At 32.1% G+C, this 237,845-nt stretch overlaps 23 protein-coding genes across 30 annotated transcripts; 12 read left to right on the top strand and 11 right to left on the bottom strand.

The window, feature by feature from the left end:
• Positions 1–11,128: 11,128 nt before the first annotated feature.
• Positions 11,129–22,776, bottom strand: LOC125820787 (protein ROOT HAIR DEFECTIVE 3). Of its 2 annotated transcripts, XM_049500223.1 has the most exons (23): positions 22,559–22,776; positions 21,671–21,820; positions 21,272–21,338; positions 21,091–21,193; positions 20,349–20,419; positions 20,184–20,247; positions 20,032–20,097; positions 19,877–19,924; positions 19,720–19,782; positions 19,572–19,628; positions 19,230–19,388; positions 19,075–19,143; positions 18,878–18,969; positions 16,587–16,665; positions 16,111–16,276; positions 15,313–15,437; positions 14,385–14,647; positions 14,202–14,298; positions 13,941–14,102; positions 13,423–13,527; positions 12,922–13,016; positions 12,729–12,825; positions 11,129–11,759 (listed from the first exon to the last, which is right to left on the bottom strand). In XM_049500223.1, exons 1-23 carry the CDS (start codon positions 22,560–22,562, stop codon positions 11,514–11,516), a joined length of 2,448 nt encoding a protein of 815 aa, XP_049356180.1. In that variant the 5' UTR covers positions 22,563–22,776; the 3' UTR covers positions 11,129–11,513. The 2 variants fall into 2 exon arrangements, with proteins under 2 accessions (XP_049356180.1, XP_049356179.1); XM_049500222.1 differs by lacking the exon at positions 22,559–22,776 and having other exon boundaries at positions 21,671–21,830.
• A 4,943-nt stretch (positions 22,777–27,719) lies between these two features.
• On the top strand, positions 27,720–41,814 carry LOC125820789 (WD-40 repeat-containing protein MSI4-like). The gene is made up of 15 exons (XM_049500225.1): positions 27,720–27,966; positions 30,258–30,321; positions 30,896–30,982; positions 31,079–31,141; positions 32,931–32,996; positions 33,150–33,224; positions 33,305–33,380; positions 34,773–34,971; positions 35,244–35,325; positions 36,855–36,928; positions 37,131–37,242; positions 37,359–37,433; positions 40,027–40,106; positions 40,717–40,816; positions 41,220–41,814. Exons 1-15 carry the CDS (start codon positions 27,830–27,832, stop codon positions 41,310–41,312), a joined length of 1,383 nt encoding a protein of 460 aa, XP_049356182.1. The 5' UTR covers positions 27,720–27,829; the 3' UTR covers positions 41,313–41,814.
• Positions 41,815–42,876: 1,062 nt separating this feature from the next.
• Positions 42,877–46,538, top strand: LOC125820788 (transmembrane 9 superfamily member 7). The gene is made up of 7 exons (XM_049500224.1): positions 42,877–43,045; positions 43,869–44,033; positions 44,160–44,269; positions 44,499–44,607; positions 44,694–44,806; positions 44,931–45,081; positions 45,179–46,538. The coding sequence occupies exons 1-7, from the start codon at positions 42,941–42,943 to the stop codon at positions 46,334–46,336; spliced, it is 1,911 nt and encodes a 636-aa protein (XP_049356181.1). The 5' UTR covers positions 42,877–42,940; the 3' UTR covers positions 46,337–46,538.
• Positions 46,539–47,412: 874 nt separating this feature from the next.
• On the bottom strand, positions 47,413–53,271 carry LOC125820790 (uncharacterized). Its single transcript, XM_049500226.1, has 6 exons — positions 52,522–53,271; positions 48,852–48,904; positions 48,194–48,281; positions 47,995–48,093; positions 47,674–47,801; positions 47,413–47,588 (listed from the first exon to the last, which is right to left on the bottom strand). Exons 1-6 carry the CDS (start codon positions 53,179–53,181, stop codon positions 47,552–47,554), a joined length of 1,065 nt encoding a protein of 354 aa, XP_049356183.1. The 5' UTR covers positions 53,182–53,271; the 3' UTR covers positions 47,413–47,551.
• A 1,368-nt stretch (positions 53,272–54,639) lies between these two features.
• LOC125820791 (uncharacterized) lies at positions 54,640–56,849 on the bottom strand. The gene is made up of 2 exons (XM_049500227.1): positions 56,285–56,849; positions 54,640–54,760 (listed from the first exon to the last, which is right to left on the bottom strand). The coding sequence occupies exons 1-2, from the start codon at positions 56,847–56,849 to the stop codon at positions 54,681–54,683; spliced, it is 645 nt and encodes a 214-aa protein (XP_049356184.1). The 3' UTR covers positions 54,640–54,680.
• A 1,332-nt stretch (positions 56,850–58,181) lies between these two features.
• Positions 58,182–64,184, bottom strand: LOC125820786 (beta-galactosidase-like). Its single transcript, XM_049500220.1, has 19 exons — positions 63,848–64,184; positions 63,566–63,661; positions 63,371–63,483; positions 63,224–63,290; positions 63,011–63,103; positions 62,747–62,890; positions 61,941–62,029; positions 61,730–61,835; positions 61,545–61,632; positions 61,225–61,343; positions 60,976–61,140; positions 60,689–60,861; positions 60,467–60,576; positions 60,072–60,181; positions 59,864–59,974; positions 59,673–59,783; positions 59,355–59,560; positions 58,935–59,271; positions 58,182–58,830 (listed from the first exon to the last, which is right to left on the bottom strand). Exons 1-19 carry the CDS (start codon positions 64,013–64,015, stop codon positions 58,720–58,722), a joined length of 2,517 nt encoding a protein of 838 aa, XP_049356177.1. The 5' UTR covers positions 64,016–64,184; the 3' UTR covers positions 58,182–58,719.
• An 18,090-nt stretch (positions 64,185–82,274) lies between these two features.
• Positions 82,275–88,936, bottom strand: LOC125820603 (uncharacterized). Its single transcript, XM_049500014.1, has 7 exons — positions 88,645–88,936; positions 88,428–88,549; positions 87,361–87,450; positions 86,618–86,670; positions 85,631–85,733; positions 85,357–85,462; positions 82,275–82,828 (listed from the first exon to the last, which is right to left on the bottom strand). Exons 1-7 carry the CDS (start codon positions 88,868–88,870, stop codon positions 82,815–82,817), a joined length of 714 nt encoding a protein of 237 aa, XP_049355971.1. The 5' UTR covers positions 88,871–88,936; the 3' UTR covers positions 82,275–82,814.
• A 1,043-nt stretch (positions 88,937–89,979) lies between these two features.
• LOC125820672 (uncharacterized) lies at positions 89,980–93,787 on the top strand. The gene is made up of 3 exons (XM_049500095.1): positions 89,980–90,148; positions 90,242–90,421; positions 93,321–93,787. Exons 1-3 carry the CDS (start codon positions 90,106–90,108, stop codon positions 93,638–93,640), a joined length of 543 nt encoding a protein of 180 aa, XP_049356052.1. The 5' UTR covers positions 89,980–90,105; the 3' UTR covers positions 93,641–93,787.
• Positions 93,774–100,268, top strand: LOC125820829 (3-epi-6-deoxocathasterone 23-monooxygenase CYP90D1). The gene is made up of 10 exons (XM_049500266.1): positions 93,774–93,801; positions 93,895–93,969; positions 97,074–97,179; positions 97,818–98,142; positions 98,684–98,833; positions 98,927–99,175; positions 99,514–99,603; positions 99,683–99,868; positions 99,951–100,072; positions 100,172–100,268. The coding sequence occupies exons 1-10, from the start codon at positions 93,774–93,776 to the stop codon at positions 100,266–100,268; spliced, it is 1,428 nt and encodes a 475-aa protein (XP_049356223.1).
• Positions 100,269–104,565: 4,297 nt separating this feature from the next.
• Positions 104,566–107,664, top strand: LOC125820828 (ATP-dependent RNA helicase eIF4A-like). The gene is made up of 3 exons (XM_049500265.1): positions 104,566–104,619; positions 104,781–104,899; positions 107,088–107,664. Exons 1-3 carry the CDS (start codon positions 104,566–104,568, stop codon positions 107,662–107,664), a joined length of 750 nt encoding a protein of 249 aa, XP_049356222.1.
• A 241-nt stretch (positions 107,665–107,905) lies between these two features.
• Positions 107,906–110,833, top strand: LOC125820700 (uncharacterized). The gene is made up of 4 exons (XM_049500120.1): positions 107,906–108,705; positions 109,302–110,231; positions 110,308–110,526; positions 110,606–110,833. Exons 1-4 carry the CDS (start codon positions 107,914–107,916, stop codon positions 110,831–110,833), a joined length of 2,169 nt encoding a protein of 722 aa, XP_049356077.1. The 5' UTR covers positions 107,906–107,913.
• Positions 110,834–113,697: 2,864 nt separating this feature from the next.
• Positions 113,698–126,298, top strand: LOC125820660 (protein FLX-like 3). Of its 3 annotated transcripts, XR_007442543.1 has the most exons (6): positions 113,755–113,891; positions 116,435–116,972; positions 117,104–117,249; positions 120,828–120,907; positions 121,013–121,201; positions 125,783–125,911. XR_007442543.1 is itself a non-coding variant. In XM_049500077.1 (5 exons), exons 2-5 carry the CDS (start codon positions 116,446–116,448, stop codon positions 121,094–121,096), a joined length of 837 nt encoding a protein of 278 aa, XP_049356034.1. In that variant the 5' UTR covers positions 113,698–113,891; positions 116,435–116,445; the 3' UTR covers positions 121,097–121,349. The 3 variants fall into 3 exon arrangements, 2 of the variants coding, with proteins under 2 accessions (XP_049356034.1, XP_049356035.1); XM_049500077.1 differs by lacking the exon at positions 125,783–125,911 and having other exon boundaries at positions 113,698–113,891; positions 121,013–121,349; XM_049500078.1 differs by lacking the exons at positions 120,828–120,907; positions 121,013–121,201 and having other exon boundaries at positions 125,783–126,298.
• Positions 126,299–128,555: 2,257 nt separating this feature from the next.
• LOC125820645 (thioredoxin-like 2-1, chloroplastic) lies at positions 128,556–131,458 on the top strand. Its single transcript, XM_049500059.1, has 4 exons — positions 128,556–128,916; positions 129,364–129,543; positions 130,616–130,780; positions 131,114–131,458. Exons 1-4 carry the CDS (start codon positions 128,734–128,736, stop codon positions 131,171–131,173), a joined length of 588 nt encoding a protein of 195 aa, XP_049356016.1. The 5' UTR covers positions 128,556–128,733; the 3' UTR covers positions 131,174–131,458.
• Positions 131,459–131,607: 149 nt separating this feature from the next.
• On the bottom strand, positions 131,608–135,293 carry LOC125820782 (phospholipase D alpha 4). The gene is made up of 4 exons (XM_049500216.1): positions 135,207–135,293; positions 134,271–134,825; positions 132,605–133,796; positions 131,608–132,164 (listed from the first exon to the last, which is right to left on the bottom strand). Exons 1-4 carry the CDS (start codon positions 135,291–135,293, stop codon positions 131,731–131,733), a joined length of 2,268 nt encoding a protein of 755 aa, XP_049356173.1. The 3' UTR covers positions 131,608–131,730.
• A 5,497-nt stretch (positions 135,294–140,790) lies between these two features.
• LOC125820758 (PRA1 family protein F3-like) lies at positions 140,791–141,592 on the top strand. Its single transcript, XM_049500186.1, has one exon. It carries the CDS (start codon positions 140,876–140,878, stop codon positions 141,422–141,424), a length of 549 nt encoding a protein of 182 aa, XP_049356143.1. The 5' UTR covers positions 140,791–140,875; the 3' UTR covers positions 141,425–141,592.
• A 1,030-nt stretch (positions 141,593–142,622) lies between these two features.
• LOC125820602 (uncharacterized) lies at positions 142,623–146,515 on the top strand. Its single transcript, XM_049500013.1, has 10 exons — positions 142,623–142,959; positions 143,874–143,936; positions 144,404–144,485; positions 144,626–144,703; positions 144,869–144,947; positions 145,054–145,099; positions 145,459–145,565; positions 145,738–145,807; positions 146,115–146,197; positions 146,295–146,515. The coding sequence occupies exons 1-10, from the start codon at positions 142,762–142,764 to the stop codon at positions 146,323–146,325; spliced, it is 837 nt and encodes a 278-aa protein (XP_049355970.1). The 5' UTR covers positions 142,623–142,761; the 3' UTR covers positions 146,326–146,515.
• Positions 146,516–146,962: 447 nt separating this feature from the next.
• LOC125820667 (inactive protein kinase SELMODRAFT_444075-like) lies at positions 146,963–152,161 on the bottom strand. 3 transcript variants are annotated; one of them, XM_049500087.1, is made up of 11 exons: positions 151,865–152,161; positions 151,473–151,619; positions 150,569–150,862; positions 150,015–150,169; positions 149,824–149,918; positions 148,708–149,729; positions 148,233–148,393; positions 147,948–148,024; positions 147,725–147,872; positions 147,456–147,605; positions 146,963–147,355 (listed from the first exon to the last, which is right to left on the bottom strand). In XM_049500087.1, the coding sequence occupies exons 3-11, from the start codon at positions 150,747–150,749 to the stop codon at positions 147,104–147,106; spliced, it is 2,241 nt and encodes a 746-aa protein (XP_049356044.1). In that variant the 5' UTR covers positions 150,750–150,862; positions 151,473–151,619; positions 151,865–152,161; the 3' UTR covers positions 146,963–147,103. The 3 variants fall into 3 exon arrangements, with proteins under 3 accessions (XP_049356044.1, XP_049356045.1, XP_049356046.1); XM_049500088.1 differs by lacking the exon at positions 151,865–152,161 and having other exon boundaries at positions 151,473–151,664; XM_049500089.1 differs by lacking the exon at positions 151,865–152,161 and having other exon boundaries at positions 151,513–151,663.
• A 10,601-nt stretch (positions 152,162–162,762) lies between these two features.
• LOC125820682 (inorganic pyrophosphatase 1-like) lies at positions 162,763–163,915 on the bottom strand. Its single transcript, XM_049500104.1, has 4 exons — positions 163,747–163,915; positions 163,533–163,654; positions 163,255–163,453; positions 162,763–163,128 (listed from the first exon to the last, which is right to left on the bottom strand). Exons 1-4 carry the CDS (start codon positions 163,882–163,884, stop codon positions 162,763–162,765), a joined length of 825 nt encoding a protein of 274 aa, XP_049356061.1. The 5' UTR covers positions 163,885–163,915.
• Positions 163,916–170,226: 6,311 nt separating this feature from the next.
• LOC125820685 (inorganic pyrophosphatase 1-like) lies at positions 170,227–171,270 on the bottom strand. The gene is made up of 4 exons (XM_049500106.1): positions 171,102–171,270; positions 170,888–171,009; positions 170,610–170,808; positions 170,227–170,517 (listed from the first exon to the last, which is right to left on the bottom strand). Exons 1-4 carry the CDS (start codon positions 171,237–171,239, stop codon positions 170,227–170,229), a joined length of 750 nt encoding a protein of 249 aa, XP_049356063.1. The 5' UTR covers positions 171,240–171,270.
• A 10,704-nt stretch (positions 171,271–181,974) lies between these two features.
• Positions 181,975–183,122, bottom strand: LOC125820683 (inorganic pyrophosphatase 1-like). The gene is made up of 4 exons (XM_049500105.1): positions 182,985–183,122; positions 182,772–182,893; positions 182,484–182,682; positions 181,975–182,337 (listed from the first exon to the last, which is right to left on the bottom strand). Exons 1-4 carry the CDS (start codon positions 183,120–183,122, stop codon positions 181,975–181,977), a joined length of 822 nt encoding a protein of 273 aa, XP_049356062.1.
• A 6,311-nt stretch (positions 183,123–189,433) lies between these two features.
• On the bottom strand, positions 189,434–191,091 carry LOC125820764 (inorganic pyrophosphatase 1-like). Its single transcript, XM_049500192.1, has 4 exons — positions 190,880–191,091; positions 190,675–190,796; positions 190,389–190,596; positions 189,434–189,948 (listed from the first exon to the last, which is right to left on the bottom strand). The coding sequence occupies exons 1-4, from the start codon at positions 191,015–191,017 to the stop codon at positions 189,592–189,594; spliced, it is 825 nt and encodes a 274-aa protein (XP_049356149.1). The 5' UTR covers positions 191,018–191,091; the 3' UTR covers positions 189,434–189,591.
• Positions 191,092–206,910: 15,819 nt separating this feature from the next.
• On the top strand, positions 206,911–215,054 carry LOC125820599 (serine/threonine protein phosphatase 2A 55 kDa regulatory subunit B beta isoform-like). Of its 3 annotated transcripts, none has more exons than XM_049500008.1 (14): positions 206,911–207,389; positions 209,719–209,822; positions 209,913–210,011; positions 210,245–210,364; positions 210,639–210,848; positions 211,556–211,647; positions 211,746–211,864; positions 211,988–212,111; positions 212,315–212,438; positions 213,659–213,727; positions 213,812–213,903; positions 214,003–214,080; positions 214,172–214,242; positions 214,360–215,054. In XM_049500008.1, exons 1-14 carry the CDS (start codon positions 207,272–207,274, stop codon positions 214,494–214,496), a joined length of 1,557 nt encoding a protein of 518 aa, XP_049355965.1. In that variant the 5' UTR covers positions 206,911–207,271; the 3' UTR covers positions 214,497–215,054. The 3 variants fall into 3 exon arrangements, with proteins under 3 accessions (XP_049355965.1, XP_049355967.1, XP_049355966.1); XM_049500010.1 differs by having other exon boundaries at positions 207,026–207,389; positions 210,639–210,845; positions 214,175–214,242; XM_049500009.1 differs by having other exon boundaries at positions 207,026–207,389; positions 210,639–210,845.
• A 7,493-nt stretch (positions 215,055–222,547) lies between these two features.
• Positions 222,548–223,903, top strand: LOC125820601 (dof zinc finger protein DOF3.1-like). Its single transcript, XM_049500011.1, has one exon. The coding sequence runs from the start codon at positions 222,995–222,997 to the stop codon at positions 223,607–223,609; it is 615 nt and encodes a 204-aa protein (XP_049355968.1). The 5' UTR covers positions 222,548–222,994; the 3' UTR covers positions 223,610–223,903.
• The last annotated feature ends 13,942 nt before the right edge of the window (positions 223,904–237,845 follow it).

Genomic DNA, 237,845 nt, shown 5'->3' with positions numbered 1-237,845 from the left:
ATAACTTATACAATATTTGATAGGTAGATAGAAAATAAAATGTTCATGTATGAATTAAATCAATATTTGATTGACAATTTAGAAACCTATATAACTAAATACATGTATAATTGGATCTATGTGTTAATTAGTTTATGTTAGATAGAAGATGGAATAACTAATACCTGCATAAAATATTACATAAATTTCATTATAACTAATCTCTATATTATTAATATTTGATTAACTCTAACCAACTACCAAATAACTCTGAAGAGTTGTAACAAGGTAATATTAGACAACTAAAAATGAACCAAAGCTTATCACTCACAATATATTGTACATTGTGTATTGAGCTATATATGAATATTATTATTTTATACAAGATAAAAGATGAAATAATTAATACATGTATAATTAATATCAACATAAAATAACATATCAAATCACTCATAACTTTAACTAATTACAAACAACTCTTAAGAGCTAATATCAAGTCAATATTGGACCAATAAAAATGAATGTATGCTTAACGTTGAAAGAGCTAGGTGGGTATATTAAATTCAAAGAGAGGCCATTAATGGTGTGGGAAATCAATGCCAACCGCTACACTGAATCATCAATGCATTCATATTGGCCGTTCGATTCATATATATCTACGTCCTACTAATAAATAAAAATAATACTACTACTTTTTATTACCTTCTCCCTCTCATGACAGCTCACTATTATTAAACCACCATATATATCTATATTGCATGAAAGCATCAAGACCTTAAAAAAGTATTAAAAAAATTTCGTAAACTTTTACTTGTCAGCTATATTAAAAATAAATGTTCGTGGTTATTTGTCTAGTTTAAAAAATCAAAAGAGATAGTAATGAATAAAATTTTGTTATTGAATTTGCTACTGATAAGAGATGTGAGAAGTCAATACGAATAAACATGGATACATGGAGAGTACTACTTATATATTAAAGAGAGTACACACAACTACACAAGTTTTTGGTAAAATACAGTGCAGTCACTTTGAATTGTATTAGATTCGTTTGTTTGACTTAATTCGAAAGGTAAAATTCAAAATGATTCATAAAAAAAAAAAAACACAATCTAATCCAAACATGTACACAACAATAAATTCAAAGATTTTGGACAGAGAGGTTATTCAGGTGACAGATATTCTTCGTGTTTAACTTTAAGATTGTGGGATCGATTTATCAAAAGGAGTACTGAGTTGAAAGCTGTAATAAAATTACTATATAATATAGTGTAAATAGAATAAATTAAATATTTTTTATTTTTCTACTTGATTTTTGGTATTTTGTATTGGGTCGATTAAATTTAAATTTGTGCTAGGATGTTTCATATTAGGAGGTATAGTATTACTTAATAAAAGTAACTATGTACTTAGAAAGACTCAAATCTATGAAAGGTGAGGAAATTAACTTATTAAATATGACCCGATAAATTGGTCGATTTATCAATTTAGCACACTTTTTCAAATTCAGATCAACATATCTAATTTTTTACCCATTTTTTTTTATCTTATATCCATTTTGACTTAGTTCAGATTGTTTCAAAAAATTTCATATTAAAAAATAAAACTCTCTCTAATAAAAGCGATTTCATATATATTTAGAAAAATTTAAAATGAAACCCTCTGATTATTTGACGCCTTTTAATCATGTGGACAACCAAGCTACATTTTTGAGAATGAACAATTTCCAACTTCCAAGAGAGGAGGAATATATAAAATTACACCACACTTTTTGTCAGTCACTAATCATTGAGTCTATATATATACTAGATATAGGATCCGTGCCAGCACGGGGCCCAATATATATTATTTTTTATTTTAATTTATGTCATATTATGGAATTTGAGAAGTTATTGAAATTTTTATATGATTTTAAAAATATTTTAAATTTTTAGCTATTGTGATTTGTAGTACTTTTTTTTACATAATTTTGAAAATAATATTTATTACTCTGTTTGTTCTAATTTATGTGGCACACGCAGAATTTCAAATATTAACCATTTTTTATATGTCTCTTTAATATATTAAGTTGTTAATTATTGTATTTTATAGTACATTTTGAACCTAATTTTTTAATAATATATGTTATTTGTCATGTCCCAATTTATGTGGCATTAATTGATAGATTTGTTGGAGTCGAGAGATTTATTTTGTTAATTATTGTAATTTATAGTTTTTTTTTCCGTCAATTTCAAACAATATATGTTGTTAATTGATAGAATACTTTTAATGTAATTTTAAAAAAATAAATATGTGTGACTCTCCATGTCCCAATTTATGTGGCACATGTAAAGTTTTGACAATTAACCAAAATTTTAATACATTTAAAAAAATATTTTTAAGTCGTTAAATTTTAAGTAATTTAAATTGTTGTATTATTTATTACAATTTATAATACTTTTAAAGTAGTTGAAATATTGTACTATTTATTATGATTTATAACACTTTTTTTAAATTTATGTCATATTATGGAATTTGAGAAGTTATTGAAATTTTTATATGATTTTAAAAATATTTTAAATTGTTAGCTATTGTGATTTGTAGTACTTTTTTTTAACATAATTTTGAAAATAATATTTATTACTCTGTTTATTCTAATTTATGTGGCAGATGCAGAATTTCAAATATTAACCCTTTTTTATATGTCTCTTTAATATATTAAGTTGTTAATTATTGTATTTTATAGTACATTTTGAACCTAATTTTTTAATAATATATGTTATTTTCCATGTCCCAATTTATGTGGCATTAATTGATAGATTTGTTGGAGTCGAGAGATTTATTTTGTTAATTATTGTAATTTATAATTTGTTTTTCGTCAATTTCGTCGACTATTTTTTTTTATTAATTATTGTAATTTATTGTTTCTTTTTCGTCAATTTCAAACAATATATGTTTATCATATAATTCATTTTATGTGGTACCAATAGAATTTAGAGAGTCAATTAAATTTTTTATATAAGTTTTAAATAATTAAGTTGTTAATTATTGTAATGTATAGTATTACTTATATTATTTTAAAATATGTTTAAATATTATATGTTAGCTTTTTTATCCTAATTTATATGGCATTGATAGAATTTAAAGTGTCAAATAATTGTTGATTATTGTAATAGATAATATGGAGTATTTAAGTCATTTATAGTATAGTATAATTAATATATAATATGTAGTATTTAAGTGTTATATTATGGAATTTGAGAAGTTATTGAATTTTTTATATGATTTTAAAAATATTTTAAATTTTTAGCTATTGTGATTTGTAGTACTTTTTTTTTTTACATAATTTTGAAAATAATATTTATTACTCTGTTTGTTCTAATTTATGTGGCACACGTAGAATTTCAAATATTAACCATTTTTTATATGTCTCTTTAATATATTAAGTTCTTAATTATTGTATTTTATAGTACATTTTGAACTTAATTTTTTAATAATATATGTTATTTGCCATGTCCCAATTTATGTGGCATTAATTGATAGATTTGTTGGAGTCGAGAGATTTATTTTGTTAATTATTGTAATTTATAGTTTCTTTTTCGTCAATTTCAAACAATATATGTTGTTAATTGATAGAATACTTTTAATGTAATTTTTTTTAAAAAAATGTGTGACTGTCCATGTCCCAATTTATGTGGCACATGTAAAGTTTTGACAATTAACCAAAATTTTAATACATTTTTAAAAAAAAATTTAAGTCGTTAAATTTTAAGTAATTTAAATTGTTGTATTATTTATTACAATTTATAATGCTTTTAAAGTAGTTTAAATATTGTACTATTTATTATGATTTATAACACTTTTTTTTAAAATTTATGTCATATTATGGAATTTGAGAAGTTATTGAAATTTGTATATGATTTTAAAAATATTTTAAATTGTTAGCTATTGTGATTTGTAGTACTTTTTTTTAACATAATTTTGAAAATAATATTTATTACTCTCATTGTTCTAATTTATGTGGCAGATGCAGAATTTCAAATATTAACCCTTTTTTATATGTCTCTTTAATATATTAAGTTGTTAATTATTGTATTTTTTTAGTACATTTTGAAGCTAATTTTTTAATAATATATGTTATTTGCCATGTCCCAATTTATGTGGCATTAATTGATATTTTTGTTGGAGTCGAGAGATTTATTTTGTTAATTATTGTAATTTATAGTTTCTTTTTCGTCAATTTCAAACAATAGATGTTGTTAATTGATAGATTTTTTGGTGTGGACTATTTTTTTTTATTAATTATTGTAATTTATTGTTTCTTTTTCGTCAATTTCAAACAATATATGTTTATTATATAATCCATTCTATGTGGTACCAATAGAATTTAGAGAGTCAATTAAATTTTTTATATAAGTTTTTAAATAATTAAGTTGTTAATTATTGTAATGTATAGTATTACTTATATTATTTTTAAATATATTTAAATATTATATGTTAGGTTTTTTATCCTAATTTATATGGCATTGATAGAATTTAAAGTGTCAAATAATTGTTAATTATTCTAATAGATAATATGGAGTATTTAAGTCATTTATAGTATAGTAATTAATATATAATATGTAGTATTTAAGTGGAAGGTGGTGGGGCCCACTTATATAGTTTGATAAATATATTGGATATTAGTTGTGATTTATAGTATAGTAATTAATAATATATAATATGTAGTATTTAAGTGGAAGGTGGTGGGGGCCCACTTATATATTTTATAAATATATTGGACATTAATAGTGATCTTATTGGACCATTGGTAGTCATTCCTAGACTCTTCTATAATATAGTAATAATATAGGTGATTTAACCAAGAGAGGGATATGTTATTACATATATAACTATATTATATAACTAGATATAGGACCCCGTTTTTTAAAATTTTAATTTATGTCATATTATGGAATTTGAGAAGTTATTGAAATTTTTATATGATTTTAAAAATATTTTAAATTTTTAGCTATTGTGATTTGTAGTACTTTTTTTTAACATAATTTTGAAAAAAATATTTATTACTCTGTTTGTTCTAATTTATGTGGCACACGCAGAATTTCAAATATTAACCATTTTTTATATGTCTCTTTAATATATTAAGTTGTTAATTATTGTATTTTATAGTACATTTTGAACCTAATTTTTTAATAATATATGTTATTTGCCATGTCCCAATTTATGTGGCATTAATTGATAGATTTGTTGGAGTCGAGAGATTTATTTTGTTAATTATTGTAATTTATAGTTTTTTTTTCCGTCAATTTCAAACAATATATGTTGTTAATTGATAGAATACTTTTAATGTAATTTTAAAAAAATAAATATGTGTGACTCTCCATGTCCCAATTTATGTGGCACATGTAAAGTTTTGACAATTAACCAAAATTTTAATACATTTAAAAAAATATTTTTAAGTCGTTAAATTTTAAGTAATTTAAATTGTTGTATTATTTATTACAATTTATAATACTTTTAAAGTAGTTAAAATATTGTACAATTTATTATGATTTATAACACTTTTTTTAAAAATTTATGTCATATTATGGAATTTGAGAAGTTATTGAAATTTTTATATGATTTTAAAAATATTTTAAATCGTTAGCTATTGTGATTTGTAGTACTTTTTTTAACATAATTTTGAAAATAATATTTATTAATCTATTTGTTCTAATTTATGTGGCAGATGAAGAATTTCAAATATTAACCCTTTTTTATATGTCTCTTTAATATATTAAGTTGTTAATTATTGTATTTTATAGTACATTTTGAACCTAATTTTTTAATAATATATGTTATTTGCCATGTCCCAATTTATGTGGCATTAATTGATAGATTTGTTGGAGTCGAGAGATTTATTTTGTTAATTACTGTAATTTATAAAAAAAAATCGTCAATTTCGTCGACTATTTTTTTTATTAATTATTGTAATTTATTGTTTCTTTTTCGTCAATTTCAAACAATATATGTTTATCATATAATCCATTTTATGTGGTACCAATAGAATTTAGAGAGTCAATTAAATTTTGTATATAAGTTTTAAATAATTAAGCTGTTAATTATTGTAATGTATAGTATTACTTATAGTATTTTTAAAAATATTTAAATATTATATGTTAGGTTTTTTATCCTAATTTATATGGCATTGATAGAATTTAAAGTGTCAAATAATTGTTAATTATTGTAATAGATAATATGGAGTATTTAAGTCATTTATAGTATAGTATAATTAATATATAATATGTAGTATTTAAGTGTTATATTATGGAATTTGAGAAGTTATTGAAATTTTTATATGATTTTAAAAATATTTTAAATTTTTAGCTATTGTGATTTGTAGTACTTTTTTTTCACATAATTTTGAAAATAATATTTATTACTCTATTTGTTCTAATTTATGTGGCACATGCAGAATTTCAAATATTAACCATTTTTTATATGTCTCTTTAATATATTAAGTTGTTAATTATTGTATTTTATAGTACATTTTGAACCTAATTTTTTAATAATATCTGTTATTTGCCATGTCCCAATTTATGTGACATTAATTGATAGATTTGTTGGAGTCGAGAGATTTATTTTGTTAATTATTGTAATTTATAGTTTTTTTTCCGTCAATTTCAAACAATATATGTTGTTAATTGATAGAATACTTTTAATGTAATTTTTTTTTAAAAAATGTGTGACTGTCCATGTCCCAATTTATGTGGCACATGTAAAGTTTTGACAATTAACCAAAATTTTAATACATTTAAAAAAATATTTTTAAGTCGTTAAATTTTAAGTAATTTAAATTGTTGTATTATTTATTACAATTTATAATGCTTTTAAAGTAGTTTAAATATTGTACTATTTATTATGATTTATAACACTTTTTTTTAAAATTTATGTCATATTATGGAATTTGAGAAGTTATTGAAATTTTTATATGATTTTAAAAATATTTTAAATTGTTAGCTATTGTGATTTGTAGTACTTTTTTTAACATAATTTTGAAAGTAATATTTATTACTCTATTTGTTCTAATTTATGTGGCACATGCAAAATTTTAAATATTAACCCTTTTTTATGTCTCTTTAATATATTAAGTTGTTAATTATTGTATTTTTTAGTACATTTTGAACCTAATTTTTTAATACTATATGTTATTTGCCATGTCCCAATTTATGTGGCATTAATTGATAGATTTGTTGGAGTCGAGAGATTTATTTTGTTAATTATTGTAATTTATAGTTTCTTTTTCGTCAATTTCAAACAATATATGTTGTTAATTGATAGATTTTTTGGAGTGGACTATTTTTTTATTAATTATTGTAATTTATTGTTTCTTTTTCGTCAATTTCAAACAATATATGTTTATTATATAATCTATTTTATGTGGTACCAATAGAATTTAGAGACTCAATTAAATTTTTTATATAAGTTTTAAATAATTAAGTTGTTAATTATTGTAATGTATAGCATTACTTATATTATTTTTAAATATATTTAAATATTATATGTTAGGTTTTTTATCCTAATTTATATGGCATTGATAGAATTTAAAGTGTCAAATAATTGTTAACTATTGTAATAGATAATATGGAGAACAATATATGTTTATTATATAATCTATTTTATGTGGTACCAATAGAATTTAGAGACTCAATTAAATTTTTTATATAAGTTTTAAATAATTAAGCTGTTAATTATTGAAATGTATAGTATTACTTATATTATTTTTAAATATATTTAAATATTATATGTTAGGTTTTTTATCCTAATTTATATGGCATTGATAGAATTTAAAGTGTCAAATAATTGTTAATTATTCTAATAGATAATATGGAGTATTTAAGTCATTTATAGTATAGTAATTAATATATAATATGTAGTATTTAAGTGTTATATTATGGAATTTGAGAAGTTATTGAAATTTTTATATGATTTTAAAAATAATTTAAATTCATAACTATATATTTCAATGTACAAGATTTTGATAAAATAAAATCTTTAAAGTTAAATTATAATGTTTTTGAAATTTAAATTATTAAAACATATATAATGATTTTATAGAAAAAATAATATCATATAAAATTAAATGAAAAGGATAATAAATTCAACTTTTACCATGATAAGGTTGAAAAAAATTATTTAAGTGGAAGGAGGTGGGGCCCACTTATATATTTTATATAGTAAGTATTGGACATTTGTAATGATTTAATTGGAACAATGGTAGTAAATCCTAGACTCTTCTAATATATAGTAATAATATATATATTATTTGTCTTTGCATATTATACTAATATGGTTAGCACAGCAGATTGTTTTTCCTTCTTCAGGTATGTCCCTTTTTCACCGACCACTTAATGGTTTATATATTTATAGATATAGATCTTAGTTAGTTAAAGGAATATATATATATATATATATATATATATATATATATATACTGGAAAATATGTATGTATACTTGCCCATATTATTATTATTATTACCAAACATATTTAATACATATTATTACTCCTATATATAGCACTGAGGTTGAAATACATGAGTGAAATTAAACAAAAGCTGGAAGCATATCTTTAATAGAGGTAGAGGTGGAGGGTGCCCCCCACCCCCACCCCCACCTGCTACATTATTTCACTTTCATTTTTTAATAATTTTTTCCTACTGAATATAAGAAATAGAGAAAAGTTTTTACTTTTATGGTCTTAAATTAAATTATGTCAAATGTGTTAAGATGATTTTTACTTTTGTAATTTTAAACATGTCAGGTAGAAAGTTAAAGCTAAAATAATGTAAGAAAAAGAAAAAAATTATTTTTATTAAACGGATTAAAAATAAAAATTCACCTTTTTTGCTTGCTTGCTAGCTCATGATCTAGCTACCTTCATAATAAAGAAATAAATCTAGCTATACATTCTTAAAATAAATAAATGGAGCTACCTTTTGCACTATTATTATTATTATTATTATTATTACTACTACTATTACTATTATTACTATTATTATTATTATTACTATTACTATTACTATTACTATTATTACTATTAGTATTAGTATTAGTATTATTATTATTATTATTATTATTATTATTATTATTATTATTATTATTATTATTATTATTATTATTATTATTTCACCCATCCATCCAGCTTGAAGTTAATTGTTCCTCTTTTACATTTTCTCTCTTTTTTCCTTTGTTGGTTAATTAAAGGGAACTTACATTTTTAGTTTGCAGTAATAAATGAAATCCAACACCTATGAATATTTATATTATTTAATGTGTATTACTACCTATTGTTGCATTTGTTTTGTATTTTGTTGTTTTACTATCTTTTGCTTAAAATTCTAGGATATATCGAAAACAATATCCCTAACTCATATAGGTAAAAATAAATTTTGTGTATGTCATATCTTCTTCAGACTCTATTTATAAAATTACTTATTGCGTATATATGGTGTCCAACAGATTTTATTGGGATTCTTCAAATACGTTATCCATTCTCTTTTATATAGTCCACTAGTTCATGCTCAGTACAGATCCAACTAATTACACGTAATTTGATTTTAAATTTACTTGACTAGCTAATTAATTAAAACATTTGCTCTTTAATTTCTTGACGGGCATGATAACAAATAAAGGATGTTTTGGTAATAATATAATTGTTGTAATATTATATTTAGTGGCAATAATAAATATGAGTATTGAAAACTTGCATTATATAAATGTCGCTAAAGGCTTTAGCGACTATAAATGCAATATCATTAACTCAATTGCCGATAAATCTTTTTTGCGGCAATATTTCTCTCAATCATTAACTAGAAGTCTCGAATTGAGCCTTGAATATGAAAAAAAATCATGTTCGAAATCCTTTTCACAATGCGCGAGTACAAATTAGTCAAACTCAATGCAAATATTAAACATCGAATGAGAAACTTTAAAAAACAAAAAAAAAAAGAGTTTCTTTCCTTTACCTAATATTATGATTATGTATGTTCCAATTATTCAATCACGTAACATAGTTAGATGCTAGAGATTAGAGATATAGGCCTTTGAAACTAACTACACATAATTTTGTAAGAAATATTATAAATGCACCCAGCTGGACCAGATATCTTTGTCACTTTTTTTGAGAAAATAACAAAAATGGTGTTCATATGGTTGAGGGTTGATACAAATGGCCTCTCTTTAAATATGCATTAAATTACTTTGGTTTTTTAATATTATTTTTTTCCTAAAGTTAACACTTTTTAGTCTTTGTCAAAACAGTGAAAAAAAAACTATTTGACCATAAACTCCAAAACAAGTCCTATCTCGAATAATTAAATTTGACCAATATTTTAAGATCTTTTTATCATATTAATATGAGAAAAATTGTAATTTATAGTACTTTTGTATAGTTTTTTAATATCTAAAATTTAATTTAACTTTTAAAATTAGTCAAATTAACTTGCGAAATAAATGTGACAACTATTCAGAGGGTATAGTACATATAGTTCTTATAATTGGCTTGGGGAAAGTAGGCTTTTTTTCTTCTTCTTTTGAAAAATTCAATTTACTCATTCAATTATAGGCTTCTCACGTGGCTCAGTAATTATAGCATAATAATAACAACTCAGCAATTACACAAATAATAATTGACAAAATTGGCAGAAAAGACTAACCCCTAATATATATAGCAATATATAGCTAGATAAATAATGTATATTACAGCCTAGAAATTCAATAATTGGTGGTCCATACACTCTTCTTACCCTAAAAATAGAAATTCACCTGTTTTTTATGGCTTTACTAGTTTCTAGAAACTACTAAAAGTTAGAGGGTTACCATAGGCTAACATATAGAGCTTAAATACAAAAACATGATCAATGAAAATTCATATAACCGATTACAAAACGAACTTATATTTTGTCCATCTCAAGCTCATATAGAGGAGGGTTACGATAGGCTAGCGCAAAACTTAACAATTCGTGATGTAATACAAATAAAAACTTTGAATGGAGAAACCTAGACAATGAGAATTCATATAACCGACCAAATTCATAAGGTGTTAGGATATAGTTTCACTCTTCCCTAGATGCACATATTTTACATCATAAATCTTAGCAAAAAGAAAAACATTTCAGAGATTCACTAATAATATTGACAAAAATCCCATCTCATTAGAAAATATAGTTTCTGATATCTTTCATCAGCTTATCCATAAAATACAGACATCATATTAGGCTTCTCACAAGAAAATTTTGATGGCATACAAGGAGAATGATAACAAACATGAAACAACACAGAAAAGAATGGCCCTCTTAGTTCACCAACAAAATAAAATCAACTGTAAAAAGAACAAGAGAGAATTAAAACACAGCCTATTCAGTGTACAAAAATCAATGCCTTCAGTGTCTGATTCTTTCATATGCTTTGTCTCTAAAAGTGCTAGCCGCAATCAAGCATAATTGTGCACCATACCACGTCTGGATGAGCATTAAAACTTTGCTGTCGCAGAATAAGAGTGGGTGTTATAAACAATAGCTTACTGCGCTTTGTCATGTAATGAGGAGCTAGAGTATTCTGTTCCATTTTCTGAAGTTACTTCGGATGTACCACTGGTTGATACATCACCGTGATCGTTTGTGCTACCGCGGAAGCTCTTTGACGAAAGAGCAGGGTTACCCTGAGGTTGACCATTTGCCATACCTTGTCCTTCCTCTGCTAGTCGTTTAAGAAGATTCATGACTGTAGGAAGGAACTTTGTGGATAAAGAGAGAAGTCCAGGAAGCTGCCAAAATGCATATAGAAGATCACATTCCCGAGAAGACAATTATTTCATAAGTTTCCACATTTGTGAATGAAGCAATTAAGTGGATAAAGAAGATTAAGCCAGAGTGGTTGTGTTTGGACTTACATAACAATATAAACAGTGAAGTATAAAACATCGCAAAAATAGAAAGGATATGTCAAATCTATTTCACCATTGGAAAATCAAATGAGATAACAACCTACTGAAAGGACCACAAATGTCTACTCCTTGCATCGCTTGGAAACAGATAAAGAAAAGAAAAGTTACAAGATTTTCTGTTCTGTTGCTGTGTTTGTTTGGATGATCAGAAAAGAAAATGAAAGGTAATTATTTCCCTTCCAGCATCTCCTACTTTTATGAGTTTATCTTCCTTCCCCTAGTTGCCTAGCCTAGGTAAAACATCTCCAGGTAAATAAACCGATGAAAAGAAGCACCACGGGAAGATCACAACTTCATTACTTCTTTATTTTGATGACAAGGGAAACCCACAGCTACTACCCTTTGGGTGCGCACAGGGTAAAACCCTCGATCCTATGCAATAGCTCGCAAACCACATAGGAGAGGTAACCCGCACTAGGCAAGTCCGGTGTAACGAGCTCGACCCAGAAGGCAAACCTCATGCTTTTGCTGGCAAGGGGTTTCGAACTTGAGACCTCCAACATGAAAGTCTCAAGCCCAAACCACTGGGCCACCCCGAAGGGTACAATTTCTTTACTTCTTTTTTGTAACTATGTGGAACAGAATTTTAGAACGTCATTTGCAACTGAAAATCATCAGTGTTGCACTTGCAGAGTGTAGAAAAAAAATTCTAAGTCTTTTAAGAAGCAACTAGCAAGAGTCTACAAAAGTTATTTGGTTGAACTGTTTTTCCTTTTTATAAAGACTTTTGGTTGAATTGCTTCTAGTTTGCAAACAATAGAACTCTGAGAAAGAAGATTCAGCACTTACAACTCCATTGCGGAATTCGCCTGAGATATCCATTTGCACCCAAAGAGCTTTAAATAGCAGATAGGCGACGAATATAAACCCTAAATATAAAGGATTTCTGGAGAGAGAGAAAAAAACCGCATGAGCTAGAGTTAAACCATGTTATACTGTAAAATATAGGGGGGCATCATGAACTACAAGTCAGAAGGAATACCTCAAAAGTGTCATGAATTCATTGAATCCCAAAACAACCATGGCAACAATTGCCCATGGAGGTGGTAACCAATTATTATTTCTCTTGCTAGCCTCCTGAAAGTTGAATAAGAGAAAATCAGAAGTTATCAAGAACGAAGGGCAAAACTTCAAATAAACATTATTGATGCCAGAACATAACCTACAGGTGTATAGGTACTCTCCGACTTTTTAGCACTACAAAATTAGAATACATACACCTAGCGGCTAGCATGAAAGACAATCAACCACCTAGTACCAAAAGGTACATCCCACTCTTTGATCAAAACAAATCTCGGGTGTTCAAGGACATGATAGCACTTCAACTGTTTTTAATACCATTATTTAGTGAATATAGCCAGCATTTACAATACCTTCCTACCCTTGTTGAAACTTCCAGAGCTTCAACCAACAATCAAACAACATAAAAGAATGCACTGTCAGAAAAGCAGAAAGAGATGCAGAGTAGAATCTAATATCTTGCCTGAGCAGCAATGGCTTGTGAAACAACATATTCAGTCTCCGTCTTGAATTGCCTCCACAAAGACTTGCACTGGACAGGTGTAATCAAAGTTTTTGATGGAGGGACCTGCAATATAAATTGACCACAAGATGAACATTTTGATGGGCTGAACTATACCACGCAAAGATTACTTAGTCATACAAAAAAGAGTCTAGTTCCTAAAGACGAAAAAAATTCTTAGGACCTTTGTAGTCTTTTCAGGTAGAAAAATCAATTCATTAAGATGAAGCAAAGAACACCTCAGACTATGTTGTGGAGATTAGCGTGTACGTTTAGAACTTGATTGTATTATATTCAATCCAAATTTTCACATAATTTAGTTGATGGTCATCACTAGCGAGATCCCAAACAAAATATTTACACTCTGAACTGTGTAATGATGACTGGCCTATTAATGGAAAGAATCTTATCTTTCCCCTTTTCGTCGGCCAATTTTTTTGCTTGCATTCCAAGACAAACCACATAAGTAAGCGAATTACCTCATCCCAAGTGCTAGATGCCAGAGGATCAACTGATATAATGCTCTTTGAGGAAGAAGCACCTGGTTTTCCATCTACAAGAGCAACTATAAGTATTTTGTCTATACTGTCACCCTCATCTTCCAAGCGAACTGCAGCCATAACTGACAGGAGCTTCAGAGACTGGGAGAAAATCGAGAGAAGTCAGTACAATCTTAGATGTAATAATTGACACGTGAAATCACACACCAAAAAAAGGGAACTTATGTCAGTCAATCATACAGCTGATCGTGCAGTTTTAGTAATTGCGCGAATATCTTCCTTGCCAGTCCAAATTCGTGGCATAGAATCCTGATCATGGCTGAACAATGTTGAAAACCTGCAAATAGTTTTCAGCTCATCAGCATATTTATAATAAATAGTGTATGTCAGAGCTGTAGAACAAAGATAAACTTATGTCCATACCTGTCCTTCATGCGACTCAAGACCCTTCCAGCTTCTTCCTTTGCCTTCGCTTCAACTACTCCTCGTGCATAATCTTTCAACCGCAATACCATGTTATCCCTACTTTCTTCATCCATTTCAAAACCAGAAAGTGCAGCAGCAAAACCAGAGACTGCTGTATCAGTCTCACGCTGAAGCAGTTTTCTTATTGCTGGCCATGTATCATCACCAGCTCCATCTAAAAGAGCCTCAACTGGTCCAGCCAATGCCTCGTTCAGTTTTGTCTAACAAAGAATTTCTCTTCAGTTCCAGGATAAACTTACATTGAACTTAAAATCAAATGGTCATCCCGCTTGTTTGCTATCATGTAGGATCCTCTAACAACAACAAATAGTTATAAATAATATGCATCTGGGACCAGCTAATTGAGCTATCAGAGGCAACTAAGTGATGGCATCCTTTAATCAGGGAAACGATCTTAAACATCCCAAGTATGCCAACGCTCATTTTTTTACCTCAAAATCCTAGAACAGAACACTACAAAAAAATGAAGTGAGTTCCGCAAAGTCACATTAATATACTAAACTTTGGCCCTAACTCAACCTCGAAAGTTACATGAGAAGGCGAGGTATAAGGGAGATCACATCCCATGCGCTGGTCCGATGTGGGACCCTTACCACCTCAACCAAAACACACACTGGACATTTGGAGGTGAATAACACAAGGGGGTCAAACATTGATGTGTTGAATAACACAAGGGTTTATCGTTGGATAATAAAACAACAGGGAAAGATTGGTATGGCTTTAATATCATGTTACGAAAATGGACCTTGGGCATTGTTCAATCTCAGAAGCTAGCTTCAGAAACGAGCACCCTCCAAAATGTAAGGAAACTCTGGCTACAAAGTGACACTTAATGGTAAACTATAAAGGTTGTCACATTTCATACCTCATAGAGGGTTGTCACTTCAGTCAGCTTGGCACTGCGAACTTCAGCAATATGAGCATCTACATCACGCCTCAGCTTATCCTTCACTCTAGATGAGTCCCATTTTGCTTGGTCAATAATAGCATCTACAAAATAATGCATCAGCATTCAGATTTCAAAAGGCAAGATGCTGACACTGTGCTCAACATTTTATTTCCCGCACAAAATATCACCTATTAAAGCTTTCCAGTCTTTGGGCATTATTTCATTAACTACAAGGTCGGTAAGATTTTTAGAAGAGAAACATTAATGAACACTAGTTTCCTACAAATGCTGAAAATCAGCAAGTGATACACCAATCTCTTTGCAAAAATTATTCTGGTTTGATATTTCCAACCAGAAAAGTTGTTATTTCTACAAGAGAAGGGAAGAAGAACATATCAATAGTCATAACAGCTCAAATCACATGCACCCAAAAAGGCATAGAAGTGGGTACGCTATAGCAACAAAAAACATCAGAAATTTACCCTGCAAACCCAAGTGAACATTTCAATAAATAATCATCAGTAATAAGCAACTACTTCAACTAATTGACATTTAAGAGAAGCATAGTCAGCTCTACAAGTCTATTCCCAGAGAATCAACAGTTTTTATAACCAGACTCCCTACATCGAGTTAGGGTATCAACTCCTTGATCATTTTTAATGACCTGGGGGGGGTGGGGGGTTATCATAATGATAAAATGTCCTCATCAACAGAAAAAAGATATAAATCAAGTGGGGTAAACCAGTAACAGCAATGGCAGATTGCATCCTATACCTGTGCATTCTTCATCAAAATGGGACATAAAAATCTCAGCACATTCACGAGCAGCCAGAGCAAACCCTTTACCCCCCTTCAATGCCTTCTCAAATGCATCTTTAAATCTTTCAAAAGCATCAGATCGGATGTGTCCCAGCATAGATTGGTAGGCTGGTTGGACAAGCTATAAAAGACAGGATAAATCAGAGGGGGCATGCAATTAAAAAAAGGCCCTTCATTTTGAGGAAAATGAGTAAAAAATTGTGTTTAGAAAATGAATTTGCATCATTAGTTGAATGAGTACCATTAAGTTTAGAAATTTTAGCATGTGCATTTATTTGGTTGACTCTAAGAAGCCAAAGAGTTCTCATTAAGACGCAGGAGCCAGCAAGTTGGGTTGGTCAATTTAGAATGGTTAATGCAGGGAATATAACCAAAGGATTGTGTGTATGTAGTAAAACAGGTTTAGGAGAGAGCAGAGCCTAGCCCGGTACCTGAAGCAATTTCTCTTCCAAATGCTTTCGCTTTGAGGATCTAACCCCTTCATCAAAGAAGGTAGCCTCGGTATCATACCTATGAAGAAAAATAATCTTATTATCCATGTGCAGCCTTCTTATAATGTATATATGCATAAATGAAAAACAAAAATTACATACTAAGGGAGAAAATGGTAGGAGAAATTACAATAAAATGAATATTCTCCATTTCAATCAATATGATACTTTCTATTTCAGGACATAAGAAAATTTCCTGCTAATAATTATACATATAACTATTTATTTAAAGCTCTAAAAGATCAAATTCATTCAACTGATCAAAGTCACATATTTTGATCAAACTAACTCTCAATTACTACTATTGTATTTGCTTCACACTCATATTCAAGCCATACTGTCACAAAATGAGTGTGATATGAGATTGAAGCCCAACAAATCCACGGGATGATCGTCACAAAAAGGCAGATGTTAAGACATATGTGCAGTAATACAAGAACGGAAAAAATTAGAAATGGGTCACATCCGACAAAATGCGCCATTCTGTAGATGTGACTATGATGACTAAAAGTGCTTAAATAGAAAGATGTAGATAAGTCTCAAAATCGCTTATATTCTCATGGAATCAAGGGAGATTCAGCAAATAAATAAAAAAAAATACAATAGAAGCAGAGTACTTATATTATAGATTCCACCTAGTTGTGGTAAAGGCTCAGTAGTTGTTCTTCATCAAAAAAAAAAAGGCTCAGTAGCTGTTATATCTACATCAGATCTGGTGTTCGCCAGGAGTGTTTTTAGCCTTACTAGAGGCATGTATATCAGTACAGTGATAAGAGTGAGTTTCAGAGAACTCCAAGTTCAGAAATCTCCTAATTTACCTTTAAAAACAAATTACTATTAGAATAAAAGGAGACTAATCAAAGGGAATGGATACAAAGGAATTGGATGGCGGGGACACCAACAAATTTAGGATTGTGGAATAGTTGATAGATTGTTTTGATATAGAAAAAATAAGGAGAAAGCACAAAATGAAAAGAAAGAAAAAAAAAAAAGAAACTGGACCAGCAGAACGGCAGGCACCCTGCAGTATTACCCAGCCATCATTATTAGTCTAGGAGTAGAACGGAAGAAAGACGGTAGAGGAGAGAAATATAATCCTGCAAAAAGAGGGTGGGGTGGGTGACTAAAGTTGGGGGTGAGGGAGAAGAAAAAGAAAGTAGTTTTACCGGAACTTGGTGACAATCAGCCCGCTCTTCTACCCTTCTCCACTTAAATACTGTAGTTTGCTTGGCACAAAGCTCGAACCTGTGACCTAAGGCACAAATCCCTCAACCTTTGGCAACTGGCTAACTCTCGAGGACGAAAAAGAAATAGTAGTGCACCAGAGGTAATTCTCCAATAATTGAAAGGACAAGAAGATGGAGGGAAGGAGGAACACTGAGAGAAGGGTTTGCTTCCTTTATTTGTACCCTAGGTTTAGGTAATCATATTTGTTAAAATATCCAGAGATTTTACGCACACAACCCAAGAAGTTTATTCCAGTCAGAGTAAATCCGGTGACAAAAACACAGCGAGAAGGTGGATCATCCACAGCCAGCCACAACAACCACATACCTAATACTGTAACACCCTTTCTTTTATCAGTCCATAAAAAACCTTTTTTGACATACCTAGTAACACCTCACAACTATTTATCGGGAAAAAAACAACTTCCTTTCAGCACAATATGGCAAAGATATTGTACAAAGTACTCATCTAAATCTCTTTGCTTTCCTATATTGATGCTAAACCAAAATAAGGTCCGCCAGAACCTCAACCATAGTTCTAGCGTATCATTAGTTCTTGTGTATATCAACCTAAACACCGCTCCACCAGCATTTCCTTCCCAACACCTTAAGTCATTAAACTGCTAATTGGGTAATCAAAGAAGGAGCATCTGATAAGAACAAAATTTCAAGGATTCTAGCAGAGAACTAGACACGGATAAAATTCAGAGAAACCATTCGGTTTTATCCTTTGTCCTCAACGCTCTTTAATGCTACTCTTCTAGCTGTTTTTCATACCATAAGCTTTATCAAATGTGATGAAAATGCAATGATCAATTAATTCATATATTCTCCTTGCTCTAATCACAAGAATGCCTAGACGCATCCTTCTGGAAGGCAAGAAATATCACATTAAGAACATCCGCTCCAGATGAACTTCACGTGTGAAAATACTAGCTTTCCAACATTCTGTGTGTGTTACTGGAAGCACAACCATGCTATACCACACGAAAGTTGTGTCCTTACTCTGATAGACAAGCGTCCAAAATTGAGCTGACCTTCCTTCCAAACCCTCGTACAGAATGAGAATTAACTGCCTCTTCTAATTGAGACCATTCCTACAACAAGTCAATTAATTTAAAATTAACAGTGATCTTCAAAGTAGTGGATATAACAGAACAAGATATAACTTCTCAAATAAACCTCTAAACAATTATGTATACCTCATTTTCAGTAAAAGAAACATATTTTTCATTGGCAATCTCTTCACACCGCACCGTAGCTACCATAACCTGTAATTAGATCAAAATTAAGTATGTCACTAGTACATGAATAACTAATTGACAATTTCAATTCCAGTAGATTTTTAGGTTATAACCTTATGGGCAGGCAGGTCAAGGTCCTTGTTCTCCTTTATAACCTTCCATATCTGTTGTGAACTAAATGAAAAGCCTGATGCAGGAACAACAGCCCGCCTATCTCCAGCAAGCCCACCAGGTGCAATAGAATGAAAGAATCGCTGTCTAAGACTAGCCACCTTAACAAAGAAGCATGAAGGAACACAAATATGTAAATCAGAGTCAACTAAACAATAAAGTAAGTCTTCTGATCTGATCATTGGCAACAACATATCCAAGACAACCATATGTGATAAAAGTAGATGTGAACTACTAAAAAAGGAACATATATGTTCAACAAATGCTCCAAAAAAAAAACATACCTGCTCTTTGAATTGTTCTTCCTTCTCTTCAAAACTAGAAAGAGCCACGACCTCGACCTGGACATTCAATCAATTTCACCAAATCTGTGAGCATAGATATAAACAGACAACGAGAATGTAACAGCAGATGAATCTTACTGTGACTCACATTAAAAAACTCACTTAACGGTGTATCCTTGTGAGCTTGCGGCTTTGGGACAGAATCCCATATCTACACAGCCAGAACAGGTACAATAAAATCAATAATGTTGAGTTTAGAAGGGGAAAAAAAAACAAGAAAACTAAAAAAACCATGAATACGGTACCTTCTGAATGTCTTCCCTTAGAACAGGTTCCAAGTTTTCAAGGGGAGTCTACAAATGAAAGTGAAATAACAACCTGCTTAAATACACTTTTTTTCACAGGACAGGTAGATACTATAAATGGCAGAAAAGCACTTTTGAGAGAAGAAGGCACCTACCCTTGTTTTGTCACGAATAACAAACATCAATGTCGTTTTACGTGGACTAAATAACCTCATCATAACCTGGTCACAAAAGAGTAAGTCGTAAAACATCCGGAAGGAATGTTAGGAAAAAGAAACATCTATAAAAGAGAATCTATGTACTTTACCTGGAAGACAGTCTTCAAAAGAGGCTTATTGGCAGCCTGCTCACGACCAATATCATGACACCACCTGAATAGTTAATACTTTTGAGCCACACATACATATTTTCTTCTAATTTCAATTTATTAGAAGTTCATGTACTGCATATTTCACATAATAGAGGAACTTACATGTTGATAAGCACTATATCAGAAACAGCAAGTGCGAATAGAGCGCTCTGCTTCTCAAATGCAGTGTCATCCTACAAAAAAATTGTAAATCCTGAATGAGAAACAATCAGCTCAATTGCTAGTTATCCCACCTCATGAGCAAGTTTATAGAAGGATCATCTCAAATTTCGGTTAGCTCCAAATTAATCACAGAACAGTTAACGGTTCCCAGTATGTCGAGCAAGGAAATCCATAAACATATTTGGACACAGTGCAACTACATTAACACGCAGAACAGTGAGGTAAAAGATCTCATAGACCGGGAATCTACTGAAATCTGTTCAAAAGTTATTCAGTGAGTTCATCATAGGATTACAATTTACAAAGAGAAAGCTACAGTAATTTGAAATTTATTTTTGTAGAGCAAGAAGTAGGGATGTGAAATGAATCGATGATCCATACTTTAATTTTCAACAAGTAACAAACAGCTGTCCATGGTGCTATCTGTCATCTGCACCCTTATTAAAGGTGTACGGCATTTGGGGAAAATGCTTTAAGGATAATATGCATCTGGTCACACGAAAATAAATGATGGAGTTGGCCTTATTAGTTGTTGTGGGTCATGAGAGCATGTAACTTGTTTTGAATTTATCTTTATTTTATATAAGCCCAACAAATGGAAAGTAAACTTTCTTTCAAAAAAAAATTCAATTTCAAAACAGATGGAAAGTAAACCATCATCTAAAAAGTACTTTCAACACACCTCTCCTCGTTCTCTACCGTCTGTGCCTTCTAAATCCATGACAAGGGTGCAAGGCTCAATCCCAGCACATCGAGCCATCCAAATACCTTTTGTAGTTTGTGACCTAGAAAATACTTGATTCGGTCAGCTCACCCCTACAGTTAAACAGCAGACATCTAGCAAATAAAACAATTACACATACCTTCCCCTGTATGCATCCATCTCTCTGAAGTTAGTATGAAAAAGATGATTTAACAGTGTACTCTTCCCTGCATTATCACAGTTAAATTTAGTCACTATTGGAAAACAATATAATAGCATTGATTCCAAAAGGAAGATTAGGATGATTAGTGTAGTCAAACAGTAAGGATAAAATAAGAAAACCCTGACAAAAAGGAGAGGATAAGACTTGAGGCACTCAATGACATGGACATAAAGATCTGAATTAGCTCCAGTGTTGGTCAAAAACATGAAGCATTCACAAACAATGACTTAAAGATATGATAAAGACCTACTATTCGTCAAGCTTCACCAAACTAATTTGAAGTCATTATAATCCAAAGTAATAATTATTAGAGGTTTTTTGAGAGAGAATCCATACCGCTACTTTGTGGGCCCATAATAGACACTACGGCATATGAAAGACCACATTCTGCTAGTTTAACTTCCTTCATGAAGTTCTCGACTCCAGCAACATTGAACATTCCATCCCCATCAATGAGGTGAGTTGAACAACACTCATCCTTGTTATCTGAAAGCATTAGAGTATAAAGTTTACAAAAACCCAACTTCTGTACATGAACAGAACAACCTTCAACAGAGCATCATAATACTTCGTAACAAGATGGAAAAATGGAGAAGCTTCGGTTGATTCAGAAAAGCTGAAAGTCCCGTGGTTAAGCTATTAAGTGGTTAAGTAAAATCTACTCTTATTTATCAGTTCAACCCAACCTTCCCTCTTGGGGGCACCCTACATTTTCTCACAACAGACAAAAAGTATGTTTAACAACTGCATTCAGCACATTCACAGTGTGCAGTAATCTGATTCCAACCCAAAAAAACACTTCCAAGATTCAAATCCTTTCTAAACTACTTTATCTACAGCAACCAAACTATTCCAACTTGAAAACATGCATGAGCTGCAAAACCCCAATTACATCTACTAAATCAAAGGTAACTCAAATTCAGTCCATGTCTAAGCCTAACCCAAGAAAAAAATAGTCAATCAAATGCAACCGTCAAGAACCCATAAATCAAGATCAAGATTTAAAGAACTCAAACACCCAATAAGCAAAAACCAATCTTCCTAAAGGAAAAAAAAACAAACTTTCTAATAAACCCAAGAAAAGGGGGCTAAACCATGAAACCCCATTAATTAATAACAAAATCAGTAAATGAATCATTAAATTTTAGGGGTTTTGAAGAAAGGTTAGTGATATAAACCTTCAAGAATCAAGAATGGATCCGAAGAGAAGAAAGTAAAACATACCCATCTGAGAAGTAGAAATCTCGATCAAAAGGTCCCAATCGAAGATCGCAAAGACTTGAAACTTGAAAAGGAGTAGACAATTTGCGATCTCAGATGGAGAGGTAGCAAGCAGCAGCCCCTTTTTGTCTTAAAAAGTGTGCTTAGACTATCTGATGATCAAAGGACACAGCTGAAATATAAAGGCAAAACAAAAGGAACAAAACAAGAATTTTGCACTAACACTTTGGTAAAAAAAATCAATTTTCACAGAGAAGTGAAGAAATCAAATGGTGTTTTTTTAGGTTTGAAAATTCTAAGTAGACAAGAACATGAGTAATTTCCTTCTCTATTTTTTTTTTGGTTTAGTTTGACATCATTAAAGGGATAAAGAATTTAAAGGGCATTGGATAAATTTTATTTGCGTTAGAGTCATTCAAAAATAGTTTTTCTACTAGTATAAAACTCTCTATAATAATAGTAATGATAAATTTTATTTATTAATACTAAAAATATGTTGTGAATAAGATTTAAAAAAAAAGTTAAATTATCACAATAGTTTCTCTTAATTAATTATATATGTATCTAATGATGAAAATGTTAAAATGATAAGGGTATAAATTCAAATTTAATATGTTACATATTAAGTAATTAATATGCAACCATTACGGTTGAAAACAAAAAATCATAATTAGATATCAATCCCTCCGTTTATTTTTATTTTTCTAAAATAAATTCTCATTTTTACTTGTCACTTTTGATATATCGAGAAAAGATAATAATTTTTTTTTATGTTTTACCTTCAACATTAATTACTTATTTTTCAAATCTCGTCTATGACATCATTCAATAGAGGATAATTTGGTAAAATACATATATCATTCATTATTTTTTAATGAGTGTGTCAAGTCAAACTGTGACAAGTAAAAGTGAACTGATTGAGTATATTCTTATTTGTAATTGTTTAAACCCCTTAATGATAATGTTTGGGAAAACTTAAACACAAAATACGAGTAGATTTAAAATTTTTAAGTAATTATACATTTACGTGTTGATAAAATAATTTATCTATCTTTATTCAAAGGTTTGATTTCTTCTCTCAAATTTTATTTCTATTCCTCGTTGACTTTAAAAAAAATGTTAATGCAAATTATAGTGCAATGTTTTCTTCATTATTAATTATAAAACAAAATTATAGCACACACAAGCCATTGTTTTCTTTTTCTTATGAAAAATAATATAAAGTATATTTTGGTTTTTTTAATGTCAATCATGAGGATTGAATTTGTTCATCATTTAACTTATTGGGAAAGCTGAAAAAGTAATGAAATGGTAAAAGTTTTTACTGCATCCTACTAATTACCGAGTCCTACTTTATTAACCCACCAACCATTACAAAATTTCACCGCTGAATTTGAACAGAGTGATATGAATGTAATATTATTTTTATTATAAAAAATAATAATTTTTAAATTAAAAAAAAAATTATTTCCTAATCTGAGAAATAAGTAATAATAATTCGATTTTGAAAAAAAATAGAAATTAGTTATTATACTAATTAAAAAGAGAATAAAGGAAATTAGCATGACGAAGTCTAATAAAATGACCGACATGCGGTCCACCAACCAACCGTCCATTTAAGTGTTTTATTTTACAAAAAGAGAAACGCCGTCCAGCGGCGCGTGTGGCCCGTAATATATAGAATCAGACTTTTATAAAGTTAACACCAAACATTCCCTAAACCTTTTGGAATAATTTATAAATCATCGTATAAAAAGTAAATTGCATTAGATAAATCGCGTGTAATGAGTTCGACCAAAAAAATCAAGAGATCTATGTTCTGTCATCTTGACGCCCTTGTAGGTTATTAGCCTCTTAGTACATATGGTCAAAATCAAAAAGTAATGTCAATTGATATTTTTTCTTTAGTTTCTCATTCGATATTCATTACATTCATTAAAGCTTGACTAATTTTGAATTTGTATTACCGAGTCTCATATTGAAAGGGAAAATGTTGCCTAACAAAAATAGTATGTATCCAAAAAAATTCACAGGGCATAACGCGGATCATATATTATGCAGATCATAAAATTTTAATTATTATAATTCTTATTTTTTACATGCTAGTCAATGGAATGGTTTTCATTTTTTGATCGAGATCAATAAAATTACAAGATCAAAATTCATCAATATTTTATTATCTTAGAGATTACATCATCTCAATTAAATTTACATATTTCTAATTTGATGGCAAACGCATAGTTTCACTTTTATGAATTTTCTTTAATAAACAAAATATAAACATCAAAATCAATATTGTTAATTTCAATATTTTATAATTTATAACTCAACCTTTTTAATATATATAAATTTTATAATAATGATAAAACGTCTCGAACACTAATTGAATAATATTTGCTTGTATATTTTTCTTTGAATTTGTAACTTCTTGCTGATATATGAGGCATCTCATCTCATATCATTGTAATGTATCTCATCTCAACAATGGATCTTCTTAACTTATAGTAATTTGACAAATTGTAGTGGTGTGTAATTGTGTTATTAACACTCTTTATAAAATATCATGTTATAATTTTAGGATAATGTATTATTTAATTCACTATAGAAATGGTAATTTTATACTAAACTTAACTATATACAAGATTATGATTTATGTTATGAACGTCATCAATAAAAGTTCTATATAATTTTGGGATTAACAAGTATGCTTGTTTGGAACGTTTGAGTAAGTTTGATAGTTTTCAAAACTTATGAAGATAAATCACACTTCATGTTTATTTAAAAGATATATAAAAAATAAATAAAAAAATCCACTTCGATTTTATAAAATTGGACAAAAATTTCACCCCTTAATAGTTTGGTATTAAATGCTCCGGTTGTTACTTAGTGGATCAAATATATCATTTTTCTAATAAATAAATTATTTCTTTACCTTTTAATAACATTTAACTCATTAAAAAAATAGTACATTTTTTTAAAAAAATCTACATTTATATAGGACCATATTTTTGTTTCTTTTCATTTAAAATAAATCTAGCTAATAAATAAGTGGGATATTTCTATCACTTAATCTTTTTCAAATTGAAGAAAGACAAATATTTGCTAGTAAAAAAGAGAAAATAGCCAAAAGACCCCTTAATCTATTATCTAATTCTCAACTACACACTTATACTTTACGTGAGTCTTACTATCCCCTTAAACTATTTAAAAGTGAAATTATTTGCTCCCTGAATGCTGAGATGACAAAGAAAGTGTAGTTCACTCTCTTTGACAGAGTGAGAAGCAAAAATAATAGTAATTAAAACTTTAATTTTTAGATTATTTTTAGTTTATATTGGTTTTCAGTTTTTTTTTTTTTTTAAAAAATTAAGTTTCCTTTCAGTTTCAGTTTATTTTTTCTTTTTACCTTCTTTTTTTTCTCTTCACCATAGCAGCACCGGCGGAAACTCAGCTCCACCACCAAGTCCTTCGTTAGCCTCCCACCATTAAGCGGATTTTCATCCTCAAATCACATTTTTTTCACGGTAGATCCATTTGAAAATTTGACAATAGCTTAAAATCGAAAGTCAAGAGGATCAAATTTTAGTGTCATTAATGGAGAACTTTAGGAACCCTTGAGTGAAATTTATAAGTTTCCTTAGTTATGTTATCCTGATCCAACCACCGTACATATTATCGCGCCGTCAATCGCCATCTACCTCCGCCGTGAACCACCGCGTTCATCTTTAAAATTGCTAAGCTCTCAATAATTTCAACCAAAATCCAAAACCCATCAAATATGAAGTCTCCAAATATTGAAAATTATCACTCTTTTGTGTTCATCACTAAGCTTCAATGCAGCCCATTCATTGCGTATCCCACCAAACAACATTAAATGGTAAATCTTTTTACCATAATCGACCTTTTTAAATTCTTTTATTTTATTGAACAAAAATCATGATGAATTTTCAGTTGATGTACATAAGGTTATGAAGAAAAATTCACTCAAGGGTTTTTAAATTTGAGCTTGCTTTGCTAGTTTGAATTTATTTTATTTATTTTATTTTTAAAAGGTAAATTATGTGGCAAGCGCATGCCACTTAATTTTTTATACAAATTTGGGTGTGAATTTTTAAGGGGGGTATATATTATACTTTTAAAATGTTCAGGGGGTAATAGGATCCCGTAAAGTATAAGTGTGTAGTTGAAAATTAGGTAATAGATTAGGGAGGCTTTTGGCTATTTTCTCCTAGAAAAATAATTACTATACTATTAAGAAAAGAAATGTTTAAAAAAAAATATATATACTTATATATAAAACGAATATCTTTTTGATACATTTAGGAACAACAAGGATATTTTTGAACCACGACAGAGACATTAATAGGTTATAAACTATTAATCGAAGACATATTTTTCCAATTTCACATAATTTAATGAGGAATTTTTGCATATAGTCATTAAAAACAACTTATTCAAGCTCAATAGCTATAATTTGCTAGTTACGATTCGTAGTTGCATGTTAGAGGGAGGAGAGAGGCGAGTGAGAGAGGGTCGAGAGTGGCGAGATTCGAATTGTACATGTATATCTGTCGAATTGTATATGTATATCTGTCAAATAATTATATATATATAATTGGTATACAAATATATTTGTATATCTGGTGAGCGAGATTGCGAGAGGGAGGAGAGAGACGAGCGATGGCAAAGAGTGGAGAAAGGTGAACTGTATATGTAAATCTGTCAGATAATTGTATATATGTTATTAGTATACATATGTATTTGTATATCTGACGAACGAGATTGGGAGAGGGAGGAGAGAGGGAGAAAGACTAACTGTATATGTATAACTATCATATATTGTGTATGTATAATTTGTATTTGTATATGTATAAAAGAGGAGAGAGGCGACGTAATTACAACTAAAATTAAGTTGCGAGCCGTAATTAATTCAAACTATAACTATGTTACCTAGTTAACTAGTATATGTTTGCTTATTTTTTCATGACATTTTAAAATCTTTTTCATTTTTTAATAAAGTAAAACTTCTAAGAACTTCAATCCAATTTTTTTTCTTCAAAAATATTTGTCTAAACCTATCTAAAATATAGCAAGGAGAAAACCCCAATCTGATGAGGAACAGAAAAACCTAAAGTACAATAGGAGTATTTCCCCCCCCTATAAATTAGAGAAGTATATATTAGTGGGAATCTAAAAGGTACAAAGACTGTTTGTTGTGTTGTACTAAATTAAGAGCAGAGCAAAGAGGCGGGAAAACGTGAGGAAGAAGAGAGAATGAAGGACAAAACGGAGAAACCCGGACAACAGCCGCCGACGGTCGACGAACGGTACACACAATGGAAGTCTCTGGTTCCTGTTCTCTACGATTGGCTTGCGAACCACAATCTCCTCTGGCCTTCACTCTCTTGTCGGTCAGTACCTATATATATCACATTCTTCTATCTCTCTAGGGTTTTGAACTGCTCATTGTTAGTTTGGTGCATTTGTTCATACCTCTGTGTCTTAATTTTGATTTGACACGGAGTTCAATAAATTAAATAATACTTTTTGAATTTTGTTTTGGTTTGTTTGTTTGTTGGTTTTGACTTGACATGAGTTCAAGAAATTAAAGAATACTGTGGAATCTTGTTGGTGAGTACACTCACATCCCCATTCCTCTATCTATCTAGGGTTTTGTTAACCAGCACTTCCTTCCTAATGTAGAGTGTTAAACTGCTCATTGTTAGTTTGGCGCATTTGTTCATACCTGTGTTGTTTTAATTTTAATTTGACACGGAGTTCAAGAAATTAAAGAATATTGTTAAATCTTGTTTCAGTTTCTTTGTCTTGTTTCGACTTGGCATGAGTTCAAGAAATTAAAGAATACTGTTAAATCTTGTTTCAGTTTCTTTGTCTTGTTTCGACTTGGCATGAGTTCAAGAAATTAAAGAATACTTTTTGAATCTTGTTTCTATTTGTTTGTTGGTTTTGTCTTGACATGAGTTCAAGAAGTTAAAGAATACTGTTGAATCTTGTTTCAATTTGTTTGTTGGTTTTGACTCGACACGAGTTCAAGAAATTAAAGAATACTTTTTGAATCTTGTTTCAAATTGTTTGTTGGTTTTGACTTGACATGAGTTCAAGAAATCATATATCATATCATATATCATATATATATATATATATATATAAAAGAGAACCTTAGGCCCGCTTACGTGGCGCCACCACAAACTAAAATTTCCTTTTAATTTATTTATTTCCAAAACTAGCATTCTCTTTTCATGAAAAGTTGCAAATTTTATGAAAAGTTGCGGCTTTTATGAAAAGTTGCGGCTTATATGAAAAGTTGCGGCTTATATGAAAAGTTGCGGCTTATATGAAAAGTTGTGACTTTTATGAAAAGTTGCGACTTTAATGAAGAATTGCGACTTTTATGAAAAGTTGTGACTTTTATGAAAGGTTGTGACCTTTCCGAAGGGTTGCAACTTTTTCAAATAGTTGTAACCTTTCCGAGAAGGCACAATAAACATTTGTTCACACTATCCTTTTTTGTCTATAAATAGAGGGATTTCCTCTCATTTTAAAACAACAAAAATTCTGAACTTCCTCTTCTTCTTCACAATTAAATATTTGTGTACTTTGCTTTTGTTGAGTGACTCACTGACACCATTGATTATGTTACAGATCTTGGTATGTATTTTTACAGTCATTAATTTATGCTTATGTTATTAAGGCTAAATGATAAGATGTAATAATTTTTATTTTCCTTTATATTATTAATGTTTGTTATTACGTAATCTTGTATGTAAGATAATATAGTGTTTTAGTTTTAATGACTTATAGGTTTTAAGTATTATTCTATAAATTCCGTGATATTAAATTCCCGAGCGAAGCGCAGGTAATTTTACTAGTTAAAGAATAATGTTGAATCTTGTGGTCCTTAAACTAAATATATGTACCAAAATATCCTATCTTGTCGTCTTAAACATGACATGTGTAAAACTAAAACTAAAGATTTGTCAATAAAAGAAACATACATTCTTTTTTGAAAACTAAAAAGTAAAGTAAGCAAACAAATTGATATAGAAGTAATATCTGTTTGTTCTTTTTCCAAAGGGATATCTCAAGATTAGGGGGATTAATAGAGTTAAGGATAATCTACAGGGGATATATCGACCGGTCTGTGTGAGTGCATGGGGGCTGTAGTGCTTTGTGAAGCTACTTCTTGAGAAACTGGTGTTTATAGATTTTCTGTCAACCTAGACATCCATGTGAAATTCATAATTAAGGGTCTACAAATGATACCCTTGGATTTTACTTACTTATTTAAGTAGTCTTCTCTACATCTGTTTTGTGTGAGGACAGGAGAGGATGTGGGTAGATGCCAGCGAAGGTTCCAGTATTTTCACGCTGTTTGTTAAGTGATGTATCAAATTTAATCAAACTCAGCCTACAATGATGTCATAAGTTTGACAGTGAAGTGTACTGGCAGAATATTGGTTCATCTATTGTTGGGATGCAGGTTTTCTGCCGTATTTGATTGCAGATTCTTTGGCCATTGGTTTATACTTTTATATTTCTCTCTTTATTTATATCTCTGTTTTGGTCTATTTAGAGATTTATTTGTTTTACTGTACCTTCAGCCTCTTCATGTGACAGTATTGCTTCTTTGCTTGTTTATCTATGGATGCTAATAAATGAAATTACTGATTTTCTCTTTCAGATGGGGCCCCCAGTTTGAGCAAGCAACTTACAAAAACCGCCAGCGCCTCTACCTTTCCGAGCAGGCAAGATGATCATTTCATATTCTTTAATCTAGGGTAGCTTTCAGTTTGTATCCACTATGCACATATATACTTCTTTCTTCGGGTATGGACTTGAAGTGCATAATGATCTTTCCATAGCAAAAAATTGGTACCTCGTCAAAATATGTTGCACTACCATGAGTGAATTTTTCCATGTTGATGGTGATTCATGGAACATTGGAGAGAAGGATGTATTAGTCTTCTTTATGCCAAGGATTTGATGAAAACTCAGCCTAAATATGAACAGGATCTGGAAATCAAGACGTAGTGAATGCTTGAAAAATGTAAATCAAACAGGGAAGTTTCTATTTGACATTTATATGTTATTTTTTCGTGATGGTAAACACGTTAGATTGGCCTTGATAATAGTTTTATAAGGTTGCTAGTAAAGAGCTTGGAAGTATCAAGAGTATTTGTTTGTTCAGTTTTTGCTTTCAAATCCATAGTCTGTGTGGTAGTTATTATCATCACATCCTTCGTCATCTCATTTTTCTCTTAAATCACTGCGAAGGCCATCTCAACTTTCATCATAATCCCCTTTTTCTCCTCCCTGCAGACTGATGGTAGCGTTCCAAATACCCTTGTCATAGCTAATTGTGAGGTTGTAAAACCTAGGGTTGCAGCAGCACAACACATATCTCAGGTGTTCTCCTGTGCATAGATGCAAGCTTTTTCCTATTTCTTCCTGTTGTTCTTTCCACTTATTCACTTTTTATGATATTGATTGCCTATTTTTCAGTTCAACGAAGAAGCACGTTCGCCTTTTGTAAAGAAGTTTAAAACTATTATTCATCCTGGTGAGGTACATCTTTCTTTGCCCATCTTACTATAGGATCCAAACATGAATTCTTCTCTTTTTGGTTTATCTAATAATTTGATCATATTGTTAAGATTTTGTATTACTTTAGAATACAGGCAATTAGTGCTCAGTTAGTAGAATTTCCTGAATGGTTATTTTCCCCTGGTAGCTTGTTTCATCACTAATGCAGTGGAGCGTTTAATGCATTTTGTTTTTTCAATTAAACTAAGAGTCAAACCCTCTTGTAGTAGCCTCATTTGTCCGGACTATTTTTGCCTATCATAGTGCTTGACTGTTTATACACCTATAGTGTCATTACATTTACATCTTATTTGGCTAGTATAGACAAAAAATACTCAGAACTCATTCTTCTCAAAGTTTGTCTGTTATAAAACATAAGAAAAATCATTTAAATTTAAAATCTCAGAAGATATTCAAGTCCACAAGAGCTTTTGACATTCCAGATTTCTTGTTGGGACTTACAGAATTAATTAAAGTTACGTCTCCAGTAAACTAAGATGTAATTAATAGATATTTTTTGTTACTATACAATGATAAAATATAATATATGGATATGGGAGTAAGGATGTTATATAGGTAATTTTTCAAAGGGTGTACCATTATAATGATGGATGTTATTGTTTTACGTAAAAAACTGTTATAGAGGTAAAATATAACATAAAAATTTGGGAAAAAGGTCTGAAATATATCCTAACTTTGACCGAAATCGCTGTAACAATATCGAACTTTGGAAAGGACCTTTTACCCCCGCACTATTTAATAGTATATTTTAAAGGTATATACCCTTTTCCCTAAAAATTCAGATTCAAAGAGAACTAGCCTGCTATAGTGTAGTGTTGTAATAGAGGGTGGTTGCCATTAGGTGCTTATGTTGAAATTCTCACATGGTTTCATAGTTAAATTCTTGTTTTAGACTTCATAATGGCTTAATATGTTAAATGTTGTGGAACTGTGAATTACTCACACTTGCATAATTATCTTTGGAGCAAAAATTGAGAAACTTATTGCATAAAGCCAAATGAAATAGCGATATGTTTTTTTTTTGAGAATGGTAAACTTTACTTCTATATATCCACAAGTGTACTACAACAAAGTGTAGTCCCCCATCACATAATTCTCTTTACAAAATCCTAATAATTCTAATTACAACCAGTCGATTGCATTAAAAACATTTCCAATGTTGTTTATAGCTACTTGTTTACACCAAAAATAGTAAAGACCTAAGCAGTCTGTCTTAATCTTCTGTATGTTGCTCTTTTTGCCTTCAAAATGTCTCTGATTTCTCTCCTTCCATATGGTCCACCAGATACATGCGGGAACCATCTTATTATAAAGCCAAACCAGGTGTCATTTCCCAACACTGAGATAATTTGGGGTCATAAATTTGGATTTAGACTTGGAAGAGATTCATAGGGAGTATTAGTGCTTATAGGCCCCAATTTCTGGTTAGATTAATTGAACTTTTGCCAGTACCTTTTTTCCCTCATTTAGTGGGAAAATAATTTTCCACAGACGGTTTCCAATATAATTGTGCAGCTGTTTTTTTTGTCATGATTCTTTTTGATGTCAGTTATACTTTCTCATGTGAAGATGAATTTATTCATTGAATCTTGCTGAATCCTTTCAATTATACTAATTGTTCTCCTTATTCTCACTATAAGAATGGGAATTGCTGGACCGACCCGCGTTGCTTAAAAAAAATCAATTACAGAAGCACTCATAACATGTAATATGTATTTGAAAGACAATAATTTCTATAATATGATTTCAGGTGAATCGAATTAGGGAACTGCCTCAGGATAGCAAAATAGTGGCCACACACACTGACAGTCCTGATGTAAGCATCTGCTTCTGAATATTTCAATTTCCTTTTGTAGCCCTATCATACACAATTGTCTCCTCCCTTGTGGCTGCTGTTTCATTGGTGTCCATATCAATATTTAGTTTCCACTGAAATCTTTAAGGTGACCTTGGAAAATTTTGGAATCAGGTTCTTATTTGGGATGTTGAGTCTCAGCCTAATCGCCATGCTACCTTGGGAGTAAATAATTCTCGACCAGACTTGGTGGGTTTCTAAACAACATGTTCAGTTTGCCAACTTTGTATTCTTATAAGTAGTGACTGAGAGTCTATATTTACTTGCAGATCTTGACTGGACATCAAGACAATGCTGAATTTGCGCTCGCAATGTGCCCTTCTGAGCCTTTTGTGCTCTCTGGAGGTTGACCGACCAGTCTTTGCATGATATTTTCTTTTTAGGATTTTGTGATTACTTTTATTCAATTAAGCAGCTCATTGTTTACTGCACGTCTATTAACCGATAAAATGCAATCTTTAAAAAAATTCTACCCCCCGCTTGTTTCAATTTGTTTGTCCTACTTTCCTTTTATAGTCTGCTTCAAAAAGAATGCCTCTTCCTGATTTTGGCAACTCTTTAATTCTAACTTTCTACGTGACATATTTAAGATCACAAGATTAAAGAACATTTTTGTACATTCTATATATATTTACTTAACAACGATAAGATTTAGAAGTCTTCTTTATTTTCTTTAACTCCGTACTAAGTAAAACTAGGCAAAAAAATTGAAACGGTAGGAGTATTTCTTTTTAGCTTTTACCCTTAGTGACACGTTCTGATCATTGGTGGGGGGTGGTGGAGTATGGTTTTACAGCTTATTCCATGGATAACAATTTTCTGCTACCCGGGTAAACCCATATTTTGTTTCAAAACAATTCCTTCTTTTTGACTCCCGTGTGGATTTAGTGTTGTATTGCTTCTATCTGGTAAAATGAGACCAGTATAATGAATACTTTCAACCCCATAATCGTTTTAGAAAGTAACAACATATGCCACAACCTAGTTGGCACAAAATCATATCAGGGTTTGATGAAGAACACCATGCTATGGTTAGTTGAATTTATTAAATGAATTTGTAGTTTCTGTAAGGGGTCGTTTGGTAGAGTGTATTATGCATGCATTAGCCTTGTGTATTACTAGTACCTTGTTTGGTACTCTTTTCCAACCTATGTATAACTAATGCTTGCATTAGTTATACACTCTATTGTGTATTAAAGTGTGTATTGCTAATACCATGGATTTCTAGGTATTAGCAATGCAATGGTTTTAATGCATGCATTAACTCAATTAAAGACCCAATTGTCCCTCAATACCTTTTTTAATAGTGAAGGGTATCTTTGTAAATAATTTTTTTAATGCATCAAACCAAACAATGCATAAAAATAATCTATGTATAATTAATGCGAGCATAATTAATACATGCATTGCTAATGCAAGCATTACTAATACACTTTATTTAGCATTATTCTTATACACTCTACCAAACGACCCCTAAGAGTTAAGAGTTCTATGGTATATTTTCTTTCTAGAAGTGTGTTGCATGAACTGTGTTGGAGGGACTATAATCTCTTCCTTAAATGGGTATCTATTGTTAACCTAGGGAAACTTTTGGAACACATCAGAGTTTAGCCTCTTACTATTGTTAATGCCTGCAGTCAATTATTATTATCTCCTTTAGTTCTTACCTCAGATACGTTAAACTTTTCCAAGCTTGTGTAAAATAAAGCTAATGCACTCATGGATTAATTGTTGCAGGGAAGGACAAATCGGTTGTTCTGTGGAGCATTCATGATCATGTGTCTACTTTGGCAGCAGCAGACCAGGGAGAAACAAAGTCTCCTGGATCTGGAGCAGGTAACTCGAAACCTTCTGCAGAAGGCCCTACTGTTCAAGCTCGAGGTATTTTCCAAGGACACGATGATACTGTAGAAGATGTTCAGTTTTGCCCTTCCAGGTAGCTATCGCATCTCCCACATTGTATAAGATATTGAGTTAGTCCTTCAGTTTTTTTGTTAGGAGTTGTGATACTTGGTTGTTTGGGGTTAACACTGCCAAAACCTTCGTGTAATGTGAGCTTGATTGAAGCTGAGCTAATACACGTATGAGCTGTTGTGTCGCATGTCATAGAAGAGAGAAAAATGAAGAAAACAACAGAAAAAAAAGCAATTTGTTCATTGCTTATCCTGGATTAATACATCCTTACAGGATTCCTCTTTTTGGATAAAGTGCGCAGGAGTTTTGCAGTGTTGGAGATGATTCCTGCCTTATACTCTGGGATGCAAGAGCTGGTTCTTCTCCTGCTGTCAAGGTTGTATTCATTTCTTTTACTGAAGCACTTAGTAACTTGTTTTCTACCCTTTTTCTGTGGATAAGCAGAGAGCTTCTCTTGATCTGTGCTTGTATAAAAATGACTTTCCCTGATTTTTAGTGAAATCTTACTATAGATATGTGGCCTCTGTGTGCGTGTGTGTAGAGGTCAGGAGGCATTTCTGTCATATTGCCTGTTCTTAAACTGTAGTTTGTGATATCAGATAGATAAGTGTCGTGTCCCAAAATGCCCCCTAGATGTGATTGGCAACCCAACACACACCACCGGCCAGGCGAACCCAGTTTTCGTACCTTAACCATTAATTCACAGCATTTGATAAATTAATAAGTATTCAAACAATATGATAATCTTATAGGTTTGCTATTTTTTTGAAGCCGGTAGCATGTATTCTTCTTCAGCATTGGATATGCTGTCCACTTTCAAAAGTGTGCTTACATAGATGGCTAATTACAAATAGCCTAGGAAATCAACTCTCTGTATTTCATCTACTATACATTGCTCTTTACATCAAAAACATAAAGTAGAAATGCATTTCCCTTTGATCTTTTCAAGGGAGTTTGAGCTTCCTTTGAAAATTCTCTCATTCTCTCCTTCCATATGGTCCACCATATGCAAGCTGGGACAGTTTTCCACCATCTCTTCTGGCTTTTGCTCACTCCCCTTCTGATCCAGCAGCTCAATAGATCAACAGTGAGCTCTGGCATTGTCCAGCTTTCCCCAGCCAAGGTAATGAATAGGGACCAGACTTAGGAAGTTACCATGCAGTGGAGGAAGAGGCTACTGTTTGTTTCATTAGCTTCCATACAAAGAGGGCATATGCAAGCTAAGTGAAATTTCCTTTTCTGTAATGCTTCATGGGCGAGACATGCCTTCCCTACTACCATCCAGGAGAAGCATTTCACCTTAGTAGGTGCTTTTCCAAGTAGCTTCTTGAGTTAATTTAAGATGGAGTATAGTAAATCTTGGCGATATGTGGTAGTTAATAGCAGCAGGATTTAGGAAAAATGGTGATGGATAATTGTTAATTATGAGGGCTGGTGATAATTCTTAGATTTACTTTTTGTGCCCTTTCAGAAAAAACCATATAATGCCAATGCTAGGCACTTGTTGGCTTTTGGATTCTACTCCATACATCCCAATTTAATTGGTAGTTTGACTTGACACATTTAATTAGGGAAGAATTGTAAATAGGAGTTCAGTAATTGATAGGAGAACATGTTGGTCTATACATTAGTGTTTAACCTTTTCAGAGAATAGATTAGAGAAAATGTTGTATTGCAAAGACTTTTCATTAAAGCCCCTCAAAGTAGATGTAAACCATACAGTTCTCGACTCTTCCACTTATGATGTCTTTCCATTAAATTATGCATCTATTTGCTTTGCATTCCTTGAATTGTCTACTTTCTTATCATTTTTATTTCTGCGGTTGCTACTAAATTATTTGCTGTATCTTTTGGTCATAATCATGTCTCTAATTGGACTTTGCGATCTGATCATTTTTCCTGCAGGTAGAAAAGGCTCATAATGCTGATCTTCATTGTGTTGATTGGAATCCTCATGATGTAAATTATATATTGACCGGGTAATGATTGTAACTGTTTGTCCTATTGAACTCAATAAAGATAAGTAGGTTGATCCTTGGACAGTGCATTAAGCTTTCTGTAATATTTATGCAGTGTGTATCTTTTTTTTTTCCTCCCTTAATGTGAATACCTGGTTCCATGATTCCACGGATGCTTTTCAATTTTTGTGGAAGCCTTAAATTATAGCTACGCCTCCTTCAGGTCGGCAGACAACACCGTTCGCATGTTTGATCGACGAAACCTCACTTCTGGGGGAGTGGGATCGCCTATACATATCTTTGAGGGCCATGCTGCTGCTGTGCTTTGTGTACAGGTTTGAGAGCTACTGACATATGTGCTTTCTTTTGCTGTCCACCCTTCTTTACATTGATAAGGGTTACCTATTTGCATGAGACCTGCACTGGTGTTTGATAAAAAATTCTGTTTCAGTGGTCCCCAGATAAATCATCAGTCTTTGGAAGTTCAGCAGAAGATGGTATCCTGAACATCTGGGATCATGAAAGGGTTAGAGATCCTTATCTTCTTATTTCTTTCGTGTCTTTCCTTTTCCTCATGTTCCATATGCTGAGGAAGTTCTTCTAGTTAACGATGAAAATCAAGTTGTTGACTCTTTAAAAAATCATTTTCATGACTTGCATAAAATAATGTATTTATATTATCCAATGATATAGAAAAACATGGTTTTGTGCATAAACCCAGAGAGGCACTAAATTGACTGCTATTTTTTGGTATTATTTAAGCTCCTTTTTTTCCCCTAGTAAGGCATCATTATTTGTTAGACTCCATGATAATCGCAAGCCCTTTCTTTTTATCTATCTATTGACTGACATTGTTAAGGTTATAGCTTATCATTTGCTTCATTCAAGTGGTGACATTGTTTTGATTTATGGATTTTGTTCCTATCTAACAGTCAAAAGAAATTATACTTCACTGTTAGTAGTTTCAACTAATGGCTTTGATGATGTTCATGGAGGCTTTGGTTTTGGGGAGAGAAATGGGGGTGGAACTGCGCTTCTGGATTTTGCTAAGGCTTTTGAGTTGGTGATTGCTAACTCATGTAAAGTGTGTCAAGGATGAGGAAGGCAAAGTATTGGTGGATGAGACCTCCATTAAGCAGAGATGGCGAAGATACTTTCACAAACTTCTAAATGAAGAAGGGGGCGGAGACATTGTGTTGGGTGATTTGGCACACTCGGAAAGACTTCGGGACTTTGGGTACTGCAGGTGTTTTAGGAGCGAGGAGGTTATACGTGCTATTAGTAGGATGAGCAGGGGAAGAGCGACCGGACCCGATGAGATTCCGGTGGATTTCTGGAAGAGCACGGACAAGGCAGGTATAGAGTGGTTGACTGGGTTGTTTAATGTTATTTTTAAGACAGCAAAGATGCCTGATGAATGGAGGTGGAGTACAATGGTTCCGTTGTATAAAAACAAGGGTGATATCCAGAACTGTAACAACTACAGGGGTATCAAATTGCTAAGCCATACTATGAAGATTTGGGAGAGAGTGGTGGAGATGAGGGTGAGAAGAGGGGTGTCCATTTCTGAGAACCAGTTTGGATTCATGCCGGGACGGTCGACGACCGAAGCCATTCATCTTATGCGAAGACTGGTAGAAAAATATAGAGAAAGGAAGAGAGACCTACATATGGTGTTCATTGACCTTGAAAAGGCCTATGACAAAGTACCGAGGAATGTCCTCTGGAGGTGCTTGGAGGCTAAAGGTGTCCCGATGATTTATATTAGGGCGATAAAGGACATGTACGGTGGAGCCAAGACTCGGGTTAGAACGGTTGGAGGTGACTCGGAACATTTCCCAGTTGAGATGGGGTTGCGCCAAGGATCAGTCCTAAGCCTTTTTCTATTTGCTCTGGTGATGGATGAGTTGACGCGGTCTATTCAGGAGGAGGTCCCATGGTGTATGTTATTTGCGGATGACATAGTACTGATTGATGAGACGCGGGACAGAGTTAATGCGAGGTTGGAGGTGTGGAAGACAAACGCTTGAGTCTAAAGGGTTTAAGTTGAGTAGGACCAAAACAAAATATTTGGGGTGCAAATTCAGTGATGCGTTAGATGAGGCAGATGTAGAAGTGAGACTTGCCACACAGAGCATCCCCAAGAAAGAAAGTTTTAAGTATCTTGGGTCTGTAATACAAGGAAGTGGTGACATCGATGAGGATGTCACACATCGCATTGGGGTTGCTTGGATGAAATGGAGGCTTGCCTCTGGAGTCTTGTGTGATAAGAAAATTCCACCTAGACTTAAAGGTAAGTTCTACAGAGTGGTAGTTAGGCCGGCCTTGTTGTATGGAGCGGAGTGTTGGCCAGTCAAGAACTCTCATGTTCAAAAAATGCAGGTTGCGAAGATGAGGATGTTGAGATAGATGTGTGGACATACTAGGAGTGATAGGATTAGGAATGAAGTTATCCGGGAGAAGGTGGGAGTGGCCTCAGTGGTGGACAAGTTGAGGGAAGCGAGACTGAGATGGTTTGGTCATGTGAAGAGACGGGGCGCAGACGCCCCAGTGAGGAGGTGTGAGGGGCTGGTTGTAGAGGGTATGCGGAGGGGTAGAGGTAGGCCTAAGAAGTATTGGGGAGAGGTGATTAGACAGGACTTGGCTCAGCTTCACATTACCGAAGACATGACTCTAGATAAGAAGGAGTGGAGGTCTCGTATTAAGGTTGAAGGTTAGTAGGGCTAGCGTTCTCTCCTTGCAAGGGTAGGGGTTGTTAGCGTGTGTAGTAGTCCTAGTCTTGCACTTGCAGTTCTTGTCTGTGAGATCGATAGCCTTTTGTTGTTTATTGCGTTTCACTTTTCTCATTGTTTATTGATGTCATTGTCTTCCTTTGTTGATTGTATATTATCTTTCGTATTGGATGGTTTGTATATACACTGTCTTCCTCGCCTTTTACTTGGATTTGAGGTACCTGAGCTGAGGGTCTTCCGGAAACAGCCTCTCTACCTCGCACGAGGTAGTGGCAGGCAAGGTCTGCGTACACTCTACCCTCCCCAGACCCCACCTAGTGGGATTACACTGGGTATGTTGTTGTTGTTGTTGTGTTAGTAGTTTCAATGAAAATTATTTTCTCCCAGATTGGTAAGAGGGAGGACGGTGCTAGTAGGAAAGCTCCAACATCTCCTCCAGGCTTATTCTTTCGTCATGCTGGACATAGGTATGCATTTTCTGTTCGATTATTTTACACTAAATTTTGTTTGCATGGTTCCAGTTCTCTTCTGCTTCTATACCCTTAATGTGTTTGGAGATGCTTCTGATTGACTATTATCAAAGCCCCTACCCTGTGCCCCCAAAAGAAAAGGAAAAAAAAGAGAAAATGGTGGGGCAGTGGGGGTTGGGTGGCAAGTCCAAAATAAAGAAAAGAGTGAACTCCACGGCAGTGAATTTTTTTTTTCTCTGTAGTGATAATTTTTTATTGCTGTATTTGTCAACAGATCAGTTCATTGACCTTGCACCAAGATGGTGTCAAATTTTTATTTTTGTTTATGTAGTATAGATGCCGTGCTGCATAAAACATCTCCGATCAGGCTTCCCTCCATGAACATCCTCTGTAGCCATTGTTATCAATTGTATTCCAGAGCATATTTTCTAGGCCATGTAGATGCTAAAGCCATTGGCACAGTGTAGTGCAGAGGGTCATCAATAATAAATATGGTCCATATTTAAAAAAGAAAACCACGTATATTTATGACTTTGAAGTTAAGTAGAGAGCAACTGCATTCATATATACTCCATGTATGGAGTACTAACTTTGTGGATGAACATAGGGATAAGGTGGTCGACTTCCACTGGAATGTAGCAGATCCATGGACGATTGTTAGTGTCTCAGATGATGGAGAAAGTACTGGTGGAGGTGGTACATTACAGGTAACATCCAAACTTGTTATTATGCTGTTTAGTTGCTTTTATCCATCACACTAGGTTGACTTACAGATACATTTTATAATTCTCGGTATCTGATAAAACTAAAATTTGAATTCTATGTGGCATTTATTAAATTGTAAATGATGATTGGCGCACAATAAATTCAACAAGGCTTTGGCTTAAGCCTGATAAAGTTGAAAGACATCTGCTTCTCTGTGAGAAATTGTTATGATTTTTGATCTTTTCTTCGCCTAAATACCCTTCACGAGTTCACCATAGTTAGCAAAAGACCTTCACCTTATCCTATTGTTGATTTTCTTTTATGTAAAGCCCAAATGTAATATGTGACAGTGCGTTAGCATCTTCAATTGACATTTCTTAAATCTCATTGTTCAATCTTTTGCAGATATGGCGAATGATTGATCTCATTTACAGATCAGAAGATGAGGTTCTAGATGAACTGGACAAGTTCAAGTCTCACCTGCTTACTTGTTCTTAGTGTCTCCACATAAGCGATGTCACTGATGTTCAAGTCATGTTAATGGAAAAACTAACACGAAGCTACGAGTTTGCAGTTGATCAAATGGCTAGCTTTTGAGATATTTATGTATTGAATCCCTTATTTAATCTTTACCACGGACTTCAAAGATAATGAAAACACCTCCTTTTAGGCATATAAATGGGCTTTGAGGAGTTTAAGTGGCGTTTGGTTGAAAGAGAGAATTCCATGCATCTTTCTTTCCACAGTTGTAGTCCAAACAGTAATGCCTAAGAGCAGTAGTGTGGGATTTCAATGTCTAGAAAAGAGTTGAAAATTAATTAGTGTGTCGGAGAAGTTGAAGCTGTAATGAAGGTTTTATCGATCAAATTCTTATCTCTATAGTCCTTTTATTAGAATTGCTTGCATGTTTTTTCGATATTAGATTTCATGTTCCATGGTACATCTCAAGGTTTTGATTGTACAAACTGTTCTCAACTATTTATTCAACAAAAGGAATAACTCTACAGTAAAATGGGAGCACATGGTGTCAAAAATTCATGGTGTTCTTTTAGTTCTTCAGAAAAGGTGAGGCAATAAGAATTGCTTTACTAATTACATCCAGTAGTTAATTTATTTATTCATAGTAATAATTGCAATATTATGATACATCATATATATAAAGAAGATCAAATTGATAAGCATATTTCTATTTTAGCTGGACTAGTTATTGGCTTCATTACTGTCTTTTAAAGATGATTGATTTACTAGGCCAGCTTAGCAGTGTTCAAATTCAGTGTCTACCTTTCCTTGTTTTGGAAATTCAGTTTAGAAATTGTTATCAATATCTTGTAAGATTCAATTATGCAAATGCCAAATGTTGTTTCTTGATACTAACACCTTGTTTGGATGGTTCTTACTCGGTCTATTGTATTGTATTGTTTGCTTAAATACAATGTTTGTTTTGATTGTTACTTAAATTTTATTGTATCGTATTGTTTAAATTCATTTCTAAGTAACAATGAAAAGACTCATTTTATGTAATGACCGATTTAGTACGATCGCGTTGTTACCTCAATATTTTCTACTCATTTTGTCTTTCTTTATTATTAATAATCATATTTCATCTTTTATCCTATAGTAGCTTTACCCCGTACCTGATTTTTCTTGTATGTTTATCATTCAAAGTATGAATGTGTGACATTATGTATCGACAGAACGATACAATTTATCCAAACATTGTATTCCTTAAACAATCAATACAACAAAATATGATACATTATGTAAATATACGCAACAACCATTTAAACAAAATGTAAAAAGTCAACTTAAAACTTAGTATAAATAAAAAGTTACAGGAGGCGTCTAAATAAATTTATTTTGAAAATTTTTAGTAACCCTCTTTCCCTATCCCCATTTTTTTTTCTTTTTTAAAAATAAAATCTTTTTAGAAAAATATTAAATTATTTGGTAACATATCATATTCAATCCAAATTAGAAAAGAGTAAAAAGAGTGTATATAGAGTAGCATTAAGAAATAGAAAAAAAGAGAACAAAATTTGGTTCCTGCCTAGAAATGCATAAAAGAAAAAAAGCTCCAAAAATTGTTCAGAGTTGAGTGTTTTGGCGTATTGAGTTGAGAAGTGAAGATGGATAGACGAAGATCTTTGTGGCTTACTGTCATCTTCATCTCTTTGTTATCTTCTGCTCACTCCTTTTATCTACCTGGCGTTGCTCCTCGCAATTTTCAAACTGTATGTTCCTCTTTCTTCACTCAAATCTTGTTTTTTATTGTATTCCTACAAAAAAAAAGTGAATTTAGTGTAACCATTTTTTGAATGGTTTAGACCCTTTTGAAATCTTGGGGTTTTAGTAATTTCAGTAGTCTGAGTTGTTGCGACTGAGAAGGGTTTGGATCTGTTGATTTTTGACCGACTGGCGAGGTTTTGAGAGAGAGTATGTCCTGTTTTGATCTGGGGTTCTGTTTTTTTCCCTCGTTGGATAATGGGTATGATTAATGATCTATTTTAGTTGATAGACCAATCCCATTCAGGCAATCGAAGTGCTTTGATGAGTGAATACATTTGATTGATACCTAATCTGTGTTTTCCAGCTTAGATGAAATAAACAGAGAAATGTAGTGTGTGTTTAGCTCTGAATTCTCATTTCTTGAGAGAGGAAGAAGCTGTGAGGATCTTATTCTTAAGCACATGTTGCTTTGGGTGTTGAGCTTGATTGACTCGAAGACTGAAGCTGTTTGAATTGGTTTAAGCATAGAATGTTATGGAAATTGTGTATGGGATTATTAGGTACATTTTGGATTGGTTGTTTGGGATCGAAAAATCAGAAAAGAGTATCTGTTGAAAGATACAATTTTTTTTATGTTTGAGCATCTATCTTTTGGATTTCTATTTACTGTTTGATTGTCGCTCCTTGTGAAAATTTTCTGGAAACTCTCTGAAGCTGCCTTCCTCGCTTCGTCTTTGGGTTTCAGAGTTGTGAACCTCTTCCTTTCCTGCTGGTTTCTCTGTCATGTTTGATTGTTTCTCACCAGCTTTCTTTTTCAACTTTTTTCAGGGTGATCCTCTTAATATCAAAGTGAACAAGCTGTCATCTACAAAAACACAACTTCCCTATGACTACTACTTCTTGAAGTACTGCAGGCCTACCAAGATTGTGAATAGTGCAGAGAATTTAGGGGAGGTTCTGCGAGGTGATCGCATAGAGAATTCAGTGTATAGTGTAAGGAAATTTTTTCTGTCTAATCTGATAATTGCTGAAGGAAAAAGAAGAAAAGTTTTTTTTCCCCTAATATGTGCTTATGAGCTAACTTGCTGAGTGAATCTATCCTTGTGAATTATTTTACAGTTTCAAATGAGACAAGAACAACCATGCCAAGTGATTTGTAAGCAAAAGCTCAATGCTGAATCTGCAAAGAACTTCAAGGAGATGATTGATGATGAATACAGAGTTAATATGTAAGATTAAATTTAGTCTGCCCGTCCCCTAAATTTACTTTAATCCTCATGAACATGATTTTGACTCAAATTTTACACATCAATTAAAGCACAGAGGTGATGTGGAAGACAAATTTTGTTTTACTCTTTTCCCATGAGAATTTGGTTTAGTCCTACCGTGCATTATTTTTAAATCATGCTTTTATGTCTGAATTAAAATTCAGTGTTGAATGTTCATCTAATAATGCAGGATTTTGGATAACCTTCCAGTTGCAGTTCTTAGACAAAGGCGGGATGGAATTAAATCAATTACTTATGAGCATGGTTTCCGTGTTGGATTCAAGGGGAATTATGCTGGGGTTTGTACAGTCTTGGAATTGCTATAGACTGATAGCTTAGTCCTCACAAATTTAGTCTAACTGTTTTTGCATTCACTTTCTGATAGAGCAAAGAGGAGAAATATTTCATCAACAACCACTTGAGCTTCCGAGTCATGTACCACAAGGATCCTGAAACCGATACTGCTCGTATTGTTGGATTTGAAGTGACACCAAACAGGTTTCAATGCTTTACATCTAGGCCTTGTGTCTTTCTTTTTTCTTTCCTTTTCCTCTCTATGTCCTGGGGTTGGGGAGAGGAATTATGTCCTTGCTCTTCTTTTCTCATGTGATTTTATTGATAGCATTAATCATGAGTACAAGGAGTGGGATGAAAAGAACCCTCAGGTGACAACGTGCAATGAGAAAACAAAAGATTTGGTTCCAGGTAGCTCTGTTCCCCAAGAAGTAGATGCAGATAAGGATGTTGTATTCACCTATGATGTTTCTTTCGAGGTATTCTCTAATTGAACTTTTGTCCTTCCTATGTTAGGCTTGAAGCAGTTATTCTTTGGCTGCAGATATCTTAGTTACTATTGTTGTTCTTCCTTAGGGAAGCGATGTAAAATGGGCTTCTCGTTGGGATACATACCTGCTCATGAATAATGATCAGATTCATTGGTTTTCCATCATAAATTCCCTTATGATTGTCCTATTCCTTTCTGGTATGGTTGCGATGATCATGATGAGAACTTTGTACAGAGATATCGCAAACTATAATCAATTGGAAACGCAAGATGAGGCTCAGGAAGAAACAGGATGGAAACTTGTTCATGGGGATGTTTTTCGTGTTCCAACTAATTCTGGGTTACTGTGTGTTTATGTCGGAACTGGTGTCCAAATATTTGGTATGACACTTGTGACAATGATTTTCGCTCTTCTGGGTTTCTTATCACCTTCAAATCGTGGTGGGCTTATGACTGCCATGGTTCTACTATGGGTTTTCATGGGCTTGTTAGCTGGCTATTCTTCTGCTCGTTTCTACAAAATATTCAAAGGAACAGAGTGGAAAAGGATTACCTTGAAAACTGCTTTCATGTTCCCCGGAATACTTTTTGCCATCTTCTTTGTGCTGAATGCTCTTATCTGGGAAGAGCATTCTTCTGGAGCATTGCCATTTGGCACTATGTTGGCTCTAGTGTGCTTGTGGTTTGGGATTTCAGTACCTTTAGTATTTGTTGGCAGCTACCTTGGTTACAAAAAACCAGCCATTGAAGACCCTGTCAAGACGAACAAAATCCCCAGGCAAGTACCAGAGCTTGCATGGTATATGAAACCGGCCTTTTCGGTACTTATTGGGGGCATCCTTCCTTTTGGAGCTGTTTTCATTGAGCTATTCTTCATCTTGACGTCCATATGGCTGAACCAGTTCTACTACATCTTTGGCTTCCTCTTCATTGTTTTCGTGATCTTGATAATCACATGTGCAGAGATAACTGTTGTGCTGTGCTACTTCCAGTTGTGCAGTGAAGACTATAATTGGTGGTGGAGAGCTTATCTGACTGCTGGATCCTCCGCATTATACTTGTTTCTCTACTCTATTTTCTATTTCTTCACCAAGTTGGAGATCAGCAAACTGGTTTCAGGCATATTGTACTTTGGTTACATGTTGATCGCATCATATGCCTTCTTTGTGTTGACAGGAACAATTGGCTTCTATGCTTGCTTCTGGTTTGTTCGGAAGATCTACTCCTCGGTGAAGATTGATTGATCGGAGGAGAGAGCTCATAGCTTATTATTAGTATAGTGAAAAGGGTCTGTAATAGCCTAAAGTTCTGTTGATGCTGAGATTAGGAAAAAAGGCACTAAAATTCTCACTCCATAGCACAATGTGGGCCAAAGAGTAAGTTGCAGCCTGTATAACAGTTCAGCCTTCTGGTATTAGCTTAGGCTTGGCTTGTAACATTTCCATTTTCTCTTCCGTTACACTGTTGCTTAATTTGTTCTTTTTTAGCAATGCATCTGGTAGGTCCTGGTAAAAGAAGTTTTGCTCAAATCTTATCAACAAAATCTCATATGCTCATCTTAGAAACCACTTAAAGTTGGATCAATTTAGAATATTAAATTATTGTGCGAGAACAGTTCTGTGATATATCCTTTTAACACAATTCAGCTCTCCTGTTTTTGATTTTGGATAACAGTGTTTGGAAATTTTCGAAACGCTAGCCTCTCTCTAATTCACTTCTACTGGAAAAAAAAAAATGCTCACAATACCAATAGAGTACATCCTGTTAGGTCTGCTCAGTTATTGAGTCCAAAAGATAAACTATTTTGAGTTTGGTAAGAAGTAGCTAAAACTATGGCTTGAAATGGGCCAAAGATAAAAAAGTTGGTAAGAAATCAATTCAAGTTTGAAACTGTGTTTAGAAGTCACTTCAGAATAATTAGAATTTAAGTCTCTTAGGACCGAACAAAACGTGTACCCAACACAAATTTTAGTTATCATGTGAAAGATGTCTTCCTGTTAATGGCAGAATTTCATAGGGGCCACTTCTAATAACAATGTTGATTTCAAACTTGATAACTATTTTTCTGGACCAGGGTTAGAGATGGGTTTAAATATATAATGGGTATCATTTACATACACTTAATCACTTAGCCTCAATACATATTTCACTACAAGTATGAGCAAGTATTTTTCTCTCATAACTAGATAAGGCAAAGAAGAAAGATGAGGTATAACTGTCGTTAGCATATATAGATAGACCCTCAAAGGCCAAAAGTGGTGCATACGACCCAGATATTTACCATATGCAGGGCGTACCTAAGAAATAAGACAATGTTAATGGCAATTATTCGGTCCAAAATCAACCCAAGAAGCACAGGCACCTAATAAAAAAATTCCTGTAGTAGGTATGACTTTGGTATCAAGATGTACATACTGCCATTAGTGATATTCTCACCAACTAAGCTAAAAAATAAATCCTCAGCCAGAGTACACTTTCGTTCTCCCATTCTTCTGCCTGCAATTCAAAGTGATATTTCGTTAGCAGTCCGAAGGGGTGGGGGAGGGGCAGCAACAGTGGATTAAGAGAAGGTAGCACTGACCAAAAAACATCTTTCTTTTCTTGTGCTAATAACTCTTCAAACGAAATATCAGGCAAATCAGCTTCTGTGTTTTCAACTAGTTCATTGGATTTTGCTTTCATTTCCATGTCCGCACCAATTTCAAGCATCTTCCAAAAAGGGGAAAAACAAGGGTCAATAGAACGTGGCAAAGTACAGACTCAAGGAATCAACTTTGCAAGAAGAGATTCTAACACGGCACAAGGGGAAAAAGAACAAAACTGGAGATTGGAAGTTAACCAACCATAAGAAAAGAATTTTAATGCTGAATTCACAACGTGATAGTATAGTATGATTTTATACCTTCTTGTAAGCTGGCGAGAGCTTCAGTTGTTGCTGCAGCCAATTATATACAAAAGCATCCTCTTCCAATCGCTTTTGTTCTAATTCTAGCTTGTATATCTTGCAGTCATAAGAAAATCAGTTGATATTTCTTATTGGGAATGAGTGAAAAATAAATTTCCAACTCAAGAAAACTCGACAGAAGGGAGATGTCCACTACCTGCTGCCGTAGGCGAACAAAGGAAGACCTATCAGCCTTAAAGAGTAAGGCCTTTGTTATTGTGAATCTTCGTTGAATGACCTCAGACCTGTTGAGGAAGAACACATGTAATTACTGATACAGAGGATACACACTGTCTCTACTCTTATTTTTTATATTTTTTGGGAGCAGGAATGTGATGAAGAGAAAGTATAGGAACAGAAGGGCTAAGAATTCCAAAATTTCTTCCTGCACAGGGGATAAGTACAAATTTGACATAAAACTCATAGCAAAGCTCTTCATACAAAGAAAAATGTTGTGCAAGAGGACCAATGAGCACAATAAAAATATAGGTGCTTTGGAAGGTCATGACTCATGTGATATAATATGTAGTCATTGAATTAAACCCAATAGAAAACTGAAGGCCTGGAATCTGGATGGAGAAGAAGGGGGTGAGGGTGGCAAAATAAGGTATCTTTGACAAAGGTTGATTTGCATGTGTTCAGGACTGGAAAACACTTTGGAAAAGAAATGTCAAAATCATAAGCAGTCATAACTTTGTAAGTAGCTATATTTTAGCCTCACGGATCTTTTGTAAATCTGGCTCCCAGCACAGAATTTTGTGCTGATGAATATACTGTTACCATAGAATAGAAAAAATTAATAATAGTGAACATACTTGTGCTGTAGCTCATTCCTTGCTTCAACCAAGCAATTAACAAATTGACCAACCTGCATCATAAAACAACAATTTACAAATCTCAAAAATCTGCACAATCAAAGCCAATCCAAATATCTAAAACAAAAAAATGAAAATCCTAAGAGAAAATGACTTGGGAGAATGACACTCATTTAATCAAGCTAGATTATATTAACTTCATTTAAATTGACAGAAGTAGGAGAGCAATGGTGAATACCGTTATGTCCTCCATTCATAACTAGAGTAAATCCCAAATGGAAACTTCTCTCTGTAGATGTACACTTCATATTACAATACCAGGATAGCTATGCTAATAGATTAGTCATGAGTTGTAACTTTAATGCATTACTGGGAAGTTCTAACTTCTCAAGAGTGGCATAGACAGCTTTAGGCAGAATATACCACAAGAAGGTTGGTATCACAAAACTTCTCTCTTGTTCACTTGGAACAAAAAGGCCATGACTGCCAAATCTAAACCGACCCATTTTTGTCTACCTTGCACTATGGCCAACAGATGTTTGACTCCACTAATCCAACCAATAGAAAAATCAAATGAGTGACCAAAGTTACATCTCAGGAACTTCATCTAATGAATGTTGTCTTAAGCCAGTCTGTTAAGCAATTACCCTACTGTGCATTCGGAAAATCAGTTAAGAGAGAAGCATGGATCATCAGTGCCACCCGATAAATATGATCCCATGCAACCAAGAAGCCTTGACTGAAATTTATGCTTCCCGATCAGCTAATTAACTACATAATATGTCTCTGCTTCATTGATCACCTCCAAGCATAATTTTCCTCTAGGATGGGCACCGGACCGGAATGAACCGGTATCGGACGGTTTGACCGGGTTGTTGACCAGTACCAGGATGAACCGGACCGGAATTGTCAGGATGGAAGCTCGGTTCTGTCCCATCCCACTATATACCGGGACGGACCGGAACGGAACGGGATGGGATAAATGGGACGGCTTATATAGCTATTTCAAAAAAATAAAAATAAAATTTGAGTTATTTTGAATTACGAAAATATGAATATTTTTTTATTTTTCTAAGTTTAATACTCCCTCCGTCCCATTTTATGTGACACCATTTCCTTTTTGGTCAGTCCCAAAAAGAATGTCACATTTCCTAATATGGTAAGTATTTAAAGGTACAATTCCTCTTTTACCCTTGTTGGTCCCACTTAATCTTAAAATAATACTCCAATACATTTATGAGGAGAGAGAAAAGTGAGTCCACTTTTTAAAGGGCAATTTGGTAAACATTTCAAAGTCTTCCTTTATTTCTTAAACTTCGTGCCCGGTCAAATGTTGCCACATAAAATGGGACGGAGGGAGTAGTATTTAACTTTAAAAATTTATAATGTAATTTTACTTAAATTTATTTTAAAGATATTTTTTTAAAATTTTTACTTATAAGTTTGTAAGTTAAGTTTAATAAAGTTTTTTGTTTATAAGTTGTACTTATAACTTGAAATTTAAATAACTTAAGTTTGTAATTTTAAAAAGTTAAATAAACAAAAAAGAAATGCTAATAAAAGTATAAAACAATGACACAAATACTATTTTTAATTTTAATTAAAAATGATTTACCGGGACCGGACCAGAACGGAGATGAACCGGTACCGGTATACCGGTTCCAATCATGCTACCATTTCGTTACGTGTACCGGCTCAATGTATCCCATTCCGTTCTGAATACTACCAGAACGGACCGGAATGGTACCAGAATTCCGGTACCGGTACAAACCGGTCCGGTGCCCAGTCTTATGCCTCTCTACCCTACCTTTGTGGGGTAAGGTCTACGTACACCACACCCTCCCTAGACACCACTTGTGAGACTATACTGGGTTTGTTGGTGTTGTGCTGATATGTCTTGGATCCACAACAGATTTTACAAGCTGGTAGTTGATAAAAGAGTGGGCAAAATAATAGTGTTCTTGCTGAGCATTTGCTGCATATCCCTAAATTCCTAATACTCCATTTAGATAAGCAACGAGCTCACACAAACTTGAAACTGATACCCACAACCTGGAAAGATGTTTCCACTTGCTAAGGTATAACTCAGAAATCCTGATGTAGAATCATATCTTCGAGGCAGAAAACTTTAGAGAGACCAAGCCTAGTGTTGGCCTTCAGTCTTGAAGGTTGTGAGAAGCATTGTCTTGAAATGCATTCTCAAGGGGTACCTTGAGCTCACTAGCAAGTTGAGGCGTTTTCCCCCTGTGCTTCAGGCACACCTTCATCTGCACCGTCTCTAAGGATATATATCTATGGATTTGGCTACCATTATGCTCCCCCCCCCCCCCCAGTGAAAAGCTAATACTTCACAAAGTTCCAAGAAGTCAATCTCTCGATTCCTACCTAAGGTGGGATACTCATTCAATGCATAGACACCTGAAAAATTGAGGTACTTTTATTAACAATCATTACCAAGGTGGTACTGATAGATAACCCAAAAAGTGTGGATCTGCCCCCTTTAATAGGTTAGATATGATTGGGGCTTTGCGCACTTTGTAATTGTTAACCCACTCCCGTCTGCCTTAGTGCTGTCATACCGTTAATAAAATATCATTACTTATTAAGAAAAAAAGACAATTATTTGTGCTACATCATCTACAACGTTTCTCCTAATCCAAAAGTGCAGATCTTTTTTTTTACCAGGTTAACCCAAAGTATAGCTTTTGGAGACATCTAGACTTTACGGAATGAAATGTATTCCTCTTTCCCTTCAAAACACTTGTTTTCATTTATGACCATATTGTCCAGATGATGCCTAATGGAAATTCCCTCTGGCTTTGGCTCTGTATCTTATCTATTATTTGTCCCTGTCAGCTGCTGATTTGTTATTTCAAGTCGTTTGGCATCAACCACTTGACTCTAAAAATTATCATAAACATTGACCAAATTTTTGAATTAATATTTTCCTTCCAATTAATTAATTGACTCAGTACACCTAAACAACTTCTTCACCTACTACCTCAAATTAATATTTTCCTTCCAACTAATTATGTTAAACGTGTCTTCATTAAAACAAACTGATTAGCCCCCAAACTGTTACTCTTGAAAAAGACTGGAGTAGCTTCAACAAACAAACACTACCCTGGATAATTTTTAATTCCTGTCTTTTGAACAAGACAAAGAAATCGTTAAAAAGGCGAGGAAACCTACTATCCAACTGCTGGCAAACATTGAATTGTGTAACACTTTTACCTAGTCCCCAATGTATGACAAGATTTAGCCTTATGGAGAGTTGAAATTAAGCCGAACCAATGCTCAAGCTCATGAAACCTTAAAGCAAATACTATTCATATTCAAGTTTGAAATGCAGATATCCTTTATCATGAAGGTTGAATATAGAACAAACAACAACAACATACCCAGTGAAATCTCACTAAGTGGAGTTGGGGGAGGGTAGAGTGTACGCGGACTTTAACCCTACCTCTTGGAGGTAGAGAGGTTGTTTTCGAGAGACCCTCAGCTCAGAATCTCAGTACAAACATCACAGGCAGGTAAGCTATACAGTGATGAACAGCCTTCTAATTCAACAATAAACACATCAATACGCAAACTTTACTAAATTCAAAGATTGGTATATGCTGTATACAATTATTAATAATCAAGCAGACAAAAGAAAGAGTAACAAAACCTGAGCCAGAGTCAATCCATTCGACTCATGAGACTTAACAAGCTCATCGTAATGTTGCTTAATTTTCCTCTGAGTTGCACTAGAAGACTTGGTAAAAGGGTATAAACACACCAATTCCTCTTTCTCCTTCACAACCCCAGAATCCCTCTTCCCTTCCTCTTCACTATTCGAATCGGGTCTCTTCTTCTTAGCCCGTTTCTTTTTCTTCGTCCTCTCTTTATCCTTATCCTCTTCAACCCTTTTCGCATCAAGACCCGATTCAATCTTATTCGGGGCATCATCACCCAATTCATTACCAAACAGTTTCACCCATTTAGGTGAATTGGAAGGTAAGATCTCGAGAAGAATAGAATGGGTGAAATGGGTCGGGTCAGATTGATGCGTAATCTCCGGTTGTTCATTATTCTTAGATTCCTGTTGTATAGATAAGTCTTGTCGGACTTTAATTAGGTGTTGATGAGTGTCATTAATCTTCTTCTTAGTAAGCTTAGAGTAAAGAGAAAAAATGAGAATAGTGAGAGAACAAAATGAGAAAGTGAAGAAGAAAAGCAATAAAGGGGACAACAGTGATTGCTGCTGCTGGTGATGAATGTGACAGTAGGGTGGAGAAAATGCTTCAGAAGTGAAGAAAAAGAAGAGAAAATTAGGAGTCGCCGCCATGGGAATGCGTCATTTACAGAAGAGAAAACAGAGACACACAGTAGTTAGCACCTGGAGTTTTTGGATATGTAGAGACTAACCGCAGTTTCTTCTAAACAGTGACTCTATACTTTTTAGTCCATCTATCTATTCTATATGGTTTTTTCTTTTTTGGGTTTCCATCTACTAATTTCGATTCACATATTGAACCCCGATTAAATTTAATATTCATATTCTACATATTTTGTTTTTTGTTCACTTAACTGTTGTTAGAATGATTGTCAGGTAGTGTTTCATAATATATGTTTGAAAAAAATAGAGTATAGGTACAATTATTATTAAAAAAATAGAGTGAAATCTAAAATAAAATTATTTAAATAATAAATTAACGCAAGACGATGATGAGATCATACCAAATCGAGCGTTGCGTAAAATGAGACTTTTCCTTATTATTTAAGAATGAATTTAACCATACGATACAGTGAAATTTAAGCAATAATCAAAACAAATATTGTATTTAAACTAACAACATATTGCAACAGATAACAACCATCCAAACAAGTTGTTTTCTGTGTATGTATCTTTTTTTTAATGTGCATGTATCTCTCACCGAGAGGTAATTTTAAGTTTGAAAATAATGCTCGGGACAAATATAATTCAATGGGCGAAACATGATATTTTAAAGTCATTTTTAGGGTTTGTTTGAATTGATTTATTTTAAATGTTTTAAACTCAATATAACTTTTAAACACTTTGAGGTGTTTAAGATAAAATAAAGAAGTGCTTTTAATCAATTGTTATTTCTTTAATTTTTTTTAATTGATGAGGTAATTTAGGATCTAGGATTCCAATTTTCTGTTTTTTTTTAATCGAAAATTAATGTGCTTTGTTGCTCAACTTACAATGCACTTATTAATATAAAAAACTTCTATAATTATAAAGGTTAATTGATTTCTGAGTTGTCAGTTTACTAGACAGGTTTTCTTAAGCTTTAAAGAAAATTAATCATAAGAAAAGAGAATAAATTTAAATGAAAAAGAAGATAGAATAATAAAGAGCTTCAAATAGAAGATTTTCTTTCACAGAAAAAAGCAACATAAAGCCTTTCTTTGACCTCAATGTATTCAAATTCCTTTACTATTTGAAATCACTCAATAGACCACAAAATAACTTTTTTTTTTAAAAAAGTTAGGTGAAGGCAGTAAATGTTCAGTCCCCAGTGTAGGTATGTACAATTCTCAAATTTGAAATTTGTTGTCTGCAAAAGGTGAAATCAATGCCTTGTCGTGTGATCTTGTTGATGTGAACATGACATATAAAAAGGAGTAAAAGCTACCTAGGAGTATTTTATTTCTACATCAACTTTTTAGTGAAAACTGAGAAAAGGCCAACTTAACACATTAATGTAACTGGTTACCAACAACAAGAGTTAATTTCCAACAGTTACAATAAAGTTCATGACCAAATATAGCCTTGCAATTGAAAATGAAAAGCTTGATACAGTTTGTATAAACATGAAGCTACCTTTCATCTATTCTGATCTTCATCTCTGTTACAGCTGTAAATAGGTAACAACCACCCGCGGCGGCCGTGTTCCCTTCTCCAATAAACCACAAATACTGCAGCTATCACATAAATGACAATCCAACTAAAACTTACAGTGTTGAGCTTCAAAATGTCCATAATCATCATATGGCCATGATACACGAGGATTGCTATATCTAACTCATCATGAAAGGCAATAGTAGAGAGTAATTCTGCTTAATACATTAAATGGCTTCTATAGAGTTTTGTATTACTTCATAGAGACGGAAATTGAAACAATTAGAAATTCACAAAGCTACTTAAAAGTGACATTATTTAAGCAACAAAAGGGAGTAAAACTTTCTGTTATCTGTCCAGATCAAGGATAGGATTAATATACACAAGCATTTACAAAAGAATGCCACAATGAATTGTGGTAAAGTGATTCAGAGGACCAAAACATTCTTGTATATGTTTCTAAGAAGATAAAAAGTATCTATGCACCAATCGCAGACAAAAGTAACTTTATAATGAACCGCCCTAACACCACCATCCCAAGTGATGAGAAAGCCACCAGACCTGTAGTTAAATTGATAGTAGCTTGAAAGTATCTCTTTTTATAAGCAACTGATTGAAACAACCATTCTTTACATCTCCTAAAGTTTAAGCTCAATGATCCCTCTGGAGAATATGATCCAAGTACATTGATGGAGCAAAATACTTAGCTCAAATGCTTGTACATTAATTAATCTGTGACTATGTACTAAAGTTGACTTGAAAACCAGATTCATATTTGGTCAAGTGCAGGGGAGTTAGAACTTGCATCAACGAGGCTGACTACCACAACACTTTCATATGGGGTGGAGAAGACCACAACACAACCATCTCATGAAATAGTCCTCAAGATGGCATAGGTTTACTTGACACGATAATAGGTTAGATCATGGCAGCACCAAATGACAACAAAGGGAAACAGGAGTACACAATAAAACATTGATTATTGATCTGTTCTCATGTTTTCTTTTTTTGGTGCATGATTGTATTACGCATGATTCAATTAAACAAATCTTGAATAGGATTGTTATATCACAGTGAATCATGTCGACAGTGCCAAAGATTTCACAATCCCTGCAACAATTATCTGCTATATCTTGTGTATAGGGTAGCCTTCAAAATATTGAAGGTACTAAGATTAGCTTATGCTCTTAATGCCAGCCCATTCTATGTTGTATATTATCAATGCTGTTACATGGTGTTTCCAAGATTGAATTCATTATCGTGGTGAAGTTTCGTGAGTCATTTCGAGCAACTATTGCATAAGGTGTTTGTGTTAGTTGGCCTTCTCCATTCCATAAAACAATTAACCAAACGACTAGAGGAATTGAAGAGTTAATTAACTTCCAAGTAAATTGTACTCAACAAATTTACAAAGAAGCAATAATGTACACTCCGTATTCGTTTTACCAATTAACCTTCATCGCAGATAGTCTACTTACATCAACTGTTCTACTAATAATCACAGTCTAGCTAACTAACTAACGTAATCGTCTCCGTACTACCATAACAAAACAATTGTCAGTATTACCATTATAAAATGTACCTATCATCAAATTCGACATAACCTGATTCAATGTCAAATGGTGAAGATCATCCTCATAAGCTGCACCTGCCTCTGCTTGCCCCGCCAACACAGCAATGTAAGTGAAAAAAGCAACAGATGCACAAGTATTAGGCCCAAATCCAAATTCCCCATAAGAAATATTAACAGAAAGCATAAATAACACATTCAATACCCGAAAATTTCTAGGTCTACCAAAGTAATGCATCATTGGAGGGTAAAACGTAGTTGATACCACCATACAAGCAGTCACATTTATGTCGTCAAATAATTTGTGGCTAAACAGTGGCGCTACGAATACCGCTACTAATGGCGCTAGGATATCAGAATGACGGCGTTTTCGTCTAGGATTTTCAAGGTGGAAGAAATGATAAAGACGAGAGATATAAAGGGAGTAGCGGTGGAGAAGTACTGAAAGAAGATCAGCTAATAGAATGGAAGCGGAAGTAGAGCTAAGCCACGTTAAGTAGCCATGAACAGTAGCGATTACTATAATGAAGAAAAATAGGGCAAGTTTAACTAAAAAAATGAGTTGTTGAATGTTCATTTCTTATTTTAGGTAAAATTGGAAAAAGCTTCTTCCTATTTTGTCAATTTCCGATCACCGTTCCTTTTTCTTCAACAACAACACCATTTCTCCGGTGAGCTATCTCCACAGTTCCGATTTGGAGAAGACGAAGAGCAAAGAGGTGAGTAACAAGGATTTTGTGGGTACCAATGGTAGGGCCTTATTGCCGACTGGACATGACCTCTGGTATTTATTGCTGTGATTTGTGAACGCACTATTTTTATTTTTTTAATATCTTTGTTCCGAAGCGTTTTACCTGTAGATTTGTTGGTGTAAATTTAAATTTAGTCGGATTTCGACATGGATATCACATACAAACGAAAAATATTTAAAAAATAATTAACAGCTACTCCCCCGTTTACGTTTATTTATCCATTGTATTAAAAATATACTCTTACTATTTTATGGTCTAAAATTAAAAATATGTCAAATATATTAAAATATTCTTCAATCTTATGAACTTAAACTTGTCATATGAAAAATTGAAATTAAAGAGTTGTAAAAAAAGGAGAAGGAAAAGACATTTCTTAAAATATACAAAAAAGAAAAGTAGGACAAACAAATTGAAACAAACAAGGTATTTCTTCCCTTTAGCAAATAATTGTTTTTATATTCTATACTTAATATTAATTACTTAAGTTTTAAATTATTTTCCCAAGAACTGAGATTAATCATTAATTAATATTTTTTTTAACGACATGTATAGTTCAAAATGAATAAATAAAAATAAATGGAGTAATAAGTATTTTGACCTAAAATATCTAAAATAAGTCAATTTAAATCAGCTCTTAGACATGGTAATCCTTATTGGATTAAGCCTAATACCCTCACCCATGTTAGCAATATCTACTTTTTGGGTGCTCATTTTGCAATTTTTTTATTTTCTGATTAGGAAATTTAAGTGAAAATGAGTTTTTTGTGTCATTTATAAATTAAATAGAAGAAAATGATTTTTTTTTCTATATTTTTTATGTATAAAACTAAAGATCTCTCATAAAAATGACAAAATTAAAAAAAAATTATAAATAGCCTACGAAATCAATTCTCCTGAATTTTAGTGCTTAGATGGATAAGAGGAGATCTTTGATATAGCTATGTGTTGAAAGATCTTTTATTCTCTCCTCGAGATAGAGTAAGATTTGAGTACACTTTATTCCCAAACCTCACATATAAAATAACAGCTACCTAAGTAGTTGAAGTATTAAAGAAACAAAACTTTATCCATGTAGCAGTAAATTCACAAAATTATTTGGCCACATCAAAATTATTGAACCTTGCCTGGGAACAAAGTCATAAAAATACTGAAGAAGATTTCAAAAACATCTGTTGAAGAGAATTTTATGTTTATTTCACATCATCATAGTAGCATTTTTGCAGGTACAAAGCAATGAAATATTGCTATTTTTACATAAGATAAAGAGTATTAAAATACTGAAACCATAAGACTTGCAAATTCTAACAGTAACAATATTTACACATGGACTAATCAAGAATCAGTCTCAATGTGCTTCTTTTGTTATAACTGCAGTATCTAGGCCAGCTTGTGCAGACCTCGACTATTCCTCCAGAACCACCTACCTCCCACTAGCACAATCTCGATGCGCACTTGAACCAATGACTATACTATTGTTTTACATTTGCAAACCAATACCAACTTGACAGTAACCAACATAATATGTACAGAATCTTGGGCTATTGCAATTCATATGAGCCTCAAATGGAAAGGTGTGTTGCATATCTGTACAACTTCACCTCCATCAAAGCCAACTTTTTTATATGTAATGGATCTTCAAATATATATCTTCAGACAACTAACTGAAACCACTTTATTTGTTTATCCTCAGTGTCATCAACTGCAAATAACCTCAACTGAGAGTTTCTTCATAACATGTGGACATGGATCACCTCCAAAAATCTCTGGTGTTACAGGTACTGAGCATGAGTTTTGCCCGATGCAATACTGGAAAAAGAGAGAGTTGTTCAATCAGGTCTATACAGAAGATAGCTACTTCAAGAATGAAAAGAAACAGGTTTATCTAACAAAGAGTAAAGACTTGTAAATACCCTTTCAAAAGCATCATATGAGTGGAAGGCATGGCAGCTTCCTTCACGGAAGCTTCCACAGACCCCCTGTGGTGTTCCAAAGCTTGCAAATTTGATTGAAGTAATCTTCTGACCAGAAGCACACGAGAGGTGAGCTTTAGGCCTCAGTGGTTTGTCAACTTTACCAGATGCTTGCATTTGCCAATTCACCAACTGTGGTTGCCATTCGTTTATATCTGCACAAACACTTGCAACTTCTCTTTTTACCAAAGAGATTCCACGAGGCTCTCCTCCCGATTCCTCAAATAGAACTAACAAATTTCCAGTAGGATACAGCCAAGAACGAGGAACATGATACCTGAATTATATAATTCCCAGTTAAGTTAAGTTAGAGCTTCTTGTTACATCGAATGAAAATGCACAAGGTTTACCATTACTTACATTCGTTGTGAAGCCTCTCCACAGTTACTAAGGCATTTTTTCTCATTAAACCAGCCTGCATAGTTACAGGCACCGCAGTTACCAGATGCTTTATATCCAGGCCAGTAGCGTCCGAGGCTTTGACCATTTATCCACACTTGTCCTTTGCCCATGGTATTCAAGTCTAAAGCCAAAGGATCATTTCCAGCTGGAGCATTGAAAGTGCTCTGTATACATAACACAAAAATTTAAGTATGCCTTTCTTGCAGAGGGATGACTTAATGTCAAAAATGTACAACTAAGTTGGTACAGAAGAAGGTTTAAGTATGAGGTATGCACCTTGTACCAAGTGAGTGGCTGTCTCTGAGCCACCAAAGAGCCCTCGACCCATTCAACGGACGAGCTACCACTGAGTGAATGAAGGCTCAAGGCCTCTCCTTTCAGACCAACCTGATAAAAATGTGGAAGTTTAGATAACCATGCAATGGAGCATCCGGCTTATTGTTTTGGAACATTTTATACACACTAACCTTGTAAGACCATTTCTGCCATGTTAAATCTCTTTTCCCCTCGTCAAGACCACTGAGTGAAACTGGACCAAGAACACCAGCATTCCATGTCTCAAAATGTGGGCCAATATTCTGCAGTTGAGCACATGAGGAAGGAGGCAAGTAAGCACATGTTCGACTAATATGCATATATAATAAAGTAAGAGGGCAACAGTGAGAGAGAACACACCGGAAGGCCAACAGCAATGCTCAGCAAAGAAATCTTGTTAACACCTGCTCTCAGATTTACAGCTTTACTGAAACTAAGTTTTGGTTTTTCTAAACTTCCATATGCAGTTCCTGCAAGAAATTTGAACAAAGAGATGTAAATACAAAAACCGCCACAATGCGACAGGGTGATAGGGCCTTTAGTTTTTTTATTATTACACAAACTGTATACTTATTGTATTTGCTTGATGAGACCAAATAGCCCTCAGCTTTTGATTTAAGAAACTTTACAGCAAACAGATAAACTGAAAATGGTCCACCACTTTTTCCTTTTTAACATATAAGCAGTAGTATAACGCGCACAAGTAATGATTCAAATTGTAAATCACGTCAAATACAATTAATTATGCCACATACCTGCTAATTGACCATTCACAAAAACATGCAATGCATGGCCAGCTGACATGATCGTAAGCCAAGGCCATTTTCCGCCTCTCAAAAACTCTTCTCTTGAATCAATCTTGACACTGAAGACAGAAAAACAATCATAAACATGTGGCTGATCCAATGTAATTCAAGTGTGTGTGTTTTTCTTAATTCAATATGTGGAGAGGAGTCAAACGCTACATAGGCACTTACTCGGTTGAATACCACAAATAATCAGACACATCTCTTGTTGTATTTATCTGTTCCAATAGCCCAACAACTGTAAAACTACTGTCTTCATAAGATGATGTCTCTTCATTGAATGACTGCCAGGGAAATCCTCTGCTGACTGGAGTCATCTTCATCTGAGCGCTTTGAGCACCAATCTTCACATGGAAACAATAACGTTATCAGTTAGTTAGGAGGCAATCTCCAGGTCATGAATGATTCTCTAAACAGCATAAACTATTTCAGGGAGAAAGTATAGCCTTTCTTCTTACCCGTGCTGTATTAAATACAGTGTTCTTGCAGTCGGGAAGAATGCTGATTGACCATGGTGGCAAGTTGTAATGCCTGTTTGCAAATGACACGGTAGCAAAAGAGTGTTGGTCATAGTTTGCAAGGAATGCAGCACAAGAGCCAGACTTCGACCTAAAAACATGGGCCTGTAAAAGAAATGAAGCTCCAGTTACTCTCAGTGCGAACGTAGTAATAGTGACCAGTTCAAGAAGCACTCAGTTAAATCTCACCTCCTGCTGGTGTCCAAGTGCCGTCACAGCTGGATCTCCAGAGACTAAAGCTGGTTCACAAAGCTTTATTGCTCTATGCAGATCTTTCAGGTGACCCCATTTAGGTTGTCGCAATAATCCTAAAGACCAAATTGAAAATGTTAAATTGGGCTAAATAATACATTTCTTAAGATGCAGATGATCTCTTCTGAGTTTCTTCCTAGTTCTAAATCATGGACTCGATACTCAATAAATCTCATCCATAAGAAGTTAGAATTAACAGCTAATTGACTAACTGAAGAAACTCAATCTAAACAAGATTACAAAGAAAAGGTGCATACCATATTCATCAAGTGGTGCATCATAGTCATAACTAGTAGCAATAAATGGACCACCAGCAGTCCGTCCAAAGTTTGTTCCTCCATGATACTGCGGAAAAAAGGGAAAAGAAAATCATAAGCAACATAATTTTCTTGACATCAGAAGAAACACCAACACTCTTGAATATCAGAGATGATAAACATACCATGTAATAATTGATGAAGGAACCTCCCTTCTGTATAAATTTTGCAACAGCAAATGCCAAGTCCTCAGCAGGACGGTAAGGAACTGGATTTCCAAAACCAGTAAACCTGCCGGAAAAAAATTACGACAGAAAGTTATCCCCACATGAACTCTAGCAACATAAAACTAGAAATTTTATTTATTTAATGCATTGGAAAGATATATGTACTTACCATGCAGTCCAGGCTTCAGTCCATATCTTTGGTTTATAAGCCTTGTTTGGAGAAAAGTAGTCACAGTAGAAGCCATTGCAAGCATTTATCTGAACAGGGGAAAAAGGTATATCAAAGTAGGAAACTGAAGGAAAAGGATAAGGTAAAAAAAGAAAAAAATTATCACCTAGATATTTTAACAATATTGACAAAGTAGAGAATTCAGATGCAAGAATCTCAATGTACTGAGCAAGATTACACATATTAAGACTACTATGGTACTGACTCCAAAGAGTGAATACTCCCACCTCTAACTTTTCACGTGACATGTTTAAGACCATAAGACTCAAAAGTCTTTACTTTCTTAAACTTCGTGTCAAGTCAAAACCAGACAAACAAATTGAAACAGAGGGAGTAATACATTATTTTGCATAAGACTACAAGGGGAAATATGGCAGAGGTACATTACAAGAGTCAAAGACCATTGAATGCTTGATGAAGAGAAAAGGAATACAGAAAGTAGTTGGAAACATAAGCAACCCATGTGCAGAGTAAGTCCTGCAATTCTGGACCATCAAGGGGACAACCATTGGCACTTAAGAACCCCACTAGGATCAGGAAACATAGAATGAAGGAAATCAACAAATATAACAACAACATCAACGACCCCTCAATCCCAAGCAAGTTGGGGTCTACTCTATGAACTCTCACGGAACATTTTGATCCATTTAAACTCATTCCAGACCAATATCATACAAAATAAAAATAAAAAGAGATATAACAAAGATAAGAGAAAAATACTGAACTGTAACAAGGTCAACACTTACAATAGGATCAGGAGCATCGTCTTGCTTGCACATAACCCATGGGACACCAGTGTCAAGACCCACAGCCATTTTGGCTGCCCACTGTGCGTAAGATTTACCAGGTGCTCCCAGTTCCCATTCCATGGGTCCATATTCATTCTCAATCTGTCAAAAGTTTCAAAATAAAGAAAATCATCAGCCCCCCTTATGTTTTGGAAAATCATAACTTCTTTGCAACCAACAATAAATGCAGCAATATTACTGAAATGACCACTTCTGAACAACCTGAGATAGAATTATTGGCCCCCCTTGAGTTTCATACAAACGTTCTGCTTTCATCATATTGACAATCTTGGTAGTGAATTTTTGCATTGCAGCCTAAGGTACAATATTTTGACATGAAAGGGTATACAGTAAACAAAAATTAGAAACCAATCACATCAAAAATAGAAACTTTTTGAGAAACATCAAAGATTAAAAAATTTCATATTCTCTAACCTTGAAAGGTCCATTATCTGTTCTGAAACTGATACCTGGAACATATTTGAGCCAAACAGGAAAACCCCTGAAATCAAAATAGATAAAGTAAGCAATAAAATCCATTATTATTCTTTTTGCATATAAAATAGTAATTTTGATGAATACCCAAAATTCCATTCAGCACAAGCATAAGGTCCAACTCTAAGATGGACATAAAGTCCTGCTTGGTGCACCAGCTTAATAAACTTCACTAAATCATATCTCCCTTCAAAATAATACTGAGAACAAAAAAAAAATATATCAAGAACTGATAAAAAATACCAAAAAAAATAAAAAAATAAAAAGTCCAATTTAACTCACTTTCCCTTGTTGAGGCTCATGACCATTCCAGAAAACATAAGTCTGAATCACATCCACACCTCCTTCTTTAGCCTTTTGAATAATACCTGGCCACATCTATATAACCCCAAAAGAAAAAAAAAATCAAGAATCCACTTTCAACAAAAAGACTCAACTTTTAACATTTATTAACACACCCATTCATGCAAAAACAGAAAAAAAAAAAAAAAAAAAAGGAATCTTTTCAACAAAACATGGAACATAAATAACTAAACTTTTGAACTACATTTCACATAACTATACCTCAGGAGTGCTTCTTGGGTAATGAACAGAACCAGAAATAAGTATTCTTCTTTGTCCATTTACAATAATAGCCCTATGGTCATATGAAACAGAAGCTGTTCCAGAAAAAACCCATGAACCCAACAACACAAACAACACATTCAACATTAGCATAAGCTTACAACCCATGTTGTAAAATTATCTCCTTTTTTATCAAGATTGTGCCTTTTTTAGGCAAAATGAAATTTTTTTGCCCCCTTAAACTTTATTTTTCTTCTTTTTCAAAATGCAAAAAATAATGAATTTTAGCTGTAGTAAATGAGAGTGAGTAATAAGTGTGAATAAATCAAGAATTGGGAGTTGCAAAATATTGGTACTTTGCAGCTGCTTTTAAATGCACAAGAATATGGATTGTTTGAAAATAATGTGGGGTCCATTCTTGAACTTTGGACCCACAATTTTTTCAAAAAAAAAAAAAATTAATTAGAGAATTAAAGGCCTGTTTGGCTGTTGTTAAAAAAGTGATTTTTTTTATTTTAAGGCTGATGTACAAAGATTCTTTACGGTCGGTTCCTGTGTTTTTTTAGGAAATAAGCGTTATGTTTGTTTCTGATTTGGTGAATGCTCAAAACGATTAATAGCGCGTGAAGTGTATTCGCGAGGTTTTATCACATGTAATTGTTAAGTGTATTTCACGTTGTAGGATAGAGCGTGGAGTAGAATCTGTCTTGGTAATTACGTCTGTAATTGTGATTAGATTTTCTAATAAATCACTTTTTGACTGTGTTGTTTTGTCTGCGCAACCTCACGGATTAGGTTTAGCCTAATTTATGGATTGCTCGGATTTTAAAAAAATATTGTGACGCTCGTGTTGGATTTGTATTATATGTGAATTTTGTCATTCACGACATTTGAAAGAGTTGGAGCAATCATAATAATTTAACGTCAATCATGGGCAAAGTGAGTTTCACAAAATTTAAAAATTTTAATTTAAAATGATGTATTTAAATTTAAAAAATTATTTAATATTCTCTTTAGTCTATATTAAGCAAATTGGTGAGGTATAGCATTTTTAAAAAATATATATATTATGATATAAATGAAATGCTATTTTTTATCATTGTCGTTTTGATTATTCTTAAAATATTCTCTTAAAAAATCTAAAGTAGTTAAGTACCTCGTTAAATGAAAGGTAAATATATTTTTTTTATATTAAAATCTCTACAATTCTTTTAAACTTTGAACAATATACCTATTTAAACTATAAAAGATCTCAGTAATTTACTTAATATGAACCAAAGGAAATATATATTTATCAAAAAATCGTAAACTCAAACATCATACTTTTAAGTAGTTATGTCTGTACTGTAAATGGTGCTAATATATGGTAAAGCATTGAATAGCCTTTAAGATTCCCATGAATATATGGTCCATGTTTTAAGCTAAATTATATAGCATGAATTTATTGTGATGAAAAGTGTGAAAAAAGATTTCCACTATATAAAGTACACTTCCTATTAATTTTTAAAATTTATATCCATCTCTAAATGCATGCATTTATTATAATATGGTAGATTTGTTTTCTGATCCAAACTCCTATATTCCAACTTCAAATTTATGGATAATGAAATTATTCCATTGTAAAAGATCTAATATCTACTTATCGATATTTTTGAAAAGTTCAAATAACGTATAATGATATCATATTTTATACGGAATTAAATCTCAACGGTAATAAAACTTAAATTTTAATTATTTTATTTTATTTTGGATACACAAATATTATTAATCTAGCAAATATTATACATTATCAGACCTAAAACATAAATGTTCTCTTCCTTTGCCATTACAACTGAACATTTCGACTAGAATTCTATATATAGTATAACTTTTTTATAAATTTATATTTACTGTCAAAAAATAAGTATCAAATATGGTTATACTTTATACCGTTAACTTAAAATTCAAATCTTTCATCCGTTTTCTTCTCTCTTTTTTATTTGTTTTATATAATATTTTTTCCTTATGTGATAATACTTAGAGGCAGAGCTAGAGAGTGATCTATCGTTTATAGAAATTCAATAATTTTTGTATAAATAGTGACGAGACAGGAATTTTTACTATTAAGATTCAAAATATGAAAAATAAGCATATGAAGAAGCCAAAGAGAATTCAGCTTCTACAATATATTATATTAATAATAATAATAATAATAATTAACCATATATAAACAACATAATATTTCATCGAAGGATGTTCAAGTAAATCTCCTTTGCTCTACCTAGCTCGACTCGTATGCATAAACCATGTATAAATAAATATTTGTCTATGTATATTAGCTTGAAATTGACGTAGAAAGTTGTAAAGTTAATACTCGATCGAATTGTGCATGTTGAATGTTAGCGTGTGAAGGTAATCAAAAGGAAAATGCGAAATCTTTCACTTTCAGTAATCAAAAAAGAAATAATTATTTGTTAGTTTACTTGCCGGGAAGAGAAAGAAAAAGAAGTAACTAAAGGAAAATCAAACAAATTAAAATTAGTTTTTCCTTTCTGTTTTTTCTGTTAAAAAAGTCTTTATTTATTTTCCTATAAACAAAGCAATATGTTGCATGCACTTCTCCACTACTCACCTCTATGCATCATTGCACACACCAAACACCATTCATTTTTTCCCTTTAGATATTCTTTTTTTGTTTTTTAACTTTCCCTTCTTTTAAAAAAAATAATCTTTATCTCTGTATTATCAGTGACGGTGTTAAAATTTTCATACAAAATAATCGAAGGAGGTTCAATATTTATCACGTATACATAAAAGTAATTTCAATCACATATAAATAATATAATTTTCTATTAAAGAAGATTTGGACGAAGCCCCTGACTAGCCCCAAGCTGGCTCTGCCTTCGTAGTACTATTAAGTATAGTGGAAGCTTAAGTTAACAAAATCATCTGAAAATATCAGTTTCTTCAATTATGTTATGATTTAAAACACGCTTGATAAATCAATAAGGTGACAATTCTTTTTTTCCTTTCCTTGTTGCTATTTTGATTTGTGTCAAATCAATAAATATATTACGTGTTTGATTTAAGGTACATTCTTATCATTTCATTGTGATTTTAGTTAGATAAAAATCAAAGAAAAAGTTAAATATCGTCAAATCAATAAATATATTACGTGTGTAATTCTTTTATGTACATTTTTATCATCTTATCGCGATTTTAGTAAAATAAAAATCAAAGAAGAACTCATGCATAATCAAATCAATAAATATATTATGTGTATATATAATTCTCTTATGTACATTCTTATCATCTTACCGTGATTTTACTAAAATAAAAATCAAAGAAAAATATATGTATCATCAAATCAATATATATATTACGTATGTTATTCTCTTATGTACATTCTTATTATCTTATCGTGATTTTTAGTAAAATAAAATTAAAATTAAAAAACTTAAATATCATAATTATAAAGATTTTAATATTTGCATTGTTGGAAATAAAAGTTCATAAATAAGGGATTTAAATACTTATTTAGTATTGATTTGTTTTCATGTTCCTTCACGTTGAAAACACTCATGATTTTTTTTTATTAAAAAAATATTATATAAACCACGACACATAAAAGGAATTACAAAACATAAATAATTATGCAAATAATTACTTTATATTGTCAATATTATCTATAGAAAATCTTTCTTAATTCTTCAATATTGTCTTGAATATTAATATAATGAAAGCCAACCAATAACCTTCTTGCAACGAACCTTCTTTCACTAATAAAATGGTATATATCATCGCAATTGGGAATTAAGAATAATGAAAGTGATTATGTTAATCAAATAATGCTTGAAAATGCCCAAATAATGGGAAATAGTAGGAGTAATTATTATTTAGTTTAGATGGATCGTGCAAAGTTAACAATCTAGTGTTATTATGATACTAATCAGCAACGGCGGAGTCAAAATTTTCACTAAAGAATTTCAATATATGAAGAAGTTGAAATAAAGGGGTTCAACATCTATTATATGTACATGAAAAATAATTTTAATCATCTATAAATAATATAATTTTCCGTCGAACGAGTTTGGATGATCCTCTGAACCCTTAGTAGCCCAGTCCCTACTAATTAGAGTACTCCAATAAAAAAAAATAGTGATTTGATTGATTATTTTCCTTCCAGAGAACACATGATATCTCACTGTAATGCACGTAGAGGAGGTGAATTATTTATTTGAAAAATAATGCTGCAAATTTAATACTCTAAAACTGAGTTAATTGATTGGATCGTGCAATTTTTAAATTATGTTGTTCAATAATTCAATATATTTTGTCAACATTTTGGTATATTTCTTTATTTCTATTTATCCCTTGCAAACAGTGTGATGTGAACGAAGAATTAAGAGTCAACTTATTAGTTGATCTGATAACTGTATATATTTAAAATATTTAATTTTATTTTATATGAACGTGATGTTGGGCTATTGCCCGTGTTCCAGCCAAAGGCCCATGGCCTAATCCTACTTGAAAAAGGATTGGAATTATTCTCTTTATTTGGTTTCCAATTCTATTAAGAAAAGGATTGGAATAGTAATCCTATTTGGAGTTGGTTTTGGCTTTGTAAGGAAAAGCACAACTCTATAAATAGAGGATGGTCTTGAGAGAATAATTAAGATTGCTCATTAATATTGTCTTTGAAAGACATTAGGACATAAGAGAGGTTTTTGAGAGAGCTTTCAACAAGAGATAAGAGAGAAGAAAAAGGGTTCTTTTGCTGCAGTCCTATATTCCGACCAGCAACCTTCAGATCGTGTTTTCCGATTAACTAACCGTTGGATCGGGCTGAAATTTGTACTGAGTGTTCCTGACATCTTGGTGGTTGATTTGAACGGTGGAGATCGGATTCGGAAGTCAGCAAGATCCTGTTTTAGGTCCCGAACAGCAGCTGGGTTTGGGTGGTGTTTCTTTCTATTTATCTTTTGTTGGTGTAGCTATTGTTTGTTCTCTTTTGGCACTTGTTGTGTAGCCATTAGAAGAATAATTGTAACTCTCTTATTGTTATAGTGAAGCAATTCGGATCTTGTCGATCCCGCGGTGGTTACCTTCGTTTTGAAGGATTTTTCCACGTTAAACTTGGTGTTCTTTATTTTAGATTTTCGTTTTTCATCTTTTCGTCACAACAAGTGGTATCAGAGCGAGGTTCTCTATATGGAGGGGAATATGAGCAAGATGGTTTGTCTAAACGGAAGAAACTACAACATATGGAAAAGCAAGATGAAAGATCTACTGTTCGTGAAGAAGATGCATCTTCCCGTTTTTGCTGCTCATAAACCTGAGACTGTGACCGATGAAAATTGGGATTTCGAGCACCAACAGGTATGTGGATATATAAGACAATGGGTTGAAGATAATGTTCGCAACCATATTGTGAATGAGACACATGCTAGAACATTGTGGGAAAAGTTGGAGACGCTTTACGCTTCAAAAACTGGCAATAACAAGTTGTTCTTGCTAAAGCAATTGATGACCTTTAAATACAAGGAGGGCAGTCCTATTCTTGATCACATAAATGATTTTCAAGGTGTTCTTGATCAGCTATCAGGAATGGGTGTTAATTTTGATGATGAAATACAAGGCCTTTGGCTTCTTAATACTCTACCGGATTCTTGGGAAACTCTTCGTGTCTCTTTAACAAATTCTGCTCCTAGTGGTAAGGTGACTATGGAATATGCAAAAAGTGGTGTGTTGAATGAAGAAGTTAGAAGAAAATCTCAAGGCACATCCTCACATTCAGATGTTTTGTACACAGAAGATCGAGGGAGAGATAAAACAAGAGATTCGAAGAGTAGAGGTAAAAGTAGAAGCAAGTCAAGATTCAGGAATCCAAATATTATATGCCATCATTGTGGAAAGAAAGGACATATTAGAAGATTTTGCAAACAATTGAAGCAAGATCTTAAAGAAGGGAAGAAAGAAGAAAATAATGGAAACAATGTTGTTGCTGTTGTTCTAGATGACCTTCTTTTTGCTTGTGATAAAGACGTCATCAATTTTGTATCTCAAGATACAAGTTGGATAGTAGATTCTGGAGCTACATCACATGTCACACCGAGAAAAGACTTCTTTTCATCTTATACTTCTGTTAACTCTGAGGTGTTAAAGATGGGTAATGCTGGTGAGGTTAAGGTGTTTGGAATTGGCACTATTTGTTTGAAAACCAATACTGGTTCAACGTTAGTCCTTCAGAATGTCAAGCATGCTCCAGACATTCCCCTGAATTTGATCTCTGTAGGACAACACGTGACACCACTCTTCCCACACCACTAATAGAATTATTATAGTTCCAAGTCCAAAAATAATATATTGAGATTTTGGAACAATTATATTATATATATCAAAATGCTACCTTCCAAATCATCAAGATCTTTTTACTGCTTCATTCTTAATCAAAAAATTCGAGTTTTAGTTCCCTCTAGTTATGAAGTTGCCTTTATTAGGGAGTGCATTATCTCCAATGTGAGACTTTCCAACACAAATCTAAATTTAGTCGGGCTTCAATATGAATATTGCACATTAATTGGGAAACAAATAATTCTTTATTTTATTTTGAAGTTCCAATTCAAATAAAGTGCCAAAAGTAAACACAATTAGGTATTGAATAACTAATGAAAAGAAAAAAAACGTAATATCGAAGTAATTGTAATGTGGAGGACAAGCTGGTGAGTGGGACTTGCTTCTAGCTAGGGCCATCTACCTTAATGTTTGAGTTGAAATTAGGGTTTAATCATGATTCATAAACTAATCTACTCAATCAATTACCCCTTCTGTTTTATTTTATGCATCTTGATGAGACTCAAATTTTTAAAATATAAAAAATAATTAAATTTTATTTCATTAAACTTAAGATATATAGTATAACATATTAAGAATACCTTTTAAATCTTGTGAATAAAAGAATGTTAGCCTTAATTCGATCAGATTTGACACAATAAATCAAAAATCAGTCTGGTTCAAATCAATTTCCCTCCCCAAAACTCCTTTAAAGCCCGATTCTCTAATCGGGACCAGTATAACTCAAAAAAATGGCCCAGCCCGGCCCGACCTCTAGACACATATTTCTAGGACCATCCGTTTTTGGCTTAATTTTTTACTGTACGATGAGGCATGTAACATGACTTTTTATTGGTACATAGGTTTCCAGTAGATCAATGACCACTCATGTGTGACCATTGTAATTTAATTATCTGTTTTCAAGCCACTCTTGCCAAACATTTTTGATATTTCAATTTCATTAGAAAGCCAATGTACATAATGATAGAAATTTAAAAAAAAAAACTCTAGACTTTCATTTTAATCTCTAGAGAATATGGGAAACTTAAATTACAATGGGTAATAATGAGATAGTAATAATCATGTGTTTATTATTGCTTACTCTTTCCTTCAACAAATTTAATAAGATGGACATGACTTATAATTGGATCAAATATTGGAGACAATGGGTGGTTACTTTTAGGTAGTATATAATATCTAGAGGTGATTCTAACTCTCGAGGTGAAGACTGTGTAAACCATACAATGAAAAACTCATCATCTCATTCATCAAGGTTATACAAGAGTTCAACATTATGTAAATAAAATTTAAATGGAATTGACTCTGATAGTGTAATGAGAATACGAATTTTGAATTTAAATTTTCGTGAATTTAGGAAATAGCAAAGGAAGACAACCTTAGTAATGAATTTGGAAGACATGTCCAAATGGGAGTAATCCAATTGGGTTAGCTAGCTAGAAACAACTGGAATACTGTACTAACATTAGTTGCTAAACAATTATGAAGCTGTTGCACATGCTTTTTTCACATCAACAATTCAATCTTGTTAAGTCCCCACCCTCCAACTCCCAACTAGAAAAAAAAAGAAAAGATTTCTGGTAACTTATCGATATTATAGATTACGATCTAAAAATTATTCTTCAATAAGCTAAAAATCTCATAAGAAAATATTAGATAACAATAATTTTTTTTGTAATGTAATACTTTATCAGACTCAAAACTCTATATTTACATAATTTTAAAAAAATCTAAATGATGGACTTAAAAGGGAATTTGCGTAAATTGGCAATAATTCATCTCCATTTTTTAATTAATAATCTCATAAAAGAAATAGCGACACACTATCTTACGGTGGGCCAGCAATTATGTGATAAGAGAATAAAAGTCCAAGCCAAAATTATAAAGTAAAGAATCTAATCCACAGCACTTTTTCCTTTAATGTTGTTGCGTTGCCTTTGAATATATACTTATATTCTTATAACAAATAATTAAAATTTCATTTTGAACATGTCATTCAGTAATAAGTAAGATTTACATATATGATTGAATATTTTTATCATTAATCGATAGATTAAAGAGTGGAATGTAAAAAAGAAAGGAAAAATTCTATAAGGTAAACATGTGGATCCTATGAAATGCACTTTTTAACTCCACCATAAAAAAAATCATTATCATTACTATTATATATTTCTCTTATTAGAATATATAACAAATTATATATGATGCATAAAGTTCCCCAAGTATCTTTCCCTTCAAGGATAATGACAATGACATATTATATAAGTTTTACTCTCTCCGTCTTATTTTATGAGATATAATTTAATTGAATTTAGAAATTTATACGATTATAAGTTATTTTATTAAAAAATAATATTTTTTTTAAATAATAAATTATTCTAAAATATCGATAGGTATATCTTTCATTTCTACTTTTGTATCCCTCCCCACTAACACATGCACCACACAACATACCAACAGATAAAAACAAAATAAATGAAGAAAATATGAAGTTTATAGAAGATTTTTGTTGTGTTCTTGAATGGAGGTTATTGATGGGTCAATTCACAAAGTAAATATAGTAGTTAAAGGTGATTCAACATTGGTTCCATGTGCATATGCCATTATATAATTTCATCACTTATATTATTCTTGATTCATTTTCGCATTAAATGACAGAGAAAAGTTGAAGTCTGAAGAGTTCATTTGAATTTCTTTTTATTCAAAAATACAACGTCAGTTACATTTTTCACTCCTCACCTAATATCTTTTCTTTTTTGGGTTTCAAGACAAGCATAATTCCTTGAACCTAGCTAGATAACTTAATTATGAATTATAGTCTATTATTGGAGTTGCCTAACTATAATGTACTTTTATATAATCATTTTTAGTGTCCAAATTAACTTATCTAATTGTTCATTAATGGCATGAACTCAAAAGCAAGATGAGAATGCCAATTAAGCAATAGATAGTGGGGCCATAGTAAATAAACCGAGATGAGGATGACAAATCAGCCACACACGTAGGACCAAAAGTACAACAACGACAGCCACCATTTTTTTAAATATTTTTTTTATGATTATTATCATATACACTTGTATTTTTACCATAAATTAAACAATTTTGATAATAAAGCAACTTCAAATTCTAATAAATCTAAATGAATTTGCTAAGCACAAAATATTTCTTTTAAATACTTATTTGAAAAGTTACTTTGTCAAAATTGATTTGATAAGCATTTTTATAATCTTGATTAGACAAGTTCTAGCCTCTAAGTAATATAGAGCTTAGCGATCCACAAATTGATTTTTCTATCTTGAATTCTTGATTTTGTTAAGGTTTTCTTTTGATTTTTTTAATCATATTTGAGTTTTACTAAACACAATAGCATTACTTGTTTAGAATATGAAAGTCTTGATCAAATCATATCAAATAATATGTTTTTAAGTATAGTTTTACGATTTACAATTATTAGTTTTCGGATGACGCTCTATTGATTTCGATCCCAACTGATTTTTGGTGCCATCGAAGATTCTTGTTCTTGCATGTTCATCCATTAATTTTCTTAAAAAATAAAAGTTCAAGATTTTCTATTTTAATTTAAAGAAAAAATGTTGGATGGGAAAATGGCCACGTAAATTTCAGAGAATAACTTGTTAGTTTCTTCATCTCATCATATAGTAATGGGCCTTGCTTCTTTTGGTACATATATTTACCTCTAAAATCTCATATTTCTTTAATGTATTTGAGCCAGTATTTAATGTATCCGAGCTATATATTATGTATCTGAGCTAGTTTTTAATGTATTCGAGCTATATATTATGTATCCGATTTATGTTATAATGTATCCGAGATACTCTTTAATGTATCCGAGCTACATATTATGTATCCGATTTATGTTACTTTTTAAGGAATTAATGTAATTACAAACTAACGAGGGATAGATTGTAATTTCATATTAAAACTATGAACTTATCCCATTACAACAGTAGCCATTCGGAGAAAAATGTGTGGGTCATATTTTAAACCATTAATGAAGTTGCCTAAACAACAAGCTAGTAGTGATCATCTTTGCAATGTCCTCTTATTTTTTTTTAAAAAAGTGGGCCTATTATATCTTTCAAATTTTTATAGTTTAATCGATAAACAATAAGTCATAATTCAACCTATTTAACACAAGAAACAATAATTCATTAGAATAATGTCAGGTTCACAGATCGACGTAACTGGTTCAAATCATACTTAGACCATTTTTTCTATTTGTTTGTGAGTTGTTAGTTGCAAGTAGGAAGGACAAATATGTGGGTATTGGTAATATTTAAGATTGGATAAAAGAAATGGGTATTGGTAATATTTAATTCATAAAAACAACAAGCAAACAAATGGGTATTGGTAATATTTAATTCATTTAAAAGGGAAAATTATATAAAATAACAAATTATTAATTCAAATTAAATGTTATAACCACAGTTTGATTTAATTGTAACCCGTAGCAAACTGTTGTCATTCGCCTCTCTCCCTGAAATTCTCGCTCGTCACTCTCGTTTTCTCGCTAGCAGTCTCTCCCTCGCCTCTCTCACTTTTATACAAACACAAATGTATAAAATGCATTTGTGTTTGTATAAAGTGAGAGAAAAAAAAACTATATATATACATCTTTTCGTTCGTCTCTCTCCCCAGAGAATCTCGCTCGCCACTCTCACTCGCCTCTCTCACTTTATACAAACACTAATGTATAAATTGTGTTTTCTTTAGTCTTTCTCTCCTTCTCGCTTTATACAAACACAGATTATACAGTTGATTCTTTTGTATATGTATAATGAAATATACATATTAATAGTCATAGCAAACATAAGGTTTATTATGGAGGGCAATTATACAAACTATAGCTATAACATACAAATATAATTTTTATATTTGCTAAACCTAAAATTTACTCTTTTTAAAATGGTGAGTTATCCAACCATTTTTGTCAATTCTAGTCGCAAATCACGACTTAATTTTGTCATCAATAATAATAAGAGAGTTAGTTAAGAAGACATAACTCATAGCATAAAGTGTACAAATATTTTATTATAAAGTATGTTTTAATATTCAATTTTTTTATGGGTAAATTAAAGAAACCACATACTTTTAAGGTAAAATTACAATCTATCCCTTAAAAATTTATAATTACAGAAATCCCTCAAACAGATACAATAATATAAGCACTGATACATTAATCTGATGCGCGAGATACATTAATCGTTAAGTAAGATATATTACATTTTATACATGATACACTAATTTGATGTATATTTTATACATAATACACTAATCTGATGCGCGAAATACACTAATCTGATGTACATTTTATACATGATACACTAATCTGATACGCGAGATACACTAATCTGATGCACGAAAATGAAGAATTTTTTGGAGATTTGTAAAACTTATAGGAGATAATGATGATAAGTAAACTAAAATGTGGGATTTCTGTAATTTTTGCTTTTTTTTTTGGAAGATTGAGGTGTGTCATTATTACGTAGACCAGAAAATAAACAAATAACTCATAATATCTGTCGTGCCAAAAAGAAGAGCACATTATCTTTAAAAATAAAATACATATTTTGTAAGGTGGGGGAAAAGATATATTAGTGTACTACTTTTTTCAAGCATAAATATTGTTGTTGTCTTTATATTGCAACCTGCGATTTAATTCCTTTTTAAATATAATACATTATTTCAGAATCCAACTCCAAAAAGAAAAGCATACAATAAATAATTATATTAAAATTTACAAAAGAGAATTAAAAGTTAGAGCAATATATATATATATATATATATATTCTAGGCTTTATTTGGAAATTGAAGAATTGGGCACGATAGCTAGCTCAAACCAATATTATTTAATATTTTTCTACTTACCGAACCTATCATTTTAGTCTTTTATAGAGTAAGCATAAACAACATAATAGTCATTAAAACTACTTCCAATCATAATGTTACGAGTTTAAATAATTTATGATGTAATATTGACTCTCTTATTGAAACTTAATTTACAGTTGATTTTAACGATAGTGTTATATAATACTATTGTTATTGATACCTCATCTTCCAATAACGTATTTCAATATGTCACTTTCAATTCATATTTTAAGAAAGTTTTAACATGTGTTTTCATTCATATATTAGATAATTAAGTTAATCATATAAAAATATGTTATTTCCTCTATTATACACTTCAACTTTAAAACATTTCACGTTCACACAAGGTTCGTAAAAGAGCTACACCCTCAGGGGTGAAATAGATAGTCTATAATAATGTAAACACTAGTAGAGATAATTTTACCGTTGATACAAAATAAGAAGAAAAAATAAAAAAAATAAAAAATAATAATATATATATAATGCAAATGGTTACGTGATGTGTGCCACTAAGATTTATATTCTTGAATAATTTTGAGAGTTAAACTTACATATGTGTCTTTTGCGTAATTACACTGTGCAGAATAGCGCAACCGACAATTTTAAATGTTCTATTAAATACCTAATCACTTGACATATATAATGTTCCAATAAACCAATGTTAATCTAATTAGTGGTCCGGGTTTGATTTAATTTATAGTATAATTTATCTAAATCACGTAGTGTTAAGAGCTAATTACATTATTTTTCTATTCTTTTTCAAATTACAAAAATTGCTTAAAATTTATGGATTTCGGATACATTATTAGACTTTCGGATACATCACTGTATTTTCAGATACATCACTAGACATCCCAATACATAGGTGAGGGATGTATCAAAGAGGGGAGGGATGTATGAGAGAACGGATAGGACATCCGGATACATCAACAAACATCCGGATACAGAAGTGATGAATGTATCAGAGAGGGGTAAATGTATCCGTGAGGGGATGTATCAATGAGAGGAGAGTGATACATCTGAGAGGGATTTTTGAATTTTTTTTAAATGGCAGGGAATTAATCCCAAATTTATCTAACTCCACATTGAATTACATATTATGTCTGGTTCGATGAAATAGGGATTTGTTCTATCAGCTTTTAATTCTGATAAATTCGGTTTATATCCAGTAATAATTAAGAAAACACCTTTTTTTTAAAATATTTTTAAAAAACACTCTTTTCTAAGAAAGTTGATCTTCTGTATGATTGTTTTTTTCTAATTAAATTATAACTAAACGTAGGAGATCTTTCCTTTATCAATCCTGATAACTATTTGAGAAAAGTAAAAAAACATCTAATTTGAGACTCGTACCAACAAGGTGAAAGTTTAGATAATCAACTAATTTAGAGAAAGAAAAAGACGATGGAGTAAAAGGCCAAACCAAATTTACCCAATAGCTTGAACTTACTATAGATGGGTCAGGCCTTGCCATGATATTACTGGCCCACTTCCTCTTGGGCCCATGGGCCTCTCTATTTTGAGCATAGATCCGAGGAGAAATTGTGTGGGTCACGTTAAAAGGGTCAAGTTGCATACCAAAAATAGTGACTACTATTTCTATGTAAGAAAATAAATATAATACCAAAAATGTATGTATTAAATGGGATATTTCTAAGAAAAAGATAAATAAATATTAAATATATTTTATTTTTTAAAAAAGAATATAAACTTTTTGGGAAGTAAGATTAGAAAATAGAATGGGATTTGTATGAAGTGAATATATGAATAATTGAAAAAGTTGGAAAATAAGAATAAAGTTGGGAGATAATTGCTATCTCTTATCTTGCAAGCTGGTTATAGACTTATAGCTACGTGTGAATTTTAATTTTTTTTATATATATATATCACAATTTTTGACGAGGATCTTATCCAAAGCCAAGATTTTGTCGGGCATCCTCCCTCTACAATAATTTTGTTAAATTGATCAAATATCGAAAATATTTAAGCTAGTTGGGAAAGGAAATGATGGAAATGAAAATTGAAGCCACAACAAAATTATTTTAGATTGTCAATCATTGTGACTTATAATACTTTTTATATAGTTTACAAATATTAAATTTCATTTTCAAAAATTTGAAGATTTCACGCGCAAATTTTTTGTCAAACTTAAACTGTTTGACTCACGAAAAATAAAAGTGTCACATAAATTGAAACAGAGCCCGGGGAGTAAAAGAAAAACAGAATGTAAATGAAATAAATGGAGTGGTTATTAATTTGGGAGTGCTAATTATGACATACCGTAATTGTTGTCTAAGGGATGAATGTAGCTTTCACTATAAGGAAAGTGACCCTTAATAAATAAAATCACAAAAGGAGATTTTAATTTTTATATTTTCCATCAATGAAATACCTTGAATCTTGATGGATTGATGTGAAGGTAATTATTGATCTAATGTCCTATCATGCTCTAATTTTCTTAATAGAGTATTTAAAAAGGTCTATGAGAGTATTATATAAAAGCAAGAGTCAATATTTTGATTTTTAAGTTTCATATCTAAACTATCATATGTGTAAATTTTCTACATGAACTATGAAACACACTTTAACTATCCGGTGGTCATTACTATACGTTCAAATCTATAGTTGAATAACAATAATAATAATAATAATAATAATATATTTAATATAATTTTATAAATGAATTTAAAAGATTCCTATTTTTTGAGGTACATAAACTGTTTCTGATCAATAATTCTCAAATTAAATTGCCTTGGCCAGTCACATCATTACCAAAAACTAATGCGAATATTTACTGTTTAGGATAAGCAACTGACCATATTATATACATTCATCTAATTAATAAGATGCAAATGATGATGTCTAATAATATTTAAAAGCAGACGCTTCATGTTAAAGCATAAAATTTATTTTAATGACTTAATTAATCTGTTAGTGTTACCCTAATTAATGTCCATGACAATATAGTAAGATCTAATTAACTTTGAGGATCAAAGTAGGGTCATGCAGAATATCATTACACTTGCGACTCTTTTGTAGCAATAAGTTTGGAGTGTGGACTTTGTTTAAATACTACTACTCTGCAATAATATATTCAGTGAAATTCATAAAGTAAAATTTCGTTTAATTATGTTATATGTATTTTTAATTTGCTTTAAAATAGATATATATCGAAGATAATATGTATAATACACATCCATTATATATGTAAATTTAATGTAAATAATGTTGTGTAGAGTGTTGAAAAAATAGTGCACATGCATGTCCAAATTCACCAATTAATGATGGGGTGAGGAGGAATATAATAAAATGATTGGTTAAAATAATTGGACCAAAACTCATGTTGTAGTAGGCATTGGGTCTATGCTGCCTGTTTTAACCACTTATAAAGGGGTCCATGAAATGAAAATAGACTCATCAAACTCTAATTGTTTCCGCTGTGTTCGAGACTTTCAATAATCGACTTAATTTCTTATAGGGTTATTAAATTAATTATTATTATCTCATAAAATTATCTAAATTCATGATTTTAATTTTATTTAACAAAAAAACATGACCTTATAAAATTATTAATCGAGTGATCATGTAAGAACCCAATTTTTCAAAAACCAACTACCTTTTGGATATATGGTGATCATGAAGTATGAAATTAGGGGTGTGGAGCAATTTTTCTTCAATCAGACTTATGAGATATTATCCGTCTGCTGGGACCCTACCATTCTATTTTCAATTTTTATTTTTCACACGTCTTTTTGTAATTATCGTTCCAATTTACGTATATCTCAATTATTTTATTAGATATTTGTTATGTTCTAATCATTAGCATAAATATCAAGTAATTTTATCCATCAAAACTTAGATAGATGAAAAAATCACCTAATATTTTGTCTTTGCAAAAATTTGAACTCTAATCTCCCCATAATTTTCACTTACTTCATTGACCAGTAAGTTACAATTTACACTCCTAATTGCAAGATTGAAATTTGTACTTCATATTATCGATCCCAAATTTGAATAAAAAAGATGAGTCGTGGGAGTCTAACAACTAGCGTAAAACCAAAAGGTTTAATGTCCTAAAATCAAAATTAAAAGATAAACTAGGAACCAAATCTTTTTAAACATTTTGTTCTTATTCTTCTTTATGAATCTTCAATGTTAGTACTGTTGATGGCAGCCATGTATTACTTGTTCAATCACCGTATTAAATAATTGGCAAACCCTCAATTGCTTTCTTCCATGATCCACTTGAAGAACTCATCAATTGAATATATTGGAATGGATAAAACTTATATCATCCTAGTCATACAAGAAAAGACCTTTGGGTTTTTTGCCTTGTTGGACTTCTCATCTCCATTAAGAGAAGCAACATAGATTAGATACATTGTTCTATATATGGACGGAACTAACAATAACAATAACTACGACTCAATTCTAAACAAGATAAGATAGCATTCGCTAATATATGAAGTTTACAGTATGTTACTCCATTTAGACACGTCTCAATCCAAATATTATTTAAAATAATATGCTATTTTAGAATCTAAGTAAGAAAAAATGTTGTCCTCCCAAATGAAAGTGTTATCCTAGTGTTAATGGATTGGGTTGCCACATACACTTGGGGTTCAAAAGTGTTTATCCATATCAAGATACCACAATCAAATGGGCCCAATTTAATCCATTTCAAAAAGTCGATTCCTTGTCATGGCATAAATTCTGTTGATTGAACCAAAAAAAGATGTTGACGAGAAATATTAATTTTTAATATATATTTGCCAATATTATACTCCACAGAATTCTTCAAGGATCTGTATGGATATTAAAAATGAGATAAACACTTCTTTTTGGGAAAGAAGGAATGCTTTTCGACAAATATTTCCACGTCCATCCCTGTCCGATCATTGTCAACTTTGGCATCTCCATTTCATGTTTGGTCACTTAAAAGACTATATTTATCTACTACTTACATTTTTATATGTTGAGTAATGTTAACATTCTGCCTATAGCAAGGCCCAAGAAAGGCTGGGTGACTTGGATTGGAGTCATGATTGAACATGACGCTTGCTTGATGAACTTAGTTAAGAAATAAAGTTGCGCATTTGCTATCAGCTATAGCTTTTGACATGATAATAAACGCTTGATCCTAATATTATAGTTCAGTGATTGGCTATTTGAACTTCCAATTTGTTGGTCAGGATTCGATTTCCTAGTAATTCCTCTCCTTACTCACAATTTATGTCATTTGTCTGCACTTTCCTCCTCCTTGACCTTTGGCTTTTCATTTTCACCTAGTAAGTGAACAAGTCAGGGAAAAAAAAAACTCAATCTAACAGTAATGCTGCTTAATAATGCAACTCTACCAGGTTGAAGCTCAAATTTTTCATTATATCACTTCTGCTACACGTTCCCCAGTTGAAAATAATGCGCCAAAAAATAAAATAAAACAATAATAATCACTGAGGCAACAACGAATTTCAAATTCAGGTATTGAGCTGACTGGAAACTCAGTTTTAAGTGTTTGGCACAGGCATATATCCCCCAAGAAAATGGCCTTCTTCCTCACGTTTTGTCAAACAAATTAAGTCAACACTGTAACTTAGTGGACTGCAAATTAATGCTAGAACTCTCTTGTCATTAAGCAAGAAAAGACTTGTTTATGCGTCATTTCCTTTACATATATCATAGCCACACCACATTGTAAAAAATGCAACAAAGTTTCAGTGCACTAACTTGCACAGAGATACTGTTCACTATCGGGGTCTTGATCAATAAAGTATATCACAAGTTCATTACAGGCATTGCAATTTCATTTGATGAGTATCACATTGAGTATAGAGATCAGATGATATATTGCTAATGTTAAGACTACAGAGAGACAATTTTCTACTAAGAATTTGAGACCAAGGCAAAAGTTCACAAAACCTGTACAAAAGTAGGCTTGTGGTAAGCAAAATAAGTACTATCTCTATAGGGGACAGACAAAGAACCTGAGTAGCCACATCGCCGTGCATCATGTTCTTGTTGTTCTCCCTGTATGTCAGGAAGATGACAGAAAAAAAGGAGAAAAACTGAAAATCAATTTATAATATTCTCCAGCCATGACTGTTAAGATGGAATGGTGTAGGTTCATATCTCCAGCCGCTTTCATGGCCTATCAACAAAGGGAAGTAGAAGAAACTAATGGACAGATAAGAAATGGCAGGAGAGGAAATGCAGATGGTGAAAAATAGAAAGCCTCAAATTATTCTTTCCACAATTCAAGCTTAACGCATATTACATGACAAATGGACCTGATATAAACATAGTTGCTTATAAACGTGTCCATGTACACATTTACCCTCATAACTGACAACCGTGAATGAGTAATCTAAACACATACCTAAATCCATTTAGCTGATGATGCGTATAACTTTTGACAAGTACTCAAGTGGAGATCATATCTGTATTGTAAGTCTAAATGTTTCTCCATTTAAGAACTAATACGACTTCTTTTCTAAATGTTTCTCCATTTAAGAACAACTAATACGACTTCTTATTTTCTTTCTAAGCTTTGAAATACTAGAAGTCCACTCACATCCAAGATCTTGTGATATTTAAATGATAGAGCACATGAAGAGGTGATGGCAACCTTCCTCAAGTCTCCACAAACTTTGTTTTTTTTTGAGAAACTCATTTGTTTCAGCATGCTATAGGAAATGTTCGTCTTCTTTATCTACATATAGCTTCATGAACTTCATCTCTTCCTCCGGCATCACCTTGTTGTACCTATGACATGCAATATTTGTCAAATTAAAAAATATTAATATATTAAAAATAAACAAGATTATATCCCCCAGTCTAAACAACGGTTCCAGGCACGGAGCATGGATGATATTGAAAAGAAAATAGTGAGAACCAGTTTATCATGCACACATACCAATTACTAGGGCACTTTTACATCTTTCCTATATGGTGTATATACAAAATGGCAACACAATAGCCTGCACTAACCAATGGCAAAAAAAAAAGAAGTTCCACCATCTATCTGATAACAAAAATTCAGCTGTTGTAACCATCAGTGAATACAAAAAGAGAAGAAAAAAGCAACGAGCAAATAACATGAAAAGGCAGAATCTATGCCGTAACCCAGAAAAAAAAGAAGAGGAAGATAGCAAGGGCCTAGCGACTAGCGTTCAACATGAACAGGTAAATATAGTTTTTAACGACAAGTAGGCACATAAATTAGTCTTTCAATTTTGTGATAATCTTACTTAAAGGAAAAGGACATATCATATGCCCCTTGGAAATGGGTCACATATAAGATGAAAATACGAGTCAATTCCAGAAGTCATCCCATCCTCAATGTCATATAAAGAAAAAGTGTATTGGTCTTGGGGTGGGGGGGACCATCTTCAATGGAACAAAGCTTAAAATTTAGCTATGTACAACTTCTGTAGATAGCTTTAAGTTCTTCAACAAACAAACTATCATCGGAGAATATTTCACTAATTTATGTGTGAAGGAAAAAACAGAATGATGTGGGCAGAATAGTGACTCATGTCTTCCATTTTTCAACAAATTTTAAAATGTTCAATCCATTGGATTAAGAGTAGAAATTGCATGTATGACCTCAAAATTCCCGTTTTAGGTGCAAAATCTGTCACTTTCAGCAACTTTGGAATAACTCAAAATCAAGAATCCTGAACCTTGGAATGTAATATCATCAATGGCATAGGTAAATAACAATCTAGATTCAAGTGACTGGGATCTGCTTGGTTTTATCTTCAGCAGGCTCGTATCAGTTGACCCTGAGCCAGCTCGAGTATAAATAACTGCATGTGCTACAGAGAGAGAGAGAAATGAAGAATCCCTAGAGATTCATGACACAGTGATTTATACTACTCCCTCTGTCCCAAATTATGTGACTTACTTTCCTTTTTAGTCAATCCCAAAAAGAATGACACATTTCTATATTAAGTAACAATTTAACTATAAATGTCTATTTTACCCTTACTGAAATGATTTACAGCCACACAAATTTCTATCATTCATTTTGGACCACAAGTTTTAAAAGTCTTCCTTTCTTTCTTAAACTCCGTGCCGAGTCAAAGTACCTCACATAAAATGGGACGGACGGAGTACTAATTTTGGATAAAGACTCAGGATATAATGTCAAAGAATGGACATCCACTGAAACACCCATCCTTCCCCACTCTCTGCAGGGAAGAGAGGTTAAAAGGAAATTTGAGGACCAAAAAGAGCCAATATATTTTCTACATACAGGCAGAAAAGGAACAAAAGAAGGAGAATGAATAAGGAAAAGGACTTTCATTTAGGAGTATGTAAGTTAGTATTCACTGTAAATGGCCATAATTTTGAAACCAAAGGAGCAAATGTATCTCACTTCAGAACTGGTTTCCATGTGCTACGAATGAACTCAAGTAAGACAACAGAACTAGGCCTAAGATGTGGTGGATTTCATTGAAAAAAGATGTGATTTTAAAACTGTCTAAGAATTGTTTCAGCAGGAGAACCACTGTTGCAACTGTTAGTCACTTGCAGAAGTCAAACAGAAAAGCAGGGGGAAACTGGGGAAGAATTTATGCGGGAAATATTGATAGTGTTCTCTTAGCAGGGAAGCGGCAGTTAGGAAAAAAAAATCTTCATCTAACAAAATATACTTGGCAACCAGTAAATGCTTCTAGAATTATAAAGCCCAAGGTTCTACTCACACAACATGCACAAATTTACTGTAGCACACAAAATATTTTCAAAAGTTAAGGTGGTTGTCTACTTCAAGTCTGTATTCATTTTTGCCATTGGTATTCTTTTTAGTCACCAAGTAATTTTATTAATCCATGAGAGTATCTAAGTTAATTTTAAATGTTTCAATTTCATTTGAATAATATTAGGGAGAGTGCATATCAAAATTCTCAGGTCGAATCTGTTTTAGATTTTTACCCACTTTGCATCTTAACGCCTCGAGATTCTTAAAGTATGCTTTGAAAGAAAGAAAAAGAACCAAATAAAAGGCCAAAGTGACTACCGAAAGAATAGAGGACTTCTTTCTGAAGAAGAAGCTATAAACATAATACCAAAACCCAAATTCACCAACCCACAATGTGGAACCCATTTTGTCATGATAAAAACCATCTGAACCAAGTTTGTCACGGGATAATTATGGGCTCAACTCATAAACCCATTTTTGGATATCATTCAATCAGCCTGCATAAATATGGGTGGGCTAGACGGGTGATAGAGAAATGGGCTTAATTGCTAAAATTTTAGAGCCAAAGAAAGTAGAAACAGCTTACCATCTATTCTCTCCACAATTGGCAGGGAAGAGTCACCTATGTGGAAGCCCAACTTCAGCATGATTTCTTCAAGCCTTTGCACATTTGTAAGGTAGAGATAACCAACCTACAAGAGAAAAAACTACACAAAATTTAATTTTTAAGTGAAGAAAATCACATGTATACTGAAGATTGCACCTCCCAAAAACATTTCATCAGCTTCAGGCAATCAGCAGATGAAGAACAGATAAAGCAGTTAATTCAATATTCTTAACAGATGGTAGAAGAAACTGACAAGTGTTTCAAGTGAAGACGCTCTGTTGTAAACAGCCACACCAGCACGCTTTTTCGTCTTTGTTTTGCCTGAACCAACATTTTTTCCCCAACGAAGCACACCCCTTTTAACATGGAAAAACATATATGGTCAAAATCACATGGTAAAGAGGAGGTTTTGTTTTCTTTACTAGTAACACTTCTTTTGTGGTTTAGTGGGGTTAAATTAAACAATACATTTAAAGGATTGAGACATGTCAATTTAGATGCCTAACAGCCATCCCCCAAAAAATTCATCCATGAAATCAACAATTACGATTTAATGTAATGTAAGAGGCTATTGACCAATTGTTGAATTCCTATTAGGTTGAAAAAGAAAAAAGGAATGCTGAACTCGGCTGAGAATAGAAGCCATAAATTTGCCAAATATATTTATCATGTTCACCAATAAGATTAATTATTTTTTCAATTTGTCAAACGACTTATCTATGGCCATGCAACATTAATATAATTACCCTCCTTCAAGAGTTGGATTTTATTAGAAAAAACAGCATGAGTGATCCGGCTTCAACAAGCAAATTGTTCATGTAGCCCATGTTTTATCATCTGTTTGGCACTAGCTACTTTTCAAAACAGTTGTAAGCCATAAAATATTTGCCACAAGAAGCATATTTCAAAAGGGTAAGTGTCAACACAGGATGAAGGCTTGACTACAAGATAGGAATATATAAAGCATTAAAGTTAACTTCATGGATATTTATGTCTATTGAGTATAAGAAAAAGCTAACTTGGGCTTGTTTGAAGAAGGAGAAAGTTGCTCTCTTAGGGAACTTTGTTTTTAATGACAATGGTGCCTGACCAGCTTGCACTCTATTTCTTATATTATAAATCTGTCAGCACAACAAAACTTGAGATACCCGCAAATTTCTAAGATGAGGACTCATTCACATGTAAATCACAGATGAACATCCAAAAGGAAAGGAAACCAGCTCAAATGCAATATATCTACCTTTCCTCTTCGGACAATATATTGTCGTTCAAAAGTTTCTGCAACATAGCATCCTGCAATAAAGTATCATACATATTCAACCAAGTATCATCACACACAGTAAGACCTCAAAGGTCCATGTCCAAGGAAGTGTTTCAAAGGAAAAAAGTTTCCGGAAGTAGGGGTTTGGGGGGGGGGGGGGGGGGGGGAAGTGATATTCTTGAATTGTTCTGTCTTAATACCTTCTCAGATACCTATCAAGAAGAACAACTCCTCAAATAGAAACCTAGGTAATTGAGATAAAAGAGTTTTTTTTTTTGTTTTTTGATGAAAGATAAAAGGGGTCATCTTAAAACAAGTGTGCAGCAGAAAGAGTGAATTCTTAACATTTCAAAGCATGTATACCCAGTTGTCATGCAAGTAAATACAAAAGATTTCACATATTATGCAGTAAAATCATCCCTGATATCTTTTTCTATTTTAAAATCTCAAAGCATGTAACTAGCCGTGAAAGATTTCCATAATTGTGGAGGGAAAGGGAACCAAAACTTCAAGAGTTTTGATCCCCATATAAATCCATAAAGAGGATATAAAAGGATTATCAAGATGATCCTAAAACATATTTGTCTCTTATGGCAGACATCAATAAGTACTCTTAAAACAGATTTCTCCCTTGAGGGAGACATCATATAAGAAAATCATAGAAAGCATATATCAATAGAATGAATCTTCATCAGGTCTTAAAACTTGTAAGGTAGCCATACTTGTGCCTCGCAACGTACTACTGCCATGACTCGATCATTGTACTCTTCGATGCTCAATGGTGGGAACAAAAAATGTCTTCTTGCATATAGCTGCACATCGAAGGCTCAACAAAATTAGATATACATTTTCTAAGTTACATCCCTATTGACTCTTCAATTTTGATACTGTAACTTTTATACATAACTACTACAAGTAATTCAAGAAAATCTTATGTTCCCAATAGAAACCAATCATTCAAATTTCCAATAGAAGATACTGGAGTTGTACCCACCATTAATGCAAGTGACTCTAGGAACAGAAATGTAAATACCAATTTTGCTTATCTACTTCCTACGTAGAGGTAAAAAGTTGCCCTTAAAGATGTCACAATGCACTACAAAGAGAAAAGAAAACACGGGTATTTTCACATGCACATCTACTTCCTACACATGGTTGGAACTTGTCTTTATGAATGTCACAGAGAACGCGGAAAATCTACCCTAAGCAGCTTGTAGAGTTAAGAAGGTTACATGTTTGTCCTGGTCCAAGCTTGCCATCTTTTTAAAAGTAATATCTCCTATCGTATCAAGTTATCAGACACAGATATTACCGCAATAGTTGAAGTTTTATTACATCTAAACAATAGTATGCCCAAAAGCAAAACTAAATGTAACCTCTAAATGAGTTTAAATCGTTACTATACGAAAGTAATGAGGTTTTTTCCCCAACTAAGTGTTAGATGAGAGATTTTGCAAATTCCTAGTCTGAGATCCAGATATTGGATGCTACTATTCCACCTAAGTTTGCCATTTTGGAGGCTGTTCCTCATCAGGTAAAACATTTTCGAACTTCTCGCATGAGTGAGTGACACATATAGCTACTGGACCTCTCACCTAACAGTATGACTCAAACTTAATTCTCTCCTCTATATCAATCCAAAATAAAAATGGCATAAAAGAATTCTCACTGATGAGTATCACTTCAATAATATTCCAATAATACTCCAAATTTAGTACTCCTATGTTTTTCACACAAAAAAAAAATAATAAATTGACAATAATCTACAAGTATAAGAGTGAATCAGAACCTCAAAGATGCAATCTCCAATGTAAGCTAGCGAGGCTGCATTAAACACAGACCGAGGCTTCTCAACTTTGTGTGCTCTAGGTAGCCATACGTCGTACCCCATATATGTTCCATCGCGTTTCACTATTTACATGACAAAATATAACATCAACATGTATAAAATACAAAGCACAAAATCAAACTATGCACAAAAGAGAAAGCAATTAGTCGTTTAGTACCTTCCGTAGACTTAGGAATTTCACGTTTGAGAAGGTCCGACACTGAAATATTCGACCGGCTGGTAGAAGGGGACAAGGAGATAGTTGAAATGGCGGATAGAGAATCAGGGGTTTGGGTTTTTTTAGGAGTTGTACGGTGAGGAGTGTACGGAAGTCTTTGGGTTGTGTCAACTGAAGAAGCTTTTACAATTGGGGATATGGAGAACAAAGGAAGAAGAATCGCCATTGTTGAATTACAGTAATTCTTCAGCTACTCGCGGGACAACATATCTTCAAAGGATAAATTGTATTCCGCGGCATTTAGTCCGTTTAGTAACTGGAGTGTTTGTTAGGGTTAATTCTAACAACACCCCTAACTTGTTGCAATTGTAAAAAAAGGTCCCATAACTTCTTCAGGTTATAATTTGATCTACTTCTGTAATTATATATATTAAGGGATGGGGAGAAATCGATAACATGGCAATTCTTTCTTTCTTTTTTTGATAGATAAGATAAAACGTATGTCCGTCAACATTATACAAGATATCTTCAGTACTATCTATTTTCACAATTGTTAATACTATAAAAAGAAAAAAAATGATGTTCCATGGCTTGACATTGCTGCTGAATTTATGGCTCTTGTTTGTAAAGCATCTTGTTGATCTTCCTTCATGAGATCGCTAACAAAAGTAAGAGGTTACTCGAAGATTCGAATGTCCTAGCATGTCAGTTTTGTACCAAGACATGCTAGTTGATCAACAACTAAGTTTTGCTCTTTGTACACATGATTCACTAGTGGATTAAACAACTTGCTTAGGAGGTGCCTGCATTCAACAAAAATAGGAGAACAGTTCGAGTAATTATAGTCTCGTTTGATATGAGATGAATTGAAATAGATAAATATGATTTGTGATGATTCACATATAACCAATTCAAATTTACTCAAAAGCATAGTAACGATCATTATTGTAGCTTAATTATATCCTCAATATATTGAGTATAAATTTATAAGATGGACAATATAAATACTTCTTAATTATAAAAAAACACATTTATAATTAAAGATCGAATATGCTTAGTTATACATTACAAGGAATCAAAATTAAAATTAATGAAAGATGGCCAAAGTGTTACAATCCCTTTATTAAATTTGCATAAATTCACAAATAAATTATCAAAATTGAATATTTGAATTAATTATAGATTAAATATATTAATTAGACATCATAAGGACGAAACTCAGAATTTGCCTTTATTTCAAGGATTAAAAGAGCAAATTCTCTGCATTTTGTTTTAATTAATTTGTTTTTATTTTTTCAAGTCTGGGTTACCACGTCGTCGTTTTATGGCGACTGCCGTAATTTACCTCAACGGGAAGAAGAAGAAGAAGAAGAAGAAACGACGGCCGGCGACTGAAGACTGTAAACAGTGTGAATTTTCAGCAGAGTAAAGAGGAAAGAAGGAAGCTATAGAAAAGACGTAATGGCTGTGTCTCCAAAATTATACTATAATAAACCTAAGAAAGGTAATCGCTGAATTATTTTCTCAATCGAGAAGAATCTCCTATAAGAATGACATTTTTTAAAATAATAATATCCGTTTCTATTCGGATTTACAGCGCAGCTGAAGCAAATTCAGCAACAACAGGCATCTTCTCCGACGCCGGTGTCGGCGCCGACGGTGCCGTCATCTATGGCGCGCGGTGCGGCTCCACCTCCTCAGCCGCCTAAGGAATCCTTTATTCGCCGTTATAAGTACCTATGGCCTATGCTTTTGGTTGTCAATTTCTCTATTGGAGGTTACTCTTTTACTCTTCGTTTTTTTCCATTGTTGGATAATGCCTTTTTAATTTCATTATAAGGTTCCGAGCTTTTTGAAATTGACTTGGGCATTTTTGAGGATCTGCTTTATATGTTGTAATTTCATTCCATGTCTGCTATGGTGATGTTATTGTTGGAGTCCCATGTGTTTGTGGGATGGGAATTTGGTCTCTTATATGGTGTAGGCAATTCATAAGTTAGTTTTTGGTGTTGAGTCAGACTCAAGATCCATTCTTTAACATGGTATGAGAGTTAAACTCATACCCTTTCGTTGTTTTCGACATTGGTCCCCTTGTCTTATATTGTCCATGCTTTAGATGTCCAGTCCTGGGAGTGTTGGAGTGCCACATCACAATGGAATTTGGTCTCCCCATATGGTCTTGGGCCATCCTCCTTCATAAGCTAGCTTTTGGGGTTGAGTTAGGTCTAAGATCTACTCTTAAACAGTTATGCTGAAATTGGAGTTCACCTTAGAAAATGCAATCAAGTCTTGTTTAAGGAAAGTCTCTGGGGAAAGGATGCAGAGTGTTGGAAAAAGTTGATAGTCATGGAACTTCTATTTAGTATTCGAGTTTCTTTATAGTATTAGTAGACAAATTTCAGTCTTTAGCTTATTTTCTTTTTCATAATTCAATTAGGGCGTGGCTTATATCTCATACTGTCATTTCCATAATTCAGAAAAGTTTTCTTTTCTTTGAGAATCCATTCTAGATGCGTACTTATCCTTGTTCCTTAGGCGGCAGGGTAAGTAGCTTTGATTAGGTAAATTACTGAAGAGATGATACAGAGTAATGTTCCAATAGGCCTAGAGTAACTATGTCATTGTTACAGCAGCTGTCAGATTTAAAAGAAAATGATTTACAAATGGGAGAAACCTCCAGTCATCCTTGAACTCACTAGTCATTTTCTTATCTTTCTTGCAACCTTCCCTGTTCCATTGTTTCTCTAAATTGGTTTGCTTTCTCTTCATTTTGGGTTCTTGTTGTATGTCAATAGACACAGTTTTCCTCATTTTTAGTTTGAGTGTTTTGTGATTGTTATGTGACACCACAAGCCACAAACAATAAACATAAGTTCTGTTGCTTATGTGTCAAGCACCATATTGGTTGTTCTGAATTTTGAATGATGTGATCCATTTAGAGTCCTAAACCAAAAAGGTTTAAATCCGAACGGACTGATATAAATAACTAGTAATGCAACCATCTTTAGTCTAAAAAGCCTTCACCTTGCCCTTCTGCACTAAAGAGGAAAATAATTCTCACATGTAGGGTAAGAGAGGGAAGTACGACATGGAGGGGTCTTGAAATACTACCCAAGAATGTCTGAACGTATACGGTTGAAAACTGCACTATCAGTGAAGATGACATGACAGTTTTTTTGTAAAGCCTTTGTGTTTTGTACCTTCTTTGGAATATATTTTCCTGCATCCCCACGTACAATAGAAAACTTACCAAGCAGTTCATGCATCATGTTCGTTGCCATCATTATGGAGGAGTAAGATACCTTTGGTGGAGGATCATTTCTACTCTTTTATAGTGATATTATAACTTTACGAACTCGAGTACTTTGAATACCATGGTTTCAAACATGAATGTCTTGAATGGTGTAATCCAGCTGGTTTATTCCATCTGATTTATGATGGTTGAATGAAAGTTGTGTGGTCCAAATCTGGTGCAGATTATTTTGGTCAAAGGGGCCAAATGATCATCAGAAATGTACTGATTGTTTTGGAATCGTGACAAGAACTTTCCAAAAGTTGTTATTAGCAGTGATGGAAATTGTCAAAACAGACATATCCTTGTAAAATGGAACCATAGTCACAGTCTATTTGCTTGGACTCTTCAATAATGTCGAGAGTTACGTGTCGGACCCTCCAAAACTAGTGCCAATTGGAGGATCTGACATGTGTGTGGCAACATTTTTGGAGACTCTGAGCAACATATGACTCACGGTAAATAGTCCAGTAGTATGACTGTGCTTAAAGAAAATATTCATAAGTTTTAATTGTACTGTATCTCTTTATTAAGTTAGTTTTAGCAAGGACAATTAATAATTTAGAAGCAAGCAATATTGATCGAGTCCACCAAACTTTGTTAAAGCACATGTTCAGCTCTGATTCCCATTTCTAACTTCCATGCTGCAACTGTTATTTGGCTTTAATTTCATCTATGCTCTAAACAGTGATTCTCTTTTAGATTTGACCTACCATAAGGTGAAGGTCCAGAACTTTCACTTGGAAGTTTCTGCAATCAACGCCATGCTAAACTTGTAAAAGAAGTAAGCATAGTTTGTAACTGTTTTTCTTTGGTGCTGCACATTACTCATGATTATATTTTAATATGGAATGGAATTGTATGAAACTGGATGTACTGTGAACTAAGATCTACTGCTTGGCTAGTAGTCCTTGTGCTGCTCTATCTTTTTGCGTAATTCTACTCTCCTAGTGATGGCGATAATGTTCTTCTAGAAATGCATACAAGTGGAACTCCTTTGTGTGCACTATATTTGTTTAGTGTAAACATGTGATGTTAATACGGAATGTTTATGTCATCTTCTTGTGCTGTAATTGTTACTGGTAAGAAGAAACAAAAGGTCAATAAATTGATCTTCCTGCTTTATTTGTCTCAATTAGTTTTTAAAAGAACAGAAATATTAGTTCAAGTTAATAATCATTGCTTCTTTTTCTGTCTCTCATTTCCATGTTACATTGTTAACTTGTAGAGTAGCATGTTTCTTTCCTGTATCCCCTTGCCATGCTCACAACCTTATGCTACCTGGACAGCTATTTGCTGCCGGTCTTTACAGTTCTCTTTTCAGAATTCCGTAAACTTGCTTTTACATTCGTGGTATTTCCATCTGTTTTTGTGATTTGTGTAGCTTACCTTTTCATGAGGACAAAGAAAAAGGATGTGGGAACTGAGGAAGCAGAAATATTAGATGTTCCTGGCGCCTCTATTTCAACAGTAGCTGCTAGCACAGTTAGTGAAAAGGAAAAGGAAGTCACTGCTACACCTACTCTTCAGCCTGTGATTGTACGAGAACCAATACCCGAGAATCAACAGCGTGAACTATTTAAGTGGATGTTGGAAGAAAAGAGAAGAGTTAAGCCAAAAGATCAAGAGGAGAAAAAGCGCATTGATGAGGAGAAAGCCATTCTCAAGCACTTTATTCGAGCCAAGTCCATCCCAGTTTTGTAATTTTTTACTCTGACGAATTCCAATACTCGTAGGCTTGGATGAAAATTTATCCTCAGGTTTGATTTTCATCTTTTTTTGGCTTTTCAAATATAAACACATGTTGAAGTAATGAATTTGCTTGGACAATGAAGTGATGTCTAATCCCTATCTCCAAATATTTGGTTATTGACAAGAAATTTGTAAATACATTTGAACACTTTCTTACACAAATATGAAGATTGATGTTTCCTAACTAGTTCGGGATTGAGACGTAGCAATAATAGCATCAGTAATCGTTGTTGAGACTATTAGAGTGTCAACTCAAGCAAATAAGAGCCAGGGTCCAAAATCCCAACAAATGCAAAAGAGGCTCTCAGTTTCCAAAAATGATTCTTGACTGCGTTAGAATATTCCGCCTCAATATTAAGCTTCTTGCTCTTTTCATAACAATGGGAGCACTAAAAATTGCGAAAATAGCGATGGATTTTAGCGATAAACCATCCTATGTTCTTAAGTAACGATGAATTGCCTATGTATGCGAAAAGTTAGAATTAAAGAGTTGTCAAAAAAGAAAAAGACATTCTTTTTTAAACGGACTAAAAGAAAAACCAAAAGCAATTGAAACAAAGAGTATTAGCAACGGAAATTGAGCTTCCACGAAATGAGTGTATCGAATCAATAATTGCCGTCAGCGCATAATGCATCTAACTTTAGTTCATTAAAAAGTTTAGTTAGTAGTATTAATTTATCAAGGAAAAAGATAGAATCATAGTTTAGTGCATTAATTAATGGGATATATATACACCTAGTGTACAAGAAATAATACTCTCCAACGGTTTTCAAGCTAAGATTTGGTTAATATACTACTAACAATAACAATTTAAATAAAAAGGAGACGTATCTAAAGGAACTTAATGGAATGATGACATTAGAATGAAGCACACGCTTACACTAATGATTATTAACAAATTAAATCAGTTAGGCCATTCGAACAATCATGGAAAGAAGAACTTAATTAATTAATATTGGGGCATGGTACTTAATACTCTTAAATAATCAAAGCCAAAGACCAAAAGTTAATAATTACAGTCAAAGGGACAATGTTAATTAAAATTAAAATCACATATGTATTACCGCCCCATTTTATATGTCATCCTTTTCTATAAATAGTTAAACCACAAGATTTGTCATTTTATAAAATTTATGCATAAATTACCATATTTTGCCTATTATACCCTTGATAGAGTAGCTGATAAATCTTGAAAATATATTCATCATTTATTATAAAATTGACTTAAGAAAACATTAAATAAGGGTAGAAGGGTAAAGTTACGTCATTTCTTAATGCAAGTGCAAAGTAAAAAAGTGACATATAAAATGGAACGGAGGGAGTAAAAGAAGATTAGCTAGTCTTGCATCTTAATTAGTACTTAATTACTCATAAGAGACGTATAAATCAAGAAATTAAGGATAAGAATGAGATTAATTAGAAGAGAAGTTTGGCCATGGCTTGTGTAGGGTATTGAATATGATGATGATTATATATAGTTAAAGTGTTGGCTTTGTACTTAAAAAAATAAACTCACATGCCGGCACAATTGTGTCCCATATATATCATGATGAGCGTAGGGACTTGTATTATTATTTGATACTAATTCTATATACTTGTATAATATATAGTTTACATATCTTAACAAACTTCTCCTTGTACCTACCAAGAATTTGATTTGCCTTTACATGTTAGTTTTGGACCACTTAATAAAATATTCTTCCCATATATATATATATATATATTATAATTTATTTTTGTTTGTTTAAATTAAAACTAACAAATTGCATCTCGTATGACATAGTGATTAATGAAACGGACAAAATAATGAAATTTCATATTCAAATTTTGACGAAAGCACAAAAAAATACTAATTTTTTTTTTGTCTATATTATGAAGGATAAAAGTATGTTATCCAATATTTGTCAAGTATCTGGTAAAATAAATCGAGCACAAACCGATTCGGATACCACAGAGAAAAAGGAACTAATTGGCTTTGTGGGATATATACACATATATATATGGTTTCCTTAATGACCATGCAACTGTATAGTTTGACCAATAATCGACACAAGCGGCCACCAAATCACTGGCCTCTACTTTTATACATTTATACATATTTTAGTGTATAGTTTTAATATTGTAGGATCTATTATAGCTTAACTTTTTTTTCATTTTTACCAATACAATCATATGGCTAGTCTCTTTTAATGATCAATATTGCATGAATTGATGGTGGGTCCAAACTATTAAAGATGTCTACACATAATCAAGATAGATGCTAGGCATGATTTACCTAGAGATTGATCCTCCTCATGATCACTTTGGGACAATTCTTGAAAATAACTATGGCCTATATATGAAAGTCAGTTGTCTACGATATGCCTTTTAACTTGATCTCATTTTATAAGTACGTCTTTCAACTTTAAATGTGAACAAATAGACACTTAAACTTGTATAAAATTATACAAGTAAACACACACGTCAAACAAACTCCAACAACCTTAATTATTTCCAAAGAATATATAATCACTATTAAAAAAATATTAAATTAACTACGAAATTTCTCATTAAATTAAATATCCTTATTGCTAAATAGCTCTTAGCTAGTTGGCTTTTCAAATGATTCGTCGTTAATCCATAACTAGGTGGGATTATCATGAGATTTTTATTGTTATGCTACAAAATTTGTCCGTTGCTAATTCTTTATTTTCTTATAGCAAATAAAATATTTCCTCTGCCCCTAATTACTTGTCCACTATTGAATTGACATACCTATTAAGAAATCAATTAATGACATAGTGAGTTTACCATTTTACCCCTATTAATTATGAAGCAGATGAAAAGTTTACATTTTTCAAAGTAATTAGTCATTTAATTGAGGGTACAATAGATAAAAAAAATTGTCGTTTCTTGATTTGTCAAAATGGACAAGTAATTAGGGATAATTATAAAAGGAAAAATGGACAAGTAATTAGGGACAGAGGAAGTATGGTTTAATTAATGTATGCCTTATTATATTTGTCTTCATCATGACTAATCCGACTAAATTAAAGTTTTCTAAACTCAAGTACCCAATTCCAATTATTGTACAAGATTCTAAAAAAAAACACTTTTTCTGCTTTAATTACTCCCCCCCCCCCCCACCCCCACCCCAACCCCCCAAACACAAATAATAACGAAAGGCGTTACAAACACAAGTCAAAAACACTACAAAACCATTTTTAGTCTCAAACAAATTCTCTAGTTTTGCCTAGAAAAAAATAAAGAAAATGATGTATAGTTATAGTATTTGGAGTTTGTTAGCAATTGCAGTTTTTATCATCATTTTTCATAAGAAACTATTCATCATCATCAGCCATAGAGTGAAACGATACACAAAATCAAACATGACGATTTCACTACTTCCTTTGGGAAATCTTGGATGGCCTTACATTGGAGAAACCTTAGAGTATATTTCTTCTGCTTATACTCATTCTCCTGAATCCTTCATGGACAAACGTCGCCACATGTAAGTCGTTACATTTTATACAACTAAAATTAGCTATGGACTTTGTCGTTAAATTTATACTCGCAACTAACAATTTTTTTTGATAAGATATCTATGTTGTTATTTGAGAGATTTGTGATGAATTTCATTTTTTATAGATTTGTCCGTAGCTAATTTCTTCACAAGAAAGCTATTTTTTTTTTAGTGATTGATATGAAAAAAAAATCATTTTTAAGGAAAATATTTTACATGATCGATCTCTCGTTTATGAGTGGAATTTATTGTTTTGTAATTATTAGCTTAAGTTTTTATTAACTTCACATTACTTAGCTTTGACCAACAATTAATTAAACCAGCTTATTGTCTTCAATGTCAAATTTTTTTCAAAAAATATATTTTTTCATCACTAGCCAAACTGTTTTCTACTTTATGGCTACAAGGATATGTTATTGATGTACTATACAAAAATAACGGAAAATTAATATTTTCTGTAAAAATAACTTTTGTCGTATCAAACACATTCTTGATTTATACGAGTAATAATATGATCATTATCTTTCAAATTTATTTTCTCTATTAATGAGTCGTAATTAGTATGTTCTGTTAATTAAATTACTAATTATTTAGTGTAATATTATTTTATTTTTGGCTATTTGAAGGTATGGAAAAGTGTTCAAGTCACATATATTTGGCAGTCCAACCATAATTTCAACAGATGCAGAAGTTAATCGAAGTATTCTTCAAAGTGATGCAAAGACTTTTGTGCCCTTTTATCCAAAATCTCTAACTGAATTAATGGGAAAATCATCCATTTTGCTAATTAATGGAAGTTTACAAAGAAGAATCCATGGCCTAATTGGATCTTTTTTCAAATCTCCTCATATTAAAGCTAGAATTACACATGACATGCAGAAATATGTACAACAATCTATGGATAATTGGCAAGAAAATTGCCCTGTCTACATCCAACACCAAGCAAAAAATGTTAGTTTCACTTTCCCCCTCTCTTTTTCGCACTATCAGAAAATTGCTAATTTTAACAAATATTTTATTGGAATTTGGCTTGTCGGTAACATTTTATTAGCAATTTTATAAGAGTCTCACTTGTCTATTTTTTCAAATCAAGTGTTTTATATTTTGGTACGGCAAGGGATTTAACTTATATGTTAAAAGTACTTCATATGCTATTAGCGATGGATAAAATTTCGTATTAGGGATGAATTATAAAGAAATTTAATTAGCTAGGAGCTTTTCAGTGATGAATTGACTAGGAATTACTGATAAATTATTTCGTAGCTAATTCCATATTTTGCAAGCTTGAAACTAACTTGTTATACATTGTCCTATAGTGAAAGTTAGTAATTATGGCTTGAATCGTGGAGTTTATGCTAAAACTTGATGAATTATGTTGTTAGTTAAAGTGAAGTCATTTGTTATAATTATGTTTGGGATATTTAAACATGTCTAATTTCAACATTATCGTTAATTTAATTTTTATTTTTATTTTTAATATGTAAATATTCAGATTGCTTTTCAAGTACTAGTCAAAGCATTGATTGGTATAGATGGAGGTGAAAAATTGGATATTTTAAAGATCAATTTTCAAGAATTCATTTCTGGTCTTATGTCTTTGCCAATTAATTTCCCTGGAACTACACTTTATCGTTCGTTACAGGTAACGTAATTTATTTTATTATGGTTTGGAAAATAGTCGTAACGACTATATTGAGAACGAATTAAATCATATATGGTTGTAAATTTATTTCAGGCGAAAAAGAGGATGGTGAAATTGATACAAAATATTATACAAGAAAAAAGGGAAAAGAACATTATGTCAACAGTAAATGAAGATGTAGCTGATGTTTTGTTACATGATACAAGTAGAGAATTAACAGATGAATTAATATCTGATAATATGATTGATTTTATGATACCTGGTGAAGATTCTGTTCCAGTATTAATAACTCTTGCTGTTAAATACCTTTCTGATTCTCCTCTTGCTCTCCAACAATTAACGGTACGTATTCTTCCTGCTCTGCGTTGAGTTAAGTCTTGTATCGACGAAATAAGGAGAAATTAGTCTTTTTATATGATGTTGGACTATTCACTTCTTGATCTAGATTTTCGCGGGGTTGAGCTAGATACTTATGCCCTATTAAATTGTACACGCTTTAAATGTTCAATTCTTGACCTGAGGGGGAGGGGGTGTTGAGTGTCACATATCGGCAAAAAAGACATAGGTCGTAGCTAATAATTTGTTGTCAATCCATTCTTAAACAAAATTAGCAATAAATTTTATTGTTTAGCTACAAAATTTATTTATCGCTAATTATTTTTCGTGATGGTACTTTATAGGAGGAGAATCTAACACTAAAGAGGTTGAAAGAGAAGAAAGGAGAAACACTAGTGTGGAGTGACTATTTATCATTACCATTTACACAAAACGTAATTATTTGATTATTTTTCAACTTAATTATCAAACATAATTATTGAATTAGTAATTAATTACTCTCTTTTTTTATAGGTGATATCAGAGACATTAAGGCTGGGAAACATAATAATAGGAGTAATGAGGAAAGCAGTAAAAGATGTGGAGATAAAAGGATATTTAATTCCAAAAGGATGGTGTACTTTTGTTTATTTTAGATCAGTTCATCTTGATGATAATCTCTATGACTTTCCTCATCAGTTTAATCCTTGGCGCTGGCAAGTAAGCACGACAATTTTAATTTTTTGAAATATTTATTTTAGTATATTAATTATTGTGATTTATATTATTTTTATACGTACAGAGCAAGGATACAAATAATTGTAACTTCACCCCCTTTGGAGGTGGACAAAGGTTGTGCCCTGGGCTGGACCTTGCTAGGCTGGAAGCTTCAATTTTTCTCCATCACTTTACTACTCAATTCAAGTATGTATGAATTTTTTTAGGAATAATTAACGATAAAAACTTACTTAAGATTGAATTATCAAATTAAAATTTGAATTTATTTTTTGAATATTCATATAGGTGGGTGGCTGAGGAGGATTCAATTGTCAATTTTCCAACGGTAAGAATGAAGAAAGGAATGCCCGTTCGGGTTAAAAGAAGAGAGAACATTAGCTAGGCTTCATACAATAACATATATACATATGTTAGAAGAACAATATAAACGAAAGAGATTAGAAAGAAAGAAAAAAACTGTTGGTTTTCGAACACTGGTGTGAAGGGCCTATTCTTGAAGATTGAGTTGCGTTTTTCATGAAGGAATAAATATATTTTTTTGAACTATAAATATAGCATATATCAAAATTTAAAATATAATAACTGATCTACAAATTAAAATTATTTCACCGTTATTTTTATATCATTATGTGAGATTTAAAATATCTAGTCACTTACTTTTTTAAAATCATTTCTTCACTTCTTTCATTTTTATTTTCTTCTATGCTTTTTGTTTAAGACTATCTCATCACACAAATATTTTTTCTTCTTCATTTCATTCTTACATTGTAATCAATTTGAATTGTTAGTAAAAAATAAAAATTAAAAAGGCACACGTAATTTCATAACCACATGAAATGCAATCATTTTGCAGCTAAACATAAGAATGAGTGTCTGAAATTAATTATATTTTCTGTAATTCTATTAAAATTTAGTGCTACTATTATTGTTAGTATCACTTATAGTACTAGTTCTACTTCAATATTACTATTTTTTCTGTGGGACCTTATTAGATATTTTCATTTTTTTGTATTCCACTTTCATATTATTGTTATTAATATGTACGAGCACAATAAAAGAGAATTAAACGTGATTAAAAGAGCAATATATGCTATAGAATTACTAAATGTTAAATATTTTAATATTTTGATATTAGTGATGAAGTCATAATTTATATTTGAAGAATGTCAAAATATAAAGTAAGCACACCGTGGTAAATTGGGATATTGCTGGCCATATGTAGTTTTAAAAAAATTATATAAGGATGTTGTTGTTTTAGTTGTTTAAAAGAAAAAAAAATGAAAAGAATGGCTGAAGACAGTATCCTTATAAATATGTTGTGAACTAGAATTGAAAACACGACCTTGTTTTGGAACTTTTGCAACTCCTTAATTACTCTGCTAAATTTTAAAATTGTATCAAAAGGTGTCAACACTAGTATATATATTGAAAAATTAGAATTTAACCTATCTATACAGTGTTAGAGGCGTATCCGGGGGAGGGGGGTCACCGAGTTCACGTGAACCGATGCTCCTCTCCCGAGATCATATATAGTAGTATTTATATTTTTAAAAAATATATAGAAATATAGACGTGTGAACCCTCACTCGGAGTATCACATAATGCGATAATGACTTGGTGCACCGCTCTACGTGAGGTTAGAAATTTGAGTTTTATATTTATCTTGTTTTATTTGTCTTTCTAAAATTAGATAATACTTCTCTAAGTGGTAATTGGTAGCATTGTTGGCATTTTAATTAATTATATATATATATAAATTAATTTTGGACCTATAATATTAAAATTTTAACGATTTTCAGTAGTAAAAACTTACATATCGAATCAATCAAATTTATATCTTAGATCAACATTTTTGTAATAATGTATCCATCATCTCAAAATTTTAGATACGCTTTTGTGTAGTGTAGTTATTTTTATGAAAGAAGATCGCTTGATACCCTCCGAAAAAATAGCACCGCCCTTGTTGGACATAATATGAAAGCAAAAAAAAGTATATCTATGGGACTATATACTATGTTGTAATGACATCATCCTAAAAAATTTGAAGGCTTTAGTGAGAATTATATGTCTAGAGTTAGGAGTGGCAAATGAGTGGGTTGAGTCGAATATGAGTCAATCAAAAATGAGTTAAATAAAAATGGATAAAGTACTAAACTTGATTCATATTTTAAATGGGTAAAAATGATTGAGTTACTCGATGGGTAAGATGGGTATCCATATTTACCCATATTATTATTAAAAAAATTGGTTGAAGACAATTTATAAATATGTTGTGTAACTAGAATTGAACACACGACCTTTTTTGGAACTTTTGCAACTTCTTAACTATTATGCTAAATTGTAAAATTGTATCAAAAGGTGTCAACACTAAATATATATACTGAAAAACTAGAATTTGACCTATCTATACAGTGTTAGGCGTATTCGGGTTAATTTAAGTTGATTTGGGGATTTTCGATAATATAGGGGCACACATAATGAAATTAGTAATGGCAATGGAAAGAATAACTTCATTTTAACGGTAAGGGCATAGTCAACTAATAAAAAAGTTGAGAGGTATTTTTGACCCTTTTTCCTTTAAGAAAATATGTTACCGTTGTATATTTATTTTTATATTTTTTGCGAGATTTAAAAAATCTGATTGCCCGCTTCTTTGACTGTTTTTTTTTTTTCATTCTTATCCTATTCAATACACAATATTTAAGAAATCTCATTACCTGCTTTTTTTTTCCCTATATATATCAAACGAACGCAGAGAAAATGATCAAAATGGTCCTTAATGTATATGAATTACTTTATTTTGATCCTTAATATATTCCACATGATCTATATAGTCTTAATGTATCATAAAAAATACTCAATTTGATCATTTGCCTTAAATATAACATGGACATGAGTTAAGTTTAACGTTGGGCCCCACTGAAAAATAAAACCACCCAAAATATTTCCCTTTCTCCTTCATTCTCTAGTCCTCCCATCAAAAGCTCTGTTTTGAAGAGCTTGTGGGTGTTTTTGCCTCAGCCATAGGAGGAACTTCCCTCTTCCACTTTTAAAAATATTACTTATGATTTAGATAGTTGAATTTTGCTTTTGATAAATATTTAAGGATTGAGTTCATCTTATATTTTATATAAGTTATGAATTGGTTTTTACAAATGCCTCCGACATAAAATTTGCTCAGTTGATACTTCATTAGCCTCATATGACAAATTTTAATGCTGAAAAATGTTGTCTAAAACACATGAGCAGTTAAAAAAAAATATTGTGACCATCATATATATACCATTGACCCTCACTATGGACATTAACAAATCTAACAATATGATTAAATCTTATAATAATATTAACAGTGTAAAAAAATAAAATTATTTTCTAACTTAACAATTTTTATTTTTTTTTAGAAATCTTAACTTTGAATTAGGGCTAAAACAGTGGGAACAAAAGGGTGGTGGAGGAGGGACAAAAGTGGAGAGCAGCGGCTGGTTGGTGGACGAGCGTTGGTGAGTCGGTGGCCTAGACCGATGTGGTCGGAGGAGGAGAAGGAGAAGGGGAAAATTGGGTCAAGCTTTTCACGGGACTAATGAAGGAGAAGGGAAAGTTTTGGTTTTTTTAGTGGGCCCGCCATTAAATTTAACTGTGAGATCTGTTATATTTAGGGTAAAGAACCAAATTGAATATTTTTTTATAATACACTAACGACTATATAGATCATGTAAAATATATTAAGGACCAAAATAAAGTACTCTATATATTAAGTACTATTTTGGTCATTTTCTCAACAAACGCATCTTAAGTTACAATCAGTATCACTCACAATGTTGGTTCTTCTAAAATATTACTCCCTCAGTCCCATTTTATATGAGGTACTTTGACTCGGCACAGAGTTTAAGAAAGAAAGGAAGACTTTTAAAACTTGTGGTCCAAAATGAATTATAGAATTTGTGTGACTGTAAATCATTTCATTAAAGGTAAAATAGATATTTTATAGTTAAATTGTTACTTTATATAGAAATGTGTCATTTTTTTTGTGACTGACTAAAAAGGAAAGTGAGTCATATAAATTGGGACAGAGGGAGTAGTATTTTTCCTTTTTTGTGAAACGAGTTTGGCGAGATGGAATTCAAATCAACTTATTATTCATTCACCTGAAGGCACAAGCGTTGCGGCTATTCAACTTTTCCATTCAAGGTCCAAAAAATTACTATTTATCATGTTTCATTTCTTTTTTATTTTTTCATTTTGATTTTAAAAGTTTTGTTTTCCAAAAACTATAAAAGTTAGTTTTTGCCCTGATAATACTTTTGGAATCTTAATCAAACACAAATTACTCCTTTATCGAAAATGTTTATTTTTCAAGTTGATTAGATGAAGAAAGATTGTTAATTAAAAATGAAAAGGGTGACACATAAATCAGACAAAGGGATTAATAAAAATCACTTTTCAAACGGATTTATAGTTTTCACCTACAAATAAATTTCTTAGCGTGGAATGACAAATTACATTGTTGTTGCCCAACTTATGATTTTTGTCAAATCCCTCAATGAAATTTATCTTATTGAACTGTTGTATCATTCATTTGCGCTTGAACTATTTTATTCTTCGAAACTATTTGTTTAATGAAGCAAAGAAACCAATTGTCATGTACCCAAAATAATTCTCTCCATTCTGAACATATTAGAATGGTTTTGTTAGACGAGGCTGATGAGATGCTTTCAAGGGGATTTGATGTCCAGGTAATTTATTTCTAAAGTTAATTTACTCTAAATTTTTAATGATATGGACATGTTTGTGTCTAAGGTTCCCAATTTTGGAGAATCTCTTTTATAATAAATCTTTTGAAATGAAAAAAAATATGAAATTGAAAATAGTGTTTTGATATTTCTTTTATTTGCAGATACATAAAATTTTGCCTGCCAAAATTGAAGTAGTAGCACTCTATCCAACCATGCCGAAAGATGTCCTTGAAATCACGAGGAATTTCATGAATGAGCCGGCGACATCAATGAACATGTGGCAGTCTATAACCTTCTTATGAATTGACTCTGGAACGTCAAGTCTTTTGATTATTGTGAAAATACAAATGACGCTTCTATTTTATTTTGCAACTTTTTGGGGAGTAGAATGGTAGAAAATATCTTTAGAATATTTCACATGATTTTTTTTTGATATTGACATTATATTTCTTCTCTGGATACATATGAAACAATTAAATAAAATTATCATTTTGCTATTTTAATTGATTGATATTTGATTTTTTCATCCTTTAACAGTCGATTTTATGCTTTGTTGAATATAAGTTCTTTAGACGAAACAATACAAATGAAAGAGATTAGAAAAAAAATATGATTTTGAAATACTGACTAGGTATCATAGAGGACTGATTCATTCTTTCAAGGAAAACACTATCAGTCCTTTATGATATCTCCTAATACTCATTATATAGTAATATCATGATGGTTGATTCATTCTAAAAAAAATGAAACTCAATTTTTCATGATACTCGTATGATATACATCATGTACTGATAGGTATCAATATATAACTGACCCATAGGATGTATCATATATTAACAATATATTACAATGAATTGTTTCATTTCTTCCAGGAATAACTTAGTAATTAATGATACCCATAGTGTATATCATATACTAGCATGATATCATATAGATTATCTCATTCATTAGAAACAAAAACAAAAAAAGCTCTAAATTCCCTGTGATACCCACATGATATATTTTATAAGGAAAAAACATAAATTCACCCCTGAACTTATTTCGAAAAGTCAGTTACGCACTTAAACTATCGTGACGACCTATTACACACTTATTCTGGTTAAAAATATAACTAATAACACCTTCTAACGTACAAAACCAGTCACACATACTAGAGTTATGTGCACGCGCCTACCAGATCTATGCAAGCATACACGTGTAATATTTTTAATTTTTTTCACCTTTTTCCCAACCAATTTTGCCTCTATCTTCTTTTTTTCACTTTTTTCCCAACCATTTTTACCTCTATCTTCTCTCTTTTTTCTTACCTGAATGACACCATTTTTGTCTTTGTTTCTCTCTTCCTCCTTACCTGAATGACTCCATTTTCAATATTTTCTTCTGATTATAAAACATACAAAACAAACTATTGTGACAAATAAGATCGACGGAGTAGCAACGATGGTTAGAAAGTTCGTGAAGGAGTAGGGAAGATGGATAACAAATTAAATCAAAGTTATTATCCAATACAATTTCATACCATTTGTCATCATCATTGACATAATTTTGAACTCAAACCTTATATTTCTCAGCTTCTTTACCTTATCTAAACACCTTCCTTCCTTCTGGGTTTTTCAAATACGGGTCAAATGAACTTTAATTGGTAATGGTTTATTTTGAGTTTTCTTTTTAGTTATTAGTGTTTTGATGGTAATGGATTGTGAAACTTGAACTAAATATTTTAGTTGAGATAAGTGGTTAAAACACACCTAAACTATACCTTTTTTTTGAGTTTCATACCCGAACTATCGAAAGTCTGAGAAACACACCTAAACTATTACATTTTATTTTGAAAAACACACCTCAAGTAAAATATGATAGTGTGTGTATTACACTCTCTCAATTATTATTTTTTAAATGCCACATAGATTGCCACATGGAAACAAATTCCACCATGTCAAAAGATTAAAGTTTAACTTTCAACATGTAGAAGCATCTTTCTCTGTTCTCAGTTGAGTCTCTTTGGTGTGTGAAAATTTGAGTAAATTTAGGGTTTTCACTATTAATTCACAAATTCATCATGGTTTCAAGGTTAGTTACTCATTTGTCAAAAAATGTTAGGGTTCTTATTTTTGTCTCAAAATAGTAACGATTTGTATAATTTTTTAGGTTTTGATCCATACCATCTGAAAAGAGTTGAAAGGAGAAGAAATTGACTACATAAGGTACTCTTTCTTTTACTCCTGAACTTAATTTTCGTACTGGTGGCGATTTTTAGCTACTGATTTCATGAACAATAGTTGGCTTATTAAACTTTGCATATTTCAATTGTTCTAAGGTAAGGACACTAAGTACGTAAATTTGAGGTTTCACATCGGTGGTATACTTGTGAGTGAGGTAGGACCTGTTTATATTGGGGGGAAAAAAGAATATGCCTTCAATGTTGATATAGACCATTTGTCTATTCCGGAAGTGAATGACTATTGCAGGGATTTTGGGGTTACCAATATAGAAAAAATATATATTGGAGCTGCTCAAGTTGGCAATTTGGTAGAATTGGTTAAAGATAGGGATTTATTGGTCTTAGCCAATTTGTTGGTTGTTGGGGGTACTATGGACATTTCTATCTGCCATAAAGGGGAAGTTTTTATCAAAACAACACATGTGACCAATGAGTCTTTTGAGACCACATGCAATGAAGTGGATAGACCTAATAAAGAATCTACCAACAAAGTTGGTGAAGGTCTCAATGCACCTTTAGGTAAAGAAATAACACTTATTGATGGTAGAAATCAAATTGTCGGGGTCCAACAATCAAATCTAATAGAAAATGGCAGCAGAAACACAAATGAAGCTGAAGATGAATTGAAGTTTTCTAGTGAAGATGAAGATTTGGAGGAAGATGAAGTAGAAACTATTGTGCATAGTGATGCTGAAAGTGATGAGAATGTTGACTTTTCTAGTGAGGAGGATGGTTATGGGAGTGATATTCATGAAGAGCTAAGCATAGTTAAGAAGGATTTGAAAGCATATTTGAAGAAAAAAAAAAAGCCAAGGAAAAAATAAATTGCTGAGTGTTTTTTGGGAGAAGTTGGCATAGATCCTGGTTTTGAAGACATTGATAAACCTAAGAAAAATTTAACTGGTAAGCTAGTAGGTGATGAGCCTTTTTATGACAGTTCTGATGCCGATAGTTTTGAAAGTGAAAGTGAGGGGGAAATAGATATTGAAAGATCTGATATTTTAAGGGCAAGAAAGAAGAACAAGAGGGTCTCTTATGATCCAACATGGAAAAAAGTTGTGTGGCAACTTAATATGGTATTTGAAAATGTAAAAAAATTTAGAGAAGCTTTGAGCAAGTATGCAATTGAGAGAGGTTGTCAACTGGATAAGATCCACAATGATCAAAGAAGGGTCAGAGTAAAATACAAAGCTAATGGCTGTCCTTGGATACTTTATGCAAGCAAAGATTTCAAATCTTCCGATTTCATTATAAAAACCTACAATCCTAGACATAAGTGTTATAGGACCAATACCAACACAATGTCCAACTCTAAGTTTTTGGCTAAGTACTATAAAAGTAGAATTGTTTCTCAACCTTGCATAAAGGGATGGGAAATACAAGATTTGGTCAGGACAGACATGGGATTGTATGTTGGTAAGTTCGTGTGTTTGAAGGCCAGAAAAATGGTGTTGAAAAAGATAATGGGTGATCATGTTGCTGAGTTTAGTAGAATCTATGACTATAGAGATATGCTTCTTGAATCAAATCCAGGAAGCACTTGTGTGGTGAAAGTGACAAATTGTGATGATGGAAAAAAACTCTTTCATTCCTTTTATATTTGTTTTTCAGCTTTGAAAAAAGGATTCATTGAGGGTTGTAGAAAGTGCATTGGGTTAGATGGTTGTTTTTTGAAGGGAATATCTAAAGGCCAGCTACTTGTTGCTATTGCAAAGGATGGGAATAATCAGATGTTCCCAATAGCATGGGCTGTTGTTGGAACTAAAAGTAGAGAAACTTGGACTTGGTTTTTGAGAATCTTGAAATCTGATTTGGACATTAATGATGAAGGAGAAGGATTGACTATCATAAGTGATATGCAAAAGGTACGACTTTTATCCTTTGGTTTCAGCTTTTTTAGCCAATATTAGCTGCTATTTTCAGCTTTTTTAGCCAATATTAGCTGCTGTTTTCAGCTTTTTTAGCTACTGATTTTACAAGTTTTAGTTAATGTGTTTTAAGTTATTTTAGCTACTAATTTAAGCTCTTTTTTAACCTCTGTTTTCATCTCTTATCATCCAATTTTAACTACTGATTTCATGAGTTTTTTAGCTGATGTGTTATAAGTAGTTTTTAACTATTGATTTCAGCATTTTGTAAGGACCTTTTGATAGTTCATAACAACATTTTATCTTGTCCACAAAATTAGAAACTCTAGTGGTACTTTGTTATTCAACTTGTTTAGCTACTGTTTTTTTTTTTTTTGCTACTATTTTCATCCCTTTTAGCTTTAGTTGTTAAGTGATGTTAGTCTTAGTTGTGCGGACTCTTCACTTTTGATGCCACACTTGTATTGAATTAACAAAAAATACACTACTTTTGGCTAATTCAACATGCCCTCGTTGACATTTTTGAAGAGTACTCCAAGCAACATATATTTTAGTTATTATTTTGAGTGATTTTAAACACATAAGTTTTTCAGGGATTATATTTAGCTGTTCAGGAGTTGCTTCCAGAATGTGAACAAAGAATGTGTGCAAGACATATACTTGCAAACTGGTCAAAAAACTGGAAAGGTGTTGAGGAAAGAAAGAGGTTTTGGGCTTGTGCTAGATCAACATTTGAAGCTGAACTCAGGAAGAACTTGGATAAATTAGCACAATTAGGCAAAGATATTTCTAATGACTTGGTAAACTTCAATCCTAATAGATGGTCCAAAGCACAGTTTAGGACATCCTCAAAATGTGACAGTGTGGATAACAATATGGCTGAAAGTTTTAATGCTTGGGTGTTGGGTGCTAGGCACAAGACTATCATCAGTATGCTTGAAGAAATAAGGAAAAAGGTAATGAATAGATTCACTAAAGTGACAACATTTGTAAATAGTTGGACTCATGACATTTCTCCAATGGCAATGTTGGTGCTAAATACAAATGTGAAGAAGTCAATGAGGGTGGAAATTAGTTGGAATGGTGATATTGGGTATGAAGTGAAGGATAGTCCATATATACATGTGGTTAACCTAATTCAAGGAACTTGCACTTGTAGAAGTTGGGGATTGAAAGGGATTCCTTGTGCACATGCAATAGCAGCTATACATCACGATAAAGCTAATCTCCTTGACTCGGTTTGTAAGTGGTACAAAAAAGAAACCTACCTGAAAGCTTATAAACATTTTTTACAACCAGTAACAAACATGAAGATGTGGCCCGAGACATTGAATCCAAAAGTTGAGCCACCTCCTGTTAGGAAAATGCCAGGAAGGCCTGGTAAAAAAAGAAAGAAGGAACTTGGAGAGGTACCAAGTTCTGGAAAGCTTCCAAAGAGGGGAAAAACCATGAATTGCTCCGCTTGTAAGTCAAAAGGTCACAATATAAGAACATGTCCAAACAAACCTCCAGCCACTTCAGAGGTACATTTGATTTCTATTAATGTTTATTTATAGTATATTAATACCTTTAACACTTTCAAAATTATTCTTTGCATAGGGTATTGCTACATCACAAGCATCTGCCAGTAGTAAAAGAAGTGGCAAGCAGAAATCTCACCCCACTCAAGCAGTGCAACAATCTCAATCTTCTGAACCATCTCAAGCAATAGTGCAAAGTGACAGTGGTAATAGAAAAGGTGCAAATAATGCATTTAAGAGGCCAAGAGTAGTGGGTCATGGAGTATTTGTGAGCAAAGATGGTTTTATTTGTGTCGAGGTAAAAACAAGAGTTAATAAGCTTATATTCTTGATTAAACTTCTTAAAAATAATTTAACGACTCTTTATTACTTTACAGCAAGGAAGATCTATTAGTAGGGTAATCAAGAGTGGAGCACAAGAGAAACTGATAAGTTCAGCTATTGTCACCGGTGACCTTAGGTATGCACCAAGTAAATGTCTTAAATGGAAGGGGAAAAGTGCTATCACAGGAAGACAACTTCAACATAAAAGTGCTTTGCTTAGACAGAAGAACATCAAGTCACAAACTTCATCACAAGGTGCAACAAGAACTAAAGGTGTTTAGGGATGATGTGGCTGATTTTTCATGTGGCTCGAACTATTTTTAAGTCACGTATTTTGGTTGTGAATAGGACGATGTCGACTTTTAGTTATGAATTTTAATGTTACTAAACACGGTGACTAATTTGCAGCCCAAGTAGTTATTGTAATCTACTAAACATGGTGACTGATTTTTCATGTGGTTCGAACTGTTCTTAAGTCGTGTATTTTGGTTATGAATATAATGGTATTGAATTTGGGTTGTGAATAGGATGGTATCAAATTTTGGTTGTGTATTTTGATGTTACTAAACACAGTTACTAATTTGCAGCCCAAGTAGTTTAATATAGTTGTAGGTTGCTGTGCAAATTTAAGCATGCATTACTTGGTTTTAGTGTTTCTATACTATACAAACTAGAGCCAACCAATTTTCTACTTCGAGCTACTAAAAATGCTTTGGTGACTTCTATCCTTAGCTGCTCATAGTTGTTTAAATAGTCGTAATCAGAAAATGATTGATGAAGTAGTCTGTAAAAAGCGACAATTCAATAGAAAGAAAATATGCTCTATTTGGTGGCATAATGATACCACAAATATAGTCTAACTAATTATTAAACAAACAAAAAAATAGAATCTGATGTCATGGACAAACACTCACCCCTCAAATTATTAAAGCTACCAAAGGGCGTCGTGGATTCCTTGTATGGCATCATTGATATACAAATATCAGTCCCTTTTGAGCGAGTTTAAGCAACTAGTGTAACATATAATTTAAGGTGTGTTTCTCAAATTTATGAATGATAGTTTAGGTGTGTTTCTTACTCTCCTAATAGTTTAGGTGAGGAAGTCAAACAATTTTATAGTTTAGGTGTGTTTTGATATTTTATTTTAAAAAAAAGAAGAAGCCATGTGGACGAAAATCAAGGCCACATGCGCGTAAAAGAGTGTGTACACACACATTTGGTCCAGTCAGCACAGAGGTGTGTTTTTCAAACTAAAGTGTAATAGTTTAGGTGTGTTTCTCACACTTTCAATAGTTCAGGTATGAAACTAAAAAAAAAGGTATATTTTAGGTGTGTTTTAACCACTTATCTCATTTTAGTTTGATACTGATCCATTTGATATTGTCGAGCCAATTTTTATTTTGCACGTATAAATCATCATTGAATCCAAACCCTTGCTCTATCAAATTTGCAGCGCTGTGTAAACTTGATAATCTTGATATTTGGGGGTGGGGAGCAATTACCTTTTCTTGGTAATAATTGTTTGGGAATTTAGGGGTTGACTCTTTAATGTTCTTTGATAATAATGGATTGTAAAATTTAAATTGGAAAATTATCTTTTTTGGTGAATCACTTTGCTGAATTAAGTATGAGTCAAACTAGTTGAGAATTCTCAAATAAATGAACTGACTTCGGTCAGGTTCTTTTATCAATCTCCTGGCCCTTACTTAACTCCTTGTTTCGTAAATCGGTCACTGATAGAAAAGGTTTTCTCACACTTTGAAGCATAAAGCTGCATATGTTTATTCCGTGTAATCTTTTTTCTTTTTTGGGTTATTCTCTTTTACCTTAAAGAAATTATGCTAGTCTTTCTGACTAAATAAGGTTATTTTTCGTGCATTATCTCTCTGAGTATGATCGATAAAAATAAAAACAATACAGAGAATATTAACTTGAGCCCGTAGGACGCTAACATAAATATCTTGGAAAAATTACTAAAATACACGTCTTATGTTTCCCATATTTCTAATATTCCCTTCTATTTCTAAAAACCTCTAAAATCCCTTATTTCTCTCCTAATTCTAAATTATTTTATAACTAATAAAATTACCCGCGCTTTGCGCGGGAATTTAATAGCATGGATTTATAAAGTAATACTTAAAACCTATCTGTCATTAATAATTTAAAGAAATAAAAATTATTACATCTTATCATTTATCCTTAATAACATAAACATAAATTTATGACTGTAAATATACATACCAAAATCTACAACATAAGCATTGGTGTCAGTGAGCCACTCAACATGAGCAAAGTACACAAATATTTATTGTGAAGAAGGAGGAGGAGGAGGAGGAGGAAGAGGAGGTTCATAATTTTCATTATTTTAAAATGAGAGAAAATCCCTCTATTTATAGACAATAATGGTAGTGTGAACAAATGTTTATTGTGTCTTATCGGAAATGTTACAACTATTTGGAAAAGTTGTAACCCTTCGGAAAGGTCACGACCTTTCATAAAAGTCACAACTTTTCATAAAAATCGCAACTATTAATTAAAGTCGCAACTTTTCATAAAAGTCACAACTTTTCATAAAAGTCACAACTTTTCATAAATTTCATAACTTCTCATGAAAGGGGAATGGTAGTTTGTAAATAAATAAATTAAAAGAGAATTATGGTTTGGCCCCCAAGGCCTAGCTCAAGTGGCAAAAGGTGGAGGATTTGTGGCTTAGGTCGCAGGTTCAAACCCCACACCATGCAAAGCGAAAACCGGTATTTAAGTGGTGAAGGGTAGAGGGGCGGGCCCATTATCCATCGAGTTTAGAAGACTGTGATTGGTCCAAAGGGCGGGTCATAGACGGATTTCTCGGTTATCAAAAAAAAAAAAGAAGATAATTATGGTTTGTGGTGGTGCCACGTAGGCGGGCCTAAGATTCTCTTATATATATGTATATGATGTATCCGAGCTAGTTTTTAATGTATCCGAGTTATATATTATGTATCCGGTTTATTTTATAATATATTTGAGCTACATACTATGTATTTGGTTTATTTTAAATTTTCAAGAATTAATGTAATTACAAACTAAATAGAAATAAATTGTAGATAGAAATAAATTGTAATTTCATATTAAAAGTGTGATTCCTAAAATTTATGGTAGGCCCAATCCCCAAAAGGTCCATGAGCTAACCGTGATAAACTTTCATGGAATGTATAATTTACTTTTACTTTCACTTGCACTTTCATCGCTAAAATACCCTAAAATATTTCTGCACAAACAATTCTGCACAGCGGCGGAGCCGGAGGCACCTCTACGGCGACTTGTCCGATCACATCCAGCTTTCTCTAGTTCCATAAGGTACGAAATCCGATCACATCTTTTCGATTTGGCTATCTTCGAAATATCACAAGTCTGCTTAGGTATTAAGCGATCTTATTGCGGAGACTTCTTGAAGAATATTATTTCTTTGTTGCATTGCTCCTAGATAGAAGATGACTCTTTGTAAAGATCCACACGTGTAAATTGTAGAAATTTCTCAGGGACTTATTGATTATTGATTAGTAGAGAAAAAAGAGATTTCTTAGGGACTTACTGATTACTGATTAGTAGAGAAAAAAGGCAATCCAGTAAAAGTGAAGAAAGAAAGCAAGATAACAAAAACCTTAATCAAGAAAGAATATAAGGAGACGGGAAAGGAAAGAAATAAAGAGAGTAGGTAAACGGAAAAACCCCACTCCTATGCAATAGCTCGCAAACCACACGGGAGTGGTAACCCACACCCTAGCTCGACCCAGAAGGCAAACCCCTTGCTTTCGCTGGCAAGGGATTTCGAATGTGAGACGTCCAACATGGAAGTCTCAAGCCCAAACCACTAGGCCACCCCGAATGGTAACGGAGGTGATTGTCTTATAATTCTATTTAAGGTTTAGCTCACATCTAAGCAGGCATCAAATAGTTAAGTAACGTTGTCTAGTGGTAGTTTTCTTGTGCAGTATCTGAGTCTGCCAATAAAATGAATTCTTTTTATGGATCAGTAAACTGCGTTTTGCAGTTGTCATTATTTTTTAAGTTGATCAACATTCAGATGTGCATCTTTTATGTCCGATCACATCCAGCTTCCTCTAGTTTCGTTAGGTATGAAATCCGGTCACATCTTTGATTCAATCTTTTCGACTTGGCAATCTTTGAAATTTCACAAGTTTGCTCAAGTATTAAGCGATCTTATTGTGGAGACTTCTTGAAGAATCTTCTTTCTTTGTTGCATTGCTCCGAGAAAGAAGATGACTCTTTGTAAAGATACACACGTGGAAATTGTAGAATTTTTATTAATTAGGTAAAAGTGAAAAAAAGAAAGCAAGACGACAAAAACCTCAATCAAGAATGAATTCAAGGAGACGGGAAAGGAAAGAAATGAAGAGAGTAGGTAGACGGATGTCAATAGAATTGAAATAAGAAAGAAGAGGAAAACAAAAGAGGTGATTATATATATATATATATATAAACAAACTTGCAGCTGCCACTCTTTGGGTGCGGACAGGGTAAAACCTCGCTTCTATGCAATAGCTCGCAAACAACACCGGAGAGGTAATCCGCACCAGGTTAGCTCGACCCAAAAGGCAAACCCTTTGCTTTTGCTGGCAATGGGTTTCGAACTTGAGACCTCCAACATGGAAGTCTCAAGCACAAACCACTGGACCACCAACGGATGTGATTGTCTTATAATTCTAGTTAAGCAGGCATCGAATAGTCAAGTAACGTTGTCTAGTGGTAGTTTTCTTGTGCAGTATCTGACCCTGCCAATTAAATGAATTCTTTTTTTTTGGATCAGTAAACTGCGTTTTTGCAGTTGCCACTATTTTTAAGTTGATCAACATTCAGATGTGCATCTTTTATGTCCGATCACATCCAGCTTCCTCTAGTTTCGTTAGGTCAATCTTTTCGATTTGGCAATCTTTTAAATATCACAAGTCTGCTTAAGTATTAAGCAATCTTATTGTGGAGACTTCTTGAAGAATCTTCTTTCTTTGTTGCATTGCTCCGAGAAAGAAGATGACTCTTTGTAATGATACACACGTGGAAACTGTAGAAATTTTATTGATTAGGAAAAAGTGAAAAAAAGAAAGCAAGATGACAAAAACCTCAATCAAGAATGAATTCAAGGAAACGGGAAAGGAAAGAAATGAAGAGAGTAGGTAGACGGATGGTTGTTTAAGCGGTAGCAATAGAATTGACCCTTTTTTTAATGGATTTCCTGACTTTTCTCCGTAGTATCTTTTGTATCTTCAAAAATTTCTTTTTGTTTTACTTTTGAATGAAATGAGTTTCTACTAGATTTTGTCTGAATACAGGTTTGGATGTATTTCTGCGTATTTACAAGCTACATGTTTATCTGTCTTAACTAATTGACAATCTTAGTATTATTCTCACTCTACTCTTTCTTTTCTTTGCCTTTCTGAACTTTGGTCCTTAGTTTCAATACAGTAGATTTTTCTGGAATGCCACCAGGCAGTGATAGTCTGATAGACTTGTTTTTTTTTTTTATAGAACTTGTCTTTCTCTATATACTATTTCCTGGAATTCCTCTCTCCCCCTTCAACAAAGGAACTTGAATTATAAATTTATGTCAAAATCTTTTTTTGTTTTCTCTTGGCATTATCAAGAATTGTAATAATATTAGGTCTGCGAAGCTTCCCTTGGTTGCTTGCCTTAACTTCTACAAATTTGTTTTTGTAACTTACATCACCTGCTTTGTTTAGACTAAGTTTTTTTTTTGAGTGAACTGCCTTACTCATCTGCTTTGTTTAAGACTTAGTTGAACTGCTGTATCATTACTTGTTTCCAAGATGATTGTTCCTTATTGTTGTGGTCTAATCCTTTTTGCTGCTGTTACTCTTTTACAGCACTGTGTGAGATGGCAGGAAGAAATCGCATTCCTCGGGAAGCATTTGATAACCGCCGGGGCTTTCCTGCAGAAGGGCATATTGCCCGGGGTCCTATGCCTCGACCCACTCCTCATCCTGCCTTGTTAGAGGAGGAACTTGAAATACAACATCTTGAGATACGCAGACTTCTGGGTGAAAACAGGAGATTAGTTGAAGATCGAATAGCTCTTCAACGGGAATCAGCTGCTGCAAAGGAGGAGGTATATCGAATGAACCTTGCCATAGGTGATATGCAAGCGGAGCATGAGATTCGCTCCAGGGAACTTATCGAAAGAGGTTTGAAGCTTGAAGGAGATCTTCGAGCTACAGAACCTCTGAAAAATGAGGCTAAACAGCTCCATGTTGAAGTTCAGAAGCTTAATATTATGAAGCAGGATCTAACTGGCCAGGTACAGACCCTCACCAAGGACCTTGCCAAGCTACAAGCTGATAGCCAACAGATTCCTCATTTCAGGGGTGAGATTGATGGGCTGCATCAAGAGCTTTTGCGCGCTAGGTATCTGCTCTTATTATTTTTTTTTCTTTTTTTATGGAGATATGATTAACATGGAATGCTGTTATGTCACAAACCTGCCCGGTGCCCATTAGGAGTTGAAACCCTTGTATTAATTTGCTCATGACTTCTAGGTCTGCCATTGAGTACGAAAAGAAGGCAAAAGTTGAACTCATGGATCAGAGACAGGCAATGGAAACAAATTTGGTTACTATGGCACGTGAAGTTGAGAAGCTACGAGCTGAGCTTTCTAATTCTGATGGTAGAGCATGGGCTGCAGGTATGCTCTTACAAGTTTATTCCTTTTATTTTAGAAGCATGTGAAGAGAAGATTACATGTCTTCCTTTCTAGTGGAGGTACTGTTTTTCTGCTTCTCCAATTGCTATTGGGAGCAGATTTGACCCAATCCATCAGTAACCATTGATGCTAGAGTCTTGGGGATTTCTGATACTGAAATGGCAGAGTCTAAATAGAATCATTAGTTTATTTTTTCCACAATCCATAAGACTTAGTGTTGGGAACTTTGAGAAGCATTAAAGTTTGGGCTTTGGGTGTCTGCTGCGTTAATTCCCATGATAGTGCACAATCGGTTTTTTCCTCTGAGACTGGTAAGCTGTATTTGTCAGCATTAAGAACGTGCTAGAGACCTCCAAAATATTTGAACAATTTTGTTCTAAGACTAATTATGGAGACCCTAGAATCTCTACTAACTCGTAAGCCTCCTCTACATTATCTTCTTTACATCTTAATTTTAATTATAGAATTAAATCTGTATTCGAAACACCTCCCATTTCTTCCCCTCTACAGTGTCAACCATATTCATGAAGGTCTTGCTGCTCCCCACCATCTCTTTCCTTTGACTTTGTCCTTGAATCCTTCTACTACAAGCCACCATTGCTCACAAACTTAAAGTAAGATTTCTTGTACTCCAGTTCACCACATGTAAGCAAATGGGCTATGATCATAACTAAGTTTAGGAACGATGGACTGATCTGTAAGAATAGTTCCTCTCACTACAGTAGAGAAACCTGTCAATTCTTGATGCACTCCTATGATTTTCTCCCCTTCTCAACGCATAAGATCCTCCAAATAAAGGAGGATCAAACCGTACCACATCATTAATCAGTTCTGAGAATTCAGCCATTTCCCCTGATATTCTGTTGCAATTTGTTCTCTCAAATGAGTATCTAGTAATGTTAAAATATGCACATATCTCCGAAGGCCCATCACATATACTTCTAACAGCATCCAATACCTAGCAGATTTCCTCCTTTCAATTTTTATCAGTCTGTGTAGACTACTCCCAGGAACGAATTGATTCCCACAAATTTGCAAGTTATCATCTGATTGCCACTATCCACTCTCTCTGCTGTCCCACAACACCACATACCCCCCACTACTCTCTATTCAGTTTTTTTTTTTTTTTTTTGAAATAGGTAACTTTGTATTCACACAAAAGGACCTCATCAAGAAATTGATGAGGAGGGTTTACAAACCCCCAGGGGGTGCCATCATTCTCAAATCCAAAACCAAAATTTCAAAAATTTACAATTGTCCTATAAACTCCACTAAACTATCTACTTCCCGCACTAAATCTTGCTTACACCAAAAACAAAAGACTAAGGCATCTCATCTTGATCGTCTGGGCTAGTCCTCCCTTCAAAGCACCTTCCATTCCTTTCTTTCCATAGTGTCCACCATATGCAAGCAGGTACATTTTTCCACCAATCTCCCTTTGATCCTCTCTTCCCAATTCCTTGCCAGCGTGTTAGTACCTCAAAAGTGGTTCTGGGCATTGTCCAATTAACCCCGAGATAATTTTTATGAGAACATAGATCTTTTGAATCTAGTGGAAGCAAACTCAATAACTATTCCCACACTTTTAGGAGATAATTTTATTTAGAGAAATATATCACAAACTTCTTTATTTACTGACTTATCGTATGAATTGAGAGGAAGTATGCAAGGAATGGTGATGGATGGTCAGAAATGAATCAGAAAGTTTAGAAATTGGAAGGAGAATAAGGGGCTAAAAATATAGTACTGTACTGTATTTGATACAAGACACAATATCATCAAGGGAAGAAAAAGCACCGCCGTTTTCCTTCTTTTATGTCACATCCCCGATCAATTGCTTTTGCAGTGCAGCATAGCTTTTTAGAGTGCATCATAGACTCTTTACAGCCTGGGTTCCCCAAGTCAAATATAGGTAAGTTTATAAAATTTGCAATAGTATTACGCGTGGTTAGAAAATGGAGCACGAGTGCAAGTGAACCCAACATGTAGATCCACCATTGGTTATATTTTTCCTACACATACTTCTATTTAATACAATAGATTCCATTGGTTACAACCATGAGTCCCCCACCTTCATTGCAGCCGGCAGCCATTGCAAGGCACAATCTAGTTTTCTTGAACAACTTCCTTCTTACAGCTGGATTAGATTTCTTCAATCCGATAAAGCATATGTGTGACATTACATAATGCCTTAAAATAGTGCAGCTATAGGCCTACCTGCGTCATGCTATTATGATATAAGGAACCTGATCTTATTATGTAGCTCTAGCCTCTATGTACAATTTAACTAAACTAATACTCCCAAAGAAAAAGAAAATAGAAGAGGAGATCAGATGGAGTGATCTATTCTCGTCCAAAAAAATATTTCAAATGGTTCAGTAAGGACCATGTAGATTGAATTAGCAAAAGATCTACTTAACATTATCCTATTGTTACTATGCGAATTCATTGCTGTAATTTTCTTATATTGGTTCCTTTCAGGTTTCTTATAATTTCTTAAATAGCTCTTATATAAGTATTGTCTATACGCTTTATTGGGATATTGTAATTTCTCTGTTGTGTTCTTCCCAATTTGCTGTCCCAGGTTAGCCTCCATGCTTATTCAGGTATTGCCTAATCTGGCAATCCTAGGATCTGGGAGCTATTCTTCTATAACCCAAACATGTTTTTTACAAGTTACACAGTGAACTCACATAGGTGAGTTTTGGGGAGGGTAGAGTGTATGCAGACCAAACATGCTTTTCATGAGATGAATAATTTTATTGGTAGTAGGGGCAAAATCCGCCATCGACAAGCTTTTGTATATCAAAGAAGTAGGGAATCACAAAAACATGTGATGACTCTCGGATCCAAAGGCCCCAAACATTCAGGTGGGTGGGAAGAGTTGCTGAGTGGTAATTTTTGCCTTGGATTTTTATGGGTTTTTAATGTATGAGTCACTTTAGCATTATCTTTTTAAATTTTTTGAGGCTTGAGCTATTACGATAGGAGTTCCTTTTTTAACCGGTTGTAGAGTTAGGTTACAAGGCTTTTAGTTGTGATTCCAAGTAAAATCAGCCATTTTTTATCAGGATTTTCTGATTCTATTTAATGGATTGCAAGATTTGTACTTTGAGGCGAAATGGTCTTGAGACTTGGGTATAGAATCTCATTCTGGAATTGCAGTGAAAAGTCCCCTTTAGTTTCATTTGTTTGATGATAGAAGTTGGCCTATCTGCCACCAAGTAACCCCCCTCCAAAAATAAAATGTAGATATAGGAGAAGATATATACCTTACATGATGGACTCCATTCCTTTTATAGGATCTTTTGGTAAGTTCTTCAAAATCCATCCTCTTACCTTCTTTAGCTAAAGGTAGTGAGAAGAATGATTACGAGTTGTACCTTAATAACCCTCTTCTGTTTGAGTAGTAGACTTGAAAATGTTTCACTCTTGATCACCAATGACAAAATTAGATCATACAGTTTACACGTCCAGAGTGGTTAAGCAGTTTAAGAAATCAGAGGATGCTTTGTTCTTTTGGTTGCTTATGTTAACGATTTATTATCTGTTTGCTAAAGGTGGATCATATGGGATGAGATATGGAAGACATGATGCAAGTTTCCCTGCACCTTATGGCGAGGGATATGGGGTTCATATGGTATGAATATTTCCAGTCACTTGATTGGGAGTTTATTTTAGTGGTCATAGCAAACATCATAGGTAGAGTCGACTTGGTGCATTGACATTCATCCATTATTCTCAGGGTGCTGCTGACAAGGGTCCTTTGTATGGTGCTGCTTCAGCTTCACGGGGAGGACTTGAGAAACCTCAAATGAATCGTCGCTGAGGTGTTCTCTGTTCGCTTGCTGTCCAATAGGAAGAAGGGCCTCTTTTTTATTCTTGTAGTTGTGTTTATATTTTCTAGTCTCTGATGTGGAACCATAATATTCGGGTACTGAAGTACTGTGTGCTGCCTTTTATCTTAAACTGTATAGGGTAATTAAGGCTCTTCCATAGTTGATGGAACTGGATTTTTTTAATTAATGCCTAATGTTATGACTTTGTAGTTTAAATAGCAATGTTTGAGTTCGTTGCGTACATATTCCCTGTCCATTTTGTGCTTTCTGAGCATTTGATTGTCTTGATAATTCTAGCGAGCAGTTTAAGTTTCTATTATCACGAAGCATTTTGCAAGGAACTAGCTGATGGATTCAGAAGTATGATGGTGTATTTAGTTATCTTAGTAGATAGTGTAGAGAATATGAAGTTGCCAATGTTTTGGCCTACTAGCGGTATTTTGGGATGTGGAGCTTAACCATGAGGTGGTTTGCTTTTTGGACATCACAAACCCGTGATTTCTCGATTTTATTCTTTTGGACTTCCCTTGAGCAATGTATGTTGGCACTCATACTGGCAGAAGAAGTTGATGCAGTGCAATAATCCGCATCAGAATATGCACCACTAGACTCACTTGAAGAAGTTCTGCACTGCATATTATTACTATTCTGCAAGCATGTAGGATATTTTCTTGAGGCCAGAGTAATTAGTATAAAGTGGAAATGAATGATGCCCCCACAACCGTTATGGTAGATTGCTCTGTGAGGATTGTATTGATGATATTTCTCTCCTGTTTCTTGAAAATTTTGGGAGGTTCTTGTTAAGCAGCTCTGGTAGGTTACATGTTTTTGAAGAAAGTCAGCAGCAGTGCATGTTTATCTCATAAATGTTACACTTAATAATGGCAGTCTGCTCTTGTAGTCGTCTGCTGCAAACATAGCAATGCTATGAAACTGTTGTTACTATCTTATCTCAATTTCATTGGAGTTAGAACCACAAAGTTGATGGTTAATGATGAACTCAAATCGTTATGAGTACTAGAACCACGAAGTTGATGATTAATGATGAACTCAAATCGTTATGAGTACTGGAGAGAAAGGATTGTGCCTTGGGGAGATAGCAGGTTTAGTATTACTCAGTGTTTACTGTGGGTTGGTATATCAAGTTATCAGTTCTATTGGAGGCTGCCACCACAGCTCAAAATAGATCAACATGGTCTTGTGACTCTTGTCAGTTCTTTGGAATGAAGTCATGGTTACAAGTTGAGGGACAGGCAGAGTGGTGAAGCTGGCATAATCTTGGAGTTGAGAACTGAAATACCCTCACTGATCTGATTTAACCCATTTTCGAATTTGAAAATGCAGCATCCACGACAACTTCTGGGTAATTCTTCCTTAACCTTTCGCTTAACAGGTGGCTGTGCTATAATGCTCATAAGGCCAGTCATCCTGGCTGCAGCAATGGAAACCCGAGTTGCTCACATACATTGAGATGGTCCTTGAAATCTTGAGTGAAGACAGTGGAAGCTACATTGGCAAGTGATGACTGCCTATCAAAATTCCATAGGCAAGTATTCTGTTTCGATGGGCCCTAAAATTGTACTATCTTTCTACCAGAGATTATACTTGGATGTGCTTCTCTATCTTCTTTCTGTCTCTGCGTTTATGTTCAGGAATATTTAGATGTAGATAACTCCCATTCCCACTCTTCTTCTGTATGCTTATGAAATAAGACTTTATTTTCTTCAAGACTAATTCTTGCCGAGACCAGCCTAATGTTTAGGGTACTGATTGTGATGGTTATAGTCTAGGTGTAGGTCTTAGTTACACTAACCTATAGATCCTGGGGTTTTCTGAACCTTTAGGAGTTGTTTGGATTGAGGACAAGTTATGCATGAATTAGTTATGTAGGGATATATACTGCTGACTTTTTTTGTTGGTCATTTAGCAGTTCAATCCATGCATTACTTAATACGACTATTCCTCATTTCATCCCACATAAATAATACATAGTTTCCCGCATTTGTATGTTTATTTATGTGGGAAACAAAAAAAATCTACCAAACATTAGATTAAATTTCCTTCATCCCCCACTAAACTTGGTATAAACTTATGCTGAATTTGGTGGAGATTATATACCTTGCAACCCAAACCAAATGGGCCCATATTGTTCTTATTATTATGCTCTGTATCCATTCCTTTCCATTTTACTAGTTGCATAGAAATATTATGGGGTTGAGACGCATCCTTGTTTTATCAGACCACTGCAATTCATAATTAATTGAAAGGAAGAATATATTTTGGGTTCCATTGACTGGGAATGCAGTGTGGAAAGGAGTTTATTTTGAGATTTTCAACTTTTAGCCTTTTGTTAGCAGTGCTTGCTTCCTTTGTTGTGTTGTCTCTTCCAATGTCGCTTCCCCTTGTTGTTAGGGAACTGTTTATAGGAAGTTCCTCTTGGGATGCAAATGGGAAACCAACGTTAATCAATTGAGGAACTGATAAAAAAAACATGAACTATTATTTAGTGAAACCAACATTGATTTATTGAGATGATAATTAAAAACACATGAGCTATAATTTTTTCGCGAGTTTAACACCTCAACTATTAGTTCTTTTTTCCTACTTGAACTATCATTATCTATCCTTTTCCTGCCTAAATTATCACCATCTATGTATAAAATACACCTAGTTGAGTAGATTGTGATAGTTCAGGTAAGAATAGGTAACAACGGATAGTGACACAAAGTTACTGTTTTTTTAAAAAAAAAATAGGGAACAACTGATAGTTGGCCTAATCAGTTTTGAGGTGTGTTTTAATACATAGATAATGATAGTTAATGTAGGAAAGGAAAACAACTAATAGTTGAAATGTGAAACTCGCGAGAAAATGATAATTTAGATGTGTTTTTTTACCCTTAACTCTAATTTGTTATATGAGGATTTCACTTCGACATTCAAGTATTTACTGTATGAGCTGCTAATTTACTTGTCCTGGGAAAGGACAACATATTTTTAACAGTGGTTGAAGATGCAAGTTTCGTGAGGATTCATCATAATTTGGTCAGCCTATCGTAGTCCTCCTCTCTTCAGGCTTTAGACGGGTAATATGAGCAAGCTCACATAAGTAGAGTTCAGATGGGAGTGAAATGGGTAATGAAGAGTTATATAGGGCACTTTTAACTTGTTTGGATTGAGACGTGGTAGTTATTTTTTGAAGAAACAATTATGAATCTACCTTGCTGATAGTAGGCACCTTTTTTTTGGATGACAGACACAATGGTACAGATGAGACGTAATAGTTATTGTTTGAAGTAACAATTAGAAATCTACCTTGCTGGCATGTTATTATTGGATGACACAATGGTCGTCCTATGCTTAGTTTCATCTTGCGGTCTTTTATGTAGTAGTTGAAACACTTGTCCTCTTTAGTAGAGGAAGCCAATGGTACTAGAACTATTTACAGTGTGACAATCTTGTATTTATGTGGAGGCCAACTTATTTTGAGTGTAATACTTGGTTTTGGGTGCTTGAATGGGTGACCTTTTACCTGTAGTTGGTAAAAGACATTTAAAGGAATCACACTCATATCGGCAGAAGGTGGAGTGAACTTGGTTCTTTGCTTGATCGTTGAAGTTGCTGACATGTAAAGGTTAACATTAAAAATTGAACTATGCTTGCTTTTCGTTGGCAATTTTCGTGAGGTATTTTATGAGGTTTTACTGTTCAATGCTCACTGAGGACAGTTGGGTTTTAGTTCAGGGGCAAATTTGGAAGAAAATTAAGGTTAATGGAGGAATCTGTTGGCATTTGAGATAAGTAACCTAGGTGCTGTAAGTTCCAGAATATCTTGGCTCACCATCGTGCAAGCAATTCTACAGAATGGACACTATTGTTCCACTTGGATTGCTCATTGATTTAGTCTTTCTTCTCTACTGCGACAATAACATACCTTGTATAATCTCGCAAGTGGGGTTTGAGGAGGATAAGATATACACAAAAAGGCGATAACACTCAAACTACCTACCAATCTTCTACCATAATCCCAAACCTTCAAATTATCCTATCTAGGGTCATGTCCTCGGTAAATTGAAGTTGTGTCCTACCTTGTGTAATCATCTCCCCCTCAGTTCTTTTTCACCCTACCTCGACCTTTACCTCTCCTAACTCCTACTACAACCAACCTCTCACACCTCCTACTAGCGCATCAATACACACTGCCTTAACGGTCATACCAAATTGTTCTGTATATGTATAGGTTTTTTCCTGTGTTAGCATGCCCACACACCCATTTGAGCATCATCATCTTTGGAACATGGATGTTTTTGACTGACCAACACTTCGCTCCATTCCGTAGAACTTACCCTTAAGCTTTGACTTCACATTTTTATCTCACATACTTTACATGTAATCATCCATTTCACCCACTTTGCATCAATTTGATGCAAGACATCATCATTAACCTCTGTCTTCTGTCCAAAAGAAAAAAAGGATCAGCGTATCTTGTGGTTCTATCTGATGGTTGGTAGATTTCCCTATTCACATTCCTTTGTCTTGTTATGTGGTTCTCAAACTCACCATGATGTATGTAGTTGCATTATTCTCCACAAATCTCTTGTTTATTATAATCATTTATGATTCTTAAATTTTCTTGCAAACAGTGTTCTCATCATAGTTCCTTCTTTCCTTTTTTGCAGATGAAAGCTGGAAGCTTTGTTCAATTTACCTTTACTTTTATCTTGCTGTCTTTATGCAATGGTATGACATTTGTGGGCGGCTGTTGTTAAGGAAACACTCAAGGATCGAGTTACCCAACTTGATGGCAAGGGGACAAGTGTAGACGATGGCAGAAAGGCTGTGGGAGCTCATGACGTCTGATTTAAGCAATGCCTATGATAAAGAGGGGTCTAGGAACTCATGACGATCTGATGTAAGCCAATCTGAATTGGGGTATTTCTGAATGAGATTGAATGGTCAGCAAAAGCAATTTAATTGACATTCCCACTTAGGGCTGAGTTGAAGGGCGTTCTTATAATTGGGAGGAGCTTTTGACTGTGAATCAGCTCACATCCCGGCATCCTGGATAACTAAATCAACATATGTGAGTCGCATAACAAAAATTTCAAATGGACTGACATGTTTTTAAACATATTTATGCTCCCAGAGGTTGTGTTTATGAGCAGTAACACAATGTTGTGCATGCAAAAGCGGGACTCTAACATTGAGGGGATCCAAAAAACAGCTTGTTGGATTGATAGTAAGATCACAAAATTTACCAGGACCAACATGGCACATACATGATATGGAAATATCGGGACCGTAAGGTTGCATAACCAGATCTTCACAATGCTGAAAATGTTTGCATCAGCATACTAGGTTCACATTTGCCATAATTTTATTTGTCTTGTACTGGACAGCTTGTTGCTTATTTTTCATTAATTTCTTTCTACTGGGAATTAAATGGATGGAGTTTGGAATCTCAATGTTAGTTAGATAAGCGTAAACTAACATTTCTTTGAAGTTCATCAGAAGAGGATCCTTTACCTTTATGGGTAATAGTAATACTAGATAGTGGGTGCCCGTGCTGGTCACGGACGTTAGCCCTGACACGGTAGGGAACGTCTAAATTCAGAGCTGTCATTGCCTCTTGCTTATACCACACTAAAGCAGCTAAACAATACCTTTTACCTACTGCCAAAGGGTCGTGGTGGAGTGATAAGTATTTTTTTATTCTTAACTAGATGCCTTGTGTACAGAGTCACCACCTTTATTGGGAGTGGTAAATATCGGAAAACAAAAAATTACATTTTTTTTCACAGCCTGTTGGGTATGAAACACTAATTCAACTTCAGGAGTTTGAAACACAACTCTAATTTTCAAATATAATTTCACTTTGAAAACAATTTTTTTTTCCAGATACTCACAATGTTCACGGTAACCCCTCCCCCTTTACACAGAATATATGGGGGGAAAAAAAGTACTTAGTAGAACTCTGGAAATCTCCTCATTTTCCTATTCTGAATCGACACAGAACATAATTTCGAAGCTAATACAATGGATGGACATAGCAGCACAAATGAGAAAAATCAATAATCAGAATAAGAGGCACAAGGCAAAACTCTCTCTATGACCAATCAAATGAATTTGATCTTACTTTAAGCATTATCACCAAAATACACACATGCAACTTCTTTGAAGACCAATATTGCATATAACCAATTATTATATGAATTTCAGAAGTGCAATTTAAGCAAATCTAAATCGATATAACAAAACAAACAGAGAAAAAAAAAACAAAGGGATGCACAGAGAAAGAGAAATTGAAGTGAAGATGAAATTAGGGCCAAAGAGGAGAGACCGAGTAACTGAAAGGAGAAAAACCAGAAAGTAGAGAGAAAAAATGGGAGAAGAAAGGGGCATGCAATGAGACAAATTAAAATATTTACTAAAGGGGAAACATATCCACACCGTTAGACAAAGAATACTTATGTTGAACAAGCTTAAAAAGACACATAAATGCTTGAGGTAATCTTGGATGAAATTTCAAAAAAAAAACTTGATGCTACGGTATAGCAAAACCTTACTCTATTGTGCACTAAACTATCACCCAAGTCTATCACACCGAAAAATAATATAATATTCAATTATCTACTGACCTTTTACCCTAATTTGCGACCTTCATACCTTCCTATCTAATGTCATGTATTCCATAAGCTGAAAATGTGTCACCTTTCTGCAATACTTCTTCGTTTTAGACCTCTCCTTAAACCCACATTAGCCAACCTCTTACACCTTTTCACTGGGGCATCTACATATCTCCTTTTTACATAATCAATTATTGTTGTCTCACTTTCTTCATCTTGTCAATTTTGAAGGTTATTGCCACCTTGGCACGGATCTTATCTTTTCTAGTAAGCTTGAACATTCATTTCAACATACTCATTATTCGTAATTATCATATTTTGAACATTGGTATCCTTAACTGGGCACACTTAACCCCATAAAACATAATTAGCCTAGCCATCACTTTTTAAAATGTACCTTTTAAGTTTTGATGGTACATTCTTATCATATAAGACTTCGGTGAAGAGATTGTATTTTGTCCACCCCATATGAATATAATTTGATATTGTAGTCAATCTTCCCATTTCTTTGAATTAATGACTCAAGATACTTGCAACTTCCTTTTGTGGAATATTTTGTGTATCAAATCTCACTTCCACGCTAACCTTAACTCCAGCCTATAGTCAATTTGACCTTGAATCTCATCAATCAATACTATGTTATATGTAAATAACATACATCATAACACATGTTCATGAATACGACACATCAATTCAACCATCACCAAAGTAAATAAAAACGGACTAGAAATCTATTTGGATTTTAGCTCCATCATACATGTCATTAATAATAAATATAGAAATTGCTATTGAATTGGGATTGGAGGAGTCGAATGAGCCCGTGAGCAAAAGCGCTTGGCAAAAATTACTCGCCATTATTGGTCAACAAGCATCCTGCTATGGAAGCATAAATCTCCAGCTTCAACTACTTCACTCTCTCTGTTCATCTTCTTATTTTTTATTCTGGAAATTTGGGAACTCGAAATTATTGTACTTGTTGTGATGTGAAAAAAGAGAGACGGAGTATGCAGGGCCACTCTGTGTTTTCACTTAAAGTTTCTTCCTTTTCCCCCTTTCCTTCAAACCCCACATACTCTTCATTGCCCTTTAAAGCTGCTAAATTGAACTCATGGGGAAAAAGGGTTCTTGATTCTCGTGTTGTCAATCCTTTTGATTATGCCCTCAACAAGCCTTTGCTTTATTTCAAGGTAATTTCTGGTCTTTTCTTGTGTTGTTGTGTGTGTTTGAGCAAGCCCTTCTGCATTCTCAATTTGGAACTATTCAATTTTTGTTCGCTTATGGTGATAAATTCATTGATCTAAACTGAAATTTGGGGGATTCATAGTTAATTAACATTGAATTACCTAGATTATCGAAGAACCAGTTGCTGAGTGTTAATTTGTTTATAGAGGTGCGGAATTTGGGAGCTTTATTAAAGACTAGGTAATCATCTCAATTGACTTTAGCTGCAGTTTGTAATCGTGCTCTATTCCCCTTTCAAATTGGAAAAAGAAGAAGAAAGACCCGTGTGAAGCTTATTAGAACAGATCACTAGGGTCTAGTTGTTCCCTTAGCTACCCGTTTTTGCGTAGATGAAACATTGCTGGTTTTTACTTCCAATGTGAAGCAACAGTGTTCTTTTTTCTGGACATCAGGTACATGCTACTTCTGCTGAAACTGATCAACCAAAATGGTGGGAAAAGAATGCCTCAAATATGGTTGACATTCATTCAACTCAAGAATTCTTAGATGCTTTAAGTCAAGCAGGAGATAGATTAGTGATTGTTGAATTCTATGGCACATGGTGTGCCTCTTGTCGTGCATTGTTCCCCAAGGTGAGTATTTAAGCTTTCCCAGAATAATGAACCATTGCTTTTTTAAACTACGGAGTGCATTATTCTTGCACGTATTGCTTGGATGTACAACAATACTCACAACTTTTGTTCTGCACTCCTGTGTTTTACGCTCTTCCACTGATAGGTCTAATTGAGGAATGAAACATTCTGGTAACAATTGCTTCATAATTACATAATCAATCTCATTTATGATTTTTTTTTTTTGATATATCAATTATGAAAACAGAAATGCAGTTAGAAAAATTTCGTTTACAAGCGGCCTTATTGTTTGTGGACATTCTCAAATTTTATAGTCCCCACTCCCCTCCACTTGGAAGCCTTCTTAATATGGATGAAGTGTTTTTGCACAAGTATCTTATATCTCCTTCGCCATTTTGTATCATTTGGAGCTTATGGAAAAAAAGAAATAGGAGAATGTTCCCATGTAATTACAAGTAAAATCTGTTGGTCCCATGACATGGACATGGTATTCTCTTAAGCTATTAGAATCTGTTTCTATTCATGTTATTGCAAGTAAAATTGCTGGACGTGGAGCTTCTTTATGTTCTGACTGTTGAAGAGAGGGCTGCACTCAATTTAGGACGTAGTCATTATTTGTCTGATTGTACTCATTTAGTTATAAACCTCAACTGGCTTGAGATTTAGGCACATAGTTGTGTTGCTATTGAATGTGTGGTATGTGAATTTTACTTTGCTTTCTCTTATAACTATCAGGAGTTGCTATGTTCTAATGCTCGATATTGGGTTAATTTCCTTATCGATTAGTTTCAACTTACACAATCATAATATGTTCTTAATTTACTCATTAGGCTGGTTTGGCCTCATTAAGTTTCTAGTAATTTCTTTTGTCGTTTGGTTTGTCTGTTTGAATCACCATGCTTATGTTTCACTGTTATTACAGTTTTATATTTTCTTTTTCCTTTTAAAATTTTGGTTTACCCATCAATGATTTACCAGTTTTACACACCTCCTAGCAAATGCCAAACGAGATTGTGCTGTCCAAGATATCCTAATAGATAATTTGTTTGTTTTTACACTTTTCAATGGCCAGGTCTGCATGATTGCGGAAAAACACCCAGAGATTCTTTTCATTAAGGTGAACTTTGATGAGAACAAGTCTTTGTGCAAAAGCTTAAATGTAAAAGTCCTTCCATATTTCCACTTCTATAGAGGAGCTGACGGTCTGCTGGATTCCTTTTCTTGCTCTCTCGCAAAGGTAGGACCATGAAGTGCATCAGTGTGTTTTTTATTGTGGTGGTGCTTCCTGTTTAGTATACTTGGGAATAACTTGTTTCTAGTTAACCTGCGTAGCATTGTACTGATTGACACTATCCGATTGTTAATCTCGTCACTATTAGTTGGAACTCCATTACTAGGATATCTTTGGTAAATGAAATTTCTTAACTGATAATGTGGTGATCTAAATATTTCTGTTTAGTTCTGGGGAAGAAGATTTTCATTACAGTCTAAGCATATGTGCTGTTACTCATGTTCTTACCTTTCAATCAATTTTCCTTTGAAAGAACTTACTCTGGAAAATATAATGCAGCTTCAGAAACTAAAGGATGCCATTGAAAATTATAACCCAGCTCATGCAAAGGAAAGCTGAAAGGCACTGGTGATTCTCAATTTCCCTGAAGTTTTTTGCAGTCCAAATCATCTTCGAAAAATTTGTTTGTACTATATTTTGTTTCAGAACCTTATTGCAGATTGCTCTGGGCTTTGTCCCACTCACAGCTTTTCTTCTATAATATGCTGGAAAGCTACACATAGTTTTTTGTACAAAGCACTCATTTTTTGCCTCTGCTGTGATCTCTCTCATGTGATTATATGGTAAAAATTTGAAACAAATCACTATCCTATGTGTTTTATAAAGAAGAATGGAGTTTCAGAATTTTATTTTGTTTGAAATCCATGGAAATGGCAAGAACCTTAGAGATTATTGCGCTCACAATGTGCTTATATACATATTCATTTAAAACTACTACTGTATTTCTTTTTCTTTATATTATATTGCTCTAGTCTGTAGTCACAAGAAACTGATTGTTTCTTCTCTTTGTTATTTTACAATCAAATTTGCCAATATAATGAAACCTACTACTACTATTCAGCATGTACAGAATCATCGGTAAAAGGGCTCTGAGCTTCCAACTTGTTATTTTCTGTCTATGTAGTAATTGTAGGTGCTAGAACTTTTGATCTTTTCCCTTTTATTGGTGCTTCAGTATCGGGGAAGTGACCATTTCTCTCCATAAGATCCTCTACATGACCTTCTGCAGTCACATTCACAGGGTAAGTAACCAAATGAATACCCTTCATGTCTTCTACTTCATCTTGATCGTAAATTTTCCACATTTTGTCTCCGATGGAACGGATTCTATTCACACATTCCAAACTTTGAGGGTGTTGAAATTCTTGCTCCGCTTGTCCAGTGTGCTCATACCACAATGACATACGATATGCATTAATGTCCCTTTGATCTATGTCTTCTTCTTCAGTTTTCGACTGATAGCATCCTATTGCAATCTCAGTGTCTCGTTTCCCATCCATGGACCTTTGGTTTATGTTAGCAGAACCAATTAATAAGTATGTATCATCCACTGAAAATTTGGAGAAAGAATTGTTAGCACGTAAGCTTTATTAGTCTAAATGATCAATAATATGACATGCAGAAGTGGCAAATGAGCGAGTTGGGTCAAACTTGGTTGAGTTCAAATGGGTCAAAATGAGTTGGATCAAGACGAGTCAAATGACGGGTCATAACACAACATGCCCAACATAACCATCTTCAATCTCCAATTGTGATCTTGCATGTTGGAGTTTGGGTTGCATTTTGACTTGTCAGATACACTACTTAGCCAGTTTGACTCAATAGTTTGATGAGTCATTTCAAGTTCAACACACTGGATCAAGCCATCAGACGGGTCATAGCCCAACTAATTTACTCTGGCATGTTGAACAGGTTACTAGAAAATGGATTGATTTTACCGCGTCTAAATTAACACTAGATGAGTAAGAGGTAGAAGAAGACTTTTCATACCTATCATGAGCTTGGAGTGGACATAAACCATGAATCTCCTATTCTTTTGAGCTCTCCAGTATTGTGATTCTGGATGTGGAGAATAGGGAGGAGCAAATTCTCCTTTGATCTTTTCTTCTCTGTTTGCAAGACAGAAGAAATTCAAGTAATCTCTAGGATGCCCCTGTTCGCCACTTTCTTTAATCGCTTCACCTATAAATTTATACATCATCTTCATAGTTTCCCGAGTCCAGTACAAGATATCTTGCACTGAATCGCTCTCTGGCAGTCCTTCTGGCCACATTGGTACCACAATGTACACAGAAAACCGTTCCTTAGCTCTGATTTTATTCGCAATCTTTAGAGCAATCTCGATTGGAATTAAGTTTCTGCAGCCACAATGTTGATCTTGCTCCCAAAGGTGGCATCCACCGATGAAATACTGATTCTCGATGTATATGAATCTGTCAGCTCGTCTGATTGCTTCAACATAAGCTTCATGGATACTTCTTTCAACTGTCATGTTCCTCGGTAAAGGGCATGCGGAGACATGATCAATTGATCGGAAGACTTGAACGTTCCAATCCCGATCAGTAGAAGCCATGTTTGGCTGATTGCTGAGTTCTGGAATGGATCTTATGGGAATGAGCAAAGAAGGGCCAATTTGCTTATTCCATCTTTGTTCAAAATTGTTGAGTATATCCATAGCTGCTTGCCCTGTGACACGAGCGTGAGCATCGTGCCATGGTTCTCTCGGCCCTCCTTTGTGCAGGCTTGCACCTGATAGGCTTGTTTGATAAAAATCATAGCAATGTGATTCTGTGTTGAGAGTTCTAAACAGGGAATGCTCTTCTGTGTCGTATCGACCATCACAGAGATCTAAACCACCAAGAAAACTAGTAATTTCTCGACTAGTTGACGATAAATGACTTCTTGAATCTACTGCTATCATCTTCTGATGATGTGCAAAGAATGAGGGAAGTTTATAGTGTAATCTGGGAACCAATTTGCATACTACTTTTGTGTCTCTGAAATATGCTAAAGAATCTTCGTCGTGTGTTCTCATCACTCCCTTGTTCTTGATGATTGGTAAGGATGTTTCATCGTCCCAAAGCATGATCATCACAGCTACACCTTCCTCTGCTTTACGCTTCAGCAATTCACCTAGCTTTACTCCTTTTGCATGTGTAATTTCTGCACTGGGATCGCGGACCTGAAAAGAGAAGGCACCAGTGTTCCAAATGTTGAGAAAATGGACATTAGGTCTAACTCAACCAAACTTGAACTCTACTACCAAAGCTAGCTCTTTCCTCAATATATCTGGGAATATCTAACGCCCCTACCTCATGAAGCGTGTATAACATAACATGAAGGCCCTTCCTAGATGTGCAACGTAACAAAACATTCATTCTTTCTTTAGAAACAAACGAATGTCCCTTGGACAAATAACCTCTGTATGTACCTTCAACCTAGCTCGAAATTCTTTCTTTACTCTAGAGTTCTGATACCATGTCAAGAAAATCGACATTGGGTCTAACTCAACCTTATTCATGAAGTGTGATTTACACAAAATCATAAAAAAGAGAACTCATTCCTCAACTAATGTACCTCAATCTAATACCATGACACACACATAAAACAATGCAACAAAAAAAGGAAAGGAAATGTAGTAGTTTTTTCTCCTTACCAAAACCATCTTAGGATTGAAAGACCACCCTGCAATGTAAACCAAATGCTTTGCACCCTCAATGGCTCTGTATATGTCCTCCCACAAGTTTTTAGGTCTCGTCTGAAATGGAGGTTGGAACGTATGTTGGTGATGTGCATCCTGATAAAGAGTCACACTGCAGTTTGATCTTTGAGGAAACGTCGAATTTTTTAATCCTGTGAATGCACCATTCTCTAGTATTCTTCCCCAGCTTGGTTCATTTTCTGCTGGCTTGAACCAAACAATGAACTGCAACTTCAGTTTCTTCTTTGGCTTCTTGTTTTCAATGGAAAGTGGAAAGAATCCCTCGATTAAACTCGTTTCGTTTAGGAGCTTGTTTGCCTGAATTGTGAATTTCCCTAAGATGGAGCATTTTGTCTTCAGAGTAATGGTAACTGTTGTGTTTGGAGAATGAGCACAGAGGATTTGAAAAGTCTGGTTCCAAACGCGATCACTTTCTTGTGTTGTTTTTGCTACTGTTTTGTTATCAATCTTGATTGTCACAAATGCAGGTTTTCCATTTGATGAAATACACTGCAAAACATTAAAAAATAAGAAGAGGATTTCAGGCCTTAATAACTGATTGTTATTGCAGCTCAAGGGCTCTGGTCTACTAGTGGTAAGAGTGTAGCCCGTGATGTGCTGATTAGACACACTTTACGAGTTTGAACCACAAAATGTAATGGTTCTTCTTCCATGAAGATTCAGACAAAGCACTGAACAAGAGTTGGAGAACGAATACAAAGGCTTTATTATTGAGAAAGTATTAGAGGCTACCAGCAGTCCATCACGGAAGGAGATGGATATTGAATGATCAATTCACCATTGAGAACATTTAGCCTCAAAAGACAAATATTCTAAATCAAACAAGAATTTGATGAGCGAAATCTAATGTGCTATTCATAAATCACTTACCTTAAAGGGAAGAGATGGCTTGCGAGACGTGGCTCGAAAAATTGAGACTTCAAGTGTTCCATGAAAAAACTTATGTTTACCCTCCATCCTATTCTTTTTGCAGGTCTTCAAAGTATTGACAATATTTGGTTGATTATATTATATTCTGAGAGAAAAACATCAAAGAATTTTTTGTGTTCATGGGATCACATTTGTATGTTGATATATAATGGTTGGTAAGTCTGTTATTTTAATCCAAAGACAGCTATATATTTGGAAACTTGGAATACAATTGAGATGTTGGAAGTGGACAAAACTTAAAAACATGTAAAATTCATCCTTAAAGGCAACCTTCAACTTCACTGCTAGTTTCTGCTTTAAGCTGAAGTTTTCCCTATCCCACAAATGCCTAGATAATCGAGTTTAACTTTATGCACGAATAGTTAAATATTTTTTTATACTAGTAAAATATAACAAGAAGTAACGGTCAATAATTAAAACATGAAATTTGTAATCTGGAAGTAGATTGGTCTATATTTGCTTTAGACTAAATCTTTCTTTCTTTCTTTTTATCAATTATTTGTCCAATTTAATTTCATACACTAATTATTTGTTGGTCTAATGTTTGGCACGTTGGATTAATGCACTCCATATTGTCTATTTTGTTTATTATTATTATCGAACAAACAACATATATTCTTAGTTTAAGGGTATCTATCTTTTCAGGATCTAAACGAACTAATTAATACTAATTTCTAGAAACAACAATAACATTACTCGGTTACATAGAAGGTAGAAAGATTATTTCTGATAAATCTGTAACTCAAGTAAAGTATTGAAAAAATATGCAGTAGTGAAAAAGACATGCTAAAAACAAAAGAAGAGGTGAACACTATCAAAGAATATGATAGTAGGTATAATTATATTAATAAGAAAACTAAATAACTCGATTACCTAGTAAATTTCTACCTTAATCCTCGACTTTAATATTCTCTCGTAGAAAGAAGAGAAAAGAGAGGGAAAATAAGTTAGGTGGTACTGAAGATGATAATTACACAAACGGATCTTTGGCCAACTTTCTTTATTCTATTGTTGGAAAATTTGGCAACCAAACTGCTGAGTCAATACAATATATTAGTATTATTATTATTATCATTATTATTTAATTCAGACCTGTAACTGCTTTTGATTTATTTTGTCCTGAATATAATTCTTTTCAGAAAATAATTAACTCAAAATGTCCTGAATAATTCTTTTCTTAAATAGTTGTAGTGAAGCCTCTCGTTTTTGTTTTTATTTTTCTGATTATGTTTCTTAATTTCATTGTTGATATAATATAACTCATGATGATCCATATATGAATAATTTTCAACCTGCAAATTATGGATGCCATTTACTAATTTAAAGAAAACAAGAAAATCTACTGCAAAAGTCGTGACTAATCCGTGTTCCTAAGTTAATAATGCCCAAACAAAATATGGTATCTTTTGTGATTAAGAAAAAGACACATTTATCTAGAAATTTCCAATACAAAAATCCAACTTGATAGAGACTTATCAATTCTCGAGTTCAGAGCCAAAAGGACAAAAAAAATTGTCAAAAATTTCAAAAGGGCACATCAAATTTTTTTAAAATCAAAAGGGCAAAATCGCTCCTGACAAAGCGATTCCCTATGACAGAATGACTAAAAATCGCTGCTCCAAAAACTTTATTATTATTATTATTAAAAATCGCTGCTGTAAGTCAATTTTTTTTTCTTACATCGCTGCAGGGGCAACGTTTTTACTTCATCCATGTCACTGCTCTTCCTTTTTCCACCTTCTTTCATCACTTATCTTCTTCTTTTTTACCTCTTCCATTTAAGAAGTTAAATAATTCATATTCTTAATGCTCTCTCTTTTGTTCTTCAAATTAAATGTCTTCAAATGTCCAAAACTCAACCCCATCACCATTACCAACAACATATGCCTCATAAATGAATATTGAATTAAAAAAAATAAATCAAAAGGGGCAAGATTAAGCACATCAAAAAAAAAATCCTGATTTTTTTTTAATTTTATCAAAATCACTGGAAGTATAGCGGTTTTAAAAAATCTTTTTTTAAAAAAATTCTTAACCAAAATCGCTGCTATTTTGAAGAAAAAAAGATTATTTTTAATCGCTGCCAAGGTAGCGATTTTTATTTATTTTTAACATCCTAACGAAGCGATTTTGCCCTTTTGGTTAAATTTTTTTTTGAAGTGCCGTTTTAGTTTTTTGAAAGAAAAAAATTGCCCTTTTGATTCCGGACTCATTAATTCTCAAATATTCAATACAAAATTCGGATTTCTTAGAAAAAAGAACTTGTTTAGATTTAAAAAAATTATTTATATATATATATATATATATATATTTCTAAGACTCACGAATTTTCAGTCAATGTCCACACTTTTACCTTGATTTAACAAACAACTTCTTCGATAGCGATAAAGAAAGCAAAAAAGTTTTCAGAAGGTTAAAATACTTGCTTTACTCTTCTTGTATGTTTATTTTGTACCAATTCAAATTTATTGACTCGATAGATTTAAATAACAAATATGTACTTAAAAGAAAAAGGAATAAAGTTAAGTAGTGTCACATGGTGTTCCTGATTGTGCTCTCGTTTGCACTGTATATTGATTGGGTATTTGAAGATCCAATAATGCGTCCCCACTTGACTCCAATTCACTTGGGGACGTTCAATCTACCACCCACGTTTCCTCAATGTCCAAAATCGAATCCAAATTAATAACTCAAAGTTTTTTTTTAAAAAAAATCTTTTGGCCAGAATGATATTTTATCTATATTATTTTATCTTTTTAAACATTTTTATCATTTTAACTTTAATACCTTTTAAGTAAAAAATGGAAAAAAGATCAATTTATAAACTTTTTTATATATCGATTTATTGGTTCTTAATGATTTGAGGTTATTTTTTAAAACACGTTAATTGATAATCCGTTAGTAAATTAATAAATTATATTTATATTTTTTTGGTATATAAAGTCAGAGTTTAGTTTTGTACTTTCATTTTTAACTATCTCAAACTTTCGATTATTCTACAAGGTGTTAGTGTTTGCTTTTGAGCAAAATGCAGTCTGTCAACTCACATGCATGGTTCATTTGATTTGTTCCCTTGAATCTAAGTGATTTTCATTTTTGTGTATAAAATCTTAATAGTTTAATGATTCTATAATTATTTAGCATATTTACAGACAATCAACAAATTTCAAAATCAAATCGAATCGATCGATTCGATACGACGTAACACCCTCATCTTATATTACCATGAAATACCAATTTGTGTCATAATAAATGAATAACAATCATAAGAGTTTTACATATATTTTTCACCTTCTATTTCCTTTAAAACTAACTTTTATATCGAATATAAAAATCCCAATAAATCATGTTATTATTAACAATGAAATAAAGATATTAAAAATTATTTTTAAAAAATCAGTACTATCATTTTATATTATTGGAAAAAGAATAAATATACCCTCAAACTATCGTAAATGGTATGTAGATACCCTCCATCATATTTTTGGGGCATTGTGCCTCTGCCGTCCAAAAGCTAGAGCATATATGCCCTTCACTCTAACGGAAGACTAAATAGGTACACGTGGTGCAATCTGATTTGTCGATTCGATATTCAATAAATGTCGGGTCGATGAATAAGATTATGACACATATATGTCCGTTAGTATAAAGGGTATATATACTCTAGTTTTTGAACGACAGATGCACCAATGTCCCAAAAATATAACAGAATATTTACATATCATTTATGATAATTCGAAGATATATATTGTCTTTTTTCTCTATAGGTAGATTAGATAGAAACGGGACAAAGAAGAAAAACAAATACTAAAAAATAGCTTTTTGCGTGTAAAGTGAGACAATGCACGTGGTATAAGAGGGCCGGCTTCGTTGTTGCCTTCCCCCTCTTTAACATCCGTCCATGTCCCCACGACGTTCTTAACACCCCTCACCTTCTCCCACTACTTTGCTCCATTCAAAAATAAAAATAAAAAATCTAGCTCTATTATCGAGCTTCATTAAGTTTTCATTTGATCATAGATTTAAAATTTTAAGATTGGCCCTCTCCCTCATATTTATGTCCTTTACGTAAAGAATTAATGATCAATTGTCACTTAATATATTTTTTCTTTTTCTTTTTGAGTGGTGCATTTATGTCGTATAAATTCTAAATGGTAAAGCTCGAACGAATCTCAAATAAATGAATTGATTTTGTCATCATTATTATCCTTCAAACCCTTAATTCCATGATGAATTTCACTAATGAAAACTACTGATTAAATCATCATATTAGGTCAAAGTGAGATCTAACTTCAGACAAAAATGAATATGTTTAAAGTTCTTACGCTATCTATAAAGTTTATATTCAAAGGTACTCCCCTTTAGGTGTATCAAAATACTAATCTTTTGATTAGACTAATAATACTCCTAGTCCCATTTTATATGTCATCCATTTTTATAAATAGTTGGATCACAATATTTGTTATTTTATAAAATTTATGCATCAATTATCATATTTTGCCTATTATGCCTTTGATAGAATAATCAATTAATCTTGTCTTTATTAAAATGAAGTTGACTTAAGAAAATATTAAATAAGGGTATAAGGGTAAAATTACATGATTTTTAAATGCAAGTGCAAAGTAAAAAGATGACATATAAAATGGAACGGAGGGAGTAATAATTAAGAAAGTAGTTGCCGTAGTCAACAAAGAAAGGAGTTAATATAATTTTTCTTTATTTTATTTTTGAAAACGCTTTAAATTTATCCTTAATGACGATATGTCATTGCAATAAATTTTAAGATTTTTAGTTCTAAAAATAGTTAATCACTTACCCTTCAAACTAAAATATCATTGGTTTCAGACTTTCGGACTTCTGATCTATCTTTCACTCTAGTGGATAAGTTAAAATTTCTCTAAATTATCGTTATTTTACTAGTTTTATATTTGGACTATTGGGTGATTCTGTTATTTCCTTAGAATATTAACTTTCTTTAGATAAACAAAATTTGATTGAAGATGTAATAAAATATTTGTGATAAGTTGTTGAGAAGCACGTAAAAGATGAAATATGTTTTTAAAATGCATCTATCTGGCACAATTAGTATGGTAGTTCAGGTGTGATTTGTAAATACCGAAGGTATAATTTAAGTATGAAACTTATAAAACAATAATAATTTGAAAGAAATAAAGTGTTTAACGTATTTTTTATATCTTTCTTCTCGTATGTTGTCACTTGAAATTCGTTAATGAAAATTTTGTAATTTTATATTCATGAAATATATGAATTTGATGAACACTCAATAATTAAGATATGAAATTCATAAAATAGGTGATAATTGAACGGATTTTTAACCTATTCAGCTATCATATTAACTTAACTTATTATAGGTTTTAAATTGTGAAAAGGAAAAAAAAAAAAAAGTAAAGAAACTCCGTGGTAAGAATGATCCGGAGACAGCTATCAATTGCCACGTGTCACTCAGCTTTTTGTTGATATTTTCACACAAATTATAAACTATTCAACATTTAGACGACTTCCCTCATTCACTCCGTCCCATTTTTAGCTTTCATTTTCACTACAGCGAAGAAAAAATCCTCTCCGTTTTCAAAATCTCCGGCGAGAAAATGACGAATTACGGCACCATACCGACGTCATCTTCCGGTCCGGTAAATGTGGAGTTCATCAGTAGAGCAAAAGATGTGTTAAAGGAAGGTTTAGCTGCTCGTAGGCCATGGAAGGAGATGTTCAATTTCCACTCCTTCAATCTTCCATCCGGATTCAGCGATGCTATATCACGAATTAAGACAAATTTCTCCTTCTTCCAGACGAACTATGCTATCATAGTGCTCGTTATTGTCTTCCTAAGCCTGCTCTGGCACCCAATCTCACTCATCGTCTTCATAGTTCTGATGGCCGTTTGGTTGTTTCTGTACTTCCTCCGTGACGAGCCGTTAGTGATTTTTGGCCGTCTGATTTCTGATCGTGTGGTTCTGATTGTTCTATCTGTTCTTAGTCTCGCTTTGCTGCTGTTTACCGGCGCTACATCTAATATCCTGATATCGCTAGCGGTCGGCGTGTTTGTGGTGTTGATTCATGCTTTGATAAGGAAGACTGATGATTTGTTTTTGGATGAAGAAGGTGCTGGGTTCTTAAGATCTGCTCCATCGTCTTAGTTTGCTGTGTTAATCCCCAGTCAGTTGAAGTTTGTCAACCAATTGTAGTTTTTTTTTTGTGAATTTATGTAATTTCCGATTACTTCTTCGATTGATTGTTTGCATCACCATACACTTTTGTTCATTTCTCGTTGAATTTGATCATCGATGAATGGTGGTTTGTTGTTATCTTAGTGAATATTTTATTCTGCAATGCGTGTTGTATTTAGTAAATGTCGGCAGAAATAATTTGGGGAGATGGAAAATAACGTGTACTTTCGCGATACTTCGTCTGAATTGGACTTATTAATTATCCGTAAATAAAAGAAGTAAATTAGAAAGTTCACTACATGCCTTTCTTTTAACTTAGCATCAGCACAGACAATTATGATCTTTAATTTTGATGTTCTCAAGTAAGCAGTTAAATTAGTATAAATAAATAGACACATTCGTCTTACATGATATTATATATGATAATCTCGTGTCCTAAGTGATGTTTTATGTGTATTATGTTATGTAGAACACATGTGTCTTTTTATTTAATTTCATACAAGTTTAAATGCATACTTCTACACACTCAAAGTCGAGGTATAATTGTATATTAAAAGTCAAATTAAGGGTCATATTTATATATTATGTATTTTTTTTTGTTCTATCCACTCTATAAAAGCAAAAATAATATTTTCACTTATTTCTCATTTTGAGGGATGCAATATGATGATTTCTCGTTCAAGCACATTTAACTATAGAGTTCTAATAAAATCTAGTGCATTAGTGTTGGATGCTTCACTTATTATTTTATTAGCATTTATGAATTCAAATTAGTTAAGATTGATGTTAATTCAAACTAGGAAATAGACTAGTAATAGGAAGAGTTGTTTCACTTAATTTTTCATATTAGTAATCATAGTTTTATTTTTGTAGTTGTTTGTTTAATCTTTTCTTTAATTCACTTATTTCACAAATAATGAAATAGTAGTACTAAATTTTGGCGTATAATAATATATATATATATAGACTTTTTCCTCCTATCTATTGATGTATTACTGTAAGGTAATATTTACATTGTCAAATAACTTATAAAAATAACTAGATAAATTGTTATTATAAAAATTAACTTAATGTCATTTTATAATAATTACTAATTTGCTATTTTATAACTTAAATTCATAGTATCATTTTTAATCAGATAAAGCGCAAGCTGAGAAAAACGAACCCGTAAAAAGAAGTGGGCATACTTGTGCACTGTGCTAAAGGTGTTGTACTTGGCGTGAAATTCAGGCGAGTATATCGTAATTTACCGTCAAAGGCCCTTTCATTCACCTCCTCTACTGCAACCGGCGCCGGCCGCCGTGAAGATGGCTCACGTACCGGCGTACGATCCTTACTACGTAACTCAACCAGTATATTCGTACAATAACGAGCAGAATGATATAAAAACGCTGTTCGTCTCGGGACTTCCTGACGATGTTAAAGCTCGTGAGATTCACAACCTCTTCCGCCGGCGTCCTGGTTTTGAATCGTGTCAGCTCAAGTACACCGGTCGAGGAAATCAGGTATCCTATCTTTCCTAATTCGCCGCCTATTTGTAGATGCTTAAATTTTCGCTAATCTATTAAGTGATCTAATAAGGTTTTTTGAGTCGCCTATGTTAGTAGTTATGCTTCATTTTAGCACGAATCAACTGTCTAATTATCTGCATTACTTGTTGGAAGAAGTTAATTTTTTTCTACTGAAAACAATAGAAGAGGAATTGCGACTGGATCAGTTATTCACATGGCGGAGGTGATGGCAGAGGTGGAGTTCAGAAGCCTTTAGGATACGATTTATCAATTTCTGAAAGTTATGGTTGGTTCAGAAGCGTTTAGGATACGTTTAGGCTTTCACTTTTTATTAGAAACAATATAGGGTTTCACTTCGTCACACTTTACTGATTAAGATTTGGTGAAGATAGAATTGTCTCTTCATTGTTGTTCGAAAGATAAACAATGCGAACAGGTAGAGGCGGAGCAAGGATTGCAACGTTGTGTTTTTTGGAATTCCAAATGATGACTTCATGTGTTAATATTGAGTTCTAAACTTAATATTTTTCTATATTTAATGAATTTCTTAACAAAAATTCACTATTTAAGCAAACAGTTATTGGGTTCGGCCAAATTCGTATCTGGGCATTTAGCTCAGGTTCTACGAGCAGACGAAGGCAAAGACCATATTTACCTTAGCTTATTCCACATACAAAGAGACTCTTGTCCAATTTCTCAGGTGGGGAAGTGAAATAGTTACATTTGTTTGTTATTCTGAAGACAACCTGATCAATCTGTTAACTTTATTCTGGTATGAAGTTTTTCAGCAGTTCTCAAATCAAAATTGATAGCGAAAGGCTAAATCCTTTTTTTTAATCAACTGTAGTATCTATGCACCAATCTTCTATTTACAATTGTGTTTCTAATCTTCTTCTTCCATTATGCAGGTTGTTGCCTTTGCTACTTTTATTGATCATCCATCAGCAATGGCAGCTATGCATTCCCTGAATGTGAGATATCTAATCTGAGTAGGTCTAGTTATGTTCCACATTCTGTTTGGATTTTGGAAATCACATATATGCTGCTTTTAAGACCACCTTATTCCAAAATGTTCTTATTCTTTTCTTTTTGTGTTCTGTATAAAAGATAAAAGAGTCTCAGAAATATTAAATTTATCCAACTATTCACAACCAGACCTTGCCTTATTATCTCGGCCTCTCAATTCATCTGCAAATAAGTGTTTTTTTGCATTATGAATTGTGTCTGTTGATTTGGTTTAGTTTTGTTGCTAACACTAAAAGCCCACAATGTCCATTAAGTGCAAAAGGGAACAAACAAGTTCTGTTTCTGCTAACCTCCTTTTAGTTCTAATTTGAGTTTTTACTACCTATCTTGAGGTTCATGTAGACATTCAACTTTTGCTTCATTAGTTTAGTCAATTGGTATCTTTCTTGTCCTTTACCAATCCCAATTCCAGGGTGTAAAATTTGATCCTCAAACTGGATCCACTTTGCACATTGAACCGGCAAGATCAAACTCTAGAAGAATACAAATTCCAGGTATAAATTTGTTGCAATCATTGATATTTATTTGATATCAATAAAGTTTTTGCATCCAATAAAACGGGAATTATTTTTTTTCAGTTCTTGTTTTTTTATAATTATTGCTTCTATTGGCTCATTTAGATGGTTACTGACAGGAAGAGGACCTTATGTAGTTATTGACAACAGAAATAAGTTCAATGAAGATGCCGAAGGAGGCACATCAAGCAATGAAGGTACCAGCTTTGATCTTTGCTATATGGTTCCACTACCACATTTAAGATGTCAAATATATCTGTATTTCTCTCATATGCTTTTTGTTTAAGACTTTCTATAAGGAAGTATTTTCATCAAATTTTTTACTGAGAATCATAAAGTGTTAGTACTATTTGCTTATTCAGGTGATATTGATTCTGATGATGCTTCCGAGCCCGAGAATCCTGATTCTGGGACAAAGGATGATTCTTCAGAAGAGAAACGGTCAAGCATTTTGATAAACTAAATTTTACTTATAAAGACGTGTGTTATTTGAGGTCTGTTGCTTTGATCTGTCATGGAAAGCTTATTATTCTCTATTGTGGAACAGTGAGGAGAAAGTAGTGGAGCCTGACTATGCTTTGGCCCCGAAAAGTGTGAGTCTATATATTACCCTCTATCTGTAACATGTGTTGTATGCTGGACATAGGGACTGCAAGCAGATTAGGTGAAGCTCTGAAAGTGTGCCCTTCAAATCCTGAAAATTGGAATGAGCGTGTGTAAGGACCATATACATAGATAATCACCAAATGTGCAAGTGCTGCAAATTACTGTTGCACACCTGACTTAATTACAAATTACATATATGTTTAGTTCTTAGTGAAGAGAGACCTACCTTATTTCACTATTGGAGCAAACATCTAGGACGAGTCTCCTGGATTTTTACTACTGCTGAATTCCTCTTTCTGGAATTCTTATTAATTTCCAAGCGTTTTATTTGGATTTGATGTTATAGGAACAAAACGAGAAGACAACAGATGGAGCACAACCATGTTCCACTCTGTTTATTGCCAATCTTGGTCCAAATTGCACTGAGGATGAATTGAAGCAAGTTATTTCTCAGTAAGTTCCTGTATAACTCCCGCGCAGGAGGGTGTTCACCTTCGCATCTTTCTTGAGAACTCAGTGTTCATATGGTTAAGCAATTTGTTCCGTTAGTGCTAGCTACAAATGGAAATATTATAAGTTGCTCAGGCTACCTAAAACTGACTGTATATGTTGCTTTTACTGCCAGGTATCCTGGATTTAACACCCTCAAGGTGCGTGCAAGAGGCGGGATGCCTGTTGCTTTTGCTGATTTTGAGGTACCTCTCTCAGCTTCTTATTGTGGCTACAGCAAAAATGTAAATTTGCTATCAGGTCAAAGACTTAAAATGAAGCTAATATACCTGCATTTAAAATATCATAGAGACATGGTCATGTGTTTGGAATTTTCAACTATTCTGGTCTCTGCTGCAGTCACTAGGTAAAATTAGACTTCCCTTCTGTAAAAGGGAAGTGACGTTGGAAAGTACACGAAGCACCATACATCTACATATGTTACTAACTGGAAAAGGGATGTTACTTTAATCATATTTCTATCAGTTATGTATGTAGTTTTTGTTTCTATAGGGCGTTGAGCAAGCAACTAAAGCACTGAATGAACTTCAAGGAAGCACTCTACCATCTTCTGATCGGGGTGGCATGCACATAGAGTACTCCTCTCCGTCCTTATCATCCTATTGCAAGTACATTCTGAGTATTTACATGTTTGTGGCACTGTTACTAAAATTTCCCTCCTGTCCTATTCAGGTATGCGAGATCCAAAATGAGGAAGCCATAGATACTTTCCTCTTTTTTCCTTTTCCAAAAAAAAAAATCGTTACCGACTTACTTGCTACTCTTGTAGTGCTGAACTGAAGATATTTGCGGTGCTTCATTTCCTCAATGTCTTTATGTGTTATCCAGATTTAAGAGTGTATGAAGGTATTTATGGACAAATTAGATATCATTCTCAAGACACTAGCATGCGTGCAAATGCGTTTGTTCAACTGACTTCACATGGATTGCAACTAACTAATGTAATTGCGCATCGACTCTTTAGAAGTTTTGTAACTAACTATTAACTTCCTTAGCATCTTGTAGCTCACATTCATCTTATTTACTTCTTACTACAGCCATGCCTTTTTGTAAACCGAATTTCAGCTCACATGTCCCATCGAGTTTATTGCCAACACATGTATCTATTTCATTAAATAACATCAGCTTATGGATGGGTTTGATGAGTGCTGTCTTCCGCATTGGATTGTCAAACCATGTGAATTGTAAGCAAGCTAGCAATTAAGATTGTGAAGCTAGGTTTCTCTTTAATCGACAAAATAGTGTTCTTTTCTTTGAGCTACATGAATAAATTTTAAGATTTGAGTAGAATGACTAAACAGTTCTCATTTAATTATAAAATACAAAAACACGGAGACAGGACATCAAATGCAAAACATATACTACTATATTACGCCTACCTTCTATACAAGGATATAATAAAAACAATCACATGGCTTTCGGCAAAACTGCCTGGCTAAATAAAGCAGCAAAATTGTATCTTAGTGTCAAGATCAATTTATCTACAGATGGTCCCTAATATGTTGTCCTGGATTGTGATCCCTGTCCCAAATATTAGAGGGGTTCCTTTTGTCAAATGAGAGCTTGGCACTGAATTCCTCCGATCCATCGCTTAATAAGGAACCACTGAACCTTTGATACTGTTGCTGGGCATCTGACCAAATCCTTCCACTATGGTTTCCAACATCATATCCAGGTGTTGTTGACAATTTTCCAGATTCCATGATAAGATCGCCTTCAAGTATTCGAAGTACCTTCATAAACAATATCCAAACAAACATGAGAATTAACTTATACCAAGCACAACGAATCATGTGAATGGTGCATAGACTCGATCTTGTCGGTCACACTTACCTGAGACATGCGAGGCCTGGCCTGAGGATCCCGCCGTATGCACAAAGATGCAGCATGCAACATGCAGTATATTTCATGTTCTGAGTAGCAGTTCTCTAACCGGGGATCTATTAGCTCATCAACAGCACATTCTTGCAACAACGGACGCGCCTAATACAAATCAATCACAGTATCAGCTACACATGAAAGGGAAGGAGGGCGCTCTCGTTCATTTTTCTTCATGTCAGCAAAAAAATGATGGCAAATTAAGGTTAAAACTAAATAGATACCCATTCTGTGAGACACTGCTGGCCTTTAGGCCTGGTAAGATCCACTGCCTTGCGTCCTGTAACAAGCTCCACCAGTACCACTCCAAATGAGTAAACATCAGCTTTATCAGTAATCTGACCACTTTGAGCATACTCGGGGGCCAAGTACCTGAATTTCACAAATTAGACTACTGATTCTCAGCAACATATAATCACAATATACCAAACTACTTCCAAGGCCTACCCAAATGTTCCAATTACTCTCGTTTCAACGCCTGTGTCACCGTCAGGTTGCCACCTAGCCAAACCAAAGTCTCCAACCTGGAAAAAGAAAAGTGAATAAGATAATTAGATTTTGAGTGCTGCATCAAAAGGTAGACATAATGCATTGTAGCACAAGTGAAGCAACTTATGTTGTGTTTGATTCCACAGATAGACTTTTAGATGATTCAATGCAAGCCTTAATTAGTAATGTTTAGATTACTATGTATCATTGAACTTTCAACTGAGGAGAAAGAGTCTTCCATACAAGTGGTTCGAAGTCGTGGGTGATGAGAATGTTGTTGGGTCTCATATCTCTGTGGACAATGCAGCCCACTCTGCATTCTTCATGAAGATAACGTAAACCTCGTGCAGCACCAACAGCAATTTTTTGACGAGCAGACCACTCCAAAGGATCTCTCGTACGACCTGTGAAAATCAGAAAATGATTTTAAGAAAAATTAAATTAATTTTATATCTAAAATAATCCAACTAGGTACATCACAGATGCTAGGCGACGCAAATACAAAATTCACCTTAGGTAATTACAAATAAGTATACTAAGAGAGTGAGCTAAAAAGAGCATCTCTTCAGATGACATGATTTTTGCATGTTCCTATTCACACAAGGTATCTTCACCAACTAGATAGGGGTCTATTTACTGAAAGAAAAAACAATCACATTCATGAGAGCTGTCAAGGACAGAAGGGGGGGGGGGGGGGGGGGGGGGCAGTATCACATACCATATAGATGAGAATCTAACGATCCGTTGCATATATATTCGTATACTAGTAGTCTTCTGCTGTCTTCAATACAGAATCCTATCAGCATTACAACATTTCGGTGCTGTGCGCAGCTGAGAACTTCAACTTCCGAGCAAAACTCTTGATCCCCTTGAGAACTTGCCAATTTGTGTTGCTTCACAGCAACAACTTGACCATCTGGAAGGACTCCTCTATGAACAGATCCATATCCTCCCTCAGCCAAAAAATTTGCTTGCGAAAATCCTCCAGTTGCAAGCTCCAGCTCAGCATAAGTAAACCACCTGGGCGGTTTACCAAATACAGGTGCCTTGTGTTGACAAAGTGAGCACAAGGGAGGAGGGCCAAGAGGTGCACTTCTAGACAGAGAAACTGCTTCTCTCACATTCCCACTGTACTCCAAATCAGCTCTATAACTCGGGGATCCAAGATCACTTTCCTCGTCAAGCTTACTAAACTTCCGCAGCAATGTCTTATTTGTGGAATCTTGTGGCCTGTCATGAGTTCTCAGTGAGCTCTTTCCTTTGATTTGTGAGAGTTCAGAATGTGAATTGATTACGTCCACAATCCATGGTTGGAACCTCAAACTTGATGATGCGGATAAATTCTCACTCTCACTCTCTGAACTCGATTCATCTACATCTTCCTGGGCCGCTAATAAATTTGCTTTCTTCAGATCCCTATTTACTTCAGCGACAAAAAATGGTGAAGTTCCAGGGTCAGAGCTTGAAACTGATGAAGTACCAGCTTCAGTCGTACTGAACATCTCTGGACTACTGGATGGAGTTACAAGTGGACCTCGAGAAGAATCCAATGAATCCTTCTTGTTTGATTCTTTTCCACATAATTGAGTTTGATCTGAAGATAATGTGCCCATGACATCAGGTTCCTTTTTAGGTGAGCCTACTAAATTTAAACGGAGAACTTTTGGTTGAGATCGCTTCATGACTACAATATTGCACTGCAACTCTTCCATGCAGCGTTTCTTCTCATGTTTGAGATGCCTGTAAAAACACATAGGAAGCGAAGTTTAATAGAGCTTGAAAATATAAAATCACTTTAACAAGACATCAGGCTCTGAAGAATTATATAAATTACTTGTCCAAGACAACCCAATTTGCCTGAGACTTCTTCGCCTCAGCAGCCACAGCTCCATGCGGTGTACCAGAAACAATTTTAATCTTGACATTTATCTGGAGGAAAATAAGAGTACAAGAAGAACCAAATGTTGACGTCAATGTTTATAACAATGTCACAACAGTGGAGATGACAAGAATTTGTATGCTTGCCTTGTTGGGATCATAAACATCATGAAGCTGAAGGATCATCTGGGAGCAATAATCTGTTATGTCGGACTTGTGCTCCGAACTATTTCCAGAATGCAACTTCCAGTGGCCACTGGCACAATCTCCAGCAAACCTAGGGAAACCCCATAACTTCCTACCTAGAAATGATTGTGTAATTCTTAGAAAAAGCAATTTTCTAGACCCTTTTTTGCGAAAGCACACAAGCGGCATATATATAAAAACATGGAAGAATTAGTAAATAAAAGATCCCTTCAGAAAGCAATGCTGAGAAAACATGAAGACAAATCAGCATCAATGAACAAATTAGGATTCAATAGCACACAAAGAAATTCGCAGCTGCAAGAACAAGTACTAAACTTTACGATCTCCAATAGCGGAGCAGAGAAAACAAGAAGCAAGAATTTCTCACTGATAACAGACTATTAATCAAAGATGCAATTAACTATTACAGAAGTATGCAGCTAGAGAATTCTAGCTAAACTAAATGTTCAGTTTTAGGACATCATAAATGGAAAAAGAAAATCCACAGAAATTACCGGAACTCTGTGAAGGCACAACCACGAGTAGTGTAATGCAATCACCAGGCTGAACAACATGAGTCAAAGACCATACAAGAGCTGTTTTGGGTATTTCCTTTGATGCCTTAACAGCCACCATCACTTTCTCTGCGGCATCAGAACTCATATCCTGTTTCCCTTTCTTCATCTCACGACTCATCAGAACACAACAACGTCTTCCTTTCCTATTTGCCTTACAACTTTCAACTCAAATCAATATGCTAGACCATTTTCTCTTTACTAGATTCTGAGAACCCACAAAGGAAATCATGTCTGCTCCAAACAAGAAGAAAACAATATATGCATTATTGTACTGACTGACCCACAAAAAAGATGTGATTCTCAAGCATATAAGCCTAAATGGCTGCTATTCTATCACAGTGACCACCTAATGACAACTGATAAGACCCCTTTTTAACCCTATAACTCTACTGAATTTCTCAAGAATCAACCTACTTTCCTTTTTCATTCTGTTCATTTCCAAGAAAAAGAACTGAGAGAAAAATATAAGGAATCTATCAATGTGCTATAAAAAAGAATGAACAGTATGGGGCACATGATTTCTGCAAACATAAAATGCATTTGACAGTGATACTGTCCCACAAACACCACAGTCAAAAAGGGTTACCACATAAGGTGTTCTTTTTTAGTTTGCTTTCAGATCACAAGAGTCAAAAATTGGAGCTAAAAATGCTTCAGGTGAGAGAGATAATGAATCGGCGACCCCATTATGTTCCTTTTTATCTCCGAAATGGAATGTTGGAATCCAATTAAAACAGTGTAATTCAGAAACCCCCATAATAAGATAAGAACAGTTTCCTCTGCTACTTCACATCACAATATGCAAAACACCAAATGTCCAAAAAGCTAAAAGACGACTAACCAAATCGTTGAATTGACACAAGAGTTGAGTTTTCAGTGACCTGTAGCTGATTTATCGATAATAATAGTGACACCTCAAGCCCCTCCAAATCTCCACAACCAAAACCCAAAAAGCACTCAGATTATAGAATGAATCTCCCTCCTCCACCTGCAAAATTCCAATATCAACCCATAAAAAAAAGATGTACAGTAACAAATGATTAACAGAAAACTTGGGTTTTTCCAGGCAAAGTAATGATGTTAACTATACAATGTGATGGGTTATAGCTGTATGTAATGTATACATACATCTCTATCACTATCTTCTTGTTTTTCCTCTGCTTTCAACATCAAAAACAGCTTTAAAAAAAAAACCAACATTCTTAAAAATTCAATTTTCAAGAAAATCATTACCTGAAAGAGATGAATCGAAAAAGCTAGAAATGGGGTTTTTCAAAGTTGACCCACAACTTACAACAACTCATCAAAATCAATAATTTCTGCTGAATGAATGATGAATTTGTGCTTTTCCAATATCAGTGAAAAATGTATATTTTTGCAGCTACAGAGATTTTTTATTATTTTTTTTGTCTAACAGTTGGTTTTAGACATTGTTATAGAAATGTTTACACAGAAATATAGATATGAAAAAATGATCAGGTGAAGAAGACAGCTAATTGTATATATATTTTTCTCTTTCTTTCTGCTTTGTTGTTTCCTCTTTCTTGATAAAGTCTATTTGCAGATTTATTTTTTTACTGTGTCAAACACAATCAATTCAATTCGAGTCAGAAATTTTGTTTGTTCACGTAAATGCCCTTCTCTATTAACGAAAATATCGACTTTGACCTTACCTCCAATTGTTTTTAGAAGTAATAAAAACAATATTTTTTTAATATAAGTGATAACATTGAATTCAGAGATGTATTAGAAAATTAGTTAAATGCACATGGATATAATTTTAATGATACATATTCACGTTTTGAATTGTTGGGTGTTTTTGCTAACTTTAACATAGGATGTGATCGTTAATTAATCGAAAAAATATTTTCCAATTTTTCTCGTGTTTAGTCAATTAAAAAAAGTTGATTTAAAAGAATTTGTAGATTTTTTTTTAGTAAAGGTAGAGAAAATAAGGGAGTTAGAAGTGGATCGAAAATATATTTGAAGAGGTGATTAAATTGGACAGGACATGTATTTACAACTTATTGTGGATATAATCTTTAGATGTGAGGATGTAAAGATTGTGGATTAGGATAGAAAACTATTAATAATTGAGTGTTATGTAATTCTATTATCAATATTAATTATTTACTCACATACTATTTTGTTCTTCGATTTTATTATTACTTATTTTCTTTGTTTTCGATTATGGCATGAGTAAATAATTAATATTGATAAGAGAAATTAGATATTATTACATGTTTTTTTATTATTATTATCGTATTATATGTTGTTGTTGTTGTGTGTTTTTTTCCCCTATTCCTAAGTAGGAGATCAAATGAAAATAATGTATGTATTACAAAGTAAAAATACAAGTATACAACGCATACCATTGAATAAGTTATTATCGTAGTTTCAATGAGAAAAATATAAATAAAGATCTTGGATGAGCCAAAATTATTTGAGTTTGAAATTCTACAGCGCCCAAGTAAATTAATATCGAAATTTTGGATACTTCTAAGTTCTAACAGTACCAGCCAAATTGATGTCCCACAATTACTGCTACATTTTCTGTAAGCTATAGTAAATGTGTTCCATACTTGTCTTTTCTTTTTATTTTTTTTATATTTTGTTTTTCTATTTTGGCACCAAGTTCAACTACCTATTTATTTACAATCTTTTTTTTTTTAAAAAAAAGAATGGAGTAATATTTGTTTATATTATTTTGAATGAGCTGAAGATTTGCTGTGAAACCCTACTAAGGAATGGAAGGTGGCATTGCAGCATTAATTTTGTCCTTTTTTAAATTTATGTAATATAATATTTGTCTTTTTTTTTCTTGGGAATCATCAACTTTGCAAGTAGCAATGATGAATAAATATACCATTAGTAAAAAACTTTATATTTTTCTACATATATTATTATAAAAAGTGAATAGAGACAATTTTCAGCGTCTCAATGCAAAATTTAAATTTAGGAGGGAATTTGATACAAAAATCCAAGATTTTAAAAATAAAGGTAGAGATAGAATTAAAAAGAAGAAAGAAAAAGTTTAGTTAACGACATTAATATACCAGACTTTTATACTTTATTCCTAATTTTTCTTTCTTTAGAATTTATTTAAAATAACTTTTGGTGCCTCTCCAAATTATTGGTAGATGCGCTTGGCATCATACTATAGTTTTGCAAATAATTAGTACTTTCCTTTTATTTTTCAATTGATATATAATTACTAAAAAGTTGGCAATAATACAGACAATATTACATATTGATGATCATATATATATCATGACTAACTTTTATTTTACTAATCACATCAATGATGAGATGTAGATAATTCCTCACCAATCTCATGTCAAATGATTTGTTGAGAACTTCTTTAATCAAAATGTAATCATACGATTATAAATTTTATTTCTTCGCTTGCTTTTGATTTAGGAAAGGTTCCATCAAATATAATAGTTTCGATTCAAATTTTGTATCAATATCAAGAAATTTACTATAATATATAATTAAGTTAAAATTTCAATTGTTAATGATTAGTGTAACTATTATACTACTTTTTCTGTACCTGTTTATACGACTCACTTTCTATTTTAATCAATTCTAAAAATAATGACATTTATAACTTATTTTAGACAATAAGTTTCAAAAGTTTTCTTTAAAAAAAATTATATGTCAAGTCAAATTAACACATATAAATTAAAACGAGATAGTAATATTTAAATAATAGAAATTTTACATTGTGACTTTGTTTCTAATCCATTGGACTTGAGTTGAGGAAAAACAATTAGGGGTCGTTTGGTAGAGTGTATAAAAATAATGCTCAATAGAGTATATTAGTAATACTTGCATTAATAATGATTGTATTAGTTATGCATAGATTATTTCTTATGCATTGTTTGGTTTGGTGCATTAAAAATAATATGCATTGTACAAAAAAAAAAATATTTGCAAAAGTATCATCCACAATTATGGTGAAAAAGATGTAAAAAAATTTTTGAGGGATAATTGAGTCTTTAACCATATTAATGCAGGTACTAAATCTCTTTGCATTAAAAGGTTGTGGTAGAATGAATTTAGTTCTTCGACTCTTAACTAGAGTCGCAGGTTCACCCCTTTAGAGTTTAGCATAAGAAAAAATTCTTATTATGAAGTATTTGTAAAAGTACTTTTGAGGAATAATTGAGTCTTTGACCATGCTAATGCATATATAAAATCTCTTTGCATTAAAAGGTTGTGGTAGAATGAATTTGATTCTTCAACTCTTAACTAGAGTCGCGGGTTCACCCCTTAGAGTTTAGCATAAGAAATTTTTTTCTTATTATGAAGTGTTTTCTTCTTTAACGAATTATATGCCGACACAAATTTAAATTAATCAGAATTTCAATTACAAATATCAGACCATAGATAGGAGAAACAGTAAAAACACCTAAAGCCTAGAGGTTTCCCCTTGTGGTACTGCAGTACTGCTACACGGCCCCAAAGGCACGTTATAATTCAAATCTTTTTAATTTTCCCAGGCTGAGTACTGCACCGGTACAGTAACAGGGATCCGGTATTGCTAGGTACCGTTCATCAAGCACCAGGTACCACTCCGGCAAGCACACAATAATCAGCGGACGATACAATGTTATAATATCGAATCAATCTGAATTCAATACTTTTGATATCTAAACAAAATTTTATAAAAAAATTACAGAAACGGTCTTTAAACTATAATTGATTACCAAATGCATCTGACTGTACAATGAAGGAGAACGTAAATTCTGACAAATTGACAGGTGATAGGAGACGGAGCAGAATGAGACGTAACACGCCGTTATCCCGTCTCCGTCAATCCCAACTTCACTGTGAATGCAGTTCCCGATGACAGGATAGACGGCGTATTGTAGTCAAAACTGTCAGCTAACGTTTCGCCGATTGACTCATCCTATCTTTATTGTTACGTTATCAGAGCGTTAACCTCATTAATACGGCACTGTAAACTGACGGCGACTCGACGGCGCTTTTCTTCCTCAGTTTATTGGGCGCCACTTCCCACGGATCATGTCTCGCTGCTTTCATCAATTTTTATTAATTCTTTGTAAAAAATACTAAATTTATACGTAATATATAAATGTGTTTTTTAATTTGATTTTAACAAATAGTACTCACATAACTATTATGGTCTATAATTTTGAATATGTATAAATAGATATTTAAATTTATACAAAAAAATAGATACATTCATTCTACCTAGCGTCTTATATGACGATTTTATGTCTTATATGATATTCTATAGGACAATTTTATGTCTTATGTGGCATTATGTATGCCACGTAGAACGTATACATGTCTACTGTTATACAAATTTAAGAATTTACCTTTATATGTACGGAATTAAAAAATGTAAATATCAGTTAAAATCAAATTTAAAAGGCATATTTTTTAATTAGTTTTGACTTTACACGAAGTTAAAACAGAGTGAATATTAGTATTATTTGTGGAATCAACTTTTTCTGCCGAAGTTCCGGTTTTGTTTTTTGTAAGACTGAACTAGAAACGGTAGGGATGTATAATTGAGACAAATATTTCTTGTATTTATCGAATCGGACAAAAAATTAAGGGACAGCAAGTTCTTAAATAGAATTATTCAATATATATTGTTTATTTAACTCTTACTTAATTCATTACTTTTTTAATAATGGGACACTGGCATGCGTTTCGAAAGGGTAATTTTTGTTTTTATTTGCTGATTCATTAGACAAAATATTTTGTACCTATAGAGACAAGAATCCTCATATCTATTGGATAGGCCATTAATATTGACCATAGGTGCCCTTCACACCTTCCCTCTCCCTATTTATTTTAACAATTTAGTATTCGAAATTTACTGATATGAATGATTAGGATCACATGTTGCAAGTTAGGGATGGAGTGTTGGATTGGTGGAGTGATATAGAGTATAAATTTATACGAAATTTAAAACTAGTAAAACTACGCAGTACTAAATTTGAATCCATAATTTTAAAATATATGATAAGTTTGATGCTAGAAACTTGATCTGTCTTTAGAGACATGTTAATAAATGTAAGGCGTTCTAAATGTTCCAAATTCGAGTATAAAATCTCTGATTAAAAATAGAAGCATACTTACTATCACATCAACACCTACTGTATATACATAAAAATAATTTGACGTATATGGTGAGATTCAAATGAACTCTCTTGTACCCTTAATAGAAGCTTAAAATAAGGGGGGAAACAAGTGAAAGTTGGGTCCAAATTCCTTGTGGAATTGTTGGAGGTGGAATAATTGAAAGATTGATATAATCAAGGTTTGTTTGTGTTTGATTATAGCATATACTAATAGTAAAAAAATCATGGGGATTTGAGGATGGAATCAAAAGATCCCAAATATCAAGGGATCATTGGGCCTTGTGGGGTCTTGTAATTATCAACTTGCAATAGTGGGCCTTACTTGTCCCTGAAACAATGGGCCATGGTGTGTGGTCCAATGCTACCCGGGTTTAACTTACGATGACGCTCCTTTCGTATTCAACTACCAACTCTCTTTTTCTCCGTTTGATATCCGTATTGAAGTTTGATTAAGGTATTAAGAGAGAACATAAGGAAACTCATTGAAAAGCGCTAACCAACGCATTTGCGATTAATGAACAAAAGTTGAAAATTTCACAGATATACCCAATCCAATATAAAATATTATGTCACATATTTCAATATATGTAATATTTTATCTGAATTTTTTTATATTGTTTTGCTAAATTACATATAAATTCTCTTGACATATTTATTTATTTATTGCTTCATACCAAACTCATCCTTTATGTATAATAAGTGTATATCCGTAAATAACAAGTGTATAATATCTATATATTGATTAGAAAAAGTAACTAATGAATCTGACAGTCTTTTTATGTAAAAATCCCATTTTTATTACACAAAAACCCATAAAAACTTTCAATAAAAAATTATCCTACACTATATTTTTTTTCATATTTATGACTTGAACTTGAAACCTCTCATTAAAACACCATATTCTAGACTTTTGGGTAATTTAATTTTATTCCAAAATATATTAGTAAGAATTTAGACAAATGTATTGAAGTATAATAGTTAAGTGAGACGTTTAAGCGATTAACAAAACAATATTTTTCTTAAGAAATGAGCAAAATTTTAAAAGACATATTACAAGGATCGAAAACAATATATCATAAGTAATAAATATGTTGAATTTGTATTTTTCAGAAGTAATTGTGATTGTCATAAAATGCTCGTTTATTATAAATTGATTTCAACTATAATGGATTTATAAACTTTCATTAAAATTTAATGTCCGTTAGATTCAATTAGGCAATAATATATTTGATAGAGTTCTACCAAAGTAGCCTCATTAAAGGTTAATCAATTTAATTATTTGTACGGTTTGTGAAAAGTGGATTTTAACATCATGCACTGGATTTCTGTTTTGGTTCTTTGCTAGAAATAAAGTAGACCTCCAGTGAGATGGTACGTTTTCACATGGAATCATCAACCATAAATCAACGAGCAGTAGCGAAATCAGAATTTTCATAAGAAATATCAGACGAAGGGATTTTAATTATCACTCCTTGAATACATGTGGCTGCCCCACTGCTAGCGAGAGTTATAATGGAATAGTAATTGTTTTTCATTCCTTAATAGAGGTCTCAAAACGACGATACAGAAGAAGAACAAAACGATGTGCAAGGCTCGAGGGCAGGAAAAAGGAGTCGAGTCGATCGAGCCAGGCTCGATCAGGAGAAGCAATTAGGATTTAGCCGAAAAAGAAGCAAGGCTATGGATATCATGACTAAATCACTTTGTGTTAGTGAGACCCTCAAGCATTCGAAATACATCAGAATTGGAAATGACATAGCATTGCTAGGTTTATGAATTGTTTTTGCTATTAGAAAACGTTTTACTTTCCGATACGAAGATTACTATTATAAATTTGAATGTAATCAAACCTCAACATGACATCCAGGATTAAGAAAAAAAAACAAGAAAACATGAATGTACATACATCTCATCACAACAATTATATTTCACATGCATTGTAGGGGCAATCATTGCAATTCACTCATCACAATCACATGGGTGGTGGTCCTAAACTTTTGAAAGTACAGATTTCTCCATTGTCAATATCTTATCTGCTAATGATTTTTTCACACATACTATATGATACTCACTGCATCATCAAACATGATGATAAATGTACATTCTATTTCTATTTCATGGTACTATAAATTACTAATTCTTGTTTATGAACATGTACTACTTATTCACTAATTCTCAATTCTATCTAGACTAGAATAACATATTACTAACACTCTTTGACTATTTCTTGCTACTTTAGGTGTCTTAATAGACTACCTTTTCTCTTGGCGGAGCCATCACCGAATTAGAGGAATTACTGATACTGCTTCGTTGAAAATTTTCATTGTATATCTATAGATACATTATGTACAAGCAAAATTATAAAATATAGTATATTTGAATCAAACTTTGTTTTTAATTTTTTTCATTTAAAGACATAAAATTGCTATATTAATGGTAAAACATTCATGGAAGTAATTACTAATAGGATGATGTTGAGTTGTCATAGAGTTTTCTAAATGTACATAGTCATATTTAATATAGAATTTAAGTATATTAAAATGTAGCACGTACGCCACGATATTTACATTTTATATATAGATTCAAGTTGCATTTAATTTGAGTTCATAACACGTATGAATTTAATTGAGAGCTTATAGCAAGATAAATTAGCTATAGCTATGGCCTACATGTTTAATGCATATATAATTTAGTAAATGTCTTTATCCAATGGATCACTTAATTAACTAATTTTCTAAATTGCTTGAAGACACAATTTGTTTCTTACCTAAATTATTTAAGACAAGTAGGTTTAAATAAAGTAAAGAGTTGCATGAAGAAGAACAATTTTGAGTAAATAAGAGAGACAATTTAGGTATAGCTCGACAACTATACCTAAACTCATTTATATTGTCATATAAATAACGTAGATTCCTTATTGTCCTATGAAGGAATGCTTAGAATGAATATCAAAATATACTATACATAGAATGGAAGAGTATTTGTTTATTTATATAAAAATTCACCCTTTTAGGTATAACATTTCGTATTTCAAAACCTAGTAATCTGATTAAGTTAAATTTGTGTTGTGTGAGATTCATATAAAGAATTTTTTCTTACTTCAATTTTTTCTATTTTCAAGGGATTTCATCCATTTTACTATGTTCTTTCATGGTTATACGTATACTCTCAAATTTATAGCATGTTTGGTCTCTCTTTTTTTGGTGGGGATGAGGAGTTGATAGTACCAATTCGTTTTACAAATGTCCTTATGTTTATGATACTGCTGTCCATAATGGTAGGCCACTATTTTTGATAATTAAGAGATTCAAAATATAAAAATAAACATTCAAAAGTATATATCAACATGATTCAACATATACTATTTACACATTAAAAAAAACATTATATATATCATAGTATAATTTTTAAATTAATAAAGGGAATTCAGATTTATTCTCTAGCGCCCTCAAGCTTCGCCTCTGATTGTCTAAAGCCAAATTAGATGTTGGATAGGACGAGACAATCTGATCGAAGTCACATTGTATATATGCTTTTAGTTAAACAAGTTAATGTATTTGAAGGATTCACTTAATTAATCGTAAAAACATTCATCAAATATCATTCATCTCTTGTATTTTTGAATTGTGACAAACTTAATATAAGAGTAATTATTCACTTTTAAGGTAAAAATATAATTGTGTAGGCCGGCAAACTTGGTTTGGCATGAATTGATAAGAAAGCTAACAAATCTAATTTGTCTTTTCTCTTTGGCTAAAAAAGAATTGTATTATTGGGAGACTTGGAAAAAAAAAAGTATGTACAACTCCGTTCTATTTGAAGTCATTGAAACCTCCATCATTTGCCTGGTTTTTTCTTTAAAGATAAAACAAACAAAAATGTATAAAAAGGATTGGTTTTTCTTATTTGTTTAACAAGGAGACAAGCATTGATAGTTAACTAAGTACAACATACTTTTGATCTACACAAATGTTTGGTGGATCTAAAAGATTCTACACATTTTTTAATAAGAAGGGAAAGGGCTTGTAAGATAGCAAAGTGCCACCAATATGTAGCTAACCTCATTTAGTAATAAGCACCATCCACCTTTAATCTCAAGATTTTGATGTGATCGAGTTATCAATAGAACAAAAAGTTGAGAGCTTCTATATAGAGGTAAAAAATAAGCCTAATATATGTAAGGTCACTTTGTAGATAACACATATGTATAATATGAAGAATCGCTAAAGACAATTACCATATTAGTGTCCCACTATATATACATTAGCTACTGTTATTAGTTGCCACCATCAACAATCACAATTACTTACTATTGTTAGTCACCCAACATAATCTTCAATCGTCACCCATGACTGTCATCGCCTCCAACTATCATATAGGTTTTTTTTTTATTATTATTAATTTAGTATTAGAATAATTTATTTAAAAAAATATTTAGCAATTTTAAATTTTTGTTGAAAAATAAGTTTTGAATATTCAGATGTTGCAAAACAAACTAGCTTAATTATTTAATATTTTTATTTTAATACAATGTCTTAATATTCAGATTCAAATGTTTTAATCTTAATGAAAATATGTCTTAAATCACTTCCAATTTGTAAGTTTCTAAGAACACATTGGTGTTGAACCAAAGGGCAAAAGATATTAGTAATACTCATTTTTTTATACTTTTAGAGACAATGGGCTTTGGGCTTATGATTTGGGCCTTTAGTTTCATCTCTCTCTACCCAATTATTTGACAAAGTCCAGTCTTAAGATTGACAATTGGCATGTGGTTGTCTTTTAAGTGTCTAATAATAGGAAATCTGAGATGTCTAAATAAAACACATTCTAAGGTACAGTGGTGGTGGACCTGCTTTACTCTTAATTAGAGGTCTCGGATTTGAACCTTGGGTATAGAGAAAATTTTGTTAGGAGCCCCTCCCCCCAAATGAACCCTGCGGTGCGCGATCCGAATTTAGTCGGACTCCAATGCAGGTTCCGAACACCGGGTGGAAAACCAAAATAAATTAAACTTTAAAAGTTGTTATATATTAAACCTAATTAAAACAATAATATCTACTTACCAAATTCAGTGGCAGAGTTATAAATTTAGCAAATGATGTGTAAATTTTCTTTTTTTAGTTGTACTAAAAATGTGGAAAATTAAATATACATTCATTATACTAATAATATTTGATCTTCATATATGGACCACATAATTTCCGACAAAAGATATACATCGAAGGGATATACACCGAAACCCCCTTTGTTCAAGGTATCTCTGCCCATGCTTGTCATAGGCTTCACTGGCCAGGTAGGGAACCACCAGTAGGTCTATACTAGGGAAATTGTTCAGGACTGGGTGAATATACTCTTTATAATTTCAATTAAAGAAAATAATGCAGTGAATTTTTTATGTATATATATTATTTTAAAATATTTTATGTGTGAAAACGAATAAACTAAAAATTAGATACAGAATTTTTAATAGTAAGAAATATGTAAGGAGTTATAAATCCAAATTTGAATACATGAATCTTCGGCCACAGCCACATCCATCGTGTGCCCAAGTCGAGGTGCACATCATCATGCAAAAATAACACTAATAACTAATTTCCTCAATGTTTTATTTTGTTTGTTCCATATATTAAAATCAATTATTTTTTAATTTATTTATTTTAGTAAATTCAGAAAGTATTATTATTATTTTTGTATGCTATCCTTATTGATAAGGTTAATTACATAAAATAAACCTTAATAAAAGATATAAAGTAATGGCCACACATATTGTATGACCATTTTCGATGTAGTGAAATCTTATCATGGATGCAAAATTTGAGTGAAACAAAATTAGAATGCAAAATATTACACAAACAAAATTAAAAAGTTAGGTGGATATGTAATACTTCAAATAATTCCATAAAATACAAGTAATTAAAATCAATTTTTAATTGGTTGATCTCTTTTAATGCTGATCATCAAAATACAAACTATTGACACCAAAAAAAGTCATTCATCAAAGTTTAATTAGTAAGGCACAGGGAGTGGGAGAGCTTTAGGCATGGCTTCATGAACTGCATTAATCGGAATCGTCGTCTGGAACTTGCACTCATCCGATAAAAATTGGTTCTCTTCGATGGTAATTGCTTTAATTATGTTAAGCAAAACGTGTTCTTGCTCTTCTCCATTACTCCACCCATGGATTCTTGCTCTTATTAGATGGCGATTTTCGTTTATTAATTTCCAAACTGGAAAATCTTTTCTTGGCATAACGAAATCTTGCTCTTTCATCTTCAAGCTTGGGCAAAAATCTCCTGCTCCGTCACCGAGATAGATCATTCTTTTCTTCCCTTCCTTAGCCAATGAGGCTTGTATTCTTTCTATTACAAGACCCTGTTAATACAGAAAATCATACATTAGAATACGCTAATAATTGTGAAATTAATAGCAGATGTATCACAACAATTTACGATATATGGCAATGAACTAAATTCACGAATTTTGTATGAAGTAATTTACCTTGCACATGTTGGGAGGGCAAGTATTGAAGGTGCAGCCATGATGAACATCATGGTAAGGAAGAATTCTAAGTTTTCCTTGCTCATCAACGTAGCCCGGATTTGTGTTTATCTCCGTGAAGCAATCATGTATTCCTAGATGTTTCAAAATTGTCTCGATGTAGAAGACATTTGCATCGCTTACTATCCTCAAATCACACCTGAAGTAACAACAATATACATTTAAGATCTGATTTTACAGAACAAAAAAAAACAGAGGAACTTGCAAAATATACGTACCCTAAAGCATGAGCAGCTTTAATGGCGGGAACAACGCAGGGAATTACAGGTACGCGTTTGAGTACTTGTTCAATGTCGTTAATAGTTTTGCCTTGATCATGAAGTTCCTTCATCATTCTATCCTGTAAATTTGTTTAAAACAGAGCAGATAACAGTTAGAAGAATGTAAATTAATTAGAATGTGAATTAATTAAGTAATCAAACGAAATCTAACCATAAGAGAGTTCCAAGGCATTGTAGGAAGAAGTCGATTGAACAAATCAGTAGCTCCCAATTCATCAATCACCCAATTATCGCTGTCCAGATCAATGATCGTCTTGTCAAAATCGAAAACCACAACAATTCCAGCCATTTTTTTGTTGTTGAATCGAACAAGTATTAAATCAGAGAGAAAAAGAATTGTTTGAGTTTGAGTGAGAATAACACAGAGAAGAAGGGCTTATATAACAGTGGGATTTGAGTTAGTCGGCTGTACGTATTGGGTTTTGCGTTTATGGTAAGTTTCCTATTAGCAGTTTGGTAGAATATTAACCCTTGGATTAAGTAGACAGTCGATCCTAAACGCTTAATCGTACACCTAATTTTGATTAGCGTGGGAATATTCTCGCGTAAATAGTAATTTTTCGTATTCCGCTCTGGAGACGGATTACGCGTGAGAATTGTTTTCAAAAAAGCAATAACTATCCTAATTTCTTTTCTTTTTATGGTATTATTATTTTTTATTTTAATAATAGAAGTTTGAATTTGTTTGTCTTAAGTTATTTCTAAATAGACAAATAATATATATTTTTTTACCATAGCCTTTTCAAATATCTTCTAACTATTTCGAAATATTAACTAGTGTGACTCTATCACTTTTTATGGAAAATTGCCATAAAAATCTCTTCAACTATACAAAAAGATTTAAATATATTTTCATTCATCTCGTTTAAAATATGCCTCTGATCACCTTTTTATCATACTTTCATCCTTAAAATTGACAAATCTTTTTTTAATTACTACTCCTCCGTCCCATTTTATGTGGCACTTTTTAAATTCCGAGATTCAAACAAATTTATTTTTGACCGTAAGTTTTTCATAGATCTTTTAAACATTTTGAATTATCAATTATTGTGACTTATAGTACTTTTTTGTGGTTTACAAATATATAAATTTCATTTAAAAAATTGTGACTCTCGAAAACGAAAAGCTCCACATAAATTGAGACAAATGGATTATTATTTATTACGTGACGTATTTTTTTGTGTGGATAAAATAAAGAAAAAAAAGGAAAACTTACATAAATGTACTATATTAAAAAAATATTTATCATTTATAGCAATAACATTTTTTTTCACTTAATCACTTTTAATACATTTATAATATAGTTTTAATACATATTACAGTGAGCAATTTATAAAACTCATATAATGCACGTTTTATTGATGAATAATACATTTATCACACATTTTAATTGTCGGTTGGTTACGGTATAAGAGACATCTTATTCATGTATAAAAAGTTGCATTAGCTTTACTATGTTTGGTAGAAGTTTTGTATTAGGTATAAAAGTCAACATAACTTATACCATGTTTGGTTGGTAAGAATTTAAATGTTGTATAAAAGTTATTCATGTATTAATTAATACTGTGTTTGGTTGCATTTTTTGTAGTCCTACATAATTAATACCAACATAACTTATGAGGGATCTATGTATAAAGTTATGCAGGGTAGAAGATGGAATAAGTTATGTGGGTATTAGTTATACATGTATTAAAATGATAAATTACATATTTACCCTATTAGTAATTTTTTAAAAATGGAATCTTTACTGTTTTCCTATATACGTTTGTTGTTTTTATTTCTTTTTATATATAGACCATTTTCATTTCTTTTAATTTATTTTATTTTTTTTAATTGGAAACTTTACTGTTTTCCTATCTACGTTTGTTATTTTTATTTCTTTTTATATATAGACCATTTTCATTTCTTTTTATATATTTACAGTTTTTATTTATTTATGCAAATATAAATATTTTTTTAATATTAGAAATTTGATTGTATATTTTTGACGGTACATATGCTAATCAAATATTAACATTATATATTATTCAATATATTCCACATTTTATTAGTATGTATTATTATTTTGTATATAATAAATATTAATAATTTACAACAAGTTTAATATTCAATTGTCATGCCCCGAATCTACACCCTGGGAGGGACTGACACTAGAGAACCATTGTTGGCCCCAAGCGAACCCTTGACCTAGCTTGCTTACTCAACGGAAGACTTAAACACAAGAAATAGTCTCAAAAGGATAACTCATGTAATGTCTTAAAGAAATATTAAACTTAGCTAAAATGACAACTCAAGTCTTAAACGTATACAACTGAAAACGAAAAGACTAAAGAACTATAACTACTAATCTATGAAGCCTTTAAAACAAAGAGGAATGTCGGGACAAGACCCCCGGTCATCCTAACAACTGAAATACTAAAAGCAAAGTAAAAGGAGTCCTCCAGAATGCAATTAGGTTCACCAACTGACTGTGAGTGCTCAACGGGGCCCTGGATGCTGATCCTGATTACCTGTGTCTGTATCATAAAACGATGCAGGCCAAATGACATCAGTACATTGAATGTACGAGTATGCGAGGGGAAAACTAAACATAACATAAACTTGAAAGGAATCTGAAAGAAACACTTACCTTGACTTTACTCAACTCATGAATAACTCAACTCAAATACAAAGTAAAACAACAATAATCGTGCAGTTTATACAAAGCATTTAAAACAGTAGGTAAAAACTCAATTTGTTAAAGAAATGCGATAACAACTCAGTTTACATACAAAGTAATATAATACCGTGAGAGTTTCTCTAACCGACAACCATCACTATGAGCCTAAGTGATGATATAACGTCTTGCCCATGCTGCCAGAACTGTCATATACTTTGCCGTCAAATAGAACGCCTTAACCAAGTGGATTCATCAGTCTATGCTAAAAAATACTTAATGAATCATCTAAAAAGTATGATCATTTTCTACCCATGATGGCTACATGGTTTATGGAGACTTGAGTTATTATGAACTCGCATCTCCATATCGGTGCTCAATACTACGCCCAAAATATACTTAGCTCATATATTTTTAAAACAAAAACTTTTTCTTTGATTTGAGATAATTACTCAAAACTTAGCTTAAAAGCTCTCTTGAAAATCAGTGTTTCCTTTCTTGCTCAAATGTGAAAACATTTTTAACTCTTAGGAATACTTAGTTTCCGTATAATCTTTGAAGAAATGAAGTTTTACTCTTACTCTTTAGTCAACTCAAAGCTTAAGTCTTAAAACGACGTTAAAAAGTTTGTAAAAGACTTTTGGAAAACTTTATGAACTTCTCTTGACTTAACTCTTCACCTCTTGACTTGACTCTTAACTTTCCTTGAAATGAATTATGGATTCAAGGTTCATGATCTCATGTTTATGGATGATTTCATGATGTTTAGACGTTCCTTAGAGTGTTGGAATCAACTAGAAAACATAGGTACGTTTCTAAGAAACTAGTACGGAAAGATGGGGGAAGAATGAGAAATACTGGTATCCCTGGCGCTCTGAGCAACGTGGGGCGTCAGAGGGAAAACTTCAGAAGCAAGGGTGGGGCGCTCTGGCTGGCACGGCGCCCCAAGACCAAAACTTCAGAGGTCCCTTCTTGGGGCTCTGAGAGGGGCGGCGCCCCAGGCCCCTGCCCAGGTGCACTCCGACTTTTCTTGCTCGTTTTTCAACTCTAATCCCCCTAAATAAACTTGGTTCTTTTCCCTAACACTTAGGAACAACTAAATCATCAATATATGCAAGATCCAACTCGAAATCACACCTAATTACACGAATCAATCTTAAGAAACTTCAACAACAAGAACCTACAAGATTTCAAACGAATTAACATCAAGAACTCATAAGTTTTGCTTTCAAAACTATACAACTTCGCTGAATTGAATCATGATTGGCGCGTGGGTGAACTAACCCAATGCTATGTGATCTCACATACCTCGTAAGGATCACCCCTTGACAAAATCCACAAGCGATTCTTGAAGAACTTGACGATTCTTGCTCCTTCTTCTCTTTTCTCCTCTTCTTTTCTCTTCTCTCAAAACCCTAACTTAGTTTTCAAAAGTGTAAACTGACCAATTTCAGTTTAGACCCCAATTTAACTCCTAAAAATGAAATTAAGTAATTTGGTAAGGAAAAGACCAAACTACCCTTCCAAAATCCGGATTACACTTTTCTTATTTGAACAACCCAACTTCAAATGAGAATATCTCACTCATACAAACTCGGAATCGCGCAAACTTTGCGGCGTTGAAAAGATAATTCCAAGATCTTTCCTACGGTCTGTAGAAGCACACCTAACTCATCCTGAGCTAGGAGTTATGGTTGTTTGAAGTTGACGAAAAATTCAAACTTAACTTGAAAATTTCCAGATTTTTCATTCTTTCCTTAAATTGACTATTTCCAATTCTATCTCTTTCTAGTTCTTTCAATTAGCGAGATGTCACATCAATAGTTAATAATTCATGTGGTGTAATCTCTACATAACTAAATAATACCTACATAACTAATATCCATATAGCTAATACTCGCATAATTAAACCCAACATAACTAAACCCTGCATAACTAATACTTGCATAACTAAACCCTGCATAACTAATACCTGCATAACTCTAACCAGTAACCAAACGGCCCCTTCTAATACAATGTGTTAATTTCTTGCCAAACAAGCATAATATATTATAAAAAATAATTATAATACATATATATTGCATATATAATTCACTTTTAATACATATTGGAGATTTAAAATAGTATTGCTATGTATTGCTTTAAATGGTAACAAATAAAAAGTATCGCTAAAATTAGTAAATTATTTATTAAAAGTTATCCATCCAAGTAATTTTTCCATGAAAAAACTACACAATTTGGACCTATTTTTACCTAAACTAGACCAACCCAATATAATTATTCTGGTCGGATCCACGGTCCAAACGATTTACCTGACTGTGTGTATATATATACACTATAATGGTATCAATTAGTAGTATTTTCACTGAAATACTGTATGTTTCTTTTTAATGTCATCAAAGTATATATGATATCAAAGAGTAACTGAGTAATATATTTACTGAAGCACTGCTTCTAAATACGCATTAATATTTAAAAAATAGGAGATATGAAAGTAAGTGATAGTTTCTTTTACATACAAAGTATTCTTTTCCCTAAAATAAAATCTCCAACCAACCTAATCAATATCCACAACCCCGTGACCTGATTCAATTATATCTAATAATAAACCTGGTATTTCTCTCCAAACAAAAATAAAAAAATTCTATAATTCCTATTTTTTATCTCTTAAACCTGGTAAAAGTAAATAAAAAATTCTATATTGCTAACTGCTAAGCAAGACAAAGCAAGTTTTTCAGTAATTGAGAAAGGTAACATATTTATAGAGTTCAAGTGGAGAAGTGAAAAAATAACAAAGTAAAAAATAGATATGGTGGATACATTAGTAGTGTGTAAACTGTAAATATTTCGCACCAAGTGTTCAATAGGTACATTCTGAACATCTAATACTAGAAATAATCTCATTCGAGATGTCTAAATAAATACATGTACTTACAACTTCAAAAAATTGTTTATGTTCTAGTATTACAAAAGCCGATGCCCTTAGATAATTCTATGTTTCACGCCACAATATTTAGAGCCAGCATCAAAACACACTTTCAGTAGTACTTCAAATAAATCCATAAAATACAAGTAATTAAAGCCAATTCTTCATGTTGATCATCAAATGCAAAACGTTTGGTTAGGAACAAGTTATTTCATAATTATTAATCCCGGATAAGTTATTCCGTCATGTATACGAGATTACTTATCTCATTATTAAGGTATAAATGGTGGGATAAATAATCTCAAGATTACCTAATACCTCCAATCAAATGCAGGATAAAATATTCCTGGGATTATTTCACGTTATACCCCTCACACGAAACGATTCCACAAGAAAAGGTCATTTCATCTTACTCAATTAGAATGCATTGGGAGAATATGTTTATAACTCTAAATTCATCAATTTTGTATGAAGTGCGAGTAATTTATTTTCACTTTGTAGATTTGAGTTAGGTACCGGAGATAAAAGATGCCTGGGAATATTAGTTTGTGGTAAGTTCCTTTAGCAGTTTGGTGGATCCTAAATGCATAATCTTACAGCTAAAGATGAAGGTTTTCCATTACATATAACTTGATTTTGAATTGTTAATTATTGTGAGTCATAATACTGTTAATATAATTTTTCAATATTTAAATTTTATTTCAATAACCAATATATTCATTATATTTATCATAATCACATGATGCGACATTCTTAATATGAAGAGATGTATGAAAAATTGTAGTATTAGATTTAAATAGGAATCTATCATTAATTTCGTTGAACAACTAAGTTGGTGTACTTAAGCATTCTTTGTAATCTAATGATCGAAAGTAATTAATTAAAGCCGCCAACTCTAATCAGTTTGTTGTCATAATTGATCTGATATCTTTTTAAATGTTGATCATCAATACACAAATTACACTTTCATGAAAGCTTAATTACTATGGTAGAGGGAGAGCTTTTGGCAAGGCTTCATGAACTGTATTAATCGGAATCGTCTGGAACTTTCAGCAATCAGCTGATAAAAATTGGTTCTCTTCGATGGTAATTGCTTTAATTATTTGGAGGAGAATGTGTTGTTGCTCTTCTCCATCACTCCACCCATGAATTTCTGCTCTTATGAGATCGCAGTTATCGTTTATAAATTTCCAGACTGGGAAATCTTTCCTTGGCATAACGAAATCTTGCTCTTTCAGCTTCAAGCTTGGGCAAAAATCTCCTGCTCCGTCACCGAGATAGATCATTCTTTTCTTCCCTTTCTTAGCCAATGAAGCTTGCATTCTTTCTATTACCAAGCCCTGTTAATACAAATAATCATATATTCATTAGAATATGTCAATAATTGAATATAAATCTAAATTCATGGGTAATTTTTTTTCACGTTATTTACCTTGCACATGTTGGGAGGGCAAGTATTGAAGCTGCAGCCATGATGAACATCATGGTAAGGAAGAATTCTAAGTTTTCCTTGCTCATCAACGTAGCCCGGATTTGTGTTGATCTCCGTGAAGCAATCATGTATTCCTAGATGTTTCAAAATTGTCTCGATGTAGAAGACATTCGCATCGCTTACTATCCTCAAATCACACCTGAAGTAACAACAATATACATTTAAGATCTGATTTTACAGAACAAAAAAAAACAGAGGAACTTGCAAAATATACGTACCCTAAAGCATGAGCAGCTTTAATGGCGGGAACAACGCAGGGAATTACAGGTACGCGTTTGAGTACTTGTTCAATGTCGTTAATAGTTTTGCCTTGATCATGAAGTTCCTTCATCATTCTATCCTGTAAATTTGTTTAAAACAGAGCAGATAACAGTTAGAAGAATGTAAATTAATTAGAATGTGAATTAATTAAGTAATCAAACGAAATCTAACCATAAGAGAGTTCCAAGGCATTGTAGGAAGAAGTCGATTGAACAAATCAGTAGCTCCCAATTCATCAATCACCCAATTATCGCTGTCCAGATCAATGATCGTCTTGTCAAAATCGAAAACCACAACAATTCCAGCCATTTTTTTGTTGTTGAATCGAACAAGTATTAAATCAGAGAGAAAAAGAATTGTTTGAGTTTGAGTGAGAATAACACAGAGAAGAAGGGCTTATATAACAGTGGGATTTGAGTTAGTCGGCTGTACGTATTGGGTTTTGCGTTTATGGTAAGTTTCCTATTAGCAGTTTGGTAGTATATTAACCCTTGGATTAAATAGACAGTCAATCCTAAACGCTTAATCGTACACCTAATTTTGATTAGCGTGGGTATATTCTCGCGTAAATAGTAATTCTTCGTATTCCGCTTTGGAGACGGATTACGCGTGAGAATTGTTTCCAAAAAAGCAATAACTCTTTTCTTTTTATGGTATTATTTTAATAAATAGAAGCTCACTTAGTTATTTCTAAATAGACAAATAATATATATTTTTTTACCATAATTTTTTAAAAATATCTTTTAACTATTTAAAATATTAACTAGTGTGACTTTAGTACTTTTTATGGAAAGTGACAAAAATTCTCTTAGAACTATACAAAAAGATTAAAATATATTCTCGTCCATTTATTTGGTTAAAATATGCCTCAGATAACCTTTTTATCCTACTTTCATCCTTAAAACTAACAAATCTTTTTTTAATTATTACTTCGTTTCATTTTATGTGGCACTTTTTGAATTTCGAGATTCAAGCAAATCTATTTTTTATCGTAAGTTTTTCATAGATCTTTTAAACATTTTGAATTATCAATTATTCTGACTTATAGTACTTTTCATGTAGTTTACAAATATATAAATTTCATTTAAAAAAATTGTGACTTTCGAAAAACGAAAAGTGTCACAGAAATTGGGACAGATGAAGTATTATTTATTATGTGGCATCTTTTTTTTTTAGGATAAAATAAAGTGTAAATTTCATATATGACATATATTATAGTACTATTTTCAGGTTATAGAAGTAGATTTAGACTTTCAAGCAATAGCATTAAAAATTTCAGGTTATAACAAATTCACAAATAAAAGAAATGTTTTTATTAATTTGAAAAAAGTTTTTAAAAAAAAACGAAAATTAAAAAAAAACCGGAATTATAGATAATAAAGTAAAAAACTGAAAGTGTGGCCTGTATTTTAATTTGAATTTATTGTAGATAATTAATGATTAGCATGAAATAATGGATTCAAACAAATTAACAATATTTTTTATCCTTAATTCACTCAAAATCAGTTAAGATAAATTAAAATCAGATCATATCATTCTTTTGTAGATAATTAATAAATAGCACAAATTAAGGGATTTAAACTAATTAAGATTATTTAGTATCCTTAATTCACTCAAATCAGTTAAAATCAAATAAAAATTCAGATTTTATCATCTTCTTTTTTCAACGTTTCTCTCTCTTCAATTTGCAACAAAAAAAATTCAACGTTTCTCTCTTCAATTTTCAACAAAAAAAAACCCCACATTCAAGTAATTGAAGTTTTTTTCATCTTTGAAAATTCTTGATTTTGTTGTGATGGACAACTACGTATCAGTTTTAATCAAACATGGAGAAAGATGGGATCCTTCGGGTTGGTATTTATTATTGTTTAACGTTTGTTTTAGAATGATAGCGAAAAGAAACAAAAATGATCAAACTGTCGATTAATTGAAGGTGGAGTCATATTTTGTTCACTGTTGATATCATATTATGTTTTCTGTTGTGAAATGTAAAAAATTTAGTATTTTTTTCGTTTATTTGTTTATTTGTTTATTTTGTATACGGTTATTGTTTTGTGAAATTATAAATTTAATGTGATTTTATGAATAAATTTGATAGAATAAATTAAATGAAATTTGTATGAAAGTGTGCTAATTATTCTGTAAAAATAATTTAATTATAATGTTGATGAATTTATGAAAATTTATTTTATTTGATAATGAATTTGATAGTATATGTCGAATGAATTATGTATGAAAAGTGTGTTAAGAAATATGTGAAAAAAATTGGAATTCTTGACGAAGTGTATTACAAGTGTTTTAAATTGATATTAAATGTGAAATTGTTGAGTTTATATTAGTTTTGTTATTTCTGTATAAAGTTGGGTGACAGTAATTAATTATTTGGGACGAGAAATGTATATAGTTTGAATGAATAATCGTTTTGTATGAAATGTGTATTAAATGAGTATGAAAATGTATAAATTTTGTATGAATGGTGATTGTTGTATGAAATGTGTATTAAGTGAATATTAAATGTGAAATATTATGTTTTGTATGAAATTTGTTTTGTAATGTACTCTCTGAATGATATTTGTATGAAAAAATAATGACGAGTGTGTATAATTTTGTTGTTATTATAATGATTTTTATGGATGAAATTTGTATTGTCTTTGAAATGAAAAGTTAATATTATTTAACATTTTTCTAATTGATTTGTATAATGTTAGACTAATTGTTTTTTTTAATGAAACAGAGAATTATGTTGATTTTCAAATAAAATGAATTATATATGAAAGAGGGTTGCTGATGTGAAATTCAAATGGTCCAAAGTTATTTGCAGTAGATGTTGTCAAGTTGGCCACAACATGAAGAATGTTCAAATTATCATGTGCAAAACTAATGATTGTTTATTTGTTTAGACTATATAATTTTTATTTTATTTTGTCGTTTAGATTAATGTTTTGTTTTGATATGAAACATAATTGATTTGAAGTGCATTATAAACTTAGTATTTAATATACCGTTCATTATTTATACATTGTTCATTCATTAATTATACAAATTGTATACTGTTAAAAATAAAACTTATTCCAGCTTAATACAAAAGATAGTGTAAATATTAGTGATAATTATAAAAGGTAATTATGATATTCTGAGTATTTAATTTAATGTAAGTTTACACGAATATTAGTTTGGTTTTCAACTGTTGTCCTACTATAAATAAATTTAAAACAAATTGCAGTTAGTGTTTCATTCTCACACTAACTTTAGTTAGTGTCATACACATATTAATCAAAATTTCATACACGTTTTATCCAAACAACATGTATAAAAATTGATAAATTCATATAATCACACAATTTATACCATTTGTATATCAATATTATATCATAATTCATACAATATCCAACAATAAAATATTAAACTCATAGGCATACACGTATTAATCAGATTTCATACATGTTTCATCCAAAAACATGTTTAGAATATAAAGTAAGCATAATGTGATTTTTTTAAGAAAAAAATAGTAGTTTGACAAATCATACCATTTTCATACCAATTTAATAATTTATACCATAAACACAGTTAATAGACAATCACACCAATGTTAAAACGCAATTCATACCATTTGTATACCATTATTATATCACAATTCATAAAATTTTAAAAATCAAAACAATTAAGCGTAGTCATACACATATTAATCAGATTTCATACAGATTTCATCCAATAAATGTACAATTTGGAAACACACAAATATTTTCAAAATAGTATCTTGAAATTGTAATAGGCCATCAGTAATTCATATGTAAACGGTATCTGCCTGAAAGAAAACATATGATATTATATATCATCAAATACTTAAACACAAAAAAATTGTCCAAAAGTTAAAAAAAAATAACTTTTTGTTGTTCTTCTGGTTGATGGTTTTGAAGATGCTCCAACTTCTACATTTTTTTTTCTTTTTTTTCTTTTTGATTTCAGTAACAAAATCAAAATCAAAATCAGAAAGGGTTTCAACAATTTTCCCCTTCATCTTCTTCCCCTTTTGATTTGCAGGGGTGAACTTTTTTATCTTCATTTTTTCTCTCTTTGTCGCTCCTTCAACTTAGATGAACCATCCGTCGCCGGATTTTGAATATTCGCCGAATTTTCAACAATTTCACCCAATCTGGGACTCTTTTGAGGCATTTTAACGGGTTTTTTTATACGTAATTTTGTTGGGAAAAAAATTTGGACGAAAGATTGAATGTTGGTGTAGTTGGCTGGTGAGAAAAATGGGAGAGAAGAAGGTGAAAGTGGGGTAATAGCGTGTATAGTTGGATATGTGTGGGGGAAGGGTGGTGGGATTGACTAATGGGAGGCTATGAGTATAACATTAAATAAGGAAGTGTAATCAATGTAAAATCCCTATAATTGTGTAAGAGATAATTATGGGGTATTCTTTATTTAAATAATTTAATAATAATATAAAATTACAAAAAATTACTTATTTAATAAAGTAAAATTTAATTAATTTATAAATAAATAGTGATATGTTATAACCTGTAATTAAACTGTTATAAGCAAGAATTTTTTTAAAGTAGATTTAAAACCTGTAATATTGACTCTTAATGTGTATATGGGGTTTTTTTTCCCTAAAATAAAGAGAAAACTACACAAATTGGACCTATAAGGTAAATATTTACCTAAACTCGACCAACCCAATATAATTATCCTGGTTGGACCCACAACCCTAATTATTTACTTGATTGCTCCCTTGTTCTATTCACTGAACCATTGCTTCTTGATCCTTGATCTTATCAGAATGTATATATATATATATATATATATATATATATATATATATATATATATATATATAAACACTCTGATAATATCTATATACTCTGATGGTATCAATTAACAGTTCAGTATTTTCACTGAAATATTATATGTTCCTCCTTGATGTCATCGAAGTATCTATGGTATCAAAGAGTAACTGGGTAATATTTTCATTGAAGCACTGCTTCTAAATACACATTAATATTTTTTTTAAAATAGGAGATATGAAAGTAAGAGATAATCGCTTGTAAATAGTTTCTTAGTATTCTTCCTTAAAATAAAATCTCCAACCAACATAATCCATATCCACAACCTCATGACCTGATTCAACTAAATCTAATAATAAACCTGGTACTTTCTCTCCCTTAAACAAAAATAAAACAAATTCTATGCTTCCTATTTTTTATCACCTAAACTTGGTAAAAGTAAATAAAAAATTCTATATTGCTAAGCAAGACAAAGCAAGTTTTTCTGTGATTGAGAAAGATAACCTATTAAAAAAGTTCAAGTGGAGAAGTGAAAAAATGATAATAGTATCTCAAAAAGAAGTGTTCATATTATTTTCTATATTCATCATATTAAATGGGTGTTAATATTAATTATCTTATAAATCAGTTTGAATGTTGGTCATAACATGGTTGTTGCCAACGTATTTTTCTCTTAATTGGCCTTCAAATGATTTGCCTTTATTCTTCTTTATTGGCATTAATTCCTTTTTCTTACCGTTGGAGGCTTTAGCCTTATGTATGTTTTCATATAAATCTGGTCTTCCTCTATCACAAAGATAGAGAGAACACAATACATATTAGAGAGTAAATCTTTTCTTCTATATTCTATTGGTGTGTTGGGTTTTATTCTTTAAATCTTTGTTAGTTTCTGGCTCCTAGTTTTATAGAAGAGCTTGTTAAATTATGGGGGATACACTTATATCGGGTGAAATATCCTTAAGTACAGTGTCTTTAGACACGCCTCAAGCTATGAGAATTTCCTATATGAAGTACAAACTTTGGTGAATCCGATACAAGTGTTCGTGATGAAGATATTTTTCGTAAGATTTCCAACAAAAAATAGATATTGTCGATACATTGTCTTTTAATTTGGTCATATTAGTAGTGTGTAAATATCTGCACCAAGTGTTCAATAAGGACATTCTGAATATATCTTTCTGAGCGTCTAATACTAGAAATTTAGAGGTGTCAAATGGACGGGTTGGGTTGAAATTGGAGATATTAAAATGGGTTGAAATAATAATTGAGTTGGGTTCTGACCTGCTCAAATTTACTTTGGACTCAAATGGGCTTAAAAGCGGGTTGAGTCTTGACCCGCCCAATTTGATCCGCTTAATCTCAAAAAATTTAATATATTGTTATTCAAGTTTTATAACCACAATTTGAATTTCAACTCAAGAAAATTTTAAAAAAGAATTTACAAATGGATAGATAAATCCTAAAAGATATTGTTGACACCCAATTTTGACCCTCCACGATACGGATTAGTTTTTGAGCTTCTTAGTTTTTAAACAATTTAGAATAATTAGCTTTATAAAATTCAAATATTTTTTCAAGGTTATTTTAAGTAATTTCAATCGGTTTTTTTAATTTTTAAGTAATTAGTATATTTCATATAATTATATGTGTAATTAGCATATTTTATAAATATTTGAACATCGTCTCAAAAGATTTCCCATTTTTAAGTTAAATATTTTGTTAATCTAGTTTGGTTTAGATTATAGTCATAATTTCGAGTTAATTAATTTGTAGCTAAATTAGTTATTTTAAATTTTCATTCATTATCTTATGTCGTTAAAATTAAGAAGCTTGTTAACTGATTAATATCAATTCATCCTATTTAATTACTAGCCGTATCTATCCTAATTAAGTTCGAATCGGCTAAGTCTTTGTAATTCAATTGTAGCCACTTCTTTACCAAGTCTTTTATATTAAAGAGCATTTTTTTTGGGCAAATATTTCCCTCAAACTCTCCAGCCCATTTTCCCTTCTTGCTTGCAAACTCAGCAGCCCATTCCTTTTCACCCAATCCATTTCCTAAACTAATCCCTCCAGCCCACACCCTTAGCTCCGACCCGGCCCAACTCTTCATCATCAACAAAGAGACCCAGTAGGTGAACATCACAGCAGCTTCCAAACATCAAAAATACAATACATACAGCCGACAACAATACCATACGTACATACCCAGTACCAAGCGACCCCACCCCATGCTTGCCTTCGTCTTCTTCACGCTAAATCAACCTGAAAATCGCGTCTCTTACCCTGCAAGAACCCATACCCTGCAGACCCATCACCCTCACGTCTCTTTTCCCCCTTTTTAAGGGATTTTCAAATCCCTTCCACTGTTATCTTGAAAAGGGGCAGATGAGTTCGAATTTTTGCCCATTCGAGTTTTCTCGGAGTCGTGTTTCGGTATGAAAATTGTTGCTCATTCCTGCTCGTTCCCGTTTCTAGTCGCTGCTCCAAAAAAGGTGAATGTCCTTTTAATTTTAATTTCTTGTTAGTCAATGTTGTGTTTGTGCTTGTTAGTTATTGCTATTAGTTACTGATGTGATTATATTTGTTAGTTAATGTTGTTAGTTATTGTTGTGTTTGTGCTTGTTAGTTAATGTTATTAGTTAATGTTGTTAGTTATTGTTGTGTTTGTGCTTGTTAGTTAATGTTATTAGTTAATGTTGTGATTATACTTGTTAGTTAATGTTGTTAGTTATTGTTATGTTTGTGCTTGTTAGTTAATGTTATTAGTTACTGTTGTGATTATACTTGTTAGTTAATGTTGTTAGTTATTGTTGTGTTTATACTTGTTAGTTAATGTTGTGTCTATGAATAGAATGGAATTTTCGACCTCTTATGAGTTTTCTATCGATTTTATCCCTTCCAAATGCCCTTTGTTTGTCTCACCTGTTGTTCTTCTTGTTGATGTTGGATAATAGGAGTTCTTGGTCCTAGCTTGCTCATGTTCAATATGAATTTGTGTTATTGCTTAATATTTAACGTCTTATCCTTTATTATTTCACCTCAAGTTGAATGAATGAATTAATATATAAACATTTCGAGTTCATGTGTCGCATTTACTACTCTTTTTTTGGGGTTCTTGTATTGTGTTCGTCACTACTCGTTTTGATTCCTTTTATTTGGTTGCTTTGTTGAGTCTAATTCGGAGTGTAGGCTTTAATTCCGTTTTCTCAGATGGCATTTGCTCCATTTTTGTTTTCCTTTTTTCCATTCAAGTTTGCCGCATCTGTTTGTGTTCACTATTTTTCAATATTCAATTTAGTCACTAGTGCCTTAATCCTTTAGATCTGTTTTTATCTCAATTAGTGCTAGTAAATATTTTGCTTTGAATATTAAGTCCTCATACTTGTGCTTCTTATGAGTTTTTTTTTTTTAAATCAGGAAATATAGAATTTGTCATGCTATTTAGAAGATGTTTTATTTAAGTGCGTGAATAATTCCCTTCCGTTTCAATTATTTATTTGATTAAGTATGAGATGTGCATTAATTTGTCAAGATGGAATTATTGGAAGGAGTATATGTATCACCTGGTGAGCATTAATGATGTTTCTGGTGCCTATACGTTCTCTGTCTATACTTGTAGTAATTTTTAAATGTTTTGGATGAGTTATATCACAATTATCTCTAGTTGAATGCATAATTATATATATATGAATTGTTCAAAATCCCTCACTAATTCCTTTTCCCTTTACTTTTAATACATGTGACATCAACTCGAGTCCCTCATGGGCTTCATCTTTCTTCCTTTCGCATTTCGGGAGGGCCATAAAGGCTCAAGATTCGTTTGTTGAGTCGGCCTCATTTTGTTCGAGCTGCTGGAAAGTCAAATTACAGGTCCCGAAAAGTCAAAAATGGGCTATATACATATTGTATACAGCGGTATACACTCATTATACAGCAAATTACAGGTCAAAAATGCGAAAATACAGAGATGAGGCGAAATATAGGTGTTCGGAAGCAAGAGATACATGAAAAGAGCTAATATATATGCTCATATACACTGATATACATTCGGTGTATACGCAAAATGGGAATTGAATTAAAGCTTAAAAATACAGCGAAATTGGGCCAAAAAGGGGCCCAATTTCATTATCTCTTTTACTCTTCTAATGATTTGATTATGTGTTGACTAATCTTATTTAACTTTAACTTTAAATAACTTAATTAAATTCCCCAAAAGATGAGTTATTTTCTTTGTGTTGGTTTAATTCTAATACATTTCATGTTATTTTGTGTTCATTTATTTTATTAATCAAGTATATTGGTCAAAATTTTATATCTTCAATTAAGTTAAACTTTTTGTACTTAAGAAGAGATGTTCTCTAATGCTTTTCACTTAATCACATTTTACTCATTTTAAAATTGTTTTAAGTTAAAGTATTTTTCTCAAATAAACTTTAAAAAATGTTGGTCAAATCCTTTTCAATTAATTAAAAATAATAATACTTAATTAGTCATTTTTCTCAAAAAAGGTTAGTCAAGCTTTTTATTCTTCAATTAATTTAAAATGATTTTCATGTTTTAATTTCTTAAATTGGTTTAAATCATTATTTCAAAATGAATTAAATAAATTCTAATTAATCTATTTTATTAAATATTCTAATCACTTATATTTAGAGTCAAATATTTCATTTTGGATCCCTTTCTCTAAAAAATAAAATAGGATAAAAATGTGTCAGTTATTTAATTGTTTTCTCAAAGTTAATCAAATATTGTAAATTATTATTTTCTATATTAAATCATTTTTTTCTAAAAAATATTCAAAATATATTTTAGTCAAGTCGCAGGTCAACCGCATGTTAGCGGACACTTCGAATGCTTAAACCCTTCTCGAAGTGTAAATTGAACCCCGAACCCTTTTTGGTATTTTCAAATGATTTTTTCTTTTTAAATCTTTGAAAATTATAAATTTTCTTAATTTCTTAAAAAAATTAAGTGGCGACTCTTTTCTAAGTTTTTTTTCTCAAATTGTTTTATACTTGGAACATTTCAAAAAGTGATTTTTCTAAAGGTTAGTAAAATTACGGCACAACATATATAAAATAGATAGTAATTCATACCTTCAATATAATAAAATATATTACATCAATGAAAACTATGAGTCTTAAAACTGGTTGAAATTGAAGATTAAATTGAGCTCAATTGAGGATTATCTTTAAATGGGTTAAAACTTGATGGGTTGAGATTGAACCCAATCTAAATTATCTTGAGCCCAACCCTTAAAATTATGGACGAATTGAGCGGGTTACCTATAATTGAGCTCATATTTTACTCCCCTAATAGAAATAATCTCATTCAAGATGTCTAAATAAAAACAACTTCAAAAAATTGTTTATGTATTAGATCTAAAACAAACACCCTATTTAATCAAAGTGTTGTGGATTCTTGCAGTTTTCTATTGAGGAGGTTGGGGAATCCAGTACTACGCCATAACTTCCGGCAAGGAAATAAATTAGCAGACTTTTTGGCAAAGGAAGGATGCAGGCTAGATACTATTACTGAAACTGCTATATATCCTGGTAACTTTATCTATTTTGCAAGCGGACAAAGACGGAGTTGCGACTACTAGACAACTATCAGTGTCTATCTCTACTAAACTAGCTATGTTTGGGAATCTAAATGTCCTTAGTAATGATGTAACTCATACTGATGCTATTACTACTAGTACTGAAACTACTATAGAAAATAGAGACGCTAATGGCTAATGTACCTACTACTAATGTTGTAATGTCATCTCATCTTACTCAATAAGAAGGCACAGGGAGAGTTTTAGGCATGACTTCATGAAAATATCCCCTGTTCCAATCTTTTTTCGAGAAGAAGGACATTAAACCGTTGAAAAATTTTGTAGATTTGAGTTAGGTAACGGAGTTAAAAGATGCCTGGGAATATTAGTTTATGGTAAGTTCCTTTTGCAGTTTGGTGGATACTAAATGCATAATCTTACAGCTAAAGATGAAGGTTTTCCATTACATATAACTTGATTTTGAATTGTTAATTATTGTGACTCATAATAATACTGTTAATATAGTTTTTCAATATGTAAATTTTATTTCAATAACCAATATATTCATTATATTTATCATAATCACATGATGCGACATTCTTAATATGAAGAGATGTATGAAAAATTGTAGTAGTATTAGATTTAAATGTTGATCATCAATACACTTTTTTTGACATAAAAAACAAGTCATTCCATAAAAGCTTAATTATTGTGGTAGAGGGAGAGCTTTAGGCAAGGCTTCATGAACTGTATTAATCGGAATCGTCTGGAACTTGCAGCAATCAGTTGATAAAATTTGGTTCTCTTCGATGGTAATTGCTTTAATTATTTGGAGGAGAATGTGTTGTTGCTCTTCTCCATCACTCCACCCATGAATTTCTGCTCTTATGTGATTGCGGTTATCGTTTATTAATTTCCAGACTGGGAAATCTTTCCTTGGCATAGCGAAATCTTGCTCTTTCAGCTTCAAGCTTGGGCAAAAATCTCCTGCTCCGTCACCGAGATATATTATTCTTTTCTTCCGGTCTTCCTTGGCCAATGAAGCTTGTATTCTTTCTATTACCAGACCCTATTAATACAGAAAATCATACATTGGAATACGCTAATTATCGTGAAATTAATAGCGGACATATCACAACAATTTACGGTATATGGCAATGCACACAACATATGTTATAGTAACTAAGTTCACGGATTTTGTATGAAGCAATTTACCTTGCACATGTTGGGAGGGCAGGTATTGAAGGTGCAGCCATGATGAAGATCGTGGTGAGGAAGGATTCTAAGTTTTTTTTCTTCATCAACGTAGCTCGGATTTGTGTTGATCTCTGTGAAGCAATCATATATTCCTATATGTTTCAAAATTGTCTCGATGTAAAAGACATTCGCATCGCTTACTATCCTCAAATCACATCTGAAATAACACATAAACTAATTTGAGTAAATCCGATTTTACAGAACAAAAAAAACAGGGGAAGTTACAAAATATACACATATACGTACCCTAAAGCATACGCAGCTTTAATGGCGGGAACAACACGGAGAATTACGGGTACGCGTTTGAGTACTTGTTGAATGTCGTCAATAGTTTTGCCTTGATCATGAAGTTCCTTCATCATTATATCCTGTAATTTGTTTAAAACAGAGCAGATAACAGTTAGAACAATGTAAATTAATTAGAATGTGAATTAATTAAGTAATCAAACGAAATCTAACCATAAGAGAGTTCCATGGCATGGTAGGAAGAAGTCGATTGAATAAATCAGTAGCGCCCAATTCATCAATCACCCAATTATCGCTGTCCAGATCAATGATCGTCTTGTCGAAATCGAAAACCACAACAACTCCAGCCATTACTTTCAGAGTATGTATGTAACAAACGAAATAGAGAGCTTCCAATTTCTTTCTAATTGTTTTGAGTTTGAAGTGATGAGAGGGGTCTTTATATAGTTGGAAAGAATGTTTGTAGATTTGAGTTAGGAAAAGTAAAAGTACATACTAAAAGATACCGTCCGTATGTATTGGGTTTTGAGTTTATGGCAAGTTAGTTTTTGTAAAATATTAACCGTTGGATTAACTTGAACTAAAAGGATAATCTTACGGCTAAATACAAGTGTTTTCCTTCAGCTTTATACACTAATTTTGACTTATGGAAAATTTGGAGCGGGAATATTCTCACATATTCCGCTTTTGGGTTCCGATTATGATTCTAGGCGGCTTATCTATAAGGTTAAATCTGTAATTGCATGTTGTTTTGTTTATTTTAGGTAACACGAATTATGCTTGAGATTTGTTTGAAAAAAGTTACTATTTTGAAGTTGATTTTTCAATCCTTTTTTGTGTTAGATTTTTATCATAAGATTATTTATTCTATGCTATAGTGTAATTTGACGCGTAAATAATTACGATGTTGAGATCAAGTTATAGGAGATTGAACACATACTATAAATTGAATTTTAAAAATCTAATTAACACACTATATGCATTTATGTACTATTTGAAATACCTATCATAGAGAAAATATTTTTAACATGGTACTATCCTTCAAACAGGAGCGGAGCTACATGAGCTCATGGATTTATCTAAACCCCTTTTATCGTAAAATTACATTTTATATATAGAATTGATTATTGATTTATGTGTATATGTTTAACAATGATGCCCCTCGGGATAAGCTAAAGGCTTGACTTAGACATTTAGTGGTAAAGCGTGTTCAAGATTCTACGAAATCTTCTCGGCTTCGCAAGTTCGAGTCCGGTCTTGCTGCTGCTAGTTCCTATGTTTTGTCACATTTTAGCTTGTTGTTGTTACTTCCCATGTTTTATCACATTTTAACTTGTACATTAGCATGCTTATTTATTTTTTTGAACCCCTCATTGAAAATACTGTCTTCGTCACTGCCTTCAAATATATAAGGACACGTGACTTTCATCTAAGACATTTTTGGGGTAGGGTGTTTCAAAAAAGCTCTAGGGAGCAAATTGAAGGCGTAGCTCTCTAGGGCGTAAGTCCTAGAATTTTGGGCATTTTCAGGTTGTAGTGATTTATATATATATATATATATATATATATATATATATGAAGCAACTCTCGTGGAAAATGACGATGTGATAAATATTTTTTTGGATAATTGTAATTTGTACCTATTTGCCTAACATTGATAGGTAGGGGTATTCATGGTTTGGATAAATCGATCCAAACCGAATCAAATCAATTAAATAAACTGATTTAATTTGGGTTTGGTTTAGTTTGGTTTTAGATTTTTAAAAATCGATAGTATTTGGGTTGATTATATTTTTTTTATTAAAAAAAAACATAAGAAATAACTGAACCAAACCGAACCGACAAATTATATACATATATTTTATTATTATACATACATAACATATTATTTTTATTAACAATTTTAAAGATCTTATATATGTTTTTATCAAAATTTATTTATAATTTACTTATGAAAGCAAAAATGCCCAAGGTGAGAATATTTATCTTATTGATTTCATGTATATGAGTGTCTATGATTAAAATGTCACCGTCTCTTCCTTCTAGGCCAAAATAACAAATTTTGAAGTTTTATTCATAGTAAATTCAATGTTGAAAGTTATGTAATGTCAGTCTTTCTACTATTTTCGTTTTGAATGGATTGTTGTCACTTTTTTTCACGTTTTGAATGAACTGTTTCTTTTATTTTTATCTATGATTAATAACCGAAAACCAGATCAAATCGAACCGAAACCGATAACAATCAAATCGATAAATATATTTTATAATTGGTTTGATTTGGTTTAGATAATTTTAAAACCGATTATATTAGTTTGGTTTTAATTTTAACCAATAACCGATTCAAATCGATCTGTGAACACCCCTATAATGATAGGATAGAGATTTCATACAACTATTGTATGTTTATTTATTCTTTATTATTACTCATACCCTTTTTATCCTTTCCTTCTTTGATTTATATAAACAATAATTAGTGCAAATATTAGTTAATGCAAATATTAGTTGAGGATGATCGGGGGTCCTGTCCCGACATCCCTCTTTGTTTTAGAGGCTTCGTAGACAGTTAGTAGTCAAACGTCTTTATATTATCATTTCATATGTTAAGACTTGAATTGTCATTTTGGCCAAGTTGAATGTTGACCATTAAACATTCTGAGTTATTTCACTAAAGTTATTGGAGTAAGTTCATTTGATTATAGTAAAATGTTTAGAGTCTTCCGCTGAGCCAGTAAGCAAGGCCAAGGGTTCGCTTGGGGCCAGCAATGGTCTTCGAATGATGATCACGTCCAGGATTTAAGCTCAGGGCGTGACATTAAAACACTTGACCTATATTGATGATTACTTTACTAAAAATTAATGAAGCGGAGCAACTTCCATTAAAAACAAGTCACTTTTGTAATGATTATTCTCTTATTATATAAGAGGGAGTTTATGATGGGACATTGTGATGTCCAATCATAAACTCCCTATATAATATATAATATATAATATAATAAATCATTTTTTCTACTATATAATATATATTTATTTTTCTACTATAAGGGAGTTTATATAATATATAATAATATAATATAATAAATCATTTACAAATGACTTAAAATATTTCATATTTAAAGGATATTCTCTTATTATATAAGAGGGAGTTTATGATGGGACATTGTGATGTCCAATCATAAACTCCCTATATAATATATAATATATAATATAATAAATCATTTTTTCTACTATATAATATATATTTATTTTTCTACTATAAGGGAGTTTATAATATAATATAATAAATCATTTACAAATGACTTAAAATATTTCATATTTAAAGGATATATAATAAAATAGGTTCACTCTCAAAATTCTATCCGGGTCACATATATTGGGACAGAAAAAATAACATATATCATTTTAAAATTACCAAAAAAGTATTATAAATAATAATAATTAACAACTTAAAATATCTTAAAGACATTTTAAAAAGGTTAATTTTGTAATTGTAATTTCTACTATATAATAAAAGGGAGTTTATATAATATATATTCTACTATTATATAGTATCATAATAAAACCCCTTTTATTATATAGTAGAAATAAATAATATATATATATATATATATATATATATATATATATATATATATAAAATATAATATATAATAATATAATATAATAAATCATTTACAAATGACTTAAAATATTTAATATTTAAAAGATATATAATAAAATAGGTTGACTCTCAAAATTCTATCCGAGTCACATATATTGGGACAGAAAAAATAACATATATCATTTCAAAATTACCAAAAAAGTATTATAAATAATAATAATTAACAACTTAAAATATCTGAAAGACATTTTAAAAGGGTTAATTTTGTAAGTTTATCCAAATCACATAAATTAGGACAAAGTGACCAGCAATGTAAGTTATTTGAAAGTTACATAAAAATATTATAAATCACAATAATTAATAACTTAGAACATTTTTTTTTAAAATGCAAATTTGGATGACTCTTCAAATTTCATTTGTGTCACATAAATTGAGACAACAAAAATAACATATATTGCGCCCATTTTAATTTATTTGTCTTAATTTTTTTTTATATTTAAAAATTGCGTAAAAATACTATAAATCATGATAATTGACAACACAAAATATTTCAAAAATAAATACATATAAAAAAATTCGATTAATTCTTGAAATTAATCTATCGTTAAAAATTATGTATAAAATACAATAAATCGTGATTTTGACCACTTAAAATATTTATTAAAAAAACAGAAAAAATAAATTGACTGATTCTTAAAATTAATCTATCAATGTCACATAAATGAGACAAAAGTAGTAATATGTATTGTTTAATGTGAAATTATTGAAAACTACGTAAAATGTATTATAAATGTTAACAATTAACAACATTTGATTGAATCTTGAAATTTTATCAATGCTACATACATTGAGACAAGTGGAGTAATATATATTAAGTATTTAAAAATTACGTACAACCATATTGCTTTCTGTAGGATTCGAATTATCGTGGTCATTTTTTAGGCTGATACAAGTTTTGTACTTTTTTTTTAATATTATAAATCGCAATAATTAATAATTTAAAATATTTTGAAAAATATATTAAAAATTTAGTTGGTTTCAGGAATTTTATTTATACTATATAAAATGGGACAAAGAAAGCAACATATATCATTTACAAATGACTTAAAAAGCATTAAAAATTAGAATAATTACCAATTTAAAATATTTAAAAGCTATATAATAAAATAGGTTCACTCTCAGAATTCTTTCAGGCTCACATATATTAGGACAGAAAAAATAACACATATCATTTTAAAATTACCAAAAAAGTATTATAAATAATAATAATTAACAACTTAAAATATCTGAAAAACATTTTAAAAGGGTTAATTTTGTATTTTTATCCATATCACATAAATTAGGACAAAGTGACCAGTAATGTTGGTTATTTGAAAGTTACATCAAAATATTATAAATCACAATAATTAATAACTTAAAACATTTTTTAAAAAAATAAATAAATTTGGATGACTCTCCAAATTTTATTTGTGTGACATAAATTGAGACAACAAAAATAACATATATTGGGTCCATTTTAATTTATTTGTCTTATTTTTTTTTGGGTTTTTTATATTTAAAAAATGCGTCAAAATATTATAAATCATGATAATTGACAACATAAAATATGTTTTGAAAAAAAATACAAAAAATTCCACTCATTCTTTAAGTGAATCTATCGTAAAAATACTATAAATCATGATAATTGACAACATAAAATATTTCAAAAATGTTGTATGTGGATAGTCTTATTGTGCCTTGAATAGCGTCAAATAAAGTACAAGTTTGTGATAAAAAAAACTTATTCCTTTATCCACGCAAACAATCGCTTCAAAATCTCCGTTATTAGCCCCAAAACATACCATTTATATTATTGGGCCCGTACCCGTGCATAGCACGGGCAACATTACCTAGTATATATATAAACTGTCAACACATGATATATATTAATTTATTTCGTGTAATGCAAACATACATATGAACGTTTTTATGTTTTTCTTAGTATTTCTTTCTTTAAAATACAAATTAATCTAATGAATTTAGCTTTAAAAAAAGATAAAGTTACTATTAAAAAACAAAATGTAATAACTATTTTGAAACGAGGGGAGTATTCATTCTTTTATTAGGTACACAGTATAATATCTAGGAGAACAGATACCTGCTTCTAGATATTCGAGCATAATCCTATTTTTATTTTGCTGTATAGTTATAATCATGAATCCACTATATATTATATAAACATATAGTAGGCAGCAGTCCCATTTATAATGTATCGATTCCATTTAGTCACAGGGGAGGACAAGTGGAACAACCTTTTTTGCGGTGTCTCTGAATGGTTTGAGCAAATTAATTTTACAAAATACTTAATATCTCTCATCAGTACAATTATCAACAATTGTATTCATCTAATCTCAAATGTTCATTGTACAATATCTCGACTATTTTAAAAAATTTGACTAATTGCTCTTCCGACCTGAAGTGGATTCTATGGGAAGGGCAGAGCTCACCCTTGCGGTAGGACCAAATTTTAAGAGGTGAAAATAAGTCACTTATAATGCATTATTTAGTACGCATGAAAATATTTTCTCATGTTTGCTTTGTTAAAATTTTTGAAGAATATATTTGATAGGAAAATAAGTTCCTTTTCTGGAAAGAGAATGAAAGTAAAAATAATAAGCTCTATACATGACATTACACATTAATTATCTGTTTTCCACCATTCAACACTTCCACCCCCTAATATACTTACTACTATTTAACAAGGTTGAAAATCTAAATGAAAATTATTATCTCTAATTTTATTAATCATTAATCAAATGACTTTAAATAGATATATTAATATAACTCTTTTCATAATTAAGAAACTAAATAATTGATTGAATCAATTATTCTAAGAAATATGTAACAATAACAAGATGCAACATTCAATGAAATTCCCTTGTAGATCATATTGTTCATGTTGTTTGATTATGGCATAAATGTTTTTCCTTTATCAGTTCAACTATTTCTTCTTCAACAAACTTGGAATGCAAGGTAAATAGGAATATAAAATTAATCACCTATGATTCAAAATTCTAATATTATTAAAAAAAAAGTGAGGGAAAAGATAACAGCGTTACACCCCCCACAATATTTAGAGCCCGAATGAAAGGCTCAAAACCAGGGCTATTTCAAATAAAACCATAAAATACAAGTAATTAAAGCCAACTCTTAATTAGTTGTCACAGTTTAACTTTTGCTTAATTAGTAAGGCACAGGGAGAGCTTTTGGCATGGCTTCATGAACTGCATTGATCGGAATCGTCTGAAACTTGCAATCAACCGATAAAAATTGATTATCTTCCATGGAAATTGTTTTGATTATCTGAAGCAGAATGTGTTCTTGCTCTTCTCCATCACTCCACCCATGGATCTCTGCTTTTACGAGATCGCGATTTTCATTTATTAATTTCCAGACAGGGAAATCTTTCCTTGGCATAACGAAATCTTGCTCTTTCAGCTTCAAGCTTGGACAATAATCTCCTGCTCCGTCACCGAGATAAATCATTCTTTTCTTCCCTTCCTTAGCCAATGAAGCTTGTATTCTTTCTATTACTAGTCCCTGTTAAGTGTTTAACACACAAAAAATTATACACTAGAATATTGATTTGATTCAAATAAAGAGGAAATTTTTCTGGGCTTTTGGTAAGAAAGTAACTACTCTATTTTTTTCATTCTGTGGGGACATAGATTATGGTAAACGTGAAGCTGAGGTCGGGTACAAAACGTGAAGACATAATAAAATCAGCATATTCGAATAATCCTAAGTACTTCCCCATTCCAACTTTACGTGACTCTTTGAATTTCGAGAGTAAAACAATTTTTTTATCACATTTTTTAACATCTCTTCTAATTTTTTAATTATGTGACATATAGTACTTCTTATCTAGTTTCCAAATATATATTTAAAACCCTAAAAAATATATGCCTCAATTGACAAACAAAATTAGGAAATTAGAACTGTCACATAAATTGAAACAAAAGATGTATCTCGTGTTTTACCTTGCACATGTTGGGAGGGCAAGTATTGGAGCTGCAGCCATGAGAGGAGGTGTGAAAATCATGGTGAGGACGGATTCTAAGTTTTCCTTCTTCATCAACGTATCCCGGATTTGTGTTGATCTCCGTGAAGCAATCACTTATTCCTAGATGTTTCAAAATCGTCTCGATGTAGAAGAGATTTGCATCGCTTACAATCCTCAAATCACACCTGAAACAACAATGCGCATTTAGTTTGAGTAAATCCAATTTTCACAAAACTAAAACAAATTAATGTACATATACTAACCCTAAAGCATGAGCAGCTTTAATGGCGGGAACAACCCGAGGGATTACGGGTGCCCGTTTCAGTACTTGTTCAATGTCCTTAATAGTTTTGCCTTGTTCATGAAGTTCCTTCATCATCCTATCCTGTAATTTGTTGAACAGATAACAGTTAAATCAAGCGATTTAATTAGACATAATAGAAGTATAAAATTAAGGAGAAAACTTACCATAACAGAGTTCCAAGGCATGGTAGGAAGAAGCTGATTGAACAAATCAGTAGCACCTAATTCATCCACCACCCAATTATCGCTATCCAGATCGATAATCGTCTTGTCAAAATCGAAAACCACAACAATTCCAGACATTTTTTTTTCGATCGAATCGAATGAGTTTTGAGAAATAAAACAGAGAGATAAAAATTCCCTTCTCTGAATACAAAAGATTGTTTTGAGTTTGAAGTAATGAGAACTTAGAGAAGAAGAGGCCCCTTTATATAGTGGAAGATTGAGTTACTAAAAAAAAAAAGCCAAGTAATATTAGCCATTGGATTAACTACTAATTTTGATTAACGCAGCTGATTAAGGGGAAATAAAGAGCGGGAATATGAGAGAATATTCGAAGGTAGGAACTTCAAATGCATTTTTGCAGCTTTAGATGGAATATTCCGATTTTGGGTTCCTTCTCGGCGGGCAAACCTCTAAGGCTAAATCTGTAATTTTGCAATTGTTGTTTTTCCCAAGTTGAAACGGATTATGCTTTAGATTTTGTTTCCAAACAACTACTACTATCTTTTGTTTATTTCTTATTACATCAATTAATAGATATGTAGTGAATCTAAGGGGTCAATGGTTTGGTTTGATTAATTATTTTTTATATATTATTTATAAATAATTAATTTTATTTAAATTATGTTATAATGATGTGTATAGGATTATTTTGTTTGTATTTTATCAAATTTTAATATAATTTATGACATCATTTCACAAAGATTTGAAAAAGCTATGCTACAAATATATTTTGACTGCAATTTAAAAGAATTAAATAGATAATAATTCATTTTAGCCTCTTAAATAGTTTTTTTTTTATGATAGTAGACCACTAAGACAAATGATCCTAAAGCTCAAATTTTAAAATAAGGTTTGAAAAACAAGTCATCTTTGTAACGATAAGAATAAGTATACGCTAAATTGTTAACGTTTGATATATATTAGCTTATTTGCATAAATTCAAATATAAATTTTAATTGGTTTTGCAGATAATATACATTATTATCTTTCTTTTTTAATCTTATGTTCTTTTTATAATAGATCTTCATTTTTATGCAGAAGAGATGTAAAAATATATTATTATTTTTCAATTCGTAAATGACCAAGAGATCTCGTCTCCTTCCGGTGGCAAGAATTATGGAATAAGCTCCTCGTACAAATTATTATTCTTGATATACACAAATTATATATAGAATTACAGGAGCAACACTACGTGGCACGTTAAATATTCATTCTTGATTAGGCAGAGTACAATAATATTTAGGAGCACATATGCTTGCTTCTAGATATTCTAGCATAATTCTATTTTCATTTTGCTCACGTTATATTCATAATCCATTAAAAATATATAGTACGCAACAGTTCCAATAATGTATCGATTCGATTTTTAGTTATAGGAGAGGACAAGTGGACGGTGTTTTGGTTGGCTTGGCCGTATTTAGATTAATTTATGAAATTTATTATTTTTCATCAGCAAATATATAAATCGCTTTGTTGATCACATAACTATCAAAATTTTAAAAAGATAGGGCGGGGAGGGGGGGGACCACTTAGCTAGGGTGTACTATTTTACATGGAACTTCAAAGCTTGTTTTGGGGGCTTTTAATATCGATATTAGTACTATTCATGTCTTAATATGTTCTCGCATGGTTTGTTAAATTTTTTGGAGAATATTTAATGTGAAAAAACAAGTTGTTTGAAAATGAAAAACTATTCTAATGTAAGTAAAGAAAACAAGTTTTATAAATGACATTACACATTAATTATCCATTCTCCAACCTCTAACACCTCTACCCCACCTCCATCTCCATAACTAAATATTAGGAAAAATAAAAATATTTTTCATTTTTATCAAACACATCTTTAATTAATATTTTGTCTCTGTTAAAATTTATGACTCACATTGTTTATTTTAGAGATAATCAAAAGGTGGTCGATAGCTTTATTTTTCCTATATTCAAGGATGGATATGACATAATGGCAATTTGTTTCAACACTATTAGCGTGATTTATGAAACGCATTTTATTGCAAAAATTACAAGCAACAGCTTGACAATATGAACTATTGACCTTTTGCTAAACAGGCAATATTCTTTGCAATTTTGATTTAATTATAATTTCTCTCATATTTTGTGGAAGAATAGAACGTTTTAATTATGTGACTGCAATGGTTGTTTAAATTAATGGTCATCATTAAAACAGAGGTAATAAGACTAAAATAAATATTTTTTGGATTCTTCATAGACCTAGCTAGAAGTGAAAAAACAAAAAAAAAAAGAAGAAGAGGAAATTAAAGGTACTTTTGTTAAAACTAACACGTCTACATTACATTGTTTCTACGCGACAAAATAAAGGGAGGAACTTTTGTTTTCTTTCCTTTTTCGAAATATCGATGGTGATACTTTATAATTGATGAGTATGATTATCAGTATCTGACGTTATTGAGCCGATTAATACATATTGATATCGTGTAAAGCCTTTTAAAGGAAAAAAAAAGATATTTCGTACAAGAAACTTCTCCAATTCATTAATCCTTCTCAAATATATCTCCATCCTATTAAAAGTTTAAATTTGTGATTTCTGCTTAAAGATTATTCGATTATATTCATTTTACCGCAGTATTTTTTTTAGTGGTGGTTGATTGAGTTAAACTTAGAGCTTCTTGGTCATTGACAATCTAGCTACTCACAAGAAAATCCAACATATAATAAAGTTTATATATATTGTTGTTCCCTCACGCTCGACACAAATAAGGTTTCTATTCAAAAGTTAAAAAAAAAAAAAAAAGACTCCTTATGATTTAACTCCACCTAAAAATTTCTTGGTTCAAAGTGAGTTGGGTAAATACAAGTCAACAAATATGTTAAAATCAAATCTGACCAATTCAAATGCTTTGTTATAAACAACATTCCTTTCTTTTTCTTTATATAAAGATAAATAAATAAATAGTACTAGTATGCTGATTTTGACACACATAATAACAACCTAACCAATTATAAAAAGCTAAAGAAGCACATTCCAAGAATTGTACGTATCAAAATTTACTTTTTAAACACTACTTTCTTATTAAAGATCTCATCTATAATTATTGAACTTTATTATTATTATTATTATTATTTTAAAAAGGAAATTATTTAAAGTCGATAGCGTAAGACAACTTTTTGTTGGCCTGTAATTCCCATCTTTAATTGGTGCTAAATTTACGCTTCATGATACTGTGGGATCTGATGATCTGATTATGGAATGATATTTTTCTTTTTAGTGTTTTTTTCGTTCCGTGATTGATATATATTGAAGTTCAATTTAATTTGAATTCGTGCATTGCATATGTTATTTTATGTAATTTTACTCTCAACAAGATTTTTTTTTTCATTCTCGTGAACTCGAATTCCAGACAATTCATGTTAGTATCATGAAATGATATTTTACTCAAAGCTGTCGATAAGGCCTCCAATTAGATGGCGTTATAATCTAGTACTAATTATATTCTAGTATACAATTTACAGAGTATATAATCTACAACTAACTAATTTAAAGATATTTAAAAAAGGTCTAGTTACGGTTAATTAAAACATTGGTTGACAATTCTTATTAGAAACAACATTGTTTTATAAGAACGAAGAGTTGGTTCCAGCAGGAAAAAAAGATAATTCAAATTAACACATTATAAATTGGGATTGTGCATGGTTGCGTACGCAACACAAATTAATATAATTTTTTGGCTGCTTATGACAATGATTAGATCTTTTGACCAGAAAAAGGTTTGAAGATTAGGTGTGACTCAATTCAACATCATCAAAGGTTTTCCTTCTAGTTAAGGGGTGCATTCCATTTTCAGTTTGGTGTTGTACTATTTGGTTTTTGATTTTTTCTAGTTATGTTAATTGATTATGTCAATAATTAGAAACATAAATCAAAGTTATATTTGTATTGAAGAAATATATGTGTGTGTGAAATTTGTTTTTTTGGTTTTATTTTTCTAAATTTGAAATCCAACCAAAAAAAAACAAACAAAGTAAATTTTATTAATCCAAAACAAAAACATAAAACCAATCCAAATTAGAATTCGGTTCGATTTGATTTGGTTTCTCGATTTAATCCAAATAGTGTACACTCCTACTTGTAGGGGTAGTTTTCGAACAATTGAATGTTAAGCTCGGTTGACTTAGCTGATTAAAAGTAACTTATAAGTAGGGATGGAGCTAGAAGTCCGAATTGTGTATGAGTTCGATCGAGCCAGTAACTTTTGCTTAATTTGTACAAATATACTATTTGAGCAAAATTTTATTAAATATGTACAAACTTCTTAATATAAATACACTATATATCATATATAACTAAGCACAATTTATTGAAAGCCTTCGATTTCTTAAGGGCAAGTGAATTTTTAAAGGGTTTGTTTAAACTAGAAATATCATATAATATGAATCGTAAAAAAATATATTTTCTTTCTATAAATTGAGAGTAGGAGAAGGAAAAATGAGGATGGGTTGGAGTATTACACAATGAAAATTAAAATCCTTGTAAATAAAATTAAAATTAAAATAATCAATCAATTGAAGTACTAGATTTTTCTATCGCAAATATTTAGGGTTAGTCTCCTATATTAATGAGGATGGATCATGATGACGAGTGCAAAGGTTTTTGGTCAAGACATTACAATAATTATGGGTGTTACGTGCATTGCAATATCTCATAAAGTAGTGGCAATAATTAACTTAATTAATTTGTGTATCGAAAGGTTTTAACTGATTTTGACGTACGGAAACACGACAATGCATATAATAAGAAGAAGAAGAAAAAAATATAATTAGTGCCTGCTTTTTTCCCCATAGCTTTAGGCCTTTAATTATGTCACTCACATCATCATTATTATTATTACTACTACTGATGTTGTTATTATTGTTAAATAGTATTAGTTTTTCGTCTCGATTTATATAATATCATTTAATTTGATACTAAGAAAGAAGGAAACAATTTCGATATGTATTCTAACTTCTAAAACATTTTGTGACCATTTGTGTGGTCATAAACTATTTTAATAATGTTAAAAGAAAAAATTAAGTTAATTTTTTTTTAATTATAAAAATAAAAAGTTTATCACAAAAGTGGGACAGAAAAATACTACGCACTCCATTTTTTAACATGATAAAAGACATCAGTACATAATGTTAATTATCGTTCAAGCAGTTGGATATATAATTATTCATGTTTCATATGGACTATTTGCAGATATACTTTGCACGTATTATTAAAACGAAAAATTAGGAAGATCAGTTTATAATAACAAGAAATTAATGAATACTATTGGAAGCATAAAAAGATACAAAATATATAACTAAAACACTGGCGCTATGAAAATATAAATTGTTACAACTCCTTATGTTGCTACTTTCTAATATTTGACGCAATATTAAAATGATTAAAATCTCATAATGAAACGAGTCAGGAATCCATAACGATTTCATTGACTTATTAACAACATTTCGGATCGAAACAATTTATAAACGTTTTGCTCAGTCTCTCCTCACTTATTAACAGTAAATTTAAAAGAAAAAAAAAAAAAAACGTATTGCATTAATTTCAATTGGCCATGATGAGGGAACAAAAAGATTCTGATGAAGACATTACACAATTATGGTTGTTACGTGCATTGCAATATCTCATAAAGCAGTGGTAATAAATAGTAACTTTAATTAATTTGTGCATGGAAAGTCCCAACTACCTGATTTTGACGTACGGAAATAAGACCAATGCATATAATAAAATTAAAGACAATTTAATTTAGTGCCTGCTTTTTCTTTTGTTTTTTTCCCGAAGCTTTAGGCCTTTAAACAATGTGATTGTGACCCACATTACTAGTATTATTACAATTATCAACATTATCAAATATTTTAGTGCAAAATGTTATCGTTCAAGCACTAATTGCATTATTATTTTAGTTTCCTAGGGGTTATTCATTGCAAACTCTGCATGTACTATTATGACAATGTAATTTTTGGCAACACACTATTTCAAATATGCGTAGCAAAAATAAGGATGTTTAGATGGATGCTTGGTCATATGACTCATATATATTCGGAGAGATAGGATTTGGAAGTACGAAGTTATGTAAGGTGCATGCATGAGAGTGACCTCTATGGCAAACAAGACTAAGATGGTTCGGACGACTCAAGAATTTGATCTGAAGAGGTGCATGGATACATCAGTAAGGAGGTGTGTTGTAGCAGAAGTTATGATAACTAGGTAGAGCCTAGAGTAGGTAGGCGTTGAAGAAGAATTGGAAGAGGTGTTTAAGACAATATATAACACAACCTCATCTCACTAAAGGTATGAACGTAGATATATGAAGGTACGAAGATCGTCGAGAATTAGAATGTGTTGTTGCACTTTATAAGAAAGAAGCATGGGGCTAGCTCATCACTTGATCTCCTTATTACTAGTAGTATTATTTAGTAGTCGTGTAGTTTTTATCATCTAATGTGTATAATCAGAGGCGTATTCAGGATTTATAGATAGTGGGTACACTATTACAAAAAAGTGGATCTAAGACATAAATTTGACTGGTTAGATTCTTTTACTGAAAACCATTAAAATTTTAAAATCATAGGTCCAAAATTAACTTTTATTTATCCAAACCAGTTACAAAATTTTAGAAAGAAAACTAAAACTAGATAAAAGATTCAAATTTCTAACCTCACCTAGAGAGGTGCACCCAATCATCATCGTACTACATTATATGATACTTCGAGTCTGGGTTCACGCATCTATATTTAAATATTTTTAAAAAATATAACACTACTATATATAATTTCAGAAGGGGATCATGGGTTCACGTGAACCCGGTGACCCCTCCTGTATACGCCCTTAGTATTACTGTTGTTTTATTTATATGTCTTGTATTTTGCTATTTTGAAGAGTGGTATTACACTGAATATTGTTATCCTTATTATTGCCGTACAAATATTCCAATAGAGCTGATTAAGAAGAACAGTTTATAATAACAAGGAATTAATTAATACTATTGGGTGCATAATAAAGCGATATAACCAAAACACTACTGACAAATCAAATTATGGAAGAATTCTTTATTCAGTTATAACTTTTGCTTATAAATTTAACTGTTAAATGCAATTTTATACTAATAGCACAAATAAAGTTAAAGAAATAATATCCCTCCAAACTTTATTATAAATTTCTGTTTCCTTGTCGTATTGCCTTTATAATTCGCAGTTGAATATTGTAATTTGTGTGTGATATTCTAAAGAAGAATTAAGTTCATGAAAGTCTTTTCGACTTTTCAATTTTTGGTTGTCCCTAGTTACTTGTCCACTTTTCCTTTTTTGGTTGTCCCTAATTACTTATCCATTTTGACAAATCAAGAAAAGACAAAAAAAAATTATTTATTATACCCTCAATTAATTACTTTGAAAAAGATAGAACTTCTTGAAAATCTTAAATTTTTAATTCATCTAGTTCATAATTAATAGGAGTAAAATGGTAATCTCACTATGTCATTAATTGTTTTATTAATAGGTGTGTTAATTTAAACGTGAATAAGTAATTAGAGACAAAGGGAGTATTATATAATTACATACAAGGTTGTATAAATACTATTGCAAATATCATAAATTTTCTCTTACAACTTATAGATCACAATCTAAAATTCCTTTTAAGTAAACTGAAAATTTATGATAAAATGAAACGTTATACTACAATCTAAACTTGTAATGTTAAACGATAATCTATTTTTATTTTATTTTTTGGTTAGTTTCAAGGGCTATATTTGCACAATTTTTATGAAATAGGAATAAAATTTAAATAATGGCCTAACGATGATATTTGAGTTAACCGGCCTGTAAGAAATATGTTAGCTATAGATTTAAAATGTAACGCAACGTATATTGTTAGGCAGTATAATATTTTTGAAAAATTCTCTTAACGAGATTCTAATTTAAGCCCAAGTTCTAGTACATGCCCACTACCTCCCAGTTTTCCAAGCCCAAATATATGGGCTAGTCATATCACTCGTAACTTTGATTGGGCTAACATTCAGACCATTAATAATTTAGATCTTTAGAAACTAAGGCGAACAACACAAATCTTACTAGTTTAGGACGTAATTACGTGCCTTCCCATGAGTTATCAAAAGTACTAATTGTGCCAGATATTGGTTACTAGATACATGTATTTGGACGCACACTTGTATCTCAAATACATGAAGTTAAATTAGATGTAATTTGTTTAGATATATTGTATCCAGGTGGATTCGCATGTATCTGGGATACACTAACTCTCTCACTCGGCTCTTTCATACATCTCGATCACCTCTCACCCTATGAACCTGTATTTTAGAAAGTATATGAAATGTATATGGTATTTCAGATACATATATCTAGTTTGATTTGCATGTAACGGGAATATACATACTCTCTCGCTCACCTCCCTCATATCTCGCTTGCATCTCTCTTCTCCCTTTCCCCGTCGCCTCTTTCCCTATGTATTTACATTCCAGAGTATGTTTGATAGTAAAAATATTTGCATCCAGGTATATCTAACTTGAAATATGGTATGAAATTATTTAATAGTGAGTCAATATGTAATTATTTTAAACTATTAGAATAATTAGTAAACATGGTAAAAATTTAATGTAATTATGTACTTTTTCGTAAAACCTAATCTAATCTCAAACATCTAGTTTCGAAAAGTCAAAAGATAAGCTTTTACCATTTATCACGTGGAGGGTCCTTCAAGAATGAACTGATTTTTATACTATATGAAACTACCAATTGAGAAGTTGAAGGTGTGTTCGGTTGAAAAATAAACAAGTTAAGTTAATTTTTAATATTTTTCTGTTCGATATATAAAATATTTGTATATAATTTAAACATATTATAAAATGTTGGGTGGGGTTAAAGAATATGACCGTTGGGTGGTGGGATATCGGGTGGCATTATTTATTTATTGTAAAAAAATATAAAGTATATGAAACTAATAAGCATACTGTTCAAGTTGTATGAAACACTAAGGAGCCGTTTGATTACGGTATAAGAGGGCATGTTATTTATGTATAAAATATTATATTAATTTTACTATATTTGGTAAAAAAAAATTATTAGGTTGAAAAGTCAACATGACTTATACTATGTTTGGTTGACAAGTTTTAAATATTGTATAAAAATTATTCATGTATTAATTTTATACGATGTTTGGTTGCCTTTTTTGTAATCCTACATATTTAATATCTACATAACTTATGAGAGAATCAATGTATAAGTTATGCATGATAGAAGGTGGAATAAGTTATGTGGGTATTAGTTATACATGTATTAAAATGATAAATTACACATTTATTCCTATTATCGTTTGGTACAAAGATGCATAATGCAGGGATTACTAACACATGAATTAGTAATGCATGGATTAACAGTGTAGAGATTAGTAATGCAGAGATTATTTTTACCAAGTGTTTGGTTTATTGTTTCCCACCTCATCTTGTGTTTGGATTAAAACTTTATAAGAAACTTCTTTCCAATTATACCCTTGAATTATTATGCAATTGGGTTAAGGTAAATAATTACCGGACAATTTTTTTTTATGGCCTTCTAACTAGCTATGAAAAGAACAATTTTGTCGTCATGTTTGTCTTTTTTTCACTTAAATTATTTGAGGATAAATAAATGTCATCTTAATAAATTGATCACTTACAAAATGTCAATTTTCAATTTAAAAAAGATAAACTATCAACTTTGAAAATTGAAAAGACGGTAAACAATTGTAAAATTGAATAAACCACCTACATTTACACATAAAAATTGCAAGTTGTAATTTTAATATGTATTCAAGTTTATAAATTGTTCAAAATACAAATAATTAGAAAACTGCACAAACATATATATATATATATATAAACAATTTATACCTTCAATTAAAATCACAAACTTATGTGGTGATATATTTGCCTTTTTAATTAGTTAATGTTAAACAACTCACATTTCAAATATTGTATTAATTTGTATTGAATTTATTTAGTAACAAACAACTCTCTCTAAATAATTTGTAAGCTAATTATTTAAATAAATTTACTAACACAAACATAAAACATAAAATCAAGAAAATAAACAAAATAATTAAAATGATTTGAGGGATATTTTTGTCTTTAATAGACTTATCACATGGTATTATATCCCATGTATTACTAATACCTCCAAATGGAAGGTATTAGTAATACATCCTATAATACCATGTAGGAGGTATAACTAATCCATTGATTAGTTATACATAGACCCAATTTCCTACCAAACATAGTACTAAATAATATCATACATAATACATGGATTATTTATTTTAATGCGGCCTACCAAATGATCCCTTAATTTATTTTTAGATTTTTTTTATTGAAAACTTTACATAACTATTCTATTTTCACAACTATTTTTGTTTCTTAATTATTTTTGTATACAAACGACTTTTTATTTGTTTTCATTTAAAATCAAAATATAAATATTTATTAATATTATGAATAGGAATGTATAATTTCTATAGCACATATACTAATTATATATATTCACATCATATATTACTGAATGTATCCACATATTTAATTATCATGTATTAATTATTTTTTTTAGAATGTGAATTTATATATAATTTATATATCTGATATACTAAAAATGTACAAACAACACATGCATCATATTGATAGAAATTTACATTATATAAAATATGATAGTATAATGTACTTGAAATATATCAATAGTATTTTATTTTTATAAGCTTTATACATTAAGAAAACAAAGAGAAAAAAAACACAGAATTCCTAGTTAAGTACAGATAAAATTCATTTTTTTATTTTTTTAAGGGAAAATTTATACTATTTGCTTACTTATTTTATTTGTAAATAATATATATTAATTTATATTAAAATCAATATTCAATAGTTAATAATTCGTGTAATGTAATCTCTACCTAATTAAATAACACCTACATACTTAATACTCGCATAACTAATACCTGTATAACTAATATCTGCATAACTAAACCCTGCATAATTAATACCTACATGACTAAACTCTGCTTAACTAATACCTGCATAACTCTAATCAGTAACCAAGCAACCCTTAAAGGATGAGTAGTGACCAAATCATAAATGTGAGATTTTGGGTCTAAAACAACTTTTAAAGTTAACTTACTTAAAGGATGAATAGTGACCAAATTATAAATGTGACATTTCACTCATCAGGGGTCAAATATGGTCTAATACTGAATGCATGAACAATCTATTCGAGGATCTATATATATTGAGCGTCTGACTCTGATACTATGTTAAATGGACTTTGAATCTATCTCAACTTAAAAAACTAACTCAAGAAATGAGGATATCCAAATTATATAAAGGTAAAATAAAGAATCCAGCCATCTCCGATGATGTGAGATTCCATTCACCATTTAATTTATTTTATATTTTGTGAGAAGGTAACGACCTCATCAGTTGATTTAATCTTCTTAATTGCCTTATGGAGCACTAAATGATACTATGATGTGCTTGTACATTACAACCATGTGTTTTGACATTCTAATCTCTATAATGAATAGAAGTAAAAAATATATAACAAATCTGATTTCTTATATTATAAAAATGCAGGTGTTGGAAAAATACAACCAAATGTTTGACATTTTAATTTCTGGACCGAATATAAAGTAGAAATTATTAACTAAATAAGTTTACATTAGCTTCGAAATTCAATCATTGCATTTGAAAAATTACATGCTAAATGATTAATTTATTCTATCCACAAATGATCAAGTAGTTAATTTATTCAATCCACCAAAAACATCACATCATTTCTAATCTTTCACACAACTACTACTATATGGGTTAATAATTAAATGAAGAAGGCAGCATCTTCAATCTAAAGGTGGCAACCTTTAATTTTACAAACAAAATAGTGCCAGCTTTGCCAGATCGGACCGCGTTCGTCTTAGAGTACCAGTCAAACTCATCACTAGGTAACGAACGAGTCGAAACAGATGGTGATCAGAGATGGACAGCGTAATCCTACGAGTGAAATCTGAAGAGGATAATATACACACAATTATTATTTTGTAAATATAGAAAAATTATTTTCAATAGATTCTTAGGTGACCTTCAAATTTGCTATCTCCAGTATTTCAATTTATGTACCACTATTTCATTTTAACACAAAACTTAAGAAATAAATGAAGATTTTTTGTATGATCTAAAATAAATCTTAAATATTTATATTTATAAATCATTTCATTAAGAATATACAAAAGAATTTAGTTAAGTTGTGTTTTAATTATAGGAAAAATAACTTTATTTTTGAATAGACTCAAGAGAAAAGTATATAAAAAAAAACATTTTGGACATTCTAATTACTATAACTTAAACAACAACAACATACCCAGTGAAATCCCACTAGGTGGAGTTTGGGGAGGGTAGAGTGTACGCAGACCTTGCCACTATCTCGTGGAGGTAGAGATGTTATTTTCGAAAGACCCTCAGCTCAAATACATCAAATCCAAGTAAAAGGAGAGGAAAACAGTGTATACAACATAACATCCAATAAGAAAGATAGTATATAATCAACAAAGGAGACAATAACATCAATAAAATAATGTGAGAAGTGAAACACAGTAAACAACATAAGGCTATAGGTATCACAGACAAGAACTGCAAGTGCAAGGCTAGGACTACTACAAACGCTAACAACCCATACCTTGCAAGGAAAGAGAACACGCTAACCCTACTAACCTTCAACCTTAATACGCGACCTCCACTCCTTCCTATCTAGAGTCATGTCCTGGGTAATGTGAAGCTGAGCCAAGTACTATATAATCACCTCTCCCCAATACTTCTTAGGCCTACCTCTACCCCTCCGCGTACCCTCTACAACCAGCCCCTCACACCTCCTCACTGGGGCGTTTGCGCACCGTCTCTTCACATGTCCAAACCATCCCAGTCTCGCTTCCCTCAACTTGTCCACCACAGAGGCCACTCCCACCTTCTCCCGGATAACCTCGTTCCTAATCTTATCGCTCCTAGTGTGCCCACATATCCATCTGAACATCCTCATCTCCGCAACATGCATTTTTTGAACATGTGAGTTCTTGACTGGCCAACACTCCGCTCCATACAACAAGGCCGGTCTAACTACCACTCTGTAGAACTTACCTTTAAGTCTAGGTGGAATTTTCTTATCACACAAGACTCCAGAGGCAAGCCTCTATTTCATCCAAGCAACCCCAATGCGATGTGTGACATCATCGCCGATGTCTCCACTTCCTTGAATTACAGACCCAAGATACTTAAAACTTTCTTTCTTAAACACTTTATGCTTAAATTTTTCCATTTATATATTTTTAATTTAACAATAAATTAGACAAGGGAAGTAAATAATATATTAGACAAGGTTATAAACGTCATTTCAGGTAATGTTACCTTTGTGTCTTGTTCCAACAACGCCAAGTGGAGTACAGAAATTCAATAAACATATTTTGTAGTACTAATATTTTTTCACTAACCTCACCTACTGTCATGCTCGCTCACGCGACTGACCAATAGCATACGAGCTCTTCCTTTTTTTCTCTTTTTTTTTTTTTGTTTCCACATGGTGAAAAAAGTGAGAAAATAACGAATGATATTTCATGTTGGTTTTAACTATAAATTAGGTAAAGTAATCACAAAAATCATTCCTATATTTGTGCACACATGAAAAAAGTTAAAAAGCTTTATGACAATGAAAAACTTTAGAGGACTAATTTAAAAAAGAAAGTTGTGTTCAATTTTTTTTTTTAAAGGAAAATTTAGTCTATCGAGCTGATGATTTATAAAAGTAATTTAAATTAAATTTTAATTTTTAAAATTTGTCAAAAGTGAGATCTTTTTATTTTCATTAGATACTTTAAGCGAATTATGTTTGCTAGATTAAAAGAAAATTTTGAAAAAAAATAATTCAACTAGGAAGACTAGGAAAGTTTCACCATAACCACAATGCGAATTTTGTATCAAATACAAAGAAATAAATACACAGAAATTTCATCCCCAAAAGCAGAAAAATCTAGAAAACAGCCAAAAGTAATAGGAACGACAAAAAATATATTCTAAATAGAGAAAATTTCACAAACAACCACTAAAATAAACTTAGTTAGGCTTCATAATTATAGTTTGCTAATTTTGATTCGTAACTAAATGTTAGAGGGAGGAGAGAGGGCAGAGAGTAGAGAGATGTGAATTGTATATGTATTTCTGTCAGATAATTGTATATATGTAACTGATATACATATGTATTTGTATATCTGGCGAGCGAGATTGAGAGAGGGAGGAGAGAGGTGAGCGAGAAAGGGAAGAGAGTGGAGAAAGGCAAATTGTATTTGTATATTTGTCATATAATTGTATATGTATATGTATAAAAGAGGAAAGAGACGAGAGAGAGGAAGAGAGGCACACATAATTATAGCAAAAATTAACCTACGAGTGGTAATTAATAGAAACTAAAGCTATATTAGCTAATTAACCTGTATATGTTTGCTTATCCACGTAATTTCCCCTTCTAAATATGAGATCTCGTTATATTTGTTTTAATAAAAAAAAGCTATTGTCAAATCCAACATTCAAGTTCTTAAATATTTAAGGAAAACAAATAGTATTCGCTTTCGACAAACATAAATGATAAATTTTGTCTTCATTTCTTTAAATTTACCATCAAACATGTTGGTCAATCATATTTAAAAACACAAAACTTGTTCGCATTTTGTCTTATTATTATATTTATTCTTCTTATTAATATAGCTCAAATTTCAACAATCTTTCGGAGAATACTCAATCGCAAATTGCTAAAACACGCTAAGTTAATCACTAATCAATAAATTGATTTCACGTCTCCAACTTATTGAGAAAAATTCCACATCATCCCTTTCAATTTTGACCGAATAACTTAAAATTCAAACTCAAATTATAGCTTCCTTAAAGTCAAAATAAGAAAAAAAGAGAAGGTTTTCTTTAACTTCAATGTCTCATTATAGAGAAAATTGTAAACAAAAAAAATTAAATAAATTAATTTATTCATTTTCACGAGACAAATTTAACAATAACTTCATTTGTCTGTGACACAATGTCGGTAAAATTAGTAGAGAGGGCTTAAGTAAAAACAAAATACTACTTATAAAATAAAGGGAAAAGGGCTTAATATACCCCTCAACTTTGCTATTTTGAGCTGATATACCCGTCGTTATGAACGTGGCTCATATATACCTTTACCGTTATACAAACGGCTCACATATATCCCTACCGTTACAAAATGAGCTCACATATACCCTTCATTTAACGGAAGTGGAAAAAAATAGTTTTAAAGTTATATTTTTGACTTTTGATTTTTTTTAATTATTTAGGGGTATATATGATTTTTCTAGCAAATTTCAAGGTATATTTTAATTTTTTTTGGACATGACTATTTTTTTGACTTTTTGATTATCATTATTTGAGTTTCTTATTCTTATTTTATTTTTTCTTTCATTCCTTAGTGTAAAGAAAAAAATTTAAAACTATTTTTTCTGATATAATTTAGTTTTTGTATCTGAAGAAAAAAATTGGGTCATCTAAAATAAATTTTACAAGAATATTAACAAAACTTAAAATAAATTTGACCATCAAAATAATAAATCTAAATTAGTCATTGAAATAAAAAAAATTAAAAATAATAATATATGTTTGAGGAAGATTAAATATACCCATATGGGATTATATTTTTTAAAAATAATTAAAAAATTTAAACTAAAATTAATTTGTTCACTTCCTTAGAGGAAAAAGATATATGTGAGTCATTTGTATAACAGTAGGGATATATATGAACCACTTTTATAACGAGGAATATATCAGATTTAAATGACAAAATTAAGGAATATATCAGATCCTTTTCCCTAAAATAAATAAAAAGGTGGGTAGAGAGAGAAAAATGTATTATTGATTGAGCTTAGAGAGAGAACAGTGTTCTGTTCTTCCAAAGACAAAAGAAGGGCAAATTCCCTATTTTCTCCTTCCCCAATCCAATCACAGAAAAAAAATAAAAAAAAATAAAATTGAGAATCTGAAATTAATCTGGAATTGAAAGAGGGCATGTGCTCTTTTGATAATGTTTGGGAAGTTGTAATGGTTGAATCTGAATCCGACATTTTTCTATGAAGTTTACCATTTTTCAAACCTAAAAAACCGATCGCTTTTCATGAAGTGATTGATTTTCTTCATCTGATTCTTCTTAATTCTTTCGATTTGATTCATTTTCGTTTATTTTCGGCTGTTGAAAGGAAAAAAAAATCATTAAATTAGGAGAAATATGAACGGTGGTGATGGTGGAGATGTCGCGGCAGCTCCGGCGGGTCCACCACCGCCGCTTGAGTGGAAATTTTCTCAGGTATTTGGTGAACGTACGGCCGGAGAAGAAGTTCAGGAAGGTAATTTATTTTATTTTGTTCATAATTTTTATTTCACTTATCCGTCTTTTACATTTGGATCCATAGTTGGTTTGGTGTCAGTGTTGGGATTAGGGTTTTGGTATCCGTTTTTGATCGGTTATGCGGTAGTACTGTACTGAAAGCTTATTAAATCTGTTAGATTTCGATTACGGGTTTGATTGAGTTATGGAGATTTTAGCCAATTGAGAACCTTTAACAAGTTTGTTGTTACTTAGAATTTGCTTAACTTGTGTCTAGATCTAGATGATTGTTTTTTCGAGTGTAGTTTGTCATTGTTCTCAATTTAGTAGAGGACTATGAAGTGTAGGTTTTTGACTTTGATGCAAGCGTCATGTTGAAGGGCGGTAGCTGCTGTCTTCACTTGTTTCTTTGGTGCTTTGGAGTGTTGGAACTTTACTTGTATGCACAAATGTAAACCATGATGGTGTGGTGTAACTGCACATGCAATCATGTAGCAATGGTTAGTATTGAGGCAGTCACCAGACATTCTTTTAGCTCCATGCACTAAGCTTTTGATCTTTAAGGTATGATGTTGGGCAACTGCCTCATTTCGAATCAGTATGTAAGTATGTATAGGTAGAGATAAGAATAGACGCGTCCCATTGCCTAAATTGTCAGAAGATTTGATGTTGCTAATGGGGTGTGAGCTTTTATTGATGTCTATTTTGCTGCAGCACAGCAAAATGTTGTTACTTTCTTATAAAGTACTTCAATTTGTCATATGAAATGTCTATATATCGTTTAAGGCTCCGATTAGATAGTCCCAATTTACTCTCTTGGCTTCAAGATGCAGTATATGCAATGCCTTGGGGAGTTGGTCATTCCACTCTTTATGTTTCAGTAAGTAACTCAATGTAGATCACTATAGGTTTGGTTGTCCTTTTGTAAACTAGGTTGGAGTGAATGTCTAACCGAAGTCTGTCTAGGCTGAATGTTTGTAACACTTTGTAGATGCTACCCTTTTTCTTTAGCTTCCCCATTAAGATTGTTCTGATGTGTGTAGTAAGTTTCATGACCTTCAATATAAGGATTTGAAATTTGTTGTGGCTTTGTATCTAGCTACTCAAGTATCTACCAACATGAATAGTATATGCACCGGAAGATAATGGGGAGTTGGATTAGTTTGATGTCATTTTACCTAATTTGCGTAGGATTTTAGTTTTCAGAATGAAACTGAATCCGGATTTCTCTTTGATTCAGCATCCTTAGCCATGAGACTTTCTTTTCCTAAATTATGATTCATGGTGTGCATCAAAGTCCGTTCTTTTTTTAGTTTATACCACAGTCAAGCTCCTTCTGCTCTTGCATCTCTTTCGTTTACTTCTACCTCATGTTTTATTTGTCTGAAATATGCAGACTGTCCGCTGCAGAATGAAGGATGCACCGAGTATTAGTCTTTGGTCATTGGAGTTTTCATTTCCTAATGCCAACACATGTTTCTTTTATTGCCTCTAAAGACACTTTCATATGCCATTTACTAGTGATCTTTTGATCATTGGAGCTTTCCTTTCCTAATACCAACACATGTTGTTTCAGAAGTCAAAGTACCTGTTTGCCTAATACCAACACACATGGTGTCCGAAGTCCAAGCACATGGATTTTTTTTTTCTGACTTGTGTTTTTCTTCTTATTGTTTCTAAAGGAACATGTATATTCAATGTGAATGCATTTAGTTTTGTCAGCACTCAGCACTAAGATCCTTTTGGTCATGTTGCGATGATCTCCGAACTTCCAAAGCCATGGCTGCATCAATTTCACTATTTTTTTTCACATCTATTCCCAAGTTCAGATTCACAAGCTACACTTTTCCTATATGTACAGCTTCTTGTTTAGTTTGATTCAAGCATGCCTTCAGATTTTGATTTTGCACACTTGTTGGTGGTAGCAAACATTCAATTGTTTCTTTCATATTTCCTTCAAGCCAGTAATATGTTGTACTAAGATAAAAAGAACAGAAAAAGTAATTCTTGTTGAACCTGTACATGAATCCATCTCCATGATACTCATCTGGTGCTCCATGTTGTATGAAACTATCACATGGTTTGACTAGTAACAGTGGCAATTCATATTATCTAAAATTGTTGCATAGTCAACTGTTGGATCATTATAGGATCTGCAGATGAGCTTAATTTAGAAACAGAATTTTCAAATCAAATTTGTACTGTAAATTTATTTGAAGTGCCAGGATAATGCAGACGTACCATTTCCAGTTGCATTGGGAGTTATATGCTTTGCTTCCTCTCTTCGATGTTCAGGGCACTTAATTTTTTGAGTATCATGATGTATTTTCTCATCATTATTGGTGTAGTTGATATCATCTCCGCAATCGAGTTCGATAAAACTGGTGACCATCTTGCTACTGGAGATCGTGGTGGTAGGGTTGTATTATTTGAAAGGACTGATACAAAAGAGGTGGGTTTCTTCACAATGCAGCTCAGAAGATATATTAAAAATTGGAGGTTGTTTCTGCTGATCATGTCTCTTTTGCATTGTTTTATTTAGAATATTGGAAGTCGGAGAGAGCTAGAGAGAATGGACTATTCAGTGAGTCGGCATCCAGAGTTCCGCTACAAGACAGAATTTCAAAGCCATGAACCTGAGGTATCTGGCAGTTCTTTGTTGTTTCCCCTTCTGTATTCTTCGTTTTTGGTGTGATGAAAGAGTAAGGAGAATATTAATTATCTGGTTCTTATGTACCATTTTCCTGTCCAGATGCAACTATGTAGTGTTGAATTGCCTCCTGCTGCTATTTCTCATTCTTCATTTGCTTTACTTTCCTTCTTTTCTTGCTTCAATTAGTATTTTAACTTTTTCCATCACATCTTTCTGTTCAGTTTGATTATCTGAAGAGTTTGGAGATTGAGGAGAAAATCAACAAGATCCGTTGGTGCCAATCGTCTAATGGTGCCCTCTTTCTTCTATCCACCAATGACAAAACCATAAAGTATTGGAAGGTAACTTAGTTCAATGTAACGTGCTAAGTTTAGTGTTCTTCCATACATCCATGGCTCAAGATACATTTTTGCTGTTGCATTGATGAGCAATATTGATTGTTAATTTCAAGTGTGGTGGGGAGCTATTCTGATTGTTGTTGAGATGTATACTAGTTGAGAGTTGACTTATGTTGCATCTATTGTCTACCTGTGAAGCCACTTCTCTAGTGGCTATTATTTTTGTGGGTTCCTTATCAATGTGCTGAGGTGTTCCTTACTTCTTTTGCTGATTCAGGTCCAAGAGAAGAAAGTTAAGAAGATATCTGATATGAATATTGATCCTTCTAGAGCTGTTGGAAATGGCAGTGTGGCCAGCTCTAGTGTTTCTTCCAGTCCAAAGCAATGTCTTGCAAATGGGGGTTATGCAGATAGATCTTTGAATTGCTTGAGCAATGATTTGTCGTTTCCACCTGGGGGATTTTCCTCATTACGTTTACCTGTGGTAGTTGTACTTAAGCTATATATGCCCTGTATGTTCAGTTGTTTATGGAATGTCGAATATGTCTATGTGCATTACTTTTTTATTCATCAACCAAGCATTTTAATTAGTGTTTGTGATCGTACTTTAAGGTTTTATGGAAAAGGAAATGCGAGCAATGTCATAAAGATACTTGTTAGATAGTACCAAGTTATTTTCTTATTCCTTACACATAAAAAGTAATAAAAAGTAACAGATCTCATGAAGTCGCAGCTTGAGTGGAACAATGTACATGGTGTTTCTGGACTCCTGGTTACTGAGAAGACTGTTCTTTCTAGTCTCTGCTAGTTCTAGTTGTTGTCTGTAGTCTCAAAAAAGGTACTTGTACTCTTAACATAGGTAATTGTGCACCCAAGGTCTGATGGAGGGTGAAAATTTTAATATATACAAGCCAGGACAACCTATTCTCATGTGTTTATGTTCTTTTGTAAATGGCTTTGGTTTCTCTTGCATGATATGGATACACAGACATTGCTTTATCTTCAAATCCTCAGCCTTGGGTCATTGGAACTTAAGTGTTTTCTGTGCCTTCAATTTTTCTCTTGATTGGTAGAAGAATTTTGGTGCTTTGCCACATCTCCTCTCCCCAAGACAGTTGTTACCTTTTAAAACTTGACATGATGTCCTCATTGTTACTCCATTTGAATCTAAAAGCTTTGCAATTTTTATTATAGGTTACAAGTAATGAGACCAGCCTTGTTGCTCGGTGCAGAAGAGTGTATGCTCATGCACATGACTATCACATCAACTCTATTTCAAATAACAGGTGAAGATATTGCTCTTGTAATTCTGCTTCGCCATGTTGTTTTTTCTGGTTTACGAGAGCTCATGGTAATTTGTCTGGCCTTTTTCTTTCCAATTCAGTGACGGTGAAACATTTATATCCGCTGATGATCTCCGGATCAACCTTTGGAACTTGGAAATAAGCAATCAGAGTTTCAATATTGTTGATGTCAAGCCAACAAATATGGAAGATCTAACTGGTAAGTTTTTCCTCAGTTCCTTTGTTGTGAGAACCTCAACTAGGTCATAAAATTTATTTTTTGAAAGTGCCTTGTGTTATATCAATAAATGCTTAGCCTTAAACCATATTTTATTTATTTCAGAGGTGATAACTTCAGCAGAATTTCATCCTACTCATTGTAATACGTTAGCTTATAGTAGTTCAAAAGGGTCAATTCGTCTCATAGATCTGCGGCAGTCAGCTTTGTGTGACTCACATTCTAAATTGTAAGTTCCACCCTTCCCCTTATTTCTAATTTTCAATGCATGTGGATTTGTTTCTTCTTTATACGTGTTATTGTCCAGCAGAAGATATAAAAGATGGATGAAAATATTCTGGAATAGAGCTACTTTTGCTAAGCATAGATATGTATTTCAAATTACTTCCTGATAGCTCAATTGATTAAAAATATTGGTTCCTTGTTATGCAGGTTTGAGGAGCAAGAAACACCCGGTTCAAGATCTTTTTTCACAGAGATAATTGCTTCAATTTCTGATATTAAATTTTCTAAGGATGGAAGATACATACTCAGCCGTGACTATATGACCCTAAAGGTTGGTTCCTTTTACTTAAGTTTCAGTGTTTCACAAAATCTTTGGTGGAGTATTTGATAGCTGCACCAATTGTAGTGTGCTTCACATTTATACATCTTACTTTGTAAAAGAAGCTGTCTGATCTGTAAAAGCTTTGTACGAAAAGCATAGTTCCGATTAGGTGGCATAAGCATAGCTCATGACATGCTCCATGGTCTTTATTGTGCACATTACCAGCTCTTTTTTGAATTTGGAATTGAGGTTTGATGGATTGATTTATGCATATTATTGCTTTCAATATCGTGTCATTTTGCATTTTTTAGCTAAATAATTCATGTGAGAATTAGTTTCTATATCAGTTAGCTTGTCGCTATTGGTAGGTAGAATGAAAGGTGCAGTATTTTCATTTAAAAATGAGCAGACATATTACAAGCTGCAGTTAAATGTACTGAATTTTATATCTGCTGCCTGAGGTTTCTTGAAGACCTAGCCGGCAAAAAAGGAAGGGACTGATTGGCAAACTCCATCACACAGATGATTTTGTTTAAACGACTTTCTCTTTTAAAGTTTAAACGATATTTTTGTAGTAGTTTCAAGATCGAACACTTTTATGGCCTGCAGGGTGAATCTGGATCTCTGAGATGATCGATTGACTGGAATGAATCAGTTAGAGTTTAATTGTTGGTTTCAGTTCTGTAATAGGAACCACTCCACCTTTATCTTAAGCAAGTTTGTTAAGATGCTGCTCAACTTTAGCTATGTTATCTTTGTCTAGTTCTATTTAAAAGACCACCTCCAATGTTTGATGCTTACGTACAACAACAGACCCAGTGTGATCGGGGTGTGCAGAGACCTTACCCCTATCTTGGGGAGGGGGGAGGGGTAGAGAAGCTGTTTTTGATAGACCCTCGGCTCAAGAAAATTGTTTTTCTATAGCAAAAATAATAAAAATATCCAGAGTAGAAGTAATAATCGTAGTGAAGAATACGATAATGCTAGCATAATAATAATAATGTTTGATACTTATGTGTTTTTACTAAACTACATATAATTAAGGTAGAGATCAAGACCAGGAATTTCTATTACATTTAAGTATAGTTGCTGGTTCTTGTTTTCAAGCTGGGTCATCCCTGGTTCAGCTTTTGTTAGGAGGACCACTGGTTTTCCATGCTTGTATATTTTCCATTTTTATATGGACAAAGAGTGTGCCCTTGTTACTGAGCTTACATTGCTTTTTTCAGCTATGGGACATAAATATGGATTCTGGTCCAGTGTCAACCTTCCAGGTTCATGAATATTTGAGACCAAAGGTGAATTACCATCTGCATCAAGATGTTACTTGTCTATTTTTGGCATGTCTCTTAGCTGATCAAAGATTTTTTGCTGATACACAGCTATGCGATTTATATGAGAATGATTCCATCTTTGACAAGTTTGAGTGTTGCCTTAGTGGTGATGGGCTGCGAGTAGCTACTGGTTCTTATAGGTGTGTAGACTGTCATCTATTTGAATTTTCCTTTTATTAGTTCGCTTCTGATTTGTTTTTAAAAAAATATTACTATTATTATTATTATTATGATTTCAGCAATCTTTTCCGTGTCTTTGGTTGTGCTGCGGGCACTACTGAAGCAACTACACTGGAAGCTAGCAAAAACCCCATGAGGTACGTATATCTTATCTTCTTCATGTGAGAAAAGATTTGGATATAAATGTTGTTTGTCTTGGTCTGACTGAGATTGATTGTGCTCCACCAGAAGACAAGTACAGACTCCTTCAAGGCCTTCCAGGTCCCTGAGCAGTAGCATAACACGTGTTGTCAGGAGAGGTATGCATACATATTCATATATGCACTCGACAATAAGTCATTTTTATACTTTTCTTATTGCCAGAAATATATTTCACCATGACGAAATATACTGGGTGATATTTATTTGCATTACAGGTTCAGAAAGTCCAGGGGTTGATGCGAATGGAAATTCATTTGATTTCACAACGAAGTTGCTCCATCTAGCGTGGCATCCAACTGAAAATTCAATTGCCTGTGCCGCTGCAAACAGCTTGTATATGTATTATGCATAAGTGTTAACAGGAGGAATGTAGTTTTCTTGGATAGCATTTTTTCAGGTTGCTTTTTTAAGAAACGTTTTCTGCAGAAGCAGCTTGAGGTTCTACCATTTCACTTCCAGGTGCCTCGCCAACCTGCAACATTCAAGGCCCAGAAGTGGATGAAAAGACTCCAAACAAACCAACTTTGTCTTTGTCAGCATACTGATGACCTCGCGTTCTTATCCTCTTCTTCTCGTTTACTGCTTCAGTCTTTGGAATTTGTTATTATATTGGGTCGGAGTAGGGAAAGAATGTCTTAGTTCTCGTACAAGCAAAAAAAATGCCACTAGGTTTTAAGGTAAATGTGGTTTTTACTGAAAATGGCGGGAAGGAGCTGCTGCTAACTTGCAGCTTAGCTTATTTTGTTGGATAGCATTATTTTTTGTAGGATAAATCAGTGTGCCTTTTGTTATAGATTATTAACTAAAGTAAATTTTTTCTGTAAAACAAGTTGAAGGGCACTGACATTTGTTTACTTGTATTTTTTGCTTTTTGGAAGTGAAGTTGGCACTGTTAAGCTTGTCGCTCCTTGCTCATATTACTGTTGTGATAGAACAGAATAATAATCTGGCAAACATGTTTTGACAAAAAATGATTTTTGTGTTGCGTGATCATATCATACACATTGCTTTCGACCCTATCTACGAATCATATCAATAGATTTGTGTTCGAATTGTCTTTGTTGTGCGTAGGGGTGTACAAAATCGAATCGAAAATTGAATCAAATCGCAAATCGAACAAAAAACTCGACTAGTGGTTTGGTTTGACTTTAGTTTGGTATTGGAAAAAAAAAGTTCAACTATATTTGGATTGGTTTGGTTTTAACTAGAAAAAATCAACCCGAAATTATTTATGTAATTTTAAAATTTTATTTTATACATAAAAATATTTACATTGATATAATTTTAAAAGATTTCTTATACTATTTCATAGTTTTTATCTTTTAATATATTATTTCAAGTTTAAAACTTAGAATTCGGAATGGTCCAATAAAGATTATAGTTTATAGATGTTGATAATTATAATAAAACTTAAATCATAATCAAATTAATACTAATGCAAAAAGAAAATCAATTCAACACTAAGAGTGACAATAATATTAAATATTTGTTCTTTAGTTTTACATTGGTTTAGACAATTATAATACATAATCTAATTTTAATTTTCCTTAAATATTTAGTAATGTAACTAATACTTATTAAACTTATTTTAGCATGATTTAGTACTTTTAAATTATGATCATTTTCAATATGACTTTGCAATATTTATTTTATATGATGATTTCATTATTATTTTTTATTGAATATTTTAGTGTCATCACTCATCTTATATTTTGTGTTATTTTCTTAAGAAACACCTTAGATAATTGTATTTTGGTTGGACTAAAGAAATATTTGGAGCACAAGTTAATTATATGTTTGTATGCAAACTTTATTGAAAAAAATCCAAAAATCCGAGGTTTATTAGTTTGGTTTGATTTATAAATTTAAAAATTCGACACAATGGTTTAGTTTGGTATTTGAAAAACCCGAAAAAATACGAATTTTATTAGTTTGGTTTGGTTTATAAATTTAAAATTTTTACACAAATAATTTGGTTTGATATTTGAAAAATTCAAACCAACCCGATCATGTACACCCCTAGACTTGTGCCGTATGAACTGAAATTCATGCCAACATATTGCTGTATCGCATATTTGACGTGTAAAATTTGTCACCGTCGGTCTGAATATCTCGCTATCACTAAAATTTGAAATTCTTTTTGAGTTTCTCTTTTGTCCTTCCCAAAAGATGATTTTCATGTTTAGTAGTACTTGAACCGTTTATTATTACTTGTTTATTCTATTTAAGATGGATGTCTATTTTTATTTGTACAGTTAAAAGACAAGAGATAATTTATTTTAGAGCTCAAATTTTAAAAGATTTTGCTTTTTTTAATTTTATGTTTAGTCACATTAATTGAGACAAAAGAGAGTACCTTTCTGGACTAATAAATGTCTGCCTAGAAATTCAACAAAGCATTGATTTTCTTTTTAAAAAAATACTTAGCAGTCGTTGTTAACTATATTTCTTTTTGGTTTCAACCACTTAAAGAATTGCGATAAATTAGGATTTAATCAGAAGATTTACTAAATTAAGTTTAGAACATCCTTCAGATTATAATGTGGTGTTTGTAGTTGCATAGTTGTGTTTTTCGCTGTTGTGTGTGAAAAGAAAGAAAGTTAGGGCATTCGGTGAATAAAGTCTACCTTTGTAGTGTCGGGCTAAAAAAAGGAGATAGCAGTAGAGACTCAGGAACTTTCGAGCAGCATAGTGGTTATAGCTAGCTAGCTAGCTCCAATTTGATCTCTTATGTAGTTGTCAATCAATATATAGTAAGATGTTAAAAACTGTATAACCCTTGATTTATCTAGTATATATTTCTGATAATAACATGTCAAAAACTGTATAAAGATTTTCTTGTGTGAATTAGATCAAGATTTCCTACATTTTTCCACTTTCAAATCAGTACTACAATACAATTGTTGCATTTACACTGTCCTCATGTGGAACAAATCCATTTTCCATTTTACTTACTAATAGTGACAAAAGTGGAAAACCAAATGGGTCCAGTTTTACTCAAATGCACTAAAACTGCAAGTCATGTCCTGTTGTCTGTTTACCCACTTTTGTTGGTCATTGACTTGGGCTGTTTTTTGCCATTGCTAAATGGTGGATGTTACTGTTAATAACTTAGCTATCGCCTTTTTTTCGAAAGAAAGATCGATCGAATTCACACTCTGGGGAAATTGAACAAGAAGCAGAGTTTCACATGATACAACTCATTGTTTTGAAGGTCAATTTTCCATCTCGCTCTAGTACTTCGTAACAATGAATAGTTCTTAATGGAATTTTTGTTCAATGTATTCATATGATAACAAATTAAGTGGATGGTGATGGAATACACTCTGAGTCAGTAGTGGGCTCAGGATTGTCAGGGTGGGTCCGCCCCTGGTTTGAGCAATTCCATTAACGAAAATAGAAAATAAAAAACATAATACATAAATAGACAATCAAATTTGATCTCAACTAACAATTAACACCTGAACTTTAAAAGTGCACATTTAGACACCTTAGTTTTGTCTCAATTGATAACTAAATACTTCAATCATATTTGTTGTGTCTTGTTGACAGTGTCCTGATGATCATTTTGTAAGTTCGAATGTTCTACTGACACAATGAACATGAATTTAAATATGTATACGGAGTAGGGGTGGCAAAATGGGTAAATAATATGGATATCCGCTCATATTACCCATTTTAAATGGGTTGGCTATCCAACTCATTTAAAAATGGGTAAAAAACGAGTAATACCCATATTACCCATTTAAAAGTGGGTAGTTAAATGGATAAAATGGGTAAAAGAAAACAAAAAAAAAAGTGATAAAAGTAAGAAGGTCTTTTTTTTTAAAAAAATCATAAAAAAAAATGAAACGTTTTTTTACATTTAATTTGGGATAGGGGGAGTGGGGTGTGGAGTTGGTAGGGAGTGGGTTGGTAATTTTTTTTAAATATTTTTTTTAAAAAAAAATAAAATTTTGTTAATTTTTTTTGGATGGGGTGTGGGGGGGGGCGGTAGGGGGTGTGGTGGTAATTTTTTTTTAAAAAAAATTGTTAATTTTATTTTGGGATGGGGTGTTGAAGGGGGGGGGGGTAGGGGGTGTGGGGGTTAGGGAGGGGGTGGTATTTTTTTTAAAAAAAAACATTTAAATTTTTTTTAATGAAGTTTAATTTTTTTGGAGGGGGTGTGAAGGGGGGGTGGTAGGGGGTAGGGGCTGGGGGGGTGGTAATTTTTTTTTTTATAAATTATAATGAAAAAATTTTAAATTTTTTTTTTCTTTTTTTGGATGGGGTGTGGAGGGGGGGTGGTAGGGGGTAGGGGGTGTGGGGGTTGGTAGGGGGTGAGTGATAATTTTTTTAAAAAAAATTTAAAATTTTGTTAATTTTTTTGGGATGGGTGAGGGGTGTGGGGGGGGGGGGACTGGTAGGGGTGGGGTGGAATTTTTTTTATTTTTTATTTTTACATTTTTTTAGGATAGGGGGAATGGTAGGGGTGGAGTGAAGTGATAAAAAAAATTTAATTTTTTTTTTTGTTTTTAACAAGATTTCTATTATAATATGGATAAATATGGTTATCCATATTATCCATTGGGTAACTCGTTTTTACCCATTTAAAATGTGAGTCGAGTCGAGTAACTTACCCGTTTTCATTTGACTCATTTTTTGATCGACTCATATTCAACTCGACTCGCTTGTTTGCCACTCTTAATACGGAGTCAAATCGTAGTAAGCAAAATCATTAAATCGAAGGGGATGATGGGAATAGTCATGGTTATGACTTATTAATGGCTTTGGGCCCTATATATTCATAATGCCTATGGAAAGGCCACGCTAACTGATCTGCCGTGTTTTACGTGGGTTTTGACAACACGGACGCGTCCCTAGCGCTTTCGTATCTCCAATGAGCCCCATTTTCTCACTACCTTCTGCACACGGGTTAAAGATATTCTCTCCGTCTTAATTTATATAGACGTATGCCACATTAATGATTTTTTATTGAACAAATAAAAAAAAATTCTTCACAAATGAATTGTAACAAAATGATAAAAAAATTTACCTAGAAAATTTACAATAAAATCAATTAGGTTTAACAAACTCTTCAAAAATAAAATGAAGTTAAGGCCTTTTACTTGAAATTAACGCTATGCTTCAGCTTGTGAAGTTGGGTTTGAGGTTTAATCAATTAGGATTTAATTAGTTTAGGTGGGTCTAAAATTGGGTTTAAAGCGGGGACACTTGAGTAATTTCAATTGAAATTGATTTATCTAAGTTGATATGGGACAGCATTCATATTTGATAACGACAAAAATACAATTATGGACAGACTTAATTAATAAATAAACGTATAAGATGATGTATTTAACTTTTAAATAGGAGCTTTGAAGTAACAAGTAAAGTTATTATCAGTAATCAGAAAGTTATAGTAACTTTTGTTTTTGGCTGTTCTCAAAATTTCACACATAATAAAAGTTTTAGTAGATTGATTTTATTTTTTTGGTATAATTTATTTTTGCACTTTTCGAGTTGATCGTGGCATAGTCCGCATTAGAAGTGTTGTCGCAATTATTCACATTCTGTCACCATATAAAGGCCACATTAGTGCTCCAACACCATCATGGGGGGCTCCGCCACGTGTCTCCGGCGAGATTGGCTCGTGGCTTTTCGGCCACTCAACGCTACGATTCCGTCTATCTGGCTCACAAATGTACGGCCCTGATTCCTCCAACAATAACAATCCAGCGGCCACGATGAATATCATCATGATTCTCTATTGTCTTATTTCTGCTTCGTTTGTACGCAAGCTTTGGCTACTTTTGGCTTTGGCTGCTCGGCTAGATAGTGACGGAGCTAGAACTTTTAATAAGGAGTTTAAAATCTAACAAATTAAACACACAAACTAACCGATGGAGTTCGACATCTATTATATATACATAAAAATTAATTTTAATCATATATAAATAGTAATATTTTCTATCGAAAGGAATTCGAATGAATCCTAACAGAAGGCTGGCTCCGCCCCTGCTGCTACTGTTCCGACTTGGCGGTCGGCTTCCTTGATAAAGAATCAGCTTTATCTTTAATTGCAGCCGAGCCGAAATCGTGTTTGGATTTCTGATATTTCCGCTCCCCCCCCCCCACCCTTTTTTTTAATATAATAATATCTTTATTTTGTTTTTATTTATGTGCCATCGAGATTCAAATAATCTATTTGTACAATGAGTTTTTATATTTTGAATTTAATTAATATAAATTATAATATATTTTTTTCAATTTGATTTTCAAAATTCAAAGTATGTCACGTAAATTAGAATAAAAGGAATAATATTTAATATATTCTGACTTTATTTTAATTTATATGTCTTAATTTGCTTGGACACAAAATAATAAAAAAGTACTTATTTTTTCTTTTGAATCCTATGGTCTTTAAATTGTCTTGTTGATAAGTTCCTTTTGAACATTTATAATCCATTTCAATTAAACACCTAAAATTCATTTCATTAATTTGACATTGCGTAAGGTTCACAAGAAGAAGAAAATATTCTTTAATGGAAAATGACACATTTCTTATTTAGTACTGCTTCTGTTTCAATTTATGTACACATTTTAGTTTTTGAGATTTAAATAAGTCTATTTTTTACCGTAAATTTCATATATCTTTTTATATATATATATATATATATATATATATATATATATAATGAGCAAATTGTCGATCAAACTTAAACTATTTGACTCTCGAAAAACGAAATGTGTCACATAAATTAAAACAAAGGGAATAATAATTTAACTTTAAAATGTTCATTTTATCCTTAATGAAATAATTTCTAGGCATACAAATATCTATCATCATTTTAAAGCATAATTTTTTTTAAAAAAAATTGTGTCGAATAAGGACGAAGGAGTAATAAGTTAAGAATAAGACATGAGAGGAAAAGTCATCACGCGGATTATTTTAGAGATGCGGAGTCAAGTTCATAGTATCTTTTTTTGACTAAGACATTCCTTAATAGTTGTCTAACACGACAAAATAATGCTAAAGTCTTTTGCCAAACATGCCATTAAAGTTAAATCCCCCCCTCCAATTGTTATTTCCTACAAACAAATAATTTGGTTTTGTCGTTTTTTTTAACAAAATGAATGAATATCATTAAAATTTTAAGATTTGATTTTTTAAATTTTGATCGTAATTTTAGATATAGAAGCTTTAAATTTTTTGAAATTAAATTTATATATTGAAAAATTATGTAAAAAATATTATAAAACACAATAACTAATAACTTGAAATATTTATAATGCATGAAAAGAAATTTTAATTAAAAAAAACTTGCTCGACTTTTAAAATTTTGATTGTGTTATATAAATTGAGACTGAGAAAACAACCCCATTATTTATAGACTAGAGGTAATTGATCGCACATTGTTTCGAGGAACTTTTTTTTTGTGCTACTGACGTTTGATTCTGCGACTTTCATTTTTATTTTAGTTTTAAAAAAAATAAAATGGTGAATATTTGAAACCACATCTACCTATTGTAATTTTTAAATGAAAAACACCTCATCAATCAAATAGAATAAAGAAAGAGTTACATTTAATTTGATGTAATAGTAGTTTGTAAGGTTAGTGAACATTTATAAAGACGAGAATTGACGTTTTGTCTCCTTGTTTGAATTAAATAACACCAATTACGTTGATGATTTAACCATATAATAATAATAATAATAATAATAATAATAATAATAATAGCTTTTGGCTGTTTTCTTTAATTCTTTTCCTCCCTAGAGCAGCCATGGCACAAAGAAAGTACCAACTATTTTAAATCATTTTTAACCAAATAAACACAGACTATTTTTAATCATTTAGATTATTCTTTGTTTTTCTGCCCACCAACTTGAAAATTCTTTTTAAAAAAATGAATGGCAGTGTGTCATTTTACTAGACTCCTCTATAGCATTTAGCCAATCTCCAAAATCAGCTTGAGTGAGACTTCACTAAATACTGCTTTGAGACTGGACCACGAAAAAATTCCATTTTTCTAACTTGTCTATTCTCTGTGGTGTCGAATATTTAAGTTGATATTCAATTAAATTTAAATCATAATTTGATCAGATTTAAATTTGTATTAGAAAATTTTACATTAAGAATAGTGTGTTATTTGTTCGTCCAATAATAGTTATTCATTATATTATTTTGTAATGTCTAATAATACTTGTTCACTTTAATGAATAATTTTATATTTAATTTCTAATTTACTGTTAATAAGTATTTATTATAGTTATTTTTCTATTATATTTTTTAAGACATTATATGTATTTATTATATTGAAAGATTTACTATAATTTTTTGAAAGAATGAAGAAGTATTGATCATTTGGCAGGAAGAAAATTCCATTTCCATAAGCTTAGAAAGAGCATAAGAAAGAGAGAGGAAACTCTGCTTCTCTCTTACTAACTCTTCTTTCTCTGTGCGTGTAGTATATTTGGTGACGACTCTCACGCGGAATTCTGCAGATCAATACACATCATTCATTCAAATTTCAAATCTATTTATACCCTGTGTCCTCTTTTTTCTCGATTTTCTGAAAGATTTCAACTCAATTTGGTGGAAAATTGGAGGTATAGATCTTCAGAAATCTTGTTTTCATATATTCAGGAAATTTTAATAGCGCCTTCTAAAGAAGTTGTTTTCGTTTGAAAAATATCTATTCCTTTTTGTCCTCTTTTTAGTTTCACCTTTGCTGTTTCGCCACTTCTCAGAAACCCATAAAGGCCAGAAAAATCACTCTTTAACAACAAATTTGGTTTCAATTCTACTATACCCTTATCATTTTTAAGGTCAAAATTAACTTGGATCACTATACTCCTTTTTCATCAATATGCAAGACCCATCAATTTATTCACAAATTAAGCCTCAATTCCCAGAGCAAGAACACTTGAAATGCCCCAGATGCGATTCACCAAACACAAAATTCTGCTACTATAACAATTACAACCTTTCTCAGCCACGTCACTATTGCAAAAGCTGTAGAAGGTATTGGACTAAAGGCGGTACTCTTCGTAACATCCCAGTTGGTGGAGGTTCTCGTAAAAGCACAAAACGATCTTCATCCTCCAGTAAGAAAAGTTCATCAACTACAACCTCATCCCCTGCAACTCCTCCATTAACATCCCCTTCTTCATCCACAAATCCAAAACCAGAGCCATTCGGTATACCTGCAATTCCATCTTTTGATGTGATGACTACTGGACCATTCAGCCCACTGTTACCGTCAACCGACCCGCAATTTGGGAATTTTCTCGAAGCTTTGAATCCGAATAATAAACAGTTGGGTAACCCAATTTCCAGTTCGGGCTCGGGCTCTAACCATCAAAATGGGAATACTTCATATTTGGGTGTTCAAAATGGTGGAGAATCTAATAATTGTTGGAATGGTGGTAACAATGGTTGGCCTGATCTTGCAATTTTCACACCAGGTTCAAATTTCCAATAAAGAATATTAGAGATAGTATATTATTAGTAGTAATATTTAAGAGAAGTTATTTAACTACTTCACTAAGTATTTAACTTTTAAACCTTTTTTTTTTTTTTTTGAACATTCTTTTGAGAGTGTTGTTGTTGATTGCACTCTTGTAGCAATACAACGAAAATAACATATCTAGTATAATTCCACGAGTGATGTTTGAGCAGTAAGTAATATAAGGTATTAGTACATAATTTACTTCTGAAAAAATGTGGTGAAAGTGTTGTGTATGAGCAATGTCTTCAAATACACATGGTTACAATACTCAGTTTCTATTAGGTAATGCAATATAAAGCATGTTCAATATGTGTGTTATTTGATACTTTATGTGTGTTTTATCCAAGGGAAAATGGTAAATCATGGGATTTTTTTCATTTTTTGACACCTTAGTTCTTGCTATTAAAACTCATTATATTTTGAAATTATGAATTCAGGATTAATTATTTGTCAAAATTTCGTTGTTTTCTTTTAGCACGTATTTTTCTATACTCATGTATCGAAACATTGGGATCAAATCGAGTATTTTCCATCGGCCGTTGATTGCCTATAATTGGTGTTGGGCACTACAAGCATTCCTTTTCCTTTTGACGTTCACACACACAATTACAATAATAGAAAGTAGCGATGGACAAATTATGTAGTTAAACAACAAAGTTCATTGCCAAGTCTATCACGCAATGGATTGTAATAAAATTTTGTTAGTTATGAAGTCCGTAACATTTTTTTTATTTTATCTTTTTGTAAAATTATAATCCCCAAGAGTCGTTGCTACTATATGCAAGTAAACTCTTCTACAGTATAGGGATTGGACTTTTTTGTGAAATGTGACCAATTGTCTGATTAAATGATTGTTGTAAGGAAACATAACAAGACTTTTTGAAGTGATAAATGTAATTCAATTGGATTGAAAATTCTGGTGTTGTTCACATCTATATCCTCTTCAAAACAAATAGAGAGAATACGGATACAAGAATTGGTATAACTTATCTTGCTCATGATGTAAATTCTAAATATTGAATAAATTGGTGAGCCTAGTGTGAGTCAGTTTGTGCGTAGTTCGATCAATTTCAAGAGGTACATAATATTATTCCACGAATTACTTGTCACATTCTGCCTACACAAATATTGAAGTAGACTATTTTTTCATTCTTTTTTGGATTATAGATAAAATTGATTTGCTGGATGATGGGATGGGGCATGGTGAAAGACATTATAGACACCAAGTTTAATACTTATTTTTGAGTTCTAGACTTGTTGCAATGTCTTAGAAGGACTAGACAAGATCTCAACTTTTGCCGTAACTCCATATTTTATCTTATCTTTTTTGCCGCTCCTTTTTAGTGTATTTTGTTTGTAACAACTAACAATTAATTTATTAGATCTCCTTTTCCCCCCCATCTTGAAGTGGTTGGACATGTCTCTTAAGTACCATGGTCAATGTTTCAAATGATGAATACAATTATATGCTTCTATACAACCAACAACAACAAAAAAGAAAGAAAAAAGAAGAAGCAAATACACAGTTTATTGTACTATTCCAAATAAAAACTCAATAATTTTATCCTGAAATCCGTACATAGGTTGAAAAATTTACTAAATACGTATTGGGTACATCTATTACGTGGAAAACAGCAACACATATGAGTCGGGGTTCAATTCGAAACCAAGAATCATCGGAACTCATAAACATAAATTAGTTTTCTTAAAATAAGAAGGCTGTTGCTAAGGTATCACATGTAGCTCATGATAATATAGCTTGTTTCACTTGCCTAATTCAAAGTATATATACAATCAAGTTAACCTCTCTAAAAATTTAAGACCTAATTAGGCCGCGCATATAGTACAAATTAACCAATACAAAAAGTAATTAAATAATAATCAATTTTGAGTAGTTTTAATTGACCCACTAATCATAATTCAAGAAACTACTAAACAATTATAGACATATTTATTGATTCGATCCATTTAACTCATCTAAATATAGCACACCCCAGTCCCCATTGATCTAACACCCCCAAGGGAGTGGTTGGGGATAAATCAATCAATCTAATTGTCAGAAATGATAGTAATGATTAACAACAACTATTAATATTACCAAACTAAGCAATTTGATAAGAATTTTTTAGATGTATGACATAGGCCCGCAACCCATAACGTGCAATTGAGATGGAGCAGGACCACTCAATGGATTTATGATTTCCCATGTTGAACCAACCCACATGAGTGGGCCTCTTCAGTCACTTGAGCTAAAATTTAGCAACTTTCTCTAAAGAGAACATGAAATTTGGGGGCCACATCCATGTTAGAATTAGATGGTGTGAAATACAAGGTAAATATCGAGTGTTTACACTTGCAACTCAATGTAATTAAATAGTTTGATGAAGTAAAATATATACAGTATAATGTAATCAAGGGGTGGTAAAAAAGGTCATTTTTACAATGCGAAACATCCATAGTTCAGTATCCTCTATTTCGAACTCAAATTGTACAATGTTTGTAAAATTTCAAGTGTAGATATTGATCTAGTCATATAGATATAGATAACATTTATTGTCTTATAGTATGATATATATATATATATAATGAATGCATTACCTAATGGTCTGAAATGAGCAATTGATGCCTTGATTTCAACCCCTTAGAGTTTGGCCTTGTTGGGTCTTTGTTTGCCAACCCAATTTGCAGATTTCTGACTTTGTTTCTTTTTTATGCCAATTCAATGTTGTCTATTTGAAATGTGGGGAACTCATCAAACTGTTCGTCACTTTCAAAAATAAAATAAAACCATTGACCTTTTTAAAAATGTTTTGTACCACCCATGGCGTTTAGAGATTTTTACCTACCTATACTATATTTGAAACTTATTTACTTCTTAAATTTGTTAAATGAATTTTCAAGTATCTCAAGAGAACCTCTGATCTGGGACTTTGGTACTACAAAGGAAGCAACTTCACCCTTGTTGGTTATGCAGATGTTAATTATGTTGGATACTTGGTTGACAAGAAGAGCACCACAGGTATGGCTCACTTTCTTGGAACATGTTTGATATCCTGGTCCACCAAGAAATTTTTTTTTTGTTGCCTTATCCACTTCTGAGGCTGAATACGTGGCGACTGGATCTTGTTGTGCACAATTGCTATGGATTAAACAACAACTGTTTGATTTTGGTATGGATGTTGTTAGGGTTCCTATCTTGTGTGACAATACTAGTGCTATTAATATCGCAAAAAATCTTGTGCAACATAAACGAACAAAACACATTGATATAAGATACCTTCCTATTTTGCTTTTAGTTGTTTTGTAATTAATAATATAATAGAAAAATCAATAAAATAAAGAAAAGAATATGGTGCGAATTAAAAAGAGAGATATATATTTTCGAATACCCAATAGAAATTAATGAATTATAATTCTTCTCTTTTTAGGATTAGGTTTCTTGTACAGAATATGGTGCGAATAATAATAAAAAAGGAGTAATATTTCCGAATCCCAAATAGAAATTAACGAATTACATTTCTTCTCGTAGGAAATAAACCAAGAATATAATTCCTTAATAGTTTAGGATTTATTATTTATGGTAATTTTATTATAGAATTTCTAATTAGTTTCGGATTTGTTATTTATTTTATTTAGTTAATTATGTTTAGTTAGGATTTGTTAGTTGTTAATTTGGTTTTGTTAGTATTATAAATAGGAGAGGACTTATTACATATTTTCAATAGAAGTCTCTCACCTCTTCTTTGTCCGCTCATATACCGAATCATGCAACCAACAAGAAGACGGCTTGATGATGATTTTGGGAATGGAGATGTGTTCTCTTCTCATTGATGATTATTTTGGGAATGGAAAAGTATTCTGTCAAAACGACGAAAATAATGGAAAGTTGGAGGGAAAGAAGAATGAATTAGGGTTGGAACTTGAGGAGAAAGACAAGAAGAAGATTCGTGCGGAGCTATCTTAGGAAAGACGGAAGATGATTTGTGTGGAGCGATCTAGGAGGACAGGCAGAATATGCAGTTTTAATCATAGTTATCGAGTTTATTTTTCGCTTTTTTGCTTGCTCTTTTTAGTGTGTTTTGTTTGTTACAGTTAATCAATCTCTCTCTTATATACGGGATTTTTAGCAAACAATGTCACATATTTGTATAGACTAACGTTTTAAAAATAATTTCATTAGAAATAATATATCGTAGCGTTTTTGCTGTCTTTTAATTATATACATTGTATTATGTGCTTCTATAGAAAAAGAAAAGAATCCAAATAACAAAATTTATCAAATATATACCATAAACAACATGCACAACACATGGGAGCAGTTTTACGTCTACTGGATCTGTCCGTTTGTAGGAGCAATAATGGCTGCATGGAGATTTCCAGCTCCCGTGAAGAAGAAGAAGCCTCAGAAGAAAAAGTTGAAAGCAATTCTTAATATCAAATACAGAATCATGACAGATTCCCTTCGCATTTGTGGAATTGTTAATAAACCCCCTTTCAACATTCATCCTATGTTTTAAGAGAGATTGCCCCTGGTATTCATCAATTTGACTGGTGTATAGGTAACTTTAGGAGAAAATAGATTTGTCAGTTTTGCATAATGAATACGCCTGAATGAGTTGATAGTAAAGTATTTGTGATGCTTTCAATATAGAGAACAATCATAGGAAAGAAATATAAATTTGGGGGTCACATCCATTTTAGAATTAGATGGTATGAAATACAAGGTAAATATTTTTTGGTATCGGGTATATACACTTAATGAATGTAACTTATTTTAATTAAATGATTTATGATGGAGTAAAATATATATTATGCAATTATAGTTTAAGTGATGTGTGTGTATATATATTTCAACACATATCCTATATTTATTGGCTTGATATTAACACATGGTACCGATAAAGTTAGATCAAATAGAGATGATTATATCAAACCTCATAAGTTAGCTTTAATCAAATTAAAAGAATTTACAAATATATGATCAGTAAAGGTGGTCATGTAATCACTTTTTATGAATTTCAAATTAAATGTGGAAATGAAAATATATTAGGGAATTGAAAGTGGTCTTCAACTCATTGAAAGAGAAAAAGTATGTCATATTATTTACTATTTTATAATTATATAAAACAATCAACGATATAAGAAAATATTTTTATAACCCTACATTTGATGTAATCCAAACATATTGTTCTTATAAATAAGACACTTGGTTAAATAAGACCCTTTGACATATTCCAAATATTTCATTTAGATTAATTTTTTTTGTATAAATAGAACACTTCATTTAGTGAGTAAAGTTCAAGTTTTGTTATAATGTGTTCACGTTGTATTGAAGGAAAAAATTCAATTTTCTTCTTAAAACAAAAGTGAAGAAAAAGTTCAATTATCTTGCTAAAACAAAAGTTTTATTATGTATTATCTCAAAAAATTTATCTAAAATACTAGATTAAATTTATTTTAAAAATATCCATCCCAGTATGCTACTTCATCTAGGGCTACTTATTTGGTATTTTGCTTAGGATAAGTATAGATACTAATAGCTTGTCTTATGTGGTTATATAACATACATAGTATTTTATTTAGTTTTTTTATATTTAGTTATGCATCATTATGCACAACTATAATCCAGAACAGTTTGATTTGAGTTGGACACTTGATTCCTTGATGTCTTGTTGGGGAACAAGACTCCAATTTGCAGAACGTGTCTCTGAGGAAAGTCCAGGACTTAACAGTCATCCAATTGAGCATAAAATTCTCGTTAATAAATTCACGTTTCTAGTGGCCTCTATGCTCTTGTCTCTATATGACAACGATGAAAATCTTTTCATCAGTCCTATCTCCAACAAATTAAAGTAGTTTGTACTGAAGGGTTATTCAAGTAACTTGTGAGGGCTGAGAGGTTCATAGTCCCGGGTTCAGAAGATTTGAGGCAGAGAAGTGAGAAGCTCATAGTATTGCCAAGGCATTACATGACTTACTCGGTAAAGTTATAGATTACCAATTTAGTATTACGTTTAAAAAATACATTTTTCTCTTTGATGGAATAAATAATTTTTTTGTAGTAACGATGTTTAGGGAAAAGTATGTTTTATTATAGTACTTGATGACAGTTTGCATAGTGAGAGGTTAGTAGTTAGTGTTACTTTGAAAACGAACTATGTTTCAGTTTGCTTATTGAGAAGTTCATACTCAGTGTTACCTGGAAACAAACTATGTTTTATAGTACTTACTTTGATAATTTTTTCTTGATAAGAATAATTTCAAGATATTGTTAAGTAATGATCTCCATTATAGAAGGGAAAGCACATGCTTAAAATCCTTTTGAAGTTCTTTTATTATATAAAGTACAAAAACTCTAACAAATTAGGTGTTAATTATATCATATCTCGAATGTTTTCAAAATTACAATAATACCAGATTTTTTGCAACTTGCAGATACATTGGTCGTTCATCCGATATATAGCAATTGATACACAAGTTATATATCAGATACATAACTATAATCAAATTCATACTTATTTAAGTTTGAAAAAATTGAGGTGATTTATCAATAATAATATTTGTACCACATACATTATACACAAACAAAGTTGTAAGAGAGAAGAAAAAACAGATTTTTTTGTAATTAATTTAAATGGTAGAGAATTTTAAAATTTATATTATCTTAAGTCGTGTAATTACGTAAGTTTAGGATTAGGGATTCCAACAAATAGGAATGTGTTGTGACCAACTCCAACAAGGAATGGTCCTGTAAGATGGTAATGTAAAGCGGCCAGTTGTCATGACAAATATAGTTGTTGGAGAGGATAGAAGAGTAACATGACATGCGTCTAATACAAAAAAATCTTTCGAAATCATAAAATAAATTAGAACTTTGATCGAGTCTTATTTGTTTGCAGTTATACATGACATAATTATTAAGAATATCCTATATAATATGAAACTTGGACACATAAAATGAATCCAAAAGCATTCTAATATATAATTGTAAATATATATTTATTTTTTTACTTTCAAGGGTATGAATAGGAAAAACACAGACCTAAAGAAAGAAAAATGTAGAAAGAGCAGAGCAAAAAGTGATAGTGACTCGTTTTTCTTTGAAACAAGACAAAATGTAGAAAGGTGCATTTGAGTCCTATATTATAAAAAATTCAAAAAATATAATTCATTCATTTCAAAATAAGTTAATTGTTGGGTCTTTTTTCATATTTCAAAATAAGTAACCTGTTCAAAGTTAAAGAAAGTTATTGGAACTTTTTTCCATTTTTGCCCTTCGTTAACACTATCTAGGTGATAATTTCAAGTGAGTTAATTGTTCATATTTATGATTTCACTTTGAATTATGTATATGTTCAAGAATAATTTGAGAATAACTAAAAGGATAAAAATGAAAAATGATGTTCAATTTATGTCTTAAACTTTTTTTTCAATAAGTATTTATTACCTCAACAATTAATTTATTTTGAAATGGAGGAAATAACAATTAACATGGAATAAAAAACATAAACAACAGTAATTGTCCAGTTGGGGAAACGATGCGTCGCACAAGCACAAATAACACAATCATGTTATTTCTCCTTTATACCCTCTTTAGCTTGGGATGGATCAATAAAATTGTCATTTTTTTCGTGATTTTAAGGAAAATGTAATCTTCAAAAATATCAAACAAATAGAAGAGAGTGTTGGGTTCTGAAGGTGATTAGGGCGTCATGCGGAAACTTACAATTGCAAATCATAAGACGATAAATTAGACGACACATAAAACTATACTAAAAGACATAATATTATTATATGAAAACTAATTTAAAAGAAAAATATTATAAATTGTTGAGAGAATAAATCTCTCCATGAACAAGACTCTCTAAATGACTACATTGTGGATCCTATAGTGTTATGTTGTGAGAATAGGGTTCTTCAATTTATAGATCTCCAAACTTTTCCTCTAAGGAAAGAATAAACCAAATATGGAAGAAAATTATATTTTCCTTTCAGAAAAAGTTCAAGCATTTATGGTAATACTTTGACTTTTTTTTAAGGAAAAAAATAAACTTCAAATAAGGAAAGAAAATCAGGGCAAAACCCTAACAAATTTCTCCTTTTGGCTGGATTTTCTTGACAAAACTTGATCCACCTTTTTCACATTCATGATAATCTTCGTTCTTCACATAATCTCCATCACTAATGCTTGTCATGGTTAAAACTAAAGTTTAAAATATATGGGTTAAAAATGGTTTTAAAATATTTTATTTTTATTTTTAAAAATTGCAGCAACATGAATGTTGAAAATAAGGTTGAAACTTCTTTTCCACATGTAGCTTGACAAATTTTTTCATTATCATCAAAGTTGTTGCAGATTGATTTGAAACCACTTGAGTTTGTCTTCAACCTCATTCAAGTATTAGATCATTGAACCATAGGATCTTTGAACCATGTGCTCTGATATCACTTGTTGGGTTCTGAAGGTGATTAAGACGTCATGTGGAAGCTTACAATTGCAAATCATAAGACGATAAATTAGACGACACATAAAACTATACTAAAAGACATAATATTATTATATGAAAACTAATTTAAAAGAAAAATATTATAAATTGTTGAGAGAATAAATCTCCCCATGAACAAGACTCTCTAAATGACTACATGGTGGATCCTATAGTGTTATGCTGTGAGAATAGGGATCTTCAATTTATAGATCTCCAAACTTTTTCTCTAATGAAAGAATAAACCAAATATGGAAGAAAATTATATTTTCCTTTCAGAAAAAGTTCAAGCATTTATGGTAATACTTTGACTTTTCTTTAAGGAAAAAAATAAACTTCAAATAAGGAAAGAAAATCAGAGCAAAACCCTATTTATTTTATACTAGTTTTCCCTTTAAGTATCATAAAATCATTCATAAAATGAATTTTACATCTTTCTAAGATCGGGAGGTATAAATTCTATAAAATTGAAATGATAACACCATTAAGCGAAATGAAGAAAATACTAACGTTGAAGTGGAGTCTAAAGTCAAAAAGGCGAAAAACGTTGATCACGTGAATATTCAAAGCGAATGGTAAAAATATATCAAAAATATCTCAATTTTTTAAGTTTCATAAATCGTAAGATGTGATATTTTTATCTGAATTATCACTAAATGTTTATCGAATCGAATGACAACTTAGCTATCAGTTGTTCACTTTCCTACATGAAATATCATTATGCGTTCAGATAGGAAAAGTGAAAACACACTTGATAGTTGAGGTATGTTTCAATAAAATATTAATGATAGTTTAAATAGAAAATTCACACATTATTTAGATTTGAAACTCAAATAATCGAAATACTTTAGTTTATATAAATTTTTGAACCTTCAACTTTAAATAATAGTTGTTAAAAACTTTTAAGTTTATGCTCAACGGTCAATCAACAATGTAATAATTTCAAGGAAAGAGACGGGAGTTTGAAGTGGGCCGATGGAGAGACAGAGCAAAAGTAAGCTTGACCCATGTTTGACAATCCAGAAAAGATCAGAACGAAAAAAAAGATAGTTTCAAATATATATATAATTAATTTATATTAAATATAGATATATTTTTTATTTACATAAAAATAGCCAAAAGTCATAGAAAGTATATAATGATTATATAATATAGCTTGTCAAAAGTCATAGAAAATATACAATGACTATACAATACAATTTACCTATACATGAGTCATACAATATGATAGACTTAAAAAGCTGAATATAGTTTAATCATACATGAAGTATAAATTGATTGTTCAATCTCAATCAACTCAAAATCACCTCTAAACAGTCTTAAATTTTAGATGTGAAATTTTCTCGATATTTTGAATTTGATTGATATATAATTCGCTTGAAATGATTCATGTTTGTGGTACATCTAATTTTTTAAATTAATCAAATTTTAAAACTTTAATGATTGATTGATCATGAAAAAAGAAAGAAGTAAGGGACAACAACGAGAAAAGGAATAATAATAATAATTCAACCAAATATATGTAAATATAAACACCTCTAATGATGTGTGAGTTTAAGACCTTCACCTTTTTACACATCACGACGTGAATATGTGTTAATGCATCTCAGATTCAGAAAGCGTCATCCTTGAATCGATGCGTGAACAATTATTACACTATATTGGAGGGGAAAATTTAGGTACTTACACTATGAGATTTATGTAAGTTATACAAAAATTATAATTGTGAGTTATAAGTTACGTAAAAAATAATAAATCGTTGATTTCGTTCCTGAGCCAGCCACTTTTGGGCTGGCCTTTTCAAACTATGTCCCTTTTCTGATAATAACAAAATGGCCCAATTGCTACATTTAAATAAATAAATAAAAAATGTTAGAATTGTTTATTATCCTTTTTTTAAAATATTCATCCTATCTTGGAAAGCAATACAGAATAACATGCAAAAATCGTACTAGATTTTCATTAAAAAAAAACAAATAGAAATCTAGAGTTTGAGCATGAAAACCACATTGAAATCCATAATAGAGAAAAAATGCATAGAAGAGAAAATGGCATAAAATAGACTTGATATTGAAAGCAGAGATAATGATTGAGCGAGAAAGAATTAAGAAAACGATTTTTATAATATTCGTCAAACATTTTGCAAAAATAGAAAACAAAAGTAAAACTTTTGGGAAACATGGAAAAAACACCTATTAAAAATTATATATATAGGATTTCTAAGCAGTTTAGGATTTGTTATTTATGCTATTTAGTTAATTGTGTTTAATTATAATTTGTTAGTTAAGGAATTCTAGTTCTAATTTAATTTGTTTTGTTAGTATTTATTATTATAAATAGGGATGCGTTAATACATATTTTCAATATAAGTTTATTACTCTTCTTTGTCATTGTTGGGTGTTTTTCCATTACAAATCATGTCAACAACAACAGCAAGACGACTTGTTGATTTTCGGGATGTAAACCTTTTTGGGGATGTAGAAGTATTCGATGACAACGAAAATTATGGAAAGTTTGAGGGAAAGGATAAAGAAGAGGAGAAACTTGAGGAGAAAGAGAACAAGAAGAGAGATAAGAAGAATCGTGCGTCTCAATCTCGGGAGAGACGGAAGATGGTTAGTGCAAAGCGATCTATGAAGGAGAGGCAAAATATGCAGTTTTAATCATAGTTATCGAGTTTAATAAAATTATTGAATTTTAATGTTGTTAAATCGATAATCTATCTTATTTTTATTTATTTATTTCACTTTTTTGCTTGCTCTTTTTAGTGTGTTTTGTTTGTTGCAATTAATCAATTTATTACTATCTCTTTCTTATATACGGAATTTTTAGCAAGCAATGTCACCTTCTCGTATACTATAATATTCTTTCGGACTAAATTTCTATTTTGAAAATAATCTCATCAGAAATAATATATTCTAGTGTTTTTATTGTCTTTTAATTATATATACATATTTATCAAATTTATTCGATAAAGTCATGTTTCGTGACACCTCTTGAGCCATTGTATCATGTGCTTCTATAGAAAAAGAAAAAATAGGCACAACGAGTCCAAATAACAAAATTATCAAATATATTTTGTAGATATATTAAGTTGTGAAACCAGCGGTAACATAGATGATCTTTGTCAATTTTTGAAGTTGGACTTTCCATATGCTACACGATTTGTTGTCGTTAAATCTGTATGGAATCTGAGATGGGAACACTTCAATTCAACAATTTTTTGAACCAATAAATTGGAGGTTCAATTGTAGTTTGTGACTTTTTTTATACACAATCATTAGTACCAGGTCTATCCTAGGTCATCATGTAAACTTAATATGAATGAATAACTTCCCAGTCACTAGTATATATACTTTTTCGCCTTTTCTTGAGAAAGATTGCACCAAATTTATGTGCAAATATGCTTTAAGAGAGATTGCCCCTGGTACTCATCAATTTATAATAGATTTATCATTTTTGCATAATGAATATGCTTGAATGTGTTGATAGTAAAGTATTTGTGATGCCACCAATATAGAGAACTCATCAATTTATAATAGAATTGTCATTTTTGCATAATGAATACACTTGAATGAGTTGATAGTAAAGTATTTGTGATGCCGCCAACATAAAGAACATAAGAAACACGAATTTGGGGGCCACATCCATGTTAGAATTAGATGGTGTGAAATACAAGGTAAATATTTCTTGATATCGAGTGTATACACTCAATGAACATAACTTAGTTTAATTAAATGATTTGATGGAGTAAAATATATATTATGCAATTATAGTTTAAGTGATATGTACGTATGTATGTATCTATCTATATATATATATATATATATATATATATATATTTCAAATGCATATTGTATGTTTATTGGCTTGATATTAACACATGATATCGATAAAGTTAGATCAAATAGAAGCATGACATTATTATTGGACGTGTGCTTGATGAACGTTTTCCTTATCTAAGATGATTATATCAAACCTTATGAGTTAGTTGTTATGGAATAAAGAAACTAGAAAGAGAAATTAAAGAAAGAATAAATGATAACTCTTTGTATTGATTCTTGCATTGATTCAAATAGAAGAGTATATCACTATTTATAAATAATTAAGGAGAATAAAATATATTATTTTCCTTCTAAATACTAAACTAAAAGGAAACTAAATATTTTGCAATTAATGTAAACCCTAGACTTGAAAGGAAATTAAATACTATAAAATATTTTTAGACTAAAAAGAAAAAAGTAAAAAGATTCTACCAAATTTCAACATTCCTCCTCAATCTCAAGTTAGATACAGTTTGAACACTTAATTATTCTTGAAAAATATCTTCTACTTCCTTTTGTTGTGGCAATTAATAGAATTCATCCTCACATTCTTCTTCTACTAATAGTGCTTGTGATTTATCTTGAGTGTCTTTGAACTTGCACATTTTTGTAACATGACCTATTTGTTTGCAACTTCCACATAATGCATCAGATCTCCACCAACAGAATTTTTCCAAGTGTGTTTTCTTTTTGCAATATTTGCAAGGAGGATAATCAACTTTTCTTTTTTGATAGTTTGCATAAAAGATACCTTCAACAACTTTATCTTGTCTGAAAGATCTTCTTTGTTCTTGTGCTTGAAGAGCACTTATCAATTCTACAAGAGAGATGGTAGATAGATCTTTAGACTCTTCCAAAGCAGAGATTTTAGACTCAAATCTCTCGGGAATAGTCACAAGAATCTTTTCAACTATTCTATTATCTTTAAAATCCTCACCAAGCAATCTGATTCTGTTGACAATCAAAGAAATTCTGTCAGAATAATTAGTGATAGTCTCACCCTCTTGCATCCTAAGAGATTCAAAATCTCTTTTCAAATTCAGAATTTGATTTTGTCTGCCTCGTTCACTTTCTCGGTACTCCTTCTCAAGTTTTTCCCAAGCTTCTTTTGCTGTCTCACATGCAATGATTTTAGAAAAGATTGAATCTGCAACTGAATTTTGAATTACAATTTTGGCTTTGTATTTTTTGATCTTCTCTTCTGAGTGAAGTTTGATTTCAGCATCAGAAGATTTTTCAGAGAGTTGTTAGATGGGTTTGCCTTCCATTACAGCTTCCCACAAATCATAAGCCTCAAGATAAGACTTCATCTTAACTGCCCAAATTTGATAATTTTCACCATTGAAAGTTTGTGGGGCATTGAAAGAAAGAGCATTGCTTGTCATGGTTTGAAAATAAGGGTTAAAATAGTATAAATTAAAAGTTGGTTAAAAGTAGCCCTGCGTTAAAAATAAAAACACGGGTTAAAATTGGGTTGAAAATAGGTATGAATTAAAAGTGGTTGTAAGTTCTTATTCAATGAATTCACAGATCTATTAAAATCAATGGAAGACTCTAATACCACTGTTAAATTAGGTCTTAGGCCTAACTCACACCCCAAAAGTTAGCTCAAAGGGAGGAGGATTGCCCAAGCCTTATAAGGAGTCCACCCATCTCATTAACCACCAATGTGGGACTTTTTTGTTTTAACACCCCACCTCACGCCCAGTGCTTAGCATCTGGTGCGTGGGCATCTTTAGGACAATTTTTGATTTTTTTTTCTTTTTTGGGCCCAACATCGGGTGAGATGGGCCCTGCTCTTTAAGAGTTTAGTTTATGAGGAGATTTTCTCCTAAATATATTTATGTTTTTTTAGTATTAGTTTTCAATATGTAGGTTGATTGACCAAACTATAATAATATT

Source organism: Solanum verrucosum, unplaced genomic scaffold (assembly GCF_900185275.1).
Source record: "Solanum verrucosum unplaced genomic scaffold, falcon-dt-bn FXZP01000117.1, whole genome shotgun sequence".
NCBI classification, from domain to species: domain Eukaryota; kingdom Viridiplantae; phylum Streptophyta; class Magnoliopsida; order Solanales; family Solanaceae; genus Solanum; species Solanum verrucosum.
Note: the sequence above shows the minus strand (reverse complement) of the source record. Positions and strands in the feature narration are given on the sequence as shown.

Coding starts and splice junctions, on each gene's coding strand:
- LOC125820787 (XM_049500222.1), bottom strand. CDS start 21,830: ATGCTTTCAGATAACAAGGATGAGTGTTGTTCAACTCACCTCATTGAT. Junction 19,783..19,876: donor TAAGGGAAGACATTCAGAAG/GTACCGTATTCA, acceptor CTGGCTGTGTAG/ATATGGGATTCTGTCCCAAA. Junction 14,648..15,312: donor AAGTGACAACCCTCTATGAG/GTATGAAATGTG, acceptor ATTCTTTGTTAG/ACAAAACTGAACGAGGCATT.
- LOC125820789 (XM_049500225.1), top strand. CDS start 27,830: ATGAAGGACAAAACGGAGAAACCCGGACAACAGCCGCCGACGGTCGAC. Junction 31,142..32,930: donor CTATTATTCATCCTGGTGAG/GTACATCTTTCT, acceptor ATATGATTTCAG/GTGAATCGAATTAGGGAACT. Junction 33,381..34,772: donor GCCTTTTGTGCTCTCTGGAG/GTTGACCGACCA, acceptor TAATTGTTGCAG/GGAAGGACAAATCGGTTGTT.
- LOC125820788 (XM_049500224.1), top strand. CDS start 42,941: ATGGATAGACGAAGATCTTTGTGGCTTACTGTCATCTTCATCTCTTTG. Junction 44,034..44,159: donor TAGAGAATTCAGTGTATAGT/GTAAGGAAATTT, acceptor ATTATTTTACAG/TTTCAAATGAGACAAGAACA. Junction 44,608..44,693: donor TCAAGGGGAATTATGCTGGG/GTTTGTACAGTC, acceptor ACTTTCTGATAG/AGCAAAGAGGAGAAATATTT.
- LOC125820790 (XM_049500226.1), bottom strand. CDS start 53,181: ATGGCGGCGACTCCTAATTTTCTCTTCTTTTTCTTCACTTCTGAAGCA. Junction 48,905..52,521: donor ATGGATTGACTCTGGCTCAG/GTTTTGTTACTC, acceptor TTTATGATGCAG/GTTGGTCAATTTGTTAATTG. Junction 48,282..48,851: donor AGGAATGAGCTACAGCACAA/GTATGTTCACTA, acceptor CTTCCTCAACAG/GTCTGAGGTCATTCAACGAA.
- LOC125820791 (XM_049500227.1), bottom strand. CDS start 56,849: ATGAACATTCAACAACTCATTTTTTTAGTTAAACTTGCCCTATTTTTC. Junction 54,761..56,284: donor TATGTCGAATTTGATGATAG/GTACATTTTATA, acceptor GGTTTATTGGAG/AAGGGAACACGGCCGCCGCG.
- LOC125820786 (XM_049500220.1), bottom strand. CDS start 64,015: ATGGGTTGTAAGCTTATGCTAATGTTGAATGTGTTGTTTGTGTTGTTG. Junction 61,836..61,940: donor ACTGAAGCCTGGACTGCATG/GTAAGTACATAT, acceptor TTTTTCCGGCAG/GTTTACTGGTTTTGGAAATC. Junction 58,831..58,934: donor CATATGATGCTTTTGAAAGG/GTATTTACAAGT, acceptor CTCTTTTTCCAG/TATTGCATCGGGCAAAACTC.
- LOC125820603 (XM_049500014.1), bottom strand. CDS start 88,870: ATGGCGATTCTTCTTCCTTTGTTCTCCATATCCCCAATTGTAAAAGCT. Junction 86,671..87,360: donor TAGTACGTTGCGAGGCACAA/GTATGGCTACCT, acceptor ACTTTATTGCAG/GATGCTATGTTGCAGAAACT. Junction 85,463..85,630: donor CGTCTTCACTTGAAACACTT/GTCAGTTTCTTC, acceptor TTTCTCTTGTAG/GTTGGTTATCTCTACCTTAC.
- LOC125820672 (XM_049500095.1), top strand. CDS start 90,106: ATGGCTGTGTCTCCAAAATTATACTATAATAAACCTAAGAAAG. Junction 90,149..90,241: donor CTATAATAAACCTAAGAAAG/GTAATCGCTGAA, acceptor TCGGATTTACAG/CGCAGCTGAAGCAAATTCAG. Junction 90,422..93,320: donor TGTCAATTTCTCTATTGGAG/GTTACTCTTTTA, acceptor TGATTTGTGTAG/CTTACCTTTTCATGAGGACA.
- LOC125820829 (XM_049500266.1), top strand. CDS start 93,774: ATGTCTAATCCCTATCTCCAAATATTTG. Junction 93,970..97,073: donor TAAGAGCCAGGGTCCAAAAT/CCCAACAAATGC, acceptor CGATTTCACTAC/TTCCTTTGGGAAATCTTGGA. Junction 99,604..99,682: donor CATTACCATTTACACAAAAC/GTAATTATTTGA, acceptor CTTTTTTTATAG/GTGATATCAGAGACATTAAG.
- LOC125820828 (XM_049500265.1), top strand. CDS start 104,566: ATGGTTTTGTTAGACGAGGCTGATGAGATGCTTTCAAGGGGATTTGAT. Junction 104,620..104,780: donor CAAGGGGATTTGATGTCCAG/GTAATTTATTTC, acceptor TTTTATTTGCAG/ATACATAAAATTTTGCCTGC. Junction 104,900..107,087: donor GCGACATCAATGAACATGTG/GCAGTCTATAAC, acceptor TGACTATTGCAG/GGATTTTGGGGTTACCAATA.
- LOC125820700 (XM_049500120.1), top strand. CDS start 107,914: ATGGTATTTGAAAATGTAAAAAAATTTAGAGAAGCTTTGAGCAAGTAT. Junction 108,706..109,301: donor TCATAAGTGATATGCAAAAG/GTACGACTTTTA, acceptor TAAGTTTTTCAG/GGATTATATTTAGCTGTTCA. Junction 110,527..110,605: donor ATGGTTTTATTTGTGTCGAG/GTAAAAACAAGA, acceptor ATTACTTTACAG/CAAGGAAGATCTATTAGTAG.
- LOC125820660 (XM_049500077.1), top strand. CDS start 116,446: ATGGCAGGAAGAAATCGCATTCCTCGGGAAGCATTTGATAACCGCCGG. Junction 116,973..117,103: donor CAAGAGCTTTTGCGCGCTAG/GTATCTGCTCTT, acceptor CATGACTTCTAG/GTCTGCCATTGAGTACGAAA. Junction 120,908..121,012: donor AGGGATATGGGGTTCATATG/GTATGAATATTT, acceptor CATTATTCTCAG/GGTGCTGCTGACAAGGGTCC.
- LOC125820645 (XM_049500059.1), top strand. CDS start 128,734: ATGCAGGGCCACTCTGTGTTTTCACTTAAAGTTTCTTCCTTTTCCCCC. Junction 128,917..129,363: donor AGCCTTTGCTTTATTTCAAG/GTAATTTCTGGT, acceptor TCTGGACATCAG/GTACATGCTACTTCTGCTGA. Junction 130,781..131,113: donor TTTCTTGCTCTCTCGCAAAG/GTAGGACCATGA, acceptor AATATAATGCAG/CTTCAGAAACTAAAGGATGC.
- LOC125820782 (XM_049500216.1), bottom strand. CDS start 135,293: ATGGAGGGTAAACATAAGTTTTTTCATGGAACACTTGAAGTCTCAATT. Junction 134,826..135,206: donor AGCCATCTCTTCCCTTTAAG/GTAAGTGATTTA, acceptor AATGTTTTGCAG/TGTATTTCATCAAATGGAAA. Junction 132,165..132,604: donor CCACTCCAAGCTCATGATAG/GTATGAAAAGTC, acceptor CCAAATTTTCAG/TGGATGATACATACTTATTA.
- LOC125820758 (XM_049500186.1), top strand. CDS start 140,876: ATGACGAATTACGGCACCATACCGACGTCATCTTCCGGTCCGGTAAAT.
- LOC125820602 (XM_049500013.1), top strand. CDS start 142,762: ATGGCTCACGTACCGGCGTACGATCCTTACTACGTAACTCAACCAGTA. Junction 144,486..144,625: donor TAGAAGAATACAAATTCCAG/GTATAAATTTGT, acceptor GGTTACTGACAG/GAAGAGGACCTTATGTAGTT. Junction 145,566..145,737: donor TTGAAGCAAGTTATTTCTCA/GTAAGTTCCTGT, acceptor TTTTACTGCCAG/GTATCCTGGATTTAACACCC.
- LOC125820667 (XM_049500087.1), bottom strand. CDS start 150,749: ATGAGTCGTGAGATGAAGAAAGGGAAACAGGATATGAGTTCTGATGCC. Junction 150,170..150,568: donor TGTGCCTTCACAGAGTTCCG/GTAATTTCTGTG, acceptor AATCATTTCTAG/GTAGGAAGTTATGGGGTTTC. Junction 147,606..147,724: donor AGCAGTGTCTCACAGAATGG/GTATCTATTTAG, acceptor GATTTGTATTAG/GCGCGTCCGTTGTTGCAAGA.
- LOC125820682 (XM_049500104.1), bottom strand. CDS start 163,884: ATGGCTGGAATTGTTGTGGTTTTCGATTTTGACAAGACGATCATTGAT. Junction 163,655..163,746: donor TGCCTTGGAACTCTCTTATG/GTTAGATTTCGT, acceptor ACAAATTTACAG/GATAGAATGATGAAGGAACT. Junction 163,454..163,532: donor AAAGCTGCTCATGCTTTAGG/GTACGTATATTT, acceptor TTGTTACTTCAG/GTGTGATTTGAGGATAGTAA.
- LOC125820685 (XM_049500106.1), bottom strand. CDS start 171,239: ATGGCTGGAATTGTTGTGGTTTTCGATTTTGACAAGACGATCATTGAT. Junction 171,010..171,101: donor TGCCTTGGAACTCTCTTATG/GTTAGATTTCGT, acceptor ACAAATTTACAG/GATAGAATGATGAAGGAACT. Junction 170,518..170,609: donor GCCCTCCCAACATGTGCAAG/GTAAATAACGTG, acceptor TTGTATTAACAG/GGCTTGGTAATAGAAAGAAT.
- LOC125820683 (XM_049500105.1), bottom strand. CDS start 183,122: ATGGCTGGAGTTGTTGTGGTTTTCGATTTCGACAAGACGATCATTGAT. Junction 182,894..182,984: donor TGCCATGGAACTCTCTTATG/GTTAGATTTCGT, acceptor AACAAATTACAG/GATATAATGATGAAGGAACT. Junction 182,338..182,483: donor GCCCTCCCAACATGTGCAAG/GTAAATTGCTTC, acceptor CTGTATTAATAG/GGTCTGGTAATAGAAAGAAT.
- LOC125820764 (XM_049500192.1), bottom strand. CDS start 191,017: ATGTCTGGAATTGTTGTGGTTTTCGATTTTGACAAGACGATTATCGAT. Junction 190,797..190,879: donor TGCCTTGGAACTCTGTTATG/GTAAGTTTTCTC, acceptor AACAAATTACAG/GATAGGATGATGAAGGAACT. Junction 190,597..190,674: donor AAAGCTGCTCATGCTTTAGG/GTTAGTATATGT, acceptor TTGTTGTTTCAG/GTGTGATTTGAGGATTGTAA.
- LOC125820599 (XM_049500008.1), top strand. CDS start 207,272: ATGAACGGTGGTGATGGTGGAGATGTCGCGGCAGCTCCGGCGGGTCCA. Junction 210,012..210,244: donor TTCAAAGCCATGAACCTGAG/GTATCTGGCAGT, acceptor CTTTCTGTTCAG/TTTGATTATCTGAAGAGTTT. Junction 213,904..214,002: donor GTAGCTACTGGTTCTTATAG/GTGTGTAGACTG, acceptor TTATGATTTCAG/CAATCTTTTCCGTGTCTTTG.
- LOC125820601 (XM_049500011.1), top strand. CDS start 222,995: ATGCAAGACCCATCAATTTATTCACAAATTAAGCCTCAATTCCCAGAG.